The 288,358-nt window shown below is 44.9% G+C and overlaps 1 protein-coding gene across 2 annotated transcripts; it reads right to left on the minus strand.

Annotated features, from left to right (window-relative positions):
* Positions 1-24,863: 24,863 nt before the first annotated feature.
* On the minus strand, positions 24,864-162,071 carry ELOVL6 (ELOVL fatty acid elongase 6). Of its 2 annotated transcripts, none has more exons than XM_073571966.1 (4): positions 161,723-162,071; positions 62,581-62,712; positions 54,062-54,213; positions 24,864-27,248 (listed from the first exon to the last, which is right to left on the minus strand). In XM_073571966.1, exons 1-4 carry the CDS (start codon positions 161,809-161,811, stop codon positions 26,824-26,826), a joined length of 798 nt encoding a protein of 265 aa, XP_073428067.1. In that variant the 5' UTR covers positions 161,812-162,071; the 3' UTR covers positions 24,864-26,823. The 2 variants fall into 2 exon arrangements, with proteins under 2 accessions (XP_073428067.1, XP_073428068.1); XM_073571967.1 differs by having other exon boundaries at positions 62,581-62,708; positions 161,723-161,818.
* Positions 162,072-288,358: the final 126,287 nt, after the last annotated feature.

Raw genomic sequence — 288,358 nt, forward strand, 5'->3', positions numbered from 1 at the left:
CATAACAGGATAGGGATGAAGGGGTACCATGCATACCAGGATACGGATGAGGGAGTACCATGCATACCAGGATTAGAGGGTGAGGGGACCTTGCACACCAGGATGAGGAATAGGGTGCCATGCATACCAGGATTGGGGGGTGAGGGTACCATACATACCAGGATAGGGATGAGAGGTGCCATGCATACCAGGACAGGAGAGGGGGCAGCACATACCAGAATGGGAGACCATATACCAGTAAAAATGCTCGCCACCCGGGCATAGAACGGGTTCATAGCTAATATATATATATATATATATATATATATATATATATATACAGGGGTTGGGCAAAATAATGGAAACACCTGGAAACATCAGCAAAAGTTAATTTAATATGGTGTAGGTCCACCTTTTGCGGTGATAACAGCCTCAATTCTCAGAGGTATGGACTCATGCAAGGTGTGAATTGTTTCCAAAGGAATTTTAGCCCATTCTTCAGTTAAAACACCCTCCAGTTCTTTGAGCGACGATGGCGGCGGAAATTGACGTTTAACTTGAATCTCTAAAATCGACCATAAATGCTCAATAATGTTGAGGTCTGGGGATTGTGGGGGCCAGATGAGATACTCAACTTCATTAGAATGTTCCTCGCGCCATGCTTTAATGATTCTAGCTGTATGAATTGGTGCCTTATCATCCTGAAAGATGGCGTTCCCCTCCGGGAACAGTTCTTGAACCATAGGATGCACTTGATCGCCCCAAATGCCTAAATAATCTCGGCTGTTAATTCTTCCATGAAGGGATATCATTGGCCTGGCGTATCTCCATGAAATAGCACCCCAAATCATCACAGAACCTCCGCCATGTTTTATGGTTGGGAGAAGGCAGTCTGGATGGAATGCTTCTTTCGGCTGTCTCCAAACGTACACTCGGCCAGAGGTCGGAAACAGGGTAAACGATGATTCGTCTGAGAATATCACGTTTCCACTGCTCGAGGGACCAATTCTTGAGGTTTCTACACCACTCTAAATGCTTGGAAACATTTGTTATTGAGAGCAGCGGTTTTCTAATTGCAGCTCTTCCATGGAATCCAGATTTGTGCAGCTCCCGACGAACAGTTTTCATGAAACTGGGTTCTGTGGGTGTTCATTGAGCTCAGCAGTGATTTTCGGAGCCGTGGTCTTGCGATCCTCTCTCACAATTCGCTTTAGAGTCCGACGGTCTCTCTCAGTCAACTTCGACTTTCGGCCGGACCTGTGCTTTGCTGCAGACGTTTTTCCTTCTCTTTCAAACGCAGTCATTACTTTGGAGACAGTACCTATTGACACGCCAAGCATTCGGGCACTTTCTCTTACACCAGCGCCTGCCATACGAGCACCAACAATTTGGCCTCTTTGAAAATCTGAGATACACATATCACATAAAACAAATAATCAACTACAAAATATTACCATAGGTCACGGTTTGCATGTTTATAACGTGTTCGAAGATTATGATGTCAAAACGTTAGGTATTTCCATTATTTTGTCCAACCCCTGTATATATATATCTAATATATAAAGCTCAAAGTGTGTATGTATGTATGTATGTTTGTATGTGTGTATGTGTGTGTGTATGTATGTGTGTATGTGTGTATGTCAGGGATAGGCATCCGCACCGTCGCAGCTACAGCCACAAAATTTGGCACAGTCACACGTCTGGACCCCGAGAGCGTCATAAGCTATGTTGTGAGGCGAAATTTTAACCCCACGCATTCCAATTCACCAAATAATTTTGCCCCTATCTACATACTGGGGGAAAAAGTGTGTGCGTGTCAAGCCCCGCCCCTCATTATGATGTCATAATGCCCCTATTTGCATAATGGGGAAACAGTGTGTGCGTATCAAGCCCCGCCCCTCATTATGATGTCATAATGGTTGCCATGACGACGCTGATGTCATCATAGGTTGCAAGCCCCGCCGCTCATTATGATGTCATAATGGTTGACTATGGGATGGAGGATGTGTGATGGGTATATGGGCACTGGACTATGGGATAGAGGATATGTATGACGGGTATATGGGCACGGGCCTATGGGATGGTGGATATGTATGACGGGTATATGGGCACGGGACTATGGGATGGAGGATGTGTGATGGGTATATGGGCACTGGACTATGGGATGGAGGATATGTATGACGGGTATATGGGCATGGGACTATGGGATGGCGGATATGTATGATGGGTATATGGGCACGGGACTATGGGATGGAGGATGTGTGATGGGCATATGGGCACTGGACTATGGGATGGAGGTTATGTATGACGGGTATATGGGCATGGGACTATGGGATGGCGGACATGTATGATGGGTATATGGGCACTCGACTATGGGATGGCGAATATGTATGATGGGTATATGGGCATGGGACTATGGGATGGAGGATATGTGATGGGTATATGGGCACTCAACTATGGGATGGAGGTTATGTATGACGGGTATATGGGCATGGGACTATGGGATGGCAGACATGTATGATGGGTATATGGGCACTCGACTATGGGATGGCGAATATGTATGATGGGTATATGGGCATGAGCCTATGGGATGGAGGATGTGTGATGGTATATGGGCACGGGACTATGGGATGGCGGATATGTATATGGGCACGGGACTATGGGATGGAAGATGTGTGATGGGTATATGGGCACGGGACTATGGGATGGAGGATGTGTGATGGGTATATGGGCACGGGAATATGGGATGGCTGATATGTATATGGGCATGGGACTATGGGATGGAGGATATGTATTATGGGCATATGGGCATGGGACTATGAGATGAAGGATGTGTGATGGGTATATGGGCACGGGACTATGGTATGGCGGATATCTATGATGGGTATATGGGCACGGGACTATGGGATGGAGGATATGTATGATGGGTATATGGCATGGGACTATGGGATGGAGGATGTGTGATGGGTATATGGGCATGGGACTATGGGATGGAGGATATGTATGATGGGTATATGGGCATGGGACTATGGGATGGAGGATATGTATGATGGGTATATGGGCACGGGCCTATGGGATGGAGGATGTGTGATGGGTATATGGGCACGGGACTATGGGATGGCGGATATGTATATGGGCACGGGACTATGGGATGGAGGATGTGTGATGGGTATATGGGCACTGGACTATGGGATGGAGGATATGTATGATGGGTATATGGGCACGGGACTATGGGATGGCGGATATGTATGATGGGTATATGGGCACGGGACTATGGGATGGAGGATATGTATGATGGGTATATGGGCATGGGACTATGAGATGAAGGATGTGTGATGGGTATATGGGCATGGGACTATGGGATGGCGGATATATATGATGGGTATATGGGCATGGGACTATGGGATGGAGGATACGTATGATGGGTATTTGGGCACGGGCCTATGGGATGGAGGATGTGTGATGGGTATATGGGCACGGGACTATGGGATGGTTGATATGTATATGGGCATGGGACTATGGGATGGAGGATATGTATGATGGGTATATGGGCATGGGACTATGAGATGAAGGATGTGTGATGGGTATATGGGCATGGGACTATGGGATGGCGGATATATATGATGGGTATATGGGCATGGGACTATGGGATGGAGGATACGTATGATGGGTATTTGGGCACGGGCCTATGGGATGGAGGATGTGTGATGGGTATATGGGCACGGGACTATGGGATGGTTGATATGTATATGGGCATGGTACTATGGGATGGAGGATATGTATGATGGGTATATGGGCATGGGACTATGAGATGAAGGATGTGTGATGGGTATATGGGCACTCGACTATGGGATGGCGGATATGTATGATGGGTATATGGGCACGGGACTATGGGATGGAGGATATGTATGATGGGTATATGGGCATGGGACTATGGGATGGAGGATATGTATGATGGGTATATGGGCATGGGACTATGGGATGGAGGATGTGTGATGGGTATATGGGCACGGGACTATGGGATGAAGGATATGTATGATGGGTATATGGGCATGGGACTATGGGATGGAGGATATGTATGATGGGTATATGGGCACGGGCCTATGGGATGGAGGATGTGTTATGGGTATATGGGCACAGGACTATGGGATGGCGGATATGTATATGGGCACGGGACTATGGGATGGAGGATGTGTGATGGGTATATGGGCACTGGACTATGGGATGGAGGATATGTATGATGGGTATATGGGCACGGGACTATGGGATGGCGGATATGTATGATGGGTATATGGGCACGGGACTATGGGATGGCGGATATGTATGATGGGTATATGGGCACGGGACTATGGGATGGAGGATATGTATGATGGGTATATGGGCATGGGACTATGAGATGAAGGATGTGTGATGGGTATATGGGCATGGGACTATGGGATGGCGGATATATATGATGGGTATATGGGCATGGGACTATGGGATGGAGGATACGTATGATGGGTATTTGGGCACGGGCCTATGGGATGAAAGATGTGTGATGGGTATATGGGCACGGGACTATGGGATGGTTGATATGTATATGGGCATGGGACTATGGGATGGAGGATATGTATGATGGGTATATGGGCATGGGACTATGAGATGAAGGATGTGTGATGGGTATATGGGCACTCGACTATGGGATGGCGGATATGTATGATGGGTATATGGGCACGGGACTATGGGATGGAGGATATGTATGATGGGTATATGGGCATGGGACTATGGGATGGAGGATATGTATGATGGGTATATGGGCATGGGACTATGGGATGGAGGATGTGTGATGGGTATATGGGCACGGGACTATGGGATGAAGGATATGTATGATGGGTATATGGGCATGGGACTATGGGATGGAGGATATGTATGATGGGTATATGGGCACGGGCCTATGGGATGGAGGATGTGTTATGGGTATATGGGCACAGGACTATGGGATGGCGGATATGTATATGGGCACGGGACTATGGGATGGAGGATGTGTGATGGGTATATGGGCACTGGACTATGGGATGGAGGATATGTATGATGGGTATATGGGCACGGGACTATGGGTTGGCGGATATGTATGATGGGTATATAGGCACGGGATTATGTATGGGATGGAGGATATGTATGATGGGTATATGGGCATGGGACTATGAGATGAAGGATGTGTGATGCGTACATGGGCACTCGACTATGGGATGGCGAATATGTATGATGGGTATATGGGCATGGGACGGCGGATATGTATGATGGGTATATGGGCATGGGACTATGGGATGAGGATATGTATGATGGGTATATGGGCATGGGCCTATGGGATGGAGGATGTGTGATGGGTATATGGGCACGGGACTATGGGATGGCGGATATGTATATGGGCACAGGACTATGGGATGGAGGATATGTATGATGGGTCTATGGGCATGGGACTATGAGATGAAGGATGTGTGATGGGTATATGGGCACTCGACTATGGGATGGCGAATATGTATGATGGGTATATGGGCATGGGACTATGGGATGGAGAATATGTATGATGGGTATATGGGCATGGGACTATGGGATGGAGAATATGTATAACGGGTATATGGGCATGGGACTATGGGGTGGAGGATATGTATGATGGGTATATGGGCACGGGCCTATGGGATCGTGGATATGTATGATGGGTATATGGGCACGGGACTATGGGATGGAGGATAATTATAGTTTGCTATAACTAATCACAGTTAGTTACTATGCCCGGGCAGCGCCGGGCTCTTCAGCTAGTATATATATAAATATATATATATTTTGGTTTTTTTTGTTTGTTTATTTGTTTTGCCTAAAATACAAAGGAAATGTGTCATCCTTAACTTTAGGCCTTTTATAGATCATTTCATCTTTAACTTGCTTAACTGTTCTAAATAACAGTCATTTTGACCAGGGGTGCACAAAGTTTAACATGTCACTGTATTAATCATGCATGCGTTGCCTATATTACCAGACACCTCTGCATTCTGTCAGCAGTGGCCTGGTTTACTAGGCAAGGAACACCAGAAAGGATATTTAATAAGACGTAAACTGTAAAGTTGATTGCTTTTGCAAGCAGTTTGCAATTTTATCAATGTAATTACATGAGACAACACCTTTATGTATTAATCAAAACTAAGACATAGCCCATTTTATGGGCTGGAAACATAACTAGAATAGACTGTTCCCTCAAGAGTAATTTGGTAAATAGGTGAAGTACTTCGATACATGGTATACACAGAAAAAAGCCAAGAGATCACGAAATGGATAGTAAAATATAATATTTTATTGATGTTTAATTTTAGAAAGGGACTTTAATGGCTGTACTCTCGTTTCTATTTACTTTTTCCCCTAACTCTCAATAGTATCTTGTGGGACTTTTGTTAAATTGACATATGTTCCCTCTGACATCAGTGGTTAACCTGGCGGTCTCTAAATGACTGTACATATGGAGGCATGTTTGCCTTGACATGGATACATACATGTGTATCATTTGATGTATTGAATATATCCCTCCTATCATTGTCTTCTTATGTTACACTATATATATTTAAAATGAAGCATCCCATCGCTGGAATTTTCTTGCGTTTTGGTATGAACAAGAAACAGGAGTTGTATTATTTTTTCTGTTGCATGCTTTCATGTTCTTTGTTTCCAATTTTGAGACATATCTGTTGTTTTTCATTTCATTTGATTTTCACAATTTTCATGTTTTGCACAGATGACCTTGATAATGGCCCAAAAGGTCAAAACGTTGGTTTGCAGTCTGTCACACAAATGTTGGCTCAATAAGCACAGTGATTCAAAATTTACTTTTATTCGGTACAGAAGGATTTTTCTATATTTGAAGGGTGTATAAAGTCACGTCATTAAAATAAAGATCATACATCAGGACGAACAAACAAACATACACAAAAAAGCATACACATATCATTTTATTAATAAATAAAGTTAACAGAAGGGAATCTTTATCTATATAATTTATAGTGAAGAATAAAAAAGTGACTATAATTTTGTCCATGTGAATTGATGTAAGAGTGTCTCTCGTTCTGTCTGAACCTGTGAGTTGCTCATTAATTTCGCGGAAAAATCCGCATTTCTAACCATTTTCTATGAGACTGGGGACGCTTTGGAAAAAAACCCATCAAAAACGCTGAGAAGTCGTGCTGAAAAAACGCGCGTTTTCTGGGAAGGAGTCCGGTTTTCAGTCAGAAATTTTCTGCATACGTGGGTATATAGCCTAAAACACAGGGGACTCTTGTGAAAATATGTGCTGTTTGTTCTATATATATATATATATATATATATCTATTGTGGTGTAGTAACCACTGTGTCCGCTAGGTGGTGCTGTGTGGATGTCCCAGGAGAAAGGATGAATGGCAGAATACTGAATGGCCATTATGTAACTCAAAGTGGGTGGCTTTGAGATGGAGACTTATGTGTTGATCAGCAGTGATACTGAGGTGCAGCTTTAAGGTGAGGGATAAGTCTCCAGGTAACTAGGGAGATGGGCGGGCCAGTTACCTACAATCCCACCTAGGGGGTGTGTTTAAAGAACACTGTTGTAAAGAGTGTGAGTGGTTGAAGGACCTGTGATGAGGTCATAGTCATGTGACCCGGTGGGCGTGGCTATGGACCATATAATGTGACCAGGGTAGGTCATATGTGGTGAATGCAGGGACCCGATTGGTCCATTTGGAAGGTCTTGTGTGGCTACCTTCCTGACAGCATGTGGACGCTGTGTTTTAATGGCTGCAAGTGCCTGAGAGTTCCTCGGAGGGAATGAATGTCTGCAGTATGGAGAAGCAGCCATGAGAGAATCCAAACAGAGTGGTCTATTTCAAGTGTTTATTTCTGTTAATGTTGATGATTATGGCTTTCAGCAAATGAAAACCCAAAAGTCGTTATCTCAGAAGATTAGAATAATTAACAGAAAACACCTGCAAAGGCTTCCTAAACGTTTAACAACTTAACGACCGCCGATACGCCTTTTAACAGCGGTAGTTAAGGGTACTTAAACCACAGCGCCATTAATTAACGACGCTGTGGAAAAAGTAAATAGCGCCCCCCAACATCAGATTTTCTCTGGGGTTTCGGCTGCCGGGGGTAGCCAAGACCCTAGAGAACATGATTCGGGTTGTTTTTTACCGATCCCGCTTTTGCGATCACCGTTATTAACCCTATAATGGCGATTTCAAAAAGAAAAAAAAGCGCAATTTTGCATTCAGTTTCTCTCTCCTCTGATGTGATCGCACTCCCAGATACCCCCCCGGTACCTACCAGTGGTCCTCGGGCCACCCTGCCTCCTCCAGTGGGCGCTGCCATCTTGGTCCCAGAAGAAAATGGCGGGCAGATTCCATTCATTCATTTTGATCACTGTGATAAACTATCCCCGTTTATCACCCCCTTAGTTAGGGAAATATAAAGAAATAAAGAAAATATATTTATTTTCTTTTTTCCATTAGGGTTATGGCTAGGGTTAGGGCTAGTGTTAGAATTAGGGTTATGGTTGGAATTAGGGTAAGAATTAGGGTTAGGGTTGAAATTAGGGTTAGGATTAGGGTTGGGATTAGGGTTAGGGGTGTGTTGGAGTTAGGGTTGGAGCTAGAATTGAGGGGTTACCAACTTTGAGGGTCTAATTTCTCCTGTTACCCTTGGGAAAATAAAAAAATTGGGGGCTAAAAAATCACTTTAGCGGAAAAAAAGAGATTTTTTATTTTCACAGCTCTGCGTTATAAACTTCTGTGAAGCACTTAGGGGTTCAAAGTGCTCATCACACATTAAGATAAGCTCCTTGGGGGGTATAGTTTCCAAAATGGGGTCACTTGTGGGGGGTTTCTACTGTTTAGGCACATCAGGGGCTCTGCAAATGCAACATGACGCCCGCAGAACATTCCATCAAAGTCTGCATTCCAAAATGGCGCTCCTTCCCTTCCGAGCTCTCTCATGCGCCCAAACCGTGGTTCCCCCCACATATGGGGTATCAGCGTACTCAGGACAAATTGCCCAACAACTTTTGTGGTCCAATTTCTCTTGTTACCCTTGGCAAAATAAAAAATACTGTCCCACAAGGGTTGCCATGAAGTGGCAGGATGGCTTGTACATTATTTCGATCAAAATTATGTTAACTAAATACACTTAGTATTATTATTACTACCTTCATGCAAGTTTTGTAACTTATTTTTTACTTTTTTTATTTTAGGATATTTGTTTTGTTTTTCTCTGTGTTAAAGTCATGTGTTCATATGCATTTACATTTTGCATACACATTAATTTACTTTTTCAGCTCAGACCAGTTTCTCATTTAGTTCAAAGTGCATTCTGTGCATATAAGGGTGTGACCGCCCTGTTTCTGAGTTGGAAAATCCATCCTGTCTGGCCTATGCTATTACTGGTGGTTCAGTCCCTCTGTCCTTGTTCACATTTATGTCACTTGACAAGTGGAAAGGTTTTAAATACAAGAGTTAGGACTGTCCCACAAGGGTTGCCGTGACGTGGCGGGATGGCTTTACATTGTTTTGATCAAAATTATGTTAACTAAATACCCTTATTATTATTATTACTACCTTCATGCAATTTTTGTAACTTATTTTTTACTTTTTTTATTTTAGGATATTTGTTTTGTGTTTTGTTTTTGGTCTTCTCAAAATAAAAAATAGTGGGCTAAAAAATCATTTTTGCGGAAAAAAAAGAGATTTTTTATTTTCACGGCTCTGCGTTTATAAACTTCTATGAAGCACTTGGGGGTTCAAAGTGCTCATCACACATCTAGGTAAGCTTCTTGGGGGGGTCTAGTTTCCAAAATGGGGTCACTTGTGTGGTTTTTTTCACTGTTTAGGCACATCAGAGGCTCATCAAACGCAACATGGCCTCCGATCTCAATTCCAGCCAATTCTGCATTGAAAAAGTCAAACGGTGCTCCTTCCCTTCTGAGCTCTGCTGTGCGCCCTACATATGGGGTATGAGCGTACTCAGGAAAAATTGCACAACAACTTTGAGGTCTAATTTCTCCTGTTACCCTTGTAAAAATAAAAATTTGGGGCCAAAATATAATTTTTGTGGAAAAAAATGATTTTTTATTTTCACGGCTCTACGTTATAAACTTATGTGAAGCAATTGGAGGTTCAAAGCACTCACCACACATCTAGATAAGTTCCTTCAGGGGTCTAGTTTCCAAAATGGGGTCACTTGTTGGGGGTTTCTACTGTTTAGGCACATCAGGGGATCTCCGAACACAACATAGTGTCCGATCTCAATTCCAGCCAATTCTGCGTTGAAAAAGTCAAATGGCACTCCTTCCCTTGAGAGCTCTGCCGTGCGCACAAAAAGTGGTTTACCCCCATAAATGGGGTATCGGCGTATTCAGAAGAAATTGCACAACAAATTTTGTGGTTCATTTTTTCTTTTAACACTTGCAAAAATAAAAAAAATTGGTTCTGAAGTAATTTTTTTGCCAAAAAAAGTTAAATGTTAATTTTTTCCTTCCTCATTGCTTCAGTTCCTATGAAGCAGTAAAGGGTTAATAAACTTCTTGAATGTGGTTTTGAGCACCTTGAGGGGTCTAGTTTTTAGAATGGTGTCACTTTTGGTTATTTTCTGTCATGTACACCCCTCAAAATGACTTTAAATATGATGTGGTCCCTAAAAAAATGGATTTGTAAATTTTGTTGTAAAAATGAGAAATTGCTGGTCAACTTTAAACTCTTATAACTTCCTAACAAAAAAAAATTTAGTTTCCAAAATTGTGCTGATGTAAAGTAGACATGTGGGAAATGTTATTTATTAAGAAATTTGTGTCATATCTCTCTGATTTAAGGGGATAAAAATTTAAAGTTTGAAAATTTCAAAATTTTAAAAATTTTCGCCATATTTCTGTTTTTTTCATAAATAAACACAAGTCATATCCAAGAAATTTTACCACTAACATGAAGTACAATACTTGATGAAAAAAACAATCTCAGAATCAGCAGGATCCGTTAAAGCATTCCAGAGTTATAACCTCATAAATTGACAGTGGTCAAAATTGTAAAAATTGGCCTGGTCATTAAGCTGCAAAATGGCTCTGTCACTAAGGGGTTAAGAAGGTCCCTTAGTCTGTTTCAGTAGACTCCACAATCATGGGGAAGACTGCTGACTTGACAGATGTCCAGAAGGCAGTCAGTGACACAATCCACAAGGAGGGTAAGCCTTAAAAGTTCATTGCTAAAGAAGCTGGCTGTTCACAGAGTGCTGTATCCAACCATATTAATAAAAGGTTGAGTGGATAGAAAAAGTGTGGTAGAAAAAGGTGCACAAGCAACCAGGATAATCGCAGCCTTTAAAGGATTGTTAAGAAAAGGCCATTCAAAAATTTGGTGGAGATTCACAAGAAGTGGACTGCTGCTGGTGTCATTGCTTCAAGAGCCACCAGGTTATATATCTTGAAGGTTATATACCACCAACATGTACCCAAGGACATATAGTCCCGTGTGGATGAGCAATATAATACCGATAAAGTTTTTAACAATTTTTTTGAGCATTATATACCACCAAAACCTACCCATGAACATGTAAAACTCTTTGGTGAGCAATACAATACAGATACATTTTTGAACAAATTTTTTGAGGGTTAGATACCACCGAAATTCAGCTAAGAAGACGATATACTCTATGGTTGAGCAATATAATTACAGATAGATTTTTTAACAATTTTTTTTTAAGGTTAGATACCACTGAAATGCACCCAAGAAGATGTGCAGAAGATGTGAGCAGTATACCAATAAACCGTGCAGCAAACGGGAGCAGTATATTATCGATACATTTTTTATCAATTTTTTAGGGTTATATACCAACGTATTGTACCCCAGAACACATAATACTCTATGGATGAGTAATTGTATGCAGATACATTTTTGAACACTTTTTTCAGCTGTTTATATCACATAAATGTACCCCAGAGGACAAAATAGTGTATGAGTGAAAAATTTAACTCAGCAAAAAATGTTAACGCTTTTTTTGAGTGATAAATATTACAGTTATGTACCCTAGACATACTTTCCTGTATGGATGAGAAATTTAACACAGTAAAAATTTTAATGCTTTTTTGGAGTGATAGATATCACACTAATGTATCCCAGACCACGGAATACGGTATGGGTGAGAAATTTAACCCATCCAAGAAATATAACCCAGCCAACTTTTTTTAACGCTTTTATGATGTTTTACATACCACCATAATGTACCAATAATCGTGTTAAAATGTATGACTAATTGAATCCAGAAATAAACGTAAATATTTTGAAAGTATAGTTATTTACTTCTACTCTCATACAGGCTTTGTAGAAAGTGCAAAGCCAGGAAAAAATTATAATGAGGGTCATCCATAGTCCCTGACATGTAACAACTGGCGGGCCTCATTCAAATATTTTTAAAGTGTAGATGCTGTACTCCTACACTAATAAAGGCTTTGCACAAAGTGCAAAGCATGTAAAAAATTCTAAAAAGGGTAATACAGTAATCCTCTTCAAATGTCCACTTCTCCTTCTTTTGGAGGCTGGGGGGACTACCTCCACCTGCTTCCTAGAGCCCGATTCCCAGGAGCCTGGGCTGTAAGTGCCAGTGTCGCGACATATAGAAATGGGCAATAGCCCAGTGTCACCTGCACCATCGGCTGCTCAGGCAATGGATGTGGTGAACTCCAAGGACAGTACATTCTCTTGGGGATGGTAGTACACCTGATTCGAGAAGCCTCAAGGAGCCTCTCCCAGGCCCGTTCATTCCTCACAAAGGGTTCATCCTGCTCCTTTCCTTCTGGGATTGCACCCAATGCATACCAGTGATGTTGCCCCTCAATTTTGAGAAGCGTGACCCTGGTTCCAGACATCAGCTCTTGCAGCCTTCGAGACAAGTGTTCCGTCTCTACTGCCTAATGGTTGAACGAGATGTGATGATGGGTCACAAATACTTCAATGGACCCACTTCTTCGCTGACAGTTGTAAGTAACGACCATCTCCTGGAATGCCAACTCTCAGTACCTTGTGGCTAGCGGACCCGATAACATGTCTCCAGACCTCGTCCTGGCTTGCCTCCTTATCTCTTCTGTCCAGCCTAGGCCCAGCAGTCCGCTTACCAGTTTCTGGATCATGGCTCTCCCATCCACAGTCCACAAGAACCCCAGCAGTAAAGGATGCAACCTGGGTTTGGGCCTTGGTGGTTCCGGGAAATCGGCCAGATCCTGCCTCCTCTGCTATTGCAGCAGCTTCTTCTGGCTCCAATAATCCTCTGGTCACTCCCTTGGGAGTCTCACATTGTTCTTCCATGTTTGTCGCCCTCTAAGCACCTTACACTGAATGGATGACTAATTGAATACAGCAAAATATTTGAATGCTTTTTTAAAAATGTTAGAAATCACAAAAATGTATCCCAGACCACAGAATCATGTATGGATGTGTAATTTAACTCATACAAAATTTTAAATGCTTTATGGAAGTGTTTTATTCCACCAAAATGTACAACAGACCACGTAATACTGTATGGATGAGGGATTGAAGCCAGAAAAATTTTTAAATGCTTTTTAGAAGTCTTTTATATCACACAAATATACCCAAGATCACAGAATACCTTATGGCTGAGAAGTTTAACCCAGCATATTAACCTGAGAAATTTAACCCAGCTGGCACCTATGAGCTGTATAATTTCATAGAACTTCAGTGGACCACTGCCAGGAACGCAGTGCAGTAGTCCTTAGTCCCAGGGCTAGGTTCATGATCCTTGCCTAAGCGACTTAGAGCCATGGGGGCAATTAGTAGCTAAAGACTCCCAGCTAGATCTGAATTCAACAACCTCAACAATGAATAATGGAAACATTTGGACTCATAAGCCCCTTGGAATTAATCTGCTGAGGTATTTTTCCAAGAAGGCCTCATTCTACCACAGTTTTAATCTTTTGTAGAATAACTCTTTAAGCCTGTCAGTTTGTTATTTAGTGTCTCTGCCACTGAATTCTACAACCAAACTTGTATCCTCCTTGCAGACTTGATTAAGTTGCAGAAGCCACAACTGATCACGAGCTTGGAAATTGTTAATTGTGAGCAATGCCTTGTTACCTTGTCACTCCCTATTCACATGAGGCTGTTACGTTACATAGAGAGATAAGACATCTAGTGGCTATGGATCATCCATGAAAAGGTCACCTTGATGTAGTTGGATGGCTTTTGCGCTCTTTGATCAAAAAATGCTAAGTAACGTTTGTAGCAATATTGAAGTTCATGTATTTATTATTCACAGTGTGTAGTATGTGTATATTTGCCCCATTGTGCATTTGTGCAACAATTTAATCTTAAAGGTGTGTGGTCCCTATTTTATCGTTTTTGTGTCAGGGGGAATACCATCCCTCGACACTAACTCGTTGCTGAGACAGCCGGATACCGACACACACAAGGGTGTTGCAATTAAATGGTGTTATATCTATTATATGTAAGGATTGTTTAATATTTACTTCAAGCTACTCCTAATAAAGCCTTAGTGAAACGCGCCTTGGGGTTTGACGGCAGGCGATCTTTCTTATCACAGTCATGGGTAAGCATTGACTATGAATTCACCATTAACTGTAGTTTATCCATGGAGGGACACGGATTGTTAATTGTTATGGGGAAATACCCATGAGTTCCTTGTTTCATTCCATGGAAGCATTGCAGTCTTGTATATATTCACTGGCACTTTAATTGCATATGCACTTTATCATTATGCCATGTGTTCTATGAATTTTTCTTGATTATTATGCATAAGATTGTTAGGTGTCAGATTCCTGCCTCTGCACAGGAGGAATCTCGAGCCTTGCCTTCTGCAGTCTCCCATTCAGTCCCAGCCGCAGAGGAACCTGCTCAGTAAAGATGTTGTTCCCAGCGTCTTGCTCAGGCTAGTGCGGTCAGGTTGGTTGCTGCTGCCACCTCTGGGTCAGCTTTGGCAATCCGCACTAGCCAGCAGCGAGCAGCTCGAGGCTAAGTCCTTTTTGCAGCCTTCTGAGCATGCCCATGGGACGACCTCTCATTGGAGGTCGGTGGTCACATGCTCAGGTCCTTCTCCAGCTCGGATTGGACCATCAGGAAGGTCCCAGAAGGACGCTGCTATAAAAGGTTTGCATGGTCGCTCGGCCATGCGCTAGTATAGTCTGTAATTTGTAGTAGTGTGTGTGATGACGGATGCTTGTGAACCGCTGACTGACTCATTATGAAACCCCTTCCCTCTGATACGCATGTTAGTAGGGTTTAGAGTCTCGAGTCAGCGCCGAGTAGTGGCACTGCCTAGCGCCGCAGTGCCTCCAGCTCCTATCACGTTAGCGCCAGTGTGCGTCACGCTACATTAGGCACTACGGTACCACACATTCAGCGATATCAGTCAGAGCGGCACCGTGCGCCATTAAAGCCCTTTACAGACCAAAGCTTAGGCTGGTTAGTGGCGTCCGCCAGAGCTGCGCTGTACGTACTTTGTGCGGTATTTTATCAGCTGCACCCTGTGTCTGTTAACAGGGCACAGCGTTCAGTAAGGGTCTCTCCATGGCATCGCAGTTGCGGCACCGAACGCTAGTGGTTCTAGAGGGACTCTAACCCCATGTCCTTGGGGCAGGCTCCTGTGACCAAGACACTGGCGTTCACTCTGCGGTATCGCGGCCCTGTGAAGCAACGGGGTCCGCCTCCTATTCACCGGGTGAAGTTAACCCAAGTGTGTTTGCTATACCACCAGTTTCTGTCCACCATTACCGAGCAGCAGTCTACCATCTCTGCACGGTGGAGCCGGGTTGCGAACGCACCGTATTACCATCTTTTATTATTTGGTGCATTCCGCCAGCCCTAACAAAGATGCTTTCCATCTTATGTGTCCCGTCTCATCTTGTAATTTCGCTTGCTGAACGCATTATATTTTTAGTATTTTTATAATTAGATTATACTTCACTATCCATTTGGTGATCTCTTGTCACTCCGCTTGACCTTTTTCTGTGTAAATCACTTTAAGTAGTATGTTAGTAAATTCCTCAAATTCTTGTTCCCAACGCATTAGTTAAAATAAAATGGACAACCTCGTTAATTGCATGCATGTGGAAGTAACAGCATGGACAATGCCAGTGAAGTGGCAGTTTGAGTGAAATAAAGTGCTATTTTGCCATAATATCCCCCCATAAATTATTAGTGAACATTAAACTGTGCCTCTCCCAACCTTGTATTTATGCCCACTTACTGTGACTTGTACTTGCACCTCTGTGCTGGCTGTGTGCTACGCTTACTCACACTATACACACGTCACTAGATTTGGTGTGTTGCTTTATATACTCATGATTGGCTATTGCTTGCCTGTCTATTTATACATTTTCCCTACATCAACTCTGAATTTTATATAAATTTGTTAAATAAAAACCATGTTTTTAACCTTTGTACTCTGTATTCTCCTGTGCTTTTGTATAATGGCATTTTAACAGTTCTCTTTATTCATTGATTTTGTCTGGCAGAAATCTTCCTCATTATTCCTTTATCTGCACAAATCCGTCTCTTCTCGGTATCAGACACAAATCTCTTCATAGTACGATGATCACGTTTAAGTTTTTGTGAAATATCTGAGGTTTTCACTTTGTCCAAGGCATTGCACTATTTGACGCTCTTTGGCAGCAGAGAGATCCTTTTCTTTCTCATATTGCTTGAAACCTGTGACATGCCTAACAATCTGGATTGTCCTCCTTAAGTAGTTTTCCTTTAATTTGGCTCACTTGGAAAACTAATTAGGTGTTTGAGATTGATTTCAGTGATCCAAATAGTACTGCGACACAATTCCATCCATGAGATAGTTTTAAAGTCAAGAAATTATATTTTTATGACACTTAAATTCAATTTGTATAATAATTTGGCACATGGTATATATACCTATGGGTGAATAACAGGAGTAAAATTATTTACTACTTCTTATGAACTTTATAAAAAGTAATAAAGCCACCTCACAACATGTATTAGCAGTAGCAACTGATTAACATGCTTAATTTTAATTGCATATAATAGAGCGTAATGAGTATAAAATAGTAATTTTGTTCAAAAATAATAAATTAAGTTCAGCATGTTGGTTCGGCCATGCACAACAGGCAAGGTTGTCGATAAATTCTATGCCATTTATACTGTTAGTGAAAAAATTAGTCGTATTTATTATAGAAAACAGGCTTAAAACAACTTTTCGGTTTGACATGAAAATGTAACAGTATGTAGGCTTAGTAAAGTTACCTGGTGGCCTCATTTTAAACTGTACTGTTGCCAATCCAACAATTTTCATGAGCCATTTCTTTCCCTCAATAGGTCCACAGTACTTAGAGGCTTATTCCTACAATGGCAATTTTTTTTCTTTTTACAAAACACAGTTTTGCATGTTTATTATTAACATATGGTACAAGACCAACATAAGTTTTTTTCCTTATACATTTGTATCTTTTTTTCATCTCCTTCTGCCCCTCGGTGAATCCAGCTTCACATGAATGGGTGGTCTTATTCTTATCTGATATAACTACATTTCAAATCAGCACACTGCTTCTCAGTGCTGCAGGATCCTCCCTCTGTTCTCTTGTGTGCTTCCTGATATAGAAAGATTTCATCATGGGCAATTTGGATGATATCACAATTTATACACTTGTATGCAGTGACTGTGAACACATTATTTGACCAATATTCATTACTATTTAAAAATTCCACATTTCATTAGTGATTCATATGGATCTGAAGTGCTTGATAATGCTCTACCCTGCATGCATAGCAAAGGTGAGCATAAAATAGCGGAGATGAAATACACCATGGCTTTAAGGGCTATTATAATGTCCAAGGATGTTTTATTGACAGGGCCATAGAAGCATCTGATTTTCCTAAATTTGATGAAGTCATTAGGTGCTAATACTGCACATACAGTGGCATGTAAAAGTTTGGGCACCCTGGTCAAAATTACTGTTATTGTGAACAGTTAAGCAAGTTGAAGAATATATGATCTCTAAAAGGGATAAAGGTAAAGATGACAAATTTCCTTTGTATTTTAGGCAAAAAAAAAGTTAATTTTTAAATTTTAAAAATTGCAAAAAGGAAAATGTACTGATGCAAAAGTTTGGGCACCATTCCAGACTTGTGTGCTCAAAAACTTACCGAGGTTTCATACCTTAATTAGCCTGTTAGGGTTATGGCTTGTCTATTATCATCTTTAGGAAAAGAAAGGTGACGCAAATTTCCCAGCTTTATAAAAGCTCAGCCTGCTCTAACCTTGTGCCAAAAAACAGCAGTCATGGGTTCTTTTAAGCAGCTGCCTAGCACTCTGAAAATGAAAATGGTGAAGGCACACAAAGGAGAAGGTTATAAGATAGGAAAGTGTTTTCAAGTTGCCCTTTCCTCAGTTTGAGATGTAATTAAGAAATGGTAGTTAACAGGAACAGTGGAGGTCAAGATAAGGTCTGGAAGACAAAGTAAAATTTCAGTGAGAGCTCCTAGTACGATGGCTAGAGAGGCAAATAAGAACCCCCGCTTGACTAGAAAAAACCTTCAGAAAGATTTATCAGACTCTGGAATTGTGGTACATTGTTCTGCTGTTGAGAGACACCTGCACAAATAAGACATTCATGCAAGAGTCATCAGTAGAAAATCTCTTCTGTGCCCTCACCAAAAAATTTACCGCATATACTCGAGTATAAGTCGACCCGAGTATAAGCCGACCCCCCTAATTTTGCCACAAAAAACTGGGAAAACTTATTGACTCGTGTATAAGCCGAGGGTGCACAGTGAGTGGCCTCAGTTATCTGCATAGTATGTGGCCCCAGTTATGATGCACAGTGAGTGGCCCCAGTTATCTGCACAGTATGTGGCCCCAGTTATGATGCAGTGAGTGGCCCCAGTTATGATGCACAGTGAGTGGACCCAGTTATGATGCACAGTGAGTGGCCCGTTATCTGCACAGTATGTGGCCCCAGTTATGATGCACAGTGAGTGGCCCCATTTATGATGCACAGTGAGTGGCCCCAGTTTTGATGCAGTGAGTGGCCCCAGTTATGATGCACAGTATGTGGCCCCAGTTATGATGCACAGTGTGTGGCCCCAGTTATGATGCACAGTGAGTGGACCCAGTTATGATGCACAGTGAGTGGCCCCAGTTATCTGCACAGTGAGTGGCCCGTTATCTGCACAGTATGTGGCCCCAGTTATGATGCACAGTGAGTGGCCCCATTTATGATGCACAGTGAGTGGCCCCAGTTTTGATGCACAGTGAGTGGCCCCAGTTATGATGCACAGTATGTGGCCCCAGTTATGATGCACAGTGTGTGGCCCCAGTTATGATGCACAGTGAGTGGCCCCAGTTATGATGCACAGTGAGTGGCCCCAGTTATCTGCACAGTATGTGGCCCCAGTTATGATGCGCAGTGAGTGGCCCCAGTTATGATGCGCAGTGAGTGGCCCCAGTTATGATGCGCAGTGAGTGGCCCCAGTTATCTGCACAGTGAGTGGTCCGTTATCTGCACAGTATGTGGCTCCAGTTATGATGCAGTGAGTGGCCCCATTTATGATGCACAGTGAGTGGCCCCAGTTATCTGCACAGTATGTGGCCCCAGTTATGATGCACAGTGAGTGGCCCCAGTTATGATGCACAGTGAGTGGCCCCATTTATGATGCACAGTGAGTGGCCCCAGTTTTGATGCACAGTGAGTGGCCCCAGTTATCTGCATAGTATGTGGCCCCAGTTATGATGCACAGTGAGTGGCCCCAGTTATGATGCACAGTGAGTGGCCCCAGTTATGATGCACAGTGAGTGGCCCGTTATTTGCACAGTATGTGGCCCCAGTTATGATGCACAGTGAGTGGCCCCATTTATGATGCAGTGAGTGGCCCCAGTTATGATGCACAGTGAGTGGCCCCAGTTATGATGCACAGTATGTGGCCCCAGTTATGATGCACAGTGTGTGGCCCCAGTTATGATGCACAGTGAGTGGCCCCAGTTATGATGCACAGTGAGTGGCCCCAGTTATCTGCACAGTATGTGGCCCCAGTTATGATACACAGTGAGTGGCCCCAGTTATGATGCGCAGTGAGTGGCCCCAGTTATGATGCGCAGTGAGTGGCCCCAGTTATGATGCGCAGTGAGTGGCCCCAGTTATCTGCACAGAATGTGGCCCCAGTTATGATGCACAGTGAGTGGCCCCAGTTATGATGCGCAGTGAGTGGCCCCAGTTATGATGCGCAGTGAGTGGCCCCAGTTATCTGCACAGTGAGTGGTCCGTTATCTGCACAGTATGTGGCTCCAGTTATGATGCAGTGAGTGGCCCCATTTATGATGCACAGTGAGTGGCCCCAGTTATGATGCACAGTGAGTGGCCCCAGTTATGATGCACAGTATGTGGCCCCAGTTATGATGCACAGTGTGTGGCCCCAGTTATGATGCACAGTGAGTGGCCCCAGTTATCTGCACAGTATGTGGCCCCAGTTATGATGCACAGTGAGTGGCCCCAGTTATGATGCACAGTGAGTGGCCCCAGTTATGATGCACAGTGAGTGGCCCCAGTTTTGATGCACAGTGAGTGGCCCCAGTTATCTGCATAGTATGTGGCCCCAGTTATGATGCACAGTGAGTGGCCCCAGTTATGATGCACAGTGAGTGGCCCCAGTTATGATGCACAGTGAGTGGCCCGTTATTTGCACAGTATGTGGCCCCAGTTATGATGCACAGTGAGTGGCCCCATTTATGATGCAGTGAGTGGCCCCAGTTATGATGCACAGTGAGTGGCCCCAGTTATGATGCAGTGTGTGGCCCCAGTTATGATGCACAGTGTGTGGCCCCAGTTATGATGCACAGTGAGTGGCCCCAGTTATGATGCACAGTGAGTGGCCCCAGTTATCTGCACAGTATGTGGCCCCAGTTATGATACACAGTGAGTGGCCCCAGTTATGATGCGCAGTGAGTGGCCCCAGTTATGATGCGCAGTGAGTGGCCCCAGTTATCTGCACAGTGAGTGGTCCGTTATCTGCACAGTATGTGGCTCCAGTTATGATGCAGTGAGTGGCCCCATTTATGATGCACAGTGAGTGGCCCCAGTTATCTGCACAGTGAGTGGCCCCAGTTATGATGCACAGTGAGTGGCCCGTTATGATGCACAGTGAGTGGCCCCAGTTATGATGCACAGTGAGTGGCCCCAGTTATCTGCACAGTATGTGGCCCCAGTTATGATGCACAGTGAGTGGCCCCAGTTATGATGCGCAGTGAGTGGCCCCAGTTATGATGCGCAGTGAGTGGCCCCAGTTATCTGCACAGTGAGTGGTCCGTTATCTGCACAGTATGTGGCCCCATTTATGATGCACAGTGAGTGGCCCCAGTTATGATGCACAGTGAGTGGCCCCAGTTATGATGCACAGTGAGTGGCCCCAGTTATGATGCACAGTGTGTGGCCCCAGTTATGATGCATAGTGAGTGGCCCCAGTTATGATGCACAGTGAGTGGCCCCAGTTATCTGCACAGTATGTGGCCCCAGTTATGATGCACAGTGAGTGGCCCCAGTTATGATGCGCAGTGAGTGGCCCCAGTTATGATGCGCAGTGAGTGGCCCCAGTTATCTGCACAGTGAGTGGTCCGTTATCTGCACAGTATGTGGCTCCAGTTATGATGCAGTGAGTGGCCCCATTTATGATGCACAGTGAGTGGCCCCAGTTATGATGCACAGTGAGTGGCCCGTTATGATGCACAGTGAGTGGCCCCAGTTATGATGAACATTGAGTGGCCCCAGTTTTGATGCACAGTGAGTGGCCCCAGTTTTGATGCACAGTGAGTGGCCCCAGTTATCTGCACAGTGTGTGGCCCCAGTTATGATGCACAGTATGTGGCCCCAGTTATGATGCACAGTATGTGGCCCCAGTTATGATGCAGTGTGTGGCCCCAGTTATGATGCACAGTGAGTGGCCCCAGTTACGATGCAGTGAGTGGCCCCAGTTATGATGCACAGTGAGTGGCCCCAGTTATCTGCACAGTATGTGGCCCCAGTTATGATGCACAGTATGTGGCCCCAGTTATGATGCAGTGTGTGGCCCCATCATGTTGCTGCTGCTGCCTCTCTTCCAAAAAAACCCCAAAAAACTGTATACTCCCCTCAGTCGCTGCCCCCTGCTCATTAGCGTTGCGCTCTGCAGTGACTGTGCAGGCAGAGAGCGAGATAGCGCTGTCTGACCTGAATGTCACTGCAGAGGACCCAAGACAGCAGAGTGCAGGGACAGGTGAATATGCCTCCCAACCCCCCTTCATACTCACCGGGTCCTGGCGCTTGTCTCTGCAGCTCCTCTGCTTGTTCCATGTTGTTGGCGCTGCTCTCTTAATGGTTCAGCGGTCACGTGGTATCCGCTCATTAAATATGCGCATATTTAATGAGCGGGTTCCATTTGACAGCTGAAGCAGGAAGAGAGCAGCGCCGACAACATGGAACAAGCAGGGGAGCTGCAGAGAAGGGTGAGTATGATCTGACACCCCCGCTTCGCTTCCCCTGCCGATCCCCCCCGGTATATCACTCGTGTATAAGCCGAGAGGGGGACTTTCAGCCCCAAAAAATGGGCTGAAAATCTCGGCTTATACAAGAGTATATACGGTAGCATCAGAACTATATAAAAAAACATGTAAACAAGCCTGATGCATTTTGGAAACAAGTCCTGTGGACTGATGAGGTTACAATAGAACTATTTGGCCACAATGATTAAAGGTGTGGAGAAAAAAGGGCACAGAATTTCAGGAAAATAACATCTCCCCAACCATTAAGCATGGGGGTGGATCAATCATGCTTTGAGGTTGTGTTGCAGGCAATTGCTGGTGGAACATTTCATAGGTAGAGGGAAGAATAGATTTAATGATATTTATGCAAATTCTTGATGCAAACCAATAACTCCATTTGTTAAAAAGCTGAAGTTGAAAAGATGATGATTTCTAAAACTGAATAATGATCCTAAAAACACATTAAAATACACAATAGACTACCTCAAAAGGCGCACGCTGCGGGTTTTACAATGGCCCTCACAATCCACTGTACTGAACATCATTGAAAATCTGTTGCTAAACTGGAACTGGAAGAATAGATGAAAATCCCTCAAAAGAAGAATTGAATGACTCTTGGCTGGTTACAAAAAGCATTTAAAAAAAAGTATTTACAAGGTGTGATACTTTCAAAAGGGGGCTACTAGGTACTAACCATGTAGGGTGCCAAATCTTTTGCATTAGCCCATTTTCCTTTTTGCAATTATTATAATTTATGTAAAATATGAAAATATGCATATGTATTATATATGACTCCAACTACATTTATGCTTTTGTAATTATGTGGCTCACTGGCCTTTAACCAATTATAGGTTTGCTTACTGTCTCAAGCTGGCCAGGTTCTAGTGGTTGGTCTCCTTTGCAACAAGATGTAAACGATTTAAAATACAAGCTCTCACAGCAGGAGAATGACAGTACATAGAAAAGCAAGTACATTGTACGCTTACTTATTTTCTTGTTAACTATAACAATTTAATAACAAGAGAATAAGGCTGTGTGCCCACGTTGCGTTTTTTAAGCATTTTTGCTGCTTTTTTTCCGCAGCAGAAACACTTAAAAAATGCTAACAAACTGCATCCCACGCAATCCTATGGGATTCCGCAGTTGCTGTGCCAATGCTGCGGATTTTTCCACTGCGGAATTGCATAGCGGTAAAATCCGCAGCATGTCCATTAATTTTGCGAATCACGGCGATTCCGCAGCCATAGGATTGCATTGAAACGCTCGCTTTACGCATGTGGCTATGCCCACCATGTGCAAAGTGAAAGCTTCATGTGCGGATGGTACCCAGGGTGTGGAGAAGAGGAGACTCTCCCCCACGCCCTGGGTTCCATATTCCTGCAAAAAATAAAATCAAAATAAAAAATAGGGATATACGGATATACTCACCTTCTGATGGCCCCCAGAATCCTCCCGCCTCTCAGCCACGCTGCCAGCATCTTCCGTTCTCAGGGATGCATTGCGCGAATCACCCCAGATGACGTAAGGGTCGCGGACCGCTACATCATCTGAGGTGATTCTCGCAATGCATCCCTGGGAACGGAGCTTGCCGGCAGCGTCGCTGAGGGCCGGTGGACGAAAGAAGGTGAGTATATCACCATTTCTAATTATTTTTTACATTCTATCTTTTACTATTGATGCTGCATAGGCAGCATCAGAAGTAAAAAGTTGGTCACACTTGTCAAGCGCTATGCTTGACAAGTGTGACTAACCTGTCAATCACTTTTCCAAGCGATGCTTCAAATCGTTTGGAAAGCGCAAGCATTCTACAAGCTAAAAACGCTTGCAAAACGGTAGTGTTTTGCGGGAAAACACATGCGTTTTACCCGCGGCAGGGAAAATTCCGCAGCATTTCTGCAACGTGGGCACTTAGCCTAAACCTTTATGGCCAGAGGAGGTTTGGAATTCTGCAGCGATTGAGTCAGTAGAGCGATGGCAACTTTTATAAACCATGGACCTCAGCAGTCAACGATTCCGCTATATAATGGCACATGCTCTGCTACTTCAAGGTGGTGGCATCCAATTACAGTACCGTATTCTAATTCAGTGAGTTCTTTAGAATAAACCAATATTTCACAAATATTATTAGAGGCCGGTTTACACGGCTAGATGTTGAATTGTATACACCTGTGGCCATGAGAATGAAAAAAAAAAAAAATCTGAATTCAGTGATTTAGGCGTGGGTCCCAATACTTTTCTCCATATAGTGCAGACCAACTTATATTCTGGCTCATTCATTTCTTTAGGTTTTTGTTCCATATAGTGTAGGTCAACATAGCAGCTGTACACAAAACAGTGAAAGATTCTTCGTTAAGATTTGACAAAGTTTATTTAGTTTAGATGCACCAAAGCAATAAAAAATTGGTTGCAAATGTGAACATGTCCTTTAATTGCTGGCTTCACAAGTTCTGTATCAGATAAATGAAAACATTTAGTAAACATATTTGTTAAGTAGAATTATGTCTGTTATAAGAAAAAAACACTTCCAAATACTTTAACATAAATGTAAACTTTATTGTTTGTTACAATAGTGAACTGCAAGTTCTCCTCTTCATTCTGAGTAACCATTCAAACAAAATGCATGAAAACATTACTTTTTTTTTCTTTTTTAATTTTTCCCTACATGGGACACTAGATCGCCTCTGCCATGTCTACCAGGAAACTAATTATAAAAAAAAGCAGCATGGATGGCAGCACCATTAAAGCTAAATAAAAAAATAAAAATAAAAATCCCTTGTGTTGCACTTTTGCTGGAAATTAAAGACGCTTTTGAAGTAGCTAGGAAAGGTGCTTCTATATACCACAGGGTAGTACACTGATGACTGCATGTTTTTCCTACAGGTTTGTCATTACCGTATAATTTACTGTACCGCCTCTAACCTTTGTCTCTTCTAATTTGCTAATATATTAAACTATCTAATACAATTAAGACTACATTAAAACATTTAACATCGAGTTACATTAAGTGCTTCCTTGAAATACTAGGAAATTGTACACATATTTGGCTTTTCTGGACTTCGTTATAACAGACAGAACACTTTATGATCTGAAGAATATGGCTTTACAACAACATGAGCCCTCAAGCTTCATACCCGGGGTTTAGTGGTACCCATTCGCATGTTGGCCTGTTTCCAATGCACAAGGACATAGAAAAGTACAGGAGACTGAAGGTAAGACAAGTTGCTTGGATTATGGTTTGAGATTGTTAAAGGAGGATTGTTAATCCATTTTGAAGGTTTAATTAAAAAAACCATTAGGTTGTAGCAAAGATCCTTTGAGTTGTATTCTCTATGTTTACCAGAAGAGGGCACTTTAATCTTTTCTGTACTGCTCGATAAGCATATACAAGAGCACAGTGTTAACGAACTCACGCGCACAACTCTGCAGTAGAAATCTGACCATTCAGAAAAATAGAAAGCATGACTGATTTTAGGCTTTGGCTATACCTATGTATAAACCAGACTGTTATAATGTCCCGGAGACCAAAACATTTGAATGACGTTAGTAAATAGTATTTTCTATCCACCCATCCTATGACATATTTGTTATTTTAGTCCACAGGTAGTTCCACAGAGACAGATGAGGATTCGATAAGTGTACACTCCATGACAGTTGTCATAATGAGAAGCTGGACAAGTCCGATCAATAATGCTAGATACAAGATCTAGTGGATATGTACGAAAATTAAGGTCTAGAATTAATACTGTAGCAACCATCTTGGGCAAGTGGTTTGTTTGCATATTAAAAAGAACCGCAGCTGGACATGACACACAACATTGGGCAAGCATCCTAAATGTTCAATTGTGTTTTTTTCTTCTACCTTGTCCGCTTTATATCATTAAACCAATATATTAATCCTTATTCTACAAAACAGGTTCTACTCTACTTCACACAGCCTTTTGCTCACCCTCACGTATCCTTGAAGTACATACCACTTTACGCGAATATCTTTTGTGTTGGGCAGTAGTAAAAACAGAGGTTTTAATGGAAAACATAGTATTTCTCCCATGTGACCCGATTACTACTGAACGGTCTATGTCCCATGGCTCTTAGAAATACCGATAGTGCAGAATGCACAGATCAGCTTCACTTCTTTAAGACAATTATTAAATATATTTAACACATTTTTGTCTCTAGGATCTAAGTGCTTGACATATGGTTTTCTTTGTGCCTTTGAATTATTTTCTTTCTCGAAATTCTGTTGTGTTTTTTTCCTTTAATTTTCAATGACCCTGAGGTATGACTTGGCATTAGGTTCCACGGTTAATCAGCCTTGGCAGCTTTTCTGGTTTTGGTGATATATGCTTCAAAGAAGAAGTGGCAGAAGAGCACAAAGTAGCTGAGGTACATGATGGAGGACCACACAATGTTGGGTACGTGGGATGGGCATTGTCCTTGCTGCATCCATGAGAAGACCAGATAATTCACCACACAGCCAATGATCATTTGAGTGATCTGAGATAACGTGATCAACATGGCAAATTTTCGGGATACCCTAAAGCCAGCGGCACGCAAGGCGTAGTAAGAATACATTACTGCGTGCACTCCATAGTTCATGGTCATAAACCAACCTCCACCAGCTACCATGTCCTTGTATGAGTACCACGAATAAAGTAATACTGTTATATGGTGATACCAGTGAAGAAAGATGAGCTTCTGTTTTCTAAGAATAATGAAAATAGTATCTCCTGAAAAAAAAAATGAGAAAAGAAATAAAATAGGGTGTTAGCATAAATATATATAAAAAATACAAAGAATGTCAATTCAGCTCACCACTCCTGTATTAGAGATAGGTATCCCAAGAATCTTCCAGGGTAGACAGTTTTTGGTCTGACTGTGGTGCACAGAGTATGCGCTGGTCTGGCTTCCAGGTCAAAGAGCTCCCAGTGGCCCAAAAGTGGATGTTTTCCAGCACCAAAGGAAAGTACTTAAAACTTTGCCTTTAATCATATATGATAAAAAATGAGCAGAATGTGCACATATGAAATAAAACCCATTCTGCTTAAGCCTTTCTGGTAGAAAAAGCTAAGTTTTAAAGGGAACCTGTCAGCAGTTATCGCCGATATATGATACGGCCACTGCCTTTCAGGGCTTAGTTACAGCATTCTATAATGCAGGTTCGCGTTAACTACTTTCCTTTGGTGCTGGAGTATACCCCCTTTTGGACCATTGTTAGCACATATACATTATGAATGTAACAGAAATTAGAACTTGTGAAAACATTAGGGATATATATGGAAAGACCAAAACATGTTTAGCAGAGGAGATTCTTTTTATCTGGAAATGCTTTAATTACAATGGATAATAACTGATAATTAGTATTGGAAATGCATTGATCATAATGGCTAATAATTGATAATTGGTATTGGAAATGCATGGATCATAATGGACAAAACGTGATAATTGGCATTCTGCCAGAGAAAAATTGGCACATACAGTAACCTCTTACTCTCTCTGGCACAGGTATCATTGTAAGGCCGGGGTAACACTTGCGAGAAGCTCGCATGAGTCTCACGTCTCAATACCCTGCACTGCCGCTGGCACTCGGACCGGAGCGCTCAGCTGCATAGAAATACATGAAGCCGCACACTCTGTGCTGGGTATTGAGACGTGAAACTCGTGCGAGTTTCTAGCAAGTGTGACCCAGGACTAATAAACGTTCTCATGTTACCACATACCCATAGCTGTAAAATCAATCATTTTCGGTATTATTGACATACACATTAATAGGAATTGTCCATGGAGGTTTATGTTGCAGTATATAGATACCCTGTATATTTTGTTCCTGTAATTGAACTCTGTCTTATAATTGGGTTTGGCTTCAGTTCATATTGGAGTCATGACAGCTGTGCCGGATGCATTTTCAGACAGATCCCAAGGATATTGTCTTATGATAGAGTCTGTCACGTTTCCATCAAGTTTCTGGTATTTTGACAGTAGTGATAGAACTAGAGACTTTGCTATTCTTGCCATTAAAATCACTGGAAGCTCTAGATCAGAGGTCTCAAACACGCCCGCAGTGCACCACATGTCTCACTACCTGAGGCAGGGGGAAGGCGCGTATTCAGGAGCGCGCGATGGCTGTTCTGTGTGCACACACTGCACAGGACCTGGGATGAGGTCACAGGAGGGGGAGGAGTCAGGCGTCACATGATCAGGGGCCTCAGTGTATGCAGGATGCTGCTGTCTGTTCTGGTTGTCATGGTGCTGGATGAAGGTAAGTTTGTGTGTGGGGTCAGGAGGGGTTTACAGGGTGGATGTAGCAGAGCCGTGTGTGTATTGAGCGGAGCTGTGTGTGCACAAAGTGTATGGAGCGCAGCCATGTGTACAAGGTGTACGGTGCCGTGTGTGTACAATGTGTACGGAGCAGAGCCGTGTGTGTACGAGGTGTACGGAGCGGAGCCGTGTGGAGTATACGAGGTGTACGGAGCTGAGCCATGTGTGTACGAGGTGTACGGAGCTGAGCCGTGTGTAGTTTACGAGGTGTACGGAGCTGAGCCGTGTGTGTACGAGGTGTACGGAGCTGAGCCGTGTGTGTACGAGGTGTACGGAGCTGAGCCGTGTGTGTACGAGGTGTACGGAGCTGAGCCGTGTGTGTACGAGGTGTAAGGAGCGGAGCCGTGTGTGTACGAGGTGTAAGGAGAGGAGCCGTGTGTGTACGAGGTGTAAGGAGAGGAGCCATGTGTGTACGAGGTGTACGGAGCGGAGCCGTGTGTGTACGAGGTGTATTAAGTTTGAAAGGAATGCTGCCCGCCAGCTCAAACTTTTTTTTATGTGTGGCCCATTTACTCTGCCGAATTTGAGACAGATGAAATGAGCATAACACATATATGAACAGAGCCTTAAGATTGTGGCTTTGTAGTTAGGCTGGGGCGACCACTGCGAATTTGACCACGACACCTTTTACATTACAAAAATGTTCTTAGTATCATTGTTATAACACAGAGGCGGGGCAGGCAGACCAGGCAGATGCCTAGGGCCCCCGCTCCTCATCACACAGGCGCTATGGGGCCCCTGTGAGGCAGGGGGGCCCGCCTGCCCCCAGCGCCAACTCCCGCCGCCGCCGCATTGAAGGAGGCAGTGATTGAGGAGAGAGCGTCAGCTGACGCTCCCTCTCCCATCATTCCCCGCTCTGCCTTTGACGTCATCGCACTCTCACTGTGAGCCAGACAGAGCAGGAGGAGACAGGAGCAGCCAGCAGCGCAGGCACGAGGAGAAGGTGAGGATTTTTTTTTTTTTTTTTAGTGTGAGTACTGGACTGTGGGGCCACTCTGGGGGGACTATATACCATGCTCGGCTGTATCATACCATGCTGGGGGGCTATATACCATGCTGGGCTGTATTATACCATGTTCGGCTGTATCATACCATGCTGGGCCGCATTATACCATGCTGGGCTGTATTACACCTTTCTGGGGGGGGGGGCTATATACCATGCTGGACTGTATTATACCATGCTGGGGGGGCTATATACCATGCTGGGCTGTATTATACCATGCTGGGCTGTATTATACCATTCTGGGGGGGCTATATATCATGCTGGGCTGTATTATACCATTTTGGGGGGACTATATACCATGCTGGGCTGTATTATAGCATTCTGGGGGGGGGGCTATATATCATGCTGGGCTGTATTATACCATGCTGGGCTGTATTATACCATTTTGGGGGGGCTATATACCATGCTGGGCTGTATTATACCGTGCTGGGATGTAGTATACCGTTCTGGGGGGGCTATATACCATGCTGGGCTGTATTATACCATTCTGGGGGGGCTATATACCATTCTGGGCTGTATTATACCATTCTGGGGGGGCTATATACCATGCTGGGCTGTATTATACCTTGCTGGGCTGTATTATACCATTCTGGGGGGCTATATACCATGCTGGGCTGTATTATACCATTCTGGGGGGGCTGTATACCATACTGGGCTGTATTATACCATTCTGGAGGGGGGCTATATACCATGCTGGGCTGTATTATACCATTCTGGGCTGTATTATACCATGCTGGGATGTATTATACAGCTCACCATCGTATACAGCCCAGCATGGTATACAGGCTGTATTATACCATGCTGGGCTGTATTATACCATTCTGGGGGAGCTATATACCTGCTGGGCTGTATTATACCATGCTGGACTGTATTATACCATGCTGGGGGCTATATACCATGCTGGGCTGTATTATACCATTCTGGAGGGCTATATACCATGCTGGGCTGTATTATACCATTCTGGGGGGCTATATACCATGCTGGGCTGTATTATACCATGCTGGGCTGTATTATACCATGCTGGGCTGTATTATACAGCCCAGCATGGTATACAGCCTGTATACCATGGTGGGCTGTATTATATCATGGTGGGCTGTATTATACCATGGTGGGCTATATACCATGCTGTGCTGTATACCATGTGGTGCTGGGGTATATACCATGTGGTGCTGGGCTATATACTATGCGGCTGTGTTATATACCATGGGAGAATATATACCATGCTGGGCTGTATTATACCATGCTGGGCTGTATTATACCATTCTGGGGGGGCTATATATCATGCTGGGCTGTATTATACCATTTTGGGGGGACTATATACCATGCTGGGCTGTATTATACCATGCTGGGCTGTATTATAGCATTCTGGGGGGGGTTATATATCATGCTGGGCTGTATTATACCATGCTGGGCTGTATTATAGCATTCTGGGGGGGGGACTATATATCATGCTGGGCTGTATTATACCATGCTGGGCTGTATTATACCATTTTGGGGGGGCTATATACCATGCTGGGCTGTATTATACCGTGCTGGGATGTAGTATACCGTTCTGGGGGGCCTATATACCATGCTGGGCTGTATTATACCATTCTGGGGGGGCTATATACCATTCTGGGCTGTATTATACCATTCTGGGGGGGGCTATATACCATGCTGGGCTGTATTATACCTTGCTGGGCTGTATTATACCATTCTGGGGGGCTATATACCATGCTGGGCTGTATTATACCATTCTGGGGGGGGCTGTATACCATACTGGGCTGTATTTTACCATTCTGGGGGGCTATATACCATGCTGGGCTGTATTATACCATGCTGGGCTGTATTATACCATGCTGGGGGGCTATATACCATGCTGGGCTGTATTATACCATTCTGGAGGGGGGCTATATACCATGCTGGGCTGTATTATACCATTCTGGGCTGTATTATACCATGCTGGGATGTATTATACAGCCCACCATCGTATACAGCCCAGCATGGTATACAGGCTGTATTATACCATGCTGGGCTGTATTATACCATTCTGGAGGAGCTATATACCTGCTGGGCTGTATTATACCATGCTGGACTGTATTATACCATGCTGGGGGGCTATATACCATGCTGGGCTGTATTATTCCATTCTGGGGGGCTATATACCATGCTGGGCTGTATTATACCATTCTGGGGGGGCTATATAACATGCTGGGCTGTATTATACCATTCTGGGGGGGCTATATACCATGCTGGGCTGTATTATACCATGCTGGGCTGTATTATACCATGCTGGGCTGTATTATACAGCCCAGCATGGTATACAGCCTGTATACCATGGTGGGCTGTATTATACCATGCTGGGCTGTATTATACCATTTTGGGGGGGCTATATACCATGCTGTGCTGGGCTGTATACCATGTGGTGCTGGGGTATATACCATGTGGTGCTGGGCTATATACTATGCGGCTGTGTTATATACCATGGGGGGTAAATTTTACATTATATTCTATAGGGGGAGGCTGTGTTATATAATATGGGGGGGCTACATTACATTCTATGGTGAGGTGGGCTGTATTCTATTCTATTTGGGGCTACATTATATTCTATGGGGGGGGCTGTATTGTATTTATTATATTTGATGGGGGCTGCATTATACTATATGAGGAGGGCTACATTGTATTCTATGGAGGGGCTATATTATACTATATAAGGGGCTGCATTATATCCTATGAGGGGGTTGCCATATATTCTATGGAGGGGCTGCATTATACTATATGGGGGTGGGGCTGCAATATATTCTATGGGGGGTTACATTATATTCTGTGGAGTGGCTGCATTATACTCTGGGGTAGCTGCATTATTCTCTAAGGGGTGGCTGCATTATATTCTATGGGGGTTACATTATATGGCGGGGCTGTATTATACTCTGTTGGGTGGCTGCATTATGCTCTATTGGGTGGCTGCATTATGCTCTATTGGGTGGCTGCATTATGCTATATGTGGGCTGCATTATACTGTATCGAAGACTATGGAGAATACACTATATGAAGAACTATGGGGTGCATTATGCTATGGGAAGTGAATTGTACTACATGGGTGACTATGGCGGTGCATTATACTATATGGAGAACAATGAAGAGTGTATTATACTATATGGAGGACTGAGCAGTGTATTTTAATATATGGAGGGCTATGAGGAGTGTATTATACTATATGGAGGACTATGGGCCAGATTATATTATATGGAGGACTATGGGGTGTAAACTGTAGATGTGCTGCTGATAACGTGATATTGTATGGTGATCTGATAGGGTGTGTGCACATGTTGCGGATTAGTCTGCGGCTTTTTCTGCAGAGAATCAATATCTCTTGGCAGAAACCGCAGGGTAAGACACATGCATTTTTCCTGCGGATTCCTAGCATATGTACAGCGGATTTGATGCAGTTTCTAGTGCGGTTTGGCAGTGCGGATGAGAGATTGATTGATTTGTATGTCCCGGAACGTACACTGCAGCTGTGGTTCCGCATAAAAGAAGTAAACATGCTGCGGAAAATAAACCGCAGCAAATTTGCGCTGAATTTTCCGCAGCATGTGCACGGCGGATTTGGTTTTCCATAGGTTTACATGGTACTGTAAACCGCATGGAAACCTCTGCGGATCCGCAGGACCAAATCTGCTGCAGATCCGCAGCAAAAACTGCAATGTGTGCACATACCCTTAGTGATCCATTAGTGATCATTCTGTTCCCATCATTCTTTCTCAGATGGTGGAAAGAGGCCGGGAAACAAGTGTTGAACGACTTCTTCAATTTTGTCGATCACACTCGTTTAGCGGCCTGAACTCAGCGTATGTAAATACAATCGAAATGCTTCTGTGATGTGCAATATGTTAGCATTTGGGGCCCCATTTTAAACTTTGCCTAGGGCCCCACTTTGCCTAAAACCAGCCCTGCACAGAGGCATACAAGTGAATGGGGTCGCATATCGATCCTGAGGGTACTGCGACCTTGACAAGCAAGTCAAAAGAAGTCCCAATGCACTGGACTTTTTTGCGACTTGATTGTCGCAGTAAGGTCGACTTTGCAAAGTGACCTTTTTCACTTGTACCAGGTGGCCTGGTACTTACTGATCTGTGTGCGCTCAACTGCCACTGCGTGTCAGCTGATTCTGACAGCTGACAACTGGCATTCCGTGCGGGTCCCGCACCATTTCGTGAGCAGGCAGAGGGAAGAAAGCCTCTCTGCCCTTGGATCAAAGACATTGCGACGTCATTGCGGGGTCCCGATTGTTGCCATGGTGATCCAATGTCGTTTGCTGCACTTGTGAAAAGAAGGACACCACTGAACAGAGGCCAGACGGAGTCAAGAGTAACTATGCTGCCTCATTATAATGAATGGATCCCTTGTGGGGGTTTCATCTGAATCATGACAATCAGAGATTTAGATGGAAACCCCAATGCAAGTGCTCAGCGTAGATTCTAGGATAAATGTAATCCCAAAGATTACATAAAACGTTTCCAATAAAAGCTTAAACTCAATCCACAAAAAAAGCAAGTCCCTGTTCAGGTCCATCATCTTTTAGCGGAAATATAAGGGACTTCTACGTAACTGGTAGTACAAAGACTCTGGAAAAGCAAAATAGCTTCTTACGCTCCAAAAGATATTCAGCAAATTCTTCTCTCCCAATCCAAATGCGCCCTCCCTTCTGAGCCCCAGCGTGCCTAAACAACATATAACATCCACACGTTTGACATTTCTGTATCATCTCCAGAAGCAAGATCTGGGCATAATGCACTGGTCACTATAAGGTACTGGTCACTATATAAGGTACTAGTCACTACACCGTACTGGTCACTACACCGGCAGTTTGCAATTTTCACTCAGCAACGTTCACTGCTGCTGGTGTCTGGAAAACACACATGGAGTCAAAATTATCACTACACCTGTACATAAATTACCAAGGGGTATAATTTAAAAAAATGGGGTCACTAGAGGGAGGGACTCTGCTTTTCTAACACTAAGGCTGTGTGCACACGTTGCAGATTTAGATGCGGATCTGCAGCGTTTTTGGTGGCACCAAATCCGCAGTGTAGTGCACAGCCAATGTAAATCTATGGGAAATGGAGATTTGTTGCGCACATGCTGTGGAAAAATCTGAGCAGAAATGCAGCATTTTTTTCCCCAAAGCATGTCAATTCTTTTTGCGAATCTGCAGCGCTTCTGCACCCATTGACTTCCATTGAGTCAGACACGGCAGCAGCAAAACCGCAGATGTAAAAAAGATCTGCGGATTTGCTGCAGATGTGGGTGCTAGAAACGCTGCAGATCGGGAGGAGGGAAGTGTGTGGGCGGAGACTGTGTGCGTGTCTCTGTGTGTGCATGTCTTCTGTGTAAGCAGCCATTGTCTGCTGGGACTACTGCATTGCCGATGATGGTAGATTAGTCCCATCAGACAATGCATGTCAAGTGTAAAAAAAAAACCAGAAACATACAGAACATACAGTACATATACATTACAGACAGTACATGCAACATATAGCATAGAGTACATACTTACCAATCTCCTATTCCCCAAAGCCCTCAATCTCCTGTAACCAAAAATAAAATAAACCAACCTATACATTACCTTTGCACCGTAGTCCATTTAATAACGAGTGTCCCACGACAATCTCCCGTGTAGAACACTGGTGATGTCAAGTGCTCTACAGGGGCTCCTGCGATGAACTGAGAAGCGGAGGTAATCCTCCGTGTTGTATCCCTCCGCTGCCGGGAAAGAGGTCCCGTAAACCTAACACTAATTCTCAAGCAGCATTGCTGTAAAGTGAAAGCCAGAACTCAGGTAACCTCAGTAATGCACTGCAGGAGCCGCTGTCTCCTGTCAGTGCATGTGGGAGGCCCTGTAGAGCAGTGACATGTTCTACAGGGGAGATTGTCATGGGACACTCGTTATTAACCTCTTCGTGACCGCCCACAGTAGATATACATCGGCGCTAGCTGGGCTTTGTGCAGCGCCAACGTTTGTCTACGGTGGGTGGTCTTGCAGCGCTCAGGAACCCCTGGGTCCTGCGAGCGCTGCAATTCATGTGCAGAGCCGTTGCTCCGACAGGTGACATCATCGGGACCTGATTAGATCAGGTCCCAATGATGTTAATCCTTTGCTATCTTCTAGATGCCACGATTGCAACATTTAGAAGATAGCAGGAGGAGACCCCTGCTATACTCACATTTCCGACTCCCCCAGTGATCAAATCTGCGTTGTCCTGGCAGCCGGAGGTCACGCGATGACTTCCGGGTCTGCCTGCTGCAGTGGCTTGTTAGACTGCAGCTGAGTCTAGCAAGCGATCTGCCTGTGCAGCACTGACAGGTCTCTTGAAATTCAATACATACAGTATGTATTGCATTGTAAGAGACCAGTGATCAGGCAAATAAAACTTGAAGTCCCATACAGGGACTAAGTAAAAAAGTAAAAAAAAGTAAAAAAAAAATGTTTTTAAACTATTAAAAAAAAAATCACAAAATAAATTAAAAAAAAAAGAAAAATATTAAACCAATAAATACATACCGTATATATATATTTTTAAATACAAATTAAGTACACATATTTGGTATCGCCGCATCCGGATCGAGCCAACCGATAAAACGGTCACACTTGTTCACGCCTTCGGTGCACATCGTAAAAAGAAAAAAAAAAGGAGGAAAAACCTTTGCTTTTTCATCATGCAGCCACGCAAAAAGTAGAATACAACGCGATCACAAAGTCATATCAAAATAAAAATGGTAGCGATGAAAACGTCATCTTGTCCCGCAAAAATCAAGCCACCATACAGCTCCAACAGATAAAAAAGTTATAGCTTTCAGAATAAATTGATGTAAAAACAATTATTTTTCCTATAAAATAGTTTTTTATTGTGAAAAAGCGGCAAAACATAGAAAAAAAATATAACTGTGGTATCACTGTAATCATACTGATCCGAAGAATAAAGCTGCCTTTTCAATTTTACTACACAGAGAACGTAATTTAAAAAAAAAACAAACTCCTGAATTCCTGGTGTTTGATCATTCTGTCTCCCAAAAATGGGAATAGAAAGAGATCAAAAATTTTCATGTGCCCGAAAATGGTACCAATAAAAACAAAACGTCAGCTAGTCCCGCAAAAAACAAGTCGTCACGTGACTCTGTCGGCTGAAATATGGAAAAATTATAGCTGTCAAAATATGATGCAAAACTAGTTTTCGCAATAAAAAGCGTTTTTTAGTGAGGCCAGACGGAGTCCTGAGTAACTCTGCTGCCTCATTATATTGAATGGATTGGGGGTTTCATCCGTCACGTCACTCAGAGATTTAGATAGAAACCCCAAAGTAAGTGATCAGCGAAGAGCACCGGATAAATGTGATCCCAAACGTTATGTAAAATGTTCGCAATAAAAGCTTCAACTCATTCCACAAAAAAAGCAAGTCCTCACTCAGGTCCATCATCTGTTAACAAAAATATAGGGGGCTTCCACGTTACTGGTAGCACAAAGGATCTGGAAAAGCGAAATGGCTTCTCATCTGCCAAAAGAAATTTTGCCCTCCCAAATTCAAAAGCCCCCCTCCCTTCTGAGCCCCACAGTGTACCTAAACCACATATATCATCCACGTTTGGCATTTCTGTAGTGATGAGGGCCCGCCTAATTTATGGGTGCATGTATCCAGAAGCACGGGATGGGCATAACGTACTGGTGACTGCAACGTACTGGTCACTACAACGGCAGTTTGCATTTTTAACTCCACAACATCCACTGCTGCTTGTTTCTGGAAAACAATTATGGAGTCAAAATCATCACTACACTTGTACATAAATTCCTAAAGGGGTTTAATTTCCAAACTGGGGTCACTTGAAGGGGGATCCTGAACTGTAATATGGCGCGCCTTCCCTTTCATGGCCTGCCGTGCTCCCAGACAGTAGTTTTCGACCACATACTGGGCATTGGCATACTCAGGAGAAATTCCACAACAAATTTTGGGGTCTATTTTTTCTTGCTACTCTTATGAAAATAAAAAAGTGGGGGCTAAAATAGCATTTTTTTGTGGTAGAAATGTTTTTTTTTTAATTTTGACGGCTCAATATTATAAAATTCTTTCAAGTCCCTGGAGGTTCAAGGTGCTCACCAGACATCTAAATTATTTTCTTTGAGGGGTCTAGTTTCCAAAATGGTGTCACTTGTTGGAGGTTTCCACTGTTTAGACACGTCGGGGGCTCTACAAACGCAACATGGTGTCCGCAATCGATTCCAGCAAATTTTGCATTCCAAAAGTCAAATGGCGCTCCTTCCCTTTCAAGCCCTGCCATGCGCCCATACAATAGTATTCTCCCACATATGGGGTATTGGCATGCTCAGGAGAAATTTCAAAACAAAATTTATAGTCCATTTTCTCCTATTACCCTTGCGAAAGTAAAAAAAAAATTAGGTCTAAAGGAAAATTTTTGTGAAAGAAAAGTAAATGTTTATTTTTTTCTTCCACATTCCATTAATTCATGTGAAGCACCTGAAGGGTTAATAAACTTCTTAAATGTGGTTTTGAGTACCTTGAGGGGTGCAGTTTTTAGAATGGTGTCACTTTTGGGTATTTTCTGTCATATTGATCCCCCAAACTCACTTCAAATGTAAGGTGGTCCCTAAAAAAATGGTTTTGAAAATTTTGTTGTAAAAATGAGAAATCGCTGGTCAAATTTTAACCCTTATAACTTCCTAACAAAAAAAAAAATTGTTTCCAAAATTGTGCTGATGTAAAGTAGACATGTGGGAAATGTTATTTATTAACTATTTTGTGAGCTATCACTCTCGGATTTAAGGGTATAAAAATTAAAACTTTGAAAATTGTGACATTTTCAAAATTTTCGCCAAATTTCCATTCTTTTAACAAATAAACACAAGTCATATGAAAGAAGTGTTACCACTATCATGAAGTACAATATGTCACGAGAAAAGAAAGTCAGAATCACCAGGATCCATTGATGCGTTCTAGAGTTATAACCTCATAAAGTGACAGTGGTCAGATTTGAAGAAATTGGCCCGGTTACGAAGGCAAAAAACAGGCTCTGGCGCGAAAGGGTTAAATAGACTGTGTCGGAACAGGGAGTATTTTTTTTTTCAGGAGATTGAGGGCGTCGCATGGATTAGGCGTATAATAAAGATGGCAAAACTGTGTAGTGTTTTATTTCATTAAGACTTTTTTCTGGCTGTCTTTTTTTAACCCTTAACAACTATAGGATTAGTAATGGATAGGTGTCTTATTGATGCCTCTCCATTACTAACCGGGTTTAATGTCACCTGACAATACAAAGGTGTTATTAACCCCTTATTACCCCATATGCCACCACTACAAGGCAGTGTGAAGAGAGAGGCTAATGCTGCGTTCACAAGTCGATTTTTTTGCGTTTTCGCGGCGGTTTTAAACCCGCGATTTTGCCGCAAAAACACGAAAAATAAGCATCCCATGCAATCCTATGGGATTCCGCAATGCTGTGCTAATGCTGCGTTTTTTCCCGCGGTGGAATCGCTTCGCAGTAAAAAAAAACGCAGCATGCTCATTAATTTAGCGGAATCGCGGCGATCCCGCACCCATAGGAATGCATTGTTCTGCTTACTTTCCGCATGTGGCTGTGCCCACCATGCAAAAAGCAGAACATTTTCGGATGGTACCCACGGTCCGGAGGAGAGGAGACTGTCCTCCGGGCTCTGGGTACCATATCCCTGTAAAAAATAGAATTAAAATAAAAAAATATTGTTATTCTCACCTTCCGGCGTCCCGCGCAGCCTTCCCGCCTCTCTCCATGCTCCTATAGATATATATGTATAGATATAACTATCATCGCCCAAAAATATATATTTATAGATAGATATATGAATAGATAATTGAAAAAAAAAAAAAAAGCATATTTTTTCCACAAAAATGATTTTTCTGCCCCCAATTTTTTTCCCCCCAAGGATAACAGGAAAAATTGGACCCCAAAAGTTGTTGAGGCAGAATGAACAAATCCACAAAACGTGAAGAATTGGTTTTATTTTTTTTTATGCCGTTCCTCATGCGATATAAGTGATTAGGCGACTTTATTCTTCGTGTCAGCGCGATTACAGACATCCCAGATTTATATCCTTTTTTATGTTTGGCTGCTGTCACACACTAAAAGACACTTTTTTTTGTAAGATGTTTTTGCATCACCAGATTTTGAGAGCTATAATTTTTCCTTATTTCCATATTTTGGCCGACAGTCATGTGAGGGCTTGTTTTTTGCAGGACAAGCTGACTTTTTTATTGATGTCATTTTTGGGTCATCATGGCAGAGATTGGGCCCAGCGATGACGTCATGGGGATGCCGATCAGAAGGCAGAGGGAGCTCCCAACCCTCTGCCTCCCTCCTGAACGCAGCAATCGAGCTTGATCGCAGCAATCAGGGGGTTAACAGCCAGGGGTGGGGCAACGACACCGCTGCTGGCTATTAGTGCAGAAGCTCAGCCACTGGCAGCGCTGAGCTCCTGCACTGATCGGACGGGAGGTGCTGATATTTCAGCATCTCCTGCGTGATCATGCCGTGATCGCGTTCTGGGTGCGGGGACTGACGGCATGGATCCCCGCACCTCTTCCCGTGCCTCTCAACTGTTAGTATATATTTATATTACACAGAAAGATAGAAGAAAAGCAGCTAATTCATTTGCCGGCTTCTGCAAAAACAATGCAGGAGTCGACAGGATAGGAGACATGGTTTATATACACTAAATAGATGTAGAATAGGTAGATATATAGATGTCAGTGATCAATACAACTAGTATAGTATGCGTGCAAATTAGGGGACCTGTACTTCATTAATAAATATTTCTTTTTTGGAAAATAATTGCGTGGGCTCCCGTGAAAGTCGATGGCTAGGGGCCGATCTTTATAGCCTGGGAAGGGGTTAATATCCACAGATCATCCCAGACTGTGAATATCAGCCCGCAGCTGTATATTTAGCCTTTACTGGCTATTAAGATAGGTGGACACCCAAAAAAATGACATTGGGTCCCCCTATAATTTATAGCCAGAAAAGGCTATGCAGACAGCTGCGGGCTGATATTCATAGCCAAAAAAGCAGGGCTGTGGAGTTGGAGCCGGAGTCGTGAAGTCGGTGCTCATTTTGGTGGAGTCAGTATAAAATGGACCCACTCCGACTCCTAAAATATATAATAAATTGGGTACAGTAGTTCAATGCAGAATGTGCTGAATATTTTTTCAGAGGAATTTGGGAAAGTTATGAAATGTCCTATAAATGGATGTTCTATTCCTGATCTAAGGCTACATTCACACAAGAACAGGTTCTTGCTATTGTAACGGACAATGCTTCAAAAATTATAAGTACAATTAAACTGATGAATAAGAGTAATGAACAATAGCTAGAAGAAAATTTAGGATTCAGTATGTTTGAGATGGAAGGCCACAGTGCTGTTCATGTAACTGAGGAACAAACAGATATTACAACAGAAGAACAGCAAAATTATACTTTAGAAATAGATGATCTTTTTGAAGCTGCTTCAAAACACTTTCATATTCATCACATGCGCTGTGTTGTGCACATGCTGCAGCTGGCAATAAGAGATAGTCTGCAAGAGGGACATGCTGGAAATCGGATTGGAAAAGTGAGGAAATTGGTTATTGCCACCAGAACCCCTAAAATTGATTCCATCTTGAAAAGACGTGCTGGGAAAGGGGCAATTGTCGATCAAGCCACTCGGTGGGGCAGCACCTATTTAATGATTGATTGTTTGAACTAAAAACGTTTCTTATAGATATGACGAACCCTCAGGTCACCCTAAATGAAGGTCAATGGACACAGGTGGCTAAAGTGTAGGAATTGCTTAATCACCCATTTACCGTGACTAAAAAATTACAAGCTGAGGATTTAACTCCTGGCATTTTCATAAGGGAGTGGAAGAACTTGCTATTTTGCCTGTCCCAAAGAGGAGGTTTAATCGCAGATGGCATATCTTCTACAATAAAACGGAGAGAGACACAGCTATTGGAAAATAAGATTTTTCTGGCACCTGTTTATGTGGACCCAAGTCATCGTATACTGCTTGATGATCAACAGCTTACTAAAGGAAAAGAAGCTCTGACTGAGGTAGCAGTTAGGATGAGTGGCCTACAGGAGGACTGCCAGGCGCAAGAGGATTTGGGTCCTGACAGTGCTACTGCTGCCATATCTTCATCCTCATCACATGAGGCGCTTGACTTTGCCTGCTCCATGTCATCTAAATACTTGTCAAAGTGTTGCCACAAGGAAAAAGATTTCACTCCCTCTTCTATAGCAAGCAGACTGACCATATTTCAGCAAAATGTTTCACTTGCTCTCAAAGAAATAGAAAAATTCAACCGTTCATCAAAACTGACTGTGCATGAGGCAATTAATTTATACCCGGAAATTGTTAGAAATGTTGCCCATGTGGTTACGGCTTTGCCTCCAACCCGAGTTAGTGTAGAGAGGTTGTTCTCTTGTCTTAAAATTATTAGGTCAGATTTGAGGTCATCTATGAAGGAGGATCTGATGGAGGCAATTTATTTCTTAGAACAAACTCAGACTGCACAAATGTTATTTAGTATGATTTTGTTGAAAACTGTTTTTTGCCACTTACATAGTTTATTACATAGTGTTATATATTGTATAACATATTTACAATTTATTACAGTTTTTTGTGTTCTAAAGTTGTATTCCAATAAATATATATTATATTCTATCTAAATATCTTGCTTATTAGATCATAAAAATGATTAAATGTCTGATGTTCCCATTGTACGACAATAAGTTTATCACTTAAATATAAGCAATATATGTGGGAGTCGGAGTCGTGGAGTCCGTGTAAGGGAAAATGAGGAGTCGGAGTCGCAGGTTTGGCTTACCGACTCCACAGCCCTGCAAAAAAGGGGCCAAGAATATTGCCCCCCGGCTACAAACACCAGCACACAGCCGCCCCATAAATGGCGCATCACTAAGATGCGCCAAATTCGGCACTTAGCCTCTCTCTTCCCACTGTCGTGTAGTGGAGGTATATGGGGTAATAAGGGGTTAATGTCACCTTTGTCACCTACCCATTACTAATCCTATAGTTCTGAAGGAGGAAAAAAGACACAGCCAGAATGAAGTCCTTTATTTGAAAAAAATGACACAGACTCCGTTATTGTTCTTAATTAACCTCTTTACCCCCAAGGGTGGTTTGCACGTTAATGACCGGCCCAATTTTTACAATTCTGCCCACTGTCCCTTTATGAGGTAATAACTCTGGAATACTTCCATGAATCCTGGTGATTCTGACAATGTTTTCTCCTGACATATTGTACTTCATAATAGTGGTAAAATTTCTTTGATATTATTTGCGTTTATTTGTGAAAAAACGGAAGTTTGGCAAAAATTTTGAAAATTTTCCAACTTTGAATTTTCATGCCCTTAAAACAGAGAAATATGTCACAAAATAGTTAATAAATAACATTTCCCAAATATCTACTTTACATCAGTACAAGTTTGGAACCAATTTTTTTTTGTTAGGAAATTATAAGGGTTAAAAGTTGACCAGTGATTTCTCATTTTTCTAACACCAGAAAATACCCAAAAGAAAATACCCAAAAGTGACACCATTCTAAAACTGCACCCCTCAAGGTGCTCAAAACAACATTCAAGAAGTTTATTAACCCTTCAGGTGCATCACAGGAATTTTTGGAATGTTTAAAAAAAATGAACATTTAACTTTGTTTCACAGAAAATTTACTTTATTTTACCAAGGGTGACAAGAGAAATTGGACCGAAAAAGTTGTTGTACAATTTGTCCTGAGTACGTCGATACCCCATATATGCAGGTAAACCACTATTTGAGCACATGGCAGAACTCGGAAGGGAAGGAGCGCCGTTCGACTTTACAATGCAAAATTGGCCGGAATTGACGGTTTCGTTTGGAGAGCCCCTTATATGCTTAAACAGTGGAAACCCCCCAAGAGTGACACCATTTTGCAAAGTAGACCTCCTAAAGAACTTATCTAGATGTGTGGTGAGCATTTTGAACCCCCAAGTGCTTCACAGAAGTTTATAATGTAGAGCTGTAAAAATAAAAAAAAATCTTTTTTTTCCCACAAAGATGATCTTTACGCCCCCAATTTATTTTTTATTTTCCCAAGTGTAACAGGAGAAATTAGACCCTAAAAGTTGTTGTGCAATTTGTCCTGAGTAGGCTGATACCCCATATATGTGGGGGTAAACCACTGTTTGGGCCCATTGCAGAGCTTGGAAGGGAAGGAGCACCGTTTTACTTTTTCAACGCAGAATTGGCTGTAATTGAGATCAGACGCCATGTTGCGTTTCGAGAGCCCCTGATGTGCCCAAACAATGTAAACCCCCCCAATTCTAATACCAACCGTAACCCCAACATACCCCTAACCCTAATCCCAACCCTAACACCCCTAATCCCAACCCTAAAGGGAAAATGGAAATAAATACTTTTTTTATTTTATTATTTTTTACTAACTAAGGAGGTGATAAAGGGGGTTTGATTTACTATTTATAGTGGGATTTTATGCTTGGCAGATGTCACACGGTAAAAGACGCTTTTTATTGCAAAAAATAGGTTTCTGCATCACCACATTTTGAGACCTATAATTTTTCCATATTTTGGCCCCCAGAGTCATGTGAGGTCTTATTTTTTGCAGGACGAGTTGACGTTTTTATTGGTACCATTTTCGGGCACATGACATTTTTTGATCGCTTTTTATTCCGATTTTTGGTACGCAGAATGAACAAAAACCAGCAATTGATGAATTTCTTTTGGGGGGCATTTATACTGTTCCACGTGTGGTAAAATTGATAAAGCAGCTTTATTCTTCAGTACGATTACAGCGATACCTCATTTATTTTTTTTTATGTTTTCGCGCTTTTATACAATAAAAACAATTTTATATAAAAAATTATTTTTGCATCGCTTTATTCTGCGAGCTATAACTTTTTATTTTTTCACTGAGGATGCTGTATGGCGGCTCGTTTGTTGCGGGACAAGATGATGTTTTCAGTGGTACCATGTTTATTTATATCCGCTTTTTTGAACGCGTGTTATTGCACTTTTTGTTCGGTGGTATGGTGATAAAGCATTGTTTTTTGCATATATATACACACACACACACACACACATACACAGTATATTTATATATACAATAGATGGAGGCCCGATGCTGTCGCATCGGGAGGGCGGTAATGTCATGATGGGGGAGGCTTTGCAGTGTTGAGAATCTCTCCCAGCCATGTGCTCACCCACCTATCCAATCTCTCTTTCCCCATATGCTGACTTCTCCAGTCTGTGCTCACTTCTTTGACCTGTCTACCCCATGTGCTATCCCCCTTATCTGCTGTCTCCTACCCCATGTGCTGTCCTGTTTGAGCTGTCTCCCCCCTGTGCTCTGTCTGTCTCACCCCTATGCGCTTTCTCTCCCTCATCTGCTGCCTTCTCCTCTTATGTTATCTCTTGTTTGATCTGTGTAGCCCATCACTAAACAGTCAGTGCACAGCTATTTGAAGGGGTTTTCCCACGAACGAAAGTTCATTTTAAAAATTGTCTGTGTCTGACCGTGTACAGAACATACCACAGCTCCTGGGCAGGGGAGGAAGCAATAGGCAATACTGACATTACAGCAGGAGATTGCAAAGGATACATTTAATGAGGTAAAATATTGTTTAAAAAGTCAGTGAAATATTTTACCTCACAAAATGAATCCTTGGTGATCCCCTGCTGTAATGTCAGTTTTGTCTTTTGCTTCTTCCCCTGCCCAGGAGATGTGGTATGCTCCGTACACGGTCAGACACAGACAATTTTTAAAATGAACTTTCGTTCGTGGGAAAACCACTTTAATGTGACCGGCTTCCTCTGCCTGTAGACATGTCGCGCATCTGCCGCCGGGATCAGCCGAATGATTCATTGGTCCTGCGCGGAATTTGCGCAGGCGCAGTGCAACAGTGTTCCGCTGGTGGTACCGCGCAAGAGGCTGCTTGAATGTGAGTGTGTGAATGTGAGTGTGTGTGAGTTTAAGTGAGTGTGACTGTGAATGTGAGTGTGTGAGTGTATGAGTGTGAATGTGTGTGAGTGTGTGTGGTGCGTACGGCATATAGAGTGTGTGTATGGTGGGACGGTGTGGTACTGGTGTTACCATGCAATACGTTGGTACCAGCAGTAGTTTCCATATTGAGACACCCATCACTTGGGTGTCCCAATATGGTGGTCGGTGAACTTCCTCCGCTTTGAATTCTGGGATACGGCAACATCGGGACATAATAGGAAATGAAAACATTACAAACCAAATATTATATATATATATATATATATATATATATATATATGTATATATATATATATATATATATATATATATATATATATATATATATATATACACACACACACATACATACATACTGTCATGGCCAGAAGTGTTGCCACCATAAATTTGTTACAGAAAATAAGGTATTTCCCCCAGAAAATTATTGCAATTACATGTTTATTTCCTTTTTGTGTATTGGAGCAATTCAAAGAAAATGAAAAAAGGCAAATTGGACATAATTTCACTTAAAACCCCAAAACTGGTCTGGACAAAATTGTTGGCATTCTCAACTTAATATTTGGTTGGACACCCTTTGGAATAAATAACTGCAATCAATCGCTATAACCATCAACAAGCTTCTTCCACCTTCCACGAGAGGTGGTGAGCTCTCCTTCAAAGGAAGTCTTCAAACAGAGGCTGGACAGACATCTGTCTGGGATGATTTAGTGAATCCTGCTTTGAGCAGGGGGTTGGACCAGATGACCCAGGAGGTCCCTTCCAACTCTACCATACTAGGATTCTATGATATGACTTATTAGTTACAAACTCATGTTGACTCTGGTTAATCACTTCATTCTTATCCAGGTACTTACATACATGTTGTTTAATAATTTGTTGAAAGATCTTTCCCAGTATAGAAGTCAGACTCACCTACCTAAAGTTCCCTGGGTCCACCTTCTTCCCCTTTTTGAAGATAGAAACAACATTTGCTCTTTTCTTACATTGAGAGCTTGCGACCGTTACCTCTGACTAGAAGTTGCATTCACAAGATGGTGGCACAGAACAAAGTGGTGCCAGGAAGAGCTGAAGCCGGCAGCTGGTAAGAACAAGAATACGCTATGGGACCTTAAATTAGTCAGAACCTATATAAGACTCATAATTCAGTGCAGGGCACTTCCAAAAAGTACATGTAATTCCAAAAGAAGTGAAGCAATAGAGCCCAAATAATGAAATTTAAAATTTAACATTTTTTTCAGAATTGTTAAAAGCAATGAAAAAGAGAAGGGCAAAATGGGCAATGAAGGCTGAACATTAACAATCACCATGCATGTGTATAGAAGGTATCAAACAGAAATAATTCCTTTAAACAGGTATTTTCATAAGTACACATATACTGGGTTGAGAGTGACCTCCACTGGTCAATGGTAAGCATGGTGCAGTAACAACATAAACATAAAGTGCAATATGACAACTAATGATGTGCAACTATGCAGACAGGAATAAATGAATATTGTATCTATAACCAGCTATTAAAGTAGAGGGCATAATAAAGTGCCAGTGCATTAAATATAGATATTTCACAGTCAATTACTACAAGTAGGTATTTTCGTAAGTATACATAGAATAAATTATTGACAATTCCTAGTAGACAATGATAATTATATCAGAAAAATGTACAATCAAAATGTTCATAAAGGCTATATACATGGTATGGTAACATAATAAAGTGCTGTGCAGCTATTAATAATTTGTATATATATATATATATATATATATATATATATATATATATATATATATATACACACACCCCCAGGAAGAAGCCACAAGCATCAAAACTTATGTCAGGGTTTCTCAGCCTGTACATCGGTCCCACTAAAATAAATGTTAATTATCCATAACTCTTTTGACCTGTTAAATATTTATGGGGTTATATGCATCATCAATAGTCAAATCTGCCCTTTCTTTTTGGACATGAGTCAACTACCACTATCTCTCCACCTTACATATAAACACACCTCCTTGTCATGTGGGTATACTGTATTCATATTTAATGCACTGGCACTTAACTGTGGATTTGTCTCAATAGCTGATTTGGGTATAATATTCATTTATTCATTGATCTCTACTGTATATTCATGGTTGCACATTATTAATAGTTGCACTGCACTTTATTCTGTTACCATATCATATGTATAGTCTTTCTGAACATTTTACATTATACCTATATTTAATGCACTGGCACTTTATTATGGACACCTACTTTAATAGCTGTAGTAGTTAAATTTTAAATTTCATTATTTGGGCTGTAATGCTTCCCTCGTTTTGGGATTATGGGAATGTAAATTAGTAGCACCACTCCAGTGCTGAAATAATAATAAAAAAAAACACTGGAGGGTTGCTTTAAAGTACACTTATTGCCCAATACCATATAGCTATTAAGTTTGTGGTGGCAACGTCCTCTCCCTCCTCTGTACCAGTCAGATTGTTTACTATATTTTTTAAATATATTGTCATAAATGGAGTTATGAGTTATACAAATCAAAGGCTGATGGCATTTGATCACTGCTTGCAACCCTCCTCCCACCTGTGAACAGGTAAAGACAAGACATGGACATTGTATACAGACTAATTAACATGTAGCTGACAGTTGTTAAAAAAGCAAACATTGATTGTAGCACCCCTTTGGTAATGAGGATGCACACTCAATGCAAGGTGAAGATATCTGTCCTAAGGCTGACACTACAGCTCCATATTAGAAACCTCAGATGGCAGTGGGTGAACCATATTTTCCATGCCTTAACTACAAAATCCAAAAATGTGACACAATCCAGGGATATATCCATGACTGAGGAACATATTTGCATCTTTGGGTAGAGTTGTAAAACTTTTTAGCTGGCAACCTACAGGAATGCAATATCTCCCTGAATTGTGGATATTTTATATTTATGTGTAATGGATGTTTGGAAAGATGACGACCATATTGTTTCGCTAGGAGGTTCCTGGGGGAGATAGCATCATTAGCAGAAATATGGCCAAAAACTAGATTAGAATCAAATGTAATCAGCCATCCCCCTTATCTCTGCTGGGGGAGAAGTGAGGGGTCTGGTGAGACCCTTTATACAATGTCATCTTTGGAGTATCCGTATCCGATCCCAGAAGAAGAAACACGCAATGAAGATCTGTCCAAATTTCCTGTGTCGTTCTCCTCCACCAGAAGCTTTCATGGATCCAATTTGAAAGATGTATATGTATTTTATCCCTTTTATTTTATACTGTTTTTCCTGTATGTCCTTTTGTTACTCCATGTTTTGTAAACTTTAAAATGTAATAAGTTTGTCCCCGTTGCTCTAACGTGCCCATGATCTTGAGGTGATTAATTAGCTTGGTTGGGTTGTAGCAAGAGTGCAACGTAGAAAACCATTCAAGAGTTTGGGAAAGTTGGGTGTGCATGTGTACCAGTGTGTTGCCCTGTGCAGGCTACGCACTGATTTATCAAAAAGGCGACAGGTGGCAGAGAAAGGTGTGGCATAAACGTGGGTAGAGTAAAGTATCGCATCGACGTGTGCAGAGTAAGGTGTGGAGTAGACGTGGGTAGAGTAAGGTGTAGCATAAATGCGGGTAGAGTAAGGTGTGTAGATGTGGGCAGAGTAAGGTGTGACGTAGATGTGGGTAGCGTAAGGTGTGGTGTAGACATGGGTAGAGTAAGGTGTGCCATAGACGTGGGCAGAGTAAGGTGTGATGTAGATGTGGGCAAAGTAAGGTGTGGTGTACACGTGAGCAGAGTAAGGTGTGGTGTACACGTGGGCAGAGCAAGGTGTGACGTAGATGTGGGCACAGTGAGGTGTGGCATAGATGTGGGAACAGTAAGGTGTGGCGTAGATATGAGAAAAGTATCGCGTAGCCGTGGGTAGAGTAAAGTGCGGTGTAAACGTGGGAAGAGTAAGGTGTGGCGTAGATGTGGGTAGAGTAAAGTATCGTGTAGACGTGGGCAGAGTAAGGTGTGGTGTAGAAGTTGGTGGAGTAAGGTGTGGCATAGACGTGGGAAGAGTAAGGTGTGGCATAGAAGTGGGCAGGGTAAGGTGTGGCGTAGTCGTGGGTAAAGTGTGGTGTAGACGTGGGCAGAGTAAGGTATGGTGTAGACGTGATGACCGTCTGTGGAGTGCGCGTAGCTCAATGTCAACCTGTCAACCTATTGTGATAGGTGAGTGGATGAGTTAGTGAGCATCCAAGGCAGGTGTGTTGGGAGTGAGTCGTTATTGTGACACATTGGTGGAAGCGGTAGTGCTGTTCATGACATGTTTGTAAACCCTTTTCACATGTACAGCCCCATGAAATTAATGGTGCCACAAAAACAGATGCATACTAATACAAACAGTAATAATTACAAGTAACTTGCATCCCAATCATTACATTAATGATAAATACCACTCTTCTAATGCTGAAGCGATTAAAAACAGTATATATTATACCATATGACATTGATTGCCGTGAACTGATCCAAGGTAGATAATAGTCAGTCGAAGGCTTAAGCAGAGATTATGTCATTTAAAGCTTATAAGAGAGCAGCCTATGATTTGTCAGCATTATGACGGACATAAGACAACCTCTAAGTGTACTTGTGTCATTCTATTCTTGGGAACGACACGATTCGAAAGGCACACAACATGTATTTCTATATTGGAAAATGAATGGGAAATGAATCAGCTCATTGTAGATTAGGAATGTATTAGTTTACACTGAGCTTTTTCGCACACGCTCCAGGGCTAACCTAAATGGAGAAGTGCATTAGAAAGATCAGGAGGTCTTCTTATGCGGTCATAGTATATATCTAATAGCCTGGTTACTAGAAGATGGGCACTCTTTATAACATGCAATGCTGCTTATCACATTTCCTGGCCAAAAGGAAGGTGCTTCTAAATATATAGATTTTACTCATAGCCCCAGGATACTAGACGTAGTGAATGTTATTAACCGCCTCTACAGTCAGCAGAGCTAGCATTCAATTACTAACAGTCTTATGCATTCCAATTTACTGGCAATACCTATGATGCAAGCAACACTTTCAGATTTCCTCTGATTCCACTGAATAGTAAAGAAATCCTGACCAAGCTGTGATGCAGTTCATTTCACACAAGAATACCTAAAGGAGTATTCCAGCAAAAAACACTTAGCACCTGTCAGTTCAGCATATGCACTGCCACTTCTTATAACTCTATGGAAGTGAGGGAGAGAGCTGAAGTCTTAAGTTACAGTTTTTTTCTAGAATACTGCTTTATAGGCAGTTGTCCAGTTCCGGTTGGGTACATGTAGAGGACTGTTCCTGTTTGGGTACAGGCGGAACATGCACACCACAGCGAAAATGAAGCAATGAAATACACAGCACTAAATGCAACATTTGCATTGCAAAAGGTTAAATCCACTGTTGCATCTGCAGCATAAATTGACATTTTGTGCATTTCAAATCTGGTCAATTTAGGTTGTGGATATTCTCCACAGTGAATGCATAACATTTCTAAATATCTTATACACATTAATGTTACTGTAAAAGGCATCAGAATTTCCACCTGGGGCAGAGAGTTTCCAAAAACCAGATCTCACACTAGCAAACTTAGGCCAGCTTTAAATTACATGGAACCCATTCAAACTAATGGGAAACCATGTACATTTAAAGGGAATCTGTCACCATTTGCTAACTTATCTTACAGCAGCATGATGTACGGGAATATACTTTCATTCCAGAAATGTATCACTTACTGAGCTGCAGTTTTGATAAAAAAATCACTGTTGTATCTTCTGGAGATTTACCAGCTCACTGAACGCTGAGCTCTGCATAACTCCACCCACACTACTGATTGGAAGCTTTCTTTGTACACTGTGCATAGGCAGAAAGCTGCCAATCAGTGGTGGGTCAGGGTGCTCATGAATAAGGATTACATGGCAGCAGGTTACTAGCCTTCAAGTGAGAATCTCCTGTAGTGATTGGCGAACCTGAACAGTAAAGTTTGGGGTCCGCACCGAACACCTACTTTTGCTGTTCGGATTCGGCACCTCGAACATTGCGTTTCCACTGCATGACAGCGAGAGACACACTGGTGGCTCTGATCGATGGGAAGATGATTAGCGATGGTCAGAGCTGCGGTTCTCAGCAGCTGCGACCAGCGGTAAAAACTTTACAGACTTTCACAGAGGCATCAGCTGATGAGAGTACTAACAATAAAAAAAATGACATGGCGTCTGTTCTATTTTTGATATCCAGCATGGCAAATCTGAAAACTGCAGGCTGCAACCCTCAGCTGTCAACTTTATCATGGCTGATAATCAAGAATAGAGGGGACCCCATGCCGTTTTTTTTTTTTTTTTATTTATTTAATTTAAAAAATCCCCCTCCTCATTTTTTGACAACCAGCCAAGCTAAAGCAGACAGCTGGGGGCTGGTATTCTCAGGCTGGATATTGGCCCCTCCCAGCCTAAAAATAGTAGCCTGCAGCTGCTCCAGAAAAAGTGCATCTATTAGATGCATCAATTCTGGCGCTTTGCCCATCTCTTCCCATTTGCCCTGTATCAATGGCAAGTGCAGTAATATTTGTGGGATTAATGTCACCTTTGTATTGTCAGGTGAAATCAAGCCCACAGATTAGTAATGGAGAAGCATCTATAAGACACCTAGACATTACTAACCCCATATTCATATTGTAAGTAAAAAAATACCCATAATAAGGTCCTTTATCAAAATAAAAATGCACACCTTGTTTTACAAATTTATTTAAAAAAAATAACAAAGTTATTCTTATCTGACGTCCATTCCATTGAGCCCTAGTTCCCTGTAAGAAAAAGTTAGTGAAGATATCCAACACCGTAATCCATCTCTGCAAAATGTGGCTCACAACCTGGATGGTGCCATGATGTGACTGTCTAGGCTGAAACCCACAGGAGATTGAGGTACTTCAAGTGCAGCCTCAGTGACTAGAGGTGACGTCATAGAAAATAGTAAGGCGAAAATAACTTGGGTTATTTTTAAATAAATTTGTAAAACAGGGTGTAAATTTTATTTCAAATAATTATATTTCAAATAAAGTACTTTACTGGGTGTTTTTTTTATCTACAATATGACTATGGTGTTAGTAATGGATAGACGTCTTATAGACGCTTCACCATTACTAATCTGTGGGCTTGGTGTCATCTGACAATATACAGGTGACATCAACTCTACAAATATTGACCCACTTGCTAAGGCCACAGAGCAAATGCTGGGACAGTTGCAGGCTACTATTTTTAGGCTGGGGGGGAAATATCCATGACTCCTTACCAGCATGAGAAAAAAAGCCCCCAGCTATCTGTTTTAGCTTGGCTGGTTGTCAAAAGTTGGGGACCCCATGACATTTTTTTACATTATTTATTTAAATTAATTTTAAAAAATGGTGTGGCAAACAACTGATGTTCAGACCCCGGTTTCGGGTACTGTTCTGGTCCCCGACACAAACTTTTTTAAAAATGTTTGGCTGAAGCCACCAGACCCGAACATCCAGGGGTTTGCTCATCATTAATCTCCTTCTGTTAAAACAGTAATTTTATCAAAAATCAAAACTACAGCAAGCAGCCCAATAAGTGACACATTGCTGAAATCAGATTCTCTGTCTTCACATTATTCTGCTCTTAGATTTGGGGCAAAAACCTGGTTTTAGATTCCCTATAAATGTATTTGTATATAAAAATACCTCCTCAGCCAGCACTTGAGTGTTGGCAATAACGACATCGCCTGCAATCACTTGGAGACTAGGCCTCAAGATGCTGCAGGGTATAGTAATAACAAAAGGTGTCCAGGATGTTGGCATTTGACCGTTGGCCAAGGAAGTTGGCTCTGCCCTGTCCTTTTACCCAGCATTTCCGACCTGGACATTGAACCAGGGTTCTGCAAATCTTTTTTCTCAATTTTACCACAAACTTATGAAGTCTGTCATGGTTTTATGTGGCACTATTCTAAAAGTCAAAAGGGCTGAAACCCACATGGAGTCTCTTAATGCAGATCAGTGTGTTATTTTTTCTCAAAACACAAGCAAAAACGAACAACGGAACAAGTAAAAACATTGAACAGAGTCTTCCCTTGAGAAATAGCCCACGGATATTTCTTAAGAATAAAAAACGAAAAGTTTCTCACCCAACTCTGGAGCTTTGCTAAGTACAAATGCGTAGGCCCAGAATTTGCTGACTGGTCCATAATAGAAACTCTGGTCACAAACTGACTGCTTAAGTCCTTTGGTCATCAAAATGTACAACATATAAGCACCTGTCCGGACAGCACCAAATATACTAAAGGGAAAAAACAAGGGATTAATATATTTAGATTAAATATTTGTACAAACCCTTGCATCCAAAAAACTAATACTAGTAGGCAAACGGTATTAAATTCCACATCTTTCATGTTCCATCTTGAAAAATGAACATCTCTAAGAACATCTCTAACTAAACCAGGTGGACTAACGCAAAGACTTACAAAAGTCTTGTACATGAAAGGAAGCTCTGCACAAACAGTATGTATATGACATTGAGATAGAATACACTGGATTTAAACATTTCAGTCAAAATATGCTTTAAATATTACGCACCAAATTACTTTGGTTGACTTCCATATTCATACCAAGATTCACCATATAGCCTGTTCTTCTAAACAATGAAAAGTTGTCCAACAACGTTATCATAGTGCGGTTAACAAACTGGCATCAATTGGTACCATGAACGTAGCTTTAATATGTGAGAATAAATGATGCTCAAGTATAAATATAATTTATTCTACATGTAATTTATTTGTTTTTAAGAGGTTTAGATATCTAACGAATATCTCCCACCCCACCAAAAAAGTATCTAAAATAAAAGAAGTGGAAGACATAATTCCACTCATAAGCATCTTATTTTTATGCCGAGTTTGGATTGAAATCTTTGGAATTCAGAGGTCATGTCAATACCTTGAACTTTTTGTTATGTTTCTCAAACTATTCCTTCACTAGTTTTGCACTGTGACAAGGCACAATATAATTTTCAAAAAAGCCACTGCCATTGAATTTCAACTACACCATTTTTTCCTTTCCTTATTACCCCATCCGTTGGCTACCAGTAATGCACGTTCACTATATGCTTTATACCGTATTACTTGCCAGTCTTCTGCAGTTTCCAGCGCTGCTCCAGTTCTCTCCTACATCACGTGACTGCAGTTGTGACCAGCCGGTTCACACAGTCACTTTCTCAATGTCAGTCTATGAGACTCATACGTCTAAGATCTTTGTTCTATTAGGAAGGTCATCTGTGGTGTGAGCAGGCAATAAACAGCATGCGGTCACACAATGCAGGAGAGGGACCACAGAAGACAGTGACTGGTAAGTGTATATTTTCTTTGTAACAGATTTTATAAATAGTTTTAACATTACAGAAAGTTTTAACTTTTCTCCTTGTGGAGAGTAACAAGCCAAGCCTGGAATATCAGAGAGAGGAGACTTCTCCTCTGGAAATTTATATATGCAAATTGTCTCTTTAGAGAGGACTAGACCTTTAACCTAGTAGAGTTCTCTCACCCAGCCAAGTCAGATTTCATATTTTGCACTCAAAACACCGTATCTGCAAATTTTGATTCTGGTTTGGCTTTTATCCCAAGTCATATTTGCAAGGCTAACTAACAAGTCAATATTGAGTTCTACTCTTCTTCCTCTTTGAAGAGAACATTTGCATATTTAAATGTGCCTGGAGTTGTGTGGTTTTCATCATCCGGTTCTGAAGGGCATTGTTCACAATGAAGCAGTCATCAGTGTGGGATGTGACCAAATGACATCCACTTCTCTGCCTTTCTGTGACTCTTCCAGTCTCTGTATCTCTGTTGTAATACTATGATGACACTTTGTGACACCCTGGCTCAGTGGCCACTTCCCAATGAGAACATCTTGCTTGAAGCCTCACAATGGCAAAGTACCGATGATTAGTTGTTAGATGTTGTCTTGGTCGCATGATGTCAAAATGTGAACAGCATGATGTGGAGGACTGTTTAAATACCAATTTTAATTTAACCCTGAAATTTATTGGGCAATTCATGGATCAAACACCTGTTGTGAATTTTGCCATTAAGGTCCTTGTTAGAGAACAGCAAGTTGTGCAAAAAACACTGAACAGTTGGACATGTGCATTCAAAAGTTTAGAGACGGTCACATTATGTTCATCTGAAAAGATTAGAATGCATGAAATTTAACCCTAAAGCCAATTATCCCTAACTTTTTGTGAGTGGTGTATTATGCTTTTTGGTTCCAATTTTGATACTTAAATGCCTTTAGTAGAGAATTTTAAAAAGGTGAATAATAGTTGGCATTGGCACTCTTCTGGTCTGTGACTATGCAGTTCCATAAACAGCAATGCGCTGTGTTACGACACCTTTTATTCATAATCAGCATTAACTTTTTCAGCATTTTAGGCTACAATAGCTCTTCTCTGAGATAGAACCAGACAGGCTAATCTTCACATCCATAAAACACAAGGAGTCTTGGGGAACCATGACCCAGTTGCTGGTTCACCTGTTGTCTTTTCTAAAGCCGCTTTTGGTAGGTACTAAACACTGCGTAGTGGGAACAGTCCATAAGAACTGCCATTTTAGAGATATGCGGACCTGAGCCAGACTGAGATGTCAAAGTTGGTCAGATCTTTATGTTTGCCCATTTTTCCATGATTTAAGAATAAAATAATTTATTGTTTTCTTCCTCCCTAACGATCCTTCGCTTTGACAAGAGCCGAAGTCTTCACTTATTAGTGATATTAAATGATATGACTGATCGGTGTCAGAGAATTTTTCACATTTTTAAAATTAGTTTTTCCTTTTTTCTTTCTTTAAAGTTGAATGTTCTTCCTTCATACTTTATTTTCTCTCTTTATTTCTTTCAACAGTAAAACTGTTGCTGAAAAACTGATTCAAACTTCTTACTACATACAAGACACAAACAACTGCCCCATCCTTAAAAGCAACCTACCAATATTTTGCAAGGTGCCTTGTGGTGTGACAGTTTTAGAAAGAGAAATATGTCAGACAGGTTTTTCAAAGTTTTTGGTTTCAGGTAGACTACCTCAATAGAATACCTCAAAAGATGCAAGCTGAAGGTTTCACAATGGCCCTCACAGCCCCCTAATCTGAATACCATTGAAAATCTGTGGCTAGACCTCAAAATAGCAGTGCATTCTATTTTGATGACCCAGGAATCTCACAGAGCTTGAAGAATTTTCCAAGGAAGAATAAATGAAAATCCCTCAAACAGGAATTGATAGACTCTTGGCTGGCTACAAAAAGTGTTTACAAGCAGTGACACTTTCAAAAAGGGTGCTACTCGGTAAGCCAAACCTCTGACTTCTCAATTTCCCTGACTCCGACTCTAAATCTACAGCACTGCCTCATGTACATATAATGCAGCACTGATTCATCTCAACTAAAAGCCGAGATCCTTAGATGAGGAAAAGAACAGACATTTATAGGACATTTTATAGCGTTCCCGAATTCTTATGAAAAAACGTACAGCACATCCAGCATTGTACTACTGCACCCAATGTATTATATAATTTAGGAGTCAGTCCACATTATAACAACTCCACCAAAATGAACACCAACTCTGACTCCACAGACCTGGATACTAGGTACTAACCATGCAGGGCGCCCAAACTTTTGCATCTGCCAATTATCTTTTTGTAATTTTTCAATTCTAAAAGATGAAAATATTTTTTTTCTTTCTGCATAAAATACAAAGAAAAGTGTCATCTTTAACTTTAGTCCTTTTAGAAATAATTTCATCTTCAACTTGCTTAACTGTTCACAATAAAAATAATTTTCCCACTGTATCGATGGACCTGTGGACGATGAGTAAAGCACATATAACAAAATGTGCCTGGGGACCAAGGTTTTCTGAAACTGGACAATTCCTTTAATTCATTGACCAGTTAGGTCAAACTCCACTCAGAACCTCTATTAGACCGAGTACAAAGTGCAAATAGGGCCTTCTAGTCTAGAGGGCTCAATGCATCTATGCTAAATTGTCACCTATTCATTGGAATAGTTACTGTGAACGTTCCAGCAGCCATAACTATGATAATCAACCTATACATCTAATTCAGAGTATAGCTTGCTTTCACTTACAGTGCCTTGAAGAAAGATTCAAACCCTGTGAATGTTTCCACATTTTTTTTTTTTCACGTTATACCCACAAACTTAAATGTATTTTATTGGGATTTTATGTGATATATCACCACAAAGTAGCAAGTATTTGTGAAGTGCAAAGAACATAATACTTGGCTTTCTAATTATTTTAAAAATAAAAATCTGAAAATTGTGATGTGCATTTGTATTCAGCCCCCCATAGTAAATACTTTGTATTGTGAGGAGACTGCATGCGTGTAGGCTGCAGTAATGGACTGTACACAGACCAAGGGTGATAGGATTTATTTTACAACAGAAAACTCCATGCATGGAGAAAACGGAGGGATATTATTCTCCAATACAGCAAAAGACTATTGGGGATAACTTAAGGCACAATAAGTAAGGCAGACAGTACAATTAAATACTACCCTCAGGTGTCAGTCACAGTTAAACTCCTGACCGTGACTGGAGCGGCTTAGGATGCATCACAGTGGAGGTCTGACACAGTCCTGAGGAAGCTGGTACAAGATATCCTGACGTTGGCGGTGTCCTCTCGTGGTCCTGAAGATAGCAGCGAATCCTCGGGATCCTGATGCAGGTCTTGGGTCCAGAAGATGAAGCGATGAAGAGGGAAACGTTTTTTTACCTCAGCGGTGAGTATCCCAGCACTTTGGAGACTTGCAGCACTGCCCAAACACAGTTTACAACGGGCAGCCCGGTTCGCTGTGTCGACTCGACACACGCCCAAGTACAGTTCACAGACCTTGTCTCTCACGGTCAGTGCCGTCGGCGGGGGTGGCTGCGGCAGCGTTGTCAGCTGTGTCAGCGAGGGCAGAGATGTCATCATGAATCCTCGCGCACGAACCTTTTAACAGCTTGGCCACTCCCCCTTTGCTCGAGTACAGGGAGTGGTCTTGCGCTTTAAGCTTTTCCCCCTGTGACTTAGGTGACAGCCCCGATGGTTTTGGACCCATCACGGAGGAGACATGCCTAATTAGTTCCTTCCCCTTACATTCTCCCTCTCTTTGTGCTCGCCATTCCACGTGCGAGAGTTCTTGAAGTATGCGTTGACATTCTTCTATGTTTTGTACAACTTGTTAAACAAAATATTCCTGATCAAATCGGTGAGGGGGTTTTCCTGCTGTTGACCATTCAGAACATCGTAAACTGGGAATATCAGTTGGCTCTACTTGAGTAATAGAATCAGGCTGAATGGACAAAACAGCCCTTGCAGGAATTTCAGGAGTCCCAGGGGTCTCAGGTTCCTGTTCTTCTCTGGTTCTGCCCGTGGTGGTTCAGGGCATTCATCATCTTCATCTTCATTAGTGAATGATAGATGATTCTCAGGAGCATCATGCTCTTCTTTCTCTATTCGCATAGGCTCTCTAGACACGCAGGGGCGTAATATGTTTCGGTGTATAATACGAGTTGGAGCATCATCGGCCCCCTCGGGCTGAATGTCATAGACAGGCCCTTCAGAACTGACTGGCTGATGTACATGATACACTGTATCCTCCCACCGATTATCTAAATTGTCTTGAGGACGTTTTTCTTTAACTAGTACCCGGTCTCCGCCCTGTAGATCTGTCCCCTGTAGAGGAGCCATCTCTGGGTGTTCCAACTGTCTGCACCAGTAGATGTAGAGTCTGCAATCGATGATGGTATTCTCAGACCCAGGTGGACACCCCCGTCCGTGGATTATCCTCCTCTGGGTCCAGCTCCAGTTCAGTAATCTCTTTTCCTGGCCTGCCAAAAAGTAGAGTACAGGGTGTGTATCCTGTTTGTACGATATACCCGAATATTGTACACCCACACTAGTTCTGCCTCAAATTCCAGCTAACGGGCCTTCTGATTTTCTAAGTTCCTCAACATTTGAATAAGGGTTCGATTGTACCGTTCACATGCTCCATTGCCCTGAGGGTGGTAAGGGGTCGTACGAGATTTCTCAATTCTATACAAATGGTGTAGCTCCTCCATGACTTGCCCTAAGAAGCAGGCTCCTTAGTCTGAGTGTATTCTTTTTTGGCAGCCATATACTTGAATGAAATTTTTACAGATAGCGTAAGCTGCAGTTTCAGCAGTTTGGTCCTGAGTAGGGGTCACAACAGCAAACTTAGTGAAGTGGTCCACCATGACTAAACAATGTTCATACCCTTGATGGGCTGGGACTATTTTCAGATAGTCACTCATCAGCAATTTTAACGAGGCGGAGGTTACGATAGTTTATGTAGGAGCTCTCTGATCCGGAGGTTTGGACAGTTCACAGTTCCTACAGGGTCGACATACTTCTTCCACCGTCATTTTAAGCAATGGATGGTACACAAGTCTCTGCAACCACTGAAAGGTTTTTCTTGACCAAAGTGGGCGCCATTTTCATGTGCCTCTGTGCCCACTTGATGTAACAGCTTCTCAGGAATCACTACTTGCCAAGTGACAATTAGGGCCCGCTGTAGCTGGACTTTTCTATACAGCAATCCTCTCAGGTGGAGCCTCTCCCATTGCCGTAGGATTTGTTTTGTACCAGGAGACAGGTCTTCTCTCTCCTCCCGGCTAGGTAGTTGTTTGAGGGCCACCCACTGCCGAAGTCGGGCGAGCTCTCCATCCTCCTACTGAATCTGTACCACTCCTCACAGGGCTGTCCCAGCACTCCGTTCTGACATTCTGCCTGATTTTGTTCCCCCATAGCTGCCAACGTCCTGGCAGATCCTCGGAACTCTGCTACTTCACCGGCCTCCAGCTCCTCATCTTGGTTAGGACTGGGCTGCTTATATTGAACCCTGGATAACGCATCTGCATGGGTGTTTTCAGCCCCCCATTTGTAGGCTATTTTGTACCGATATTTGGCCATTCTAGTGACCCAGCGTTCCTCCAGAGCCCTTTAATTCGCGTTCTTCAAGTGGGCCAGTGGGTTGTTGTCTGTACGTACCAGTACCTCAGATCCGGATAGGTATTCCACAAATTTTTCTGTCATGGCCCACACCAGTGCCAACAATTCTAGTTTGAACGAGCTGTAGTTGCCTGGATTCCGTTCAGAGTCATGGAGGGAACGACTCGCATAGGCAATCACCCTCTCTTTTCCACCTTGGATCAGCGACAGTATGGCTCCGAGCCCATGTAAGCTCCCATCTCTATGGAGAATGAAGGTTTGAGAAAAACCAGCATAGGCCAGGACCGGGGCTTCTGTCACAGCCATTTTCAAGGCTTGGAACGCTTTCTCCTGGCGCTCTCCTCACTGAATCTTCCGATTTTTTTCTGCTGCAGATACTCCTTTCAACAGTTCTAATAACGGATTCATAATATGGGTGAAGTCTTTCACGAACCGTCGATAATAGCCAGTCAGCGCTAAGTAGGCTCAAACATCCTTTATCGAGGTAGGCCAGTCTTGTACCACTGCAATCTTCTCACGGGACAGTCGTATGCCTTCTGCGTAGACGACATGCCTCAGGTACTCAGTCTGGGTGCAGAACAGGTGACATTTAGATGGTTTCACTCGCAGCCCATGTTTCTGGAGTCGGCTGAGTACTTGCTCAAGGCGAGCGTGGGGGCGAACACAATTATATCGTCCAGGTAGATGAGAGTGGCTTCAAAGTTTAGTTCTCCCAAACATTGTTTCATGAGTCGCTGAATTGCAATTCTTCATTTAGATTTTTTGCTTTTGAAAAAGTTTTCAATCATGCACGTGGAGGGGATAAACAAAAAATGCTTTTCATGAGGGAAGCTTTTTGGATTCTGAAACTCAATACTAGATAGCCTTTGGGCATGAATTCCAAAAACAGTTTATTCTATATTTATTAAGCTGTTTTTCATGTGATTTGTTGTAATAAGTTTTTTCTTATGTATTCTTTAAATGAAGTATTTATTAATTCAAGTCATTTTTGCTATTGAATTAATTCTATTATTTGTCTTTCAGGTGCTTGCTCACTGATAGTCTTTTGCACATGTGTTTTTCATAATTATGTCTGTTTTTTCATTGGTCATTCTATGTATATACTGTATAATTGTGGTTGTACCGGTTTATGTATCCTATGACTAAAAGTGCAAGTGAAGCACTCGAAACGCGTCAGGCTCTTTGATTTTAACATGGCTTAATTTGCCACAATAAAATATTGTTGTTTTTTTTTATTTCCATGGAGTGCTGTCAAAACCTTTTTTTTTTCTCCACTTCGCTATGCTAACTAGCTGTGACGGGCACCCTATTCTCACATGTGATTTGGCTCAACCAATTTGGATGCATCACGTGGCAGCTCTCAAACCTCCCTCCATGCACAGGTAAAATCAATGGTGCCACTCAAAAGTACACCTTATCCCAGAAAAAAACAAGCCATCACATCATCAAAACATAGCCATATTGACCAAAAAATAAAAAGTTATGGCTGCGGGAAGAAGGGGAGCAAAAAATGAAAACCATGCCAGACCACATGTAAACAATAAAACCCCAGTGGTCAGTACATCAGTGATGTAATATATAGACTTAGGAAATTTATCATATATACAGATACCAAACGCTCTTATATGTAAATACATACCTAAAAACTGCAAGGCCGAGGGACCACAAAACAAGGGGTTTCCTTAGCTCAAACTTTTCCCGTTGTTTCATTAGGTGCCGCCCACCAAATATAAAGGCAGCATACAATGCTGAAAATAGAAAGGACTTCTTCCTGAAACAGAAAATCCATTATATTTATTTGTTGCATACCTTTGCATAACAAAATTAAAAGGTGAATAAAAACACATTAAAAAAGAATCACAGATTTATACCCTAACGGGGGACCACATGCTGTAGGACACTCCTCAAAACGATTTTAGGAGTTAATTCATATGTTGTGGATTTTGATGCAGAAAGCTTTGAAACTGTTCAATTCATTTTAAACAATCCCCTTTTAAACTGAGCACAATTATTAGGTATTTTGACCATGCGCACAGCTTGCAGAGCCCCGAGCACTGTGCTTAGGGCGCGCTCGTGGTCCCGCCTTCATAAGGGGACAGAACACGCCATCCTAAAGTGTGCCCAGCCAGTGGTCCCAATGCTTGCATCCCACTATAGCTGTCTGTCTATCAGCCGTGCCCGCCTGCACCTGTCTGCCAAGATACCAGTCTTGCTCGCCAGTTCCTGCCTGCCTGTGTCAGTTGTGCCAGCCAATACTTGCCAAGTATACCATTCCTGGACATCCCTGTCTCCTGTCCCTTGGGGGTCAGCTGCCACCAACCCGAGGTCAGTCCTGGAGTGGCACTTGGTTCTTTCTTCTTCGTCCCTCCTCAGATCGCGGTATTGTCAACCGCCGTGCACCCGAGGTCAGACTTGATGAGTCACCTAGTCACGCCCCTCCAGGCTCTCCTCGGATCATGGAACAATGGTTCCACCACTCAGTCTGTTACATTATCCTCCAGTGATGTCATTTTTCTGCAACCTCCCGTGACTGCCCAAAGTACAAGGTGTTCAGTGCTCAGAGACGACGCTAAGATAGGCTGGCTGAAACCCGATCACCAAAGAACAAGACACAGAAATATTAAGTCTGGGCCAAGAGAGTGAGTGACTCATGACAGGCACAAACCTCCACTTTGACTCAGACACCAGCAAGGTGAAGATGGGGTACTGCTATGGGCTGTTATTATTAAGGATGAATTAGTTTGACCTTTTGGGCTAAATATAACTCAAAATCAACTCTCAAATATACTGTCAGTTTTAGAAGACACTTCAATTACATGAGAAAGTCTGTCCTGCATAAAAATCATGATTTTCTTGAAACATGCAATGCTCCATCGCATGCATCAAAGTACTCCACTACTTGGCTAGCCAGTAAAGGTCTTAAATATTAGAGAATAATGACATGGCCTCTTCCTCACCTGAACTAAACCCTATGTGAGCCCTTCTTAAACAGGAGATTTACAGTCAAGGAAAACAGAAAACCCTCTCTGAACAGTACTTGAGAGGCTGTGGTTGCTGCAGACCAACAAAAGTTGATCATCAACAGATTAAGAAACCGACAGACTCCATGGATGGAAGGATCAGGGTATGTGCAGATCTACAGTAAATGCTGCGGTTTGGACGCTGGTACTTGTGCAGCGTCCAACCAGCAGCATCCAGATGTTAGAGCATAGTGGATGGAATTTCAAGAAATCCCATGCACACTATGCGTCCAGAGACAGCCACGGCTCACCCCCGGTCACAGACATGTGGCACATCTCTCCAAACCACAGTATGTCTATTTCTCTTGCGGAAAAGCGAGTCACCGCAAGAAAAATTTCACCCATACAATGTATTGGATGTGGTGAATGCGAACAGTTCAGTGAACACATGCGGATTCACCTTTGTTCAAAAGACAGCAGCGCCTTGTATGCAGCGGACATTCGCTGCGTCCAAAGCGCTGACAATTGCTGATCGTCTGCACATACCCTTATGATTGTTAACGAAAAGAAGGGTGGCTACATTGGTCACTGATATTTCTTTTTTAAATTGTCAGAAAGGTAGTTTTCTACATTTTGAGTTGTTTGGTTATTATTCTCATGCTAACAGGTGAAAATAAAAGATTTAGATGGGAACATTTGTGCTTTTCATTTAGTTGCCAAATAATTCTACACACAGATAGTCTCCTAAGAAAGACAAAACCTCACTTTTACTTTCTTAAATATTCAGGTATCAGGTTTATTAACCATTTGGATTGACCGACAGCACTGCAGTTGTTCAATAATAAAAATAATTTTTCAAAAATACAAATTGCTTCATATTTGTGCACACAATGTAGCTAAATGCAACTAATATACAAATGGAGATATTTTTGCAATAAAATCTGCATCACTTGTTCAACCTACAGGCCCCATACATGTGCATACTCACCAGTGTATAATAGCATGCATGTGTTCTTGATCAGGGAAAAAGGAGTAAACCACTGCCTGACCCTTTTGATGGCCACTTATCTCCCCAGGAAAGTGATCAGCTTAAGTCCAAGTGATCAATAGTTATTTTCCCTGACATGTACTGTTAAGGAAGTGTTGGCAGGTTCACATTTACTTACATTGTGCCCCAAAATAAAAAATAATGTGTAATGTCAGGCTAATGAGGTTGTCCATTTTGTCTTCACAAAATGTGTTGGCACGTGATTTTCTTGCAATATGTAAGCATTATAGGATATTCAGCTTTTTGAAGCGTCAATTTCTAGTTAGTACACCCTTCCTCACCCACCACACAGAGCTCCCGTTCATAAAATCGAAGAAACTGGAGGCCTTTTGACCAGAGCTGTCAATCAGTCTCCTCCAATTAAAAAAAAAAACATTGTACATTGAAAAGCGTTTTTTTTTCAGTTTGAGGATTAGAAAAACATGCATGTTTTCTTTCTAAAACAATGGCACTCCTGGGAAAGGGTTGTGCAATGCTATTGTAGTTTAGCCCCAAATAGATAATTTGCAATTTCGGACTCAGTCCACACATAACAATGGCAGTATCTACAAAATGAGTAGTGGCTTGAAGAGGCCCTGTTACTTGTTCAAAAAAGTTGAGTTAAATACCTTGCAACAAATCGCTAAGATTTCCTGATTCTGCCACTCTTTCGTTTTGCGCTGCATCATTCCACTGTAGAGATATTCACATTTGTTGCTTTTAAAAGCACAGTATGTGAAATCTCTGCTTGCAGATCAACTGCCATTTTATTCAGTCTTCTGTGGGTGGGGGCGGGGGCAAGTACTTTATCCACTCCTTCCCAGATGCTTCCAATGATGGCACAGCAGCAGATCTAGCAATCTTAAATGCTGCCAAGCTGTAACTGGCAGAATCTGGGACAGAGGGGAGAAAGTGCCCAACCTCAGAGAAGGCTGAAAGAAATACATAGTTTGTCATGTGAATATATCTATGTAATGGAGTGACAGAGCACAAAAAAGAATGGTAGAATCAGAGATCAAATTTCACAAGCTATTTATCTCAATTTTTTGGCGTGTGTGACAGGTCCTTATTAAGGGAGGTCCACCAAAGTTATTAGAAATAACATTGTGGACCAAAATTATTGGAAAAGTACAGAAGCCATTAAATATAAGATAACTGGCTAACATGCCTAGCAAGTTGAATGAAATATATTATTCCATGAAATATATTCAGCATATATTCATTCATGATACAATAATAATTGATTCTGCATTTCCAATATTACAACATCCTTTCAGGAATCTAAGTTGGAGTAATTACCGTAATTAGAACGCGTATATGATTGGGTTGAAGAGCAGTAGCTTTTGCCACAAATGTATAGAAAACGCACAATTTTGCTTCAATTTTCCAAAATTGTGGCAAACATGTTTCAGTTATATCGTGATTGTGGCAAAAAAACTCATAACACCAACTTTCCTTTTTGCATATAACGGATATTTTGATATACTAGCATATACCAATATTTCTTATCACATATAATAATCTAAACTAATTAATACCATAATAAAAATTGTATTTTAGAATGGTAATTTGCTCTGGTGAAAATTGCTTCCACGGAATAATCAGCAAGGACACATAACGGATCTGAAACGTGAAGACAATACAAAGAAATGAAAAACAAACTAGGAGATAGATTTTGGAAAATAACACAGACAGGAGAGATCTGGGATAGGTCACTGGAAGGAAGCCGACTGACCCACATCAAGATGCAAAGTTTAAGCCTCTTTACTCAATATTTGCAGTGTCAGTTTCTTGGCAGTTCTTGTGATGGAGCCGATTAGACACTTGGCAGTTGAGTGAGCCAAGTACAGTGCCAACAATGGTGTTTGCAGAACTGATAACAGCTGTCCTCTTGGATCATTAATAAAAGTGGAAAAGGAGATACCAAGCCAGACAACACTTTAAGAGGCTGAAACTCCATGACTACCAGGAATAAAAATGATTAAAATATCATTACAAATGCAGACCAATATGCCATATTTAAAAACTTACTGTACTTATACTTTACTCTCCCGTGAAGCTCTGCTCTACACTATGGTTGTACACTACCGTGTGGACCTCCACACTTTACACTAACTTACCATTATCAAGCCTGTTACCATCATCAGGGTAGATAGTAATGTGCTCACGCTGTGCAAGATGAGTACATAATTGGGTAATTATATTCAGGCTTTAAAACCTCTAAATGCCATTGAGTCTATCAGGTTAGATATGAATGAATCACAAAAGAAAAAAAAAAAAATTTAAACCGTAGATGTCCATAGGCGCAGAAGGCCCAGATTCCCTGTTTTTGGCTGGCCAGCAGGGTAGATGCTGTAGGCATAGTCAATCTCAATGAAAAGTGAAAAATTAAAAAAAAACAAAAAAACAGATTAATTAGTACAATAATAAGACTAGTGTTAATGTCAGTGGATAAGGACAGACCACTCTCTCGGGCTAAGAACAGACACTTAGAGGCCGTACCCTCAGCTTCCTTTTCCAACTTCATAGTAATCGGTTTTAAATATCTCTTGCACCAGTCTTACTATTCTAAAGATACAAATTTACAGAATTAGGCAAGGTTTTGAGAGCCAACCTTATTTACAAGAAGACATCCTTAAGGCCCCGTCTCACTAAGCGATCTCGGTAGCGAGATCGCTGCTGAGTCACAACTTTTGTGACGTAACAGCGATCTCACCAGCGAGATCGCTGTGTGTGACAGCGATCAGCGAGCGGCCCCCCTGCCGGTATCGCTGATCGCTGGAAGAAATCTCTGGACATTTCTTTGGTCGCTGGTCTCCCGCTGGCCAGCACGCATCGCTGCGTGTGACAGGCGGGAGACCAGCGATCAGGTGTAAAAAATAAAAAATATAGTTATTCTCACCTTCCGATATCCCGTTCAGCCATCCCGCTTCTCTCCACGCTCCGGTCCCAGAATGACCGCGAGACTTTGTTATCCCTCGAGACCGTGACATCTTGCGGTCATTAGTGCAAAGGATCACTGGGACCGGAGCGTGGAGGGAGGCAGGATGGCTGAACGGGACGTCGGAAGGTGAGAATAACTATATTTTTTATTTTGATTCTATTTTTTACAGCGATGGCCAGCGATGCCGGGCGCTCGGCATCGCTGTGCTGATCGCTGGTGAAACTGTCTGTGTGACAGCTCACCAGCGATCACATAGCGACTTACTAGCGATCCTGACACCTTGATATCGGTGTCGGGATCGCTGGTATGTCGCTTAGTGTGACGGGGCCTTTAGGGAATGTGCACACAATGTCTCTTAGATGCCGGCATACCAGTGGAGTTTTTCCTAAAAAAAAAAAAAAAAACCTGTGTTTTTTCCAAAGTGTCTATTTTGACACTGCTATGCATATTTGTGGGTGTTTTTGTGTTTTTTTTCCAAGTAGAATCCGCTTTAAAAGACTTTGTGCGTAAGTACCCATGCTTGGCAAAAAAAAACCTCTGAACATGTTATCCGACGATGACAAAATTAACAAACCAATTATATCCATTGGAGGTGCATCTCCTCGAAATGAAAGTTACAGTCTTCAGTAAATCAGTATAGCGCACCCTGTGCTGGCATGAGACATTATTGGAAAGGGACAAAAACAGAAAATAAAAGATAGCCAAATCTTTATATTTTAGACAACTATATCATGTGTACTAAGAGGACTGGGAAATCTCAAGTCTACCAAAACTGCAGATATCGGGGGAAATAAAGTTTAGCCTATTTGGTATCACCATGCCCGATTCTTTGTTCACACATGGAATACCCTGATGCCAAAGGAGTTCATCCTCCGATTAAAAACACATGCCAGTCAGCCAAGTTGACCACTTAAACAAGCATTCAGTCAAAAGCTACTCAAGGTACTATTATTATTATGCTTTGCTTATATAGCGCCATCATATTCTGTTGCGGTTTACAGACATCTTCACTGTCTCCATTGGGGCTCACAATCTAAACTCCCTATCAGTGTGTCTTTGGTGTGGGAGGAAACTGGAGAACACAGAGGAATCCCATGCAAACACGGGGAGAACATATAAACTCCTTGTAGATGTTGTCCTTGGTGGGATTAAAACCCAGGACCACAGTGCTGAAAGCAACCATGTTAACCAGTGAGCCTCAAAAGATTTAATCTGAGAAAAAAAAACACCCAAACTATCTAACAATAATTATATATATATTTTTTGTTATCAGTTATACTATTACTAATCACTATCACCTAAACTGTCACCATAATCAAGTACCACAAAGTCAGTTTTGGCTTCAGGAATCCATTATGAGGTAGATATCTACTCCATGTCTGGTAAATTCAAATCAGATCCCATGGTTTCTGTTGAGGATTTGGAATGTTTGATGGCAAGAATAGGGCTATAGACTATGCAATTCTTGCTTTAAAAATGCTGAAACCAACAAAGACAAAGTGTTTAAACGCAAGTGCACACAGCGTACTTGCTGTCATTCATGCTGTATGTGTTAGTGAATGCTTGGTTTGGCATTTTTCTTTAACATAGAAAATCCATAGAAATCTGAAAAGTTGTCCCTAACATAATAAAAGCATCAAAATCGCCTATACCCTGATTCTTTAGGTCCCATAGTATGAGATCCATTTTTTTTTTTTAAATTGGGAAAAACTAAGAAAATATTCTCTGGTTCACTTTTTTTTTTAAAGATTGAGTCACTGTAAATTAATGACAAGAAGATTAATCTAAGAATGACAAAAAAGTTGGCTTAGTTGGGTAAGAAGATAAAAACTGGAGTATCTGATTAAAAATGGTGTTTCTAAGCATTTTATCAAAGTTCGCTTTCAAAAAGCACGACACCTGCCAAAAGAAAAACCACAGCATTTGGATAATCAATCTCATTTACATGCTGATCTGAGCAATGGAACAAATTCAAGAACCACAGATTAGGAATTAGCAGAAGAAAAAGATTACCTCCCTGACGCGTTCCTACAAAAACCACATTTGTTTCTATGAAAGGCTTAAATTATTACAAATAATCGATTAACGTGTCCATCTCCATATGAGATACAGTATATTGCAACTGCAGCTTGAGCAGATTTAGCATTTCTAAGAAATCTAAAGCTTGAATAGGGAATGTGGACCTAGGGTTTTTTTTTACATTGCAATTTCTTAAAGTTTTGATTACAAATATCATTCTCCTTGTAGTCTGTGTCCAAAGGATGGCATGGGAGCTGCAGACGCAAAGCAGAAAAGTTATACGGCACTCCTGCAGTTAAAAAACTGTTCTTCCATCACTATCTGAGAGCTGAATCGTGTAAACTGACATTTTCTGAGAATCAGTCTATGGCTCATGCAGAAAATGGCACAGTTGAATGGATCCATTGAATTGACGGGGTAGTGTGAGTGCTGCCTGATGTACTTTTGGTCTGCACTCACACGTGACCCGCATTCGTGCTAATACAGTCTAAGGCTACATCCAATTTGACATTTATGGACAGTTTTTCTCTCACATGACATCCATGCTGCCTTAGTTTTTTTTCTCATGCATTTTTAACAATTGAAGAAAGTAGAGTGTAAGAACTTTTATTTATCAGTTGACTCTTAATAATCATCAGTTAAGGTTATGAGCACACGTTGCAGATTTTATGCATTTTTTCGCCTCGAAAACACGTACAAAAAGCAACCCATTGAATTAAATGGCATTCCGCACATGCTGTGCTAATGCTGCGTATTTTTCCGCGAAAAATACGCACCATGCTCATTCTTTGTGCAGAATCGCGAATTCCGCACACATAGGAATGCATTGATCCGCTTACTTTCCGCATGTGGCTATGCCCACCATGCGCAAAGTAAGCGGATCATGTGCGGATAGTAACCAGTGTATGGAGGACAGGAGACTCTACTCCAGGCCCTGGGTACCATATCACTGTTAGAAAAAGAATTAAAATAAAAAATAGTGATATTTTCACCTTCCAGAGGCCCCCACAGCCTTCCCAGGCTTCAGCAATGCTCTCGGCAAGTCCCGTTCCCAGTGATGAATTGCGACAATGACCTGTGATGACGTAGCATCACGCGAGACCGCTACGTCATCACAGGTCATTGTTGCAAGGCATCACTGGGAACGGGACTTGCCGGGAGCATTGCAAGGCTTGGGAAGGCTGCGGGGGATGCCGGAAGGTGAGAAAATCACGATTTTTCATTTTTTTAAATTATTTTTAACATTAGATCTTTGTACTACTGATGCCGCATAGGCAGCCTCAATAGTAAAAAGTTGGTCACACTTGTCAAACACTATGTTTGACGAGTGTGACCAACCTGTCAATCAGTTTTCCAAGCAATGCTACAGATCGCTTGGAAAATGCTAGAATTCTGCAAGCTAATTACGCTTGCAAAACGCTAGTTTTTCGTGGGAATTCCACATGTGGATTTCCCGCGGCAGGGAGTTGCGAAATTGCCGCGGAAATTTCGCACATGTGCACATAGCCTAAAGATGGACAATCCACAGATGGAAAACTGAACTTCAGAGTATGTCTTCTATTATTTATCCATGTCTAACGGATTCCTATAGACTGTAATGCTCGAGTCTGGTGTGCAAAATAGATGAGAACACTACAAGCTCTGAGACTCATAGATTGGACACATGATTTTTTTTTTTTTAAATGGATGTGTGTATGGATACATGAAAGTTCAGCGTGTTCTAACAGACAGCACATGAACGTGTACAATGGTTATCTGAATGCAGCCTAACTCCCTGCCTTCTTCCACATATGTTTGGGGGCAAAAAGAAGTTGACAAAACTGTGGAAATATATATTACACACAACATACACACACTCTTTTTTCAATAATAAGGGTACTTCTCACTACGAATAACTATTATCTTGCAGATAATAACCTTCAGGTTAATAGATTTATAAAGTTGTCCATCCTCCGTGCTGAAAGCGTGGCTCCTGGAGAAAAAAAAAGGAACTTCGTTCTTCCCGGGAACTGTCGGCTTTCAGTCATACAGGTGTGGCTACAGTCACCACTGGTAGCACTGTAAGCTCTAAGCTCACCCCTGCACTCTAGCCAATGGCTGGCTGTGCACTGATGCACTGGAGAGTGAACTGACAATCAAAATGCCGAGGCATGCCTACTGCCACCGCTCACAGTGCTGCCAATGGTGACTGTAGCCACGCCTGTGTGACTGAAAGCTGGTGGCTACCAGGAGGAGCAAAGTTAATTTTATCCTGGGCTTTCAGCACAGGGGCTAGAAAACTTTCTAATGGTATAAACCTATAGATTGATCATATATCTGCAGGTTAATAGCATTACCCGACCTGACAGATTGCCTATAAGACTTTGTAACGTTGTTTTTAAATGCATTGAATTAATAGTCAAGGTGCACGAAGTTAACAAGGCTTTTAATGTATGCTTTACTAGGAAAAGTGTGATCATTTAAGGTGTTACAGCAGTTTTCATAACACAAAGCACCTTATGTAAGTCACAGATGAAATAAAGGTGTTATAGGAACATAAAATTCCTATGTAAAATACAGCTCCGTGACCCCTCGTAGTGAACAATAATCTTGGACTTCAAATGTAGCAATCCTATAAGCCAGAATGGAGAGCTTCCATGCATTACGTGGATGGCCATTCATTTAAATGTTGGCTATGTAATCAGAATAGTCTCACTTCAGGGGAAATGTCTAACAAAAAGTGTCTTACCCCCTTACCCTTGGTCCACTCTTGTCTAATCTGCCATTTCTTAGATCACTGTCTTATTGACCCTTTAAAATCTGGTTTGCGCTCTTCACACTCTAGTGAAACTACCCTTACTAAATGACTTACTAAGGCTAGTTTCACACTTGCTTTTTTTTGCAGCGCGTTTTTCCCGCAAAAAAACGCATTGAAAAAACGCATACATAAGCATACAACTGCTGCGTTTTTTTCAAGCATTTTTATGAGCATGCATGAAAAAAACGCAGCGTTTTTATGCGTTTGTATGCGTTTTTAGCGCGTTTTTACCGCGTTTGCGTTTTTTTCCAACATTTTTAGGTGGCCCCTCACACTACCCAAACCATGACTTTACTAACCCTAACCCTGACCCTAACCCTAACCCTGACCCTAACCCTAACCCTGACCCTAACCCTTAACCAAATCATACTTAACCCTAACCCAAACCCTAAACCCTAACTAACCCTAACCCTAACCCTGACCCTAACCCTAACCCTGACCCTAACCCTGACCCTAACCCTAACCCTGACCCTAACCCTAACCCTGACCCTAACCCTTAACAAAACCATACTTAACCCTAATCCTGACCCTAACCCTGACCCTAATCCTTAACAAAACCATACTTAACCCTAACCCTGACCCTAACCCTAACCCTGACCCTAACCCTAACCCTGACCCTAAACCTTAACAAAACCATACTTAACCCTAATCCTGACCCTAACCCTGACCCTAATCCTTAACAAAACCATACTTAACCCTAACCCTGACCCTAACCCTAACCCTGACCCTAACCCTAACCCTGACCCTAACCCTAACCCTGACCCTAACCCTTAACAAAACCATACTTAACCCTAATCCTGACCCTAACCCTGACCCTAACCCTTAACCAAACCATACTAAACCCTAACCCTGACCCAAAACCCAACCCTAACCCTGACCCTAACCCTAACCCTAAACCCCCTTAACTAACCCTAACTCTAACTCAAACCCCTAAATTCCATGGTTAAAAAAAAAAAACGCATATGCAAAAAAACGCTTACATGAGCATGCCAGTGCGCACATATGCGCATCCATAGGCTATAATGGCCCTTTTTAGCGCAAAACGTGCGCATATGTGCGCATGCGCTTTTTTGCAGGGCCAAAAAATGCAACATGATGCGTCTGGAAAATCCAATCGCACACCCCAAAAAAACGCAGCGCATGAAAATCGCATACATGCGCTTACAAGCGCGCAAGTATGCGCACCCATGTTAAAGATAGGGGAAAAAACGCATGCGCAGGTTAGCGTTTTTTTCCAGCGCTAAAAAACGCAAATGTGAAACCAGCCTAAGCGCAAAATCCAATGGTCACTACTCCCTGCTGTTTCTCTTGGATCTCTTTGACGCATTTGACACTGTGGATTGCCAACTTCTCCTCACTATGCTCCATTCCATCGGCCTCAACAATTCTTATTTTGTTTTTTTTTAATATACTGTATATAATATTTAGTATGTAAAATAGGGAGCAGGTTACTGAGGGATCAGTGACCTATCAGAAGCCATACAGATGAATACCTAAGCAGAGCAACACATGAAGCCCACCCCACAGAACGCCCCAAAGCACAAGCAAATCATTAATTCAAAACTGAAAATAAAGGTTAAACAACAACCACAAGACAGATTTCATCTACTCAGGTATCATTTTAATCAGTATAAAGGTGCCAACCTGACACTGTCTGTAGGTTACTCAGTACAATCTTGCTGACAGGTTCCCTTTAAAAGGAACCTTTCACCAAAATATAGATGTTGAAGTGGACATAGGATGTAATAGTGGCAGCAGAGTGGAACAAAACTTGGTTTCTTTTTCATTTTGCCTCTCTGTTGAAGAGATTTTAGTGATCAAAGTATTTGGCACCTAATAAGTTAAGCTAAACTAAAGGGAATTTGTCAGCAGGTTTTTGCTACCTTATTGGAGAGCAGCATAATATAGTTTAACAGATGCTGAATCCAACGATGAACCACTTTGATTATTTGGTACAGCAATTGAGATACAAGCAGAGCTTTTAGATTTAAAATGAAGCAGAACTGAGAACGCTAACCCCGCCCACTCCAGGGTCTCCATGTACAAAGTCGATAGACAGTGAGTTGCCCATCACAGGGGAGGGGGCGTGGCTGGACTAGAGTAGTCCAGCAATTCTAATCTCTTAGTGATAAATCCTGTGTATTTCCCTGATAAATCCCCTGTATTAGTTGCTATCTGATAACACCCACTTGTTCTTAAGAAAAGTTTTTCTTAAAACTCTTTAAGTGGCAAATACTTTGATTGCAAATATCACTGCAACGGAGAAGGCGCATTAAAAAAACAAGCAAACCAAAAATGTCTTATTCCACTCTTCAGGCAATATTACATGTTGTGTCCAGTTAAACATGAAAAATGTGGAGAAAGGTCCTCCTTAGCCCTCATACTGGAATATGGTAAGCTTTACCCAATATGCTTCACATGATGGTAAATTATTATTAGCGTCGCAGTAATCCAGTGAATACACCATTTCTGCATAGATAAATTAGCCTGCATTTCAGAGAATTATATATAGCAGAGCCAGCTTATGTACGGTAGGTGTCAAGCAATGTTAGGTGTGTCAGTAGCGTTACTTCACAACTTGTTTCACTTTACAGTTTGTCTTTAGCACATTGGTAACAAACAGTTATAATCATGTTTTCTATCTTTATTACATTTACATTCAAACACTTTAGCTGCGACCTATGAATTCTAATTTTGCAAGCCGATTCCATTTCTATATGGCAATCTTGATCTTATTAAATCTTGGTACTTGGTTTCCCATCTAGTATTGCATAATTCATGAGTTCTTCATCTGTTATATTACAGCTGCGCGCTCCTAGGCCTTGTTTATATCTCAGTCCAGATCTTCCGGTGTGCTTAATTCACCGATTTGATCTTGAATTGGGCGTCTCCCATCCTGAATTCCATCTACCTGTACAGCATTTGGTGTCAGGAGTATTTTTCACACGTTTTTATTAGTGGGAGATTCATTTTAGAGATTAATTTTATTGTATACCTCACTCCCTTCCTTACTACACACCTCATTTTTCACCTCCTGTCTTTGCTAAAGCTGCTAGAACACTGCTTATTGGTTATCAATATACATTTGTTTTTCTAGGTATTGCTTTTCTGCCGCTATTGTCAAGATAGGGAATATTGAAAAGAGAAGAAAACCTACCAAAGAGTCCATGGCATGTATAATATATACTTTATTAGTGCTCGAGAACAATGGTGGGGAGGGGTACATGCAAGAGGAACAAGGACAAAAACATTACACTCACTGGCCACTTTATTAGGTACACCATGCTAGTAAGGGGTTGGACCCCCTTTTGCCTTCAGAACTGCCTCAATTCTTCGTGGCAGAGATTCAACAAGGTGCTGGAAGCATTCCTCAGAGATTTTGGACCATATTGACATGATGGCATCACACAGTTGGCGCAGATTTGTCGGCTGCACATCCCTGATGCGAATCTCCCGTTCCACCACATCCCAAAGATGCTCTATTGGATTGAGATCTGGTGACTGAGGAGGCCATTTGAGTACAGTAAACTCATTGTCATGTTCAAGAAACCAATCTGAGATGATTCGAGCTTTATGACATGGCGCATTATCCTGCTGAAAGTAGCCATCAGATGTTGGGTACATTGTGGTCATAAAGGGATGGACATGGTCAGCAACAATACTCAGGTAGGCTGTGGCGTTGCAACGATGCTCAATTGGTACCAAGGGGCCCAAAGAGTGCCCAGAAAAAATTCCCCACACCATGACACCACCACCACCAGCCTGAACCGTTGATACAAGGCAGGATGGATCCATGCTTTCATGTTGTTTACGCCAAATTCTGACCCTACCATCCGAATGTCGCAGCAGAAATCGAGACTCATCAGACCAGGCAACGTTTTTCCAATCTTCTACTGTCCAATTTCGATGAGCTTGTGCAAATTGTAGCCTCAGTTTCCTGTTCTTAGCTGAGAGGAGTGGTACCCAGTGTGGTCTTCTGCTGCTGTAGCCCATCTGCCTCAAAGTTCGACGCACTGTGCGTTCAGAGATGCTCTTCTGCCTACCTTGGTTGTAACGGGTGGCAATTTGAGTCACTGTTGCCTTTCTATCAGCTCGAACCAGTCTGCCCATTCTCCTCTGACCTCTGGCATCAACATGGCATTTCCGGCCACAGAACTGCCGCTCACTGGATTTTTTTTCTTTTTCGGACCATTCTCTGTAAACCCTAGAGATGGTTGTGCGTGAAAATCCCAGTAGATCAGCAGTTTCTGAAATTCTCAGACCAGCCCTTCTGGCACCAACAATCATGCCACGTTCAAAGGCACTCAAATCACCTTTCTTCCCCATACTGATGCTCGGTTTGAACTGCAGGAGATTGTCTTGACCATGTCTACATGCCTAAATGCACTGAGTTGCCGCCATGTGATTGGCTGATTAGAAATTAAGTCTTAACACACAGTTGGACAGGTGTACCTAATAAAGTGGCCAGTGAGTGTATATTAGGGTATCAAACAGATAAAAGTAACAAGTCAAAAGGGGAAAAAAGGGATAAGTGTTAGAGGTAAAGATATTTGATACATATTAGATTTATAAACCTACAATAAGTGAGAGGGTAGCCTCAATGTTAAATAAGTGTTGGATATGATAATCCTACAGAGGCAATGTCCTAATCTTGACACATATTTATCAGGTATCACACACATATAGTAATAATTCAGTAGGATAAATGCACTGGTTTTACACTGTACACTGATATTCCACAGGAGAGTGGCATCAACCCCAACGTGTGTTTCGGCTTTGCCTTTGTCAGGAAGTGGTCGGAATGTATGTATCCTACTGCATTAATACTATGTGTGTGATAGCTGATAATTATGTGTCAAAACTAGGAGGATATAGCCTCTTTAGGATTATGATACCTACACTTATTTATCACTGAGGCTACACTCTCACTTATTGTAAGTGTATAGCATCTAATTTGTATTATAGATCTTTACCTCTACTACATTTCTGCAGGGCTAACACTTGTCCCTTTTTTCCCCTTTTGAATTGTTACTTTTATCTGATAATACCCTAACATGCTGTAAGCGTTCTTGCTCCTCTTGCATATAACCCTCTCTGCCATTGTTACTGATTCCTAATATAGACTATCTTTTATTATATAAACCATGAACCCTTTTGTCGGTTTTCTTCTCTTTTTCAAGTTTCTCTATGGTCCCAACTGGTCCTACCATTTTCTTTTCCATACACATCACTAACAATAATACGACTAAATGGCGACTTCATCTGAGGCAAAGGTTGATTGGCTAAATCTTGCTGTGCGCTGCAGCTACATTGCAGCATAGTGCAAGTGAAAGGAGTCACATTGCTACTTGCAAGGTACTGCAAGAAGCAAGTCACACAAAGTCCAAGTGACCCTGAATTATTGGGTCTTGTTTGTGGGTGCACCATGACACTATACAGTATACTTACATAATGTGATTTTATCACTGTCATTTTTGTGTGTAGGATATGTGTTGCAGTCAAAGTCTCCATGTAGCCCAGCAGTGTATGTACCATATTTTTCGGACTATAAGACGTACTTTTTTCCTCAAAAAATGTGGAGGAAAATGGATCCGAATGTACCTGCTCTGGCTGTGGTGAGGAGGTGGGGAAACGGCAGCGGCGGAGCAATGAGTCACTGGAGGCCGGAGCTCGCGGCTGTGGATAACTCAAATGCCAAAGAGAAATGAATATTTACTGCATTCCAAGCCCAGGGGCATTAAGGGTAATGTATATTCAATTCTCTTTAATTACTGACACACTGTTAGCCTCAGCAGCTGGCTACCTGTAGCTGTCTGACGTTCTTGCGTACCCGCCACTTAAGGCAGTGAATATTAACTGCTCTCCACTCCCACAGGCATGGAATGCATAGAATATTTACTCCCTTTAGTAGCGACACACATGAACGTCCAGCAGCTGCACGAAGCCAACACTGTGCAGAGCATTGAATATTCACTGCTCTCCACGCACATAGCCCTGGCGTGGAGAGCAGTGAGTATTCCGGCAGCTGTTCTTAGCTTCTAAGAAGCACATGACTTGCCTGCCATGCGCTGTTTACAAGCATAAAGCAGTGGCTGGCACCGGAACAAGATGCTGCGAAGGGAAGGGAAGCATAATGGTTTTTGTTTTTTTTAAATGTTTTTCTGAGGGGGGCCATGCATGCCAGGATACGGGCCAATCATACCGGGATAAGGATGGGGCCAAGAATACCAGGATGGAGAAGGGGTCCCTGCATATGAGAATAGGGATGACATGGCCATGCACACCAGGATGGGGATGAGGGGGCGATGCATTACAGGGTGGGGATGAAGGGGCCATGCATACCAGGATAGGGATGAGGGGGCCATGCATACCAGGATAGGGATGAAGGGGCCATGCCTATTAGGATAGGAATGAGAGGGCCATGCATACTAGGATAGGAATGAGGGGGCCATGCACACTAGGATGGGAATGAGAGGGCCATGCACACTAGGATGGGAATGAGAGGGCCATGCATACCAGGATATGGATGCATTTGAGGGGGCCATGCATAGAATCATAGAATCGTAGAGTTGGAAGGGACCTCCTGGGCCATCTGGTCCAAAGCAGGATTCGCTAAATCATCCCTTTCAGATGTCTGTCCAGCCTCTGTTTGAAGACTTCCATTGAAGCAGAACTCACCACTTCTCGTGGCAGCCTGTACCACTCATTGATCACTCTGTCAAAAAGTTTTTTCTAATATCTGTGTCTCCTCCCATTCAGTTTCATCCCATTGCTTCTAGTCTTTCCTTGTGCAAATGAGAATAAAGATGATCCTTCAACAATGTGACAGCCCTTTAGATATTTGTAGACAGCTATTAAGTCTCCTCTCAGTCTTCTCTTTTGCAAACTAAACATTCCCAAATCCTGCAACCTTTCCTCATAAGACAGGGTTGCAGACCGGTCACCATTCTGGTAGCTCTTTTCTGAACTTGCTCCAGTTTGTTGGTCTTTTTTAAAATGTGGTGCCCAAAACTGGACACAATATTGCAGATGAGGTCTGACCAAAGAGGAGTAGAGGGAAATAATGACTTCACGTGATCTAGACTGTATGCTTCTGTTAATACATCCTAGAATTGCATTTGCCTTTTTTGCTGCTGCATCACACTGTTGACTCATATTCAGTCTGTGATCTATTAGTATACCCAAGTCTTTTTCACATGTGCTGTTGCTTAGGCCTATTCCTCCCATTCTGTATATGCTTTTTTCATTTTTATTGCCCAGATGTATTACTTTGCATTTTTCCCTGTTAAAAACCATTCTGTTAGTTGCTGCCCACTGCTCCAGTTTATTTATATCTTTTTGAATCCTCTCTCTCTCTAGTATTAGCTATCCCTCCTAGCTTTGCGTCATCAGCAAATTTAATCAGTTTACCCTCAATTCCTTCATCTAAATCGTTGATAAAGATGTTGTACAATACAGGGCCCAGGACAGAGCCCTGTGGTACCCCACTTGAGACCTTCTTCTAACTGGATGTGCAGCCATTTACGACCACTCTTTGGGTCCGATCACTAAGCCAGTTATGAATCCACCTAACAGTTGCCTTGTCCATTCCATACTTAGTCATTTTTTCAATAAGGATTGTATGAGATACTTTGTCAAATGCTTTGCTGAAGTCAAGATATACTATATCTACAGCATTTCCTTGATCCACCCAATCAGTGATTTCGTCATAGAAGGAAATTAAGTTAGTCTGACATGACTTATTAGTTACAAACCCATGCTGACTCTGTTTAATCACTTCATTCTTATCCAGGTACTGACATACATGTTGTTTAATAATTTGCTCAAAGATTTTTCCTGGTATAGAAGTCAGACTCACCGGCCTATAGTTGCCGGTGAGCAACCCAGTGATCGTTGAGCTCGCGGAGACTCTTCGCTTATCCCAGAAGGCACTGGGAATATGCAAATGATCTCCTCAGGACTCTTCCAGGATAGGGGTGAGTGGGCCAAGCACACCAGGGAAGAGGGGGCCATGCATACCAGGATATGGATGAGGGGGCCGTGCATACCAGGATATGGATGAGGGGGTCGTGCATACCAGGATATGGATGAGGGGGCCGTGCATACCAGGATATGGATGAGGGGGTCGTGCATACCAGGATATGGATGAGGGGGTCGTGCATACCAGGATATGGATGAGGGGGCCGTGCATACCAGGATATGGATGAGGGGGCCGTGCATACCAGGATAGGGATGAGGGGGCCGTGCATACCAGGATAGGGATGAGGGGGCCATGCATACCAGGATAGGGATGAGGGGGCCATGCATACCAGGATAGGGATGAGGGGGTCGTGCATACCAGGATAGGGATAAGGGGGCCATGTATTCCAGGATAGGGATGAGGGGGCCATGCATTCCAGGATAGGGATGAGGGCACCATGTATTCCAGGATAGGGATGAGGGGACCATAAATACCAGGATAGGGGATATTAAGTACAGAATTGACCACATTTTTTGCTTCAATTGTTTTTCTAATTTCCTCCTCTAAAACCTAGGTGGGTCTTAAAAATATAGTATCTTATTTTGGATGTCATTATAGTGAAAAATGTAGTCAACTATTCCATAAAATAAAGTTAAAAAAAAAAAAAAAAAAAAGGTATGAATAAATATATTGGACAAATGTATGCCAAAGAATACGCTTGAGAAATGGAGCTGTGTAGGGAATAATGCGCACGCATATAACATAGGGTAAAACCCTAATGGAGGAGGACTAAGGTCCCTTTCACATACCAGTTTTTTTCCATCAGTCGCAATCCATCGATTTTAGAAAAAAACGGATCCAGCGACTGCCGCTGGATCAGTTTTTTCTCATAGACTTGTATTAGCGACGGATTGCGACGGATGGCCTCACATTTTGTCCGTCGTTCGCTGGATCCGTCGGAAATTTTGTGTCCGTTGGGCAGAGACGACGGACAAAGTTAACGTTTTTTGTCTCCGTCAAAAAGTCGGACAGCGAAGGATCCAGCGCCGTCCATTGTTGGCTATAATGGAAGCCTATGGGCGCAGGATCCGTTGCTATCTGTAAAATGACGGAATCCAGCGATGGATTCCATTTTTTTAAGCTGAGCATGCTCCAATATTATTATCAGGTAGGGCAGTCGGATCCAGCAAAAAAACGGATCCGTCGCATCAGTTTTTCACAATCTGCGATGGATCCGTTTTTTTCCAAAACTGCAAGATTGTGACTGATGCCAAAAACCTGATGTGTGAAAGAGGCCTTAGAGGAGTTGTGTGAGACACACGTACCTGAAGAAGGATAGAACATCCTGCTGCTGCTGCCCCGTGGCTCAGGGAGAACCATCCACCTGAGGAAATTGACCAGGGTGGATAAAATAGGTTGTACTGATGGAATTAAATGCTCTTGACTTGATAGAATAGGTTATAATAATAATAATAATAATAATAATAATAATTTTTATTTATATAGAGCCCACATATTCCGCAGCACTTTACAATTAAGCGGTGACATGTACAGACAATAAATTCAATACGAGTTAAGACAATTTAAACAGTGACAATAGGAGTGAGGTCCCTGCTCGCAAGCTTACAATCTACAAGGAAATGGGGGGGGGGACCCAGTAGGTGAAAAGTGCTTGTTATTTCAGGACTGGCAATTATAATAAATAGGGAATTTCATATAAAGCTGCATGGTGCGGTCATCAGCCCGTGTGTTTAAGTGCAATAGTCAAGTATCAAGTGCAGCTATCGTGTGCATGGAGGGTGTGGAGACAGATGAGTAGTAGGGTGTAGATTCAGAATAATATTTGGAAGGATGGAACAGAGCAAAGTTAGTTTACTGAGTAGTTGATGTGGTAGGCTTGTTTGAAGAGATGGGTTTTAAAAGCGTGCTTGAATAGATCGGGGCTAGGTATCAGTCTGATCGTCTGGGGAAGTGCATTCCAGAGAGCTGGCGCAGCACGAGAGAAGTCTTGGAGACGGAGGTGCGAGGTTCGGATTACGGGGGATGTTAGTCTTAGGTCATTTGTAGAACGAAGGGCACGTGTAGGGCGATAGACAGATGAGAGAGGAGATATAAGGCGGTGCAGAACTGTGGAGAACTTTGTGGGCGAGAGATGAGTTTATACTGGACCCTGTAGTGAACAGGTAGCCAATGTAATGACTGGCACAAAGTGGAAGCATCGGTGAAGCGGCTGGACAGAAATAGGACCCTGGCTGCCACATTCAAGATGGATTGGAGAGGAGAAAGTTTGGTAAGAGGGAGACCGATCAGAAGAGAGTTGCAGTAGTCCAGACGAGAATGAATAAGAGTGATAGTAAGAGTCTTAGCAGTTTCAAAGGTGAGAAAAGGTCGGATTCTGGAGATGTTTTTAAGATGCAGGTGACAAGAGCGAGCGAGTGATCAGATATAGGGAGTAAAGGAAAGTTCGGTGTCGAATATGACCCCAAGACAGCGGGCATGCTGCTTGGGAGTTATGGTTGAACCCTCCAGGGTTATTTCAATGTTAGGTAGAGTGATGTTAGTACAGGGGAGAAACACAAGAAGTTCAGTTTTGGAGAGATTTAGTTTCAGATAGAGGGAGGACATGATGTTAGAGACAGCAGACAGACAATCCTTGGTATTTTGAATTAGGGTAGGGGTGATGTCAGGGAAAGAAGTGTCTAATTGGGTGTCATGAGCATAGATAGGACACTGGAACCCAAATCTGTTGTTTGTCCAATAGGGGCAGTGTATAGAGAAGAGGAGGGGGCCTAGGACTGAGCCCTGCGGGACCCCGATAGTAAAGGGACGAGGCAAGGAAGAGGAGCCGGCAAAAGATACAGTGAAGTCGGTCAGAGAGGTAGGAGAACCAGGAGAGGGATGTGTCCTTGAGGTCTATAGAGCGGAGCATAGTGAGGAGGAGCTGGTGATCCACAGTGTCAAATGTGGCATAGAGATCCAGGAGAATCATCAGGGAGCAATGACCTTTCGATTTAGCTGTTATTAGATCATTAGAGACTTTAGTGAGGGCAGTTTCAGTGGAGTGTAAATAGCGGAAACCAGATTGTAAGGGGTCGAGAAGAAACTTATCCGGGAGATAGCGGATTAGACGGGAGTGGACCAAGCATTCCAGGAGTTTAGAGATGAAGGAAAGATTAGAGACAGGTCTGTAGTTAGCAGTGCAGTTCTGGTCCAGGGATGGCTTTTTAAGTAAAGGGGTTATGATGGCATGCTTAAATGAGTAGGGAAATATACCTGAAGAAAGAGAGAGGTTAAATATTTTAGTCAGGTGAGTGGTGACCACTGGTGAGAGAGACTGCAGGAGATGTGAAGGAATGGGGTCACTGTTGCAAGTTGTAGGCCGAGCAGAAGCGAGGAGCTTGGAAACTTCTTCTGAAACAGGCTCAAAGATATCTAGTGAGCTTGAGGTGCGGCAGGGAAGGGGATCCAGGCAGTGAGATTGGGCTGAGATATCCTGATGGATGTCGTTGATTTTTTCTAGGAAATAAGTGGCCAGTTCCTCACCGCAGAGGTGATGGGGGCCTGTACTTTAGGTTTCAGGAGGGAGTTTAAGGTTTCAAAAAGTCGTTTTGGGTTGTTGGATAGTGAGGTGATGAGGGTGGTGAAGTAGGATTGTTTGGCCAGATGAAGGGAAGAGTTTTAGGTTTTGAGCATGAACTTATAGTGGATGAAGTCTTCTGCTAAGAGAGATTTTCTCCACTGCCGCTCTGCACACCTTGAGCAGTGCTGAAGAAAGTGTTTGCATTGTGTGCCAGGGCTGCCGTTGTCGGTGTCGGGTCTTTCTGCGTGTAGAAGGTGCTGCTTCATCTAGAGCATTCTTCAGTGTATTATTGAAGTGTGTGACAATGCTAAGTCTGGACAGAAGAGGGAGGAGATGGGGGCTAAAGATGTGTGGAGATTTCCATAAGCTGCTGGGTATTAATGGTACGTGTATTCCAATAAGTGTGGTAAGTGGGGGTGTCCCGGGTGAGGAGACAATTCTTGACAGAGAAGGAAAGAAGGTTGTGGTCCGAGAGCGGGAGAGGGGAGTTAGTAAAGTCGTGCAGTGAGCAGGGACGTGAGAAAACCAGGTCCAGAGTATTCCCGTCCTCATGTGTAGGAGAATTAGTAAACTGTGAGAGGACGAATGAAGAAGTTAGAGAAACAAGAGAGGCAGATTGGGAGAGGGGATCATTGATGGGGATGTTAAAGTCTCCCATGATGAGGGTGGGGATGTCACAGGATAGAAAGTGAGTAAGCCAGGTGGCGAAGTGGTCTAGAAACTGGCGGGAGGAGCCTGGAGGGTGATAAACAACTGCCACTCGTAAGGAGAAGGGCTTAAAGAGTCTGATGGCGTGGACTTCAAAGGAAGGAAATGTAAGTGAGGGAACCGGGGGGATGACCTGGAAAGTATTTCAACACAGTTTCCAGCATTTTTTTCAAATGAAAAAGCATTGTTTTTTTTCCACTTAAAAAAGTGCCAGTTCGGAGATAAAACACATAGTGCTAATAAAAATCTTCGATTCTATCAAGTCTACAGAGTTTCTTTCCAGCAGCGCAGCCCATTTTAAAGGTGTTTCGTCCACCCTGGTCAAAAGGACATGCTTCACATATTCTGCCCTTGCATATGGAATTGCTATATCTGCCAAAAGTCAATATGAGCTTAAAGGAAACCCATTACATTGAAATTGCAGTATAATCTGCATGTTATAGAGAAGGAGGAGCTGAACAGTTTGATATACATATTTATAGGAAAAGATTCAGAACAACTAATATCTAGTTTGTTAAAGCTCTACTCATTCTGGGCTTATGAGTCCAGTGGGCAGTACTGCTCAGTATTTGACAGCCTTCCTTATATTAATACATATAACTGCCAATCACCAAGTAGGGCTGCCCAATGGGATCTCAACTCCATAAGAAAATAGGTAAAAATAACATTATGCTTAGCTCAATTCATTGCTAAACATGATGCTTGCTGATTATCAACATGAGTTCCCTTTAAGAAAAAAATGGAGTAGGGATAATTTGATACCAAATGTTACCTCTTGTGTCATGGCTTTCGCATCACCACTGAAATCCACTGCCCCAGTCACTTGGTTATGAACAAAGTGTTTTCCCATTTTAATAGAAAACTGTTGTGAGGGATGACGGAGATGTCTCTCCACTCCTGACATGTGCCCCCACCCTTGGGATTCCACTGGATCATTTTTTTTTCTTTAATTAAACTCCAGGAACAAGCCCTTTGAAGCTCTGTGACTAGCAATTAGCAAAAGGGTGTGAGCTCTAGAGCAGTTACAGCCAAACTCGATTCCTTTGTCTAACTCAAGCACCACAGGTCACTGCAAGGCTCTGATGTATTGAATCTGGACAATGACCTATAACAGAATGCAATATCTGAGCCTAGTCGAGCACATTCTTAGAACCGGCTTTCCTTCCCCCACATGCCTATGCCTGGCAGCCTCCTGTCGATCCCTGTGTTATGGAGTTATGAAGCATAGCTAGCAGGAATTACATACGGTAGGCATATTTGGTCTTCCTGCGCAGATATAATCCAGCAGAATCCAGTGGCCCCACTGCCGTTCCATTCAGAGCTTCAGGCAGAAAGTTATGAGCCTCCACGGTTCTAGACAGAAAATCACTCTCAGATATGGAAGAGAGGCTGCACAAGCCCATGGGTGGGCACAGAGTGTGGGAGGGAGCAGCCTAGGTAAGAGGCAGCTTCTCATTTTGAGCTTAGTTTTCTACTGGCAGGAGGATCCGTTACCAGACGCTAGTTTTTCCGCGGGAAAATCGCAGGAATTTAAAATGCAATTTTCCCGCGGAATGGAATTCCGGAATTCTCGCGGTAACGTCCACGAGAGTTCCGCTATGTGTGAACGTAGCCTTACTCTGGAAGAATCGGCAGTATTTACAAAAGATTATATATATATATATATATATTTGTATCTCAGTTATGAAATAAAACGGGATAAAAATAAAAAAAAATTACTAAATCTCAGTCACAGGCATGGTGTTCAGCTGTCTCTCCTGGCTCTGACTGCATGCTAAAAGATGGACGTTCCTGTTTTATGATTCGGCCATAAAACTAAGATCTCCTTCTTTGCTGACCTTACATATGGGCTTGTTTTCTGGAAGGTACACATATCTTTGAAAAGTTATCGATATCTCCTTTTATTTATATCATTGGCCTGGAATCTCACAGGCTAAAGATATTGGCCTTATTTTATCCCAATCGTTTTTTAGAGTCCACACACGGTTTGTCTGGGATTTGCTGGTGGGCTGAAATTCATTTCCCAGGTATCTGATAGCCCTATGTGCCGCAAAACGCTGCCATGCGTAACCCCAAGTGCCCAGGTCCTGGAAATCTAATTTTCATGTTTCTGGGTTTTATGTGTATTATTGAATTTGACTTTGAGTGTTTTCCTTAGAAGACAGAGTTTTTGGAGGGAAAGAAGCATTCAGCTCTGCAAGAAAACTCAGCATTTTAACCCGACCATTTGCTTGAAGGGAGGGGGGGGTGAAAATTCACGGGGGGGGGGGGTGTTGTATTTAAGATTTGGTCCTACGGAAACCAATGGTGGGAGGAGTAGTAGGCCGGCTCTGGATGTGTTCCCAGAACAATGGAAAATAATTCATATTTTTCCTGACATGCTGCAAATATGCAACGTGTGCACATACTCTAAAAGGTGTATTTCTTGTAAAGTCTCTAATAAATGCACATCTAAGACATAAAGACAAAGTTAAAACCAGTTACACTACACTGATATAAATAAAAGAACAATGCTGAGACGATGCACTGTAACTTCACCAGAAATTCTCAACGAGCATCTCCAAGTGATAGCCTTTCCAGTCATTAATAATACATTCAAAGGGAGAACATTTCCTAAAACATTTAGCTGTAGTAAAATCTAATAAATCAGCAGCAGTTTTGTTCACCCTGGTAGTTAGCACAGCATTAACAAGCAAAACTGATGTCAGACAGATAATATTTCATTTACTTACGGTACATGCAATAATTGTATTATTTTATTATCTGGTGGACTTCCAACATACATCATGAGCTAATATATATATACACTCACTGGCCACTTTATTAGGTACACCATGCTAGTAAGGGGTTGGACCCCCTTTTGCCTTCAGAACTGCCTCAATTCTTCGTGGCAGAGATTCAACAAGGTGCTGGAAGCATTCCTCAGAGATTTTGGACCATATTGACATGATGGCATCACACAGTTGGCGCAGATTTGTCGGCTGCACATCCCTGATGCGAATCTCCCGTTCCACCACATCCCAAAGATGCTCTATTGGATTGAGATCTGGTGACTGAGGAGGCCATTTGAGTACAGTAAACTCATTGTCATGTTCAAGAAACCAATCTGAGATGATTCGAGCTTTATGACATGGCGCATTATCCTGCTGAAAGTAGCCATCAGATGTTGGGTACATTGTGGTCATAAAGGGATGGACATGGTCAGCAACAATACTCAGGTAGGCTGTGGCGTTGCAACGATGCTCAATTGGTACCAAGGGGCCCAAAGAGTGCCCAGAAAAAATTCCCCACACCATGACACCACCACCACCAGCCTGAACCGTTGATACAAGGCAGGATGGATCCATGCTTTCATGTTGTTTACGCCAAATTCTGACCCTACCATCCGAATGTCGCAGCAGAAATCGAGACTCATCAGACCAGGCAACGTTTTTCCAATCTTCTACTGTCCAATTTCGATGAGCTTGTGCAAATTGTAGATTCAGTTTCCTGTTCTTAGCTGAGAGGAGTGGTACCCAGTGTGGTCTTCTGCTGCTGTAGCCCATCTGCCTCAAAGTTCGACGCACTGTGCGTTCAGAGATGCTCTTCTGCCTACCTTGGTTGTAACGGGTGGCAATTTGAGTCACTGTTGCCTTTCTATCAGCTCGAACCAGTCTGCCCATTCTCCTCTGACCTCTGGCATCAACATGGCATTTCCGGCCACAGAACTGCCGCTCACTGGATTTTTTTTCTTTTTCGGACCATTCTCTGTAAACCCTAGAGATGGTTGTGCGTGAAAATCCCAGTAGATCAGCAGTTTCTGAAATTCTCAGACCAGCCCTTCTGGCACCAACAATCATGCCACGTTCAAAGGCACTCAAATCACCTTTCTTCCCCATACTGATGCTCGGTTTGAACTGCAGGAGATTGTCTTGACCATGTCTACATGCCTAAATGCACTGAGTTGCCGCCATGTGATTGGCTGATTAGAAATTAAGTCTTAACACACAGTTGGACAGGTGTACCTAATAAAGTGGCCAGTGAGTGTATATATATACACACACACACACACACAGGGTGGTCCAAAGGCAGGTGGAAAGTATGTGTAATAGGGTTATGAAGGGGGAGATTTATCAAACATGGTGTAAAGTGACACTGACGCAGTTGCCCTTAGCAACCAATCAGATTCCACTTTTCATTCTTCACAGACTCTTTGGAAGATGAAAGGTGGAATCTGCTAAGGCCTCTTTCACACTTCCGTTTTTTACAATCAGTCAAAATCCGCCAGGTTTTGAAAAAAACGGATCCGCAATTTATTTTTGCGGATCCGTTTTTTTCCCCATTGACTTTCATTACAGGCAGATCTTGACGGATTGCTGTCCGTTGCATCCATTTTTGTGCGGATCCGCCAAAATGTTGCTGGCCGTCAACATCCTCAAAGATTTCCAAACGCAGCTTGCAACGTTCTTTTGGCCGGCGGATCCTCCAGACACTGATTTAACCCGAAATTCTGTCTGAAGAAAAAAAAAATATTCATTCTCTCTCTCCCAGCGGTTCCTTTAAATTTCCTCATTTTGCGGATCCGTATCCTGTGCCATCCGTTCACATCAGTTAAGAACGGATCCGCTTGTCCGCCTTTTTGGCGGATTTTAACTGACACAAAAAACTGAAGTGTGAAAGAGGCCTAAGGGCAACTGAGTCAGTTTCACAGATCCAGTTTTCACAGACAAATCTTCCCCAAAATCTGTTTTCTTTTCAGATAACCGACAATGACAAATAATTTAAATACAGATCAAAGAAAATGGATTTTAAAAGGAGTAATGGAAATCTCAAAATGCTGAAACAGTTAGCGCAAATTGGGTTCAAACATTTGGTACTCAAGCCCCAAAGAGACAAACCATTTACCACATTCGTGACAAATTCGATGCCACTGGCTCAATTCTTAATGCTCCAAAAACTGGCCGACCCAAAACAGCCTGTACAGAAAATAAACAACTTGTTGCTGAAACATTTGTTCAGAGTCCAAAAAAGTCCACCAGAAGAGTCTCTTTAGAATGGGGAATTTCACGAGCTTCCATCATGCGAATCCTGGAATCTATTGGGTGGAAAGCTTATGGTCCACGTCTAATTCATGGTTTATTGGAGGATGATCCAGACAGGTGGCTGCAATTTATTATGCTTAATGAAATTGAAGAAAATCCATTAATTTTAGATAACATTATGTGGAGTGATGAAGCTTCTTTCAAATTATCTGGCCATATTAACAGACAGAATTGTATTTACTGGTATAATGAGAACATGCATTTACCATTAGAGCAACAACTAAATGAGCCTATTGTCAATGTTTGGGGTGGTATTTCAAGTTTTGGTGTTTTTGGACCATTTTCTTTTTTATGACACAGTCACAAGAGATAACTATCTCGAAATTCTAATGAATCAAGTTTTTCCCCTGTTACAGCAACAGCCTAATTCAAATGACCTTTATTTCCAACAAGATGGAGCCCCTCCACATTATTCAAGAGTAGTCCGTGAGTATCTTGATGAAACATTTCCTAATAAATGGATTGGCCGAAGAGGCCCACTTGATTGGCCGGCAGGTTCACCAGACTTGACCACAATGGATTTTTTTTTTTCGGGGAGTACTCAAGGACAAAGTTTATAGTCAAAAACCAAAAAGTGTCAGTGATTTGAAAAATTACATAAGAGATGTATTTCAAGAAATTAATACCCAAAGAGACTTGTGCAAAAATGTTTGTCGAAGCGTGAAAGGCAGACTTCAAAGCTGTGTAAATTGTGATAGAAAACAGTGTGAGCACCTGCGTTGATAAAATTTAAGGGCTTTTGCATTATTGTTCAGAATAAAATTTAATTGTCAATGTTATGCTTGTGTTAGTAAATATATTCTCTATATATAAATCTGAATGTGTGTGTGTGTGTGTGTGTGTGTATATCACCAACCAATCACGAAGCAGCAGAGTAGGATGCGGTTGGAGAGCAAGGCTGAGGACGGATACAGCAGGACAGTGCATGGAGAGCGGGGCTGTGAGGAAGACAGTCTTCAGGACAGGGGCCGAATAGTGCCAGCTCCCTCCCAGCCCAGTCAGCGCTCCCTGTCCCTAACTGCGCTCTCCCCTGCAGCTTCCCGTCCTAAATTTAGTCCCTGGCTTCTACTGCAGTGCGGCCTACTACAGTGCTAGGCCATGCCCCCACAGGCCGCCCAATCACATGCGATGCAGCTCTGCCCACTCCGGCATGCTCCGCCCACTCCGGCCGCCGCACTAGGCCATGCCGCCCAATCACATGCGCTGCAGCTCCGCCCACTCCGGCCTAATGAACAATCTGCGCACCTCTCTCTCCAGGTCCCGGAATCACCGCGTGTGGTGCATGGAGAGCGGGGCTGTGGAGGAAGACACATGTCTCACTCCCTGAGGCAGGGTGAAGGCATGCATTCAGGAGCGGCGATGGCATTGGCTGTTTTGTGTGTACACACTGCACAGGACCTGTGTGTTGTGAACTCATTTTCTGGTTTACCTCTGGCTTCTGGTGAGGGTGGTGGAGCTGGCTGTGTTGACAGAGGAGTTGTGGGTTCTCCGTCCAGGCTCCCTCTGGTGGCGACACTAGGTAATGAAGCTGATCTAAATTGCAGAGACCTGCCACCTGAGGAGGACTGTGAGTGGACATCGGGAGTCTCTGACTGGATTTGAGACAGCCGACTCCCTAATTTTGTGCTGGTGATTTTTCCTGCCCTGAGGTTCTGGTTTCCAGTTCTGTTCCTGCCTTCTCAAGCTAAGTGTGCTCTGCTATTTTTTCACATGAGATTTGGTCTGGTTTACTCAGTTTTTGTGGTCAGCCAGCCCCTGCTGGGGCTGTGCTGAATTTCCATGCTTATGTCTCTTTTTATGCCAGTTTGCTTTTTGTCCCTGATCAGATTGGTCTCTTTTTGCTCTGTCTTCAGAATATACAAGAGTGCTGATATAGGGAACTGAAGTCTAGCGACTTCAGGGTTTTTGTTATCAGAAGTGTTGGACATTTTTTGGCAGGGTTTTGTGCATGATTGCAGTCGGCATCTTTCCTTTCCTGTCCTTTCTAGTTAGTGTGGGCCCCATCGTTTGCTCAGCCTATTTTTCTATCTGTGTTTGTGTTTTCATCTTGTCTCACCGACAGTATGTTTGGGGGCTGTCTATTGCTTTGGGGTCTGCTCTGGGGCAGTATAGATTTCCCCTTTTCTTGCTTTAGGCTTATTTAGTTCTCTGGCTGTGACGAGGCATCTAGGATCATCGTAGGTACGCTCCACGGCTACTGCTAGATGTGTGGATAGGATCAGGGGTCTGCAATCCGCTTAGTTACCAACCTCTCTGGTTTTCTGTGGCTTGGCTTGTTTTGTTTTTCCTCCTCGGTGACTCATTCATAACACCTGTGATGAGGTCACAGGAGGGGGAGGAGTCAGGGGTCACATGATCAGGGGCCTCAGTGCGTGCAGGACGGACGCTGCTGTGTGCTGGTTGTCATGGTACTGGATGAAGCTAAGGTTATGCATGGGGTGAGGAGAGGTTTACAGGGTGGATGGAGCAGAGCCCTGTGTGTACGAGGTGTAAGGAGCAGAGCCCTGTGTGTACGAGGTGTAAGGAGCAGAGCCCTGTGTGTACGAGGTGTAAGGAGCAGAGCCCTGTGTGTACGAGGTGTAAGGAGCGGAGCCCTGAGTGTGTACGAGGTGTAAGGAGCGGAGCCGTGTGTACGAGGTGTAAGGAGCGGAGCCGTGTGTATGAGGTGTACGGAGCAGAGCCGTGTGTATGAGGTGTACGGAGCAGAGCCGTGTGTATGAGGTGTACGGAGCAGAGCCCTGTGTATGAGGTGTACGGAGCAGAGCCCTGTGTTCCGGGGTGTACGGAGCGGAGCCCTGTGTGTTCGAGGTGTACGGAGCGGAGCCCTGTGTGTACGAGGTGTACGGAGCGGAGCCCTGTGTCTACGAGGTGTACGGAGCGGAGCCGCGTATGTACGAGGTGTACGGAGCGGAGCCGCGTATGTACGAGGTGTGCGGAGCCGCACGTGTACAGGGTGTATTAAGTTTGAGAGCAATGCGTCCCCCCCAGCTCAAATTTTTTTTTATGTGCGGCCCATTTACTCTGCCGAGTATGAGACCCCTGCTGTAGAGGGAGAGAGCGGGAGAGCAGGGCTGTGAAGGAAGAGAACGGGGTTGTGGACAGAGAGCGGGTGAGCAGGGCTGTGAAGGAAGAGAACGGGGCTGTGGACGGGGAGTGCAGGGCTGTGAAGGAAGAGAACGGGGCTGTGGATGGGGAGAGCAGGACTGTGAAAGAAAAGAATGGGGCTGTGGAGGGAGAGAGCAGGGCTGTGGAGAGACACCGGGACATGGATGTAGAGTGCAGCTGCGGAGGGATAGAACGGGATGGTGGGTGGAAAGCGGGGATGTTAAGGAAGACAGCGGGACCCACAGTTAGGTACCATGCCCGGGCAACGCCGGGCTCTTCAGCTAGTTTTATATATAAATAAAAAAAAATATTTTCTGTCCACCTACTTTTGGACCACCATAATATATATATATATATATACATACACACACAGTGCCTACAAGTAGTATTCAACCCCCTGCAGATTTAGCAGGTTTACACATTCGGAATTAACTTGGCATTGTGACATTTGGACTGTAGATCAGCCTGGAAGTGTGAAATGCACTGCAGCAAAAAAGAATGTTATTTCTTTAATTTTTTTTTTAAATTGTGAAAAGTTTATTCAGAGGGTCATTTATTATTCAACCCCTCAAACCACCAGAATTCTGTTTGGTTCCCCTAAAGTATTAAGAAGTATTTCAGGCACAAAGAACAATGAGCTTCACGTTTGGATTAATTATCTCTTTTTCCAGCCTTTTCTGACTATTTAAGACCCTCCCCAAACTTGTGAACAGCACTCATACATGGTCAACATGGGAAAGACAAAGGAGCATTCCAAGGCCATCAGAGACAAGATCGTGGAGGGTCACAAGGCTGGCAAGGGGTACAAAACCCTTTCCAAGGAGTTGGGCCTACCTGTCTCCACTGTTGGGAGCATCATCCGGAAGTGGAAGGCTTATGGAACTACTGTTAGCCTTCCACGGCCTGGACAGCCTTTGAAAGTTTCCTCCCGTGCCGAGGCCAGGCTTGTCCGAAGAGTCAAGGCTAACCCAAGGACAACAAGGAAGGAGCTCCGGGAAGATCTCATGGCAGTGGGGACATTGGTTTCAGTCAATACCATAAGTAACGTACTCCACCGCAATGGTCTCCGTTCCAGACGAGCCCATAAGGTACCTTTACTTTCAAAGCATCATGTCAAGGCTCGTCTACAGTTTGCTCATGATCACTTGGAGGACTCTGAGACAGACTGGTTCAAGGTTCTCTGGTCTGATGAGACCAAGATCGAGATCTTTGGTGCCAACCACACACGTGACGTTTGGAGACTGGATGGCACTGCATACGACCCCAAGAATACCATCCCTACAGTCAAGCATGGTGGTGCCAGCATCATGCTGTGGGGCTGTTTCTCAGCCAAGGGGCCTGGTCATCTGGTCCGCATCCATGGGAAGATGGATAGCACGGCCTACCTGGAGATTTTGGCCAAGAACCTCCGCTCCTCCATCAAGGATCTTAAGATGGGTCGTCATTTCATCTTTCAACAAGACAACGACCCAAAGCACACAGCCAAGAAAACCAAGGCCTGGTTCGAGAGGCAAAAAATCAAGGTGTTGGAGTGGCCTAGTCAGACTCCTGACCTTAACCCAATTGAAAACTTGTGGAAGGAGCTCAAGATTAAAGTCCACATGAGACACCCAAAGAACCTAGATAACTTGGAGAAGATCTGCATGGAGGAGTGGGCCAAGATAACTCCAGAGACCTGTGCCGGCCTGATCAGGTCTTATAAAAGACGATTATTAGCTGTAATTGCAAACAAGGGTTATTCCACAAAATATTAAACCTAGGGGTTGAATAATAATTGACCCACACTTGTATGTTTTAATATATATATATATATATATATATATATATACACACACACACAGTGTTGGTGCCCTTGAAATTGTTCCAGAAAATGAAATACTTCTTCCGAAAAATTGTTGCCATTACACGTTTGGTTCCTTTGTGTGTATTGTAACAACACACACAAAAAAAAAAAAAGACAAAATGGACAAACTTTCACACAAAACCCCCAAAATGGGCTGGATAAAACCGTTGGCACCCTTCCAAATTTGTGAGTAAACAACTTTGTTTCAAGCATGTGTAGTTCATTCAAACTCACCTGCGCCAAGTAACAGGTATAGGCAATATGAAAATCACACCTGAAACCAGATAAAAAGAGAAGTTGACTAAATCTTTGAATTGTGTGTCTGTGTGTGCCACACTAAGGCTGGTTTCACATTTGCGGTTGTGTCTGCAGCGTTTATGCCGCATACTACTGCATGCGTCGTGTTTTCCTATCTTTAACATTGTGGCCGCAGGTACATGCTATTGTATGCTTTTTGCCGCGTTTGATTACGCATGTGTCGTTTCGGCTTGTGTGGCTGGGCAGGGCTAATGCAACATGTTGCAATTTTGGAGGCTGCAAATTGCTGCTGCCATACACATGCGGATGCTTGCGGAAGGAATGCGTCTAAACAACGCATTACAGTCTATGGGAACGAATGCGTACGCTTTGTGTTTGCATACGTAAGAATTTACATAGACACGCCCAAAAAAAATGATAAAAGGTTGCAATGCAGGATAGTTCAGATGGTGGATAAAATAAATATTCCCAATCAAGTTCCAAAGAAATTCAAGCTGTGCTGCAGGCTCAGGGACCAATGAGTCCAGATCTAAATCCTATTGAATACCTGGCGAGAGATCTTAAAATTGCTGTTAGGACAAGACACTTTTCAAACATGAGAGACCTGGAGCAGTTTGCAAAAGAAGAATGGTCCAAAAGCTTGTTAACGATTCTAGGAAGTGATTGCTTGTAGTTATTTATTCCAATGGGTGTACAATCAAATATTAAGTTTAGGGTGACAATAATTATTTCACTGGTGCATTTTTGGGATTTGTGCTAAATTAAGTCCAATTTGCCTGTTTTTCTCCTTTTTTATGTTATTCTAATACTCACAAAGGAAATATACATATGTATAACAAAAGAATGTGTAATTGCAATAATTTTCAAGGAGAAATATTTCATTTTCTGGAACATTTTAAAGGGTGCCAACATTTAGGCCATGATTGTATATACAGGCACTTCTCACAAAATTAGAATATCAAAGTTAATTCATTTCAGTTCTTCAGTACAAAAAGTGAAACTCATATTATATAGTCATTACAAAGTGATCTCTTTCATGCGTTTATTTCTGTTAATGTTGATGATTATGGTTTACAGCCAATGAAAACCCCAAAGTCATTATCTCAGTAAATTAGAATACTTTAAAACACCAGCTTGAAAAATTGTTTTAAAATCCGAAATGTTGGCCTACTGAAATGTATGTTCAGTAAATGCACTCAGTACTTGGTCGGGGCTCCTTTTGCATCAATTACTGCATCAATGCGGCATGGGCATGGAGGCAATCAGCCTGTGGCACTGCTCAGGTGTTATGGAAGCCCAGTTTGCTTTGATAGCAGCCTTCAACTCGTCTGCATTGTTGGGTCTAGTGTCTCATCTTCCTCTTGACAATACCCCATAGATTATGGGGTTAAGGTCAGGAGAGTTTGCTGGCCAATGGCCAATCAAGCACAGAGATACTGTTGTTTTTTTAACCAGGTATAGGTACTTTTGGCAGTGTGGACAGGTGCCAAGTCCTGCTGGAGAATGAAATTTCCATCTCCAAAAAGCTTGTCGACAGAGGGAAGCATGAAGTGCTCTAAATTTTCCTGGTAGACGGTTGCACTGATACATTACCGCTCTGTAGCACAAGAAACTGTAAATGGTCCTGTAAAAGATTACCAGCTGCTAAGAAAAAATAATGGATTGCACACAGATTACAAGTGAGAAAAAAAATCGTCTCACTCTCCTGGAATAGAGACTGATTTTTTTTATACGCACGTGTGAGCGAGCCCTCAGGCCAAAAGTATCTTACAACATTGTAGCATATATGCTCTAACACATTTCTTCATGTACTCACACAGAACCACTATGGAGATTTTCTGGTCTGATGGATTCTAAATGATACAACCCTACACCTGAACATTCCTTCGTTTCACCTTGACCTACATAGACAACCAAAAGATCTGGCTTCTTGTTCTGCAAATTAACTTTGCTGAAAATCTAGTCACACTGTTCAAACCGAGACACAAAAAACATTTCTTCCAGATATTTATAGACTTTATAGGTAGTAGATGACCTTGAAAGGAATTTATTGCAGTTTTATCTGTGACACAGATCCAATGCAATTCATAGCCACGGTGCAGCAGAACACCATGCCATATGCATACCTAGTAGGCAATCAGTACTTTTAGCTTTTCTAACCTACAGTGGATACGGAAAGTATTCAGACCCCTTTACATTTTTCACTCTTTGTTTCATTGCAGCCATTTGGTAAATTCAAAGTTCATTTTTTTCTCACTAATGTACAGTCTGCACCCCATCTTGACTGAAAAAACAGAAATGTAGAAATTTTTGCAAATTTATTAAGAAAAACTGAAATATCACTGACACCTGAGGGTAGTATTTAATTGTACTGTCTGCCTTACTTATTTTTGTGCCTTAAGTTATCTCCAATAGTCACTCGCTGTATTAGAGAATAATATCCCTCTGTTTTCTCCCTGTGTGGAGTTTTGTTGTAAAATAAACCCCTATCACCCTTGGTCTGTGTACGGTCCGTTACTGCATCCTACATGCCTGCAGTCTCCCATCACCCCATCTTGACTGAAAAAAACATAACTGTAGAAATTTTTACAAATTTATTAAAAAAGAAAAACTTAAATATCACATGGTCATAAGTATTCAGACCCTTTGCTCAGTATTGAGTAGAAGCACCCTTTTGAGCTAGTACAGTCATGAGTCTTCTTGGGAATGATGCAACAAGTTTTCACACCTGGATTTGGGGATCCTCTGCCATTCTTCCTTGCAGATCCTCTCCAGTTATATCAGGCTGGAAGGCGAACATTGGTGGACAGCCATTTTCAGGTCTATCCAGAGATGCTAAATTGGGTTTAGGTCAGGGCTGTGGCTGGGCCAGTCAAGAATGGTCACAGAGCTGTTCCAAAGCCACTCCTTTGTTATTTTGGGTGTGTGCTTAGGGTCATTGTCTTGTTGGAAGGTGAACCTTCGGAAAGTCTGAGGTCCAGAGCACTCTGGAAAAGGTTTTCATCCAGGATAGCTCTATACTTGGCTGCATTCATGTTTCCTTCAATGGCAACCTGTCATCCTGTCCCTGCAGCTGAAAAACACCCCCATAGCATGATGCTGCCACCATCATGTTTCACTGTTGGGATTGTATTGGGCAGGTGATGGGCAATGCCTGGTTTTCTCCACACATACCGCTTAGAACTATCACCAAAAAGGTCTAGCTTCGTCTCATCAGACCAGAGAATCTCATTTCTCAGTCTGGGCACCCTTCATGTGTTTTTAAGCAAACTTTATGAGGGCTTTCATATTTCTTGCACTGAGGAGAGGCTTCCGTCAGGCCACTCTGCCATAAAGGCCCAACTGGTGGAGGGCTGCAGTGATAGTTGACTTTGTGGAACTTTCTCCCATCTTCCGAATGAATCTCTTGAAGCTCAGCCACAGAGATCTTGGGGTTATTCTTGATTTCTCTCACAAGGCTCTTCTCCCACGATTGCTCAGTTTGGCTGGATGGACAGTCTAGGAAGACTTCTGGTACCCCAAACTTCTTCCATTTAACCCCTTCATGACCCAGCCTATTTTGACCTTGATGACCTGGCCATTTTTTGCAATTCTGACCAGTGTCCCTTTATGAGGTAATAACTCTGGAACGCTTCAACGCATCCCAGCGATTCTGAGACTGTTTTTTCGTGACATATTGGGCTTCATGTTAGTGGTAAATTTAGGTCGATAATTTTTGCGTTTGTGAAAAAAAATCAGAAATTTGGCGAAAATTTAGAAAATTTCACAATTTTCAAATTTTGAATTTTTATTCTGTTAAACCAGAGAGTTATGTGACACAAAATAGTTACTAAATAACATTTCCCACATGTCTACTTTACATCAGAACAATTTTGGAAACAAATTTTTTTTTGTTAGGAAGTTTTAAGGGTTAAAAGTTGACCAGCGATTTCTCATTTTTACAACAAAATTTTTTTTAGGGACCACCTCACATTTGAAGTCACTTTGAGGGGTCTATATGGTAGAAAATACCCAAAAGTGACACCATTCTAAAAACTTCACCCCTCAAGCTACTCAAAACTACATTCTAGAAGGCTATTATACCTTCAGGTGCTTCACAGGAACTAAAGCAACGTGGAAGGAAAAAATGGACATTTTAATTTTTCCAACACAAATTTTCTTTTAGCATCATTTTTTTCATTTTCACATGGGCAACAGGATAAAATGGATCCTAAAATTTGTTGGGCAATTTCTCCTGAGTACACAGATACCTCATATGTGGTCATAAACCACTGTTTGGGCGCACGGCAGGGCTCAGAAGGGAAGGAGCACATTTGACTTTTTGAATGGACAATATGCTGGAATATTTAGCGCTTGCCAAGTCGCGTTTGGAGAGTCCCTGTGTGCCTAAACACTGAAGCTTCCCCACAAGTGACCTATTTTGGAAACTAGACCCCCAAAGGAACTTATCTAGATGCATAGTGATCACTTTGAACCCCCAGGTGCATCACAAATTGATCCGTAAAAAAAAAAAAAAGTACTTTTTTTTCCACAAAAGTTATCTTTTAGCATCATTTTTTTCATTTTCACATGGGCAACAGGATAAAATGGATCCTAAAATTTGTTGGGCAATTTCTCCTGAGTACACCAATACCTCATATCTGGTCATAAACCACTGTTTGCGTGCACGGCAGGGCCCGGAAGGGAAGGAGCACCATTTGACCTTTTGAATGGAAAATTAGCTCCAATCGTTATTGGACACCACGAGGCGTTTGGAGAGCCCCTGTGTGCCTAAACATTGGAGCTCCACCACAAGTGACCCCATTTTGAAAACTAGACCCCTTGAGGAACTTATCTAGATGTGTAGTGAGCACTTTGAACCCCCAAGTGCTTCACAAAAGTTTATAACGTAGAGCAGTGAAAATAAAAAAATCATTTTTTTTCCTCAAAAATGATTTTTTAGCACGCTATTCTTTATTTTTACAAGGGTAACAGGAGAAATTGGACCACAAAAGTTATTGTCCAATTTGTCCTGAGTACGCTGGTACCCCATATGTGAGGGGCAACCACTTGGCGCACGGCAGGGCTCAGAAGGGAAATGAGCACCATTTGACTTTTTGAAATGAAAATTAGCTCCAATCGTTAGCGGACACCATGTCGTGTTTGGAGATCCCCTGTGTGCCTAAACTTTGGAGCTCCCCCACAAATGACCCCATTTTGGAAACTAGACCCCATAAGGAACTTATCTAGATGCATAGTGAGCACTTTGAACCCCCATGTGCTTCACAGAAGTTTATAACTCAGAGCCGTGAAAATAAAAAATTTTTTTAAAAAAAAAAAAATATTTTTTAGTCCGAAATTTTTTATTTTCACAAGGGTTACAGGAGAAATTGTACCCCAAAAGTTGTTGTACAGTTTTTCCCCCGAGTACGCTGGTACCCCATATGCGGGGGGAACCACTGTTTGGGCACACGTCGGGCTCAGCAGGGAAGTAGTGACATTTTGAAATGCTGACTTTGATGGCATGGTCTGCGGGCGTCATGTTACATTTGCAGAGCCCCTGTGTGCCTAAACAGTAGAAAACCCCCACGTGACCTCATTTTGGAAACTAGACCCCCCAAGGAACTTATCTAGATGTGTGGTGAGCACCTTGAACCCCCAAGTGCTTCACAGAAGTTTATAACGCAGAGCCATGAAAATAAAAAATCATTTTTTTCCTCAAAAAATGATTTTTTTAGCTCGCAATTTTTTATTTTCACAAGGGTAACAGGAGAAATTGGACCCAAAAGTTGTTGTCCAGTTTATCCTGAGTACGCTGGTACCCCATATGTGGGGAGGAACCATTGTTTGGGCACACGTCAGGGCTCGGAATGGAAGTAGTGACGTTTTGAAATGCAGACTGATGGAATAGTCTGCGGTCGTCATTACGTTTGCAGAGCCCCTGATGTGCCTAAACAGTGGAAACCCCCCACAAGTGACCCCATTTCGGAAACTAGACCTTCCAAAGAACTTAGATGTGTTGTGAGCACTTTGAACCCCCAAGTGCTTCACAGAAGTTTATAATGCAGAGACGTGAAAATTAAAAAATCATTTTTTTTTCCATAAAAATAATTTTTTAGCCCCCAATTTTTTATTTTCCCCAGGGTAACAGGAGAAATTAGTCCCCAAAAGTTGTTGTGCAATTTTTCCTGAGTACGCTGATACCCCATATGTTGGGGTAAACCACTGTTTGGGCACACGTCGGGGCTTGGAAGAGAGGGAGCACAGTTTGACTTTTTGAACGCAAAATTGGCTTTAATCAATGGTTGCAACATGTCACGTTTGGAGACCCCCTGATGTGCGTAAACAGTGAAAACCCATCAATTCTAACTTGAACACTAACCCTAACACACTCCTAACCACAGCCCTAACCCCAACACATCCCTAACCCTAATCCCAATCCTAACCATAACCCCAACACACCCCTAACCCTAATCCCAACCCTAACCATAACCCTAATTCCAACCCTAACCCTAATTCTAACCCTAATTCCAACCCTAACCTTAATGGAAAAATAAAAATATTTTCTAAATTTTATTAGTTGCGAGCAGGGCCCTCTTTCCTCTTGGTATTTGTTATAATCTACTGTATGTGAGTATTGTTATGCTGTAATGTCTATTGTCTGTACAAATCCCCTCTGAAATGTAAAGTGCTGCGGAATATGTCGGCGCTATAAAAATAAAATTTATTTATTATTATTATTAGTTGTGCTTACCTATGGGGGTGATAATCAGGGGGTTTATTTACTTTTTATTTCATTTTGATCACTGTGAGAGTGATCAAAATGAAAGAATGGAATCTGCAGCCGGCAGATTCGGGTGGGCGCACTGCGCATGCGCCCGCCATTTTCAAAGATGGCGGCGCCCACGATCCGGACCCGCGGGACACCGGGAGCAACAGGGGGACTCAGGCAGTACCAGGTGGGGAAATCGGAAGCTGGTGGGGAGCGGAGGGAATGGGAGGGGGGCAGATGACAGCGGCGGATTGCGGCTGTCATTCAGTGGCGGGAGGGGTGATCGCTGGTGGGGGGGGGTTGGATCGGTGTCTCCAGCCATGTCCGATGCTACTGCAGCATCGGCCATGGCTGGATTGTAATATTTCATCAATTTTCATTGATGAAATATTACTATCGCTCTGATTGGCTGTTTCACTTTTAACAGCCAATCAGAGCGATCGCAGCCACGTGGGGGCAAAGCCACGCCCCCTGTGGTGAATTGCAAAGCCCCCTGTATCTGCGGGTCAGGTGACCTTTCATTGACCCCAGTCACCCGACCCGCAGGGGGGCTTTGAAGTCATGACACAGGGTATGCGTCATGGGTCGGATTGGCACCGATTTACATGACGCATACGCTGTGTCACAGGTCGTGAAGGGGTTAAGGATTATGGCGGTCACTGTACTCTTAGGAACCTTGAGTACAGCAGAAATTCTTTTGTAACCTTCGCCAGATCTATACCTTGCCACAAGTCTGTCTCTGAGCTCCTTGGCCAGTTCCTTTGACCTCATGATTCTCATTTGATCTGACATGCACTGTGAAGTCTTATATAGACAGGTGAGTGCCTTTACAAATCAAGTCTTATCAGTATAATTAAACACAGCTGGACTCCAATGAAGAAGTAGAACCATCTCAAGGAGGATCACAAGGAAATGGACAGCATATGATTTAAATATGAGTGTCTGAGCAAAGGGTCTGAATGCTTATGACCATGTGGTATTTCAGTTTTTCTTTTTTAATAAATCTGCAAAAATTTCAGCATTTGTTTTTTTCAGTCAAGATCGGTTGCAGAGTGTACATTAATGAGAAAAAAAATGGCTACAATGAAACAAAGAGTGAAAAATTTAAATGGGTCTGAATACTTTATGTACCCACTGTATACTGATGCCGGGGGAGGGGTTTAAAGGGAATTTGTCACAAGGCTTTTCCCATATAAAGTAGGGCCAGCACCTGTAAATCCTATGGGACAGCATACTAGAATGTCTATATGTCTCCAATACGTTTTCCGGTCCAATGGGCATCACTGTTCTTGATCCGGTAAGGTCAGCTCAATGATTTGCTGCTGTGCCATATATATACAAATGTTTCCAAAACCAGCAGATTATCAATATGAACAGTATAACATAGTAGACTGATATCACCTGAAAGGCTGCTCAGCAAGGAGGAAGCCACTGCTCCAAATTTACAATAAAATCAAAGGTTATGACGTGCTGCTCCCCAAGATTACTCTTTGGAGAAATGTCCTCTGGTCTTAATAAATAAAATGGAAATATTTGGGCATCAATCTGTACAGAGATTAAGGGAGAGGTTTACATGTCAAAGAACACCAAACTGTGAAGCACAGTTGTGGCAATATCATGTTGTGAGGGTACTTTTCTGCAAGAGGGACTGGTGCACTTCACAAAATAGATGACATCATTAAGGAAAATTAAGTGGAGATACAGATTCAATATCTTAAGACATCAGCCTGAAAATTAAAGGTTGGGCACAAGTGGGTCTTCCAAATAAAAATTATACCCATGCATACTTCCAAAGATGTGGCAAAATGGCTTAACAACAAACTGTAGGTAACGGAGTAGAAGATTTTTAGGACTTTCTGAAATCTGACTTTGTCACGTTCTTTTTACTGGAACTGGGGTAACCAAGTTAAAGCAACTTATTGTCATAAGCTTATGGAACGCTACAGAAATATTTGACCCAAGTTACACAATTTTTAAAGGTAATATTACGAAATATAACCACGTGTATGTAAAGGTCTCATCTACTGGAATTGTGTTGAAAGATTAAAAAAAGTTGAAACACTTGTCACTAGAAAAAGTATGACATTTCACTTGAACAGTATTAATCCTAACTGATTTAAGAGATGAAAGATGTTCTAGAATTACATGTCAAGGATTGTGGAAAAATGAGTTTTAATGAATTTAGCTATGGTGTATACAAGTATACAGACTTTCGACTGTATATAGGGCATATGCCATTTACCCATGTCTCAAGAAGGATCACAGTTTTTTGTGACATGATACAGAAAAATACATATATCTTTGTACAGTGTTAGCTAGTAGATTGTCCTGTGATTGAGGTTTGGTCCATGATTGTGATGCCCCCACATGGTATGAGGATCACATTTCTTAGATGATATAGAAAGACATAAATGCATGCGACACATTTATTCCTGCACTGAGTGTGTCAAGAGTTGTCATAAGTTTATACTCCCACATTTTTCTGTCTCTCTGAGACTTGAAGTTATCTTTTAATACAAGTAATTTCCTTTCTATCATGCTGTGATCAGACATACAAAAATGTTTGACCACAGGTAAATCTATTATTTGTTCCTTTATTTTGTGGCAATGAGAATATCTAAGTTTTATGTCCTGTCTGCCCCACATACAGACCCCCAGCTGGACATTTGGTACATATAATTCAGTACACCTCGATAGATGTGATGCAGCTGAAAGTACCTGGGATCTTGTAGTCCTGATGTGAGTTGGGGATCTTTATCTGGTCCGTGGTCATTATAAATGGACAGGTTTTACATTTCTTCTGGTTGCAGGGAAAGGTTCCTGTAGCTGTTGGAGAGGACAGGGAGCTTCTGACAATGATGTTTCTTAGATTTGGGGGCTGCCTAAAGGATAGAAGTTGGGGATCTGGAAATATGGATTGTAATCCAGCTTCTTTTTGTAGTTTCAATGCAGCTCTTCTTAGCATCTCCAGATTTGGATAACAGGCAACTACTAGAGGCACCCAGTTACAGTTAGGTCCATATATATTTGGACAGAGACAACATTTTTCTAATTTTGGTTCTAGACATTACCACAATGAATTTTAAACAAATCAATTCAGATGCAGTTGAAGTTCAGACTTTCAGCTTTCATTTGAGGGTATCCACATTAAAATTGGATGAAGGGTTTAGGAGTTTCAGCTCCTTAACATGTGCCACCCTGTTTTTAAAGGGACAAAAAGGTAATTGGACAATTGACTCCAAGGCTATTTCATGGACAGGTGTGGGGAATCCCTTCGCTATGTCATTCTCATTTAAGCAGATAAAAGGCCTGGAGTTGATTTGAGGTGTGTTGCTTGCATTTTGAAGGTTTTGCTGTGAAGGAAACATGCGATCAAAGGAGCTCTCCATGCAGGTGAAAAGCCATCCTTAAGCTTCAAAAACAGAAGAAACCCATCCGAGAAATTGCTGCAACATTAGGAGTGGCAAAATCTACAGTTTGGTACATCCTGAAAAAGAAAGAAAGCACTGTGAACTCATCAATGCAAAAAGACCTGGGCGCCCACGGAAGACAACAGTGGTGGATGATCGCGTAATAATCTCCATGGTGAAGAGAAACCCCTTCACAACAGCCAACCAAGTGAACAACACTCTCCAGGAGGTAGGCGTATCAATATCCAAATCTACCATAAAGAGAAGACTGCATGAAAGTAAATACAGAGGGTTCACTGCACGGTGCAAGCACTCATAAGCAGCAAGAATCAAAAGGCTAGACTGGACTTTGCTAAAAACATCTAAAAAAGCCAGCACAGTTCTGGAAGAACATTCTTTGGACAGATGAAACCAAGATCAACCTCTAGCAGAATTATGGAAAGAGAAAAGTATGGCGAAGGCGTGGTACAGCTCATGATCCAAAGCATACCACATCATCTGTAAAACATGGCGGAGGCAGTGTGATGGCTTGGGCATGCATGGCTGCCAGTGGCACTGGGTCACTAGTGTTTATTGATGATTTGACACAGCACAGAAGCAGCCAAATGAATTCTGAGGTATTCAGAGCCATACTGTGTGCTCAGATCCAGCCAAATACAGCCAAACCGATTGGTCGTCATTTCATACTACAGATGGACAAGGACCCAAAACATAAAGCCAAAGCAACCCAGGAGTTTATTAATGAAAGAAGTGGAATATTCTTGAATGGCCAAGTCAGTCACCTGATCTCAACCCAATTGAGCACGCATTTCACTTGTTAAAGACTAAACTTCAGACAGAAAGGCTCACAAACAAACAGCAACTGAAAACCACGACAGTGAAGGCCTGGCAGAGCATCAAAAAGGAGGAAACACAGCGTCTGGTGATGTTCATGAGTTCAAGACTTCAGGCAGTCATTGCCAACAAAGGGTTTTCAACCAAGTACTAGAAATGAACATTTTAGTTACAATTATTTAATCTGTCCAATTACTTTTGGTCCCTTTAAAAACAGGGTGGCACATGTTAAGGAGCTGAAACTCCTAAACCCTTCATCCAATTTTAATGTGGATACCCTCAAATGAAAGCTGAAAGTCTGAACTTCAACTGCATCTGAATTGTTTTGTTTAAAATTCATTGTGGTAATGTCTAGAACCAAAATTAGAAAATGTTGTCTCTGTCCAAATATATATGGACCTAACTGTACTTTCTTGTTTAGTTTTGCAATGTAGAAGAGGATTGCTTAATATTCTGGTGCCACTTGCAATCTGGTTTTCAATTGTTCTTGGATGGTAGCCCAGGTTCAAAAAGGTTTTTCTGAGGAGACCAAGGTGTTTGTCTCTGTCTTTTCAGTTGGAACATATCCGATTGTATCTAATGGCTTGGCTGCAGAAAGTGTTTTTTTAGTGTCAATTAGATGGAAACTGTTCCATTTTAGGCATGTTGGATGGTCAATTAGCTTCTGGTACAGGGACTATTTCATTGTTCTGTAGCTTAATGATGTCACAGTACAATAAAACTTTCACACTCCTCATCTATGAACTATTCCAATATTTACGGCTATAACTGCTTCTCCATCTCCCATAGGGATATTTCTTCTTCACCTCACTTGTCTTATCTATTGCATTATTCCTGTGTCTTGTGCATAAATATGTGACTGTTCAGATTTTGTGTTATTCTATGCCTGATGAAGAGACCTGAGTAGTCTCAAAAGCTTGCAATTTATCATATTTTCAGTTAGCCATTAAAATGTATTAACCACAAATCTTAATAGTAGTGACATTAAAAATTCAACAATCACTGGACTTCTCCAATTCAGAAAGCCACATTGTAATAACCGTTCAAAAGTTTGGGGTCAGCCAGACAATATTGCGTTTTCCATGAAAACTCATACTTTTATTAATCAAAAGAGTTGCCAAATTAATTTAAAATCTAGTCCAGACATTGACAAGGTTTGCAAAAAAGATTTTTATTTAAAATAATAATTTTCTCCTTCAAACTTTGCTTTCATCAAAGAATGCTCCCTTTGCAGCAATTACACCATTGCAGACCTTTGGCATTCTAGCAGTTAATTTGCTGAGGTAATCTGGAGAAATTTCACCCCATGCTTCCAGAAGCCCCTTCCACAAGTTGGTTTGGCTTGATGGGCACTTTTTGCTTATCATAAGGTCAAGCTGCTCCCACAACAGCTCAATGGGGTTGAGATTTGGTGACTGCGCTGGCCACTCCATTACAGATAGATTACCAGCTGCCTACTTTTTCCCTAAATAGTTCTTGCATAATTTGGAGGTGTGCTTTGGGTCATTGTCCTGTTGTAGGATGAAATTGGCTCCAATCAAGCGCTGTCCACAGGGTATGGCATGGCATTGCAAAATGGAGTGATAGCCTTCCTTATTCAAAATCCCTTTTTACCTTGTACAAATCTCCCACTTTACCAGCACCAAAGCAACCCCAGACCATCACATTACCTCCACCATGCTTGACAGATGGCATCAGGCACTCTTCCAGCATCGTTTCATATGTTCTGCGTCTCACAAATGTTCTTCTATGTGATCCAAACACCTCAAACTTGGATTCGTCTGTCCATAACACTTTTTTCCAATGTCTGTGTTCTTTTGCCCATATTATTATTTTCCTTTTATTAGCCAGTCTCAGATATGGCTTTTTCTTTGCCACTCTGTCCTGAAGGCCAGCATCCCGGAGTCGCCTCTTTACTGTAGATGTTGACACTGGCGTTTTGCGTGTACTATTTAAAGAAGCTGCCAGTTAAGGACCTGTGAGCTGTCGATTTCTCAAACTACAGACTCTAATGTACTGGTCTTGTTGCTCAGTTGTGCAGCGGGGCCTCCCACTTCTCTTTCTACTAAGGTTAGAGCCTGTTTGTGCTCTCCTCTGAAGGGAGTGGTACACACCGTTGTAGGAAATCTTCAGTTTCTTGGCAACTTCTCACATGGAATAGCTGTCATTTCTAAAAACAAGAATAGACTGTCGAGTTTCACATGAAAGTTCTTTTTTTCTGGCCATTTTGAGAGTTTAATGGAATCAACAAATGTAATGCTCCAGATTTTCAACTAGCTCAAAGGAAGGTCAGGTTTATAGCTTCTCTAATCAGCCAAACTGTTTTCAGCTGTGCTAACATACTGCACAAGGGTTTTCAAGGGTATTTTAACCATCCATTAGCCTTCTTACACAGTTGGCGAACACAAAGTACTATAAGAACACTGGAGTGATGGTTGGAAATGGGCCTCTATACAACTATGAAGATATTGCCTTACAAACCAGATGTTTGCAGCTAGAATAGTCATTTACCACATTAACAATGTATAGAGTGTATTTCTGAATCATTTAATGTTAGCTTCATTGGAAAAAAACTGTGCTTTTCTTTCAAAAATAAGGGAATTTCTAAGTGACCCTAAACTAACTTTTGAACAGATTATATATACAGTATATATATATACAGTATATATATATATATATATAGCGCTGACAGATTTGTCTGGGATATAGCACCTATAAGAAGCACACTGTTCACACGACCATATTTTCAAATACTGACCTCACACAGACAGAACTCACACCACTGAGACTGTTATTCGATTAGACTGTTCCTATGACATTTTTTCACACGAACGGAAAGTCAGTGTGATAAAAAAATTTCTATATGTGCTGCAATTTATGTACATGCTCAGTAGTGACCAGTGCTGTGGAGTCATAGTGGAGATGAATCTGTACTGCACTTTATGTACATGCTCAGTAGTGAGGCAGTGCTGTGGGGTCGTAGTGGAGATGATTCTGTGCTGCTCTTTATGTACATGCTCAGTAGTGAGGCAGTGCTGTGGGGTCATAGTGAAGATGACTCTGTGCTGCACTTTATGTACATGCTCCGTAGTGAGGCTGTGCTGTGGAGTTGTAGTGGAGATGATTCTGTGCTGCACTTTATGTACATGCTCAGTAGTGACCAGTGCTGTGGAGTCGTAGCGGAGATGAGTCTGTGCTGCACTTTATGTACATGCTCAGTAGTGAGGCCGTGCTGTGGGGCCGTAGAGGAGATGAATCTGTGCTGCACTTTATGTACATGCTCAGTAGTGAGGTTGTGCTGTGGAGTCGGAAATCAGGGAAATTGACGAGTCGGAGGTTTGGCTTACCGACTCCACAGCCCAGCATTTTACGCAGCGTTTAAACTTTTTGGGAATTGGGAATGTATAAAAACCAAATGCCATACAGACGACAATACAGAAAAAAAAAATAAAAAAAAAAATCACATTTTTCTGGATGAAAATCAGACTTTTTTATGTGAACTGAGCTTTAGTGTTCTATTTGTGATCTCCAGTCTGAAGAAACTGAAGTTTATACAAGTCTGATAACTAGGAAGCTTGGTGCTATCAATGCATGACCAAGAGGCTTAGGGCACTGTTTTTGCATGCCCCTGCCTTAATCACTGGTAAGTGACAGCACTGGCTTGCTTGAGCTTACATTGCAGGGAGTGCTTGCTTCAAACAAACCTGAGCTGTCAATCACCAGTGAGTGGCACGGGGGCATAAAAAACTATTTTTATATGGGGCAATAATCCCTAAAAGTTATAAGTTTATACTTTCAGTTTTGGGCTGACAGTCTCCATTTAAACAAGATGGCATGTCATACTTGCTAGTCATATTCGTCCTATTGGTCCATATGGAAAGACTGTAGTCTTAGCAATGGTTATCAAAGATCAACTTGCAAAATCAAAAATCTAAAAAAGCAAAAATTTTGTAATGAAGAAACTAGGATTATGGAGATAGCTTTGCTCTTATGTACATGTTCATAAAAAGAAGATACCTTACAGATTTACAATTTTATTGTCTATCTTACTTAAAAACACAGGAAAAATAAATCTTATGTCCATGGTCATGAACAGTAAGAAAGCTTCATCAGTCAAAAGGGTTGTCCGACCTTAGACTACAAGTCTGCAGTCACTCTATGTGACTGTATACTTGTGAATCCTCAAAGTGCGCACACAGGAGTCTCTGGTGCCGGGAGCAGCGGACGCATTACTGCAGGTATGGTATTTGCAGACATATGATGACGTTCTGACTAGATGGATGCGGCTCAATGCAAATACAGTATATCGAGCGAAGCTGGACAAGTCTTGTCGGAATTTGACCGGAAGATTGCAAATCTCATACTTGTGGTCACTGACTACCTGATGCAGGAGAATCCTCACAGGGCGGTGTGGACTCTCAGGTCTGCAGTCACAGAGACACTGCAGACTTGTAACCTAAGGTAGGACAACCAAAAGATGCAGTAGAAGAAGATTTTATACGAAGGGTTATGCATCTAAGTGTACTTCTTAGCAGGTAAAATACTAGGCACTATGTACATTTGTTTGATGTGAGCTTCCCTGTATATGTAATGCATTCCATTCTATGTGCATTCTTTATAGGTAAATTATATTAAAGAAAAAAAAAAAAAAAAAACATAATTAGCAGTTTAGTCTTTCGAGGTGATCCATCCTTGCTAACACCTGTGACATCCAGGGACATCAAAATGTGAAAGCTCACTTACAAAAGGGAGAGTTTGTAAAAAAATAAAATTTGTGAGAAGTGAATCTGTTTGCAAATATTTCTTATACAGAAAAAGGCCACTAATATTAGGCCTCCTTACAGTATGTGTTCCATCAGTGAAAAAAAAACAGATAGAACATGTACCTATCATAATCTATGGGGCTTGTTCATGGTTTTTTTCATGGACTGAGTGCAAAACTTATGGGTCAGTGAAACACACGTCCAGCACACAGATGGCATCAGTGTGATATCTGTATTTAACATTGGAAAGGCTAGGAGAAGCATTGAAATGTATTTATCAATCCGTGAAAGACCCTGATGATAAAAACGGAATATACACTGATGACACACTAATGCAAAACACTAATGGCATTGGTACAAGAGACATCAAAAAGTTAGTAAAAAGGACCAGATCAGCAGCACTGTGAAAAGCAGCAATTTACTTCTTCTTTTCAGCTGCACTGCAGTTTTAAAATTGCTGGGGTACTGCCATCCTCTAACAGCATGTCTGTTCTTACAGTGGTTCTCAGCCTCAGCACAGCGGCATACAACAAGAACACCTATTCATCATACCTGGCCTTGAATAACAGAAGCGTCCATAGGGACTAATTAGGGAGCCAAAGGAGGAATAAAATCAGGGGTGAAAAAAAATGTTTAAACTCTCATAGTCTTAGAGGAAATTGCTGTTGAGAAAATAAATATCTGACATCAATTTATAAACGTGTTGTATAGAATACATAACTAGAAAATAACACTTACAATATTAATGAATGGTATATTGGTAGAGCTATGCCAGTTAAAATGATGGTGGGTTTGTTAAAGGGGCTGTCTACTTTTTCTTTACCGTAACAAATGTGTTGGAGACATAATTTTGTGTAGCTTAAAGGAAACCTGTCACCCCCCCCCCCCCCGGGCGTTTTTAACTAAAAGAGCCACCTTCAGCAGCACTAAGGCTGCATTCTGTGAAGGTGGCTCTTCCGTTTCTGACCCCCAGTAACGCCGAAATATTAACTTTTATAAATAGGTCCTCATACCTGTAATTCGTCCCATAGGTATGGTGTGTCCCCATGAAGCAGCCGCCTCCCCACCGTCAATCATGTCTCTGTAGCGTCTGGGCCCCGCCTCTCATAGCCGCCCATCATGCCCCTGCTCTGCCGTCTGTGCCCCGCCTCCCATAGCCGTCCATCATGCCTCTGTGCTGCCGTCTGTGCCCCGCCTCCCATAGCCGTCCATCATGCCCCTGTGCTGCTGTCTGTGCCCCGCCTCCCATAGCCGTCCATCATGCCCCTGCTCTGCTTCTGTGACATAGCCAGGAAACAGGTCGAGACTAGGCTAGTGATCCATCAGCGCATCACTGACTGGTCCAAGCAATTATTCCAGGGGAGAATATTTCTGGAGAAAACTGTATACCTCTCTCTGAAATTGGAAGCATACAAAAGGTACTGTATCAGTATCTGTCCAAAGCATTAAAGGGAATTTGTTATCATGACTTAATTCAAAGAAAGCCCAAATGAAAGGCACCAAGGCTCTAATCCACCAGCAACAAGTCAAGGATCAATCACAGGCACACAACTTTTTTGTTGTTTGTATAAAGATCCTTACAAAAAATTCTTTTCTTTACAGAAAATTTTTTTTACAAAAGGAGTTTTTTTTACAAAAATTTTTTTTCTCTCTTTACAAAAAAATAGACAGATCCAACCTATCATTCAGTCCTAAAGGACCCTGCGCTTTGGATTTAATTATCCATCTGGCTTCGTGTCTCATCAACAATTTATTATGATTACCACCTTGTGGTGGAAATTTTACAATTTCTAAACCAGCAAAGCGTAATAATTCAGGGTTGGAATTATGTTTTTCTTGCATATGTTTTATTAAGATCTGGATCTGTCTATTTTTTTGTAAAGAGAGAAAAAAATTTTTTGTAAAAAACTCCTTTTGTAAAAAAAAATTTTCTGTAAAGAAAATAATTTTTTGTAAGGATCTTAATACACTTTTTAAAAAAAATTTCTTGTGATTGTTCCTGCAGTCAGCATAAAGATGTAATTATGTTACTTGTTTTTAATTGAAAACGTCCATTCATGTTTTTTTGTAAATATTTTTTTTGTGTTACCCCCCCCACCCGCAACCACGATCGCTGCGATTGGCTGTTCAATTCTGAACGGCCAATCGCAGCACTTCTCAGATTGCCTGAAACATTGATGTCCCACCTTATAATCGGTGCTCTAAGAGCACCGATCATAGACTGGGTCCTGGAAATGCCAGGCATCACCTGGACTCGCTCTGATTGGTGCGATCGACGATTACAACGCTTGAACCAATCACATGGCACAGACGCGCTGTGACCACCCTGTGACCTGACTAGGATCGGAGCTGTAAGAGCACCGGACCTAGACTGGTGCCTGGCAATGCCAGCGTCACCTCTGTATTCCAAGACGTCACTCCTTCCCTTTCGAGCCTTGCCGTGCGCCCAAACAATGGTTTTCTCCTACATATGAGGTATAAACGTACTAAAGAGAAATTGCACAACAACTTTTGGGGCACAATTTCTCCTGTTACCTTTGTGGAAATAAAAAAAATTTGGGTCTAAAGTAACATTTTAGTGAAAAAATGATAAATGTGCATTTTTTCCTTTCACATTCCATTACTTGCTGACTGTGAAGCACATGAAGGGTTATAAACTTCTTGAATGCTGTTTTGAGCTCCTTGAGGGGTGCAGTTTTTAGAATTGTGTCATTTTGGGTATTTTCTTCATATAGACCCCTCAAGTCATAGCGAAGAAATTTTACCACTAAGGCCTATTTCACACTTCAGTTGTTTGATGTCAGTCAAAATACGCCGTTTTTGAAAAAAAAACGGATCCGCCCTTTTTTCCCCATGGACTTGCATTAGTGGCAGATTTTGACAGATGGTCATCCGTCTTTTGACGGATCCGTCATAATTTTGGCGTCCGCTGTCTGGAATGGACTGACAATGAAACGTCTTTCTCTCTGCGTTAAAACAGCGGATAGCAACGGATCCGTCGCTGTTCGTCATGCGTTATAATGGATGCCTATGGGAGACGGATCCATTGTTAACTGCTAATTGATGGAATACGCCAACAGATCCGCATTTTTGATACTGAGCATTGGGGGGGGGGTAAAGGGGTTAGTAGATAACTGTAGGGAACAAATCTGAATCCTGGTTCTTGTTTAATTCATGTGAGAAGATTTGGTGCACTATCCTCTTTGTACATCGGGGCCGAACTTTGGGACAGGACTGTGGGTAGAGTTTTTGGATCTGCCACGGTCCCTTTGCGTTTTTAAAATCCGTGCTAGAGCAGCACTTACCACTGGCGGTGCTTGCTCACATTCATCTCCTAGTGGTTTTCAGTAAAATAAGCCAGGGGCATCGCATGCGCAGATTGACATCCAAATGTCTTGAGCAAAATGGTGCCAACGCATGCATAGATGGTGCCCGGAGCCATTTTGCTGAAGACATTCGGATATTAATCTGTGCACGCGTCACCCCGGCACCATTTTGTTGAAGACATTTGGATGTCACGCTTCGTATGTGCTGCCATTTTGCTGCAGAGAACTGGAGGATTAATGTGTGCAGAAAACCCTACCCACCGTCCCGCCCCGATGAACAAAGATAATATTTCACCAAAACTTCTAACGTGAATAAAATAAGAACCAGGATGCAGATTTCTTCCCTATAGGCACAGTGACATGTAAAAGTTTGGGCACCCCTGTTCTTTATATGCCACTGTATCTAATAAATCAGTATAAAAGCGCAAATATGACCATACCTTTATTTTAACATGCTAAATTGTGATGACATAAGTTCCCTTTATGCCTTTGCATAGCCTGTTTATTTGTTCAAAAAACATTCATTATGGAAAATAATAAAAAAAAGCCGGATTACTTACCGGTAATGCTCTTTTAATGAGTCCACGACAGCACCCACTTGGAGAGAGGGATCCGCCCATAGGAACAGGAAACCTACAGAGATAAAAGAGGGCGGTCCACCTCTCCTCCTCAGTTGGATTTCAGAGTACCCGGAGGACCGCCAATTATTAGGCCATTATATTATTCTATATGTTCATTGTATTTCTATAACTAAGATGGTGTATATATATATATATATATATATTTTGTTAACTTCTAGGGAGGGTTAGTGAACGGGTGCTGTTGTGGACTCATTAAAAGAGCATTACCGGTAAGTAATCCGGCTTTTTACTCTTCGCCACGACAGCACCCACTTGGAGAGACTTTCAGAGACCTTCACCTGGGAGGGACCACCGTGCCGAGGACCGCTCTACCAAAGGTTAGGTCGGATGAGCATGATAACTCCAGTCTATAGTGGTTATAAAAGGTAGAGGGTGTTGACCAAGTAGCAGCCTTACATATAGACTCGATTGCGACGTCTCCCCTCTCTGCCCAAGAAGAAGCCATTGCTCTGGTGGAGTGTGCCTTGATACCTTCCGGGGGATCTTCATTGCTTGCGGAGTATGCTAGGCTGATCGCATCTCTGATCCATCGTGACAGGGTACCCCTTGTGACCTCATATCCCTTCTTTTGGCCCTGGAAGGAAATAAATAGAGCCCTACTCTTCCTCCAGCTGCTAGATCTCTCGATGTATTGTAATACTGCTCTTCTAACATCTAGCGTATGAAATTTCTCTTCCTCTGGAGTAGAAGGGTTATTAAAAAATGAGGGGAGGTGGATTTCTTGTGATCTATGGAACTTCCCTGCTACCTTTGGTAAGTATGAGGGGTCTGGTTTTAATATTAGCTGATCCTGGAATGTTAATAGGAAAGGGGGTTCTATCGATAGTGCTTGTATGTCGCTAACCCTTCTGGCTGAGGTTAGTGCAACTAGCAGTACTGTTTTGAGAGATAGGTGTTTAAGGGATATTGAGTCTAATGGTTCAAACGGAGCACGTGTAAGGGCCTCCAGCACCAAATTCAAGTCCCAAGGAGGGACCCTAGGTATGTGTACCGGTTCGCTCCGCTCACAGGCCGAGATAAATCTGGTAATCCATCTATTCCCCGCCACATTATAACTATAGAGGGCCCCTAGAGCCGACACCTGGACTTTTAGAGTGTTAACAGATAGTCCTAAATTTTTTCCCCTTTGTAGAAATTCTAGAATTGCTGTTATTGGAATTTCTCTGGAATCAGGGGCTGTGTGAAACTCTAGGAATTTTCTCCACACCCTGGTGTAAATTTTTGTTGTAGACAATTTCCGACTTTGTAGGAGAGTGTTGACTAGCCCTTCCGAAAAACCTCTTGCCCTCAACATTTCCCTTTCAAGTTCCAAGCCGTCAAGTGGAGATTGTCCACATGAGGATGGAAGAATGGCCCCTGCGAGAGTAGCCTGGGGGTTGAAGGAAGCACCCAAGGGTCGGTCACTGACATTGCCCGCAGGCATGAAAACCACGGTCTCCTGGGCCAGAATGGTGCTATTAAGATTATTCGTGCCTTCTCTGCCCTGATCTTCCTGATGATCTGCGGTAGTAGTATGATTGGGGGGAAGGCATATGCCAGTTTGAACCGCCATGGGGCCTGGAGGGCATCCAGGATTTCTGGCCTGTCTGCTACATTCAGAGAGGCGAATCTTCGCACTTGTTTGTTTTTCCTGGTGGTGAAGAGATCTATCTGGGGAAGGCCCCATAGTGACACAATGTTTGTGAATATTTGCCGGCTCAGGCACCACTCTCCTTGCCGCAGTGTGTGGCGACTTAGAAAATCCGCTTCCACATTGTCTTCTCCTCTTATGTGGAGGGCTGAGAGAGATGAAAAATGTTTTTCGGCTAAGGACAAGATCTTCCTTGCGGAAGACATTAATGCGACTGATCGAGTCCCGCCTTGCCTGTTCAGATATGCGACCACTGTGGTGTTGTCTGACAGGATTCTTACGTTCTCTCCTTGTAACTGTGGGAGAAAATGATATAATGCATGACCCACTGCTTTTAACTCTTTCAAGTTTGATGAATCGTGCTCTTCCCTTATATCCCATAAGCCTTGGGTGAAGGTGCTTCCCATGTGGGCTCCCCATCCTGTGGGGCTGGCGTCAGTAGTAATTATACGGGAGGGTGTTACTACCCATGGTACACCTCCCGATAAGTTATTATCGTCTAGCCACCATGTTAGGGAGGTTAGGACTATCTGAGATAAAGTGATTTTTTTATTTAAATTCCCTTAGTCCTGAATCTCCTCCGAGAGGATTTGATGCTGTAAATCTCTTGTATGGAATTGGGCCCACCGAACCGCCGGGATGCAGGAAGTAAGGGACATTGCATCCCTTAACGACATGTGTGGTTCGTTTTTCGCTAATGTGACCTTCGTTTTAATTGTTGTAATCTTTACCTGTGGTAGCAGACATTTTTGGCTTATGGAGTCTAGCTGAAGACCCAGGAAGGACTGAACTGATTGTGGTTCGATTCTGGATTTCTTGAAATTTATTACCCAACCAAGAGCCTGTAGGGATAAGATTGCATCAGCCACTCGTTCATTACATTGTTTAGTTGAGTTACCTATTATCAAAAAATCATCCAAATAGGGTACTATCAGCGTGTCCTTTTGGCGTAAGAAGGCCATTACTTCCAGCATCACCTTTGTAAAGACTCTTGGAGCGATGGAAAGGCCGAATGGCATGGCTGTGAACTGAAGGTGTTTTATGGTGCCCTCGAGGAAGACCGCCACTCTGAGGTATTTCTGAAATCTGTAATGGATGGGAAGATGATAATAGGCATCTTTCAGATCCAGGCCTGCCATCATACAATTGGGAAAGAGGAGCTTAATTGTGGATCTAATAGACTCCATCTTAAATCTATGATTTGTTATAAAAGTATTCAGTTTCTTCAGGTTAATTATCGTCCTGAAGGAGCCATCGGGTTTAGGTATCAGAAAGAGAGGGGAGTAAAATCCTCTCCCTTCCTGTCCTTTTGGCACCTAGACCAAGACTTTTTTGTCCAGAAGACTGAAAATTTCAGTCTCTAAGGCCCGCTGTTGGACTGGGGAGTTAAGGGATGTTACAATGACTGAGTTACGGGGCACATGATGGAAATTTAATTTTAGTCCTTCTCTAATATTGCCCAGGACCCAAGGGCTGGTCGTGATTTTCTCCCATTCCTGAAGGAAAATTTTTAGTCTCCCTCCCACTGGAGGGACTGGTTCTCTAGGTCCGATCTCTGCGGAAGGAGGATCCCCTAAACATAGCACCTTTTCCTTCTTTCGTGGCCCAGCGGTTCTGATTTTCTGTTGTTCTTCCCCTACCAAATGGTCGTCTTCTGAACGCTCTCCTATAAAATGGGAGAGAGGGGTTAGGGAACCCTTTTTTCCTTTCTTTTGCTTTAGCAAGGATTTCGTCCAACGCTTTTCCAAACAAAAACTCACCCTCACAAGGTATGGCACAGAGCTTTGCCTTGGATTGGGTGTCACTTCTCCAGCTTTTAAGCCATAGGCTTCGTCTGGCGTTATTAAGCAAGCCTGCTGTTCTGGCTGCCATGCGTAGTGAATCGGCTGATGCGTCTGCTATGTATGCCGCTGCGCCACGAATCAGTAGTATGGCTGCTCGTAGCTTGTCTCTGGAGACTTTTTGTTCCACTTGTTGGTCTAGCTGATCAATCCAGACCAGCATAGAGCGAGCTGTGCACGTACTGGCTATTGCCGGCTTAAACGTGCCCGTGGCTGCCTCCCATGCTCTCTTTAGTGAGGCCTCCGCTTTCCGGTCCAGTGGGTCTTTTAGAATCCCTGCGTCTTCTACTGGTAAGGCCGACTGCTTTGAGGCTGAGGCAACTGCCGCGTCGACCTTCGGGATCTTAGACCATGTTAACAATTCCTCGTCGCTAAAGGGATACCTTCTTTTTGAAGCCGAGGGAAGATAACCTCTCTGATCCTGCTTCTCCCATTCCTTTTTGACTAAGGCCTTTATTGCCGGTATAACGGGAAAAACCCTCTTCCTCCTGTCTGTCAATCCCGCAAACATAATCTCTTGGGTCGTTTGCGGCTCCTTAGTGTCTGTGCAACCCATGGTGTTTCTTACAGATTTCACCAAGTTGTCCATGTTCTCTAACGGAAAACATGAACGACCCTCCATATCAGAGGAAGAGGATGATGTAGACGTATTGGAGCTGTCAGAGATTACTGCTTCGTCTTCGTCTGTATCTAAGCTAACTGCCGTTGGTCTGTTAGCCTTAGGTTTCTTGGATATGCCGCTTGACTGGGTTAGGGCTTGTAGTTCCTCCCTTATTATAGCCCTAATATCTGTGGCTGATGTTGAAGTCTGTTTTGTATTTTCAGAAATGCACTTTTTGCACAGCCTCTTTGTATAAGAGTCCGGTAAAGGACGTGTACAGAGGGCACATTCCTTGTTTTTTGATTTTTCCTTCCTTTTAGCCTATGATGGACATAGCGGAGGAGAGAGAGAGAGGGAGAGCGAGAGAGAGAGAGAGATTCTTTAACAGCTTGATAGGCAGAGAGTCGTCCACTCACCCAGAGAAGCTGTAGGTACCGGTTCAGGAGGCTGAGAAGGGGTTCTTTTGGCATGACTTCTGTGGCTCCTATCCGAGGAGCCTCGCTGTTCCGCTGCTGCTGTATCACCTGCTTGGGGATGCGTGTCCTGTCTTGGGGAAGACATGTCTGCACGCTCTATCATTATCCCCCTCGGTTATTTATGCCACCCTTCAATACCTGGTACCTCCCCCTCCAAGGTGCGCCTGCTTCCGGTGCATTCATTTAGCCTGCGCCCGGCCTGGAAACACCGTCTGGCGCCGCTATATTAAATCACATCCCTTTTTTTTTTTTTTTTTTTTTTTTCGGAGGGGGCGGGGAGTGCTCCTTTGCTGGTATCGCACGGCTGTGAAAGACCGCGCATGCGCTGTACGCTGAGGAACCTCCGGTAACCCGGAAGTTCCTCCTTACCTCCTCCCAGCGCTGTACCTGCGTCCTCGCTGTACCTGTGTTTCAGAACGCCAGAGATAGCCTCTCTATCTCGGCTCCGCACTCCCACACGGACCGGGATGGTTGCCTCCAAGATCCCGGTGACGTGTATCCATAAGAAAACCCCCGGTCGGCTCCACCCGATACCGGTGTTTCTTTTACGCTGCCGTCTCAGACGAGGGGGGAGCCGGATTCCAGCACTCCCCCGACGCCGCTTCTGGACCGGAACCCCTGCCGTTCGCACGGACACTGCACAGGCGGTTCCTTGGCCCAGGTATGTCTTCTGTAGAGATCCTGTGGTTCCGATAGGAACAGGAAACCAACTGAGGAGGAGAGGCGGACCGCCCTCTTTTATCTCTGTAGGTTTCCTGTTCCTATGGGCGGATCCCTCTCTCCAAGTGGGTGCTGTCGTGGCGAAGAGTAAAATAGTACAATAAGTAGTACGGTAAGTTTTAATCTCTAGTTGTAGTTTAAGATATTTTCTAATGTGATAAAGTTTAAAGAAATAATACAAATATGTGACCTCAAAGCAAATAAAGTTATTACTTTTAGCAAATAACATTGTGTGCCCTTCTGTGCAAAAAATGACAAATATAAATGCTGACTTTTCTATCTTTTCAAAAGTACATCATGCTCCAATAATGTTAGAGGCATTCTCTGGGTCACCTACTGGTAGGAACAGAAATTTCTGCACAGTAATGAGACAATTCTTGTGGCTGAATTTTCGGAAAGTAGTACGAATAACCCGTTAGTGGAAATTATGCTTATACAGTCCAGATCCTGCAAGCACAGAACAAGTTGTTCTTCCGCTGTAATAACTATTGTTTAGATGCCATAAAGGAGTGTATTTACACTGTTATACCCAATATTCAATTTCAATGTCCTCTCATACAACCGGACCCACAATAGTAAGCAACAATTCACTCAAAAATTCTATTACAATTCTAATATTAGCCCATACACAGAAATTACAGTTGTGGCCATAAGTATTGACACCCCTGCATTTCTGTCAGATAATACTCAGTTTCTTCCTGAAAATTATAGCAAACACAAATTCTTTGTTATTATTATCTTCATTTAATTTGTCTTAAATGAAAAAACACAAAAAGAATTGTCCTAAAGCCAAATTGGATATAATTCCACACCAAACATAAAAAAAAGAGGGTGGACAAAAGTATTGGCACTGTTCGAAAAATTATGTGATGCTTCTCTAATTTGTGTAATTAACAGCACCTGTAACTTACCTGTGGCACCTAACAGGTGTTGGCAATAACTAAATCACACTTGCAGCCAGTTGACATGGATTAAAGTTGACTCAACCTCTGTCCTATGTCCTTGTGTGTACCACATTGAGCATGGAGAAAAGAAAGAAGACCAAAGAACTGTCTGAGGACTTGTGAAACCAAATTGTGAGGAAGCATGAGCAATCTCAAGGCTACAAGTCCATCTCCAAAGACCTGAATGTTCCTGTGTCTACCGTGCGCAGTGTCATCAAGAAGTTTAAAGCCCATGGCACTGCGGCTAACCTCCCTACATGTGGACGGAAAAGAAAAATTGACAAGAGATTTCAACGCAAGATTGTGCGGATGTTGGATAAAGAACCTCGACTAACATCGAAACAAGTTCAAGCTGCCCTGCAGTCCGAGGGTACAACAGTGTCAACCCGTACTATCCGTCGGCGTCTGAATGAAAAGGGACTGTATGGTAGGATACCCAGGAAGACCCCACTTCTTACCCCGAGACATAAAAAAGCCAGGCTGGAGATTGCCAAAACTTACCTGAAAAAGCCTAAAATGTTTTGGAAGCATGCTCTCTGGTCAGATGAGACAAAAGTAGAGCTTTTTGGGCAAAGGCATCAACATAGAGTTTACAGGAGAAAAAAAAAAGAGGCATTCAAAGAAAAGAACACGGCCCCTACAGTCAAACATGGCGGAGGTTCCCTGATGTTTTGGGGTTGCTTTGCTGCCTCTGGCACTGGACTACTTGACCGTCTGCATGGCATTATGAAGTCTAAAGACTACCAACAAATTTTGCAGCATAATGTAAGGCCCAGTGTGAGAAAGCTGGGTCTCCCTCAAAGGTCATGGGTCTTCCAGCAGGACAATGACCCAAAACACTTCAAAAAGCACTAGAAAATGGTTTGAGAGAAAGCACTGGAAACTTCTAGGTGGCCAGCAATGAGTCCAGACCTGAATCCCATAGAACACCTGTGGAGAGATCTAAAAATGGCAGTTTGGAGAAGGCACCCTTCTAATATCAGGGACCTGGAGCAGTTTGCCAAAGAAGAATGACCTAAAATTCCAGCAGAGCATTGTAAGAAACTCATTGATGGTTACCGGAAGCGGTTGGTCGCAGTTATTTTGGCTAAAGGTTGTGCAATCAAGTATTAGGCTGAGTGTGCCAATACTTTTGTCTGGCCCATTTTTGGAGTTTTGTGTGAAATGATCAATGTTTTGCTTTTTGCTTCATTCTCTTTTGTGTTTTTTCATTTAAGACAAATTAAATGAACATAATAATACCAAAGAATTTGTGTTTGCAATCATTTTCAGGAAGAAACTGAGTATTATCTGCCAGAATTGCAGGGGTGTCAATACTTTTGGCCACAACTGTAGAAGAACAATAAGAAATATATATATATATATATTTTTTTTTACATTTTTGCAAAGTGGTACCTTTTCCGCACCATGGTCCCTATCCAATTTAGGAGAAGCATGAACCTCACACCTTTTAATTCCTCCTGCTTTATTACAAGTAATGCTATGTCCATGAAGACCACTTTCATATAGACCATATGCCTACACTATAGGCCAAACTTGGTAAAAGTCCAATGCTACTTGGTTTCTCCATGAAGTGAATGACTAAATTGTGGGATTCAACATTAAGCCCCCCTAGAGATCACCTCCTGGGGTAGCCGGATGGACACAGTGTAAGGAGAAAACTCTGTAGCTCTGTCTGCTGTTTAGTGGCTGCTACTAAGTGCTGCAGAACAGCTCCAATTTGAAACTATCCGGCCAACCCCAGAGGTGACCTGCTAATTGTTGGGGTACCGGTTGTTGGACCTCCATCGATGCTATGGATAGGTCATCAATATACAGTGGGGAAAAAAAGTATTTAGTCAGTCAGCAATAGTGCAAGTTCCACCACTTAAAAAGATGAGAGGCGTCTGTAATTTACATCATAGGTAGACCTCAACTATGGGAGACAAACTGAGAAAAAAAATTCCAGAAAATCACATTGTCTGTTTTTTTTTCATTTTATTTGCATATTATGGTGGAAAATAAGTATTTGGTCAGAAACAAGCAATCAAGATTTCTGGCTCTCACAGACCTGTAACTTCTTCTTTAAGAGTCTCCTCTTTCCTCCACTCATTACCTGTAGTAATGGCACCTGTTTAAACTTGTTATCAGTATAAAAAGACACCTGTGCACACCCTCAAACAGTCTGACTCCAAACTCCACTATGGTGAAGACCAAAGAGCTGTCAAAGGACACCAGAAACAAAATTGTAGCCCTGCACCAGGCTGGGAAGACTGAATCTGCAATAGCCAACCAGCTTGGAGTGAAGAAATCAACTGTGGGAGCAATAATTAGAAAATGGAAGACATACAAGACCACTGATAATCTCCCTCGATCTGGTGCTCCACGCAAAATCCCACCCCGTGGGGTCAGAATGATCACAAGAACGGTGAGCAAAAATCCCAGAACCACGCGGGGGGACCTAGTGAATGAACTGCAGAGAGCTGGGACCAATGTAACAAGGCCTACCATAAGTAACACACTACGCCACCATGGACTCAGATCCTGCAGTGCCAGACGTGTCCCACTGCTTAAGCCTGTACATGTCCGGGCCCGTCTGAAGTTTGCTAGAGAGCATTTGGATGATCCAGAGGAGTTTTGGGAGAATGTCCTATGGTCTGATGAAACCAAACTGGAACTGTTTGGTAGAAACACAACTTGTCGTGTTTGGAGGAAAAAGAATACTGAGTTGCATCCATCAAACACCATACCTACTGTAAAGCATGGTGGTGGAAACATCATGCTTTGGGGCTGTTTCTCTGCAAAGGGGCCAGGACGACTGATCCGGGTACATGAAAGAATGAATGGGGCCATGTATCGTGAGATTTTGAGTGCAAACCTCCTTCCATCAGCAAGGGCATTGAAGATGAAACGTGGCTGGGTCTTTCAACATGACAATGATCCAAAGCACACCGCCAGGGCAACGAAGGAGTGGCTTCGTAAGAAGCATTTCAAGGTCCTGGAGTGGCCTAGCCAGTCTCCAGATCTCAACCCTATAGAAAACCTTTGGAGGGAGTTGAAAGTCCGTGTTGCCAAGCGAAAAGCCAAAAACATCACTGCTCTAGAGGAGATCTGCATGGAGGAATGGGCCAACATACCAACAACAGTGTGTGGCAACCTTGTGAAGACTTACAGAAAACGTTTGACCTCTGTCATTGCCAACAAAGGATATATCACAAAGTATTGAGATGAAATTTTGTTTCTGACCAAATACTTATTTTCCACCATAATATGCAAATAAAATGAAAAAAAAACAGACAATGTGATTTTCTGGATTTTTTTTTCTCAGTTTGTCTCCCATAGTTGAGGTCTACCTATGATGTAAATTACAGACGCCTCTCATCTTTTTAAGTGGTGGAACTTGCACTATTGCTGACTGACTAAATACTTTTTTTCCCCACTGTAAGTATTGAAAAACACATTTAAAACGGAACCCGACAGATTTTTACACCCCAAACCTTATATATGACTGTGTAGCACTTTAAAAGATTAGCAAGTTGATAATATGACCCCAAAATCTGAGTGTATTGAAACATAGGAGCTGTCAATCAACCAACGGAGAGTGACAATGAGCAGGGAATACAGCGTGAGGCTCAGGAGATGGAAGTGCATAGTCACGCATCACTGCACCTCCAGACATATACACAGAACTTCAAAAACAATAATTTTTCAATGCTCCTGATTTGGGGTCACAAAGAGATCAACTTGCTCATCTTTTAAAAAGCAACATAGACATAAATGCTTTGAAAGTGTACAAGTTTCTGTCAAGTTCCCTTTAAAAGGGGATAACATTTGACGAGTATATTTGCACCTTCTTGCCTTGCCACATGAGAAAATATTCTAATTTATAAAAACAATCATTTTTATTTCTTTAGCACCAACATATTCCACTGCACTTTACAATTCATAATATTTATTCTTTTACTAGAGCTACTAGAACATGCATTTACTTTCAAAATAGCAAAAACTAAAATGTTCTGTTCACAGTACAAAGATTCCCAAAACATTAATTACCAGTAGATATTTCTTGTGAAAATGGCTAGGACAGAGTAATGAGATATATGATCAACCCTGCCAAGTCGCGTTCATGTTGTTGTACTTGGTCCAATCAATAATGTAAGTGAGCATCTTGATGAACAAATTTGCGATGTGAGCTCCATGTACTGCATACATCTGCTGAAACCTGATCTACCTGGAGACCGGTACAAGTCGGCCACACTGTACTGTAGACTGTATTATGCTTATAACAGCGGTGCACATATTTAAGACCCACTTTTTACATGGTACCCATATGTTCTACAGCACTGTACACAATAGGGGAGCTCTACTGGTAGATTTCAAAAAACTGGGTGGATGTTTTTTGGATTGTATGCATATAATATATTGTGCAAGAGTGAATGTACTTTCATAACGTCACTTTTTCAGAAATTATAATGCCCTACAATAGCTCCTCTCAGTCTTAGGTCACTTTCACTTGAGTGTAATATGGGCACATTTTTAAAATGGGTTGTTCCCCGCTCGGACAACCCATTCTCAATCACTATGCCTCGCTGCCTCGGAGTAATCCTTGACCCTGATCTATCCTTCAAACCACATATCCAAGCCCTTTCCACTTCCTGCCGACTTCAACTCAAAAATATTTCACGAATCCGTTCATTCCTCACCCAAGAATCTGCAAAAACCCTAGTCCATGCCCTCATAATCTCTCGCCTTGACTACTGCAACCTCCTGCTTTGTGGCCTCCCCTCGAACACTCTCGCACCCCTCCAATCTATTCTAAACTCTGCTGCCCGACTAATCCACCTGTCCCCCCGCTATTCCCCAGCTTCTCCCCTCTGTCAATCCCTTCACTGGCTCCCCATTGCCCAGAGACTCCATTACAAAACCCTAACCATGACATACAAAGCCATCCACAACCTGTCTCCTCCATACATCTGTGACCTCGTCTCCCAGTACTTTCCCGCACGCAACCTCCGATCCTCACAAGATCTCCTTCTCTACTCCCCTCTTATCTCCTCTTCCCACAATCGCATACAAGATTTCTCTCGCGCATCACCCCTACTCTGGAACTCTCTACCACAACATATCAGACTCTCACCTACCATCGAAACCTTCAAAAAGAGCCTGAAGACCCACTTCTTCCGACAAGCCTATAACCTGCAGTAACCACCAATCGACCAAACCGCTGCACGACCAGCTCTACCCTCGCCTACTGTATTATCACCCATCCCTTGTAGATTGTGAGCCCTCGCGGGCAGGGTCCTCTCTCCTCCTGTACCAGTTATGACTTGTATTGTTTAAGATTATTGTACTTGTTTTTATTATGTATACCCCTCCTTACATGTAAAGCGCCATGGAATAAATGTCGCTATAACAATAAATAATAATATAATAGCAGCAGCAGCTTAGCTACCGAGCGGCAGAGGGGGCCTGAGGGGCCTACCTGGGTTTACGCTACAGTCAACTGCATCGGCAGCACGCCCATCTAATTAAAGGGAACCTGTCACCCCCCTCCCCAGGCGTTTTTAAGTAAAAGAGCCACCTTGTGCAGCACTAATGCTGCATTCTGTCAAGGTGGCTCTTTTATTTAGTGTCCCTTCCACCGCCGAAGTAATCGTTTTTAAAATTGGTCAGACATACCTGAAGTTTGACCGGGGGGCAAGTCTTTTCCCCCCGGACACAGACGCCTCACATTCGTAAGTCATGTCCTGCTTTTGAATTTGGAGCCGCCTCCTCAGCGTTCATTTCTTTTTCTTGCGCCTGCGCTGTAATATTCTTTCTTGGGCATGCGCAGTTAGCGCTGCCCGTCCTATGATATCACATGATGTGACACCATGTGTCAGCAGGGGCGGTGCTAAGCAGAGCAGTGGTGCAGTAGGACCTGTGATGACGTCAGCACCATGTGACCAGTAGGGGCGGAGCTGCGCAGGGCAGCGATGCAGCAGGACCTGTGATGACGTCAGCACCATGTGACCAGTAGGGGCGGGGCTGAGCAGGCCAGCGATGCAGCAGGACCTGTGGTGACGTCATGTGATGTCATAGGATGGGCAACGTAAAAATGTGTTGACACTGGTTTTAAACCCCTAGAGAACGAATGTGCATAAAAACGCAAACGCATGCAAAAACGCATGATGAGTTTTTTGCATGCGTTTCTATTGCGCACGATGAGCTGCGCAAAAAAAAACGCTAATGTGAAAGTAGCCATAGCGGAGTGTTTAAGCAGGTTTTTATGTTTGGCAGCTGTCACACTAAAAGACGCTTTTTATTGCAAAAAATAGTTTTTGCATCACCACATTTTGAGAGCTATAATTTTTCCATATTTTGGCCCACATGTGAGGTCTTGTTTTTTGCGGGACGAGTTGACTTTTTATCGGTACCATTTTCGGGCACGTGACATTTTTTGATCGTTTTTATTTCAATTTTTGGGAGACGGAATGAGCAAAAACCAGCAATTCATTAATTTCTTTTGGGGGGGGGGGGGGGCGTTCCGCGTGTCATAAAATTGATATGGCAGTTCTATTCTATGGGTCAGTACGATTGCAGCGATACCTCATTAATATCATTTTTTTTTATTTTGGCGCTTTTATACAATAAAAACAATTTTATAGAGAAAATAATTATTTTTGCATCGCTTTATTCTGTGAGCTATAACTTTTTTATTTTTTCGCTGATGACACTGTATGGCGGCTTGTTTTTTGCAGGACAAGATGACGTTTTCAGCGGTACCATGTTTATTTATATCCGTCTTTTTGATCACATGTTATTCCACTTTTTGTTTGGAAGTATGATGATAAAGCACTGTTTTTTGCCTTTTTTATGGGGTTTACTAAAGGGGTTAACTAGTGGGACAGTTTTATAGGTCGGGTCGTTACGGACGCGGCGATACCAAATATGTGAACTTTTATTGTTTACATTTTTTTTCATTCAAATATTTATTTAGTGATCAAATAAATCTAGATTTTTTTATTATTTTTAGAATTATTTAAAAAAAAAAAATATTTAATTCTAAGTTTTGCACTTTGTCTCACTATGGGACACTCATTTTGTGCAGGGTGATCGCTTCTATAGCATGCAGATCTGCATGCTATAGAAGCTGGCAGCGCTGCTGTTTCTGTGCACTAACCTAAGAGACTTTGTGACATGCACTGCGCATTACAGGAAGTTTCTCAGCTACGGAGACCCATATGCTGTCATGATGACATCGGGTCTCCATGGCAGCCCCTCTGCCGGGTCAGGAACGCTGCGATCTTGTTTGTTCCGGGGGTTAAAGTGATGGGAGAGGTCTGTGACCGCTCCTGGCACTTAGTGCCAGGTGTCAGCTGTGAGAATCAGTTGACACCCGGCCGCGATCAGCCGCGCCCCCCGTGAGCGCGACTGATCGACTATGACGTACTATCCCGTCCATGGGAAGTCTGAGGGCACATGGATGGGATAGCACGTCTAGCGGCAGAAAGGGGTGAAGCTAACATTATAGGGATCTATGTTAAGGTCATTAGACCCTCTTTCAGCTTAGGATTTGTGTAACACATTGCCTATTTTGTGCTTGAGCTAGTTCCATATTGGCTTCAGCATATATACTGTACTAGCTACCAGGGACTGTATGACAACAACAATCCTACTTTTTTCAGAAGATAATTACCTATTTGCCCACCACAAGAATAGCATAATGAATATAGGCATAATCATTTGCAAAATATTTACGTTTTACTTCATGGCTTGTGTAAGCTTTTGAAAGTTCCTAAACAAAAAGTTAAAGGAGTTTTCTGAGCTTAAAAAAATCTCTGCAGTCACTGTATGACTGCAGTCTGCGTAACTTTGGCCATGGGCAATGCGCACATGGTCACAATTCCCCTCTGATCATAGCATAAATGGTTGGCCCGTTGACAACAAACATACGATTTCCACACTTTCAATCACGTGCCGAATAGATTGTTATTGTTATCAATAGAACTCTGAAAGAAGCGACTTAATAATTGGCACATTACCACAAGTATGCAAATCACAGATGTGGTCAAGTGACCGTCCACTTGTGTTGCATTGCACACTGTCATGATTCGGCAGTTTGAAGTCACATAAGGTATAGTTCAATGAATAAGGACTAGTACGGGTCCGAAACGCATTTTTTGCATGGCTTTTTTTTTTTTTTATCCTTTTTTTAACAGTGTTACTTCAATAAATTTGACTTTTATATTTACAGGGATTATTTTCCTGATGCCCTCACCGGCATTCCCCACCTTTTGCATCACACTACCAGGAGTGACGACCTGAAGGATTCCGTGCACCAACCGCATGGCGATACTGCTGACAGTGCAGCGGTGAGCCGATTCCGCTTTAGTCCTCACGTAGTTTTACATGTAGTATTATTTATTACTATAGCACCATTTATTCCATGGCTCTTTACATGTGAAAAGGGGGATACAAAAACGAGTACAGTAATCTTACACAATAAAAGTCACGACTGGTACAGCAGGAGAGAGGGCCCTTTCCATGACAGCATGTATGTGAACTTAGTTTTACAAAAGTTTGAAAAGAATGGCTGAAACTCTGTTAGTGATCTGTCTGGAAAGATGAGTGAGTGGCGACATATTCAGGTGTTTTTATTCTAAACCTACATAAAAAGGTGTCCTCTGTATAGAAACGAAAACAGATGGTGAGGATACTGGCAATAGCTGATGATTAACACTATGTTGGAATTCTGCTGATGAGGACAATCGCTGTCCACTGCTGGCAGAAGTCCACTGCAGGCCGGATAGTACAGTACGTAGCATCTACTCATTTGATTAATCGTTCACATTTACTGCTAAACTTGGAAACATTAAAGAGTCTTTATAGGATTACAAGTATACTGTCAATCTCCAGAATGCCACATTAGCACCTAAAGCAGGAGGCGTTGCCATTAATATACCAAAACTAAATAAAATCTAATTGTATCCTTTAATATTCACTTATAGTAAAGAGCATTTTCACACTAAAATAAAATTAATCCAAAATTGATTTATTTTGTCTAGCGTTAAACACCCAAGGCAGCTGCCAAACTTACAAGACATTTCAAAAGATTAAGAAGAAAATTCTTCTGCAAAAAAAGACATTTCAAAAAATAAATAAAGTAAACATTTAGGCTAGTTTCATATTAGCGTTTACGGCCGCAGTGTCGGGCTGCGCACGGCTGCCGCTAAGCCCCGCCCCCTGCCGCGCCTCCACCGGTAGCTCCGCCTACGGACGCATGACGCTGCATGCGTCCCCTATCTTTAGCACTGGGGACGCAGGCCGTGCGCAGTATGCGTTTGGCGGCGCATGCGTCCTTTTGACGCTGCGCCTACCAGCGCCAAATGCAACAGGTTGCAATTTGGTGCGCTCGGCGCAGCGTCAAAAGGACGCATGCGCCGCCAAACGCATACTGCGCACGGCCTGTGTCCCCAGTGCTAAAGATAGGGGACGCAGGATGCATGCAGTGTCATGCGTCTGTAGGCGGAGCTACCGGCGGTGGCGCGGCAGGGGGCGGAGCTTAGCGGCGGCCGTGCACAGCCCGACGCTGCGGCCGTAAACGATAATGTGAAACTAGCCTAAGATCTTGCTGTATATTTAATCCTATTTGGCGTCATGATATCCAATAAATATACACACTGATCAGCCATAACATCAAAACCACTAACCTAACACTCTGTACTTCCCTTATGTGCTGTCACAACAGCTGATCGATCAAGTGATGGATTCCACAAGACTGCTTGAATGACTCATGTGGTGTTTGACACCTATCCTTTAGGTCCTGTAAGTTAAGAGGTTGGGCCTTCATGGATCAGAGGGGTACTTGGTCTACAAAAAGGTTTAATCATGGGCTCGTGCACGACCATATTGCCAGTCTGAGTTCTACCCAGTAAAAAAACGGATCACACTTGGACCAATGTTATTCAATGGGGTAGTGCATTGGATGATTTTCTTTTCACTGTCCGAATCTGCGTGTGAAAAAAATTATTATTACATTATATATATATATATATATATATATACACACACACACATACACACACACAGCTCATAAAATAAAGGGAACACTTAAACACCACAATGTAATTCCAAGGCAATCCCACTTCTGTGGAATCAACCTGTCCAGTAATGAAGCAATACTGATTGTCAATCAATTTCTCCTGCTGTTGTGCACATAGAACAGACAACAGGTGGAAATGATAGGCAATTAGCAAGACAATCCCTATAAATGAATGGTTCTGCAGGTGATGACCACCGACCACTTCTCTGTTCTTATTCCTTTTGGCTGTTTTGGTCATTTTTGCATTTTGTCATTGCTCTCACCCCTAGAGGTTCACTAGCATGTGGTGGTGTCTACAATACAACCCACAGAAGTTGCTCAGGTAGTGCAGCTCATCCAGGATGGCACATCCATGTGAGCTGTGGCAAGAAAGGTAGCTGTGTCTGTCATCAGTGTCCAAAGAAAAGAGCAGATACCAGGAGACAGTACCAGTACACTAGCAGGGGGCTGAGGTAAAGCAACAAATCAGCAGCAGGACCGCTACCTTCTCCTTTGTGCAAGAAGGAACAGGAGGAGCAGTGCCAGAGCCCTGCAAAATTCCCTCCAGAAGGTCAATAACATCCATGTGTCTGCTCAAACGGTCAGAAACAGACTCCATGAGGGTACGACATCCACAAGTAGATGTTGTGTTTACAGCTGAACACTGTGCAGGGCGATTGGCATTTGCCAGAGAACACCAAGATTCGACATTGCCACCCTGTGCGCTTCACGGATGACTGAGCACATGTGACAGAGTCTGGACATTCCGTGGAGAACATTCTGCTGCCTGCGACATCCTCCAGCATGATCGGTTTGGCAGTGAGTTAGTAATGGTGTGGGGAGGCATTTCTTTGGAGGCCCACAAAGCCCTCCATGTGTTAGCCAGAGGTAACCTGACTGCCATTAGGTACCGGGATAAAATCCTCAGACCAACTGTGAGACCATATCGAGGTGCAGTCAGCCTTCGGTTCCTTCTGATACATGACAATGCTAGGCCACATGTGGCTGAAGTGTGTAGGCAGTTCCTGCATGATGAAGGTATTGATGCTATGGACTGGCCTGCCCATTCCCCAGACCTGAATCCAATCAAGCACATCTGAGACATCATGTCTTGTTTAATTCACCAACGCCATGTTGTACCACAGACTGTCAAGGGGTTGACTAATGCTTTAATCCAGGTCCAGGAGGAGATCACTCAAGAGAACATCTGCCGCTTCATCAGGAGCATGCCCAGATGTTGTAGGGAGGTCATACAGGCACGTGGAGGCCAAACATACTACTGATCATCATTTACTTGTCTTGAGGCATTTCTAATGAAGTTGGATTAGCCTGTAATTTGATTTTCCACTTCGTTTTGAATATCATTCCAAACCCAGCCCTCCATGGGATATTAGTTTTGATTTACATTGATCATTTGCATGTTTTATTGTTCCCAACTCATTCCACTATGTAATAAATAAAGATTTGCAACTGGAATATTTCATTCAGTGATATCTAGGATGCAGTATTTAAGCGTTCCCTTTATTTTTCTGAGCAGTGTATATAATTTTCATATGCGTGCACGATTTTCCTCAGAAAATCAGATGAGACTCGCCCATTCAAGTCTATGGGTGTGGGGGAAAAAATAAATAAATCAGATACCAAACAGAGCCACTGTATAGCAACTGATTTCTAAGGGTACATTGCAATTCTTTAACATTGGGAACCGTAAACAGTTTTGTGAATTATTAGTAGCTGCTGTGGAAGTTAAAAAAAATTTCAAACGTATGACAAGTGTGAAAAACAATTGTCCCACTTTTGTGGATGCAACTCTGAATTACTTTTTATATGGTAGTGTGACCCTAGCCTAAGACACATTCGACAAACTAACATCTGTGGAAATTTCAGGATCAAATGTTTCCCAGTAATATATTGTCCAGAGCATCACACTACTTCCACTGGCTTGCCTTGTTAACTTCTCACACTTCCTCAGGTATAGCGATGAGCAATCGTGCTCGGACAACGTGTTATCCAAGCAAGCTCGGGTGTTATTCGAGTATCTTGGGAATGCTGGAATAATATGTTCGAGCAAACAGGCAATCCATGCATGTGTTGTGGCTGTTTAACAGCTGCAGGAACTCAAACTTATTATTCCAGCACGCCAAAGATACTTGAATAACACGCGAGCATGCTTGGATAACATGTTATCCAGGTATTTTCCCTTACCACTATCAGCTGAGCAACGCATGCAACTGGGCATCTGTATGAAACAAATTAAAAATACTCCTCAGGCCAAGACAACTTCTTTCAAAAGCTCTGAAGAACAATGTTTTCTGACACATCACAACCAGCATAGGTACTGACCACTACACACAGGGAAACCCTGGCATGGCTAGCTGTTTTGGACATGCTGATAGTCATCAAAATTGTTGTCTGATATTCCACTTAAAAAAATAATTAAAAAAAAACTCCTAATCCAATATACATCACACTGTGCTTATTTTTTTCATGTGTTTCTAGAAAGAAATATTTTAAAGTTCTAAATAGAATTCTAAAAAAATGCATTAGATAAAATTTCTCACGCTGTGAGCAGTGACGTTAGTAAAGTTACTGTAGTTCATAGGCTGGCTCACACAGGGCTTACCGTGAGAACCGCTGCCTCTGACCTGCGGTAACTTAACTACCTCACCGCTCGTCACAGCAGCCAGAAATTTCTCGTTATTCTCAGATGCTAGCCGATACTCTCACTGTTTTTTTCAGCTGGCGCGCTGAGCGGTTACGTTACTGACATCATTGCTCAACACACCATCCAGATGTAGCAGAGTTGGGAACATCGTGGGACCTCCTTATAGAATGTTGGCGGACAGGTGAATATAACTTTGATTTCTATAGGAATAAATGGCTAAAAGAGGGTTGGGAAGTGTTTTTTTTTTTTCAATTAAAGTACTTTTCTCACTATGCCTTTATAACTATTGACTACAGGGTTAGTAATGGGGGTATCTGATCGACACCTCTCCATTACTAACCACAGGGCTTGATGTCAGTGGACATAAAACAGCTGACATCAACCCCAAAACTATTACCTTGTTTGCCAACGCACCAGAGCAAGCGGGAAGAGCAGAGGCTTAGCGCCAGAATTGGCGTATCTAATGGATGCGCCATTTCTGATGTGGTTGAGGGCTGGTGTTATTAGTCTCGGAGGGGCCAATATCCATGTCCCCTTCCCAGTCTATTAATAAAATCCCACAGCTGTCTGTTTAGCCTTTGCTGGTTAGTAAAAATAGGATGGACACCAAGTCATTATTTTATTTATTTTAGTATTTAATGTGCACGATTCACAGTTGACGGGTGCTGACTTCAACTCTCATCAGCATTGCTTGGTCTAACTGATTGCAGGGAGACCAGGCGACGACGATAAGAGTTGGATTCAGCACCCAAGAGCAGAGCTTTAACTGTAACATTCTTTTCAGTCGCCGGGATACCAGGTGACGACGATAAGAGTTGGATTCAGCACCCAGGAACAGCACTTTAACATTCTTTCAAGTCGCCGGTGAGTGTTACATTGGAGGTGCACACGGACAGCACAAGGATGCAAAACGGATAGCACCAGCCGGTACTGTCTTTTCCAGTACCGGAAATATCAGGATTGTGTGATCTTGCAAAATTTGGCAAGATGTCACTGCCCTCGCCATCAATCCAATCTTACAATATTAAAACGACGCACAAAGCCTTGTGTGTTTGATGAATTGCCCCCTAAAGGTATGCTTTTTCTATCTAAGCTTTTATGGTACAATATGCAGAGTTGTTCAATCATGTAGCATTTGGTGTTTTTATTACAGTTTGAAGCAGCTCCACTAAAATGAGTGGAGCTGGTTAGAGTTGGGAAGGACAGAGTATGGCTATACCCACCCATCAAATTCTGCAAAAGTGCTGGCACTTTTTATGCCAGAAATGCTACTACAGTCCCAAACTGGAAAAGCATTTTTTGGCAAGGCGCACAGCTCCTTATCGTTTGATCAATGGTTGTTCAACGACCAAAATACAATTATCTAACATGTATGTCCACTTTGAAGCCCCCACAAACGTTAGACTAACGCTACAATTTCGCCAGGACTATCCGGATAAATATATAGCGCATAAAATAATTTAACAGATGATGGTAAGGGAGTGAAAAATCAGACTTTGAATTAGATACTGAGATTTTTCTGGGTACGACTTACTCTTCTCCCCATACACATGCAGACTCCCAACTTTTGTGCATGTGTAGGATGGAGGTCGGAGAGTTCGTAGGCAACTATTTAATGTGTAAGGACACCTTTAGACTTGCCTATTTTTAGAAGGAGAAACTTTTCATACAAATGTTAGTTGGACACTGCATTGCTTATCTGCTTCTGATTTAGATAAGTTATGATGGCAGAGCAGATCACATGGATTTACAACACACATTACATTATAGGGAATCTGTCAGTAGTATCAAACCTCCTAAGCCGTTTATATGGGCATGAAGGTGTCACAGGTGTGTCAGATGCTACAGACAGTCGCTCTGCATTTGGCTGCAGAAGGTCTCTGCGTTTGGCATTGCAGACACCTTCTTAATTCTTTTGACTTTTCAACCCAGTGGCAACCTACCTCTGGCTCTAATTGACACACCTGGATCTGGGTGTTTATAGACTCCCAGTCTACTTCAATGTGTCGCCAGTGATATTCACATTTTCCCCTTGCAAAGGCTTGGAGCTATAGCAGTAGGCTTACTTCCTCTTTGGTGCTGTTGGAGAAAGTTTAGTGTTATCTCACTGGAGACTGCTCAGGTTAAGTTCCTTCCCCTTGTTTGTCTCCCTTCTTTTCTTTAGAGTACATTGGGGACTGACCAGTACTCAGGTTCCTGCTCGGCAATTGGTGTGGAGCCAATATAGGGATGGTAAGGGAGGCAAGGTGCTATTAGATCTATTTAGGGATCTCCACTCCCCTTTCCCTAGCGTTTGGGTTTCCGTGAGATCAAGAAAGTGGTCATTACACATCACACTGGTAACTCTCCTTCATGTACAATACAGTCATGGCCAAAAGTTTTGAGAATGACACAAATATTAATTTTCACAAAGTCTACTGCTTCATTTTTTCTAATGGCAATTTGCATATACTCCAGAATGTTATAAAGAGTGATCAGCTTAACAGCAATTACTTGCAAAGTCAATATTTGCCTAGAAAATAAACTTTATCTCCCAAAACACATTTCAACATCATTGCAGCCCTGCCTTAAAAGGACCAGCTAACATCGTTTCAGTGATTGCTCCATTAACACAGGTGTGGGTGTTGATGAGGACAGGGCTGGAGATCAATCTGTCATGATTAAGTAAGAATGACACCACTGGACACTTTAAAAGGAGGCTGCTGCTTGGCATCATTGCTTCTCTTCTGTTAACCATGGTTATCTCTTAAGAAACACGTGCAGTCATCATTGCACTGCACAAAAATGGCCTAACAGGGAAGAGTATCGCAGCTAGAAAGAATGCACCTCAGTCAACAATCTATCGCATCATCAAGAACTTCAAGGAGAGAGGTTCCCTTGTTGCCAAAAAGGCTCCAGGGCGCCAAAGAAAGACCAGCAAGCGCCAGGACCGTCTCTTAAAAGTGTTTCAGCTGCGGGATTGGGCTACCAGCAGTGCAGAACTTGCTCAGGAATGGCAGCAGGCAGGTGTGAGTGCTTCTACACGCACTGTGAGGCGGAGACTCTTGGAGCAAGGCCTGGTCTCAAGGAGGGCAGCAAAGAAGCCACTTCTCTCCAGGAAAAACATCATGGACAGACTGATATTCTGCAAGAGGTACAGGGAGTGGACTGCTGAGGACTGGGGTAAAGTCATTTTCTCTGATGAATCCCCTTTTCGATTGTTTGGGACATCTGGAAAACGGCTTATTCAGAGAAGACCAGGCGAGCGCTACCACCAGTCTTGTCTCATGCCAACTGTCAAGCATCCTGAAACCATTCACGTGTGGGGTTGCGTCTCAGCCAAGGGAATGGGCTCTCTCTCAGTCTTGCCTAAAAACACAGCCATGAATAAAGAATGGTACCAGAATGTCCTCCAAGAGCAACTTCTCCCAACCGTCCAAGAGCAGTTTGGCGATCAACAATGCCTTTTTCAACATGATGGAGCACCTTGCCATGAAGCAAAGGTGATAACTAAATGGCTCAGGGAACAAAACAGAGATTTTGGGACCATGGCCTGGAAACTCCCCAGATCTTAATCCCACTTAGAACTTGTGGTTAATCATCAAGAGACGGGTGGAAAAACAAAAACCTTCAAATTCAGACAAAATAAAAGCATTGATTTTGCAAGAATGGACTGCTATCAGTCAGGATTTGATCCAGAAGTTGATTGAGAGCATGCCAGGGAGAATTGCTGAGGTCCTGAAGAAGAAGGGTCAACACTGCTAATATTGACTTGCTGCATTAACTCATTCTGTCAATATAACCTTTTGCTACTCATAATATGATTGCAATTATATTTCTGTATGTGATAAAAACTTCTGACAAACACACATAGAAACCAGAGGCCAGCAGATCATGTGAAAATATAATATTTGTGTCATTCTCAAAACTTTTGGCCATGACTGTAAACGCTGGAGGCAGATTCTCATGGAGATCAGTGTCTGGGAAATCAATTTACATAATAGATAAACATGGATTTCTATGGAATAAGACATCACTTTATTCCGCGTCCTATGACCTGCATGTCAATATATCCCTCTTATGAGGGACGATCCTACAAACATATGCCATGCAGATATACGAGCATTTAAATTTTCTTTATATTTTTTCCATTATGTTATTCAAAGTATGTGCAACTCAGTATAAAAGAGGACTTTTCACCATCAAAAGTGGCTAGTTTTTTCTTTTATTTTATTTAGTGTCTTTAAAAAAAAAACATGCAGTGTTTCATAAAGTGGATTCCTTTTGAAAACTCACTGGAATTTTCGACCTCCAAAAATTCAGTGTGAGGTTAACATACCATAAGGAATTGGGTTTGTTTTCTTTCTTCAGCACGTCTTCTAAGATTGTTTCACGTCTTCATAGGTGAAGTGAGTTCATTGGCTTTGAACTCGCAGGACCTGTCTCACGGCACTGTGAGCAGGAGAACTTTTTCACGCTCACATTGCCCTCAGATAGGGAATACGAGTTCACAGGGCGACACTGAGCACATGGTGCTCAGTTTCTCTTCTAGATGACAGTATGTAAGGCCGCATCATGCAACCATGCAGCCTGCCATCTAGATGTAGTTGAGCTAGACCAGTTGTCGGACAAATGGATTAGTAGCATCTCTGCAGAAAGGTGAGGAATATTGATGCTTTTTTTTTTTTTTTTTTAACTCTTTTGCAGATGACGAGGGCATCGAGGGAATGGGTAAGGTTGTAAGGATGGTTAAATTAAGATCTATTAAAAGGAGTGTGTCATTCTTTCAATTAAAGGACTTTTTTTCTGGGTGCCCGTTTTCATACAATGTGACTTTGGGGTTAGTAATGGGCGCGTCTATTGACGCTTCTCCATTACTAACCTCAGGGCTTGATGTCACCTGACAATACAAAGGTGAAATCAACCCCCAACTATCACCCTATTTGCCACCGCTCCAGGACAAGTGGGAAAAGCGAGGCTAAGTGCCAGAATTGGCGCATTTTAGAGATGCACCTTTTCCGGGGCGGTTAAGAGCTGATATTTTTAGCCTGGCAGGGGGGCAGTATCCATGGCCCCTTCCTAGGCTATTAATATCAGCCAGCAGATGTCTACATAGCATTTGCTGGTTATTAATTATAAGCGGACACCACATCACTTTTTTGGGGATCCCCCATTTTAAAAGCTAGTAAATGCTAATTATACATCTGTGAGCTGATATTACTAGCCTGGGAAGCTCCATAGGTATTACCCCCTTCCCAGGCTATAAACATCGGCCCCCAACCTTCGGCTTTCTCTCTGCTGGTTTACGAAAATTACGTGGTATCCCACACCATTTTTTTTAGAAAAATAATCTAAATTGTATTTGTCACTGACATCTGTATATGTATCTATTTTATGTGTATTTACTGTGCGTAATTCATCTCTTCTACCCTGTCTGCTCCTGTTGTGTGTCACTATAGATAGAGAGACAGACAGATAGATAGATAGATAGAGAAAGAGATTGGTCGCCGCTTCCAGGGTTAAAATTCATGGCAGAGACAATCTTCCGGGCATGCGCTCTGTAAAAAGGCGGTCCGGCACAGGAAAAAAAACGTTACATGGCACGCTTTTTCCCAGATGCCGCACCGTCACTTTTTGCCGTATCCGGCAAAAGCCGGAAGCGCCGCGTGTCTATGCGGCAACAATGTAACGCAATGGGGAAAAAAACGGATGCGGCGACACATATCGCCGGATCCGGTTTTGGAAATTTTCGCCGCAGGACGCCGGATTTAGAAGCCGGAAATGTGAAAGTACAGTAGCCTAATTTGGTTACATAAAATTATTGCAAATGGGCTATTACTGGAGGGGGCATTTTATTCCCCTGTACTAATCGTCCCACTTAGGGTGTGTGCACACGCCGCAGATTCTGCTGCAGTAGCACTCTAACCTATGGAAATCAAAAACCGCTGTGCAGATGCTGCGGAATTTTCCGCGTGGTTTTTGCTGCGGTTTCAAATCCGCAGAAAGCATTGCATGTCAATTCTTTCTGCAGATTCCGCAGCGGTTTACCATCTCCTCCATTGTGGAGATGATAAACCGCAGGGCAAAGCCGCAGGCTAATCCGCAGATAAACCGCAGGTCTTTTGACCTGCGGATTTATCTGCGGATTTTGCAAAATCCGCACAGATGAATCCGCAGCGTGTGCACACAGCCTTATCACGTTATACTGCTCCTGCGGGCGTGAGTAACATAACTAGTAAGAGCAGTGTTACTACTGGCTATTTGCGGATCTCTGCCACCCTGAGGCACACGTTGCGGAACTCCCGTGAATGTTACCGCGGGAATTCCATTTCCACGGGAAAACCGTATTTTAAATTCCCGCGATTTTCCCGCAGAAAAACTAGCGATTTGCAAGCGTAATTAGCTTGCAGAATGCTAGCGTTTTCCAAGCAATCTGTAGCATCACTTGGAGAACTGATTGACAGGTTGGTTACACTCGTCAAACACAGTGTTTGACGAGTGTGACCAACATTTTACTATTGAGGCTGCCTATGCAGCATCAGTAGTAAAAAGATCTGATGTTAAAAATAAAAAAAATAAAAAATCGTGTTTTTATCACCTTCCGGCGTCCCGCGCAGCGTTCCCGATCATCACGATACTCCCGTTCCCAGTAAGCCTTGCGAGACCTTTGATGATGTAGCGGTCTCGCGAGACCGCTACGTAATCACAGGTCCTTGCCACAAGGCATTACTGGAAATGGGAGTTGGCGGGAGCATCGGTAAGGCTGCGCAGGACGCTGGAAGGTGAATATAACCCGATTTTTTATTTTAATTCTATTTTTTAAACTGTGTTCCAAATTATTATGCAAAAAGAGTTTAGGAGTGATAAGGTCAGAATTTTTTTGTCATTTAAACTCATTGATGGTGATGTGTGTCAGGGCTCTTTATATCACTGAAAGCAATTGCAGATACCTGTGCAAATTAGTTTGGCAGGTGTGTCCAAATAAAGGCAAGACTACTTAAGAAGGCTGTTCCACATTATTAAGCAGCATACATTTTTTGCCAAAATGGGAAAGAAAAAGGATGTGTCGGCTGCTGAGAAGCAACAAATTGTGGAGTATTTAGGTCAAGGCATGACTACAATCAACATTGCCAAGACACTTCATCGTGAACATCGCACAGTCAAGAAGTATGTAGCTGATTTCCAGCACACACGTGTGCGTGCTGATAAGGAAAAATTAAGGACTCTTTCCAACAGGCAATTGCGTCAGGTTAAAAGAGCAGCTGCAAAAATGCCTTGTCATAGCAGCAGACAAGTTTTTGAAGCTGCTGGTGCCTCCAACGTCCCCCGAACAACAAGATGCAGGGTCCTTCAGAGGTTTGCAGCTGTGCGTAAGCCATCCTGTCGACCACCTCTATCCACTGCACACAAGCAGAAACGGCTCCAGTGGGCCAAACGATACATGAAGACTGACTTCCAAACTGTTTTGTTCACCGATGAGTGCCGTGCAACGCTCGATGGTCCAGGTGGATGGAGTGGAGGATGGCTGGTTGATGGACACCCCATGAAAACACGGCTAAGGCGCCAACAAGGAGGTGGTGGAGTAATGTTTTGGGCTGGAATCATGGGGAGAGAGATTGTCGGCCCCTTTAGGATCCCTGAAGGGGTAAAGATGAACTCCCATAATCTATGTGGAGTTTCTAAAACAGCACTTCCTGCCATGGTTCAAGAGGAAGAACCGTGCTTTCCGCAGCAAGATCATTTTCATGCATGATAATGCACCGTCTCATGCTGCAAATAACACATCTGCATCTCTGGCTGCTATGGGCATAAAAGAGGACAAACTTATGGTGTGGCCACCATCTTCCCCTGACCTCAACCCCATTGAGAACCTCTGGAACATCATCAAAAGGAGTGTCTATGATGGCGGGAGGCAGTTCACATCTAAGCAACAGCTCTGGGAGGGGATTCTGTCCACATGCAAAACAATTGAAGCACAAACCATCCAAAAACTGACAAATTCAATGGACGAGAGTTCAGAAGCTTCTTTCGAACAAGGGGTCCTATGTGCAAATGTAACATCACCTAGAATAAAGTTTTGACTTGAAAACTGTTTGATTTCATTTTGTAATGAGCTGATAATGCTTATAATTTCACAATTGACCATTTTTTTGTTCAAAATAAAAAGGTTGAAAACTGCTGTGCATAATAATTTGGAACATGCATTTTGAGTATTTATTTTTAAAAATATACTGTTTTCATAGGCAGTTTGTTCAAAAACATTGCAATTATACTAGAATATTAGATGACTGGAAAATAACAATGACTGCAATTCATATAGGTAATTTAGAGAAAATATGAGGAAATGTTTTTTGCATAATAATTTGGAACACAGTTTACAGGGATATGGTACCCACAGCCTGGAGGACAGTCTCCTCTCCTCCACCCCCTGAGTACCATCCGCAAATGTTCTGCTTACTTTTCGCATGGTGGGCACAACCACATTCGGAAAGTAAGCAGAACAATGCATTCCTATGTGGGCAGAATCGCCGCGATTCCGCAAAGTTAATGAGCATACTGCGTATTTTTCCGCGATGCGATAACGCCGCGGGAAAATCTGCAGCATTAGCACAGCATTGCGGAATCCCATAGGATTGCATGGGATGCTGTTTTTTTGCGTGAAAATCACGCTTTAAAAATCGCCGCGAAAAAACCACAATGTGTGAACGCAACCTGACAATGCACACTTCCAATTGTACACCTGGTCTTCATTGGTGGCAGCAATGACGTACGCATAGCCATCCGCAAGATTTAAATATCCGGAGGTAATAGCTGGGTGTCCTATGTCACCACTGCCTCTTGAGCATGGGCAGTGCCAACGAATCCAACACGTGTACATCCATGGCCAAATCTTCTAATCGATTTTATGGACATTAAACATAACTTCTCCCTATTCTGTTACACACTATTTGAGTGGCAAAGACACATAGAAAGGGGTTTTATGGAGAAAATAAGTTATTACCCATCTACAGGATAAGGGCTCATACCCACTTGCGAGAGACTGGCACAATTCTCGTGTGAGTCTCTCGCACGAAAACCTGGCACTGCCACCAGCACTGGGACCGGAGCATGCGGCTGCACAGAAATACATGTAGCCACATGCTCCGGTCCGAGTGCCTGCGGCAGTGCCAGGTTTTCGTGCGAGTTTCTCGCAAGTGAGTATGAGCCCTAAGTGATAACCTATTGATTGGTGAGGGACCAACAGAATGGAGAACTTTTATCTCTGCTATACGGGAGCGACGACATGTCCAACCACTGCTCCATTCACTTCCTATGTGGCTGCCCCATAGACGATGAATGGAGCGGCGGGCAGACCTGCCATTCCTTTGTGAAACAGGGATTAAAGTTCAGCGGTCTTCTGTTAGGACCCAGTGGTCGGACCCCACCTATAATAAGTTATCACCTATCCTGTGCAGGGATAAGAAGTTATTTTCACAGAGGAATCCAGTAATGTAATGTACAGTGATTACACGTCAGCTATGGGGGCACAGACAGTGCAGGAGCCTCCTGTGTTTTACAGCCGACAAACACGGTAATTGCACGCCAGTTATGGGGGACAAACCCTGCAGCAATAGAGGTCTGGTGCTGGGACCTCAGCGTGCAGTCCATAATATACAGAGGTCGGATAAGTGCAGTCAGGAGTTCATTACAAAGCACAATGACCGCTCATGGCCGGGGGTGACTGGCGGTAACAGAGCAGCTGCCATGCTCCCCGGACTTCCACCCCACACCACACCACACACGGCGCCCGTTCATTCACCGGCTAGTACATGGTGAGCTGTGCAGCCCCGCCCCGTGACGTCATAAAGCATGGTCTCTTTCTGTCCATCAGTCACCACAGAGCAGCAGCTTTGTTATTGGCTGGCCGCGTGTCAGCAGACATCACAAGATAACACTGATTGGTCGGTCAGAGCGGCTATAGCCGTCATTTAGCCAGTGCTATGCTGCGTGAGGCGAAAACTCCCATCCAAATTCCTGCGTTCGCTCTACGCGTTGGACAATGTGCTGTTCTGCATTCCTGCAGGGGTGACAGGCCACAAGAATGACATGCAGCCCTGACATATTGGTGCAATGTGTGCACACACCTATAGTGCTGAGTTACTATACTATTAGGAACAGCACACCTGCCAGAAGAAGTGCCCCCCATATATACAGTGCCCGGCCAGCGAGCGCCCTTCATATATACACATATATATATATATTAGTGTCCGGCCAGCAAGCACCCCCCATATATACACATATATATATATATTAGTGTCCGGCCAGCAAGCACCCCCCATATATACAGTGCCCGGCCAGCGAGCGCCCTTCATATATACACATATATATATATATATATATTAGTGCCCGGCCAGCGAGCGCCCTTCATATATACACATATATATATATATATTAGTGTCCGGCCAGCAAGCACCCCCCATATATACAGTGCCCGGCCAGCGAGTGCCAGTCATATATATACATATATACACATATATGTTAGTGTCCGGCCAGCAAGCGCCCCCCATATATACAGTGCCCGGCCAGCGAGCGCCAGTCATATATATACATATATACACATATATGTTAGTGTCCGGCCAGCAAGCGCCCCCCCATATATACAGTGCCCGGCCAGCGAGCGCCAGTCATATATATACATATATACACATATATGTTAGTGTCCGGCCAGCAAGCGCCCCCCATATATACAGTGCCCGGCCAGCGAGCGCCAGTCATATATATACATATATACACATATATGTGTTAGTGTCCGGCCAGCAAGCGCCCCCCATATATACAGTGCCCGGCCAGCGAGCGCCCTTCATATATACACATATATACACATATATGTTAGTGTCCGGCCAGCAAGCGCCCCCCATATATACAGTGCCCGGCCAGCGAGCGCCCTTCATATATACACATATATATATATATATTAGTGTCCGGCTAGCAAGCACCCCCCATATATACAGTGCCCGGCCAGCGAGCGCCAGTCATATATATACATATATACACATATATGTTAGTGTCCGGCCAGCAAGCGCCCCCCATATATACAGTGCCCGGCCAGCGAGCGCCCTTCATATATATACATAAATGTACACATATGTTAGTGTCCGGCCAGCAAGCACCCCTCATATATACGGTGCCAGAGCAGCAAACACCCCTTATATATACAGTGTCCAGCCAGCGAGCGCTCCCTCATATAAACACACACATATATATATATATATATATATATTAGTGTCCGGCCAGCAAGCACCCCTCATACAGTATATACGGTGCCCGAGCAGCAAACACCCCTCATATATACAGTGCCCAGCCAGCGAGCGCTCCCTCGTGTATATATATATATATATATATATATATATATATATATATATATATATATATATGTGTATATATATATATATATTAGTGTCCGGCCAGCAAGCACCCCTCATACAGTATATACGGTGCCCGAGCAGCAAACACCCCTCATATATACACTGCCCTGCCAGCAAGCGACCCTAATATATATGCTGCCCGGACAGAGAGCACCCCCATATATAAAGTGTCCAGCCAGCGAGCGACCAATATATATATATATATATATGTACACTCACTGGCCACTTTATTAGGTACACCTGTCCAACTGTGTGTTAAGACTTAATTTCTAATCAGCCAATCACATGGCGGCAACTCAGTGCATTTAGGCATGTAGACATGGTCAAGACAATCTCCTGCAGTTCAAACCGAGCATCAGTATGGGGAAGAAAGGTGATTTGAGTGCCTTTGAACGTGGCATGATTGTTGGTGCCAGAAGGGCTGGTCTGAGTATTTCAGAAACTGCTGATCTACTGGGATTTTCACGCACAACCATCTCTAGGGTTTACAGAGAATGGTCCGAAAAAGAAAAAAAATCCAGTGAGCGGCAGTTCTGTGGCCGGAAATGCCTTGTTGATGCCAGAGGTCAGAGGAGAATAGGCATACTGGTTCGAGCTGATAGAAAGGCAACAGTGACTCAAATTGCCACCCGTTACAACCAAGGTAGGCAGAAGAGCATCTCTGAACGCACAGTGCGTCGAACTTTGAGGCAGATGGGCTACAGCAGCAGAAGACCACACTGGGTACCACTCCTCTCAGCTAAGAACAGGAAACCGAGGCTACAATTTGCACAAGCTCATCGAAATTGGACAGTAGAAGATTGGAAAAACGTTGCCTGGTCTGATGAGTCTCGATTTCTGCTGCGACATTCGGATGGTAGGGTCAGAATTTGGCGTAAACAACATGAAAGCATGGATCCATCCAGCCTTGTATCAACGGTTCAGGCTGGTGGTGGTGGTGTCATGGTGTGGGGAATTTTTTCTTGGCACTCTTTGGGCCCCTTGGTACCAATTGAGCATCGTTGCAACGCCACAGCCTACCTGAGTATTGTTGCTGACCATGTCCATCCCTTTATGACCACAATGTACCCAACATCTGATGGCTACTTTCAGCAGGATAATGCGCCATGTCATAAAGCTCGAATCATCTCAGATTGGTTTCTTGAACATGACAATGAGTTCACTGTACTCAAATGGCCTCCTCAGTCACCAGATCTCAATCCAATAGAGCATCTTTGGGATGTGGTGGAACGGGAGATTCGCATCAGGGATGTGCAGCCGACAAATCTGCGCCAACTGTGTGATGCCATCATGTCAATATGGTCCAAAATCTCTGAGGAATGCTTCCAGCACCTTGTTGAATCTCTGCCACGAAGAATTGAGGCACTTCTGAAGGCAAAAGGGGGTCCAACCCGTTACTAGCATGGTGTACCTAATAAAGTGGCCAGTGAGTGTATATATATACACATAAACAGTACAGACCAAAAGTTTGGACACACCTCATTCAAAGAGTTTTCTTTATTTTCATGACTATGAAAATTGTAGATTCACTCTGAAGGCATCAAAACTATGAATTAACACATGTGGAATTATATAATTAACAAAAAAGTGTGAAACAACTGAAAACATGTCTTATATTCTAGGTTCTTCAAAGTAGCCACCTTTTGCTTTGATTACTGCTTTGCACACTCTTGGCATTCTCTTGATGAGCTTCATTATTTGCAGAAAAATCACATCCCTAAAATAGTCAGGTGACAGCAAGTCACAGACAAGATGCACAAATGTTTTTAGCCTCATGACTTGTCTGAGAGTTGCTGTTGCACTGTAGCCTCATGTCATGTAAAAGCAGCACACCTGCCTGCCATACAGAGCCCCTAATAAACGGTGCCCCACTCAGAGGGTGTCCCTCATAAACAGCCTTTGCCAAATCTGAGCCTCAACCAGAGAGTGCCACTCAAAACCCATCTGAACCAGAGCTTCTCCCACAAAAATAGCTCCTTTAGCCTTTACCTCTGAAAAAACAATTCTGATTTTCTGGATAGAACACGTGCCCATTATAATCTATGGAGCTGGTCACATGTCCATGTTCTTTTGCAGGCTGCGTGTTCTCAAAAAATTAAAATCAGAGACCATGAAGTCAGTGTACAGTCCATTATTAACACTATAATGGGTAGGAAAAGCTTTGCAATTAATTTATTTAATCACTGATAAAAACTTATGATAAAAGGGAAACATTGACCAAATACAGAAAAATATCTGATCCAAAATGCTGATGAAACTCGGACTGTGTTTTTGGGTAAAATTAAAACCACAGATGCCTGTATAAAGCCTAGGAGGTATGTCCGATAATGTAGCGGCAAACATTCAGCCAAAGCACCGAACATCTGGGGTGGGCCAATGGCTGCATGATTGGGAAATGGAATGGAGATAAATGGCAGAAATGTGAACACTGTGCAATGCCTGTACCTTGGCTCTGCAGCTCAGTTATTATTCACTTCAATAGGAGTTGAGAATGGCCACTACACCATTCACTGCTTACAAGCTGGCCAAAGCTCACAACAGCTGATCGGTGGGGGTGCCGGGTGTTGGATCCCCTCTAGTGATGGGCGAGCATGCTCAGATAAGGTGTTACCTGAGCATGCTTGGGTGCTAACGATAACTAGAACAAAGCAGTCTCAACCTTTGTTTTTGATGAGCTGTAAAAAATGAATGAATTTCCACTAAACCCTTGGTATACCAACTCCCATACCATCACAGATGTAACTTTCTGAAGGGGTTACGTATAACAAACCATGGGTTTTCCAATGTTCACATCTACTTTTGATGATCTGCTTCGGATAGGGCTACACAGTGATCATGGCCGCAACAACTGTTGTGTCACACAACCAAGGTTCGCTCAGTGCCGCTGTTGCATCACAGTGCAATACAAATGTGTAGTCCAACTTTGTTAGATTTTTTGTGACTAGATCTCAGTGGAACCCTATTTGCTTGTATTGCGTTGCAATGTAGCAGCGGCATCTAGTGAACCTTGGTCGTGTGCATATTAAGCAAAAAATGACAAAATAGCACAACATGCTGGCCTATTTTTCTAGTAAAATGCTGGAAACCCAAAGAACTCCATAAGGCTATGTTTACACATACAGGATTTGCTGCATATCTGCTGTTCGGATTTACAGTGAATTCGTTTTTTAAAACCCCATTAACAGGTAGCAGAAAAAAAAGACAAAATCAGGGCATGCTGCAAATTTATGGAAATCTTTTTTCTTGTGCGGATTTCCACTGTGAAGTTTACCCTATGCAGTACAGCACATTCAACTGTGTGGCCAATTCCACCACAAACTCCACAAGTAACATTCAAGGCCATTGGGTTAAAAATAAACTGTTTATTTGAATATTGCAAGTGTCGGGGGCCTCAGCCAGCGGCGACACCGGCACATGGCCCTCAGAGACGAGAGTTGAGTATGTCATTTTTTTTTTTAAATCACAGCAGCAGTAGCATTATATGGGGCATATTTTAATATGGAGCATCTTATGGGGCCATCAACTTTTATGGAGCATTATATGGGGCATATTTTAATATGGAGCATCTCATGGGGCTATGATTAACCTTTATGGAGCATTATATGGGGCATATTTTAATATAGCCCATGTTATGGGGACATCATTAACCTTTGTGCAGCATTTTATGGGGCATATTTTAATACAGAGCATCTTATGGGGCCATTATTAACCTTTGTGCAGCATTATATGGGGCGTATTTTGTATGGAGCATCTTATGGGGCCCATCATGAACTGTATGGAGCATTATATGGGGCTTCTGATTAAATATGGATATTCAAAGAATGTTTAACCTACTGATGTCTCAATTAATTTTACTTTTATTGGAATCTATTTTTATTTTTGAAATTTACCAGTAGCTGCTGCATTTCTCACCCTAGGCTTATATGCGAGTCAATAAGTTTTCCCAGTTTTTTTGTGGCAAAATTAGGCGCCTCGGCTTATACTCGAGTATATATGGCATATACAGCTTTGGCAAAAAATTAAGAGACCACTGCACAGTTTTATAAAAATCAGCTTCTCTACATGTCTGGCAGCCATTCTATTCCAGTGTCAGTTGAATTCCAACCAGAGTACACCTCATTCTACTTAATCTGCTTCTGATTAGGTGATCACCTAAATCAAATCTTATTTAACAAAGGAAAGCCATAACTGTATACTGACCTCATGTGCTGGTGCAGCACCATTTGTGGCGGCACTTGTGTTCATCCCTAGCCTGGTTTCTGGGGCTCACGTGCAGTTGTTAGGTGTCCTGAACCCAATCAGCGCTGGCGTCACTGTCACCACCTTTGAACGTATACGTAATCAAGAGGAAGTGAGCGGACAGCAGCAGCTCTCACTTCCTCTTGATTAAGTAAACATCCAACAACGGCCGTGACTCCAGCATTGATTGGGCACAGGGCACATAACAACCACACGTGAGCCCTGGAAATGTGAGTGCCAAAACCGCTTGAACGACACCTGAACGGGAGGTGGGTATAAGTGTTTTTATTTTCACGGGGCCAAACATTCAGATGGAGAAGGGGTTGTCTTAGTAGTGGACAACCCCCTTATGTATCTCCATGATTCCCGACTATGAACTGTAGTTTGATCCTACAGGAATACTCCCTTGCTTCCATATCATGGACGTACGACTGGTAATTTAACTGCAATAAGACTACTCAGTTTGTTTGTAGCCTGTTACCATAGGGACACACAGTTCTTCACAAGAGATTCATAATTCAGAACATTGTTGTTTTACATCAAAAGGTAATTGTGAAATGACACTGTCCATACTGTATATGATCCCTCTGTTGCACCAAGTTCAACTGACAGCAGTGAGAAAATAAAAGTGTGATATTTATAACATCCACCCTATACGCCTAATTTCAGACGTACTTCTATAGGGCCAGTTAGTATTCCGCAAAACACATCATCCAGTGCAGCATGTAGTAAGAAAATGTCTTTTTAATTAGTAAAGGGAATGATCAATGCCCAGATGAATTATATACCCAGATGAATACAGCACGAAAAGGCTGCAAATTAATTATTTAGTTGAGGAAACAAAATGAAAAAAAAAATATTTCACTGTAAAATAGTTGCTGTAATTTTTAGGAAATACTAAAATATATTTGTTTATAGTTCCAATCAATCTGTGCATTTCATATTTAATGTAAAGATCACAATGAAAAACATCAAACCACGGTAAAAATATAATCCTTAGGTCTCATGTACATGGCAAAGTCCTGCAGCCAGTATGGCCCTGAAAGTCCCTACGGTTCTGAATTATGGAGCAGTTGTTAGGGTACCGTTACACCTAGCGACTCACCAGCGATCCCGACCAGCGATATGATGCGGTCAGGATCGCTGGTGAATCGCTAGGTGGTCGCTAGTGAGCTGCCACACAGGCAGATCTCACCAGTGACATCGCAGGGGACGGGGATCGCTACTTACCTGTCAGACGCGGCGATCCTGCATCCTACCGCCCGCCTCCACGCGTCGCTCGTTGTCACAGCAGGAAGCGCCGCAGGAAGCTGACGACGAGGAATGATCCAGGAGCTTCTCGCGCGATCAGCGATTACCAGCGGGGGAGCCGGTCGGAGGTAAGTATCACATGCAGCGATATCACTAGCAATATCGCTATAACGTCACAAAATCGGTGACTTTACAGCGATATTGCTAGCGATATCGCAGTGTGTAACGGGGGCTTAACACTGTATACCACCTCCAATATTGTATTCTTGCCTAGAAGCAACGCCTCGTAACATGGCATCATGATGGCATCAGCTCATACTACATGCCATGATTTCATATGCTTCCATATGATATTGGGACATATCAGGACGCAGTACGGGCCCAAGGATAGGAGGAGGCAAGAAAAAAATACCGTAATGTATTTTTCAGATTTACATAAAAGTGTGGTGAAGCTAACGGAATGGAGATTGTAGACAAATTAAGGGCAGGTGCAGACCAGCGTAAATTCGGTCTGAGTGCGATCCGACCAAACATTGCACCTGGCCCAATGTTATGCTATGGGGCAGTGTACATGTTCGATTTTTTACTCGGACACATGGAGAAGACAGATGAGAGAAGCTATGACCATCTGCACCTGCCCTTACTCCAACTGCAGGGCTTGGGATCTAGCGACTGATGTTGGAAGCAAACCTGGATTCAACATCGAAGTGGATATACACTCACTGGCCACTTTATTAGGTACACCTGTCCAACTGTGTGTTAAGACTTAATTTCTAATCAGCCAATCACATGGCGGCAACTCAGTGCATTTAGGCATGTAGACATGGTCAAGACAATCTCCTGCAGTTCAAACCGAGCATCAGTATGGGGAAGAAAGGTGATTTGAGTGCCTTTGAACGTGGCATGATTGTTGGTGCCAGAAGGGCTGGTCTGAGTATTTCAGAAACTGCTGATCTACTGGGATTTTCACGCACAACCATCTCTAGGGTTTACAGAGAATGGTCCGAAAAAGAAAAAAAATCCAGTGAGCGGCAGTTCTGTGGCCGGAAATGCCTTGTTGATGCCAGAGGTCAGAGGAGAATGGGCAGACTGGTTCGAGCTGATAGAAAGGCAACAGTGACTCAAATTGCCACCCGTTACAACCAAGGTAGGCAGAAGAGCATCTCTGAACGCACAGTGCGTCGAACTTTGAGGCAGATGGGCTACAGCAGCAGAAGACCACACTGGGTACCACTCCTCTCAGCTAAGAACAGGAAACTGAGGCTACAATTTGCACAAGCTCATCGAAATTGGACAGTAGAAGATTGGAAAAACGTTGCCTGGTCTGATGAGTCTCGATTTCTGCTGCGACATTCGGATGGTAGGGTCAGAATTTGGCGTAAACAACATGAAAGCATGGATCCATCCTGCCTTGTATCAACGGTTCAGGCTGGTGGTGGTGGTGTCATGGTGTGGGGAATTTTTTCTTGGCACTCTTTGGGCCCCTTGGTACCAATTGAGCATCGTTGCAACGCCACAGCCTACCTGAGTATTGTTGCTGACCATGTCCATCCCTTTATCACCACAATGTACCCAACATCTGATGGCTACTTTCAGCAGGATAATGCGCCATGTCATAAAGCTCGAATCATCTCAGATTGGTTTCTTGAACATGACAATGAGTTCACTGTACTCAAATGGCCTCCTCAGTCACCAGATCTCAATCCAATAGAGCATCTTTGGGATGTGGTGGAACGGGAGATTCGCATCAGGGATGTGCAGCCGACAAATCTGCGCCAACTGTGTGATGCCATCATGTCAATATGGTCCAAAATCTCTGAGGAATGCTTCCAGCACCTTGTTGAATCTCTGCCACGAAGAATTGAGGCACTTCTGAAGGCAAAAGGGGGTCCAACCCGTTACTAGCATGGTGTACCTAATAAAGTGGCCAGTGAGTGTAGGTGGAAGTGATGTCAAAAGACTGAAGCAGATTGAGTCCTCATACACATCTGCATGGAAAAACATTACTATAGTGTATATATGTTTTTTAAAATAAATACGTAAAATACACACACATACATATTTGGCATAAGTAAAAGAGTGATCAAAATATAAAAGTTAATCTAAAAGGTAAAAGCTTCAAATAAAAAAAGAAAAATGCAAGAAGAAGCGATCATAACATGAAATGTTCCATAACAAAGCATTCATAAAAAAGACATTAATAAAAAACATAAGCTTGCCGTGCAAAAGCAACCCTTCACACAGCTCCACCAGCAACGGAAAACAAATCATTACTGGTCTGAATAATGGTAATAATGGTATCACAAATGTTTTTTTTTTTGTTTTTTTACTAAACAAATTTTCGATTTGTTTGTCACTACTCATAGAAAAGGATACAAGTTTGGAATCACTTTTTACTGACCAGGAGAATTATATTGCCAGGTCATGTTAAAAGCACAATGATAACCGTAGAAACAAAACCCAAAGCAGTATTGTGGAGTTGTGCTTTTCACCGCACTTGTAGACTTGAATTACCGTACACCTTTCATTAGCACAAAAAAACCTGGGGAAAAATTCCAACTGGTCCCATAAAAAAACAAGCTCTCATATCTTGTCAGAAAAAAAAAAAGTTATGGCTTTTGGAAGAAGAGGAAGAAAAAACGATAGCACAAAAACGTAAAATTGCCCATTAGGGAAGGGGTAAAAAAAAACATTGTTAAAGTGGACGCTTTTGGGTATCTTTTTACCCAATAGACTTCTATGGGGAGACTGGAAAAAATGTGTTTAAAAATACAGTTATAAAGCAGAATACAGAGTTTCTGTATTAAGAAAATACATGAAACACCCAAACGGACAGCAGCAAATCTGCAGCAAACCGCCCCAATTAGAGCAAAGTCCTATTGCATATTTTTGTGCAGATGCCAAATTATTTGTGTGTGGGAACATAGCCTTATACTTTATTTTTTATACATTGCATTGTGCATGAGGTATAACGTCTTCAACTCACTGCAGTGTATACTTATATATGGAAAAATGTAACCTACACTATTAGATCTTGGAGAAGTCCCATAGGTCACTGAACTCCAAGGTGACTACCGTAATTGCTTAGTTTATGGTATTCAGCTGCTGATTAACCTTTTTTTTTAAGAAAAGGGTAACCTCATGAATACCATCTACTATTTGATATAAAACACCCTTAAAAATAGTAGTAGTTTGGCATGTGGTACACAGTACTGTATTTGTACACGCACGGCCAAAAGTTGAGACTAGCACAAATTTAGATTTTACAAAGTTTCCTGCTTCAGTTTATATAGTGGCAATTTAATAACTCTAGATCACATATGTGAAACTCAGGTCCGTGAGCCAAATCAGGCCTGCGAGGTGAGTGCCCCCTCACCTTCCACACACACATCACACTTTCAACTGTATTGGCATTGTGTAGGGCCCATCATACTGTACAGAGCACTATATAGGGCTCATCATACTGTATGGAGCACTATGTGGGGCCCATCATACTATAAAGAGCACTATAAGCTATATAGAGCACTATGGGGCCATTATACTGTATGGAACGCTATGTGGTGCCCATCATACTGTACAGAGCAGTATGTGGGGCTCATCATACTGTATGGAGCACAATGTGGGGTCCATCAAACTGTATGGAGTACTATGTACTATATAGAGCACTATGGGGCCATTATACTGTATGAAGCACTATGTAGGGCTCGTCATACTGTATGGAGCATTATGTGGGGTCCATCAAACTGTATGGAGCACTATGTGAGGCCTATCATACTGTATAGAGCACTATGTGGCACCATTATACTGTATGGAGCACTATGTGGGGACATTATACTGTAAAGAGCACTATGTGAGGCCATTATACTGTATGGAACATTATGTGAGGCCAATATACTGTATGGAGAGGAATGTGGAGCATTATACTGTATGGAGTATTATATGGGGTCATTATACTGTATAGAAGGCAATGTGGGTCTTGTTAAATGTTATACTGTATATAGCACTATATGGTGCCATTATACTATATGGAAAACTATTAAAAACACATGTGACATGCACAAATGTGAACAAGTCGGTCGGACAGTGTTCACTCCACCCACTGACTGAAACACAAAAAGAAAACACAGAATGACAAATTTGCAAAAATACTCTGCAGTAAAAAATATGACATTAGTCAGCAGGTGCTGGTAAAAAGATGATAACAAATACAGGGTATTTAGTCGATACGTTTTTTGCAAAAAATGTATACCAAGCCACTCCACCTTGTCACCACGGTAACCCTTAACGGAGCAGTCCCTATCTAATGTATTTAAAACCTGAACATATGAACAGTGTTTTCTTTTTGTATATGGAAAACTATGTGGGGCCCAATATACCAACTTTTTATGGCCATTATTCTGTATGACGAACTATGTTGGGTCCATTAAAATGTGTGGAAGAATGTGTGGGTGTGGGGATTACAGTTGGAGAATCATAATGTGATAGGGTCACCATACTTTGCCGGGGGAGTTTTACCTATGATCACAGCTGCGGGCTCACGCTGTCATTTGTCAGCGTGGGAAACGCGGGTGTCTGACCGGCAGTATTGATTTTACTGCCAATCAGAAGCAGGGTTTGCTGCGCTGTCATGCACATGGTAGCACGATAAACACCCGGTTTCAGGGGACAGAACCCGAACAGTAACATGGACTTCCTGGTGAAGTCCCTATTCGGTGTCCGTGCTCAAACAGTAAGTGTTCGGTACGGACGCCGACCTTTACTATTCGGGTTCACCCATCTCTAGTTGCTTGATATTTGAGAGACTCTTTGGTCAATCTTCATTAAGCAGGTGTACAACTAAAAACACAGCAATTGTAAACTCTGAGCATCGGTTAGACAAGATTGGGATGTCATCAGTTAAGACTGGGCCCAGAAGATGATATTCAGCTGCCACTGCAAACTGCATAAGCCTTGAAAAATTAGAGTCAACAGTTAATATTGAGTCTTTGTATAAACTTGATGCATCTGTCAACAAGTTTAAAAACTTATGAAATACTCATAATTGTACTTCAATAATCATAGATACGACGGACTAAAAGATCTAAAAAGACAAACAGCAAACTTTGTGAAAACTAAAATGTCAGTCTCAAAACTTTTAGCCACAACTGTGCGATATCCCAAAGAAGAAGGAACAAAACCAATCATTTACTGGCACAGGGGAGGGAATTTACCGGCAAAAGCAACCAATGACACGTTTCCCGCTGCGCATCTTATGTCTGTATAATCATCTGACATCGGAGTGTTAGTTTTTAATTTTTTGACATGTCTGAAAATTCCTACTGACATCTGAAATACAATTACGATATATTATATATTAAGCATCTGAACTGGTTTGCTACAGACAGTTTGGGAGCAATGTACTGCATGTTACTTGAAATATATGAAAGGTGTTTTTTTTATTTTGACATTTTTCGACATATCAATTATATATGTTGGAAATATCTCACAAATTGACTATTGGGGCCCACAATTAGTATGGACAATGGGGTCCCTAGTCCCCTATTCCAGTAGAGAGTTGTGGTACTTCCTCAATAGCTTATCAAACATATATTCAAAAAAAGCCATGACCTCCATTCATTCAATGATTTCCATATCTTGCACACATATCAATGACGTTTGACTGCTATGATTTTTTTTGAGAAACTAGGTCTGAGCTGAAAAAGTAAATTAATGTGCATGCAAAATGTAAATGCATATAAACACATGACCTTTACACAGAGAAAACAAGAAACAAATATCTTAAAATAAAAAACTAAAAAATAAATTGCACAAATTATTTTCTTCTTTTCTCTATGAATTTTTTCGCTAGTCTTCATGTGGAAGAGTGGTGAAGGAAGAGGGTCCTAATTCATGGAGAGGTGCACGCCACTTCATGAATCTGGAGGGTCTGATGAGTGTCATGCATCTCTGTGCTCTACGCCAGAAATCTTACTGTAGTCATGGATTAGAATGAAATCTCTGCAGTAGGAAGCGCCACAGCTAGACATGAAGCCCCCCACCGGGTCCCTGTTCCACCTCTAGTTTGGCCGATTTTTGGAGAAACTGATGTGAAAATGCCAAATATCACTAAATTTTGGACTTTTCCAAGTTTTTATGACATTTTTATGCTGTAAAAGCTCTCATGAATCTTGGCATGATTCTAACAAAAGTCCTACCTGTTAAATAGTGAGACCTCATTTCCATTTATCCTGCCAATATGCTGTTTTTTATCTCCATTGTGGTATAAAGCCAGTGGTAACTGATCCTACAATTTTCAGACTGACCCTTTAAGGACTATCATCGAGTCACAGAAATGTTCTGCAAAGTCCTTGGCACTTTTAGAAACAGTGTCAAAAGTCCATCTGCCACCCCATATCCACTGTTTATAAGTTACACTATCTATCATGGCCTCTTCCAAGTGAAGTAATATTTGTTCTTGGAGAGCTAATACTAGAGGACATTTTTTGCCAATATTTAGGTAACAATTTAAACTCTTCTGGACACAATGTGAGACACATACTTTGAAATCACAAAGGTTGGACTTGCCAGTCTGAGTATCTTATAGGCCGGGGTCAGACTTGCGAGAAACTCGCACGAGTCTCGAGTCTCAATACCCGGCACTGCCGCCGGCACTCGGACCGGAGTGTGGGGCTCCATGTATTTCTATGCAGCTGAACACTCCGGTCCCGAGTGCGGGCGGCAGTGCCAGGTATTGAGACGCGAGACTCGTATGAGTTTCTCACAAGTCTGACCCCGGCCATAAGCTTAATGGTGTGCTGTACATACACATACTGAGTCTGCACTACTACCACCAGCCAGGACACAATTCTTAGGTACCAAGGCAGCACATTTTGAAAAACCTATTTTAGTATGGACACGAGTTTTCTTAACTTTCACTGTCGGGCCCGGGTCAGACTTGCGAGAAACTCGCACGAGTCTCGCATGTCAATACCCGGCCCTGCTGCCGGAACTCGGGAGCGGGTATTAAGATGGGAGACTCGTCCGAGTTTCTAGCATGTGTGATCCCGGCCTTATAGACACACAATTTTTCTTGCCTGGTATAGTTCGGCTCACTTCATCACTACTGTAGAAACCTTTCACTGTATCCACTATAGATTTATCTAATGATTTGCCTGGTTTAATACCAGGTCAAGTCATGAAACTTTTTTTTTCTATTTTCTTTGGAAAATACAGATGCTACACTTTCAGACCACAGGCTGAAAATATCTGAATTCCAGATTTTCGAACTGACACTGTTTATATAGTTATTTTTTTTTAAGTATGATCCCTTTATGACCCCAACTTGAATTTTAGTACAGATGTGACTAGGAGCATAGGAGGCACGTGAATTTTTTTGAAAATTTTTTTGAATGCACATGATCTGAATATCACATCCACTTGCAGCAAGTGGCAACTTAGTTTTTGCCACCTAATCTGATCTTCACATAATGTAGGGGCATAGACCCTGATTCCAGCAATTTGACGCTTACTGAGATGCTCACTGTAGTTTTGGTAAAAATCACTTTTATAAGCAGGAGAGTATCACTAGCAAACCTGTTGCCAGGTCATCCTCCATATGCATGGGCTTTGTATATCCCCGCCCCACCAAGGAATGACAGCTTTCTACCTAAGCACAGTGTACACAGAAAGCTGCCAACCAGCATTAAGAAAACTGGTAAAACCGCGATTTTATCAAAGCTACAGGAAGCAGCCCAGTAAGTGATACATCACTGGTATCAGGAACCTGGTCTGCCCCTATATTATGTTGCTCTCAGATGCGGGAGCAAAAACCTGGTGACAGATTCCCTTTAAGGCACTGATTCAAGGTGGGATGCAGATAATCCTGATGAGCAGGATTTTGTAAAATTGATTTGCTAGGGGGGTGTAAGGTGTCAGTCTAATCTGTTTGGGATAAAAGCAACATATTTTTGATAAGCTAGAATTTTCGCATTCATGTTTTGGAACCAGTGTCAACAAACTGCCGGGCACCCAAGAGGAACAATGCTGCAGATGTGACTGGACTTCGCTTTTGTGATTATATATATTATATATGTATGTATATATGGTAAACTCACACTAGGTGTTTTTTCAGAATTTTTTCCTTGGTTTTTCTTGCATTTTTGATGCGATTTTTGCGGTGGTTTTGGCATGCAAGATTTGTCTCTTGTGCATGCTGATAAAGTTTAGTGTTGAAAAAAAGTCCTGCGTTTTTGGTGCATTTTTTCAGTGTTTTATCATCACGCATTCAAGTCAATGGGTGAAAAACGCTGAAAGAAGTGACATGCTCTATGTCCAGAAAACCATGCAAAGCACAAAATCCTGATGACACAAACAACAAAGTTCATGCATGAGATTTCTGAAATCTCATAGGATTTACTGGTACTGTAAAACGCAGTTGAAAATTTGCATTAAAAAAAAAAAACGCAGCAAAAACGCCTAGTGTAAACTTAGCCTTATACACACACACATAAATAGCACACGTGCTTCCCACATTTCATTGTAAGCACTATATATTGCTAACTTTTGCAAATTGATGAACTGGTACTTTGCACAAAGAGCCACCTCCCCGGACCTCGGCCCACCTCCTGCCCATGCTGCCCATTCTGTGAGCACACTGGTCCTGTCTACAACCTGTTTTTGTGCTTAGCACACTGTAGACATAACTGAATGCATTTTTTCATAGGCAACTTCTCGCCTACTGTTCTGTTGCCAAAAGTTCACTTGAAGCTTGTATGAGAAAAGAACAAGAGCAAACTCTCCTGGCTGCAAACAGGAACAAAGAAAGCTTTCTGCAACTGGTACCGGCCCACACAGATAAGAGTCATCACGAGGAGCTTTCCCTATTGCTCTATTGATTAAAGAGTCTCAACCAATAATGCGCTACCCCAGCTCCATAAAAAGGTATTGTTGGAGAGTGCTTGTAAATTCAAACAATTTTACAATTTACTGCTTGTTAAAATTTTTAGCCGTTTGAGAAATTAACACTTCTTTTTCGTCTACGGCTCGTTGCTTTGGAGCCCGACCACTGCTGCCAGAAAAAGAACCTACTCCGTACTTACAAGCGTCTTTCAATTGGGCCTGTCAGCATTATTTGAGCTGTTCAGAATCGCTGGTGAACACCGTTACTTACTGAACTAATGCCGGGCAGCTTCCGCGTAGTGTATACAAGCTAGACAGCAGCGGTGGTCGGGCTTCTAGGCCACGAGCTGTAAGCAAAAGTGTTACTTTCTCAAAAACAGATGCACATTTTAATAAGCAGCAAACTGCAAAAGTGATTGTATTTACAAGCAGTATCTGACAATTCCCATTTGTGAGGACGGGAATAAACCTCGTAGACTAAAACTACAGTACACTAACATCCTGTGTCCAAATCTGAGCATCTCCTTGCCCCATCTAAGAGCCATTAAATGGACACACGTGCTCCACATGTCCAAGCACAGCCACAGCGGGAGGAAGGACAAGACAGGTGACATCACAGCACGCCCTGTAGGCACCACAGAAGCTGAACAGGAGCTGACGCTCACAGGATTGTACAGTGGACTAACCATTGTGTGTTCAGTTGAAATGATGCAATGATATATAAATACGATAGAACCAGAGTAAAAATATTGTGCGATGAGAACCAACCAAGTATTGCCAACATAGTCCGCATCGCAGTACACAGAGGTCCCCAATCTGATCTCACATGAGGAGCACATACCCCAGGGCTGGAGGAGCACATACCCCAGGGCTGGAGGAGCACATACCCCAGGGCTGGAGGAGCACATACCCCAGGGCTGGAGGAGCACATACCCCAGGGCTGGAGGAGCACATACCGCAGGGCTCGAGGAGCACATGCCCCAGGGCTCGAGGAGCACATGCCCCAGGGCTCGAGGAGCACATGCCCCAGGGCTGGAGGAGCACATGCCCCAAGGCTGGAGGAGCACATACCCCAGGGCTGGAGGAGCACATACCCCAGGGCTGGAGGAGCACATACCCCAGGGCTGGAGGAGCACATACCCCAGGGCTGGAGGAGCACATACGCCAGGGCTGGAGGAGCACATATGCCAGGGCTGGAGACGCACATAACCTAGGGCTAGAGGAGCACATATATATGCCAGGGCCAGAGGAACACATTCCCCAGGGCCGGAGGAGCACATACCCCAGGGCTGGAGGAGCACAAACCCCAAGGCTGGAGGAGCACAAACCCCAGGGCTGGAGGAGCACATACCCCAGGGCTAGAGGAGCACATGCCCCAGGGCTGGAGGAGCACATACCCCAGGGCTGGAGGAGCATATACCCCAGGGCTGGAGGAGCACATACCCCAGGGCTGGAGGAGCACATACCCCAGGGCTGGAGGAGCACATACCCCAGGGCTGGAGGAGCACATACCCCAGGGCTGGAGGAGCACATACCCCAGGGCTGGAGGAGCACATACCCCAGGGCTGGAGGAGCACATACGCCAGGGCTGGATGAGCACATATGCCAGGGCTGGAGACGCACATAACCTAGGGCTAGAGGAGCACATATATATGCCAGGGCCAGAGGAACACATTCCCCAGGGCCGGAGGAGCACATACCCCAGGGCTGGAGGAGCACAAACCCCAAGGCTGGAGGAGCACAAACCCAAGGGCTGGAGAGCACAAACCCCAGGGCTGGTGTTACACAATATAAATGGTCATCTGCTTCTAGCCAGGATGCTGCTGTGGCAGGCCAGGGGTTAATGGCCATTAGCTTATTACAGCTTAGGCCCTCTTGCCAGTCCTGCTGTATACCAAGCTGCATCCTATGGAGCTGCCCATTCATTCATCTGATGTGCAGCAGCCGGGCCCCGGCACATCCCCATGCCACCGGTACCCCTGAGCTGCCATGGAGGCCTGCTCCCATCACATACAGCACAATGCCAGCCCACTCCTGCCTCTGAACCTGCGTGAGAGATGGCCATCATGCCCACCACACAGCCACACACGAGGAGGGCACCTACCAGTTCTCCTGCATCCACTGGATCGCTTCATTCTCGTTAAACTGCTTCTCGAATTCATATTCCTGCAAAGTCAACACTGACATATTCATTGCTGGCTGCTACCTGGGGAGAGGAGCCTTCCTGAGCCTCTGCTATGCGACCTCCTGCTCCGAGCCCCTTCCCTAGGTGTCTGTGCCTCTATCTGTACCCTTGATTTAGCATTGCTCTCCCCTCGCCCTATCCTCCTCCCGGGTCACAGGCTCTCCTCCTCCTTTCTTCTGCATCCACCCTGACAGCACTGCAGCGCTGCGGTCCTAAAGCCGCCTGTTAGCTGAGCTGGAGCACCTGACGCCCACTCGTGGCCGAGCCCCGCGCTCTCCAGCACCTGCGCCCCCCTCTGCCACCCTCCATCCATGGGAATGATAACTGAGCAGAGAGCTGAGAAGCAGCACTTTACTATCACACCTCCTATAGGACCTAACCATTTTGGACTTTGTCAATTTGCCATCCTGAAACGATTAACCCTTTGCATTTAAAATTCTGTTATTTAGTATTTTTTTTACAAACTTATCTTTCTTGATTTTTAACATCTGAAGATAGAATCACAAAAGAACATTAGTGCAAGTATGACATAGAAAATGAAAGGCTATGAGGGCTGGTGCAGGCGACCATATGTTCGGTCCGAGTGGATGGATCACACTCCGACCAATGTTATTCTATGGGGCCATGCACATGACCGATTTTGTACATGTATGATTTGCATCTGATATTCGGATCGCACTCGGCCATGCAAGTCAATGAGTCCACACTCGGATAACATCTGAGTGCAGTCTGATTTTCATGGACTGGCAGAATTCTCCTCATTGGAGAAAACTAGATCACACTGGGCTGACACTTTGATCAGGGAGTGATTAACCTAACTGATTCAATTTGCTCAGATGAGAGAAAACACGGTCCTGTGACACTAGCCAAGCGCAGGTGCACATGACCATCGTCTCTCTCATCCAAGAGAATGGGGCCAATTATGCAAAGGAAACTCTGATCAGAGTGTGATCCGATTCTCTTGTCTCTTGGATGACAGTATCAGAGCACACAATGAGGAGATGGAGAACAAAACTTCTCAATTGTGTCAGTGCGCCGAAATCGAGCTGCACTCAGATGTCATTCGAGTGCAGTCTAATGATTTCCACATACTCATTAACCTGCATGGCAAAGTGTGATCTGAATATTAGCTCAAACTCGGACATGCTGCGATCTTGCAAATCGGACGTGCGCGGCCCCATAGAAAAACACTGGTCTTACTGCGATCAATGCTTTGTCTGAGGGAAAATACGGTAGTGTAACCAAGCCCTTATGGTAACATGTTTAGTTAGTACTTATCTCCAGTATGATAGTCAAGACCAGGAGCTTTTGTTTTTTTTTTCTGCAGGAAAGCGAGCAAAAAATAATTCAGCAGTGATATTTACTTATTTTTGTAAATGTTGTTTTTTTACAAAGTGAGGCCATACTCAGACATCCGGGAATCCTGTACGTGTATCATCTGTGATTTTCACACACAGAACACATGCAATGGTCTATAGTGCTATTCACATGTCCCAGTTTTTTTGTGGATCATATGTTTGCAAAAAACATTTTTGATCCAAGACTGACATCAAACTTACACATACCTAACTTTGGGTCTGTGAAGAATCACAAACAACATACATTGCCATCTTTATGTAATCCGTGTGCTGACCTCGATTACTATTGTAATGAATAGGAGAAGATTTGCATTTCATTTATTTTTTCATATGCGAAGATACCTGATGAAACTCTGATGGTAGAAAATGACACACTGACCAAACACTGACAGAAACAGGATCCGAAACACTGATGAAATGCCAGAGAAACGACTGACGGCTGCATGAGGCCTTGGAAAACATATTAAAAGGTCCTTGGTTTAAATCCCACTAAAGGATCATTTAAACAAATCAGAACTTGGGGAATGAGCATTAACAGGGTCAATTGTTCCTGACTATCGGCCCTTGGAAACAGATCCATACGGCCCTTGTTGCCGGCGTCCGTGGGTGATATCTGAGTGCACTGCGATATTTCACACGATCTGATTGGAGCAGGGAAAAAAACGCCATTGAGAACACAAGCATAGCATCAAACTGGTACAAGTGTGTGGCACCCCAGAGTCCGGTTGCCACAGTGACATTGCCTCCCTCTAAGGGGTGATGTCAGGCCTGGATGCAGGGGAGGGTACCCATGCCAGGTAGCACAGTGTACTGTCAATTCCTGCTCTAGACCAGAAAGGGGAGCTTCCTTATAAATTCTGGCCAGCAGGTGGGGTTAGTAAATCAGAAAGAAGTCAGCTGAGAGAGTAAACAGGAGAGTTGTCATGGAAACGGGAGCCAGTTGGAGCTCATGACAGGACAGTGAGAGAGGAGAGTTGGCAGTTGGTCTGTGGAGAGGGAAAGGACAGAAGCAGAGACAAGGGCTTTGGGAAACTAAAATTGCATATAGCTGACCCCAGAGCGGGTGCTGTATGCCCTGACTGCCGAATCTGGACTGCAAACTCCCTGGCCACACCGAACACCTGAAGGCAAGGCAGCAGACCAAGAGCCCGGGGATGACAGTGAAAAGGACAGTGCCCGTGATATAGGCTCACGCTGTCTGCCATACAGGTTAAAAACCATCGTGCAGGAGAGGGCCGCAGCTTAGCTACAAGCAGCAGGGACTCGAAAAGAGAGCACAGAAGGAAGGTCCCCAACCCCACCTGGCAGGGTGGATCGCCTGAATGCCTCCAGGCAAGCCGGACTCAATCCGTCATCTGTAATTGGTACCCCAGACTGCATCTACTTTCAAGTAAAAAGTAAAGAAAACTGCACCTCTCTGTGTTCTTCACTTATTCTCTGCACCCCAATGTTCACCACCATCTGAACAATCAAATATATTTGCCCTGGGGCCCCGCTCTACCCGTGGGGAGCTGAACCATCTTTGCTGCATCACCATCAGCCCCAGTGGACTAAAACTGCAGCGTCGGCCACCCATTGCCGAACACCACCGTTGGCATCACGATTAAACACCACATAACTATCCTCTATTTTATGACACTGCCAGGGTCACGGAAACAGATCAAGGCCCCGTGACCTCCCCCATAGAACTGTCCGGTCCGGTACCCCATGGCCCTGGCGGGCACGTCATTTTGGCGTCACGAACAGGATTTTCAGAGCTCGACATAGCCGGGTACTGTGTGCCAGAGACTTTATTAAATTGTGTGCCAGAGACTTTAATGAGCATTCAAATCACCACCATAACTGCGTCACACGGTGCGCAAGATTGAATTTTCAAAATCAACGCCATAACTGCGTCACACAGTGCGCGTGAGCAGAGAGGGGCGTGCCATCGTGGGCGGAGCCAGATAAAGAACACGAAGCGAAGCCCTGCTCACGCTCTGACGTCAGCGGGCGAAGTGAAGCTGAAGCTGTGCTAGATTTTGAGCGAGTGAAAAGCAGGAAGTCCCAACTTGGAGACCAGGAGGAGCTTAATCCAGCCCGTTCGAGAGCAGCTGCTGACCACGGTAAAGGTAAATGGAGCTTGGCTGAGGTTCACTGAGGGGGGAAGAAAATGCCCAACTCGGGTTGAGATTCAGCGGCGGTCGCAACCACAGCCCCCATAGTGCAGCAAGATCCAGCGACAGCCGCTGCCTCCATAATGCCTCTATCAATGCCATATATACCAGGAGCAGCCTGGTTACCTCAGTACTCAGGGGAATCGCACATGCTGAGTGATTTTAAGGAAAGACTATGTAGTTTATTCAAAGTGTACCCTATTGGCCAGTTAACTGGTGCGGCCCAGAGTGAAGTAAAGTCATGGCCAGACACTGATAAAGGCACTGTCAAACAAATTTTGGCCAGACTGAAGGACACTTTTGACACCCGCACTGCAGCAGAGATAAAAATGAGATTCTTTGGGTGCAATCAAAGGGTACAGGACAGTATATGGGACTATGCTCTTAACCTTCAGGAGGTGCTACGGGCCGTAAAGCAGGTTGACCCTGACAGCGTGCAAGATGAAGATAGATCACTAACGGAGCAGTTTATAGAGGGACTCCTGTCTAACAATCAAAGAACATAGCTGCGCATAGTGGCCTTACAAAATCCTGACTTGGACTTTGCACACTTTAAGGATAGGGCCATCCGGGCGCTGCGTGAACTAAATCCTAGCGGCACAGTGCCCTCTAGGTGAGCAGCAATTGCATACCAACAGGAGGCAGCATCCTTTCCCCAGACCTCTATTGAGACTGACACACCGGCCCAAGATGATGACTCTGCTGCAGACCTACATCTCCAGGTCAAGGAACTGACTAAAAGTGTGGCTGCACTCACAAAAACTGAGAAGTCCATACAAGTGACTCCAAAGAAGAAGATCTAGCTGGCCTCCAGTTCAGGTAACGTCCCGTGGCGACAGCAGAGGAGAATCCCACCGACCAGAGGGAGAGATAGCGATCGTTGCGACGAGGACGGACAGCCCATCTGTCGCCGCTGCAAAAAGGCAAAGGGCCAACCCCCAGGAGTAAGACGACCAGGCCCACCAAGTTGGCGAGACAAGTACGTAGGAGGACAGCCAGTCCTGCCCGTCGTGATTGATAGCTTCCCGATGAACGCTTTACTGGACACCGACTCCCAAGTGACAACGATGCCATATTTCCTCTTTAAGCGCTACTGGGCTGATTCAGACATTACTCACAGCCCAGATAAAGGCCTTGCCATCCTTGCCAGCAATGGCCAGCCCTTGCCTCACATGGGATATAAAGAGGTGACCATCAAGAAACGAGAATGCCATCCTATGATCACTTTAGACACTAATGTAATTAAAAATTGTCTTAGAGAAATTATTGTTTTGTTACAAGAGGTAGCTGAAACCGCCAGCTCCAGTCAGCAGCGGATCCTGCAAAAGGAGATCAGAGCCCTGATGCAGAGATAATAGGTAGAGCTGTCTGGTGGAGAAGTCAGCAGAGTCAGAGTTAAGTGATCCATTCCCCATTGCAGTACCTCCCAGAAGTGAAATGTTAATTTGGTGTCGGGCAGCAATAGGCCTCAGGGGTCAAGATTACCAAGCCCTGGTAGAACCCATGTACTCTGATAGTAGGCCCACTATCCTGACAGCTATAAGGGTAGTTGATGTCCACAAGGGAAGAGTACCAATACACATCTTGAATTGTGGGGAGAGAGAGGCCCATTTACCCTGGTATGCCACCCTTGCTAAGCTGTTCACTGTCAGTAACATTGCAATAGAGGCAGCAGAACCCTTGCTTCCGTCCGACCAGGTGGAGGACAGTGGCTCTGAAGGGCAGCTGGAGGATTGGTGTCAGCAGCTACATGTGGGCACTGACTCCACCCCTTCGCACCAAAAGCATGGGGCTTACCGGGTGGCTTGAGAATTTGAACGGGTCTTCAGCAAACATCCTCTAGACTTTGGGCAGGCAAAAGGGGTCCAACACCATATCCCCACCGGAGATCATCCGCCCATTAAAGAAAGGTACCGGCCTGAACCCCCAGCACACTATCAATGTGCCAAGAGTATGTTACAGGAGTTGAAAGAGGTTGGGGTAATCAGAGATAGTTTTAGCCCCTGGGTAGCTCCATTAGTCCTTGTTAAAAAGAAAGATGGTACTATGAGAATGTGTGTAGACTACAGGCGGATTAACAGCATTACACATAAGGACGCACACCCATTACCTAGAATTGAGGAATCACTAGCTGCACTGAGAACCGCTAACTATTTCTCTACTTTAGATCTCACCAGTGGGTATTGGCAGGTTCCCGTAGCAGAGGCAGACAAAGAGAAGACAGCATTTACAACATCAATGGGCCTCTGCGAGTTTAACTACATGCCGTTCGGGCTCAGCAATGCGCCAGGAACATTTCAGCGGTTAGTGGAATGCTGCCTTGGACATAAAAACTTTGAAGCCGTTCTGCTGTACCTGGATGACATCATCGTCTTCTCCAAAACCTACGAAGACCACTTGGAGCACCTAGCCGAGGCATTTGAAGCCCTGTCCAACTTTGGCTTGAAAGTAAAGCCGTCCAAATGTCACCTTTTGAAGCCCAAGGTGCAGTACCTAGGCCATATGGTAAGCGCGGAAGGTGTGGCACCAGGCCCTGACAAAGTCCCCGTTATCCGGGACTGGCAAAGACCCAGCATCATTCATGAAATAAGGCAGTTTCTTGGGTTGATAGGCTACTACCGGAGATTCATCAAGGACTTCACCAAAATAGCTGCACCCGTGCAAGATCTTCTAGTGGGCCAATCCAAGAAGGCCAAGAACAAGAGACTTCCATTCGAGTGGAACAAAAGGATAGAAGAGTCCTTCATCAGGTTCAAATTGGCCCTCACGGGTGATGAGGTCCTGGCCTACCCTGACTAAGACCAACCATTTGTGCTTTACACTGACGCCAGCCACGTGGGATTGGGAGCAGTGCTGTCACAAGTGCAGAAAGGCAGAGAGAGAGAGTGATTGCCTACGCCAGCAGGAAGCTTCGTCCCACTGAAAGGAACCCCGACAACTACAGTTCCTTTAAACTGAAGTTCCTCGCCATAGTCTGGGCGGTAAGGGAACGCTTCAAGCACTTCCTGGCTTCAGCAAAATTTACCATCTACATGGACCATAATCCGCTAACCTACCTTGAAACGGCAAAGCTGGGTGTGTTAGAGCAGCGATGGATGGCCCGGCTGTCCAACTATGAGTTTACCATCAAGTACTGAGTGGGACATAAGAGCGCTAATGCTGATGCGCTGACCAGGATGCTCAATTCACCAGATGGGGGAGAAGATCCAGCAGAACTCGAAGAAATCCAGTTACCAGCCTTCCACCATCCTGTTGCGGCCCAGCGCTCCCAAGGGGTGAGAAACAAGCATTATATCGTACAAAAGGCTATGATGAACTCATTACCCCATCATGAGTGGGCAGAGATGCAAGATAGTAACCCAGCCATTTGCCTAGTCAAGGAGTTGCTGGCACAAGCTGATTCACACCCTGGTCCAGATGCCCCACAGGAAGCACAGCAGTTATGGAAGGAGAGAGGCAAGCTGTTCATCTATGAGGGGAAGCTGTGTAGGAGGAACATCAACTCGCACACACATGAACTGGTCTGGCAGGTGGTAGTCCTGAAGGGGGATACGCCAATGGGCTTGGAGGCGTACCACGATGGAGCAGGACACTTCGGGTGGAAGAAGTTGGAGGTCCTACTTCGTGAAAGATTCTACTGGGTTGGAATGAGGAGTGCTATTGAGAAGTGGTGCCAAGAATGTGGCCCATGCAACCTGCGCAGGAAAGACCATAACAGCCAGTGAGCCCCATTACAGCCAATCATCACGAAGCAGCTGCTTGAACTTGTAGCGATAGATCACGTGAAGTAGACTCCGAGTAGGACTGGTTACACCTACGCTCTGACCATCGTTGACCATTACTCAAGGTTCTTGGTAGTCGTGCCTGTCAAAGACCAAACAGCGAAGACAGCAGCCAAGGCATTTCAACAACACTTTTGTCTACTGCACGGTTACCCTGAACAAGTGCTCACCAACCAAGGTCCAGCATTTGAGGCAGAAGTGTTCCAGAAGTTCTGTAACATGTACGGTTGCAAGAAAATCAGGTCGACACCATACCATCCACAGACAACTAACATGTGTGAGAAGATGAGCCAGGTGGTAATTGACCTATTGAAGACCTTTCCTCTGGAAGAACGAAACCAGTGGCCAGAGAAGTTGCCAGATCAGGTAGATCTATATAATCATATACTGGTAAACTCCACCAATTACACTCCGGCCTACCTGATGAGGGCAAGACCTGGCAAGTTACCCATTGGTTTGGGCATGGGAGTCTTAACACCTGAGACGACATCACCAGATGCAGACAGGGACACAGAGCGGCAGCAACAATACTGCAAAGTGCAAGAATGTGTGGAGAAAAGTTTGTCCCAGGCAAGACAGAGGCAGGAAAAGAATTACAATCAACACGCCCCTGGAGTTCCCTTGACACCAGGAGAGCAAGTACTCAAAAGAAAGAGACGAGTTCACAAACTAGATGACCAGAGGGAGGCTGAGCCATACACCGTTATACCTTCAGACTTTAATGACATCAAGATCAACAAGGATGGAGAAGAAACCTCAGAGGCAGTCTCAAGAGATTATCTAAAAGTGTGCCCTGATCAACTGAAAGAGAAAGAGGAAGTCCAAGACACCCCTCGGCACATAGTAAAGGTGGAAGAGAAGATCCATACTATGCTTAGAGAATTTCCTTGGTCGTGGACACAAGTGAATCAGGCTATCGTAGTACCAGTCCTAACCTTTCCTCAGCCTACTGCAACGGATGAAGCAGAGACTCTTAATAAAACAGCTCCAGTAACAGATGCCACATCTGCAGTGGAAATCTGCCCTCTGCTAGCAGCGAATCTGTCAGTCTCATGGTGAGTCTAAGAGTCAGGAGAAGGCAGTCCAGAATACCAATACTGCACAGGTCCACTTATAGCATAGTGACTAGTGCACTCGCTGCAGTAGACACTAGAGATCAGGTCAGGTCATCGGAGATACCAGTACTGCTTACATCCACTCGTAGTACCAGAGGTCAGATCCCTGTCCGTTATAGAGAATACATAATGTAAATAAGTTACCGTAATAAGAATGTATAGTTGTAAACGTTAAGCATGAGAGCCAGTGTGGTGCCCCCAGGGGTATGGTCGCCACAGTGGCTTTTCCTTCCTCCAGGATAGGGTAATGCCAGGCTTGGAGGCAATGATGGGTCTCTCTCGCAGTCAATCTATGCATGCAACACAGTTCCACTCCAGGCCAGCAGGGGGAACTCTGAACCGAGATTAAGGGGAGGAGTTCTCTCTGAGGGCCAAGAGGAATGGGTGGTGAGTTAGTCTGCGGAGGGTGAAGTGTGCAGACGTGTGGAAGGAGCGCTGAGCTAGAACGGAGAGGACGAGCTCATCTCTGGAGAGAGCGCATGAACTGGAGCCTGGTCTCCAAGGTTGTACGGATACTAACGGTCCTGCAACAGACACCAGAGGAGTAGGAGGCTGTAAATGCCCTACTCCCATCTAAGACTTGAGGGCACAACAGCAGCTTGGATAGTGAGCCGAGACTCAGGAGAGAGGAGTCCCCGAGATAGGCTACAGCTGTCTGCCGTGCAAGTGAGGTTCTTGAGAACATCTGTCTGGAGGAACTCCAGTGTAACTCAGTACTGGGAGTACTTCATTCGAATAAGCGCTAGTAAGGAGACTGCACAACCCATCTGCTGAGAGAGAATCCCTGAGTTGCTTCCAGGCTAGCCTGCTCAATACCATCTGTAATCAGGACCTGGACTGCAGTTATCAAGTAAAGGTACAGAAATTGCACCCCGCTGTGTCTTGTCTGCTTCCTACCTTTCCGGCACCGTAACATCCCCGTGCCAACCGCATCTACACTGCCCTGGGACTACAGCTTCACCTGTGGGGAGCTTTTACATCTTTGCTGCGCCATACCACCAGTCCCAGCGGATCTGCATGCAGCGTCGGCTTAACAACTCCCTTGCCGAGCACTACAGGTGGCGTCACGAACTATTCCATTAACTATAATCCACCATTTCTACTCCCTCATTACTTGGGCGCCCAGGGCCACGAACCGGGTCCCCGCTGCTGTGACACATCCCGCTGATACCGACCCGGTACCAAGTACCCCACGGCCCTGGGAGGGTGACCCAACTACAGAGACTTACTGTATGAACTTTTTATGTATTCGTAATAACCAGTTAAAGGACAATTGGGCCACAGGACAATATGTGGTCAGGACTTTATTTGTAAATAGTTACCCCAACTTGGCCTTGAAAATAAGCCGCCGGCATGGCCGAAAAACCAGGCCCATCTACCGTGATGTATAGCATACAGTTCATATAGCATCTTGTGCTTGGGTGCAAGGAAAACACAGGAGACACAGGTGTGATTAGGTGGCTGGAGTACCAAGTCCAAGGCTTCCAGGAGCTAGGTCACAGGCTAATAGCAGACTGGATTCTGAAGCACAGATTGATCAGCTGAGGCTGCTTAAAAGGCAAGAGGGAGAGAATCAGGGCGGGAACATAAAAGCTGGAAACTCCATACTAACTGAGGGCAAGATAGCTGCAGCAGGACAGAAAGCAAAATGGCCGACAGAAAACCTAAGTTTCAAAAACATGTCCAAAGAGACTGAGAACCTTACATCTACAGAGTGCCCTGTAGCTACGCGCAGGGATGACACACAAAGTGGGCTAAGGAGGTTCCCACCAACCATACCCCACGTACAAGGAAAAGACAATTCCTGGACAGCAGCATAAGGACTGGTCCCTGCAGTAACTGTGTTATTGTTTATTTTGGTTTTGATAACTTGTACATTTTTAAGACTTCATTTATTGTTTTTGTTAACATTTCTTGTTATGTTACCTCAGTCCGGAAGTACTGAATTTCACTGGAGGGGAATGTGGCACCCCAGATTCCGGTGGCCACGGTGACATTGCCTCCCTCTAAGGGGTGATGTCATGCCTGGAGGAAGGGCGGGTCCCCATGTCAGGTAACACAGTGTACATGTCAATTTCTGCTCCAGGCCAGAAAGGGGAGCTTCCTTATAAATTCTGGCCAGCAGGTGGGGTTAGTAAGGCCTCTTTCACACATGCGGTTTTTGCCATCAGGCGTGATCCGGCATGTGTGTAAAAAAATGGATCCGGTTTTTTGTTCTGCCTGATGCGATTTTTTTCTCATTGATTATCATATGTGCCGGATCGCGCCGCATTAGTCTCCGTTTGTTCCGGTTTTTACCGGATCCGGCTGAAAACTCGTTTCCGGCGGCCGGACACAACGCAAGCTGCAATGTTTTTTTGTCCGGCGAAAAAAACCGGACATGCGCGGATGCGGCGCTCCCGGCTCTGTGGCTGAATGAAAGTCAATGATCAAATCCGGCCACCGGATCAGTTTCCTTCCTGATCCGGCCACCGCATTCAGGTTTTTGCCCTCTGCGCATGCCCGGAGATAGAGTCTCTAACTCTCTCTCACTCCTCCCCCGTTCTGCGGCGGCTTCTTCTTTTCTCTCTCCTCCCCCGTTCTGCGGCGGCTTCTTCTTTTCGAAGCCAAGCAGCCGTAAATCGAGCCGCATATGCTTCCGATGTCTCCGTTTCAGGCCGGATACGGCAGTCCAGCTTTTCGCCGCACGCCGCTGGACTCTGTCCGATGGATGTGTGAAAGTAGCCTAAGACAGAAAGAAGTCAGCTGAGAGAGTAAACAGGAGAGTTGTCATGGAAACAGTGAGAGAGGAGAGTTGGCAGTTGGTCTGTGGAGAGGGAAGAGACAGGAGCAGAGACAAGGGCTCTGGGCGACTAAAATGGCGTATAGCTGACCCCAAAGCGGAGCGCTGATAAAAAGGGACACCAGAGTCCTTGGCTGGGTGGGTGCTGTATGCCCTGACAGCCAAATCTAGAGAGCAGGGGACTGCAAACTCCCTGGCCACATCAAACACCTGAAGGCACAGCAGCAGACCAAGAGCCTGGGGCTAACAGTGAAAAGGACAGTGCCCGTGATATAGGCTAACGCTGTCTGCCATACAGGTTAGAAACCATCACGCAAGAGAGGGCCACAGCTTAGCTACAAGCAGCTGGGACCCGAAAAGAGAGCGCAGAAGGAAGATTCCCAACCCCACCTGGCGGAATGGATCCCCTGAATGCCTCGAGGCAAGCCGGACTCAATCCGTCATCTGTAATTGGTACCCCAGATTGCATTTACTTTCAAGTAAAAGGTAAAGAAAACTGCACCTCTCTGTGTCCTTCACTTATTCTCTGCACCCCAACGTTCACCACCCTCTGAACAATCAAATGTATTTGCCCTGGGGCCCTGCTCTACCTGTGGGGAACTGAACCATCTCTGCTGCGTCACCATCAGCCCCAGTGGACCTAAATCGCAGCGTCGGCCACCCATTGCCGAACACCACGGGTGGCGTCAAGATTAAACATCACATAACTATCCTCTATTTTATGACACGGCCAGGGCCACAGAAATGGATCACGGCCCTGTGACCTCCCCCATAGAACTGTCCGGTGTGATTCCGGGTACCCCACGGCCTTGGCGGGCGCGTCAAGTGCAATCCAATTTTTAATCAGATTGCATTCGTCAGATTTAATCCCAAGTGGGAGCGAGCCCTAAGGTCAATATCCAGGGGCAAACATATCATTGGAGCAATGTGTAAGTAATTTCTACCTCCAAAGAGGGTAGAAATGTGCATTACACTGAGCTATAGGTTTGCAAAAGGCCCTTTTCTGCCTGTGTCCGCCAGTGACATCTAGACTTTGTATGTTCTCCCAGTGTTTGTGTGGGGTTCTTCCGGATACTCAGTTTTTTTCCCACACTCTAAAGCAGGGGTCTCAAACGCATCCCTTGAGGCTCCTTCATGCGGCCATCAGGCACTGTAGACCCCTTGCATCCCTGCCTGATTCAGGGAATCCAGGATAGGGAAGAGGGAGCCATGCATACCAGGATGAGGGCCATGCATACCAGAAGAGGGATGAGGAGGCCATGCATACCAGGATAGGGATGAGAGAGCCATGCATACCAGGATGGGGATGGGGGAGCCATGCATACCAGGATAGAGAAGAGGGGGCCATGCATACCAGGATGGGGATGAGGGGAGCCATGCATACCAGGATAGGGATGAGGGGGCCATGCATACCAGAATAGGGATGAGGGGGCCATGCATACCAGGATGGGGAAGAGGGGGCCATGCATACCAGGATGGGGATGAGGGAAGCCATGCATTCCAAGATAGGGATGAGGGGCCATGCATGCCAAAATAGGGATGAGGGGGTCATGCATACCAGGATAGTGATGAGCGGGCCATGCATACCAGAATAGGGATGAGGGGGCCATATATACCTGGATTGGGACATACATATAAAAAAGGAAAAAGGAAAAAGTTCAGCTCACCCCATTATGTCCAGGTTCCTTGGCTGGTCATCGGCGCACGGAGCCGCCCTGATCCTGGTGGTGTGGAATTCCAATGTACAAAAAAGTTGTCTCCAGCGACCACAGGAAATATGAATCATGAATAAGACCATGTAGGTTGAAACATGTAGGATTTTCCTTGCATTGGGATTGCCCATATTTGCATATCTGTGCTTTTTAATGTGATGATCAAATAAACGTCAAGTTTTAAGAATCATATTTCCTGTGGTCGCTGGAGACAATTTTGTTGTACATTAGTACAGAATTGACCACATTTTGTGCTTCACTTTTTTTTTTACTATTTTCCTCTTCTAAAACTAGGGACATAGCTACAATATGAGGACCTGGATATGGTGCCATGACTACAATATGGGGACCTGGATGGGGTCATAACTACAATATAGGGACCTGGATATGAGGACATGGATATGGGGACATGACTGCAATATGAGATCTTGAAAGGAGACATAACTACAATATGAGGACCTGGATGGGGACATAACTACAATATAGGGACCTGGATATGGGGACATGACTACAATATGAGAACCTGGATGGGGCAATAACTACAATATGGGGACCTGGATGGGGACACATATACAATATGGGGACCTGGATGGGGACATAACTACAATATGGTAATATAAATACAATATGAGGACTTGGATCAGGACATAGCTACAATATGGGTACATAACTATAATATGAGTGCACATTTGTTATCACCACATCCATAATGACCCAAGCTCTAAAATAAAAAAACACAGCAAAAATGTTCAAAAGGTGTCCTTCAAAGAATGCAGCCCCCAAATCATTTTATTTTCTACATGCGGCCCATATACCCAGTGAAATTTGAGATCCCTGCTCTAAAGGCAAACTGATAAGGAATTTACATAATGGCACAGTGATTACAATGGTTGTAAAATGCACTATGGAATATGTTGGTGCTATATGTTATTTATTTTAACTTATTTTAAAGCATCATTAATTCCACAGCCCTTTACAGACATTAATGAAGCATAGTAATTTATACGTGTATATATATATATATATTGTGAGAATCATGTGGGAATAGTGGATGAGGGCAGGTATATCTCGCCCAGATACCTTTCCTATGTGGCCTAGTCTGGTCAGTATATCACCTGGTTACTAATGAATAATGAGAGGCGGATATAAAAGGATGCCAGGTGGTTGTGTGAGTGTCTCAGCCTGGGAACACAGAGAGCCTGTCTGTGTGAGAGACACACATGAGTGAAAGCAGTGCCCACTGCAACTGTGGTTTGGCTGGACGGGAGAAGCCCGCCAGTTGGTAGTTAGGTTGGACCTTGTTTAGTTAGTGCTGGACAGGCAAGGATTTGTTTTATGTTTTTTTTCTTTATGCATTGCTTTCACCGTTAATAAACCTGACCAAGTGTCAGTTATACCCGGACCCCGGCTGTGCGCCTGAGTTTCATGCTGAACACACGTGACCTTTGACCCCAGCAAAGGCGATCCCGGAGTGTTTTATCACATTGTGGTGGAGAACGCGAGCATCACGTGGGAAGCATGAGCATGGAGGACGTGGTGAAAGCGCTGGTACAGTCCACCGCCGTCCAGCAAGAAGCTAATCGGGTGATGATGGCCCAGCTGAAGGAGTTGGTGGACATGACAGTTACCGATCGTTCGCTTCTCCAGCAGGTGGCGCAGCGCTTGGCAAGCTTACCTGAGGTTAACCTGGAAGCCGAGTCGAGAGTGATTCATGTGAGTCGGTACTGGCAGAAGATGACGACCGAAGATGACGTCGAGACATACCTGACCACGTTTGAACGGACGGCGGTGCGAGAAAAATGGCTGAAGGCACGATGGGCCGGCCTGATTGCCCCGTTTCTTTCCGGTGAAGCCCAAAAGGCTTATTATGACTTAGAACCTGAAGCCGCGCAGGACTTTGACAAACTGAAAGCCGAGATCTTGGCCCGGCTGGGAGTGACGACCGCTGTCCGTGCACAGAGAGTGCATCAATGGACTTATCAGCCGGATAAACCACCGCGGTCACAGATGTTCGACCTGATCCACGTGACGAAGAAGTGGCTACAACCCGAGGTGTTGACAGCGCCAGAGATAATCCAGAGAGTCGTCATGGACAAATACCTGAGAGCCCTACCGCCAGCCCTGAGGAAGTGGGTAAGCCATGGAAATCCTACGACAGCAGATCAACTGGTGGATCTGGTTGAACGTTACTCCGTGGCGGAAGGACTCCGAGACGACGCTACCCCACCTCGTTCTTCATCATCTCCACGTGGAACCAGTAAGACTGTTCCAGGGAGTAGGGGAGAAGGAAAAATCCCTAAGACAGTGGGGGAGGAAAACGGGACTGCCCGCACTGCGAGGCCGAGAGTAACGAACTATGGTCTAAGCAAGGGGCCCGTTAGGTGTTTCTGCTGCCAAGAGATGGGACACATTGTTGCGAACTGTCCGCTCACGACTGAACCCATGCAGTGCGACGTCACAGACTCTAAAAACCGCATGTCTATGGTTGCACGGGTAGTGAGTGTGAATGCTGGTCAAAAGGATGTGGAGAAACACTTGTGTGATTTAACTGTTGATGGAAAAAATATGGTGGCATTGTTAGACTCGGGAAGTGTGGTGACTCTGGTGAAGGCCAGTCTGGTGTCAGCCCCGACTTGACCATCAGACAAATTTTCTGTAACGTGTGTGCATGGAGACACCTGTTCGTACCTCACCACGGTCATATGCATTACTACTTCCTATGGGTCTGTGCAACATAAAGTGGGACTCGTCCCGGCGTTGTTGCATGATGTTATCCTGGGCCGGGATTTTCCCCACTTCTGGCAATTGTGGGAGAATCAGTTGATACCTCAGGGTAATAGTGTACATGATTCTTCTCCCAGGGCGCGTGTGGGTCCCGAACCCCTGGAAGAGGTCTCCCCGGAAGACTCGGGGGAAGAGTCTGCTGGAAATGACCTGCAGTTCCCGTTTTCAGTCATGGCGGGTGATACGGAGGAGCCCGGGGAAGAGGAGGAGGCCGACAGCCGTCCACCTCCCCGTTTGCCGGATTTAGAAGTTCAGAAAGATGACTTCCAAAGCGAGCAAATAAAGGATCCTACCCTTTCTCAGGCTAGGACAAATGTAAAAGTGATAAATGAGGTACCCGTGGAACCTGGCTCTAGGCTGGCATATCCTTACATGGTTCTGGAGAATGATTTACTCTATCAGATAGAGAAAAAGGGGGAAGACACGGTGCAACTATTAGTCGTGCCAAAACCCTACCGGCGGCAGGTGCTGGACCTGGCCCACGGACATGTGATGGGAGGTCACCTGGGAGTCCAGAAAACCACCGAAAGGATATTACACTGTTTTGTTTGGCCAGGCATAATAATAATAATAAATAATAAATTTTATTTTTATAGCGCCGACATATTCCGCAGCACTTTACATTTCAGATGGGATTTGTACAGACAATAGACATTACAGCATAACAATAATCACATACAGTAGATTATAACAAATACCAAGAGGAAAGAGGGCCCTGCTCGCAAGCTTACAGTCTATGAGGAAAGAGGTAGACACGAAAGGTGGGTGGTAACAGTTGCCCTGATTGTATGGACCAGCCATAATGTTAAGTGTGTGACAGTACAGACACAGAGGGCTAATGGATGCATAAAGCATGTGGGAACATGATGCGGGAAATCTGGTTATGGTAAAACTTTTGGCTGTGCCACACAGGGATAGATTAGGTTAATGTGTTGAGGCGATAGGCCAGTCTGAATAAATGTGTTTTCAGGGCACGCTTAAAATTGTGGGGATTGGGGACTAATCGTATTGACCTTGGAAGTGCATTCCAAAGAATTGGCGCGGCATGTGTAAAGTCTTGGAGACGGGAGTGGGAGGTTCTGACTATTGAGGATACTAACCTCAGGTCATCAGCAGAACGGAGGGCGCGGGTAGGGTGGTATACTGAAACAAGGGAGGAGATGTAGGGTGGTGTTGAGCCATGGAGGGCTTTGTGGGTGAGGGTAATAAGTTTATACTGAATTCTGGAGTGGATGGGTAGCCAGTGTAATGACTGGCACAAGATAGAGGCATCGGTGTAACGATTGGTGAGGAATATGATCCTGGCTGCAGCATTCAAGACAGATTGGAGAGGGGAGAGTTTGGTAAGAGGGAGACCGATTAGAAGAGAGTTACAATAGTCGAGACGAGAATGAATAAGAGAAACAGTAAGAGTTTTTGCAGAGTCAAAAGTAAGAAAAGGTCGAATTCTAGAAATGTTTTAGAGGTGCAGATGACAAGAGCGAGCCAGTGATCGAATGTGGGGGGCAAAGGAAAGCTCGGAATCAAGTATGACCCCAAGACAGCGGGCCTGTTGCTGGGGAGTAATAGTGGAGCCACACACAGAAATAGCAATGTCGGGTATAGGTACATTAGTAGAGGGAGGAAACACCAGGAGTTCAGTCTTTGACAGGTTCAGTTTCAGATATAGTGAGGACATGATATTAGACACAGCGTTTAGACAATCGCCGGTGTTTTCTAGAAAGGCTGGCGTGATGTCAGGAGAAGAAGCGTATAATTGGGTGTCATCAGCATAGAGATGGTATGGTACTGGAAACCAAATCTACTGATTGTTTGACCAATAGGGGCAGTGTACAAGGAGAAGAGGAGGGGGCCTAGAACCGATCCTTGGGGGACCCCAACAGTAAGGGGAAGGTGAGAGGAGGAGGAACCGGCAAAAGATACAGTGAAGGAGCATGCATCACGATATTCGTGTATATTGTGAGTCTTGTCCTGACTGCCAAGCCTCTGCACCTAAGCCCCGGTTCTGTAGCCCTTTGGTACCCCTACCTATTATTGAAGTCCCGGTTGAGAGGATTGGGATGGATTTAGTTGGGCCCCTTCCACGGTCTGCACGTGGACACCAACATATCCTGGTCATCTTGGATTATGCCACTCGTTACCCAGAGGCCATCCCTTTGCGTAACACGGCCACCAAGACGATTGCCAAGGAACTGGTGCATGTGTTTAGTCGGGTCGGTATACCAAAACAGATACTCACCGACCAGGGGACCCCCTTTATGTCCAGGGTAATGAATGAGCTCTGCCGATTCTTACAAATCGAACCGTTACGCACATCCGTGTATCACCCTCATACAGACGGGTTGGTCGAACGGTTCAATAAAACTCTGAAGCAGATGCTGAGAAAGGTGATAGACAAGGATGTGAAGAACTGGGACTATTTACTTCCATATTTGCTTTTTGCCATCAGGGAAGTACCCCAGTCTTCCACGGGATTCTCGCCTTTCGAGTTATTGTACGCCCGACGTCCTCGCGGACTGTTAGACGTCGCAAAAGAAACCTGGGAGGGTCAGGTCACCCCGTTTAAAACGGTGATAGATCACGTCACACAAATTCAGGACCGTATTGCGGCTGTTATGCCTATCGTCAAAGAACACATGATGCAGGCTCAAGGAGCCCAAAAAAGAATCTATGATAGGGGCGCCAAGATCCGTAAGTTTGCAGCCGGAGATAGGGTGTTGATCCTGGTCCCCACGGTGGACAGTAAGTTCCTGGCAAAGTGGCAGGGCCCCTCTGAGATCAAGGAAAAGTTGGTGAAGTAAACTACAAAGTATACCAGGCAGGTAAACGGAAACCTGAACAGATTTATCATGTAAATCTGATAAAACCCTGGAAAGATCGGTCTGCCTTGTCAGCGGAGCTGGCCCGTCCCGTCTACTCGCATACCGTACCGGAGGTACAGGTTGCAGAGACTCTCTCGGAGCGGCAAAAGACTGAGGTCAGGCAGTTTCTACTTCACAACCAAAAGTTTTTCTCAGAAAAACCCGGGCAGACTACGCTAATGAAACATGACATCGTAACGGAACCTGGTGTCACAGTTCACGTAAAACCCTACCGAATCCCGGAAGCGCGCCGTGAAGCCGTTTCCCGAGAAGTGAAGGCAATGTTAGAGTTAGGAGTCATTGAGGAGTCGCACAGTGCTTGGTCCAGCCCGATTGTGCTAATTCCTAAACCGGACGGCACCATCCGGTTCTGCAATGACTTCATGAAACTGAATGCGGTCTCAAAATTTGATGCCTACCCTATGCCCCGGGTCGACGAGTTAATAGATCGGTTAGGAAAAGCCTGGTATATTACGACCCAAGACCTAACAAAGGGGTATTGGCAGATCCCTCTGGCGGAGGCTGCCAGAGAAAAGACGGGATTTGCTACGCCGGAAGGTTTATTTCAGTATGTGTATATGCCGTTTGGACTGCACGGGGCATCGGCGACCTTCCAGAGACTGATGGATCGAGTCCTGAGGCCACATAGGCAGTATGCTTCGGCCTATTTGGATGACATTTCATTTACAGCTTGGACTGGGAGACTCATCTCCAGAAAGTAAGCTGTGATTGACGACCTGTGGGAGGCAGGTCTAACCGTGAACCCCAAGAAATGTCACATCGGGCTAGAAGAAGCCCGGTATTTGGGGTATGTAATCGGGAGGGGTATTGTTAAACCCCAGCTCGATAAGATTCAGGCGGTTCAGGACTGGCCGCAACCTGTCAACAAGAAGCAGGTACAAGCCTTTCTGGGGATCGCCGGCTATTATCGCCGGTTCATACCCAATTTTGCAGCCATCGCTACCCCCCTGACGGATCTTACAAAAGGGAAAGACTCCGTCATGATTAAATGGAGTTTAGCGGCTGAAGAAGCCTTCCATAGCCTAAAACGGGCACTTTGCTCTCAACCAGTACTGGTGACTCTGGACTTCTGCAGCGAGTTTGTGGTACAAACGGATGCCTCTGATAATGGTATCGGGGCCTTACTGTCACAAGTGAGGGACGGAGTGGAACACCCAGTCCTCTATCTCAGCAGGAAGCTGAACAAACATGAGCAAAAGTATGCAGTCATAGAAAAAGAGTGCCTAGCCATTAAGTGGGCTCTAGAGGCCCTCAAATATTTCCTGGTGGGCCGAAAGTTCATGCTGATCACTGACCATGCCCCTCTCAAGTAGATGCACTTGAACAAGGAACGGAATAGCCGGGTGACCCGGTGGTTCCTTGCCCTGCAGGCCTACACTTTTACGGTGGAGCACCACCCAGGGGTACAGATGGGGAATGCAGATGCCCTGTCCCGAGTGCACTGTTTGGCGGGTGTCATTGCTCGACCGGAGTGGTCTGAGCAGAGGGGGGGATATGTGAGAATCATGTGGGAATAGTGGATGAGGGCAGGTATATCTCGCCCAGATACCTTTCCTATGTGGCCTAGTCTGGTCAGTATATCACCTGGTTACTAATGAATAATGGGAGGTGGATATAAAAGGAAGCCAGGTGGTTGTGTGAGTGTCTCAGCCTGGGAACACAGAGAGCCTGTCTGTGTGAGAGACACACGTGAGTGAAAGCAGTGCCCACTGCAACTGTGGTTTGGCTGGACGGGAGAAGCCTGCCAGTTGGTAGTTAGGTTGGACCTTGTTTAGTTAGTGCTGGACAGGCAAGGATTTGTTTTATGTTTTTTTTCTTTATGCATTGCTTTCACCGTTAATAAACCTGACCCAGTGTCAGTTGTACCCGGACCCCGGCTGTGCGCCTGAGTTTCATGCTGAACGCACGTGACCTTTGACCCCAGCAAAGGTGATCCCGGAGTGTTTTATCACTATATATATATATATATATATATATATATATATATGTATATATATATATATGCACAAACACACAAGCATCTGAAAAATCTGTTCAGGCATTTATACACATAGTCAGGACGGCTTCTGCTATGAGGTGAGATAAACTTATGGGGCAGTATAAGGAGGGGGATCAAAATGGAGAGAGGGCAGTGTTACGAGGGGGCATAGTATGGAGAGATGGCACTGTGAGGAAGGGGAATCAGACAAGGTGTTGCTTGTAAAGTACCTGGGTATGAATTTTTATTTGTGACTGCATCTAATCAGTATTAGGCTATGTGCACACGTTGCGGAATTCCTGCGGTAACTTCCGCGGGAATTCCAGAATTCCATTCCGCGGGAAAATCGCATTTTAAATTCCCGTGATTTTCCCGAGGAAAAACTAGCGATTTGCAAGTGTAATTAGCTTGCAGAATGCTAGCATTCTCCAAGCGATCTATAGCATCACTTGAAGAACTAATTGATAGGTTGGTCACACTTGTCAAACATAGTGTTTGACGAGTGTGACCAACTTTTTACTAATGAGGCTGCCTATGCAGCATCAGTAGTAAAAAGATCTAATGTTAAAAATAATAAAAAAAATAAAAAAAATCGGGTTATATTCACCTTCCGGCGTCCCGCGCAGCCTTCCCGGGCCTCAGTGATGCTTCCGTTCCCAGTAATGCCTTGTGATGACGTTGCGGTCTCGTGATACTGTAGCGATCTTGCGAGGAATAGGGACCGCTACAATATCGCGAGACCGCGATGCAATCTAAGGTCTCTCAAGGCATTACTGGGAACGGAAGCATCGCTGAGGCCCAGGAAGGCTGCGCGGGACGCCGGAAGGTGAATATAATCCGATTTTTTATTTTAATTCTATTTTTTACAGGGATATGGTATCCAGGGCCTGGAGGACAGTCTTCTCTCCTCCACCCCCTGGGTATCATCCGCAAATGTTCTGCTTACCTTTCACATGGTGGGCACAGCCACATGCGGAAAGTAAGCAGAACAATGCATTCCTATGTGGGCGGAATCTCCGCGATTCCGCAAAATTAATGAGCATGCTGCGGATTTTTCCGCGATGCGATTCCGCCGCGGAAAAATCCGCAGCATTAGCACAGCATTGCGGAATCCCATAGGAATGCATGGGATGCTGTCTCTTGCGTTTTCGCGGCAAAACCGCGACGTGTGAACGCAGCCTAGTGGATCCAGTATGGTCAAATGTTTCTTTATATATATTAAATAATGTACAGTACAGCAAAATAACTGGAAGAGAAGATTCGTAGATAGCACTCCATCCAGGTAAAATTCAAACAAGTTTATTTAGACCATAATTAAAAAAAACGTATAAAAACAACCTGACGCTTTTCTGGTGCAGAGTGCACCTTTAGTGATAGGATGTCCAAAGGTGAGTGAGTGAAAACATATAAACTGTGTTCCAAATTATTATGCAAAAAGAGTTTAGGATTGATAAGGTTAGAATTTTTTTGTTTGTCATTTAAACTCATTGATGTGTGTCAGGGCTCTTTATATCACTGAAAGCAATTGCAGATACCTGTGCAAATTAGTTTGGCCGGTGTGTCCAAATAAAGGCAAGACTACTTAAGAAGGCTGTTCCACATTATTAAGCAGCCTACATTTTTTGTCAAAATGGGAAAGAAAAAGGATGTGTCGGCTGCTGAGAAGCAACAAATTGTGGAGTATTTAGGTCAAGGCATGACTACAATCAACATTGCCAAGACACTTCATCGTGATCATCGCACAATCAAGAAGTATGTAGCTGATTCCCAGCACAACAGGCAATTGCGCCAGGTTAAAAGAGCAGCTGCAAAAATGCCTTGTCATAGCAGCAGACAAGTTTTTGAAGCTGCTGGTGCCTCCAACGTCCCCCGAACAACAAGATGCAAGGTCCTTCAGAGGTTTGCAGCTGTGCGTAAGCCATCCTGTCAACCACCTCTATCCACTGCACACAAGCAGAAACGGCTCCAGTGGGCCAAACGATACATGAAGACTGACTTCCAAACTGTTTTGTTCACCCATGAGTGCCGTGCAACGCTCGATGGTCCAGATGGATGGAGTGGAGGATGGCTGGTTGACGGACACCACATGAAAACACGGCTAAGGCGCCAACAAGGAGGAGGTGGAGTAATGTTTTGGTCTGGAATCTTGGGGAGAGAGATTGTCGGACCCTTTAGGATCCCTGAAGGGGTAAAGATGAACTCCATAATCTAAGTGGAGTTTCTAAAACAGCACTTCCTGCCATAGTTCAAGAGTAAGAACCGTGCTTTCCGCAGCAAGATCATTTTCATGCATGATAATGCACCGTCTCATGCTGCAAATAACACATCTGCATCTCTGGCTGCTATGGGCATAAAAGAGGACAAACTTATGGTGTGGCCACCATCTTCCCCTGACCTTAACCCCATTGAGAACCTCTGGAGCATCATCAAAAGGAGTGTCTATGATGGCGGGAGGCAGTTCACATCTAAGCAACTGCTCTGGGAGGGTATTCTGTCCACATGCAAAACAATTGAAGCTCAAACCATCCAAAAACTGACAAATTCAATGGACGAGAGAGTTCAGAAGCTTCTTTCCAACAAGGGGTCCTATGTGCAAATGTAACATCACCTAGAATAAAGTTTTGACTTGAAAACTGTTTGATTTCATTTTGTAATAAGCTGATAATGCTTATAATTTCACAATTGACCATTTTTTTGCTCAAAATAAAAATAAAAAGGTTGAAAACTCTGCTGTGAATAATAATTTGGAACATGCATTTTGAGTGTTTCTTGTTTTTAAAAATATACTGTTTTCATAGGCAGTTTGTTAAAAAACATTGCAATTATACTAGAATATTAGATGACTGGAAAATAACAATGACTGCAATTCAAATAGGTAATTTAGAGAAAATATGAGGAAATATTTTTTGCATAATAATTTGGAACACAGTGTATAGAGAGGGTGATCCAGTCACAAGATTAGCACTAATTACATAGAAAATATGACAGCTGATGGTAACATGACAAACAAAACTACACAGACTGCATACCATCAATAAATGTAAAACAGATCGTATCTGAAGTTCATCCCATTGGGGAACTTAGTGTCCAACTGCAGGATCCAATATGCCGCTCTCATCATCAGTTCTTTTCCAGTCTCTGCCTCAAGCAGGTGGACCAACTTTATCGAGTCCTAAAATGCGCAAAGTGTGAAAGATCACTTTTGTGGGTACAGACAAAATGCTCCACACTAGGAGCTATTGTAGGTATCGCTGGTACGCAGGATACAGTGACGAGACAGGAGTCGGAGTGAACTTAAAATGTAACTTTTATATATATATTAGTATCTCTAAGGGCTATCTTGAGTAACCGAAAAGCTAACAGCAGTTATCCTCGCAGGGATCAGGACAATAATACACAGGTAACTCGAACACGACTACCCGGTCGGAACCGGTAACTATGGGACCACGGTGTGGCCAACTATGGGTCCAGAAACTACAGGTTATCAACAACAATGTGTCACTTATCCTTCTCTGACATCCAGCAGAGTGGTGGTCGGTATTTCTTCGGCATCTCAGCCACTGGGCCCAGCTGATGAGGATCTGACGCAGGCTTCTGGCGTTCCTACGCCCAGGTGGAATGTGGGCACAACAGGCCCTTGTGGAATTCCTCTGCTTTGCGCCTCCTGGCGGAGGCCGGATGGCGACAGCCGGGCCTTGAGACGTGTTGGCCGCAGCCGCGGCCTGGGGCCGGACAGCAGCGGCCGTGGGTAGCAGCGGACAGGCCGCAGCCATGGACTGGAGCTGGACACGGGCGGCCCCTGGTGGCGACGGGAAGGCCACAACCGCAGGCTGGATTTTCGCAGCGGTGGCCGCGGGTGGCGACGGGCGGGCCGCAATCGCAGGCTGGATCTGGGCAGCAGCGGCCGCAAGTGGCAGTGGGCAGGCCGCAGCCACAGGTAGGATCTGGGCAGCGGCGGCCGCGGGTGGCAGCGGGCAGGCCGCAGCCGTGGATTGGGCGAGCGGGCTGTGGCGGCTGCGGGCGGCAGCGGGTAGGCTGCAGCCGCAGGCTGGAGTCAGACTGTGGCGGCCGCGGGCAGCGCGGTCGTGCAGTTGGGGTCCCTCTGCTGGTCGGCGTGGTGCCGTATCCTTCCTGTCTGTCTGTGGTGAGTCTCCCTCCAGTCCTTCTAGTCGTTTCCTTCTAGCTCTGGCTCTCTGGCGCCCTCCAGTCTTCCTGCTCCTTCACTCCCTCTCTGTCAAGTGCCCCCTGCTGGCGTCCTCAGCTCTATTTATATTGGCTCCGCCCCCACTCCTTCTGGAACTCTCCTAGGCCTGTCCTGTCATGATCCAGGTTGGATTATGACAGATAAATGCACTAGTAACCTTTTTTTCCTTAAGCTGTGTGCTTAAAGTTAGTTTTGCCCCCGGTGGCCATTAGGGTCATTGCATTGTGGTGGTTTCAGTTCTAGTTTTGCCCCCGGTGGCCATTAGGGTCATTGCACTCTGGTTACTTTAGTTTAGTGCACGTGATTATAAAGCAGGTGTGATTGCTCTGGCTCTGACCTATAAAAGAGAGTCAGGTGTTGCAATCACTGTTGGTGATATTGCTCATTTCCAACCAAGTCTGGTGGAGGAAGGAACTACAGAGAGGAGTTCCTGGCAGCTCAGGGGAGCTCTGGTGTTATAGCTTCAGGTGGAAGCTGAATTCAGGTGTCGAGCTTCAGGGGTGAAGCTGAACTTTGGTGTCGTACTCTGTTGCTTGGAGCAATAGCAACAGAGCAAAGCTAAGTGGTGTTTTCCCTGTTTGTGACTTCCCTTGTGTGTGTTTTAGTGCAGTGGTGGGATTAGTTTCTGCACCATCCAATTCACTAGAAAGGGCTAGGTGCAGGGCGAGCTAGGGTTTTTAGGTATCCTGCTCGGTGCCAGGTGCGGAACCTGCATAGGGACTGCCAGGAGTGTAGAGACACTGACTCAGGGGAGTGCAGGAGGTCTCCACGTCCCCGTTCCCTATCGCAGGGCCCTCCATTGTATCGGTTTCCCAGGTGTTCCCCTTTATTGTTTAAATTAGCCCTGCTGGAGGCGGTGTATCCAGATACACGTGTAATTCTGAAATTCGCCTGCTGGAGACGGTGTATCCGGCTGCACGTTATATTATTTAAACTCGCCCTACTGGAGGCGGTGTATCCAGGGTAACGTGTGTCAGAGAAATTTGCCCTGCTGCAGTCACACGTAACCATCACATTATCACCAACCACAACATTTTTTTTCTCTGGTGAGCCATGGACCAAGTGCAGACCGGTGAGAAGTTGCTGCTGGCTCTCACTGAGATTAGTGAGGAGCTGAATGATGTGATTCAGCAGCACCTGCAGCGGAATTATGGGTCCGAGGCCTATCCTCTGCCTCAACTAGAGGGTCCATATACAGCTTTGGCGAGGATGTGCCGTGGAGTCCCTGCTGGGGAGCAGGACTTGCTTATACAGGTGGACATACCCAGGCAGGTGGGTGGAGTCGGTGTCCCCATGGTGCTGCCTGGTGTTCCCCAAGGTGAAGGGGTACGTCAATGTAGTGAGCAGACTAATGATTTCATCCTTGGCACTGACGCCGAAACTTCTGTACTGTCAGAGAAGCCATGCCCCCCTAGTCGTGTGGAGGAAGACGACCTGAGAGTTTTTATTTCCTCCTCGCCCTCAGAAGGTACTATGTCAGCGGAGGTGATGATTGACGAGGTACCTGAGGGCATACCGGTGCTTGTTAACAGTGGAGCAGAAGTCAGTCTGGTGGATGCTCAGTTTGTCCAGACTCATGGTCTGAGTGGTGAGACGCCGGACAAACCCATAAGCGTCCAGGCCATTAACTCTGTCCCACTGATCCAGGGGGGGTTAAACCAAGTCGTAGAAGACATTGTGCTGTATAGTGAACATCATGATGAGTCCCAGTCATACTACGTCTTGGAGGGAAATCCAGCACCTATCGTTGTGGGCCCCCCTCGGTCTAAAAAACACAGCCCGGTTTCAGATTGGCGGACTAGGGAAGTAGTCAGCTGGGAGCAGTCGTGTGAGGGCTGCTGCCTAGGGGCTACAGTCTCTGCTGTCTCTCTAAAAAGTCCCCTTCCTCTCCAGTGAGAGCAGCGGAGGTGCTGCAGGAGAGTAGGGGCAAGGCTCAACCCTCGCCATTAGCCAACCCTAAGAGGCGCAGACCTCGTAGTAGGTGGGGTTGGAGGGTGGGGTACCCCTTGGTGAATTGCCGGTGTGTGAGTGTGGTGACACAGGGGGACGCCTCTGTTGTCAGTTCCAGAAAGAGTTCACCGTATTGTGACAAACGAATGTGTGGCAATAAACGTTCAGGTCCGGACCTGTGTGTGAACGAGCATGTATGGGTGGCCACCAAAAACATCCAGTGGAAGTGTGTTGCGAGGGTCTGGAATTCTCAGGTGATCGGGCCGTATCTGGTGTTGGCTATCCAGGGACCGGAGACTTACCAGCTGGAGATACCCTCAAACATGCACATACACAACTCGTTCCCCAGGTCGGCGCTTTGGAGATGTGTGGTGCCTCCAGAACATACTTTGCCAATACCAGCGGTGCTTGCTTATCATAAACCTGAAGTGCAGGTAGTTGCTGGGGTGAACTCTGGACCGGGGCGTCCCCGTTGTAGGTGGTTCCCTGATGAGGAGCGGTCTTGAGGGTCCAGAGGCCCCACATGGAGCTTCACCCCTGAAGCTCGACATCTGTATTCAGCTTCCACCTGAAGCTATAACACCAGAGCTCCCCTGAGCTGCCAGGAACTCCTCTCTGTAGTTCCTTCCTCCACCAGACTTGGTTGGAAATGAGCAATATCACCAACAGTGATTGCAACACCTGACACTTTTTTATAGGTCAGAGCCAGAGCAATCACTGCAGGCAGTGTATCTAGATACACGTGTAATTCTGAAATTTGCCTGCTGGAGGCGGTGTATCCGGCTGCACGTTACATTATTTAAATTCGCCCTACTGGAGGCGGTGTATCCAGGGTCACGTGTGTCAGAGAAATTTGCCCTGCTGGAGGCGGTGTGTCCAGTCACACGTAACCATCACAGTCCTCCTATCTGTGTCCCCCAGAAACAGTCTCCCTAGGAACCTTGGTGACCGTCTCCTTGGTTCCAGCCCGGTTACACAGCGGGGGCTCTCCCTCCTACACTATTATTGCAGTTAATGTTTGATAAATGCTACAAAATTCTTTTTTTAAGTTTGCAGATAGTACAGCTGATATAACACCTTTGTCACTGCAAACATTTAATACAGCACACCATATGATTAGTGTCACAATTAATGAAGGACGTGATTGTATGATTGATTGTAGGTGAAAAGGGAAAACATTTAGTTCTGCTTTGGGCATATTGGCATACATTGCACCTATTTCTTCCACATTTATGAAAACCCTTCCAGGAGGAAGTGGGGCTGTAGTTTTTTAATAGGCTCGGAGACAGCATTTTGCCAAGGGTGAGTCCCTTGGCAACACATCTGCAGCCTTGTTTAGTGATCGTATGTAAGGGGAGGTCAGGACTTTAGTCGTTACCAGAGATACTGAAGCATCTGTGTCCCGACTGTATTCTTCTTCTCAGCGTACATGCATCTCCAAATTCAGGTCCCCCAGGGCACTTCTTAGTCGATGATGGTCCCTCTTTCAGGTGACCCCCAGTAATGGAGACACAGTCCAGGATAACTTGAACATTCTGTTTACTTAATACTTCACACGTTACATCCACAGTTGGCACATCATGGAATTCACTTGTTTTCTTATCTTTCCTTGCTTTGCTGTCGCTTCTGTGCAGCACATGCCTGGACCGGACTGTCCTAGACTACTTCTCAGTTCATTCCTGGCCTAACCTCGCCATGATGACAATTCCTTCTGCCTGTTTCGCCCCAGACTCGAAATAGTCAGTCACCCGGTTTGGTTGCCTCTGGTAAAGCATCCGGCCCATCTGTACCATTCTCGTTGAAGCTCCAACTTCCTTTATCTCCTCAGTCCAACTGACTCCTGCCCTAAAGGCATCTGCCAAGGCAATGAGCCGCCACATCTTTTCTTCCCTGTTCTGGCCCACTGCAATGATGCACAGTGGCCGTGGATAATGTGGGCTGCAGCGATTTAACATTACGTGGCTGCCAAGCTGTCCGGGCCTATAGCCCATGTGGACACTTTGGGCACCCTGGCCCCATCAGGACTAACTTCCTACAAACTCTTGTCTTACTACCCGGCAGCCTCTCCTACTTGAACCCTCAGTAACCATGCTAAGAACTATACCTACAGTGTACACTAGTATGCCCCCATCTAGTGGTTCCCTTAAATACTACAGCTACCCTTAGTAATAAAGAACTGCAAACACTATAATGCTCCCCTCTATTGTCCGAAGGGTACACTTCACTTTCCCTAAACTGTACATGAGCATTAGTAAACATTATATACAATGAAGAGCATAGCAACACATTATAATATTACACTAGAAGGAACACAACATAATATAGTGCTACAAAGAATGGTAACACATGTATAAATGTGGCAGTACCATAAATGCAAGCGGTAATACATATTGCTATGTAGCAGTATCACAAATATTATCATAGACATTACCAACATTAGCGTATATATATATATATATATATATCAACACATTGAGAACAATTAGAGGAAGGGAAGCAAGGAGGTAATCCTATCTCACCCCCTTACACTCTTCCTTTCCTTGAACTTGGTCATCCTCGACCAAGCGTATAAGAAACATTTTATTGTTACAACTACACTCCGCGCAGAGAGGCAACACGAGAAAGACTATATAAAAAATTCGAATATAAATTAGCCCAATGTGAGCAGAGTCCAATAAACAATGCAGCACCAACCGTGCTGCACCGAAAGGGGTCCTGGTTCACAGTCCTCCAGGTGTAATAACTTCTTTAACAAAGAGTGACCCGCACTTTGGGTCCACAGTGCTTTACGACGTGCTCCTCCTTCCCTTGAAGGGAACACTTTTTTTCTTTAAGGCTACAATGCCCGCAGGGACGCAGAACAGTCCCACAATTTTTCTCCAAAATTGCGTGACACTTGTCCTCTTATGACAGTTCAGTTCATACAAATTAGCGGCGGGTTCCTCGTGCCGCTGTAAACGTGGCTGAATCCCATGCCCGATTTTGGGCCGTAGATGACTCTGCAGTCGCAAGAGTTGGTGGTTGCCATGACACTGAAGCAGTGGCCTGGGGGGCAAATTATGACTGAACTCGGTCTGAGCCCTCTGTGGAAAGGTGCAAATGAGAGGCGCCGAGGGATGTGATGGAGTGGGAAATAGGCTGGGCCTCAGAGGGTCGGGGTTGGGAAGCAGAACCCCCTGCCGTAATGCGTGGGAGAACGATGGTCTCCGAGATGGGGGCCTGTGACAAGGACCATCCCTCCGGGGTTAGGGGCTGAGGTGCACTCACCTGCTCAGATGCAGAAATGTGGGCCACGGCCGTCCCGGGAACGCTGGATCCTTCCGCAGGGACGCATGCGCAGTCAGCTGGTAAATAGAGCTCTGGCTCGTTCTCGGTTTCTGGCAACGGTTCCTCCAGGGTGGAAGCCAGTTCTGGTCTTCGCTGAACTAACAACAAACGTTCCGGTGTACAGGGTACCTCTGGCTGATGTTGGGCCGATGGTTCCGCCTCCAAAGAATGTTGAGACGATGGTTCCGCTGATTGTTCCCGCTGCAGCGGACGTCAGAACACTAACTTCACACTCAAGGGCTTCGGACCTCAGGGCGTTATCGACTCTGGCAGCCGCCGACTCTGCGCTTAAGAGCTCTCCGGGTGCTGGTAAGTGGGGTGCTCTGCGATTTGTTCCCACTGTCTGGCGGGCCAGGTTCTTCCTTCTAGCCTCCACCAATTTACGGTTGTTCTGAAGGGGGAGGCGAGGCCTTTTTCTGTTCATCCGCATCCACCAGGGGCGGACCAGGGCATACTGACAGGCAAGTTTTGGCACCAAGAAACGACGGCAATGCCCACGAAGGATGCGGTTTTCATTCTTGTTTGTTTCTTCTCCATCTCCCGCCAATCTCACAGCCGCCATCTTGGTCACAGTAGTAGTGTTAGACTTTCTTTTCAAGCAAGCCAAGTCCAACTCAGTAGTCAAGTCCTGTGTTGTCACAAAATCGGTAGTAGGCAATTCAGTGCTTCATTCATAAAATCTTCTCCAGATACAGCAACTACTTGCTCTTTCTCCCAGTCATCTTCCAGGGGCACAGCAGTCACACCCACATCTTCATCATCATTTCATTCTGCGGGTTCTCCACACTGCGAGGTAGTCACATCCTGCCGACTACCCCGAATGTAAGGTGAGGTCAGGACTGTAGTCATGACCAGAGATACTGAAGCATCTGTGTCCCGACCTTCCCCTGCAGAAAACTGTATTCTCAGTGTACATGCATCTCCAAATTCAGGTCCCCCCGGGCACTTCCCAGGCGACGACAGTCCCTCTTTCTGGCGTCCCTCAGTAATGTAGACACAGTCCAGGATAACTTGAACATTCTCTTTACTTAATACTTCACACGTTACATCCACAGTTGGCACATCATGGAATTCACTTGTTTTCTTATCTTTCCCTGCTTTGCTGTCGCTTCTGTGCAGCACACGCCCGGACCGGACCATCCAAGACTGCTCCCCACTTCCTTCCTGGCCTAACCTCTCCATGATGACAATCCCTTCGGCCTGCTTCACCACAGACTCGAAATCATCAGTCACCCGGTTTGGTTGCCTCTGGTAAAGCATCCGGCCTGTCTGTACCGTTCCTGTTGAAGCGCCAACTTCCTTAATCTCCTCAGTCCAACTGACTCCTGCTCTAAAGGCATCCGCCCAGGCAATGAGTCGCCACTAGAGTTGAGCGAAACGGGTCGAAAAATTTCAAAAGTCGCCGACTTTTGGCAAAGTCGGGTTTCATGAAACGAAACCCGACCCTAGGATGAGGTCGGCCACGAGGTCGGCGACTTACGCGCCAAAGTCGCGTTTCAAAAGTTTGTTTTGCGCTCTTTTTCAGCCAATCAGGATCCACGGACACTGTGGGCAACGTGATGACATATGCAGGGGTCACCACCATCTTTCAGAAGGGCATGCAAGTGATTGGCTTGCTTTGGTGGGCGTCACAGGGGGTATAAAAGGGCGTGCACGCCGACCGCCATCTTACTTCTGCCGATCTCAGTATAGGGAGAGGTTGCTGCTGATTCTGTAGGGAGAGCGTTAGGCAGGGAAGAAGACAAAAAACTGCTTCTGCTGCTAGCGATTTGGCCTGCACAACACACCAGTCACTGTGTGTGCAGTGCAAGGGGAGGCTATATAGTGGTGTATCAGTGGTGTTGGTTGTTGGGCTGCCTTCTAAGGCTTCCTGACATTCCTGCATTGCTGTTTACCCACTGCTCCGCAAACTGCTTTTTTAAAAGCAATCCCAATTTTTTTTTTTTGTCCTGCTGAGAAGAAAAAAAAACTGCTTCTGCTGCTAGCGATTTGGCCTGTACAACACACCAGTCACTGTGTGTGCAGTGCAAGGGGAGGCTATATAGTGGTGTATCAGTGGTGTTGGTTGTTGGGCTGCCTTCTAAGGCTTCCTGACATTCCTGCATTGCTGTTTACCCACTGCTCCGCAAACTGCTTTTTTAAAAGCAATCCCAATTTTTTTTTTTTGTCCTGCTGAGAAGAAAAAAAAACTGCTTCTGCTGCTAGCGATTTGGCCTGCACAACACACCAGTCACTGTGTGTGCAGTGCAAGGGGAGGCTATATTGTGGTGTATCAGTGGTGTTGGTTGTTGGGCTGCCTTTTAAGGCTTCCTGACAGGCTGGCATTGCTGTTTACCCACTGCTCTGCAAACTGCTTTTTTAAAAGCAATCCAATCTTCCTTATCCTCTAGTCACTTTTGTCACAGCTGTGCCATCGAGCCTGTGACATAGCGCTCAGATATCAGTGGGCCTCACACAATCCAAAAGTGTCCAGTGTCCACAAGTGTCTGCAGAAATTCAAAATCTCCCTTATCCTCTCGTCACTTTTGTCACAGCTGTGCCATCGAGCCTGTGACATAGCGCTCAGATATCAGTGGCCCTCACACAATCCAAAAGTGTCCAGTGTCCACAAGTGTGTGCAGAAATTCAAAATCTCCCTTATCCTCTAGTCACTTTGGTCACAGCTGTGCCATCGAGCCTGTCACATAGCGCTCAGATATTCATTGGGCCTCACACAATCCAAAAGTGTCCAGTGTCCACAAGTGTGTGCAGAAATTCAAAATCTCCCTTATCCTCTAGTCACTTTGGTCACAGCTGTGCCATCGAGCCTGTCACATAGCACTCAGATATTCATTGGGCCTCACACAATCCAAAAGTGTCCAGTGTCCACAAGTGTGTGCAGAAATTCAAAATCTCCCTTATCCTCTAGTCACTTTGGTCACAGCTGTGCCATCGAGCCTGTCACATAGCGCTCAGATATTCATTGGGTCTCACACAATCCAAAAGTGTCCAGTGTCCACAAGTGTGTGCAGAAATTCAAAATCTCCCTTATCCTCTCGTCACTTTTGTCACAGCTGTGCCATCGAGCCTGTGACATAGCGCTCAGATATCAGTGGCCTCACACAATCCAAAAGTGTCCAGTGTCCACAAGTGTCTGCAGAAATTCAAAATCTCCCTTATCCTCTAGTCACTTTGGTCACAGCTGTGCCATCGAGCCTGTCACATAGCGCTCAGTTATTCATTGGGCCTCACACAATCCAAAAGTGTCCAGTGTCCACAAGTGTGTGCAGAAATTCAAAATCTCCCTTATCCTCTAGTCACTTTGGTCACAGCTGTGCCATCGAGCCTGTCACATAGCGCTCAGATATTCATTGGGTCTCACACAATCCAAAAGTGTCCAGTGTCCACAAGTGTGTGCAGAAATTCAAAATCTCCCTTATCCTCTCGTCACTTTTGTCACAGCTGTGCCATCGAGCCTGTGACATAGCGCTCAGATATCAGTGGCCCTCACACAATCCAAAAGTGTCCAGTGTCCACAAGTGTCTGCAGAAATTCAAAATCTCCCTTATCCTCTCGTCACTTTTGTCACAGCTGTGTCATCGAGCCTGTGACATAGCGCTCAGATATCAGTGGGCCTCACACAATCCAAAAGTGTCCAGTGTCCACAAGTGTCTGCAGAAATTCAAAATCTCCCTTATCCTCTCGTCACTTTTGTCACAGCTGTGCCATCGAGCCTGTGACATAGCGCTCAGATATCAGTGGCCCTCACACAATCCAAAAGTGTCCAGTGTCCACAAATGTCTGCAGAAATTCAAAATCTCCCTTATCCTCTCGTCACTTTTGTCACAGCTGTGCCATCGAGCCTGTGACATAGCGCTCAGATATCAGTGGGCCTCACACAATCCAAAAGTGTCCAGTGTCCACAAGTGTCTGCAGAAATTCAAAATCTCCCCTGTCCTATAGACACCTTGTACCTTGTTTTACATTACTATATAGTTTGTTGGATTTTGTCTACATTTCTACCAAAAATGAGGAAGGCTGGTGGAAGAGGCCGTGGAATTGGGCGGGGGTTGGCAGCTGGTAATGATGGTGTTGGTGGTGGATCTGATGGTAGTGGCAAGAGCAAAATAGGACCGAATGCAGGAGGTGTTGAGCCTGCGTCATCGTCTGGCTACATAAGGCCTCGAACGCTTAGTTTTCTAGGAGTTGGCAAACCGCTTTTAAAGCCAGAGCATCAGGAAAAAGTTTTGTCTTACATTGCTGACTCAGCCTCCAGCTCTATCGCCTCCTCTTCTTCAGTTGTAAAAAGTAAAAGCACTGAGTCGTCATTGGAGGCTCATGTTCATGAACCACACCTTTCCTTGTGTCCTTCACCCCAACCAAGATTGAAGGATGACGCAGGCCATACTACTGATTACTCCATGGAGCTGTTTTCACATACCATGCCTGGATTATCAAGTCAAATGGTGAATTACCCAGGCCAAGATGAATCTGACATGGAGTGCACTGATGCACAGCCGCTGATGGATGATTCTGCTGGTACATTCACTCAGAGCACTACATTGTCCTCGCAGTGTACAGAGCCAGATTCTGACCCTGATGAGACTCAGGTGCCCCTTCCCGCACACTATACCACCATACACGTTGACACAGAGGAAGGTGCACATGACATAGAAGAGGAGGTGATGGATGACCCAGTTGTTGACCCAGATTGGCATCCATTGGGGGAAGAGGGTGCTGCTTCCAATAGCTCAGATGAGGAGCATCCACAGCAGACATCGACATCGCAACAGCTGTTATCTGGCAGGCCCGGAGCACTCCAAAGACAGGTTCCAAACATCAAAAGAGTTGCTGGACAGCTTGTCCAGAGGGTCAAAAGATCACAGCGTGCTAGGCCGCAAAATGTCTGCCAAAGTAGGAAGAGTGCAGTGTGGCACTTTTTTGACCAAAATCCTCATGATCAGGCCAAGGTTATCTGTAAGAAGTGCGCAAAGACCTTTAGCCGAGGGAAAAATCTGAAAAATTTGAATACCAGTTGCATGCTTAGACATTTAACCAGCATGCACTTGCAAGCGTGGACACAACACCAAACCTCAAGTGCCACATGTGCAACTGATCACAACGAAGGTAGTCAGCAACGCTACATTGTTTCCCCCACTGTAAGCCCACCGGTTAGCACAGCAGCAAATGTTGAGGTGTCGTTGCAAGGCCACAGCAGTCAGGGAATCCCACTGTTATATCAACGAAAGACTGATTCTAGGCCATCAGAAAGAACACCAACTCCATCACCATCATCAACCCTCTCTCAGTCCGCCCTGTCCACCGCTACTTCCACCATATGCAGCTCTCAAGTCCAGCTCACCCTCCCAGACACTATGAGTAGGTCAAGAAAGTACTCAGTCTCTCATCCGCGTACACTGGGTTTGAACGCCCAGATTGCCAAACTAATCTCGTTTGAGATGATGCCCTTTCGGTTGGTGGAAAGCACAGCTTTCCGCGAACTCATGGCCTATGCAGTACCACGCTATGACCTACCCAGTCGCCACTTCTTCTCTCGCAAAGCCATCCCAGCCCTCCACCATCATGTGAAAGACCGCATTGTCCATGCACTCAAGCAGTCAGTGAGCGGAAAGGTGCACCTCACAACTGATGCATGGTCCAGTCGGCATGGCTAGGGCCGTTACATGTCCATCACTGCGCACTGGGTTAATGTGGTGGATGCAGGGTCCACAGGGGACAGCGGTGGTGGGACAGTGCTGCCTAGCCCATGGTATAGGAAACAGTTGGCTGTAGGCGTTCGACCCTCCTCCTCCTCCTCCTCCAGAAGCGAAAGCTCGTCCACAGAGCGCAGTCGTACGAGCACTCCATCTGCAGCTGCCACTGTTGCACACGATGTGTCCCCCTATCGAGCAGCTAGTGGGAAGCGTCAGCAGGCTGTGTTGCAGATGATGTGTTTGGGCAACAGACACACCGCCGAGGTGCTGGCCGAGTACTTGAAGCGACAAACTGAGTCATGGCTGGGCAGTGTACATCTTGAGGCAGGCAAGGTAGTTAGTGATAACGGCCGTAATTTTGTGGCAGCCATAGCCCTTTCAAAACTCAGCCATATACCTTGCTTGGCTCACACCTTGAACCTGGTGGTGCAGTGCTTCCTCAAAAATTATCCGGAGTTAACAGCCCTGCTCCAGAAGGTGCGAAGACTGTGCGCGCACATCCGCCGGTCGCCTGTACACTCCGTTCGTATGCAGAAGCTGCAGCGATTGCTCCACCTTCCCAACCACCGCCTCATTATCGACATTGCAACAAGGTGGAACTCCACCCTGCACATGGTGGAGCGGCTGTGCGAGCAGAGGCAGGCCATAATGCATTTGTGGGAGGATACACGGCCAGGCACTTTGAGAGCAGACATGGAGTTGACAGGTGTGCAGTGGTCGAAGCTGAAAGACCTCTGTAAAGTCCTTCAGTGTTTTGAGGAATGCACACGGCTGGTAAGCGCAGACGACGCCATCCTAAGCATGAGCATCCCACTTATGCATCTGCTCATGCAAACTTTGACGCACCTTAAGGAGCAGGAGTCTGCAGCCAATGTTGATGAGGAGGAAGAGGAGGAGGGAATCCTTGATGACATTCAGCCATTGTCTGCTCAGGGACCTCTCCTAGACGAGGTGGAGGAAGAAGAGGAGGAGGAGGAGGATGATGGGGATGATTACTTAGGGGAGGAGGATGCATCTCGTGGGGCAAGTGAAAATGTTGGCGTGGCAAGGTCTGGTACAGGGTTTGTGCGTGACTGGAGGGATGTGGATTTGCCAGAAAGTGCTCCTCCAACCAGCACTCGCAGTGCATCATTGACACCGGGAACATTGGCCCACATGTCAGATTATGCCTTGCAGATCCTAAAAAGGGACCCACGCATTGCCAAAATGATGAACGATGACGACTACTGGTTGGCCAGCATCCTGGATCCACGCTATAAAGGCAAATTACAAAACATCATGCCACAGGAGAACCTTGACCTAATATTGGCTAATAAACAAGCAACTCTGGTAAATCGGTTGCTTGAGGCATTCCCAGCACACAGCAGCGGTGATGGTTCTCACACGAGCCGTACGGGCCGGGGGCAGCTTGGCAGAGGTGTTCGTGGTGCACACAGCAGAAGTGGCGTTGGAGACAGGGGTTTCATGACAATGTTGTGGACTGATTTTTCAAGTACCGCTCACACAACTGGTAATACTGCATCGATGGAAAGTGACAGGAGACAGCAGTTGTCAACTATGGTTACAAACTACTTTTCCTCCCATATCGATGTTCTCCCACACAGGTCATTCCCCTTTGACTATTGGGCCGCTAAACTGGACACCTGGCCTGAATTGGCACAATATGCCTTACAGGAGCTCGCTTGCCCAGCTGCAAGTGTGCTATCGGAAAGAGTCTTCAGTGCAGCTGGATCAATCCTGACAGAAAAAAGGACCCGTCTGTCAACCCAAAATGTGGATGATCTAACCTTCATTAAAATGAACCACGCATGGGTTTCCAAGGATTTTGTCCCACCTTCCCCTGATGACACATAGGGTGACAGAAAAATGGCTTGCTTTGGTCCACCTCTTCCTGGGACTTGACCTATTTCTCCTTTTGCATCAGCTGAATGTCCAACATCAACATATGCCACTTTCTAAAACTCCCTAACTGTGCTGCCTCCCCCCCATGGCCGGGGTCACCACCTAGCGCACGACACCGTGCGAGTGCCGTTGCCCTGGACAGGTGGGTAGGCCGACTCTTGGGCGCGGGCACTGGCACAGGGTCCTTCATAGTGCAATCAAGTGTCTCTGACGGTGGTGGTGCACACCCGCCGTCAGACACACCGCCGTACTATGAGGGGCCCAGTGCCAGTACCGACGCCCACGAGTGGGCCCCCCTTGCTTGGGCAGGGCCCCAGCATTTGCAATCTTTACCTCTCCCTGCTCCTCCGCTGTGTAGTCTGGGCCGTCAAATCCATACTGTGCCTGACACCGTCTGAGCCTGCCTCCTGATGTATAGACATATATTTTGAATGTGTACGCTATCCATACATGTTATCCGGGGAAACGGTACCCTTTCTAACCTTTGTGCAATCACGTGCAATCCATACTGGGCCTAACATCGTCTTCCTGCCTCCTGATGTATAGACATATATTTTGAATGTGTACGCTATCCATACATGTTATCTGGGGATACGGTACCCTTTCTAACCTTTGTGCAATCACGTGCAATCCATACTGGGCCTAACACCGTCTGAGCCTGCCTCCTGATGTATAGACATATTTTTTGAATGTGTACGCTATCCATACATGTTATCCGGGGAAATGGTACCCTTTCTAACCTTTGTGCAATCACGTGCAATCCATACTGGGCCTAACACCGTCTGAGCCTGCCTCCTGATGTATAGACATATATTTTGAATGTGTACGCTATCCATACATGTTATCTGGGGATACGGTACCCTTTCTCACCTTTGTGCAATCAAGTGTAATCCATACTGGGCGTGAGAACGGCTGGCGAGCTGTTAAGCAAGCTACAGCACCTGTGGTTTGCACACGTAAGTTTTTCATTTTTTCAGGAATGACGGTTAGGCCTAATTCCGGAACTGCGGTTGACCTGCACTTACTGGGAAATCATTGTTCGCGGGTAATAATTGTAATCAGTGATCCCCATCACTAACGTTGTTCAGCGGGTTATCTGCACCAGTAAGCGACAAACGCTGGCCTTTTCAGTGTAGCGCACATGCAGCCACGGACATGTAAGGGCATGACACACCAGTTATTGGCCAATCTCATGTGCCAGAGCCTCACGTGTCCCTCTAGTAAGCCGGACTCGGACCGCGGGGCATGACGGAGTCTCGTTCGTTAACGGAATTAAGCTTGCAATGTGTGCATCTGTTCTGTAGCTGGCATGGTTGAGGTTTCCCAGGTGGAGTCGAATTTAACCGTAGGCTCCACTCCTGGTGGTGCCCTTCTGGACATTCCTTTAAGGTTCAGCTTTGCAACCATACTGCCCACGTAAAACAAACACTTTGCCTTCATGAACGCTGTTTGGAGGGTCATGACTCGTGGGAATAACGCCACCCAATCAGTTAACCTGCTAGAGAGATCGTTCGTTGCTCCCAAGCATGACATCACACTCCCTAGGAAGAAGGTAATGCCACTGTGGCGACCGTACTCCTGGGGGCGACACAAGTGCACTGATGCCCAGCCACTGCTCGATGAATCTGCTGGTACATTGACCCAGACCACTACATTCCCCTCGCATGCTACACGACCTGAATCTGACCCTGATGAAACTCAGGTTACCCTTCCCATATACAGTTCCATCTTACACGGTGACAAAGAGGAAGCTGCAGATGAAAGTGCAGGTTCGGCCCACCCGCCATCAGACACACCACCGTACTATCAGGGGCCCTGTGCCAGTGCCGTCGCCAACGAGTGGGCCCCCCCTGCTTGCTCAGGATCACAGCACTTGCAAAGTTGAAATACTGTGCAGTGAGATGGAAGATGGTGACGACGAGGAGTCCAGACAAGTACAGGGATTCCCTAGCGAGGAGACTTATTTGATTGTTTTCAATGTTGGGACAGCAATTTTTGGGGAGCACTATACTCTGGAGAATGATAGATGGGGCCCACCATACACTGGAACATTCCAAAGGTGGACATCAGACACTGGAGCAGCATTTACAGGGCCCATTATACACTAGAGCATTAGAAATGGGGCCCATTATGTTTGGAGCATTATTTGGGCCCATAAGACAGTGGAGCTTCATCCATGGGGACCAACATATACTGTAGCATTATGTGGAGCTCATCATATACTGTTTCAAACATTATATGGGACCAATGATTTTGTATGGAGAAATAGATGGGCCTCGTCATGAGATGTAAAAAGTGAGGTATTTTTCATTGTACTATACCGCTATTTCTCTGCCGTATCGGAGCATGATGAGTTGTGGTATGTGTTAAAGGGGCGCTCTTTCGCCCAGGGCACATGAAAACCTGCAGCCAGCCCTCCCCCCCCCACAACTTTAGCCAAATAACCCCCATTTTTCAGTGCGTAACTTGTATTATGAAGTTAATTAAGGTTGACATGCTTAAGTAAGAAGAATTGATGCTTTTGGCATTCAAATGGGCACTGTAGGTGTGTTTCCTGTCCTCCTCTCACACTGCCGACTTTTATTCCCCATTGACTTACATTGGGTTTCGTGTTTCGGGACGACCCCGACTTTTCCCTATAATCGGACGATCTTGCTCGACCCGACTTTTGGAAAAGTCGGGTTTCACGAAACGAAACGCGACCCTAAAAAACCAAAAGTCGCTCAACTCTAGTCGCCACATCTTTCCTTCCTTGATCTGGCCCACTGCAATGATGCACAGTGGCAGTGGATAACATGGGCTGCAGCGATTTAACGTTATGTGGCTGCCAAGCTGTCCGGGCCTGTAGCCTAAGTGAACACTTTGGGCACCCTGGCCCCATCAGAACTAACTTCCTACAAACTCTTGTCTTACTACCCGGCAGCCCCTCCTACTTTAACCCTCTATAACCATACTATAAACTATACCTACAGTGTACACTAGTATGCCCCCATCTAGTGATTCCTTTAAATACTACAGCTACACTTAGTAATAAAGAACTGCAAACACTATAGTGCCCCCCTCTATTGTCCGAAGGGTACACTTCACTTTCCCTAAACTGTGCATGAGCATTAGTAAACATTATATGCAATGAAAAGAAAGACAACACATTATTATATTACATTAGAAGGAACACAACATAATATAGTTCTACAAAGAATGGTAACACATGTATAAACGTGGCAGTACCATAAATGCGAACGGTAATACATATTACTATGTAGCAGTACCACAAATGTTATCATAGACATTACCAACATTAACATATATATATATATATATATATATATATATACATATATATCCACTTCAAAGAAAATGCAAGCCGCACCGCACAAAACCTGACCCTCTATGCTAGTGCATACGGTGTGACAGTCGCTCACATATTACAAGTTGCTGACCGGTAAAAGCAACCGGGTGCCCATCCAGAAAATACAGATAATAACAGTCCAATCCAAGAAAAGACAGATGGCACTTACCGGTAAAATCCAATTATTTATTTCAACGATAAAACAAAAATCATGGGAGAACGGGAGCGGGAGTGTAGGAGACGACGGTCGTTTCACCCTGGGGTTGCGCTTCTACGGGTCATATATCAACATATTGAGAACAATTAGAGGAAGGGAAGCAAGGAGGTAATCCTATCTCACCCACTTACATGTATGCTATTCAAGGTATCATCCTGTGTAACAACCCTGTTGGCATCACTGCATGGCCACCCATCCCCCACATCAACTTACTCACTGCTCCAGGTCATGCTGTGATTTCTGTCTGTTGCCAACTCCATGCTCTGTGCCTCTTGTCTCCTGTCTGCTCTGTGCATGTTTCCTGGCTATGTGCATAGGGGGGCGGCGCCAGAACTCTCTGGTTGTTATGGAATCAGGGTGCACCTGTCTAATGTGTCCCTGACCAATTACCAAGAGCCCTCTAGTATTTAGAGCAGCTCTGTTGTGAGTTCATTCTCGGGTTCCCCTTCTGAACTCCCTCTGGTGGTGTCAGGAGGTGGTGCGGCTGGTTTGATCGGTGGAGATCTGCCACCTGAGGATGGGGATGATGATTGGATCTCGGGATTCTCAGATTGGATTTAAGACAGCCGACGCCCTATTCAGTTGCTGGTGATTACTTCTGGCTTGTCAGCTCTTGGTTTTCAGCTCTGTTCCAGTCATCTAAAGCTAAGTTTTTCTGCTAATGTTCACACTTGATTTTGTTGGTCTATTCAGTTTTTTGTGTGGTCTGCCAGCCCCGGCTGGGGGCTGAGCTGAATTTCTACTCTTATTTATCAGTATTTTGCCAATTAGCTTTTTGTCCCTTACTAGTTCTGTCTCTTTTTGCTCTGTCTCAGAATATTTCAGAGTGCTGATATAGTGGGAGAAGTCTAGTGACTTCAGGGTTAATTTTGCTATCAGAAGTGTTGGACATTATTTTTGTAGGGTTTTTTTGCAGGTTGCAGACAGTGACTTGCCTTTCCTTTCCTGTCTAGTTAGTTTGGGCCCCATCATTTGCTCAGCTTATTTTCCTGCCTGTGTTTGTGCCTTCATCTTGTTTCACCATCAATACATGTGTGGGGGCTATCTATTCCTTTGGGGTCTGCTCTGGGGCAGGTAGTTTTCCCTTTTCTTGCTTTAGGCTTATGCAGTCCTCCGGCCGTGACGAGGCGTCTAGGAACATCGTAGGCACGCTCCACGGCTACTGCTAGTTGTGTGGTAAGATCAGGGATCTGCAATCTGCATAGTTACCAACTTCTCTGGTTTTCTGTTGCTTAGCTTGTTTTGTTTGTTTTTTTCTCCTCGGTGACCCATTCATAACCGAATCACCAGGCATACCGCTGATTCTAGGGTACTCAAAAGCAGGAAAGAATTGTAAAAAAAAATAAATAAATAAAAGTGTCAGAATTTTTTTTTATGTATATTTTTTCCTCTTTTTCTCTGGGGCCGTAGGAGGATTTTTTTTTTGTTTACTTAATGGAGATTAAGCAATTGTCTGATCGTGTGGAACAGCTCACTGCTGAAGTGCGGGGAATTTCCGCCTATCTCACTCATTCACATGCTGCTGAACCAAAGATCCCTACTCCTGATGTGTTTTTTGGGGATCGGTCTAAATTTTTAAATTTTAAGAATAATTGTAAATTATTTCTTGCCTTGAAGCCTAATTCATCGGGGACCTTTGCGCAGCAGGTTAAAATTGTCATCTCTTTGCTGCACGGCGATCCCCAGGATTGGGCGTTTTCTTTGACACCTGAAGATCCTATTCTAACTAATGTGGATGCATTTTTTCAAGCCTTGGGGTTGTTGTATGATGAACCTAATGCTATTGATCAAGCTGAGAAAGCCCTATTTGCTTTGAACCAGGGTCAGGATTTTGCAGAGTTATACTGTCAAAAATTCCAAAAGTGGGCGGTCCTTACTACATGGAATGATAGTGCCTTGGCAGCTCTTTCGGAAGGGTTTGTCAGAAACCGTAAAAGATACTATGGTGGGAATTCCTGTTCCCTCTGGTCTTGACGATTCTATGTCATTAGCCATTCAAATTGATCGCCGTTTACGTGAACGCAAAACTACACGAGAGGCGCTGCCACCATTTGGACAAATGTCTGAACCTATGCAATGTGATAGAGTTTTGTCTAGGGCGCAACATCAGGAGTATAGAAGGTGCAATAAGCTGTGTTTTTTCTGTGGAGACGTCCCTCATACTATTTCTGTCTGTCCAAAATGAGAGAAACGTTTTGCACACACATTTGCTGTGGGCAGTATACAACCTAAGTTTCTTTTGGCAGTTACTCTGATCTGCTCCTTATCCACATTTTCCACGAAGGCTTTTGTGGATTCAGGAGCAGCATTGAATCTGATGGATTTGGACTTTGCTAAACGTTGTGGTTTTTCCATGATGCTTCTGCGGACGCCTATTCCTTTGAGGGGTATTGATGCTACTCCTTTGGCGGAGAATAAACCTCAGTTTTGGACCCAGGTGACGATGCGGGTTGCCCCAGACCACCAAGAAAATTGTAAATTTCTGGTGCTGCATAATTTGCATGATACTATTGTTCTGGGTTTTCCTTGGTTGCAAACTCATAATCCAGTTTTGGATTGGAAATCTGGGTCTGTGGTGAGTTGGGGTTGTCAGTGTGTTCTTAGGGACTCTCCTGTTTTCTACACCTCTCCTCAGTCTCATGATATTCCTGATTATCTAGACGATTTTTCTGATGTATTTAGTGAGAGCAAGTCTGCGTCTTTGCCTCCTCATAGGAGTTATGACTGTGCAATTGAGTTGATGCCTGGGTGTAAATTTCCCAAGGGTCGGCTTTTCAACTTATCAGTACCCGAACATGATGCTATGCGATCCTATATTAAGGAGTCATTGGAGAAGGGTCATAGTAGACCATCCTCGCCACCTTTAGGTGCTGGTTTTTTTTTTGTGGCCAAGAAAGATGATTCATTAAGACCGTTTATTGATTATCGCTCCCTTAACAAGATGACGGTTAAATATCAGTACCCGTTACCTCTGATGTCTGATTTATTCTCCAGAGTTAAGAGTGCCTGCTGGTTTACTAAGCTTGACCTCAGGGGGGCATATAATCTTATTCGCATCAAGCACGGGGATGAATGGAAGACGGCGTTTAATACTCCGGAGGGACATTTTGAGTACCTGGTGATGCCTTTTGGGCTCACTAATGCCCCTTCTGTCTTCCAGTCCTTTATGAACGATATTTTCCGTGACTTTGTGGATAAGTTTTTGATCATCTATCTGGATGATATTTTGATCTTTTCTAGTGATTGGGATTCTCATGTGGAACACGTCCGGACTGTGTTCCGGATTTTGAGGGAGAATTCCCTGCTTGTTAAAGGATCGAAATGCCTCTTTGGTGTACAGAGGATTTCATTTTTGGGATTTATCTTATCTCCATCGACTATTGAAATGGACCCGGCCAAGGTACAGGCCATTTATGATTGGGTTCAGCCTACTTCTTTGAAGGCCCTCCATAAGTTTTTGGGTTATGCTAATTTCTATCGTAAATTTATAGGTAATTTTTCTGGTATTGTCAAACCACTGACTGATCTGACCAAAAAGGGCGCTGGTGTGCTGAATTGGTCTCCTGAGGCTATTTCAGCATTTCAGGAGCTTAAGCAGAGATTTACTTCAGCTCCAGTTTTACGGCAACCTGATGTCTCACTTCCATTTCTGGTGGAGGTAGATGCTTCTGAGATTGGTGCAGGAGCTGTTTTGTCCCAAAAAGACCCTGTGACTTCTAAGATGAATCCCTGTGCCTTCTTTTCTCGAAAGTTCTCCCCATCTGAACGCAACTATGACGTGGGGAATCGGGAATTGTTGGCCATGAAGTGGGCATTTGAGGAGTGGTGACATTGCTTGGAGGGAGCTAGACATCAAGTTGTAGTCCTCACCGATCACAAGAATTTGTTTTATTTGGAGTCGGCCAAACGCTTGAATCCTAGACAGGCTAGATGGGTCTTGTTTTTCACGCGTTTTAATTTTGTGGTCTCTTTTCTTCCGGGCACTAAGAATGTTAAGGCAGACGCCCTTTCTAGGAGTTTCTTTGCCGATTCTCTTAGTGTGACTGAGCCTACTACTATCCTAGGTGAGGGGATAGTTCTTTCTGCCATTTCGCCCGATTTGAGACGCGCCTTGGAGGAATTTCAGGAGGATAAACCTGAGCGTTGCCCTATGGGAAAATTGTATGTTCCTGATCAGTGGAGAAAGAGAGTGATGTCTGAAATTCATTGCTCCGAATTGGCTGGTCATCCAGGTATTTTTGGTACCAGAGATTTGGTGAGTCAGTCCTTTTGGTGGCCTGCCTTATCTTGTGACGTCAGGAATTTTGTACAGTCCTGTGGGACTTGTTCTCCGTCTAAACCCTGTTCTCGCTCTAGTGGGTTGCTGATGCCCTTGCCGGTGCCCAAGAGGCCATGGACCCATATCTCAATGGATTTTAATTCTAATCTTCCTGTCTCTCAGAGAATGATTGTTATCTGGGTGATTTGTGATAGATTTTCGAAGATGGTCCATCTTGTACCACTCCCAAAGTTGCCATCTTCCGCTGAGTTGTTGCCCTTGTTTTTACAACAGGTGGTTCGGTTACATGGGATTCCTGAGAACATTGTGTCCGACAGAGGAGTCCAGTTTGTTTCCAGATTCTGGAAAGCCTTTTGTTCCAATCTGGGAATTCAGTTATCCTTCTCCGCGTTTCATCCCCAGACCAATGGACAGACTGAGAGAACAAACCAGACCTTGGAGTCTTATTTGAGCTGTTTTATATCTGCTGATCAGGATGATTGGGTATCATTTTTGCCCTTGGCCGAATTCGCACTGAACAATAGAGCTAGCTCTGCCACTTTGATGTCACCTTTTTTCTGTAATTTTGGGTTTCATCCTCGATTCTCTTCAGGGCAAGTGGAATCTTAGTCCTGCCCAGGTCTGGACACTGTGGTTGAGAGAATGCAGCAGATATGGGACCAAGTGGTGGATAAGTTGTCACTCTCTCAGGAAAAGGCCCAGCGATTTTCCAACCGGCATAGGACCATTGGTCCCCGGTTTAAAGTGGGTGATATGGTTTGATTGTCGTCTAAGAATATTCCTATGAAGGTTGCATCTCCTAAATTTAAGCCAAGATTTATTGGTCCTTATAAGATTTTGGAAATTCTTAATCCTGTTTCATTTCGATTGGCTCTTCCAGTTACGTTCAAGATCTGTTGAAGAGGTTTGTTGAGCCAGTGGTTCCTATGGCGGCACCTCCTGACCCTGTGTTGGTTGGAGGCAATGTGGAATATGAGGTAGAGAAAATATTGGATTCTCATTTGGTTAGACGGAGACTCCAGTATTTGGTCAAATGGAAGGGTTATGGTCAGGAGGATAATTCTTGGGTCTCTGCCTCCGATATTCATGCCAATAGATTGGTTCGTGCTTTTCACCGGGCCCATCCTGATCGGCCTGGTGGCGTGGATGAGGGTTCGGTGACCCCTCCTCAAGGGGGGGTACTGTTGTGAGTTCATTCTCGGGTTCCCCTTCTGAACTCCCTCTGTTGGTTTCGGAGGTGGTGCAGCTGGTTTGATCAGTGGAGATCTGCCACTTGAGGATTGGGATGATGATTGGATCTCGGGATTCTCAGATTGGATTTAAGACAGCCGACGCCCTATTCAGTTGCTGGTGATTACTTCTGGCTTGTCAGCTCTTGGTTTTCAGCTCTGTTCAAGTCATCTAAAGCTAAGTTTTTCAGCTAATGTTCACACTTGATTTTGTTGGTCTATTCAGTTTTTTGTGTGGTCTGCCAGCCTCGGCTCGGGGCTGAGCTGAATTTCCACTCTTATTTATCAGTATTTTGCTAATTGGCTTTTTGTCCCTTACTAGTTCTGTCTCAGAATATTTCAGAGTGCTGATATAGTGGGAGAAGTCTAGTGACTTCAGGGTTAATTTTGCTATCAGAAGTGTTGGACATTATTTTTGTAGGGTTTTTTGCAGGTTGCAGACAGTGACTTGCCTTTCCTTTCCTGTCTAGTTAGTTTGGGCCCCATCATTTGCTCAGCCTATTTTCCTGCCTGTGTTTGAGCCTTCATCTTGTTTCACCGTCAATACATGTGTGGGGGCTATCTATTCCTTTGGGGTCTGCTCTGGGGCAGGTAGTTTTCCCTTTTCCTGCTTTAGGCTTATGTAGTCCTCCGGCCGTGACGAGGCGTCTAGGAACATCATAGGCACGCTCCACGGCTACTGCTAGTTATCAGGGATCTGCAATCTGCATAGTTACCAACTTCTCTGGTTTTCTGTGGCTTAGCTTGTTTTGTTTTTTTTTTCTCGGTGACCCATTCATAACACAGCTCCACCCAGTGGATTTAGTCTGTACAATGTGTTAACTCAGTTATTTTCTTTCTGCTGCGTAAGCCAGGTCCTGTCCTATGTTTCGCCTTCTCTGGAGGCTTTATTCCTAGCTTTGCTTTATATTTGTCTGTCTGCCCTCCAGGAGGCTGTATATCCTAGTCTCTGTGTCTTTGTTCTAGCCTTGTCTTGTACCTATCTTTCCACCCTCCAGGAGGCAGTATATCCTGGTCTCTGTGCTATTGCTCCTAGCCTTGCCTTGTACCTGTGTATACCCTGGTCCCTGTGTCCTTGGTCCTGTAACTTGTCTCGAACCGTTACCTTGTCTGTACTCTGTCCTACTGTTAGGCGTCAGATTTCTGCGTCTGCTCTGCAGGAATCCAGAGCCTCACATTCTGCGGTCTGCTGCTGTCTTTCTACTGCAGAGGAGATTACTTTGCAGCAGACCGCTCCAGAGACTAAGTCCCTCTGCGCTCCTACTGGACATGCTCACGAGACGATCTGCCATTGGAGATCAGGAGCCATGTGTCCAGGTCTTGTTCCAGATCTCATTGGTCCATCTCGGAGATCTGGAAGGTCACACACGGCTATAAAAAGTGCCCATGGCCGTTCCGCCATGCGCTAGTATAGACTATACTGCTATGTGTGAATGGTGACGGATGTATGATTTTGGTGACTGACTTATTATGAAACCCCTTCCCTCTGATATTACGCATGTGGTTAGGGAATTAGTTTAGTAGTCTGTGCCAGTCTGTAACAAGCCTTAGGCCACTGTGCACACCGCACCTCTGTGCTAGCGTCCGACATAGCGCCTGCTTTGTAGCTGTGTCGTCCAGCAGCAGTGTCCTGCGCCGCCCTGCAGTTGCAGCCCTTCTTAGCGTTCGCAGTAGCGATGCCGCACACACGGTAGGTCTAGACGGACGCAGGCCCTCTGTCTTAGTTCCTGCTCCTGTAACCTTATACCGTGTGTGCATTTACTTGAGGCCTATGACTCTAACAGGCTCAGCCTTTTGTATGTTTTGTTGTGGCGCCTCTGTGTGTGAAGTTGAACCCGTGCGCATTATATCGCCATATTGCTCGTCTTCCATTACTCAGCAGCGGTTGTAACACCTACTGCACGTTGGACCCCGAGCGGCGAACGCACTTTATTATTATTTTTATTTAGTGCGATCCGCCGTTACTAACATTATACTAGCACCAGGGTCTGTCTAGTGATGGCAGATCAGCAGCAACTCCTTCAGTGCATTCGCCAGCTAGAGGGCCGGTTGGCTACTCTTGAGAGTGTTATCGCAGCGGCGAAGTCTTCGGAGGCTGCTGTACAGGCGATCTCAGAGGCAGTTTCCCGATAAATTTTCTGGCGATGGCGCCTCCTGTAGGGGTTTCGTCAGCCAGTCCTCTATCCAGCTGGAGTTACTGGCTGCGCGATTCCCTACGGAGTTGGCCAAGGTGGGGTTTATTGTTTCCTTCTGTCGGGCAAGGCGTTGGAGTGGGCTATGTGACTATGAGAGCGTGGTGACCCAGAGGTTCGGACCGCTGCTCAGTTTTTAACAGTTATTAAGCATGTCTTCCTGGGACCATGGGTCACGCACGACACCTCTCTACAGCTACTGGCTTTGACTCAGGGATCCCTCTCGGTTAGTCAGTATGCTGTTTGTTTTTGGACACTGGCTTCCGAGCTGGAGTGGTCTGACAAAATCCTCATCCCTGTGTTTTGGAGAGGTTTAGCTGAGCATGTTAAGGATGCGCTTTCTACCAGAGAGGTTCCTGCAAGTCTGGAGGAGCTGATTGCCATTGCCACCCATATTGATCTCCGTTTTCCGGAGTGTGGGCTGGAGCGCGCTCAATCCAGGCGGAAGGTTACTCCGGCTCCCAACCTCTTTGAACCTCTGGAATCACCCGAGCCAGAGTGTTCACTCCCAGAGCCCATGGAGGTGTCTCGCGCCAGTCTCAAGGCGTGCCCGGCACTAAGCTCCACTTGCGGCTGCCACTGTCAACACTCTGTTTACCAGGATAACGGGGCCCCGCAATGGCCAAACTCTGTGCCACCGGGCAAGACCTTTGTCCCCCCTCGCCTTCAGCCAAAGGTTCTCGTGTGGGCACACGCGTCCAGGGCAGGTGGGCCCTGTGTCTACATGCAGACCACAAAACTCCTGGCAGGGTCGTATTGGTGGCCGCACAGGGCTCGGGACATTAAAAAATATATTCAGGCATGCGCCTCGTGTGCTCGGGTAAGCTTCCTTAAACAGAGAGTGAGTAGAGACATCCGCCGACACCCCGCGGCGTCCCACTTCAACTTACGCTCAGGGCGGTTTTTCCGCTCCTGTGGTCTCCCACGTGTCCCTCCTTAAACCTGGCGATCTTGCCACCTCTGATACCTTCCAAGTGTCCCGGTTTTCCGTGTCACCTACCGGGACACCAGACTTGCCTTCAGACGAGTCTGAGGCCTATGCCTCTGATGGGCACAGGGTGGTGGATTGGAAGGCTCAGAGAGGAGGGGGCCCTGGGGGGGGTAATGTTAGGCGTCAGGTTTCTGCGTCTGCTCTGCAGGAATCCAGAGCCTCACATTCTGCGGTCTCCTGCTGTCTTTCTACTGCAGAGGAGATTACTTTGCAGCAGACCGCTCCAGAGACTAAGTCCCTCTATGCTCCTACTGGGCATGCTCACGAGACGATCTCCCATTGGAGATCGGGAGTCATGTGTCCAGGTCCTGTTCCAGATCTCATTGGTCCATCTCGGAGATCTGGAAGGTCACGCACGGCTATAAAAAGTGCGCATGGCCGTTCCGCCATGCGCTAGTATAGACTATACTGCTATGTGTGAATGGTGACGGATGTATGATTCTGGTGACTGACTTATTATGAAACCCCTTCCCTCTGATATTACAGTTGCAGCCCATCTTGGCGTTCGCAGTAGCGATGCCGCACACACGGTAGATCTAGACGGACGCAGCCCCTCTGTCTTAGTTGCAGCTCCTGTGACCTTATACCGTGTGTGCATTTACCTGAGGCCTGTGACTCTAACAGGCTCAGCCTTTTGTATGTTTTTGTTGCAGCGCCTCTGTGTGTGAACAGAGCCCGCTCTGCGCACTTCGGGTGAAGTTGAACCTGTGCGCATTATATCGCCATATTGCTCGTCTTCCATTACTCAGCAGCGGTTGTAACACCTACTGCACGGTGGACCCAGAGCGGCGAACGCACTTCATTATTATTTTTATTTAGTGCGTTCCGCCGCTCCTAACACCTACCTCTGTCTGTCTCCTTGTCTTTGGCTTCTTTCTCTGCTGTGTCTTTCCTTGTGTCCTCTCTGTCTGCTTGTGCTCCGCAATCTTGTGACTCTGCCTGCTCTGTACTCTTGCAGTTCTGCTGCTGCAGAACCTCTTGCTGCTCTACAGCTCTTCTCCGCAGCCTTGCGGTTCTCCTCCTGTGTGAATAGGTCCAAACACCATTCCTTCCTGCCCGTGTCCTTATGCCTTTCCAGTTGGTCCCTGCCCATGTGTCTCAGCCGTGCCTGCCCTGTGTCTCAGCCATGCCTGCCTGCCCTGTGTCTTAGTGGTGCCTGCCTGCCCTGTGTCTCAGCCGTGCCTGCCCCGTGCCTGCCTGCCCTGTGTCTCAGCCATGCCTGCCTGCCCTGTGTCTCAGCCGTGCCTGCCTGCCCTGTGTCTCAGCCGTGCCTGCCTGCCCTGTGTCTCAGCCGTGCCTGCCTGCCATGTGTCATAGCTGTGCCTGCCATGTGTCATAGCCGTGCTTGCCTGCCCTGTGTCTCAGCCATGCCTGCCTGCCCTGTGTCTCAGCCGTGCCCACCTGCCCTGTGTCCCAGCTGTGCCTGCCTGCTCTATGTTTCAGCTGTGCCTGCCTGTCCTGTGTTTCTGCCGTGCCAGCCTGCCCTGTGTCTCAGCCGTGCCTGCCTACTTGTCCGAGTATCAGCCATGCTCATCTGCCAGTCGTCCCTGTCGTCCACACCTGTCCTAGTGTACCTGTTGCCCAGTGGGATCAGCAGCCACAGCCAGACACCGCCCTGGAGTAGCACCTGGCAGCTGCCTGCCGCACAAGCCTGACCTCACCATCAGAGGCTGCAGTGAAAACCAAGGCAGCTGTCATGGTCACGTCCACCAGTCAGGGCATGAGCGTGACGTCCTGCCTGGTGACAGGTAGGTATTTGCATATGATACTACTGATTTGACAAAACTGGGGACTATAAGGGGTAGAATATATTAGATTGGATTATGCATTGTTCAAATGAGATAAAGGTGTATTGGCACTAGCATCAGATCTGGGTTTATTAGCCACAGTGTTGAAAGCTCTTTTGATTTCTTGGGCATGATTTCATCTATCAATGAGGCATTTACATTTTATAGCACTTTCATTATTGAAAGATGTAGGGGTGGAACAAATGCATTTGGCAGTGGCGTACCGCCAATGGCGGCAGGCCACACAACTGCTATGGGGCCCCGAGGGGTGAGGGGGCCCGCCAGAGTTGAACCGGCTCTGAGGCTCCGTGGGATCCCTGACCAGATTGCCCTCATGTGCGGCGGGCAGGGAGAAATCCCTGCAGCTCTGCTGCCTACAAGACAAAATGGCAGCGAAGCTGCAGAAATCCATCCTGCTTCTTGCCTCACACAGCAGTCAGTGGTGTGGCTGGATGTCATCATAATTCAGCGTCATGGCCGCTATGCCAGTGAAAGGAAGCTGCCAGCGACGGTGATGCTGTGGCTGTGGGAGAGCGTGCGGAGAGATGAGAGAAGCTGTCGGCTGTGTGTGTGTGTACGTATGTGTGGTTGTGTAGAGATGAGTGGTGGTGTGTGTGTGTGTGTGTGCGTGCGTGCGTAGCGCTGCCTGGGAACGTGCAGAGAGGTGAATAGTGCTGTGTGTGCCTGTATGTGTGTGTAGGTGGAAGAGAGGTCAATGATGGGGGTGACGGAGAGGGTATGATGGGGGTGATGGGGAGAAGGCAATGATGGGGGTGATGGGGAGAAGGCAATGATTGGGGTGACAGAGAGGGCAATGATGGGGTGGTGGGGGAGAAAGCAATGATGGGGTGGTTGAAAGGGCAATAATGGGGGGTGGGGGAGGAGGAAATGATGGAGGTGGTGGAAAGGACAATGATGGGGTGGTGAGGGAGAAAGCAATGATGGAGGTGGTGGATTGGGCAATGATGGGGTGGTGGGGAAGAAGACAATGATGGAGGTGGTGGAATGGGCAATGATGGGGTGGTGGGAAGAAAGCAACGATAAAGGTGATGGAAAGGGCAATGATGGAGGTGCTGGGGGAGAAGGCAATGATGGGGGTGGGGGAGAGAACAATAACGGGATGCGGGGGGAGGAGGAAAATGAGGGGTGTGGGAGATTAGGAAGGGAGGAAGGGGGATTCATAATGGATTTAGGAGCAGGGGAAGGTGGAGGTAGAAGTTGTTATCTCTTATTATTTTTTAACACAGTCCCTTAGTATATAGTGTACCCACTTATTATGTGTAGCAACATCCTTAGTTACATAGTTTCCTTTTTTATGATGTATAACACCATCCCTTATTACATACCATCCTATCTAGTTATATATGGTGCCGTCCCTTATTATATAGCTTCCTCCGCTGTTATATACAGTGCTTTCTCTTACATAGTGTATTCTTGTTATTTTTGTTATACATACTACCAGTCCATCACCTCCTCTTAGTAAAAAAGCTTTCCCATGTTCCATCAGCCATCATTGCATTATATATCTAATAAGAGAGGATGGTATGTAATAAAAAACAGGGCTCTATATAATCCAATGTGTAAGGGATGGTGCTGTACATAGCAAGAGAGAGCACTGTATAAGGGACAGCAATATACATAATAAAGGAGATTATGTAATATATACATGTGGATGTGTGTGTGTATATATAGATATATATATATATATTTGTATATACATAGCTTTGTCGCCATAAAAGGAGGGGGCCCAGACACATTTCTTGCACAGGGGCCCCAAGCTGTCAGTGTCCACCCCTGGGCTGTGCTGTGCAATGTGCCTTTAATTAAATGTGTGCGCCGCCGTCACTTTTTACCTGGCTCTCCCTAACTCCTCCTTTCTAGTCCTGCACTGCTCCCGGCTGAACTCTCTGGCTAGATTTGCATAAGGGCGCCTCTTGGCTGACATAGCTTTCTAGCCAGAGAGAATAGTGTATGCTGGGCCCGGCCGGAAGTAGTTGCACATGTGAGGGCGGCTACCGGCTGTTGGAGGTGAAGCATGAGGAGCTGAGATTGGGTGGAGACGCAAGACAGCAGCTGGGCCCGGCGGTGAATTTTTTTTTTTTTTTTTGGGGGGGGATTCAGACTTTTCGTATGGGGTTCCATGATTTCTATGTACGCCCCTGGCATTTGGCCCAATTAAATTCACCAACAAGTATAGCTCAAATGGTATGGGAAGGGTGAGAACTAGAATGATGCACAACCATATTGCCAGAAAACTCTTTGCGAAACAAGAATGTATTCACCTTATGTGTAACTGTATTGCCAGACAGTTTGATATCCAGGCATGAAATTTCCTTGGAGGGTCCATTGACGTTAAATTTTAGGTTTTGGCCAGTAGAATCAATATAGGCAGAAAATTTATCAATAAGAGATGGCAGAATGGCACATTTAATATACACAATTAATCACCCATGTGTATTTCCAAGGAATTACCGGTATTTCATATTTCACACGGGTTGGCAGAGATTCTGAAGTTGGCATAAACTTCCCCAGCTGTAGCAATGTTTCAGGATACCCCCCTTTCTCAAGCTTGTGGTCCCTAGTTCATTATAGTGATGGACGAACCCTTGGATGTTTGGGGCTAGCAGGTTTGGTCGAACATTTTTAAAAAGTTTGGCTCGGATACCAGAACGGTGATCTCCACTGATTAAGATGTTACAAACAGTTTTAGGGGAGAGTCACATATAAATCATACAAACAACACAAAGTGCTAGTGCAAAAGTTACCAGTGCTCAATAAAAAAATGGTTTCATCTCACCACTTTATAACTTGTTCTCTGCAGGTCGCAGGTGTGCAGGAGCATAGAAAATCACTATATGAAAAGGGGGAGGGATTTCTGATATCACCTGTCATGCCCCTGTATTGCACCTGCCCTTACAAGGACAGTCCCTAAGTAAGGCTACTAAGATGTACCCACCAGATTGTGTAAGGTCTCCCTACGTGTTTCCTCCCCCTTTTGGGAGATTCATCAGGGGAGTAAATAGTATGTGGGGAGATAAAAGTTCCTGCATTGGCAGGTAACCCGCAAGTCAGGTCCAACTAGTTGTGTCAAAGCCTGTCAGATTACAGTAAATGTATTTCTATGCAGCTGTCACGCTCAGGTGAAGAGAGCCAATGGTGAGTCTGAGCATTGCATTGTGATTCTTGTCTGAGATATACGGCTGTGTGATTTTCCCCTTAACAACTTAACGACCACCGATACGCATTTAGCCCCTTTCTGACATTGGATGTACTATTCCGTCCATGTGTCCTGGGACTTAATTCCCATGGACGGAATAGTGCGTCGTAGGCGATCAGCCGTGCTCAAGGGGGGAGCGCGGTTGATCGCGGCCGGGTGTCAGCTGATTCTCACAGCTGACACTCATCACTAACATGATCGCAGTGTTCTAGGAGCAGGCAGTGGGGCTGTCAGATGTGACAGCCCCTTTGCCTTTGGATCGGAGACCCCGCGGCATAACGCGGGGTCCCGATCACTCCCATGGTAGCCCAATGTCGTCATGACAACATCTGGGTTACCAGAGCTCATAAAATTCCTGTCATGCGCAGTGCATGTCAGGAAGTCTCAGGTTAGTGAGAAATTACATGCAGCGCTGACAGCTTATATGGCATGTAGATTTGTATACAATATAAGCGATCAGCCTGCAGAAAATGAGTGTCCCATAGTGGGAAACAGTGTAAAACAGAATGAAATAAAAAAAATAAATAATTTTAAAAATATTAAAAAAATAATAAAAAATAATAAATCAATATTTGAATTTAAAAAATCTAAACAATAAAAGTACACATATTTAGTATCGCCACGTCCGTAACGAACCAACCTATAAAATTGTCCCACTACTTAACCCCTTTAATGAACACCATTAAAAAAAACAAGGCAAAAAAATGCTTTATCATCATACTGCCGAACAAAAAGTGGAATAACACGCGATCAAAAAGACAGATATAAATAAACGTGGTACCGCTGAAAATATCATCTTGTCCCGCAAAAAACAAGCCACCATATAACTCCATCATCGGAATAATAAAAAAGTTATAGCTCTCAGAATAAAGCGATGCAAAAATAATTATTTTTCTATAAAATAGTTTTTATTGTATAAAAGCACCAAAACATAAAAAATGATATAAATGAGGTATCGCTGTCATTGTACTTACCCGAAGAATAAAACTGCTTTATCAATTTTACCACATGCTGAACTGTATCAACGCCCCCCCAAAAGAAATTCATGAATTGCTGGTTTTTGTTCATTCTGCCTCCCAAAAATCGGAATAAAAAGAGATCAAAAAATGTCATGTGCATGAAAATGGTACCAATAAAAATGTCAACTAGTCCCGCAAAAATCAAGACCTCACATCACTCAGTGGGCCAAAATATGGAAAAATTATAGCTCTCAAAATGCTGCGTGTCCAGACCGTAACCAAGGGGACTGTCACGAAGGTTCCTAGGGGGTCTGTTCCCGGGGGACGGAATTAGAGGACGGGCGGCAGAGACTTCTATAATGGTTGGAGGAGGAGCTAATATAAATGGGGCGGAGGACGCTAGCGAGGGTGAGTCAGCAGAACGGCAGAGGAGGAGCAGGAGACCTCAAGCGCGCCAGAGAGCAAGAGCCTCCAGCAGCCACCAGAGAGGAAGACAGTGGCAGGAGAGACAGGAGGGAGACTCGCTGTGGACCACAGGGAGACGGCACTGAGCTGACCGACCGAGGAACATTGTTTCACTCCAGTCCGTGGCTGCGGCCTGCCTACTGCCGCCAGTGGCCATTGCCGCTCCACTCCAGTCTGCGGCTTGCCCGCTGCCGCCTGCGACCATTGCCGCTCCACTCCAGTTCGCAGCTGCGGCCTGTCCGCTGCCGCCAGTGGTCGCCTCCCAGCTCGCGGCTGCGGCCTGCCCATTGCTGCCCGCAGCCGCCCCCGCCCTGCCCCAGCCCGCACCTGGAGTCTGCCCCTCACCATCCGTAGGACTCCCAGCACAGCCCCAGGCTGTGCCAGCGGCCTGCCAGCCGCCATTCCGCATCACTGCGGCTCGTCCCTGCCCGGGGGCTGCAGCCTCTATCCCCCCCCCTAACAGGCGGGATTCCGTTGCCTCCGCGGGGGGGGTTACCCCACCAAACGACTCTCCTAGGGCCTGTTGTGCCTCCACTTTACCTGGGCATAGGAACGCCTGAAGCCTCCACCAGATCCTCAGTGGCTGGGCCCAGCGGCTGCGACGCCGAAGCATCATCGGACAGCACGCCGTGGGACGTCAGGATGGCTAAGTGACACATAGTAACTAAGGACCCTTAGCCGGCCATACCACGGCCCTATAGTGACCGGCCTACGCTGGGTTAGTCGTGTTCTCATTACCCGTGTTTCTTTGTGTTTGGTCCCTGCGAGGACAATTCTTGTTATCTTGTTCGGTTGCTCAGGATAGACCCATCGGCATCCATATATTTAAAAGCCACCACCAACAGTTACATCCATCTCGTGTCTCATCACTGCATCCCGCGCACCTGCTGTTCCTACATTTGGCGTAGTTGGCAGGATGCAGTCTCTGAGCACAGACGACGGTGCCGCGGATCAGAGTGGGGCCGCAAACCCAGCGAGCGACGAGGGCCATCGGTCCAGTATTTCCTTAGGGGCTATGCTGAGCAACCTGCCCAGATTCTCCGGCAATAACACCATGCTGTGGAGCTGGATGGAGCTGATAAGAGGGCTCTTTCGTATGCATCCGATGACCCCTGACCTGGAAGCTCAGGTAGCTCTCATGGTATTAGATGGGGAGGCCCGGGATTCAGTAATGTTGAGGCCCCCGGGACACCGCAGCACCTTTCGGATCCTGGAAGAGACCCATGGGGATCCGACGCATGTGGGGGAGTTGAGGACCCGGTTGTTTAGTCGCATGCATGGGGAGGGGGAGACCATCACCCAGTATATGAATGTCCTTCAGGAGCTATACACCGCCATCGAGCGGAAGGACGGCGTAGGTGTAGGACCCATCGACATTACCCTACGTGACGGTGGTGCCCCTGAGGCTCAGTCGCCACAGAGGTACTGCACCTCCTCCTGAGGTGTGGTGCCTCACCATCCAGGTAAGGTGGAGACTCCCAACCACACTCCAACACCAGCACCCCACACCACAAAGTAGTGTAGCAAAGCACCTTTGGCAGCTCCCTGCTTGGAGTATAGCAAAGCACCCTTTGGTGGCTCCCTGCTTGGAACACGAAACGTGCTGGAGGTGGGTGGAGTTAGTTTATATTACAAAGAGCGGGAGTTGACGATTGAGAAGTTAGTTGGTTAGAGAGTTGGAGAGAGGAAGATCCCCGGAGAGAGGGATAGATGGATGGAAGTGCTGCAGCAGATCCCAGTGACCTGGGCCTGCTGGCACAGGAAAGGAAGAGAGAGCAGCATAGACTGAAAGCCTGATTCTCCATAGAAAGAAAGGATTAGTACGGAACATGAGGAGTGAAAGAGAACAGAGGACATGGGTTAGAGGAGAACCCTTCCTAGAACTTCTAAGCGCAAGGCCGGGGCCCGGTCCCCGAGGTTGTATGGATACTAATGATCCTGCAGCAGACACCGGAGGAGTAGAAGTTAACAATACTTTATTCCCACATCAGACTTGGGGGCACAACAGCATCAGAGAAGTGAGCTGGGACTAGGAAGCAAGGAGTCCCCGAAGCAGGCTACAGCTGTCTGCCGTACAAGGAAAGTTCATAAGAACATTGAACAGGAGGAACTCCAGTGTAACTCAGTACTAGGAGTACTTCATTTATAGGCGCTATAAGAGGAGACGTTCAGAAAGGCACATGTTGGCGGAGTGTTGGAAAGGAGTGTTCCATCTGGCCTGGAGGTTGACTGAGTCCCTGACCCGGAGGACACTGCACGGAGGCAGGCACCTGTTTGCACAACAGACTGTGAGTAAAGCTTTGGAACTACATGCTCTGGTGTCCTCCACTTATTCCTGCGCCAACACAACTGGCACTGCTACATCTTGGTGCCCGACATTGCCTCACCTACGCCTTCCCTTTGCCTCTACATCTACACTGCCCTGGGACTACAGCTCCACCTGTGGGGAGCTATAACATCTTTGCTGCACCATACCATCAGTCCCAGAGGATGTGCATGCAGCGTCGGCTTACCACCTCCCTTGCCGAACACCACAGGTGGCGTCACAAACTATTCATTTAGTCCACTACATTCTACCATTAAATCTCCCTTTTTACATTGGGCACCCAAGGCCACGGACCGGGTCACCACTGCTGTGACATCCCCATCTGAGAGACTGGCCCGGTACAGAGTACCCCACAGCCCTGGTAGGGCGAACCAAACTTGGCGTCACGAACAGGATGACGAGACCCGATGCCATCGGGTTCTTTGTGCCTAAGACTCAAAGTTTTTGAAAATGTGCAGAAGACCCAATTTAATAGACTATAAAATGAACGCTAAAAATGGCCGCTGGCGTGGTGAAGAAGGGCGTGACAACATGGGTGGTCCTAAGAAAAGACCGCGAACTGTCCTGGGCCTCCCCTTTCTGAACTTCTAAGCGACAGCAACATGGCCCACCCCCGAGGGGTTCGTATACTGGCCTGGTATGGAGGAGTTGGAAGAAGAGCCCGCCCCCAGAAGGAGGAGCGGAGGCCTGTGGCGGGAGAAGAGCCCAGACAGGAAGAAGAACACCAGAACGCCATCTTGGAAGGAGAAGGGAGGAGGCCTGCGGAGCGCGCGGAGGTTGAGATAAATCTCCCTGGCACCATGGCTGAAGGCTCCAACCCCGTCTCCGGGATGAACCGCCAACAGCTGGAGGACGAGATAGGTCAGCTGACGTGCCGCCTGTGACTGAGGCAGGAAGCGCTATGGACATTGAACTTGCAGCGCGCCCGGGAGGGGCCTACACCTGGGGTACCCACAACACCGGTACCTGTCACCGCTGCACCGGATCTCCCCCAGGAAGACCCTGTAGCACCTGAGATGGCTGCAATGATCCCGGCAGCGTCTGTGGGCATCGCCCCGCCGCTCCATGCTGTCACGGGAGCCGAAGCGGAGGAAGAGGAGCTCCCGCCTGGACCTGATGTGGCTGCGCAGGTCCCACTAAAGGTCTCCACGGACCCGGAGCCGCCATCTGCTCCGCCGTCGCCTCTGCCGCCTCACCGGCCCATCCCAGTGGATATCCCCGCTTCCGCCGGCTATCTCCAAGCTGCACCGGCGTGCTGCCAGAAGGCTCCAGGTACGTCTGGTGTCCCTGCACCTGGGAAGACCTTGAGGTGTACCGCGGTCGCAGCGGCTGGCCAGGTCGTGCTTGATTTGGTCTGGGACCGGGATACCAGTCCCCCGGGGGAACCCCTAACAGTAGTACCACGGGCCAGGGTGGGCAGAGATCAGTCCCGGGAAGAGGAGGAAGAGATGAGGGCCCACTGCCAGGAGACCATCCGACAACTGGCAGCCGAGCAGCGGGAGAGGGAGGTTGTCTGTGCTGGGCCCTGACCTAGACCACAAGGAAAAAGCCCGTGCTGGTCACTATGGTCCCCAGGATTCGGTAGGATGGGGCCAGGTTCTCAATGTCAACCATGAGCGGGGGTTCAGTTTTATCTCTGACCGCCAATGGATCTCCAACCTGTTCTTTAATCGGAGAGACGTGGAGTCCCATCTGAGAAAGGGACATCCTGCCCGGAACCTACACCCAGGGGATTATGTGACTTTCACTCGGCATGAGGGGCTAAGGGGGTGGTATGCCCTAAATATTCACTGTATCCCGGAGGATTTCATCGAGAGTTACAGGAAGAAGCAACCTGCTGCTCCTCCACCCACAGTCATCACCAAAGCAGTGCTGGTACCTGCCCCCATAAGCCAAGCTACCTCAGCACCAGTCCCGCAGCCAAAAGTACAGGAAGTCCCCAATTTCATACTTTGGGAGGAAGAGTACCTGCGGACCGCCAACTCGTTTTTCACCCCAGGAGGGGATCACCACTATCAATTTACAGTAAAAAAACTTTGTTGTCCAGGAGGGTATTTGCACCATTGTGCCTGTTTTTTAGTTTTCTAATATAATTTTTCTATTTTTTGATTATGTTATTTGTTGATCCAGTTGTTGCCTAGTTCCATTGGCAGCCGTTACACTTGAACTGTGGAGATCATGGATGCTGAGTGATCCAGAAGTGTACATGTAAATAGTTTGCACCTCTTTAGGTGCTCTCTCTTGGTTTTACATAGGAACCTTCCCTTGAATAAGGATTACCTCATAATAAGGACATTTCAAGACATGGTGGCCAGACCAGAGTCTACTCTTTGCACTTATTAATAATGCTTAATATTTTTGAATAAGAAGCTAGACAGTGATAGTGTTAAGTGAAAGTATTAATGACAGATTTTATAAGGTCTGATTGAGAAAGAAATATAGTGAATGTTTTTCAGAATTCGAATAAAGATGTGAGAGTCAAATAAAAATGTGAAAGATAACCAGAAAATAAATGTGTCGCTAGCAAATGTGTTGCTTGAGTTGATAGTGAATCTGTTGCTATAGCTCTTTGAATTTGGTAGCATAACTTTAAATATAGATAGGCAGTTAACTTGTTTGTTGCGTTCAAGAAACAGTGCCTCCCACATTGGGAAGTTTAGTATAAGGAATGTTCGTTATGCAATATAAAATTTTTTGTATGTTCCTGTATTGTCAACTTTGTTTACCTTGCAGCCCGCCGACATGCTGTGTTTAACGGCAGGGGTATGTGATGCCCCTGAGGCTCAGTCACCACAGAGGTACTGCACCTCCTCCTGAGGTGTGGTGCCCCACCATCCAGGTAAGGTGGAGACTCACAACCACACTCCAACACCTGCACCCCACACCACAAAGTAGTGTAGCAAAGCACCTTTGGCGGCTCCCTGCTTGGAGTATAGCAAAGCACCCATTGGTGGCTCCCTGCTTGGAACACGAAACGTGCTGGGAGGTGGGTGGAGTTAGTTTATATTACAAAGAGCGGGAGTTGAGGATTGAGAAGTTAGTTGGTTAGAGAGTTGGAGAGAGGAAGATCCCCGGAGAGAGGGATAGATGGATGGAAGTGCTGCAGCAGATCCCAGTGACCTGGGTCTGCTGGCACAGGAAAGGAAGAGAGAGCAACATAGACTGAAAGCCTGATTCTCCATAGAAAGAAAGGATTAGTATGGAACATGAGGAGTGAAAGAGAACAGAGGACATGGGTTAGAGGAGAACCCTTCCTAGTAGTTCTAAGCGCAAGGCCGGGGCCCGGTCCCCGAGGTTGTATGGATACTAATGATCCTGCAGCAGACACCGGAGGAGTAGAAGTTAACAATACTTTATTCCCACATCAGACTTGGGGGCACAACAGCATCAGAGAAGTGAGCTGGGACTAGGAAGCAAGGAGTCCCCGAAGCAGGCTACAGCTGTCTGCCGTACAAGGAAAGTTCATAAGAACATTGAACAGGAGGAACTCCAGTGTAACTCAGTACTAGGAGTACTTCATTTATAGGCGCTATAAGAGGAGACGTTCAGAAAGGCACATATTGGCGGAGTGTTGGAAAGGAGTGTTCCATCTGGCCTGGAGGTTGACTGAGTCCCTGACCCGGAGGACACGGTACGGAGGCAGGCACCTGTTTGCACAACAGCCTTTGAGTAAAGCTTTGGAACTACATGCTCTGGTGTCCTCCACTTATTCCTGCGCCAACACAGCCGGCACTGCTACATCTTGGTGCCCGACATTGCCTCACCTACACCTTCCCTTTGCCTCTACATCTACACTGCCCTGGGACTACAGCTCCACCTGTGGGGAGCTATAACATCTTTGCTGCGCCATACCATCAGTCTCAGAGGACCTGCATGCAGCGTCGGCTTAACACCTCCCTTGCCGAACACCACAGGTGGCGTCATAAACTATTCATTTAATCCACTACATTCCACCATTAAATCTCCCTTTTTACATTGGGTGCCCAGGGCCACGGACCGGGTCACCGCTGCTGTGATATCCCCATCTGAGAGACCGGCCCGGTACCGAGTACACCACAGCCCTGGGAGTGCGACCCACGACCTGCTAGTGACTGGACTGTGAGACCCTCTGACGAAGCAAGTGTTACGAGAGCAAGTCCGGGTGAACCCACGTATGGGGGCAAGACCTGCTATAGGGGGCTCCCGCCGGGGCGAATGGGCGGAAGATCCAGTGGCAAGAACCGCAAGAAGCAGCCTTCCAAGACCTCAAGGCCGCACTCTTGGGTGCCCCAGTGTTAGCTTATGCTAATTTTTCACAGCCGTTCATACTGCACACCGACGGGAGCCTTCACGGGCTGGGAGCTGTATTTTCACAAGTTCAAGACGGTTGGGAGAGAGTGATAGCCTATGGCAGCCGATCACTTCATGACTCCGAACGTAATCCCGACAATTACAGCTCGTTTAAGCTCGAGCTCCTCGCGGTAGTGTGGGCCATGGCGGAGCGGTTCACAGAGTACCTGGCGGGCTCCGAGGTGGTGATACGAACCAACAACAACCCGCTGGCCCACCTTGAGAATGCCAAACTAGGGGCCCTGGAGCAGCGATGGATGGCCCAGATGGCCAAGTTCAATTACAAAATCATTTATAAGAGAGGAGCAGAGAACGTACACGCTGACGCCCTCTCCAGGATCCGGCATGCAACTCCAGGGCAGAGCAGAGATGATGAATTAGAAGGAGAAGAAACACTGTTCGCTCTGGCCCCCCGCCATACTCACAGCTAACACCCAAGAGCAAACTCATCTAGGACCTCCCAGGGGTATGCGGGAACAATCTCGTGACACCTGGATTCAGCAGCAGCAAGAAGACAGGGAAACTGGGGCCCTACGCCGATGGGTGGTCGCCGGCAAACTATCTACCGACGCCCAGAGACAAACCTTGTCTCAGGACATGTTGCTAATGCTACGTCAGTGGGAAAAGTTCATCATCAAGAAATGACTATTATATCGCAAGGCGGTATCACGGGGACAACATCCACAACAACTTGGCAGGTAGTTGTGCCTGGAGCCCAACTCAGTGAACTGGCTCGGGAAGCCCATGAAAAGGGGGCCCATTTTGGAGCTCAAAAGACCTTCCAGTGGTTGCAGCAAATGGTCTACCACCCTCGCCTACAAACAGCAGTGGAAGAAGCCTGCCGGGTGTGCTGCCTGCGCGAGCTGGCCAAACCACCCGCACAACGGGTCCCGGTACAGACAATAGTAACATCTGCTCCCCTCGAACTCCTGATGGTGGACTATTTAACCATTGGCCCCACACACCAGGGGTATGAACATTGTCTCGTCATGGTGGATCATTTCACCAAATTCGCCATGGTGACCCCCACCCGAGATCAAACTGTGGAGTCCGCTGCCTATGCGATTTGCAAGAACTTCATCCAAGTGTACGGCTGCCCCCAACCGATACATTCTGATCAGTGAGGGTGTTTCATAGGGAAGGTCATGGAGGAATTACACCGTCTCTATGGCATTGCTAAATCCTGAACCACGCCGTGTCACCCGCAGGGAAACGGAGCCTGCAAGCGATTTAATAGAATGCTCATTCAAATGTTGCGCACCCTGGAGAGTGACCGGAAGGCCCGTTGGCCTGAGTACGTTCCCGAACTTGTGTGGGTATATAACAACCGGGTACACCGAGTCACCGGCTATACCCCCTACTCGCTGCTATTTGGATGAGAAGGTAAAGGAATTATGGAGGTAGAACTGAACCCGGAAGAACCACAACCCTGGACAGGGGTTTCGTCATGGGTCCGGAACCACCGGCACCGACTACAGACCCTCCACCGAATTGTCCATACCAAGCTCCAGGACCTAGAGCATTCAGGGGGGACTCTGCCTCCACCAGTCGACCTCCAAGCTGGAGATCGAGTACTCGTGCTGGACCAATGCCCTCAGAACAAGTTGGAACCCCGGTGGGAAGAGGGTCCCTATCAAGTATTGTGCCGCATAAGCCCCGACGGGCTCGTGTATGAGATACAACCTGAAAAAGACAGAGCTCTCCCTACTTGCACTGTACACCATAATATGTTACGGCCCTGCATGTCCACTGACCCCGTACGACACGAGATCACTCCCCAGGCCTCTGAACCCCTGCCAACGGCTTGGGAGCTGGACGATGAGGAAGACTTCCCAGCAGTACAAATGGGTCCACCAAAGACTGATATCTCCACAGGCCCCATCGAACCTCCAGGACCAACCAGCCCACCACCTTCCACCACTCCGGAAAGCTCCACCGCAGTCGAACCAAGATTCTTCAAGCGGGCAACAGCCGGCAAACCCCCCCGAACGATACGAGCAAGATCAGTTCATATGGCAATGAAAACTGTTGTCTCAAAAAGCCAACCCAGGCCTGCCCAAGGCCTTGCCCGAGGACTGGCGAGCATACAGGGTGGGGGAGTGAAGGAGGAAGGGCCCCCGACACGTGTCCGGGCTGGACCAAGGGGACTGTCACCAAGGTTCCTAAGGGGTCTGTTCCCGGAAGATGGAATTAGAGGACGGACGGCAGAGACTTCTAGAACAGTTGGGGGGAGCTAATATAAAAGGGGCGGAGGACGCTAGCAAGGGTGAGTCAGCAGAATGGCAGAGGAGGAGCAGGAGACCTCAAACATGCCAGAGAGCAAGAGCCTCCAGCAGCCACCAGAGAGGAAGACAGCGGCAGGAGAGACGGGAGGGAGACTCGCTGTGGACCGCAGGGAGACGGCACGGAGCCGACCGACCGAGGAACACCGCTTCACTCCAGTCCGTGGCTGCGGCCTGCCAGTTGCCGCTCCACTGCAGCTCACAGGCTGTGGCCTGCCTGCTGCCGCCCGCGGCCGTTGACGCTTCACTCCGCCCGCGGTAGCCTCCTCCCAGCTCGTGGCTGTGGCCTGCCCGTTGCCACCCGCAGCCACCATAGCCCCGCCCCAGCCCACAGCTGGGGTCTGCCCCTCGCCATCCATGGGACTCCCAGCACAGCCCCAGGCTGTGCCAGTGGCCTGCCAGCTGCCACTCCGCATCACTGCGGCTCGTCCCTGCCCTGGGGCTGCAGCCTCTATCTTCCTGCTAACAGGCGGGATTCCTTTGCCTCTGCGGGGGGTTACCCAGCCAAAGGACTATCCTAGGGCCTGTTGTGCCCCCACTTTGCCTGGGCGTAGGAACACCCGAAACCTCCACCAGATCCTCAGAGGCTGGGCCCAACGGCTGCGACGCCGAAGCATCAGCGGACAGCACGCTGTGGGACGTCAGGACGGGTAAGTGACACATAGTAACTACGGACCCGTAGTCGGCCATACCGCGGCCCTATAGTGACCGGCCTACGCCGGGTTAATCGTATTCTCATTACTCGTGTTTCTTTGTGTTTGGTCCCTGCGAAGACAATTGCTGTTATCTTGTTCGGTTGCTCAGGATAGCCCCTTCGGCATCCATATATAAAAGCCACCACCAACAGTTACATCCGTCTCGTGTCTCGTCACTGCATCCCGCGCACCTGCTGTACCTACAACAGCTGCCAAACATAAAAACCCGCTATAAAAACCTGCTATAAATAGTAAATCAAACCCCCTTTATCACCCCCTTAGTTAGGGAAAAATGATAAAATAAAAACTGTATTTATTTCCATTTTCCCATTAGGGTTAAGGTTGGGGTTAGGGTTAGGGTTGGGGCTAAAGTTAGGGTTAGGGTTGGGGCTAAAGTTTGGGTTATTGTTGTGATTAGTGTTAGGGTTATGATTACGGTTATTTTTGAGATTAGGGTTAGGTTTGTGGTTAGAGTTATGGTTACTGTTGCGATTAGGGTTAGGGGTGTGTTGGGGTTAGGGTTGGAGTTAGAATTGGGGATTTTTCCACGGTTTAGGCACATCAGGGGCTCTCCAAACTCGACATGCGTCTGATCTCAATTCCAGCCAATTCTGCGTTGAAAAAGTCAAATGGTGCTCCTTCCCTTCCGAGCTCTGCCATGCATCCTAACAGTTGTTTACCTCCACATATGGGGTAGCAGCATACTCAGGACTAATAACACAACAACTTTTGGGGTCCAATTTCTCCTGTTACCCTTTTGAAAATAAAAACAGATCATTATTGTGAAAAAATAAGATTTTTTAGTTTTACGGCTCTACATTATAAACTTCTGTGAAGCACTTGGGGGTTCAAAGTACTCACCACACATCTAGATAAGTTCCTTAGGGGGGTCTACTTTCCAAAATGGTGTCAATTGTGGGGGTTTCCACTGTTTAGGCACATCAGGGGCTCTCCAAACGCGACATGGCTTCCGATCTCAATTCCAGCCAATTTTGCATTGAAAAGTCAGACGGCGATCCTTCTCTTCCAAGCTCTGCCATGCTCCCAAACAGTGGTTTACCTGCATATATGGGGTATCTGCGTACTCAGGACAAATGTACAACTACTTTTGGGCTCCAATTTCTTCTGTTACCCTTGGTAAAATAAAACAAATTGGATCTGAAGTAAAAAATTTTAAAAAAAAAAGTTAAATATTCATTTTATTAAACATTCCAAAAATTCCTGTGAAGCACCTGAATAAACTTCTTGAATGTGGTTTTGAGCACCTTGAGGGTGCAGTTTTTAGAATGGTGTCACTTTTGGGTATTGTCTATCATATAGACCCCCTCAAAGTAACTTCAAATGTGATGTGGTACCTAAAAAATAAATGGTGTTGTAAAAATGAGAAATCGCTGGTCAACTTTTAACCCCTTATAACTTCCTAATAAAATAAATTTTGGTTCCAAAATTGTGCTGATGTAAAGTAGACATGTGGAAAATGTTATTTATTAACTATTTTGTGTGAGATATTTCTCTGCTTTAAGGTCATGAAAATTCAAAGTTGGAAAATTGCAAAATTTTCGCCAAATTTCCATTTTTTTCACAAATAAACGCAAGTCATATCAAAGAGCACAGAGTACAGGGCACAGAACATAAATGTAGTCAAAGGAGAGCTGAGGGTCAAAAGCCAGATGAGAGCGTGGTACCTAGGGGTAAGACAGAGAGTAAACCAAGATGAGCCAAGGGGTCAGATAACCAGGAAGGACAGGGCAGTACAACGCAGGATAAAGAGGCAAAAGTCAGGGGACAAACTGGTTCATACACAGCAAAGTTCACAAGCACAGAGGCACAATGATTACGGACAAGTAACCTGGGTCATCAACTACAAACCGAGTATACGGAAGTATCACCCACACCAAACCCAGGAACTACCATCATTAAATAGCCACCCCAGAACCAAAGACAGGTGAACTAGAATTAACCCTGACCTTACAAGGATGGAGGCGGAACCATCCTTTCCAGAGTCATGACAGGTTGGAGTTAGAATTAGGATTTCTTCAAAAGTAAGAAAAAAATGATGACAGCTAGTGTAAGTGCTCACTACTTAAGTTTGCTTTGTGTGCTCAGGTATGCATAGAGTATCGCGGATCCCTGAATTTTTTTTGGGTGTCTAAGCCCCAAAACGTGCAAAGCAGGGACTCGAGCATGGCACTTGAGCGTCCGCGATATTGGGTGCATACCCAAGTACCCCGATGAAAACTGGAGTACCGAGCAGTTGCGCTCAACACTAATAACAACATCACATAATAATACCAGCAAAAAATCTCAAATGCCCATGCTATATGGTGACTCAACATGATACTTCAAACAAGAAGAAACAACGAGTATATATTGCCAAAAATTCAATAAAATGCATGTATCAAAAATTATTTTAATAATTTATCAATAAATTGTACAGAGATTATGTAATATATTAATTACAGAAATGCATGAGCATATATCAAAATCATGTGACTAACTCCATGGGTCAATAAAATGACCAGAGAGTATGGGACCAGACTGCATAATAACACATGTATCAGTACTTGTGCTTAGCGGTATATAAAAAACAAAAAAACAAACAAACAAGTGAATTAATAAAAATACATCGTGCTAAAGTCACCTAGTACATATCAATCATAATACCGCTAAGTAAGCATCACATGATAAGGGTAAGTAATTATTGCCAATACTAAGATAACCTTATATTGGCACAGTGTTGTGCCTTTACATATACATCATACATACACCACTTGTTTTTTTTTTTTTTTTTATATACTGCTAAGCACATGTAATACAATGATTTAAGTACCTTAATGGTGATAATTTTACTGATACATGTGTTATTATGCAGTCTGGTCCCATACTCTCTGGTCATTTTATTGACCCATGGAGTTAGTCACATGATTTTGATATATGCTCATGCATTTCTGTAATTAATATATTACATAATCTCTGTACAATTTATTGATAAATTATTAAAATAATTTTTGATGCATGCATTTTATTGACTTTTTGGCACTATATACTCATTGTTTCTCCTTGTTTGAACTAATAACAACATATTTAATATGACAACATAATGTTATCAAATTCTGTGTCATACCTATTGGTTCAAAATGCTCACCATTCTGTTGAATGGCTTACAAAATGTGGTCACTTGTGGAGGGTTTAGGCATATCAGGGGCTCTTCAAATGTGAAATGATGTCTGCTCTTTATTCCAGACAACTTTGTGTTCAAAAAGTCAAATGATCCTCCTTCCCTTCCGAGCCATACTGTGAGCCCAAACATGTGGATTTACCCCACATATGGGGTATTGGTATACTCAGGAGACATTGCACAACAAATTTTGGGTTCCATTTTCTCTTATTACCCTTGTGAAAATAAAAAAGTTTTGGGTCTAAAGTAATTTTTTGGGGAAAAAGGTAAATGTTAATTTTTTCCTTCCACATCGCTTCAGTTCTAGTGAAGCCATTGAGGGGTTAAAAACTTCTTGCATGTATTTTTGAACAGCTTGAGGACTGCAGTTTTTGGAATGCTGTCACTTTTTGGTACTTTCTGTTATATACAGTAGGACCCTCAAAGTGGTTTTGTAAACTTTGTTGTAAAAATGAGAATCAAGATGCGACTATCCAGGTTGAGAACCACTGGTGACTGAACTGCTGCGAGCACAGCCTGAGTAACTAGCGGAGACATCACTGAGGCTCCGTTCCCACCCAGGCTGACCTGAGGTGATCTCGGTGAGATCCCAGCTAGCACTGTGAGAAAAACTCTCACGGTGCTAGCAAGGATGTCACCGAGGTCATGGCAGTTCAGCCCGGCTGGGAACAGAGCCTAAGTGACCAGACATAACCTCTATGACATCACCACCAGTCTCTGAGACTGCGCTCGCAGCAGTTCATTCACCAGTGGTTCTCAGCTTGGACGGACGCATCTTGGCACCGTCTAGGTTGAAAACTGTTTATCAATCAGACATGGATTACGGTGTGGGACAGAATGACGGACAGGTATGGTTTATTGTTGTTTTTTTATTTTACTTTGTAACAGGAGTACAAAGGCTTTGCTGGAACTAGGCATTTAAATAAAAATTGAAAACTGTGTTTAGTCTTATTTCAAATAAAGGACTTTATTCTGGTTGTGTCTTTATTTACCATACAACTATAGGATTAGTAATGGATGGGTGTCTTATAGACACCTCTCCATTACTAAGGCTGGTTTCACATTTGCGTTTTTTAGCGCTGGAAAAAAACGCATATGTGCGCATGCGTTTTTTCCCCTATATTTAACATGGGTGCGCATACCTGCGCGCTTGTAAGCGCATGTATGCGATTTACATGCGCTGCGTTTTTTTGGGGTGTGCGTTTGTATTTTCCAGACGCAGCATGTTGCATTTTTTGGCCCTGCAAAAAAGCGCATGCGCACATATGCGCACGTTTTGCGCTAAAAATGGCCATTATAGCCTATGGATGCGCATATGTGCGCACTGGCATGCTCATGTATGCGTTTTTTTGCATATGCGTTTTTTTTTTTTAACCATGGAATTTAGGGGTTTGGGTTAGAGTTAGGGTTAGTTAAGGGGGTTTAGGGTTAGGGTTAGGGTCAGGGTCAGGGTCAGGGTTGGGGTTTGGGTCAGGGTTAGGGTTAAGTATGGTTTGGTTAAGGGTTAGGGTCAGGGTTAGGGTCAGGATTAGGGTTAAGTATGGTTTGGTTAAGGGTTAGGGTCAGGGTTAGGGTTAGGGTTAGGGTTAGGGTCAGGGTTAGGGTTAAGTATGGTTTTGTTAAGGGTTAGGGTCAGGGTTAGGGTTAGGGTTAGGGTCAGGGTTAGGGTTAGGGTTAGGGTCAGGGTTAGGGTTAGGGTTAGGGTCAGGGTTAGGGTTAGGGTTAGGGTTAGTTAGGGTTTAGGGTTTGGGTTAGGGTTATGTATGATTTGGTTAAGGGTTAGGGTCAGGGTTAGGGTTAGGGTCAGGGTTAGGGTTAGGGTTAGGGTCAGGGTTAGGGTTAGTAAAGTCATGGTTTGGGTTAGTGTGAGGGGCCACCTAATGTTGGAAAAAACGCAAACGCGGTAAAAACGCACTAAAAACGCATACAAACGCATAAAAACGCTGCGTTTTTTTCATGCATGCTCATAAAAATGCTTGAAAAAAACGCAGCAGTTGTATGCGTTTTTTCAATGCGTTTTTTTGCGGGAAAAACGCGCTGCAAAAAAAAGCAAGTGTGAAACTAGCCTAAGCCGTGGGCTTGATGACTCCTGACAATACAAAGGTGACATCAACTCCACAAATATGAACCCAGCATACCACTGCTACAGGGTAAGAGGGAAGAGCTGGGCAAAGCTTCAGAATTGACTCATCTAATAATGTGCCTTTTCTGGGCAGCTGCGGGCTGCTATTCTTAGGCTGGGGGGCCAATATCCATGGTCCCTTACCAGCCTGAGAATACCAGCCCTCTGCTGTCTGCTTTAGTAAGGTTGGTTGTCAAAAAATAGGGGGGACCCCATGCCATTTTTTAAAATTATTTATTTAAATAATTAAAAAAACAGCATGGAGACCCCTGTATTCTTGATAACTAGCCTTGTTGAAGCTGACAGCTGAGGGTTGCAGCCCCAGCTGTGAGTTTTGGCTGGCTGGTTAGCAAAAATACAGGGGAACCCACTCCGTTTTTTTTTTAAACTATTTATTTACAGCGCAGCAGCGGCTGATGAATACCCTCATCATCCGCTCCTGCTCTCACTGTAATCAGAGGTAGTAGGTGTTGGATAATGGGATCAGTAGTCCCATCAGCTGACACCAGTGACCGGAGGTAAACTTTATACCTCCGATCACAGCTGCTTACTCACGCTGTCTTTTGATAGCATGGGAACCGCGGCTCTCTGACCGGCGGGGATGATTTCCCCACCAATCAGAAGCGGTGTTTCCTACACTGTTGTAAGGGGGTGTACTGGGACCGTGTAATACTCCACTCCCTTCCTTTGTGTTGATAATGTTGTAATTAATGTATATGGTTGCTATATAAATAGTGTTGCTTAATACTGTGTATTGTGTCTAATGACCATTTTATTAGGGAAAGCGTAGTACCCATTTTTGGCCAAAAGATGGGGGTGTTATAGGATATGTAATGTAGGATAGTGAAACCAGTTAGAAAGCAGTTAAACATAGGAGGGGTCAGCTGCAACTAAGGGAGGGAGAACTTCCTCATAGGAGTCAGATGGACCACGGTGCCCACACCGCCTGCATGGGCTTAAGTGCTCAGAATTACAGCACGGACTTAAGTGTCCAGAATCATAGCAGTGACCATGCAATGTTCAAGGGAGAAGCCCAGCCATCTGTAGCTAAAGGCCAGAACAGCGGAGGATCACAGCAGGATTGGAACAGAAGCTTGAGGCAGAAACAGTGGAAACACAGGGACGCAAGTGACTCCATTATGTGGCAACTTATAGCATGGGTTGATGCCCTCAGATCTGGGGTGAAACGGCTGAGGGAACTTCCAAATGCAGTAAGTTTGGGCCGGGAAAATGCTGCATCACCTCAGGAGACAGTACAGAAGGGCATGTGACTCACCATGTGGCAACTGACATTGGGAATAGATGATATTATGTCTAGGGTGAAACAGGCAGTGGAGTGTCTAACCATGGCAGAGCTAAACAGGGAGGATGCTGAGGAACTGTATAAGGTGGTCCGACCTGGGAACGTGCTGTGTGACCGTGAGAGAAGTACAGGGAAAGAGGAAGAGATGTGTAATGTGGAACATGTGACAGCTGTGAAATACTTGGATGTGCTGCAAAATAAATACAGTAAAGTTGTCCTTTTGAAAGTTGAAATAGACTATGACTCAATTCATGTGAAAACATTTGCAGACCGCCTTCAGTGGCGCAGAAGGGATCCGGATGATGCTGGACCTGAAATAACAGGTATGCTGACTAATGGACATTGTTTTCATGTGAAGGGAGGCCAGGGCACAGATGCCCCGGTGTCCTCGGCCATGACTATGGCCCTGGTCATCCCTCACACTGTTATGGAAATTAGAGAGCAGCAAACACAGTGTGTTTGGGCCCCTCATTCAAGTGAATGGGGTCCAGGTTCAAGTCCGGGTGTAAGGAGGTGGAGGGGACCCTCATTTGCCTCCTCTCTCCTATACACTGAGTCCATGCGACACTCCAAGGGTTCCCAGGTGTTATTGTTATGCCATGTTTAAGTGTACTGTGTTATGTTTCCTTTATTCCATGTCATTGTGTGTCTTTGTATTGTTTAAACTGTACTGCATTGAATATGTTGAGATTAGGGAAAGAAGGAATTAATCAGGGGGGCTAGATTAACAGCATAAAAGAGGCAGGGAATTCTGACTTCCAGCAGTGCCCAGAGAGCCAAGTCCTGGGCAAGAAGTGAATAGAGAGCAGAGGGTACCCCAGTCCAGGGGGAGACCTTAGCTGCCAAGGCCTGCTGGGCAGTATGGACAGGACCTGGCTCTGCGGGAGTGACTGCAGATGGACTGTTGGTTCCCAGAATTCGAATGGAAGCCGTTGGTACTGCATAATTTGTGAAGACGCAGGGAAAGCGAAGGAAGCATTACTTTATTTTCCTCATGTTACCTCATGTTCATTATAAGTTTCTAACGTCAGTGGTGTAATGACATTAGACCATGCTCTTGGCATGGTCTAGCAGACTTGCTGTAGCTGGGTGACCCAGATATCATCATGATGACCTAGGGTTGTGCCCTTGTGATGACATGCAGGGGTGCCAATTAGATGGGAGAGGGAACCCCCTCTCCTAGCCTCCTAAGTGTTGCTATCTACTGTACAGTTAGGTCCATATATATTTGGACAGACAACATTTTTCTAATTTTGGTTCTAGACATTACCACAATGAATTTTAAACAAAACAATTCAGATGCAGTTGAAGTTCAGACTTTCAGCTTTCATTTGAGGGTATCCACATTAAAATTGGATGAAGGGTTTAGGAGTTTCAGCTCCTTAACATGTGCCACCCTGTTTTTAAAGGGACCAAAAGTAATTGGACAGATTAAATAATTGTAAATAAAATGTTCATTTCTAGTACTTGGTTGAAAACCCTTTGTTGGCAATGACTGCCTGAAGTCTTGAACTCATGGACATCACCAGACGCTGTTTCCTCCTTTTTGATGCTCTACCAGGCCTTCACTGCGGTGGTTTTCAGTTGCTGTTTGTGGGCCTTTCTGTCTGAAGTTTAGTCTTTAACAAGTGAAATGCATGCTCAATTGGGTAGAGATCAGGTGACTGACTTGGCCATTCAAGAATATTCCACTTCTTTGCTTTAATAAACTGGGTTGCTTTGGCTTTATGTTTTGGGTCCTTGTCCATCTGTAGTATGAAATGACGACCAATCGGTTTGGCTGTATTTGGCTGGATCTGAGCACACAGTATGGCTCTGAATACCTCAGAATTCATTTGGCTTCTTCTGTCCTGTGTCACATCATCAATAAACACTAGTGACCCAGTGCCACTGGCAGCCATGCATGCCCAAGCCATCACACTGCCTCTGCCGTGTTTTACAGATGATGTGGTATGCTTTGGATCATGAGCTGTACCACGTCTTCGCCATACTTTTTCCATCATTCTGGTAGAGGTTGATCTTGGTTTCATCTGTCCAAAGAATGTTCTTCCAGAACTGTGCTGGCTTTTTTAGATGTTTTTTAGCAGCGTCCAGTCTAGCCTTTTTATTCTTGATGCTTATGAGTGGCTTGCACCATGCAGTGAACCCTCTGTATTTACTTTCTTGCAGTCTTCTCTTTATGGTAGATTTGGATATTGATACGCCTACCTCCTGGAGAGTGTTGTTCACTTGGTTGGTGTTGTGAAGGGGTTTCTCTTCACCATGGAGATTATTCTGCGATCATCCACCACTGTTGTCTTCCATGGGCGCCCAGGTCTTTTCATAGAATCATAGAATCATAGAATGGTAGAGTTGGAAGGGACCTCCTGGGCCATCTGGTCCAACCCCCTGCTCAAAGCAGGATTCGCTAAATCATCCCAGTTAAATGTCTGTCCAGCCTCTGTTTGAAGACTTCCATTGAAGGAGAACTCACCACTTCTCGTGGCAGCCTGTTCCACTCATTGATCACTCTAACTGTCAAAAAGTTTTTTCTAATATCTAATCTGTGTCTCCTCCCATTCAGCTTCATCCCATTGCTTCTAGTCTTTCCTTGTGCAAATGAGAATAAAGTTGATCCTTCTACAATGTGACAGCCCTTTAGATATTTGTAGACAGCTATTAAGTCTCCTCTCAGTCTTCTCTTTTGCAAACTAAACATTCCCAAATCCTGCAACCTTTCCTCATAAGACAGGGTTTGCAGACCGGTCACCATTCTGGTCGCTCTTTTCTGAACTTGCTCCAGTTTGTTGATGTCTTTTTTAAAATGTGGTGCCCAAAATTGGACACAATATTCCAGATGAGGTCTGACCAAAGAGGAGTAGAGGGAAATAATTACTTCACGTGATCTAGACTGTATGCTTCTGTTAATACATCCTAGAATTGCATTTGCCTTTTTTGCTGCTGCATCACACTGTTGACTCATATTCAGTCTGTGATCTATTAGTATACCCAAGTCTTTTTCACATGTGCTGTTGCTTAGCCCTATTCCTCCCATTCTATATATGCTTTTTTCATTTTTATTGCCCAGATGTAGTACTTTGCATTTCTCCCTGTTAAAAACCATTCTGTTAGTTGCTGCCCACTTCTCCAGTTTATTTAAATCTTTATGAATCCTCTCTCTCTCTTCTCTAGTATTAGCTATCCCTCCTAGCTTTGTGTCATCAGCAAATTTTGCATTGATGAGTTCACTAGTGCTTTCTTTCTTTCTCAGGATGTACCAAACTGTAGATTTTGCCACTCCTAATATTGTAGCAATTTCTAGGATGGTTTTTTTCTGTTTTTGCAGCTTAAGGATGGCTTGTTTCACCTGCTTGGAGAGCTCCTTTGACCACATGTTTCCTTCCTAACAAAACCGTCCAAATGCAAGCAACACACCTCAAATCAACTCCAGGCCTTTTATCTGCTTAATTGAGAATGACATAACGAAGGGATTGCCCACACCTGTCCATGAAATAGCCTTGGAGTCAATTGTCCAATTACTTTTGGTCCCTTTAAAAACAGGATGGCACATGTTAGGCTGGTTTCACATTCGCGCTTTTTAAGCGCACGCACGGCCCGGGGTAGCTCCGCCCCCGAGCCGGCTCTCTGCCCGGCGTGCCCGCCCCTTCCTTGTAGCGCCGCCTCCTAGCGCACAGCGGCGCCTGCGATCGGCGCACCCTATCTTTAGCATAGGGTGCGCAGATCGTGCGCAGGCCGTGCGCTAGTTGCGCTTTGACCTGCGCTGCGCACTTTTGACGGTGCGCCGTGCGCGCCAAAATCAAACTTTTCGGATTTTGGCGCGCACGGCGCACCGTCAAAAGTGCGCAGCGCAGGTCAAAGCGCAACTAGCGCACGGCCTGCGCACGATCTGCGCACCCTATGCTAAAGATAGGGTGCGCCGATCGCAGGCGCCGCTGTGCGCTAGGAGGCGGCGCTACAAGGAAGGGGCGGGCACGCCGGGCAGAGAGCCGGATCGGGGGCGGAGCTACCCCCGGCCGTGCATGCGCTTAAAAAGCGCGAATGTGAAACCAGCCTTAAGGAGCTGAAACTCCTCAACCCTTCATCCAATTTTAATGTGGCTACCCTCAAATGAAAGCTGAAAGTCTGAACTTCATCTGCATCTGAATTGTTTTGTTTATAATTAATTGTGATAATGTCTAGAACCAAAATTAGAAAAATGTTGTCTCTGTCCAAATATATATGGACCTAACCGTATATCAATTGCAGCATTTAGGGGTTAAACAACTCATGCTTCTGGAGACACGCACCCATAAATTATGTAGGCTTTCATTGCTACAGAAATGCCAAACATGTGGGTGCTATATGTGGTTACGACACATTGGGGCGCAGAAGGGAGAGGGGTATTAGGATTTGGGAGTGCATAATTTGCTGAATTTCTTTTGAGGGGTGAGGAACCATTTCGCTTTCCCAGAACCTTTGTGCTACCAGTAATGTGGAAACCCAATATATTTCCATTAACAGATGGACCTGAGTGAGGACTTGCTTTATTTGTGGATTGAGTTGAAGCTTTTTTTGGGAACATTTTACATAACATTTAGGATAACATTTATCCTGCTCTCTACGCTGAGCACTTACTGTGGGGTTTCCATCTAAGTCTCCAAGTGACGTGATTCAGATGAAAGCCTTGAGGGTCCGTTCGCTATAATGAGGCAGCAGAGTTACTCTGGACTCCATCTGGCTTCTGTTCAGTATTGTCCTTCTTTTAAGAAATGCACAAAACTGCACTTTTATGTACGCCTAAAAAGATGGACACCACCAAATCACAGGTCCTATGGTGTCCACAGTGCCTCCATCTGCTTCATTATGCCTCATCATCTCTAATCATTACCTTAACAAATGAAGGTCAGTCAGTCTGAAAATTTGCTGAAACCGTGAAGGTACCCTCAAATGCAGTCATTACAATAATCATAATGAAACTGGCTCTCATGAAGATAAGTTTATCAGAGTTAACAGCCTCAGAAACCACAAATTGACAGCACCTAGGTAACAGTCCTCATAAATGATGCATGAACATCAAGTAAGTGACACGTCTCAACATTAACTGTCCAGGAGAGACTGCAAGAAGGGGGCCTTTATGGTCAAATTGCTGTCACTAATAAGGACCACAAACAAGAAGAAGAGACATTTTAGGTCCTGGAAACACAAGAACTGAATATTTGATTGGATGAAATTCTTTATTGTTATCTGATGACAACACTGACTTGCATAAAGATCAATTTAAAGTGTGCACAAAAAGAATTAAATAGAAAACCCTACAAATGCAAATGCATAAAAACACCCATGTACAGAATATACAGTCATATGTTAAAGTTTGGGCACCCCTATTAATGTTAACCTTTTTTCTTTATAATAATTTTGTTTTTTGCAACAGCTATTTCAGTTTCATATACCTAATAACTGATGGACTCAGTTACATTTCTGGATTCAAATGAGGTTTACTGTACTAACAGAAAATGTGCAATCTGCATTTAAACAAAATTTGACCGGTGCAAATGTATGGGCACCCTTATAATTTTCTTGATTTGAACACTCCTAACTACTTTTTACTGACTTCCTGAAGCACTAAATTGGTTTTGTAACCTCATTGAGCTTTGAACTTCATAGCCAGGTGTATCAAATCATGAGAAAAGGTATTTAAGGTGGCCACTTGCAAGTAGTTCTCCTATTTGATTCTCCTATGAAGAGTGGCATCATGGGCTCCTCAAAACAACTCTCAAATGATGTGAAAACAAAGATTATTCAACATAGCTTTTCAGGGGAAGGATACAAAAAGTTGTCTCAGAGATTTAACCTGTCAGTTTCCACTGTGAGGAACATAGTAAGGAAATGGAAGAACACAGGTACAGTTCTTGTTAAGCCCAGAAGTAGCAGGCCAAGAAAAATATCAGAAAGGCAGAGAAGAAGAATGGTGAGAACAGTCAAGGGCAATCCACAGACCACCTCCAAAGACACAGCATCATCTTGCTGCAGATGGTGTCACTGTGCAACGGTCAACAATACAGCGCACTTTGCACAAGGAGAAGCTGTATGGGAGACTGATGCGAAAGAAGCCCTTTCTGCAAGCACGCCACAAACAGAGTCGCCTGAGGTATGCAAAAGCACATTTGGACAAGCCAGTTACATTTTGGAAGAAGGTCCTGTGGACTGATGAAACAAAGATTGAGTTGTTTGGTCATACAAAAAGGCGTTATGCATGGAGGCTAAAAAACACAGCATTTCAAGAAAAACACTTGCTACCCACAGTAAAATTTGGTGGAGGTTCCATCATGCTTTGGGGCTGTGTGGCCAATGCCGGCACTGGGAATCTTGTTAAAGTTGAGGGTCGCATGGATTCAACTCAGTATCAGCAGATTCTTGACAATAATGTGCAAGAATCATTGACGAAGTTGAAGTTACGCAGGGGATGAATATTTCAGCAAGACAATGATCCAAAACACTGCTCCAAATCTACTCAGGCATTCATGCAGAGGAACAATTACAATGTTCTGGAATGGCCATCCCAGTCCCCAGACCTGAATATCATTGAACATCTGTGGGATGATTTGAAGCGGGCTGTCCATGCTCGGCGACCATCAAACTTAACTGAACTGGAATTGTTTTGTAAACAGGAATGGTCACAAATACCTTCATCCAGGATCCAGGAACTCATTAATAGCTACAGGAAGCGACTAGAGGCTGTTATTTTTGCAAAAGGAGGATCTACGAAATATTAATGTCGCTTTTATTTTGAGGTGCCCATACTTTTGCACCGGTCAAATTTTGTTTAAATGCAGATTGCACATTTTCTGTTAGTACAATAAACCTCATTTGAATCCAGAAATATAACTGAGTCCATCAGTTATTAGATATATGAAACTGAAATAGCTGTTGCAAAAACCAAAATTGTTATAAAGAAAAAAGGTTAACATTAATAGGGGTGCCCAAACTTTAATATATGACTGTAGACGAATAAATGTCATATCATGTCCAACACATAGGTATAAGGCGGTAATTACCCAAAGGGATCTCCGATATCCAACACCCCAACATGCATTTCACTCTTTAGCTTCTTTGGGCAGATATTCCTGCTACGTCCTTCTATTAACTATCAGGGCCTTAACAAAATCATCAATAAGAGCAAATATTCTCTACTAGAGTTGAGCGACTTTTGTTTTTTTTAGGGTCGAGTTTCGTTTCATGAAACCCGACTTTTCCAAAAGTCGGGTCGAGCAAAATCGGCCAACTATAGGGAAAAGTCGGGGGTCCGACTGAAACACGAAACCCAATGTAAGTCAATGGGGAATTAAAGTCGGCAGTGAGAGGAGGACAGGAAACACACCTACAGTGTCCATTTGAATGCCAAAAGCATCAATTCTTATTACTTAAGCTTGTCAACCTTAATTTACTTCATAATACTAGTTACGCACTGATAAATGGGGGTTATTTGGCTACAGTTGTGGGGGGTAGGGCTGGCTCCAGGTTTTTGTGGGCCCAGGGCCAAAGAGTGCCCCTTTAACACATACCACAACTCATGATGCTCCGATACGGCAGAGAAATAGCAGTATAGTACAATGAAAAATACTTCACTTCTTACATCTCATGACTGATATCCATTTTAAATTCTCCAATACCTCCAAAAACGGACAGTATATAACTCCATACAGTATTATGGCCATCGCTTAGTGCGCTATACAAAGTAGTGAGGCCCATATATTTCTCCATATGGAATCATTGATCCCATATAATGTTTCAAACCGTATATGATGAGCTCCACATAATGCTATAGTATATGTTGGTCCCAATGGATGAAGCTCCACTGTCTTATGGGCCCAAATAATGCTCCATATATAATGGGCCCCATTTCTACTGCTCTAGTGTATAATGGGCCCTGTAAATGCTGCTCCAGTGTCTGATGTCCACCTTTGGAAAGCTCCAGTGTATGGTGGGCCCCATATATCATTCTCCAGAGTATAGTGCTCCCCAAAAATTGCTGTCCCAACATTGAAAACAATTACATAAGTCTCCTTGCTAGGGAATCCCTGCACTACTCTGAACTCCTTGTCGTCCCCATCTTCCATCTCACTGCACTTGGCTGTTTAGGCCCTCCCACCGGCAGATACACTTTTGCGTACTATGTGGTGCCCTGTGCCATCGCCCATGAGTATGCCCCCCCACCTGCTCAAGGAACCTGCACTTTCATCTGCACCTTCCTCTTTGTCACCGTGTAAGGTGGTATAGTATGTGGGAAGGGGAACCTGAGTTTCCTCTGGGTCTGATTCTGGCAGTGTAGAGTGCGAGGGGAATGTAGTGGTCTGGGTCAATGTACCAGCAGCATCATCCAGCAGTGGCTGGGCCTCAGTGCACTTGTGGCGTCCCCAAGAGTACGGTCGCCACTGTGGCATTACCTTCCTCCTAGGGAGTGTGTTGTCAAGCTTGGGAGCAACGAAGGATCTCTCTAGCAGTGAAACCAACACACAACACATTTCCCACTCCAGGCTAGCAGGGAGACCTCTGAACCTGACTGCTGAGGAGCTGCTCTCTGTGGTCGGGAGGAGGTAAGTTAGGGCACTCTGTGCAGGGAAGGGGAAGTGTGTGGACGTGAAAAGGGGAGCTGGAGGAAGAGCAGAGTTAAGGCTCACTCCTAGCTGGAGCGCATGGTCCCGATTCCGGTCTCCGAGTTTGTAAGGACACTGACGTTCCTGCAGCAGAAACCGGGGGAAGTAGCAGCTATAAATGCTCTGTACCCAACTAAGGCTCGGAGGCCCCAGCATCGACGTGTGGGAGCCAGAAGGAAAAGGCTACAGCTGTCTTTCATACAAGTAAAGTCTGAGGAACATCTGTTAGACATGAGGTGCTTCAGTGAACCACGGTCCTGTGAGTGCTTCCCCCACAAGCGCTAGAAAGGAGACGTTCAGGAAGGTACATGTTGGCGGAGTGTTGGAAGGGAGCTTTCCATTTTGGTCCCGGAGGTTGGCTGAGGTCCTGACCTGGAGGACACAGCACGGAGGCAGGCATCTGTGTAACCTGCAGACTGTGAGTAAAGCTTTGGAACTGCATGCTCTGGTGTCCTACAGTTATTCCAGCAGCGCTACATCTGGGTACCAGCACCTACACTGCCTGTGCCTTTCCCCCATCACTACATCTACACTTCCCTGGGACTCCAGCTCCACCTGTGGGGAGCTTCACCATCTTTGCTGCACAACACCATCAGTCCCAGAGGATCTGCATGCAGCGTCGGCCTAACATCTATGTTGCCGAACACCACAGGTGGCGTCAAACTATCTATATAAACTCTTTACCATTATACCACGCCATTTACATGGGCACCCAGGGCCACCGTCCGGGTCACCGCTGCTGTGACACATCCCACTGACACCGGCCCGGTACCGAGTACCCCACAGCCCTGGGAGGGCGACCCATATGCCGACTGCTGATCGAGTGGCGTTATTCCCACGAACCTCCAAACAGCGTCCATGAAGGCAAAGTTTTTGGTTTCCGGGGGCAGTATGATTGCAAAGCTGAACCTTAAAGGAATGTCCAAACGGGCACCACCAGGAGTGGAGCCTGTGGCTTAATTGGACTCCACCCGGGAAACCACAACCATGCCACCTAAAGAAAACATGCACACTTTGAAAGCTTTGTCGATTCTGTGTGTGGTGTGGTATGTGTGTTTGTAGTTGTGCTAGCGATTTCTCAGCTTTATTCCGAGACTCTGGCATGCCCCCGCAGTACGCGTCAAGCTTACTAGAGGGATAAGCGAGGCTCTGGCACGTGAGATCGAGCAATAACAGGTCTAGCATTCCCGTACATGTCCAGGGCTGCATGCACGCTACACTGAAAGGACCAGCTTTTGTCGCTTACAGGTGCAGATAACCTGCTGAACTCCGTTAGTGATGGGGATATGGGATTCAGATTATTCCTGTCATGTTGGACGCTGTTCACACCACTGCGTCCGGCAGGCAGAGGTAGTTCCACCTCCAGCCACTATAGCCTCAGTGGCGCCGGCTTGATCTTCAGGCTCTCGGGGGTTAATCCTGCTGGAGACCAGGTTGGATGGTTAGTCACGCCCACAGTCTTTAAATAGTCATGCTGGCCTATGGGCGTCGCCGATTATAGCTTGTGTTTCATACCAAGTGGTTCCGGTCTGGAGTGGAGGTGTTGCAGAGAGAGAGAGATTCGTGTCTGGTGGCGTATGATCCATTGTTTTCCTTTCTCCTTCCCATATTTGTGTTTAGTAGTGCCCTGTTCACATTACTGTATATTCCTGTGTGTGTGCGGCGCAGTGCAGTTTAAGTTCTCCCTGTCTGTCATATTTGTGTGGGGGCTTTGGTGTTGTGACTCCTCACTGGGTGGAGGGTTAAGTGCAGGGCTGAGCAGGAGATAAGGAAAGGGTGGAGGCTCAGGCATTTGCACCATCAGCAAAAACCCTGGGTTGAGGGTCAGACAGGGTTTCCCCTAGTTATAGGGACATCACAGGGGCCCCGGGAGTTACAGCCTTAGTTGAACTAAGCCCCCCGTGACATTATAATCGGCCCACATTTTTTCAGGAGTCCATGGATCCATTAGAGTCCATAACCCGCCACTTGGCGGCACTGTCCATACAGGTCTCCGAGTTGAAAGGGGCAGTTCAGCAGCAGGCCCTGGTAGTAGCGAAGGTGCAAACGGCATCTGCAGGTATCGGTGCAGAGCCGAAGTTTCCGCTGCCAGAACGATTTTCAGGGGATCGCAGCAAATTTGTCGTATTTCGGGAGGCCTGCAAGTTATACTTCCGCATGCGGCCAATCTCCTCAGGTAATGAGGCCCAGCGGGTAGGGCTAGTGTTGTCATTACTGAGTGGTGACCCCCAAGCATGGGCATTTTCTTTACCAGCTGACTCTGCTACATTTCATTCTGTTGATAATGTTTTTTCTGCCCTCGGGCTCATTTACGATGATCCTGACCGACTGGCTCTAGCGGAATCTAAAATCCGCACCCTCCGCCAGGGGGAGCGCTTGGCAGAGGACTATTGTTCGGAATTTCGCCGCTGGGCCATAGACACACAGTGGAATGACCCAGCCCTGCGGAGCCAGTTTATTCATGGGGTATCAGGGAGGGTTAAACAAGCCCTCCTGATGTATGAGACTCCGGCATCGTTGGAGTCTGCCATGAGTTTGGTGATACGTATTGATCGCCGTTTTCGTCAGGGGGCACAGGAGACGCTACCTCTGGGGGAAAGCAGAGGTGCAAGTGTGGTTGAAGTTGATGAGTTCCCTGAACCTATGCAGATTGCTGGCGTGGCACAGGTTAAGCGTCGCGCTCCGGGATTCCGGAAGCCCGGAGCATGTTTCTACTGTGGTAAAAGTGGACATTATGTTAACGTTTGCCCGGTACTACCTAAGAGGGTCACATCGGCGGAAAACTGTTAAGCTCAGTGGGTATGGAGGAGACCCAACTGAGCGTATGCATATCCTCCATGATGGTATCTCAATGTATGCTCCCTGCCAAGGTTATTATCGCGGGCAGAGAGCTACCAATATCAGTATTTGTGGATAGCGGTTCCGCCACCAATCTCATAGATGAGAAGTTTGCACACACCGCCGGGTTTAAGATCGAAAAACTTCCTCACCCCATACAGGTGGTGACCATTAATGCTGTTCCCCTCCCTCAAGGGGAGATTACGGAGTTTGTGGCAGAGGTGAAACTCCACATTGGGGTCCTACATTCTGAGTCGGTTACATGTAGGGTCCTCCGTAATCTCCCAGCACAAATGGTCCTGGGTTTTCCATGGTTGTCCAGGCACAACCCGGTAATTGATTGGACAACTCAGGACATAGTACAATGGAGTGGTTTCTGCCAAGACAATTGCTTGGCCACATGTGTGTCCGCCGTGACGCCCAGCCTGCCGGAGGCTTTGCAGGATTTCGCGGATGTTTTCTCTGAGAAGGGTTGCTCAGAACTGCCTCCACATAGAGCCTATGACTGTGCGATTAGGTTAAAACCCGGGGCCAAATTACCTAAGGCCAGGATGTTTAATATTTCTGGTCCTGAGAGACAAGCTCTGAAAGACTACATCGCGGAGAGTCTGAGCAAAGGACACATCCGGCCTTCGTCCTCGCCTGTAGCCGCGGGGTTTTTCTTCATTAAGAAGAAAGATGGGGGGTTACGCCCGTGTCTGGATTTCCGAGAGTTAAACCAGATTACTATCCGTGATCCCTACCCAATGCCGTTAATCCCGGATTTGTTCAACCAGGTAGCGGGGGCGAAATGGTTTTCCAAGCTGGACCTCAGGGGGGCGTATAACCTCATAAGGGTCCGTCAGGGGGATGAGTGGAAGACGGCGTTTAACACTCCTGAGGGTCATTTTGAGAGTCTGGTTATGCCGTTTGGGTTGACCATCGCGCCTGCCGTTTTCCAACATTTTATTAATGATGTATTTGCTCATATCCTGGGGAGATTTGTGATTGTATACCTGGATGATATCCTCATTTATTCTAGCGATCGGGACACTCATTTGGAGCATGTCAGGCAGGTGTTACAGTTGCTCCAGGAGAACCAGCTCTATGCTAAGCTGGAAAAATGTTTATTTTTTGTCCAGGAGTTGCCCTTTTTAGGATATATTGTGTCCGCAGCCGGGTTTAAAATGGACACCGCTAAGGTGCAAGCGGTGCTGCAATGGGAGAGGCCGGAGAGTCTGAAAGCACTCCAGCGGTTCCTTGGGTTTGCCAATTATTATAGGAAATTTATAAAACACTTTTCAACTATTGCCAAACCGCTCACGGACATGACAAAAAAGGGTGCCGATCTAGCGAACTGGCCTGAGGTGGCTATACGTGCATTTGAGCATCTGAAGAATAGTTTTGCTTCAGCCCCCATTCTGGTGCAACCAGACGTGTCTAAACCTTTTGTGGTGGAGGTTGATGCGTCGGAGGTGGGAGTGGGGGCAGTACTGTCTCAAGGCTCATCCTTGAGCGAGATGCATCCATGCGCCTACTTCTCCAAGAAGCTGTCGCCGGCCGAACGGAATTATGATATCGGCAACAGGGAGTTGTTGGCCATCAAATTGGCTTTTGAGGAATGGCGACACTTCTTGGAGGGGGCGGCTCACCAGGTCACAGTCATCACCGACCATAAGAATCTGCTCTATCTGGAGTCGGCCAAGCGTCTGTCTCCTAGGCAGGCCCGCTGGGCATTGTTTTTTACTCGTTTCAATTTTCTTGTGACTTACCGTCCCGGGGCTAAAAACACCAAGGCGGATGCTTTGTCTAGGTGTTTTCCGGGGGGAGAACCTCGGGAAGAGCAGGTACCCATCCTCCAGAAAGGGGTAGTGGTCTCTGCTCTCATGACGGAGGTAGAGGCGGAGATTGCCGAGGCCCAAGAGGAGGTACCACCAGGACTTCCCGCCAACAAATCATTTGTACCCCTGCATCTTCGGCTTAAGCTGTTGAAGGAACACCACGACTCGGTACTGGCTGGTCATCCAGGGGTGAGGGGCACCTTAGAGCTGGTATCGCGTTGTTTCTGGTGGCCCAAAATCCGGCAGGACGTGGTCTCATACGTGGCAGCTTGCATCACGTGCGCTAGGGCTAAGTCACCCCGTACCCGTCCTGCTGGCACGCTACAGCTTCTGGGGGTACCCAATAGGCCATGGACAGAAATCTCCATGGATTTCATCACTGACTTGCCAGCCTCGGCGGGGAACATGGTCATCCTGGTGGTGGTTGACCGTTTTTCAAAGATGGCGCATTTTGTGGCATTGTCTTCATTGCCCAATGCTAAGACATTGGCTCAGGTATTTGTGAAGGAGGTGGTCAGACTCCACGGAGTACCGTCGGACATAGTATCTGATAGGGGTACGCAATTTGTGGCGAGGTTTTGGAAAGCTTTTTGCTCACGTTTGGGGATCAAGTTGTCACATTCATCGGCGTTTCATCCACAGTCTAATGGACAAACTGAGCGCATGAACCAAAATCTAGAACAGTATTTACGATGCTTTGTGTCCGACAACCAGGAGGAGTGGTCTACTTTCCTTCCTCTGGCCGAATTCGCGTTAAATAATCACCGCCAAGAGTCATCGGGAGAGTCTCCATTCTTTTGTGTGTACGGTCAACATCCTCAGTTTTGTACCTTACGTCAGGGTGACTCGGGGGGTGTCCCGGAGGAGGATCAGCTAGGAGCCCAATTGTCATCAGTCTGGAGGCGGGTGAAACAGCGTTTGTTGAGCATGAGTGCCAGGTACAAATGGGTGGCTGACAGTAGACGCGTGCCAGGTCCGGACCTGTGTGTGGGTGAATGGGTGTGGTTAGCTACGAAGAACATAAAACTCAAAATTCCATCTTTAAAACTGGGTCCAAGGTTTATTGGGCCTTTTAGGATTTCTGCCATCATTAACCCAGTGGCTTATCGGTTGGAACTTCCCGCGGTGTACAAGATACACAACGTGTTTCACAGGGCTTTATTTAAAAAGGTGGTAGGCTTGGTGGACACGACGCCGATGCCACCTCCAGTCATGGTGGATGGCGATTTAGAGTTTGAGGTCGCCAAGGTAGTGGACTCTCGAGTAGTACGCCGTACTCTTCAGTATTTGGTGCACTGGCGGGGGTATGGTCCAGAGGAGAGGTCTTGGGTTCCAGCCTCAGACATACATGCGGATCGGCTGGTCAGTTCTTTTCACCGTCATCATCCGGACAAGCCGGGTCCTATGAGTCTTGAGGGTCCGGAGGTCCCTCGTAGAAGACGGGTAATGTCATGTCGGACGCTGTTCACACCACTGCGTCCGGCAGGCAGAGGTAGTTCCACCTCCAGCCACTATAGCCTCAGTGGCGCCGGCTTGATCTTCAGGCTCTCGGGGGTTAATCCTGCTGGAGACCAGGTTGGATGGTTAGTCACGCCCACGGTCTTTAAATAGTCATGCTGGCCTATGGGCATCGCCGATTATAGCTTGTGTTTCATACCAAGTGGTTCCGGTCTGGAGTGGAGGTGTTGCAGAGAGAGAGAGATTCGTGTCTGGTTGCGTATGATCCATTGTTTTCCTTTCTCCTTCCCATATTTGTGTTTAGTTGTGCCCTGTTCACATTACTGTATATTCCTGTGTGTGTGCGGCGCAGTGCAGTTTAAGTTCTCCCTGTCTGTCATATTTGTGTGGGGGCTTTGGTGTTGTGACTCCTCACTGGGTGGAGGGTGGAGGGTTAAGTGCAGGGCTGAGCAGGAGATAAGGAAAGGGTGGAGGCTCAGGCATTTGCACCATCAGCAAAAATCCTGGGTTGAGGGTCAGACAGGGTTTCCCCTAGTTATAGGGACATCACAGGGGCCCCAGGAGTTACAGCCTTAGTTGAACTAAGCCCCCCGTGACATTTCCCCGTGAACGATGATTTCCCAGTAAGTTCAGGTCAACCGCAATTCCGGAGTTATGCCTAACCGTCATTCCTGAAAAAATTACGTGTCCAAACCACAGGTGCTGTAGCTTGCTTAACAGCTCGGCAGCCGTTCTCAGGCCCAGTATGGATTCAACAACATTGTAGAAAGTTGATAAAGGGTACAGTTTCACTGGATAACACGTATATATGTAGCCTAGTTTACACATTAAAAATATATGTCTATAGATCAGGAGGCAGACTCAGATGTTCTCAGGCCCAGTATGGATTTGACCAGATTGTACAACGATGAGAAAGGGTACTTTATCACTGGATAGCAGGTATATATAGCATAGTTTAAACATGTAAAATCTCCGTGTTCTCAGTATGGATTACAAATCAATCTAAAAAGTGGAAAAAAGGAAATGCATTTGAGGCGTACACAGCTATATACTTTTGGTGTTATTTTTAAATCTTCATATATATTTCTGTCTCAGTAATACAGTCCAGCCTCTCCGCAATAGGAAATGAGATGCATACAATTACTGACATAAAGGCTAGTGATTGCAGAAATCTAGGAATTCCTATTCACGGCATAAACTTCCGTCACAATTCTCATAGGCGATGCTGACCCTCAATTAATTTGTGTGTTGAGACAGTGAAAACACTTTTTTGTGACTAAAGTCTGGCTGTATCGCACTTCTGTTGATTCCATCACTGTTACTCATCTCAATCAAATTTTTATCACAGGGAGCGATGTAAACATGGTGCTCACTGGCTATCATGATCTGTCACGTAACTTTGGAGTGCAAAACACAGAAGCCACAGGCCGTAGGCGATTCTATTTGATTGGCATGAGAGGGCACATTTTAAAATGTGCTCCAGAATGTCACACGTTTGTGAGTAGGAAAACTGTGAAAGCTGATGATAAACCACCACTGCATGTCATTGTGAGTCGACGTCCATAAGCAATGGAAGCCATTGATCATCTGGAGCTAGAGCCCGGCCAGCAGGACAGGGCATAGCTACATCTTAACCATCATCTTTCAGTTCAATCAACTTGTAGTGGCACTCCCAGTGAAGGATTTGACAACCCAGACTACACAGCGGAGGAGCAGGGAGAGGTAAACATTGCAAATGCTGGGGCCCTGCCCAAGCAAGGGGGGCACACTCGTGGGCGTTGGTACTGGCACTGGGCCCTGTTGTGAGTTCATTTTCCCCTTCATCATTGATGCCCGAGGAACTCCCTCTTCTAGTAAGGAGAGGTAGTGAGTCTGATTATCAGACACCTGAGATTAATGATGATGACTGGCTGAGTGGAGTCACAGACTGGATATAAGGCTGCATACGCCCATTCTCCCTGCGGGTGATTTCTCTGTGGTATCCTTGGAGTCCAGTCTGAATTCCTGCTCTGCTAAAGCTAAGTTTTCTTCCATGCTTTTTGCATTTGTGCTTTGCTTTGTTTTTTCTGGATTTCAGCCATTCCCTGCTGGGGTGATCTGAACTCCTTAGCTCTGTCTCCTGAAAATACCAGAGTGCTGATTTAGTTTTGAAGCTTAGTTGCTTCAGGGTCTTTTTCCATTTCAGCTTGCTGGCCTATGTTTTTGATAGGGTTTTTTGCCGATTGCAGACAGCAGCTTTCCTTTCCTTTCCTGTTTAGATTAGATTGGGCCCCAACGTTTGCTCAGCCTATCTTTCTATCTGTGTCAGTGTTTTTTCATCTTGCTTCACCGTCATTATATGTTGGGGGCTGCCTTTTACTTTGGGGTCTGCTCTGGGGCAGTTTAGATTTCCCTTTCTATCTTTAGGCTATATAGTTCTCCGGCTGTGTCCGAGGGGTCTAGGGCACCGTAGGTGCCCCCCACGGCTACTGCTAGTTGTGTTGATAGGTTCAGGGGTCTGCAATCGGATAGTTGCCAGCTCCTCTGGTTTTCTGGACGTAGCTTCTATTTTTGTGTCTGCCTCCTACGGTCACTCAATCATAACAGAATCACCTGCCTGACCGCAGATCCTAGGGTACTCAATAGCAGGAAAGAATTGCAAAAAAAAAAAAAGTGTGTATATTTTTTCCTCTATATCTCTGAGGCCGTAGGTGGAATTTTTTTTTCTCTCAATGGAGATAAAGCAATTGTCTGATCGTGTGGAGCAGCTTGCTGCGGAAGTGCGGGGAATTTCCGCCTACCTTGCTCATTCACATGCTGCTGAACCAAAGATTCCTACACCTGATGTATTTTGTGGTGATCGGTAATTAAATTTTTGAATTTCAAAAATAATTGTAAATTATTTTTTGCCTTGAAGCCTAACTCGTCAGGGAGCTCCGCGCAGCAGGTTAAAATTGTCATCTCTTTGCTGCGTGGCGATCCCCAGGATTGGGCGTTTTCTTTGAAACAAGATGATCCTATTCTGACTAATGTGAACGCATTTTTTCAAGCCTTGGGCTTGTTGTATGACGAACCTAATGCCATTGATCAGGCTGAAAAGACCCTGCTGGCATTGAATCAGGGTCGAGATTCTGCAGAATTGTACTGTCAAAAATTCCGAAAGTGGGCGGTACTTACTACTTGAAATGATAATGCCTTGGCTGCTCTCTTTCGGAAGGGGTTGTCAGAAGCCGTAAAAGATACTATGGTGGGATTTCCTGTTCCCTCTGGTCTTGACGATTCTATGTCATTAGCCATTCAGGTTGATCGGCGTTTGCGCGAACACAAAACTGCACGAGAGGTGTTGCCACCTGTTGAACAAATGAGTGAACCTATGCAATGTGATAAAGTTTTCTCCAGAGAGCAGCGTCAGGAGTTCAGAAGGCGTAATAAGTTGTGTTTTTTCTGTGGAGATGCCTCGCATATTATTTCTGTCTGTCCTAAACGAGAGAAACGCTTTGCACACACGTTTCCTGTTGGTGGTGTTCAACCTAAATTTCTTCTGGCTATTACTCTGATCTGCTCCCTGTCTACATTTTCCGCCAAGGCATTTGTGGATTCGGGAGCAGCTCTAAACCTAATGGACTTGGATTTTGCTAAACGTTGTGGATTTCCTATGACACCTCTACGGACGCCTATCCCTTTGAGGGGGATTGATGCTACTCCTTTGGCTAAAGATAAACCTCAGTTTTGGACCCAGGTGGTAATGCGGGTCGCCCCAGACCATCAGGAAATTTGCAGATTTTTGGTGTTGCATAATCTGCATGATACCATTGTTCTGGGGTTTCCCTGGTTACAAATCCATAATCCAGTTCTGGATTGGAAATCTTTGTCTGTGGTGAGTTGGGGTTGTCGGTGTGCCCTTAGTGATGCTCCTGTTTTCTCCACCTCTCCCCAGTCACATGATGTTCCTGACTATTTGGCTGACTTTTATGATGTATTTAGTGAGAATGAGTCTGCGTCTTTGCCTCCTCATAGGATTTATGACTGTGCTATTGAGCTGAACCCGGGGTGTAAATTCCCCAAGGGTCGGCTTTTCAATTTATCTGTACCCGAGCACGAGGCTATGCGATCCTATATTAAGGAGGCATTGGAGAAGGGTCATATTAGACCATCCTCTTCACCCTTAGGTGCTGGGTTTTTTTTTGTAGCCAAAAAGGATGGATCATTAAGACCTTGTATTGATTATCGTGCCCTCAACAAAATTACTGTTAAATATCAGTATCCGTTACCCCTGATTTCGGATCTATTCTCTAGAGTTAAAGGTGCTTCCTGGTTTACCAAGCTTGACCTCAGGGGGGCGTATAATCTTATTCGCATTAAGCATGGGGATGAATGGAAGACGGCGTTTAATACTCCGGAGGGACATTTTGAGTACCTGGTGATGCCTTTTGGGCTCACTAATGCCCCTTCTGTCTTCCAGTGCTTCTTGAACGATATTTTCCGAGATTTTGTGGATAAATTTTCGATTATCTATCTGGATGATATTTTGATCTTCTACAAGGATTGGGATTCTCATGTGGAACATGTTCGGACTGTGTTCCGGATCTTGAGGGAGAATTCCCTGTATGTCAAGGGATCTAAATGCCTTTTTGGGGTACAGAGGATTTCATTTTTGGGATTTATTTTGTCTCCGTCAACTATTGAAATGGATCCAGCCAAGGTACAGGCCATTTATGATTGGGTTCAGCCCACTTCTTTGAAGGCCCTCCAGAAGTTTTTGGGTTTTGCTAATTTTTATCGGAAATTTATAGCAAAATTTTCTAGTATTGCCAAGCCATTGACTGATCTGACTAAGAAGGGTGCTGATGTGTTAAATTGGTCTCCGGAGGCTGTTTCTTCCTTTCAGGAGTTGAAGCGAAGATTCACCTCCGCCCCGGTTTTGCGGCAACCTGATGTCTCACTTCCGTTCCAGGTAGAGGTGGATGCTTCTGAGATTGGTGCAGGAGCTGTTTTGTCCCAAAAGGATCCTGTAACATCTAAAATGAATCCCTGTGCTTTCTTTTCCCGAAAGTTCTCTCCATCTGAACGTAACTATGATGTGGGGAATCGGGAACTGTTGGCCATGAAATGGGCATTTGAGGAGTGGAGACATTGGTTGGAGGGAGCTAAGCATCAAGTCGTGGTCCTCACCGACCACAAGAATTTGTTTTATCTAGAGTCGGCTAAGCGCTTGAACCCTAGACAGGCTAGGTGGGCCTTGTTTTTTACACGTTTTGATTTTGTGGTCTCTTTTCTTCCTGGAACTAAGAATGTCAAGGCAGACGCACTCTCTAGGAGTTTCTTTGCTGATTCTCCTGTGGTGACCAAACCTGCTACCATCTTAGGCGAAGGGGTAGTTCTTTCTGCCATCTCGCCCGATTTGAGACGTGCTCTGGAAGAGTTCCAGAGAGACAAGCCTGAGCGTTGTCCCAGTGGAAAGTTGTATGTTCCTGACCAGTGGAAGAAGAGAGTGATGTCTGAAGTTCATTGCTCTGCTTTGGCTGGTCATCCAGGTATTTTTGGTACTAGAGATCTTGTGAGTCGGTCTTTTTGGTGGCCCTCCTTGTCTCGTGTTGTCAGGAATTTTGTGCAGTCCTGTGGGACGTGCTCCCGGTCTAAATCATGCTCCCGCTCTAGTGGGTTGTTGATGCCTTTGCCTGTCCCCAAGAGGCCATGGACCCATATTTCAGTGGATTTCATCTCTGATATGCCTGTCTCTCAAAGGATGACTGTTATTTGGGTGATTTGTGATAGGTTCTCTAAGATGGTTCATCTTGTACCACTCCCTAAGTTGCCGTCTTCCTCTGAGTTGGTGCCCCTGTTTTTGCAACAGGTGGTTCGCTTGCACGGGATTCCTGAGAACATTGTGTCTGACAGAGGAGTTCAGTTTGTGTCTAGATTTTGGAGAACTTTCTGTTCCAAGCTGGGAATTCAGTTGTCCTTCTCCTCTGCCTTTCACCCTCAGACCAATGGGCAGACAGAGAGAACAAACCAGACCTTGGAGTCATATTTGAGATGTTTTATTTGCGCTGATCAGGATGATTGGGTTTCATTTTTACCCTTGGCCGAATTTGCTTTAAATAACAGAGCTAGTTCTGCCACTTTGATGTCACCTTTTTTTTGTAACTTTGGGTTTCATCCTCGATTTTCTTCAGGGCAGGTGGAGCCGTCTGCCTGCCCAGGGGTTGACACTGTGGTGGAGAGAATGCACCAGATCTGGGACCAAGTGGTGGATAAGTTATCTCTCTCCCAGGAAAAGGCCCAGCGGTTTTCCAACCGACATAGGACCATTGGTCCCCAGTTTAAGGTTGGTGATTTGGTGTGGTTATCATCAAAAAATATTGCTATGAAGGTGGCTTCTCCTAAGTTTAAGCCTAGATTTATTGGACCTTACAAGATTTTGGAGATTATTAATCCGGTCTCTTTTCGTTTGGCTCTTCCTGTCACATTTAAAATCCATAATGTGTTTCATAAGTCCTTGTTGAAGAGATTTGTTGAACCTGTTGTTCTGGGAGTGGCACCTCCAGACCCTGTATTGGTTGAAGGTAACATTGAATATGAGGTAGAGAAAGTACTGGATTCTCGTCTGGCTAGACGGAGACTCCAGTATTTGGTTAAGTGGAAGGGTTATGGTCAGGAGGATAATTCCTGGGTCTCTGCCTCTGATGTTCATGCTAAAAGACTGGTGCATGCCTTTCATCAGGCACACCCTGATCGCCCTGGTGGCGTGGTTGAGGGTTCGGTGACCCCTCCTCAAGGGGGAGGTACTGTTGTGAGTTCATTTTCCCCTTCATCATTGATGCCTGAGGAACTCCCTCTTCTAGTAAGGAGAGGTAGTGAGTCTGATTATCAGACACCTGAGATTAATGATGATGACTGGCTGAGTGGAGTCACAGACTGGATATAAGGCTGCATACGCCCATTCTCCCTGCGGGTGATTTCTCTGTGGTGTCCTTGGAGTCCAGTCTGAATTCCTGCTCTGCTAAAGCTAAGTTTTCTTCCTTGCTTTTTGCATTTGTGCCTTGCTTTGTTTTTTTCTGGATTTCAGCCATTCCCTGCTGGGGTGAGCTGAACTCCTTAGCTCTGTCTCCTGAAAATACCAGAGTGCTGATTTAGTTTTGAAGCTTAGTTGCTTCAGGGTCTTTTTCCATTTCAGCTTGCTGGCCTATGTTTTTGATAGGGTTTTTTGCCGATTGCAGACAGCAGCTTTCAATTCCTTTCCTGTTTAGATTAGATTGGGCCCCAACGTTTGCTCAGCCTATCTTTCTATCTGTGTCAGTGTTTTTTCATCTTGCTTCACCGTCATTATATGTTGGGGGCTGCCTTTTACTTTGGGGTCTGCTCTGGGGCAGTTTAGATTTCCCTTTCTATCTTTAGGCTATATAGTTCTCCGGTTGTGTCCGAGGGGTCTAGGGCACCGTAGGTACCCCCCACGGCTATTGCTAGTTGTGCTGATAGGTTCAGGGGTCTGCAATCGGATAGTTGCCAGCTCCTCTGGTTTTCTGGACGTAGCTTCTATTTTTGTGTCTGCCTCCTACGGTCACTCAATCATAACAGGGCCCCTCATAGTACGGCGGTGTGTCTGACGGCGGGTGTGCACCACCACCGTCAGAGACACTTGATTGCACTATGAGGGACCCTGTGCGAGTGCCCGCGCCCACCCACCTGTCCAGGGCAACGGCACTCGCACGGTTTCGTGCGCTAGGTGGTGACCCCGGCCATGGGGGGGGGCAGCCGAGTTAGGGCGGTTTATAAAGTGGCATATGTTGATGTGGGACATTCAGCTGCTGCACAAGGCGAAATAGTTCAAGTTCGCGGAATAGGAGGAGGACCAAAGCAAGCCATTTTTCTGGCAACCTATGTGTCATCAAGGGAAGGTGGGACAAAATCCTTGGAAACCCATGCATGGTAAATTTTAATGAAGGTTAGATCATCCACATTTTGGGTTGACAGATGGGTCCTTTTTTCTGTCAGGATTGATCCAGCTGCACTGAAGACTCTTTCCGATAGCACACTTGCAGCTGGGCAAGCGAGCTCCTGTAAGGCATATTGTGCCAACTCAGGCCAGGTGTCCAGTTTAGTGGGCCAATAGTCAAAGGGGAATGACCTCTGTGGGAGAACATCGATATGGGAGGAAAAGTAGTTTGCAACCATAGTTGACAACTGCTGTCTCCTGTTACTTTCCATCGATGCAGTATTACCAGTTGTGTGAGTGGTACTTGAAAAATCAGTCCACAACATTGTCATGAAACCCCTGTCTCCAACGCCACTTCTGCTGTGTGCACCATGAACACCTCTGCCAAGCTGTCCCCGGCCCGTACGGCTCGTGTGAGAACCATCACCGCTGCTGTGTGCTGGGAATGCCTCAACCAACCGGTTTACCAGAGTTGCTTGTTTATTAGCCAATATTAGGTCAAGGTTCTCCTGTGGCATGATGTTTTGTAATTTGCCTTTATAGCGTGGATCCAGGATGCTGGCCAACCAGTAGTCATCGTTCATCATTTTGGCAATGCGGGGGTCCCTTTTTAGGATCTGCAAGGCATAATCTGACATGTGGGCCAATGTTCCCGGTGTCAATGATGCACTGCGAGTGCTGGTTGGAGGAGCACTTTCTAGCAAATCCACATCCCTCCAGTCATGCACAAACCCTGTACCAGACCTTGCCACGCCAACATTTTCACTTGCCCCACGAGATGCATCCTCCTCCCCTAAGTAATCATCCCCATCATCATCCTCCTCCTCCTCTTCTTCCTCCACCTCGTCCAGGAGAGGTCCCTGAGCAGACAATGGCTGAATGTCATCAAGGATTCCCTCCTCCTCTTCCTCCTCATCAACACTGGCTGCAGACGCCTGCTCCTTAAGGTGCGTCAAAGTTTGCATGAGCAGACGCATAAGTGGGATGCTCATGCTTAGGATGGCGTCGTCTGCGCTTACAAGCCGTGTGCATTCCTCAAAACACTGAAGGACTTTACAGAGGTCTTTCAGCTTCGACCACTGCACACCGGTCAACTCCATGTCTGCTCTCAAAGTGCCTGGCCGTGTATCCTCCCACAAATGCATTATGGCCTGCCTCTGTTCGCACAGCCGCTCAACCATGTGCAGGGTGGAGTTCCACCTTGTTGCAATGTCGATAATGAGGCGGTGGTTGGGAAGGTGGAGCAATCGCTGCAGCTTCTGCATACGAATGGAGTGTACAGGCGACCGGCGGATGTGCGCGCACAGTCTTCGCACCTTCTGGAGCAGGGCTGTTAACTCCGGATAATTGTTGAGGAAGCACTGCACTACCAGGTTCAAGGTGTAAGCCAAGCAAGGTATGTGGCTGAGTTTTGAAAGGGCTATGGCTGCCACAAAATTACGGCCGTTATCACTAACTACCTTGCCTGCCTCAAGATGTATACTGCCCAGCCATGACTCAGTTTGTCGCTGAAAGTACTCGGCCAGCACCTCCGCGGTGTGTCTGTCGCCCAAACACATCATCTGCAACACAGCCTGCTGACGCTTTCCACTAGCTGCTCGATAGGGGAACACATCGTGTGCAACAGTGGCAGCTGCAGATGGAGTGCTCGTACGACTGCGCTCTGTGGACGAGCTTTCGCTTCTGGAGGAGGAGGAGGAGGAAGGTCGAACGCCTACAGCCAACTGATTCCTATACCGTGGGCTAGGCAGCACTGTCCCACCACCGCTGTCCCCTGTGGACCCTGCATCCACCACATTAACCCAGTGCGCAGTGATGGACACGTAACGGCCCTGGCCATGCCGACTGGACCATGCATCTGTTGTGAGGTGCACCTTTCCACTCACTGACTGCTTGAGTGCATGGACAATGCGGTCTTTCACATGATGGTGGAGGGCTGGGATGGCTTTGCGAGAGAAGTGGCGACTGGGTAGGTCATAGCATGGTACTGCATAGGCCATGAGTTCACGGAAAGCTGCGCTTTCCACCAACCGATAGGGCATCATCTCTAACGAGATTAGTTTGGCAATGTGGGCGTTCAAACCCAGTGTACGCGGATGAGAGACTGAGTACTTTCTTGACCTACTCATAGTCTCTGGGAGGGTGAGCTGGACTTGAGAGCTGCATATGGTGGAACTAGCGGTGGACAGGGCGGACTGAGAGAGGGTTGATGATGGTGATGGAGTTGGTGTTCTTTCTGATGGCCTAGATTCAGTCTTTCGTTGATATAACAGTGGGATTCCCTGACTGCTTTGGCCTTGCAACAACACCTCAACATTTGCTGCTGTGCTAACCGGTGGGCTTACAGTGGGGGAAACAATGTAGCGTTGCTGACTACCTTCTTTGTGATCAGTTGCACATGTGGTACTTGAGGTTTGGTGATGTGTCCACGCTTGCAAGTGCATGCTGGTTAAATGTCTAAGCATGCAAATGGTATTCAAATTTTTCAGATTTTTCCCTCGGCTAAAGGTCTTTGCACACTTCTTGCAGATAACCTTGGCCTGTTCATGAGGATTTTGTTCAAAAAAGTACCACACTGCACTCTTCCTACTTTGGAAGACATTTTGCGGCCTAGCACGCTGTGCTATTTTGACCGTCTGGACAAGCTGTCCAGCAACTCTTTTGATTTTTGGAACCTGCCTTTGGAGTGCTCCGGGCCTGCCAGATAACAGCTGTTGCGATGTCGATGTCTGCTGTGGATGCTCCTCCTCCTCATCTGAGCTATTGGAAGCAGCACCCTCTTCCCCCAATGGATGCCAATCTGGGTCAATAACTGGGTCATCCATCACCTCCTCTTCAATGTCATGTGCACCTTCCTCTGTGTCACCGTGTATGGTGGTATAGTATGCGGGAAGGGGCACCTGAGTCTCATCAGGGTCAGAATCTGGCTCATTACACTGCGAGGACAATGTAGTGCTCTGAGTGAATGTACCAGCAGAATCATCTATCAGTGGCTGTGCATCAGTGCACTCCATGTCAGATTCATCTTGGCCTGGGTAATTCACCATTTCACTTGATAACCCAGGCATGGTATGTGAAAACAGCTCCATGGAGTAATCAGTAGTATGGCCTGCGTCATCCTTCAATCTTGGTTGGGGTGAAGGACACAAGGAAAAGTGTGGTTCATGAACATGACCCTCCAATGACGACTCAGTGCTTTTATTTTTTACAACTTCAGAAGAGGAGGCGCTAGAGCTGGAGGCTGAGTCAGCAATGTAAGCCAAAACTTTTTCCTGAAGCTCTGGCTTTAAAAGCGGTTTGCCAACTCCTAGAAAACTAAGCCTTCGAGGCCTTGTGGAGCCAGACGATGACGCAGGCTCAACACCTCCTGCATTCGGCCCTATTTTGCTTTTGCTACTACCATCAGATCCAACACCATCATTACCAGCTGGCAACCCCCGCCCAATTCCACGGCCTGAACACACTTGTGGACACTGTTGGATTTTGTGAGGCCCAGTGAATATCACACCTCTATGTCACAGTCTCAATGTCGCAGGTGTGAAAAATGTCACTATAGGACAGGGGAGATGTAGAATTTCTGAACATACTTGTGGACACTGTTGGATTGTGTGAGGCCCAGTGAATATCACAACGCTATGTCACAGGCTCAATGTCGCAGGTGTGAAAAATGTCACTATAGGACAGGGGAGATGTAGAATTTCTGAACACACTTGTGGACACTGTTGGAATTGTGTGAGGCCCAGTGAATATCACAACGCTATGTCCCAGGCTCAATGTCGCAGGTGTGAAAAATGTCACTATAGGACAGGGGAGATGTAGAATTTCTGAACACACTTGTGGACACCGTTGGATTGTGTGAGGCCCAGTGAATATCACAATGCTATGTCACAGGCTCAATGTCGTATGTGTGAAAAATGTCACTATAGGACAGGGGAGATGTAGAATTTCTGAACACACTTGTGGACACTGTTGGATTGTGTGAGGCCCAGTGAATATCACACCGCTATGTCACAGGCTCAATGTCGCAGGTGTGAAAAATGTCACTATAGGACAGGGGAGATGTAGAATTTCTGAACACACTTGTGGACAGTGACACTGTTGGATTGTGTGAGGCCCAGTGAATATCACAATGCTATGTCACAGGCTCAATGTTGTAGGTGTGAAAAATGTCACTATAGGACAGAGGAGATGTAGAATTTCTGAACACACTTGTGGACACTGTTGGATTGTGTGAGGCCCAGTGAATATCACAACGCTATGTCACAGGCTCAATGTCGCAGGTGTGAAAAATGTCACTATAGGACAGGGGAGATGTAGAATTTCTGAACACACTTGTGGACACTGTTGGAAATGTGTGAGGCCCAGTGAATATCACACCGCTATGTCCCAGGCTCAATGTCGCAGGTGTGAAAAATGTCACTATAGGACAGGGGAGATGTAGAATTTCTCAACACACTTGTGGACACTGTTGGATTGTGTGAGGCCCAGTGAATATCACACCGCTATGTCACAGGCTCAATGTCGCAGGTGTGAAAAATGTCACTATAGGACAGGGGAGATGTAGAATTTCTGAACACACTTGTGGACAGTGACACTGTTGGATTGTGTGAGGCCCAGTGAATATCACAATGCTATGTCACAGGCTCAATGTTGTAGGTGTGAAAAATGTCACTATAGGACAGAGGAGATGTAGAATTTCTCAACACACTTGTGGACACTGTTGGATTGTGTGAGGCCCAGTGAATATCACACCGCTATGTCACAGGCTCAATGTCGCAGGTGTGAAAAATGTCACTATAGGACAGGGGAGATGTAGAATTTCTGAACACACTTGTGGACACTGTTGGATTGTGTGAGGCCCAGTGAATATCACAATGCTATGTCACAGGCTCAATGTCGTAGGTGTGAAAAATGTCACTATAGGACAGGGGAGATGTAGAATTTCTCAACACACTTGTGGACACTGTTGGATTGTGTGAGGCTCAGTGAATATCACACCACTCTGTCACAGGCTCAATGTCACAGGTGTGAAAAATGTCACTATAGGACAGGGGAGATGTAGAATTTCTGAACACACTTGTGGACACTGTTGGATTGTGTGAGGCCCAATGAATATCACAACGCTATGTCACAGGCTCAATGTCGCAGGTGTGAAAAATGTCACTATAGGACAGGGGAGATGTAGAATTTCTGAACACACTTTTGGACACTGTTGGATTGTGTGAGGCCCAGTGAATATAACACCGCTATGTCACAGGCTCAATGTCGCAGGTGTGAAAAATGTCACTATAGGACAGGGGAGATGTAGAATTTCTGAACACACTTGTGGACACTGTTGGATTGTGTGAGGCCCAGTGAATATCACACCGCTATGTCACAGGCTCAATGTCGTAGGTGTGAAAAATGTCACTATAGGACAGGGGAGATGTAGAATTTCTGAACACACTTGTGGACACTGTTGGATTGTGTGAGGCCCAGTGAATATCACACCGCTATGTCACAGGCAGAAATTGGCTAGTGTATCACAAACTACAAGGTGCATATAGAATTGGGCAGAATAGGAATCTCCCTAGAGTGTAGTTCTGTAAGAACGGAACAAGTCCTCGACTTATCCTTACAGAGTCACACACAGATAGCTTCACTGTGGCCGTGATAACAGCCGTTACACAGTACTGAGAGAGGAGCGTGCACGTACACCGGTGTCCGTAAAATTGTCAAGCTCCGTGTTTTTTAAGTATACGGACTGACACACGCTGTCTCTCTATAGTTTTGAATGTGATTAAACAGCAAATATACTTAACTGTTTGAAAACCAGACAAAACTAGAAGGTGGAGGTCTGTAAGAACGGAACATGTCCTCGACTTATCCTTACAGAGTCACACACAGATAGCCTCACTGTGACCGTGATAACAGCCGTTACACGGTACTGTGTGAGGAGCATACACCGCTGTATGGTGTGAAAAAATGTGCGCTCAGTACCTCACCAGGACAAAAAAAAAATTTGGATTGCTTTTAAAAAAGCAGTTTGCAGAGCAGTGGGAAAACAGCAATGCAGCTTTCAGGAAGCCTTATAAGGCAGCCTAACAACCAACACAGCTGATCCAGCAAAATATAGCCTCCATTTGCACTGCAAACACAGTGACTGGTGTGTTGTACAGGCAAAATCGCTAGCAGCAGAAGCAGTTTTTGGTGTCTTCTTCCCTGCCTAACGCTCTCCCTACAGAATCAGCAGCAGCAACAGCTCTCCCTATTCTGAGATCAGCATGAGTAACATGGCGGTCGGCGTGCACGCCCTTTTATACCCCCTGTGACGCCCCCCAAAGCAAGCCAATCACTTGCATGCCCTTCTCAAAGATGGTGGTGACCCCTGCCTATGTCATCACGTTGCCCACAGTGTCCGTGGATCCTGATTGGCTGAAAAAGGGCGGAAAACAAACTTTTGAAACGCGACTTTGGCACTAAAGTCGCCGAGCTCGTGGCCGACCTCACCCTAGGGTCGGGTTTCGTTTCATGAAACCTGACTTTACCAAAAGTCGGCGACTTTTGAAATTTTTCGACCCGTTTCGCTCAACTCTATTCTCTACATCAAATTTCTGAACTATTTGAAAGAATCCATGGGGCAAAGATGTTCACTAAATTGGATCTATGAGGGGCTTATAACTTAATTCGGATCCGCAAGAGCAACAAATAAAAGACAGACTTTAATACCCGTGATGGTCACTATGAGTATCTTGTCATGCCCTTTGGTCCATAGTTCTGTATTTGGATGATATCCTGATTTTCTCCCCCGATTTATATACCTATAGAAGACACATCTGACAGGTTCTGTAGTGTCTATGAGAGAACAATTTGTTTGCCATGTTGTTGAAATGTGTCTTTGAAAGATCCTCCGTGGCATTCCTTGGCTATATAATTTCCCGCCAAGACCTCGAAATGGATCCTGAGAAAGTTTCTGCTGTTCTCTCCTGTCCTCGTCCTCAAGGCTTTGGTGCCATCCAATGGTTCATGGGTTTTGCCAACTTCCGCAGGCAATTTATTTCCTGAAAGTGGATTCCTCTCCTGGGGCTGTCCTATTGCAAAGAACTTTTTTCACTGAGCAAAACTGTGCTTTTGGTTATCATGAACTTCTGGCCATTTAGATGGCGCTTGAAGAAAGGCGACATCTACTGGAAGGCACCCGCTCTCTCATAATAATATACACAGATCATAAGAAATTAACCTTCCTGCAGTCTACCCAATGGTTAAATCCTCATCAAACCAGGTAGGCACTCTTCTTCACCCATTTCGACTTTGAATTGCATTTCCTTCCTGCGGAAAAGATTGTTAAAGTGGATGACTTGTCTCAATCTTTTGATGTGACTGATTTCGACTGATTCCGAGGAAGAATCACAGCACATTATTAACCTGGCTAGGATTATTGAAGCGGCTCCTGTTCTTTTAAAAGACATCCCTCCATGTAAGACATTTGTTTCTACTGACAGAAGGAGAATTCTGTCCTGGGGACACGATTCCAAACTGGCCGGCCATTTAGGCGTACATATGTTTTCTGAGCTGATTGTTTGCCACTTCTGGCTCACAGATGGCTCACTACATTCACTTGACCAACCTTCCCTCTGCCGCGAAGCTCGCCTCGCAGTTTTTTCAGGATCTGGACTCTAGCAAAGCATTTGATAAAGTATCTCATACTATCCGTATTGAAAGAGTGACCAAGTATGGGATTGAAAAGGCTACAGTGGATTCATAACTGGCTCAGTGATCATACTCAAAAGACTGGTAATAAATGGCTGCAAATCCAATTAAAAGAGTGTTTCAAGTGGGGTAACACAAGGCTCTGTCCTGGCCCTATTGTTGTTCAACATTTTTATAAATGATCTAGATACGGGAACTGAAGGTAAGCTAATCAAATTTGCAGATAATGCAAACCTAATAGGGATAGCTAACACTAGAGAAGCCAAGGAAATGATTCGTAAGGATTTAGATAACAATGGGCAGCGTCTAATAGAATGATATTTATCAGGGAGAAATGCAAGATTCTACATCTGGGCAAGAAAAACAAAAATTATATGTACAGAATGGGAGGAATAGCACTAAGCAACAGCATGTCTGAAAAAGACTTGGGTATACTAATAGATCACAGTCTGCACATGAGTCAAGAGTGTGATACAGCAGTTAAGAAGGCAAACAGAGTTCTAGGATGTACTTGTATTAAGAGAAGAATAGAATCTACAGTAGATTACAATAAATTCACCTCTACTCCTCCTTGGTCAGGTCTGATCTGGAATACTATGTCTAGTTCTGGGCACCACATTTTAAAAAAGACATTGAAAAGCTGGAGCAAGTTCAGAGAAGAGCTACCGGGATGGTGAGCGGACTGCAAAGTATGTCCTATGAGGAAGAGTTAAAGGATTTGTGAATGTTTAGCTGGCAAAATAGAAGGTGAAGACTTAATAGCTATCTACAAATATCTGAAGAGCTGTCAGTGTAGAGGGATAATCCTTATTCTCTTTTGCACATGGAAACACAAGAAGCAAAGGAATGAAACTGAAAGGGAGAAGATGCAAATTAGATATTAGAAAAAAATTTTTGACAGTGAGGGTGATCAATGAGTTGAACTGCCTGCCATGAGAGGTGGTGAGTTCTCCTACATGGAAGTCATTAAACAAACAGAGGATGGACAGACATCTGTCTGAGACGGTTTAGTAAATCCTGCACTGCATTGAGCAGGGGGTTGGACACGATGACCCTTGAGGTCCCTTCCAACTGTAACATTCTATGATTCAATGATTCTATGATTCTTTCAGCAAGTGTTTTGTCTCCATGGTTTTCCTCTACATATTGTCTCTTATCGTGGCATTCAGTCATGCCCCTGTTTGCCACAACACACCGAAGGTCCCTAAGGCATCGGTTTGCAGGGGGAGGTGCCTGGGTCAGAATGAAAAAAATTAAATCACCTTCCCTTCTCCAGGCTATTTAAGAAAACAGGCATATTTCTGAATTAGGGAGGGGAGCGGCACATTCATTTGTATTTGTGTCTTTAAGACGCAAATACAAATGTACCTCTGTGCGTTCCGACACTTCAGGGTTCAGTAGAAGTCCAATCAGCTTCCTGTCCCCACGTGCGGCAGTGGCATATGCATGCTGCTGATGTTACAGTAGCGCGATGAGGAAACCTCATCACGCTGCTGCCATCAATGCAGAGTGCCACAGAGGAGGACAAGCTGGAGCATTGAGCAGGTAAAGTCTCACAGAGCCAAAGATATGAGGGGGGAGACGCTGGAAAATATGGTGGAAACATGAGAATATTGGAGAAATTACAGAATATGGGGGAAATATGGAGAATATGAGGGTTTTCACGGGTTTACAGCGACAGAGAAGAGCCAGAAGACCGCAGTGTCTGCTTTCTTCTATTCCTGCACTAATTAGAAGCACTTCACCTTCATAATAAATGGTGTAAATTTATTTTAGCAGTGCAGGGATTAATATGCTCAGTTGAGAGCTCCTGGAAGATTTCCGGCATTAAAGCACTCAGCTGTGCACTGTTAGCCACTCCCATCTGTTATATAAACTGGGTTATGTCTAGCACTCATTGTCAGAGTTAGCTTATGGAGGTTGTTGGTTCTTGTTGGAGAAGGCATTTGGTGGATTTATCTGTAAACGCTGCTAGGTTTTAAGTGTGTGATAATTCCCTTTCTTCTCTAGCCCAATCCTCCATTCCCCAGTGTTTACCTCTGTTGTTTACATATGTGTGTATATTTGTATGATTGGTATTGTCCTTTATCCCTGTTTGTACTACCTTGTTAGTATGGTTGGTGTATTATGTTACACTACTAGTTCCCTCTTCCTTGGATGGGAAAGGGTACAGAGTGAGGGTAGATTCATGAGCTAAGGCAAGGTACATGGCCCCAGAATCTTCACCTTCAGAAGTAATGCAGGGAACAGGGTGAGCTAGGGCGCCCCTATCATTAGGGATAGGGAAGGAGTCCCTGGTCCTGGGACACCAGACCACAGAGTTGTCACATTAGCTCTGATTTAAACCATTATTTGGTACATTATGGATCCTACCACTGCTCTGATAGGGCAACTGCAGCAGCTCAGCCTGTAGATGGCAGATCTACACACCCTAACACATCAGGTTTGGGAACCGTGACTCCCAGGAAACCTTTAAGGGATCTTAAGTTTGCTTTGCTTGAAAGATTTTCTGGGTGGCATGACTAGTTTGTTGTTTTCAGGGAGGCCTATAAGCTATACTTCAGTTTACATCCTTGTTTCTCAGAAACTAAGGTGCAACGGGTGGGGATAATCTCTCTCTCTCTCAGGGTGACCCCCAAACACGGACATTCTATCTTTTGTCTGACTGCCAGTTGCTCCAGATGGTGGATGAATTTTTTCTGGCACTGGGTCATATATACGACAACCCCAACCGCATCTCCCTGGCTGGGTCCACACTACTTTAGCTTCAGCAGAGAAACTGTCTGGCGGAGGAGTATTGCTCCCAGTTTTGGAGTTGGTTGATTGATACTAAGTGAAAAGACCCCATGCTCCATAGCCAGTTCTGTGAAGGGCTATCAGTAAGGGTGAAGGATGCCTTAGCCCTGTATGAGACTCCAGTTTCCTGTGAGGCGGCCATGTGTCTGGCTATTTGGAAGGATCGCCGTCAGAGACATAAAGTGTCACCCCAATGTGTGGCAGCAGGGCCGCCATCAGGGCATTACTGCCCGTACTACTGTATGGGGCCCCATGAACAGTAGCAAAAAGAGGGGCCCGGATGCTCTGGCAGCCCGGGCCCTCCTCTCTTGATACTGCTGTTTGGGCTACAGGTGTAATAGTTCATGGCCGCTGCAAGCCAGGTACATAACACTGCGGTGATTTAAAGATAAACCTACAGTGTTGTTAGTGAATGCGGCGGCCAGAAATCGGTGCTGTACCTTTAAAGCAGCAGCAGGACCAAGTGCATCATGGTCCGGATCCTGGTCATGTGACACACTGCGCGCTCTTCTTCATTCTCGAGCAGAGCAGCAACATGTCACGTTTCTGGGAGGCAGAAGATGCTGCGGCGATGAGGCAGAGGAGGCGGACAGTGTGTGAGGACTTGAAGGAAGTTACTGAGGGGAGTGAGGTGAGGAGATGGCAATTTGCTGATGTGAGTGAGAAGTTGGGAATCTGCTGAGGTGAGGAGATGGGAGGCTGCTGAGGTGAGGAGATGGGAGGCTGCTGAGGAGAGGAGATGGGAGGCTGCTGAGGAGAGGAGATGGGAGGCTGCTGAGGTGAGGAGATGGGAGGCTGCTGAGGTGAGGAGATGGGAGGCTGCTGAGGTGAGGAGATGGGAGGCTGCTGAGGTGAGGAGATGGGAAGCTGCTGACGTGAGGAGATGGGAGGCTGCTGAGGTGAGGAGATGGGAGGCTGCTGAGGAGAGGAGATGGCAGGCTGCTGAGGAGAGGAGATGGGAGGCTGCTGAGGAGAGGGAAGGCTGCTGAGGAGAGGAGAGGGGAGGCTGCTGAGGTGAGGAGATGGGAGGCTGCTGAGGTGAGGAGATGGGAGGCTGCTGAGGTGAGGAGATGGGAGGCTGCTGAGGAGAGGAGATGGGAGGCTGCTGAGGAGAGGGGAGGCTGCTGAGGAGAGGAGAGGGGAGGCTGCTGAGGTGAGGAGATGGGAGGCTGCTGAGGTGAGGAGATGGGAGGCTGCTGAGGTGAGGAGATGGGAGGCTGCTGAGGAGAGGGGAGGCTGCTGAGGTGAGGAGATGGGAGGCTGCTGAGGTGAGGAGATGGGAGGCTGCTGAGGTGAGGAGATGGGAGGCTGCTGAGGTGAGGAGATGGGAGGCTGCTGAGGAGAGGGGAGGCTGCTGAGGAGAGGAGAGGGGAGGCTGCTGAGGTGAGGAGATGGGAGGCTGCTGAGGTGAGGAGATGGGAGGCTGCTGAGGTGAGGAGATGGGAGGCTGCTGAGGTGAGGAGATGGAAATCTGCTGAGGTGAGAAGATGTGAGGCTGCTGAGGTGAGGAGATGGGAGGATGCTGAGGTGAGGAGATGGGAGGCTGCTGAGGTGAGGAGATGGGAGGCTGCTGAGGACGGAGAGGAGATGGGAGGCTGCTGAGGATGGTGAGGAGATGGGAGGCTGCTGATGTGAGGAGATGGAAATCTGCTGAGGTGAGGAGATGGGAGGCTGCTGAGGTGAGGAGATGGGAGGCTGCTGAGGTGTGGAGATGGGAGGCTGCTGAGGTGATGCGATGGGAAGCTGCTGAGGTGAGGAGATGGGAGGCTGCTGAGGTGAGGAGATGGGAGGCTGCTGAGGTGAGGAGATGGGAGGCTGCTGAAACGATCAAAAAAATTCTAGAATTCCACTTCCACTCGCACCCCTTCTCAGCACTGCCTTACTCACTGCGTTCGCCGCTCTGCAATTCCACGTGTCAGGCCATATCGGTGAGCTGCTTCTTGCAGTACTCCCAGGTCTGTTGCTTCCTTCTGCTGTCTCCGCCTGGCTATAGGGAGTAGCGACCAGACTCTGCATGAGTTTAACTCTGCTGTATCCTGCAGAGATCTGCTTCTCTGGCCTAGTCCCTGCCAACAGGGGATATATTAGGCAGCTCCACATATTGCCTGAACTTTGGTTCCTAGTTTCAGTCTGTCTCTAGTGTTTCGTCAAGGTACTTGTTTGTTCTGTCTTTCCTATTACCAACCCCGCTTGTTCTCTCATTTTACCTAACCTCTCCATACCTAGACCCAGGTTTTTATATTGATCCTGTGTTGCCCACATCTCTGCCTTTGTCCTCTGTGCTTCTTGTTTTGCATCTGAATCATATGTCAGCTTCTACAGGTTCAGGTACTGCCCTGGTGTGGGACCTGGTGGCTACCCTAATGGCTCAAGCCTATCCTCACCATCAGAGGCTCTAGTGAAAACCAGTTAGCCCAGGGGTGGACACAGACAGTTTGGGGCCCCTGTGCAAGAAATGTATCTAGACCCCTCTCCTTCTATGGTGACAAAGCTACATTATTATATATATACTAGATTATGGCCCGATGCTATCGCATCGGGAGGATGCCATAGCATCACACCTCTTGCCATGTTAACCCTCAACACACACACTCCTCTCACCTTTCACCATCTCCACTCACTCTTTCACTCCACATACGACCCCTTCTCTCACTCCGTCTCTCATACTCACGCCGTCATCGCCGCTGCTCCACGATCCCCGACATCTTCTTCTGCCGGCGCCATCCTGGATCCAGACGTTGTCCACGCCGGCGACATGTTCTTGCGGCGATGCCATCTTGAGTATCGTGAAATCCCGCGATATTCAAGATGGCGTCGCCGGAAGAACATGTCGCCGGGATCTCGCGAGATTTCGCCGACGCCATTTTGGATCCCGACGTCCTCCACGCCGGCGACATGTTCTTGCGGCGACGCCATCTTGACTATCGTGGCATTTCGCCAATCCAAAATGGCGTCGCCGCAAGAACATGTTGCCGGCGTGGAGGACGTCTGGATCCAGGATGGCGGGGATCGTGGATCAGCGGCGATGACGGCATGAGTATGAGAGACGGAGTGAGAGAAAGGGTCATATGTGGAGTGAAAGAGTGAGTGGACGTGAGTGGAGATGGTGAAAGGTGAGAGGAGTGTGTGTGTTGAGGGTTAACATGGAAAGAGGTGTGCGGTGACGTCACCGGTTACAACTGGATGGAAGTTGTTACAACCGGAAGCTGCTTAGGGCATTTATTATTATATATATATATATATATATATCCAAACACACATACATGTATGTATTACATAGTCTCCTTTATTATGTATATTGCCATCCCTTAATATACAGTGCCATCTCTTGTTATGTACAGCACTGTCCTTTACATATTGGATTATATAGAGCCCTGTTTTTTTTATTACATACGGTCCTCTTTTAATAATAATGATAATAATAAATTTTATTTCTATAGCGCCGACATATTCCGCAGCACTTTACATTTCAGAGGGGACTTGTACAGACAATATACATTACAGCATAACAATAATCACATAGATCATAACAGATACCAAGAGGAAAGAGGGCCCTGCTCGCAAGCTTACAATCTATGAGGAAAAAAGGGGAGACACGAAAGGTGGGTGGTAACAGTTGCCCTGATTGTATGGACCAGCCATAATGTTAACTGTGTAACAGTACAGATGCAGAGGGCTAATGGATGCATAAAGCATGTGGAAACATGATGCGGGGAACCTGGTGTTAAAAACTTTTGGCTGTGCCACATAGGGATAGATTAGGTTAATGTGTTGAGGCGGTAGGCCAGTCTGAATAAATGAGTTTTCAGGGCACGCTTAAAATTGTGGGGATTGGGGACTAATCGTATTGACCTGGGAAGTGCATTCCAAAGAATTGGAGCAGCACGTGTATAGTCTTGAAGACGGGAGTGGGAGGTTCTGATTATTGAGGATGCTAACCTCAGGTCATCAGCAGAACGGAGGGCGTGTGTAGGATGGTATACTGAAACAAGGGAGGAGATGTAGGGTGGTGTAGGGTAGGTCTTTTGTTAGCTGTATAATGCAGTGATTGCTGATGGAGCATGGGAAAGTTTCTTTTCTAATGGAGGAGCTGATGGACTGGCAGTCTGGTCACCGGCTCCTCCATCAGCAGTCATTTTATATCTAACAAGAGAGGGGACTATGTAATGAAAGAGGGCACTGTGAATAACAAAAATAACAAGAATACACTATGTAAGAGACAGAACTGTACATACCAGCAGAGAAAGCTATATAATAAGGGATGGCATAATAAAAAGTGACTACACTATGTATATTATTACTAAGGGACTGTGTTATACATAATAAGTGAGTACACCATATACTAAGGGGCTGTGCTATGTATAATAAGTGGGTACACTATATACTAAGGGACTGTGTTAGACATAATAAGCAATAATCACATCTTCTTGCACCTCCCCCGTTCCTAAATCCATTATAAATCCCCCTTCCTCCCATCCCAATCCCCCACACCCCTCTTTGTCCTCCTTCTCCGCATCCCATTATTGTCTTCTCCCCCACCCCAATCATTGCCCTCTTCACCACCTCCATCATTGCTTTCTCCACCACCACCCCATCATTGCCAATTTCAACACCTCCATCATTGCTTTCTCCCCCACCATCCCCATCATTGCCCATTCCACCACCTCCATCATTTCCTCCTCCCCCACCACCCCATCATTGCCCTTTCCACCATCATTGTCCTTTCCACTACCACCCCCATCATTGTCCATTCCTCCACCTCCATCATTTCCTCCTCCTCCGCCACCACCACCATTATTGCCCTTTCCACCATGACCATCATTGTCCTTTCCACGACCACCATCATTGCTTTTACCCCACCACCCCCATCATTGCTCATTCCACCACCTCAATCATTGCTTTCTCCCCCCCACCTCATCATTGTCCCTTCCACCACCTCCATGATTGCTTTCTCTCCCACCACCCTCATCATTGCCCTCTCCATCACGCCCATCATTGCCCTTTCCACCACCTCCATCATTGCCTTCTCCCCCACTACCTCCTTCCCCACCACCCCCATCATTGTCCTTTCCACTGCCACCATCATTGCCTTCTCCCCCACCACCTCCATCATTGCCCATTCCACCACCTCCATTTCCTCCTCCCCCACCACCCCCATTATTGCCCTTTCCACCATGACCATCATTGCCCTTCCCACTACCTCCATCAATGCCTTTTCCCCACCACCCCCATCATTGCACATTTCACCACCTCCATCATTGATTTCTCCCTCGCCACCCCCATCATTGTCTTTTCCACCACCTCCATCATTGTTTTCTCCCCCACCACCCAATCATTGCCCTTTCCACCACCTCCATCATTGCCTCCGTCCCCACCACCCCATCTTTGTTTTTTCAACTGCCACATCTTTGCTTTCTTCCCCATCACCCCTATAATTGCCCTGTCACCCCCATCACTGCCTTCTCCCCTTCACTGCCCTGTCCTCCATCTACACAACACACAGCACCATTCACCTCTCTGCTCGTTCCCCCGCAGCGACACACACACAGCACTTCTCACCTCTCTGCACCTCTCATCTCTTTGCACACTCTCTGGCAGCATCACCTTCGCCGGCAGATTCCTCTCTCCGGCACAGCCATGGCGTTGAATGATGATATCATTCAGCCACGCTGCTGACTGTGTGAGAGACAGGAAGCGCAGGCAGGGAGCAGGACGGATAGCTGCAGCTCCATTTCGTTGCCATTTTCTCTTGCAGAATGAAATAAGGGGATGTGAGACCCCTTGAGAAAGCATATACCGTATACAAAAAAAAGCAAAACGTACGTTGAGGTTTTCTGGGTACTGTCTGGTGCTGTTAGCCCTCCAACTTATATATTGGTAAGTGCGATTTATCTGCATTTATTCATACGATTTCTGGATTATTTTATCACAAAATACTACTACTATTGATCTTATTAGATAAGCGCTCTCTGTTTATTTTTGGCAGGTGCACAGCATTCAGTGATCCTTCAGTATTATCCTTGTGCACTGTACTCTGTGTTTTTATTGTCTATATTTATTATTTACTTTTGTATAATTATTGATAAAGTATATTTTTACCTGTATACTCCTTTTTTCTCCTTATTTCATTCTTATTATGGAGTTGCTATTTTGTTCTGGTCTGGGGTTTAGTTTGCACAATCTAGTGCTTCTCGTCAAACCGTCATGTTGCCTGGTTCGTGTTTCATTTGCTCTTGCAGGCAGTGGATCTGCAGGGATCTCTACCTGCCCGCCACACATGAAGGCAATCTGGCCAGGCACCCCCTGGAGCCTCGGGGCGGATAAACAGGCCAGATTGCCATCATTATTAGCAGGCCCAGGTGCAGGAATTTGATGCGGAATTTGCCACTAATTTGAGAACAAGCAAGTGGAGAAGTACAGAAAAAAACGTATACTTGCATAGTGCTCATAAAATGTTACTGTACAGTTCAACATGAACGCAAGATATCTCCTACATTAATAGCCAATAGAGCTCCCACAGTAATAGCCATATGAAAATGTCATGCACTGCTCATTCATTGGAGCCACAAATGCTGGCCACATCTATTTATAGAATTGCCTTGTAATGTATTAATTTCCTGTTCTGCCCAGATGTTACAGTATCCCAGAATTCCAAGCGGAGGAAGTTCACAGACCGCCATATTGGGACACCCAAGTGATGGGTGTCTCAATATGGAAACTGCTGCTGGTACCAACCTATTGCGCGATACCACCAGCGGAACACCGTCGCACCACACACACACTCTATATGCCGTACGCACCACACACACACACTCTATACCCCGTATGCACCACACACAGACTCACACTCACACATTCACTCTCACACAGACACACTCACACACTCACATTCACACACTCTGACTCACACACTTACACTCACACACAGTCTCACACTCACCCTCACACACTCATGCAGCCTCTTGTGCGTTACCAACAGCGGAACACAGTCGCACTGCACCAGCGTGAATTCCGTGCAGGCACAGTGAATCATTCGGCTGATCCCGGCAGCAGATGCGCGATGTGTCTACAGGCAGAGGAAGTCGGTAACATTAAAGGGGTTTTCCCATGAGCGAAAGTTCATTTTTAAAATTGTCTGTGTCTGACCGTGTATGGAGCATACCACATCTCCTGGGCAGGGGAGGAAGCAAAAGACAAAACTGACATTACAGCAGGAGATCACAGAGGATTCATTTTGTGAGGTAAAATATTTCACCGACTGTTTTTAAACAATATTTTACCTCACAAAATGTATCCTCTGCGATCTCCTCCTGTAATGTCAGTATTGTCTTTTGCTTCCTCCCCTGCCCAGGAGCTGTGGTATGTTATGTACACGGTCAGACACAGGGGTGAGAGAGACAGAGCACAGGGGGGAGACAGCTCAAATGGGACAGCACATGAGGGGAGAACACAGCACAGGAAGGAGCGAGACAGCAGACAAGGGGGATAGCACATGGGGTAGACAGTTCAAAGAAAAGAGCACAGATGGGAGAAGTCAGCACATGAGGAAAGAGAGAGTGGATAGGTGGGTGAGCACATGGGGGAGAGATTCTCAACTCTGCAAAGCCTGCCCCCATCCTGACATTACCACCCTCCTGATGTGATAGCATCGGGTCTCCATCTAGTGAATTAATAATTACAGTATGTCTGCAAAACCATATTCAATATCGGATTTTTGGGGTCTTTAGCCAGCCATTTTCAAAATCATGTAAAATCTATAGTCATATATGTAGCAATGAGCTTTATGTCCTCTTTCTGGCACATTAACCTTCTGTGCTAAGTGCACGTGAATGAGTAACCTGATAGGAAAGTAGTGTCTACACCAGTCTCTTTGCAGCTGTTGCATCCTGTATTAAATCAATATGTCAGGTACTAGTAAAATTGTGTTTGCATTGCATTTCACTCTTGAACAATTTTTGTATCATCCAGTAACAAAAAGCATAGAATTAATGGGTAAATAGATACTGCTCGCTTTGCTCACTGACACCAGTATGTACAGATCTGCAGCTTGAATGGAATGACATCCAGATAGGAGGCCCAAATTGTGTATTGAGGTTACTACTTATGCTCTGCAGCTGCAAGGCAATGTCACAGACTGTCACACCAGTCAGGTTACTGCTGATTTTACTGCAAAGGCACATAGGACACAGCTGTTAAATTGCCAGGATTTGCTATGTTCTCTTTCCAGTCCTGAGAGTCCTCAAATACATTATCTTGCATTCTTCAGCCTTAGAGCTCATACCCATTTAGAAGAAATACGGACGAGTGCAATCCGATAAAAAATCGGATTGCACTCGAACCAATGTTATTCAATGGGTGACATCTCACTTGCAATTTTTTTCTCAGCTGAAATCGGACTGAGAAAAAAATTGCAGCATGCTGCGTATTGGGCCACATGCATACATCCAGTATTTGGTGAGTTTTTTACCCTAGTATCTGTAAGCCAAAACCAGGAGTGGGTGAAAAATGCAGAAGTGGTGCAAATGTTTCTATTATGCTTTTTCTCTGACCATTCCACTCCTGGTTTTGGCTTATAAAAACTGGAGTTAAAAAAATCACCAAATACTCAATATGTGCAAATGGCCAGGGCTGCCACTAGGAATTTCGGAGCCCCATACTGGCAAAATTTTCGGGACCCCCTTGAGACTCCACCCAGGCTCCACCCCAGCCCCGCCCTCCTCCCCTCGAACTGTCCACAGTCCCAAAGCTCTCTCTTGGAAAAACTTCACTTCTCACCAATCACACATTAACAGTTCCCATCTCCAGATCACACACATAGCCAGCAGCTCTTGCTTTGGCCAAAAGATTTTTTTAAATCTGCCACCATGACAAGGTAGACTCTTTTGGCCAAGTCCTACTCTACTCTAACCTATTAAACATTTGTTAAAATATCCAATACAATTTAGGTATATTTTTTATTTTTCAGTTTTTAAAATGACCAATAATATCACATCCAAAGGGACAAATACCACCACACCATGACCAGACCACATATTACCACCACATACTGACCTATAATACCACATACAAGGAACAAATACAGCCACACCATGACCAGACCACAAATTACCACCACATGGTGACCAATAATAGCACATACACGGGACAAATACCACCGCACCATGTCCAGACCACATATTACCACCACATGGTGACTGAATACTACAATACTGATCATTATTAAAAAAATAACACTATCACCATAAGTGCCTATTAAATAGAAAATGGTAGCACACCAAATATGAAATATGTGAAATACGAATAGCAAAATGGCTTTAGTAATACATTTCATAATGGCTTTTGTAAGGCATATCAAATATGAAATAAGTGAAACATGAATAGCATAATGGCTTTTGTAATCTAGAAAAACATATGAGATACTTAGCACAAAATTTGGCCAAAAGATGTGAGCCCATTCACCAACGACAAGGTGATCTCAGATTGAATGGGTCCCTATACTGACTGCCTAGTGTGAACTGACCTCTGGCTAGTAACATGATAAAGCCTGTATATATAGGACGATAGGAACCAAACATGTGATTGAATGCGATTAAAATCACCACTTGATGAAGGGCGGAGTGTTCAGTCAGAAAAACAGTATACAAGTAATAGAAAAAACTGACGGCACATCTAGAACTAGTCTGAATAGGTGCATACCAAAAGGCAACTTACATATTAAATAGAAAATGGTAGCACACCAAATATAAAATATGTGAAATACGAATAGCAAAATGGCTTTAGTAATACATTTCATAATGGCTTTTGTAAGGCATATCAAATATGAAATAAGTGAAACATGAATAGCATAATGGCTTTTGTAATCTAGAAAAACATATGAGATACTTAGCACAAAATTTGGCCAAAAGATGTGAGCCCATTCACCAACGACAAGGTGATCTCAGATTGAATGGGTCCCTATACTGACTGCCTAGTGTAAACTGACCTCTGGCTAGTAACATGATAAAGCCTGTATATATAGGACGATAGGAACCAAACATGTGATTGAATGCGATTAAAATCACCACTTGATGAAGGGCGGAGTGTTCAGTCAGAAAAACAGTATACAAGTAATAGAAAAAACTGACGGCACATCTAGAACTAGTCTGAATAGGTGCATACCAAAAGGCAACTTACATATTAAAAGCCATTATGCTATTCATGTTTCACTTATTTCATATTTGATATGCCTTACAAAAGCCATTATGAAATGTATTACTAAAGCCATTTTGCTATTCGTATTTCACATATTTCATATTTGGTGTGCTACCATTTTCTATTTAATATGTAAGTTGCCTTTTGGTATGCACTGGCTGCATCTCTGATCAGTCTTCTCCTTGTTGGAGATGAAAGTTTAGAGGGTAGGCCGGGTCTTGGTAGATTTGCAGTGGTAAGACACTGCTTCTATTTCAATATGATAACTTGCACAGTGCTCCTTGGGATGTTTAAAGTTTTGGAAATCATTTTGCATTCAAATCCGGCTTTAAACTTCTCCACAACAGTATCACGGACCTGCCTGTTGTGTTCCTTGGTCTTCATGATGCTCTCTGTGCTTCAAAAGGAACCCTGAGACTATCACAGAGCAGGTGCATTTATACGGAGACTTGATTACACACAGGTGGATTATATTTATCATCATTAGTCATTTACGACAACATTGAATCATTTAGAGATCCACAATGAACTTCTGGAGTGAGTTTGCTGCACTGAAAGTAATGGGGCCGATTAATATTGCACACCCAACTTTTCAGTTTTTGAATTTCCACAAAAAGTTAAAATAACCAATAAATTTCGTTCAACTTCACAACTGTGTCCCACTTGTTGTTGATTCTTCACCAAAAATTTACATTTGGTATCTTTATGTTTGAAGCATGATATGTGGGAAAAGGTTGAAAAGTTCCAGGGGGCCGAATACTTTCGGAAGGCACTGTATGTATGTGTATATATATATATATATATATATATATATATATATATATATATATAGTGGGGAAAAAAGTAGTCAGCCACCAATTTTGCTAGTTCTCCCACTTAAAAAGATGAGCGAGGCCTGTAATTGACATCATAGGTAGGCCACAACTATGAGACTCAGAATAAGGCTGGAGTCACACTGCCAAATTTCTCATGCGATAATCGCATTGCATAGCACGGACTGTCCGGCACCTCTCCTGACATGAGCATGACAGCGTGATGGATTACTATGCAGCTGTCAAGCTCAGATCAGGAGAGCAGACAGCCAGTACGAGTTTTACGATGCGATTCTCGGACGAAAAATATGCCAGTGTGTCTCTGCCCTAAGAAAACAAATCCAGAAAATAATCTTGGCTGATTTCGCAAGATTTATTTTGCAAATTATGGTGGAAAATAAGTATTTGGTCATTAACAAAGTTCATCTCAATAATTTGTTACATATCCTTTGTTAGCAATGACAGAGGTCAAATCTTTTCTGTAAGTCTTCACAAGGTTGGCACACACTGTGGGTGGTATGTTGGCCCATTCCTCCATGCAAATCTCCTCTAGAGCAGTGATGACGCTGGGTAACACGGACTTTCAAATCCCTTCAAAGGTTTTCTATGGGGTTGAGATCTGGAGACTGGCTAAGCCACTCCAGGACCTTCATGTGCATCTTACTAAGTCACTCCTTTGTTGCCCTGGTGGTGTGCTTGGGATCATTATCATGTTGAAAGACCCATCCACATTTCATCATCAATGCCCTTGCTCATGAGGAACTCTGACAGTGACGGCTGGGAGGTTTACATATATATCCCCAGCCTGGACTAGTGATATATATCCCCCCTCACTGGGAGCTCCTCAATAACTCGTACTTATAAGGGAAGCCTCTCTGGCGACTATTTGCCCTCGGTGCAGTTCCCTGACTGAACTGGGGTAAGTGGTGACACCAGAGAGCCGATCCTTGCTTGGTAATTCTCTCCCCTCCCCAGAGGTGAGTGAAGTCGACACACCCCTTCCCCTATACGCTCTGACACACAGGTTCGTGTCATCCACAAGAAGCAAGCAGGAGGGCGGCGATCATAAGAAGATGGGAGGCGCTGGACCAAGACCAGCAACACCCATAGGACCGGAGCACCCCGCAGGTGAGTATAATAGAAGTTATTTTTCAGTTCTTCCAGGTCGAGTTATATACAGAATTATAGAACGCTGTGTATAAGCCCTGAAAGGTGATGGCCGTATCTTATTTTGGCCAAAACTGCTGACAGGTGCACTTTAAAGGGATTTCTCCTAGTGACAGGTTCAGTTTAGTAGAATTGCACTTGGGTTATCTAGGGTTCACAAAAAAATGGATAAAAAAAAGTCTTAAAGTTTTCCAAGCATCAGCATCAACATCTGCTGAGTATTCAGAAATATGCCTCATAAAAAGTCTACTGAACCCTTATCTCCAATAATGTACAATATATTCCTCTGCTCTGACAAATGTTTTGCAAGCACATTTAGATTTAATTTTAACAAACTCGTGCTAGTGTCTTCTTTATATGATGACTCCCTGGTTTCTACAAATGGCATAAGACCCTATTGCAACTTACCGTAATCAATTGATATCCATTTATAGCCCATTGTACGCTGCTGTTCTGTGAGCACATCTAACACAGGGACAGTTGGTTCCTGAAACATAATGCATAGCTAAGTGTTTTTGCTGCTACTATTAATAACGGCGTACTGTCTGTACGACATGTGCACCATGTTCAAGATATCAGACTAGTCACAGAAGACTTTTTTATTATATTGTTACTAAAATAGTAAGCAATTATTGCCACCTATAGGAAGTTACTATATTGTCTGTCATAGTCACAGTTCTGAACTTATTTCTTTTATCAAAATTTGGCTTCATCTTAATGGCTAAAATGATGTAGATTGATCAGTGCATTTTGTTTGTTAAGAGACTTACTATTAAGCTTTGTCATAACACCATTCAGTTATTACTTTCAATGTACATCTATAACTTGAAGGAATACAGTTATTATCTTTTTTGTTGTTAGATGTCTAATTTTGGCTCATGTTGTATTTTTAGCCTGCTTAACCATTCACCACAACTTTTATTCACCACAATCCAAGTTTTATGAACCTGTCCATACATTATATCAAGTTATTGTACCAGGATGTGGCTACCAGGTAATCTTCCAAATGTCACCTGTTTCTGATGTCATCAATGAATACATGAATAAAAGTTTGTCAAAAAAAGAAGGAGCACCTGGCTTCCCCTGTAGGGTAGACTTTCTGTGTATATGTGAAGATGTCAAAGGTGCTTCTTCAGGCTCTGGTAGCAGCAGATCCTGCAATGGAATCCTTAAAACATGTTCTACTACTAGCCTGGGGAAGGGCTAACATTGGTGTGAAAACTTTCAGTGTTACAATATTACTGTTGAGATCTGGTGCCTAACCGACAGAGGCATAGCTAAGGGTTCAGCTTGGGGCAAAACATCTGAGTGGGCCCGTAACCGGTAATCCTGATTACAACTATGGTGGTGCAGTCTAATTATTGGTATAGGGGAACCTCAGCAGATGACCGTGGTGTTACTGTAAAAAAATCTCTACAAAGACCAAGATCTACTGTATATTACTACCAAATGGTGACCACATAGTGGTAGAGACCAGTCCTGCAGAACATCCTGTATACGAGATTACAGTACAGTTATTGATGGTAACTTACAGCTGATGTTCTTTCTTATGGAGTTGTATCCCGTCTATTTCTAACCTGCGCAAACTCCTCATCCTGCTGATACCCCAATGCTGAGCTACTCCCTCTATTACTGCACCTGCTGTGTGGTACAATAATGGCTTTTCTTACTGCCCCAAACAATAATTCCCACCACTGTGCTCTGAACAAAGTAATAATGCTTCCTGTGACATTAAGATTTCCCCCTAGAAAATATTAATGCCCTGTGCAACTGCCTTAGAAAACAGCATTCACATTTTGCTCCTAGAAAGCAATAATTCCCCTTGTGAAAATTTGACTGTTACAGTGCCTCATAGTAATAATGCAACTTAAGTGTCCACTTAACATCTAATAATATCCCGAGTCCCGAATGTATATCTCCTCTATATACATTATTATGGGCCCACAGCTCACTTATACACAGTATAATGCACTTAATGCTCCTCTATACACAATATGATGTTCCCACAACTCCCCTACACATAGTATAATGTCCCCACTACGGCCCCAAAATACAGTATGGGTCTGACCCCCACAGTAGCCCTCAGACTGGAAAATGGTCCCTGCGTTATCCCCCAAACTGTATAATGCCCTCCCACATTTGCTCCTAAACTTTATAATGGCCCCTGCATTAGCCCCCAAGCTGTATATTGGCCCCTATATTAGTCCTCAAGCTGCATAATGGCTTCTGCATTAGTCCCCAAGCTGTATAATGGCCTCTGCATTAGTCCCTAAAATGTATGAGGTTCCCCACACTGTTTCAGGGTCCCCCACACTGTGTAAAATTGTCCACCATTGTTTATGATCATCACACAAAAAAAATCATATACTGACCTAATACAGGATCATGACGAGTCCAGCGGCAAGGCATAGTACGCACAAACAGAATGTCCCCCTGCAGCGCAGTGACATTACCTTGCTGTTCTGCAGAGAACAGGGTTAAAGTGACCAGCGGATCTACAGAACGGAGAGTGATAATGGTAGTGCTCTAACACAGGGCGTAACTGTATTGGCGTGCTGCGGGGTTCCTACAGGGCGGTTCCTCTGAGTGTGGGGCCTGGGGAAACCACCCCATCTGCGCCTCTGGAGTTACACTACTGCTAACAGGATTATAAACATAATTGCATTATATTTTTTTACAAAGCACAGTAAATCCATACTTTTTGTTTATATACATACTAAACCCAATATGTTTCTTCCCTGAACTTTTGTGTATTTTTTATGTCTATCTTCCCCTCTGCTTATCAAGCTTCACAAAGTTGAATGAGCAGTCATATTTTTATCTGATAAAATTAAATTTCCTAGCAGTACTTGCTTCTAGGGATGAGCAAACCCGAACCAGAAAATCTGGCGTTCGTACCAGACACTTAGTGTCTGGTACCGAACATCGAACACGGACATATCACTGTATGTCCGTTTTTTGTTCGGGTTCACCAGTCTAATAAAGCTTGTTAAAAGGCTGCAGCGCAGCCAATCAACAAGCTTTTAGACTGAGGGCCCTTCTGGAGCCATCACAAGTATTGGTATGGCTGTGATTGGCTGGTGGAGCATGTGACCCGGCCTGTATAAAGGCGGAATCACGAGTGCAACCGCCATTATGCTCTTGTTGTTAGTGTAGGGATAGATTCAGGGTTGGACTGATGCACCCGGACACCGGAGGATCCTCCGGTGGGCCCTGCCCCCAGCCCCAGCTTCTGCCTCCTTCATTAGTCCCTGCCCTGCATGTCAATAGTGCCTACAACTGAACGGCCGTGCTGTGTGCAGATGTCAGGCGCACTGGCGGCTGGGCTCAACTCCTAGACTAGGCTCAAACTCCCCTCATCCAGCTGAGAGCACTGTGCCAGCCATTTCCACATCATCCTATAAATCACAGCAATGTTGTCGCTGGGTTGCTCTGTGCGCACAGGACCTGTGATGAGCTCACAGGAGGGGAGATGTCAGGGGTCACATGATCAGGGGCCTCTGTGTATGCTGGACTCTGCTGTACTTGTTGTCATGGTGCTAGATGAGGGGAAGTTTATGTGTGGGGTCAGGAGGGGTATACAGGGTGGATGTAGCAGAGCCGTGTGTGTACAAGGTGTATAGAATAGAGCCATGTGTGTACGAGGTGTATGGAGTGGAGCCGTGTGTACGAGGTGTACGGAGTGGAGCCATGTGTGTACGAGGTGTATGGAGCGGAGCTGCATGTGTCCGAGGTGTACAGAGTGGAGCCGCGTGTGTACGGGGTGTACGGAGGCGAGCCGCTTGTGTACAAGGTGTGTGGAGCAGAGCCGCATGTGTACAACGTGAGCGAAGCCGCATGTGTACTTGGTGTACAGAGCGGAGCCACATGTGTACGAGGTATGCAGAGCCGCGTGTGTACGAGGTGTACAGAGTGGAGTCGTGTATACGGAGTGAAGCAGAGCCATGTATTTATGAGGTTTATGGAGTGGAGCCATGTGTGTACTGAGTGGAGCCATGTGTGTGCGAGGTGTATGGAGTGAAGTCGAGTGTGTACGAGGCATACAAAATGGAATCGTTTGTGTATGAGGTGTGTGGAGCTGTGCGTGTACAAGGTGTATGGTGGGGAGCATTCATACCTCCCAACTGTCCCAGATTCAGCAGGATTGTCCCGATTTTGAGAGCCTGCCCCACTGTCCCGGCCCGGAGCTTACTTTTCCTGCGGACACAGTATATGGCGGAGTACCGAGGAGCACTTTAAAACTCGCATGTGACATTCCACCGGAAGCGACATGCTGGAAGCTGACCGGAAATTAGGTAATTTCGGGAGGAGATTGTGACAGAACCATGGAGACACTTCAGGGAATGCTTCAGATCCATTACCGTGTCCTCCTCCGACAGCGTGGACAGCAGGATCACCTTGAAATCAGGAATGCCGGCCATGTGAGCGGATCTTGGTATGTCCTGCACAGGGAGGCTCAGGTGGGCATTACAATGGGAGCCAGGCTGCTATAGTATCTTTATAGAATCTTTTTTTCTCTTTTCTTTCTTTTTTCTCTGTTTCTTTCTCTCTCTGTTCTTTTATTTCCATCTCTAATCTTTCTTTCTCTCTTTCTCTGTTCTTTCTTTCTCTCTCTGTTCTTTCTTCCCCTCCTTCCTTTCTTTCTTTCTTTCTTTCTCTCTGTTCTCTTTCTTTCCCCTCCTTCTTTCTCTGTTCTTTCTTCCTTTCTCTCTCTCTGTTCTTTATTTCTCTTCTTTCTTTCTCTCTCTCTGTTCTTTCTTTCGCTCTCTGTTCTTTGTTTCCTTCTTTCTTTCTCTCTCTGTTCTTCCTTTCGCTCTCTCCTTTCTTTCTCTCTGTTCTTTCTTTCTTACGCTCTCTGTTCTTTCCTTATTTCTTTCTCTCTCTGTTCTTTCTTTTCCCTCTTTCTTTCTCTCTCTTTTTTCTTCTCTCTGTTCTTTCTTTCTCCTTTCTTTCTCTCTCTGTTCTTTCTTTCTCTCTCCCTCTCTGTTCTTTCTCTTACTCTCTCTCTCTCTGTTCTTTCTTTCCCCTCTTTCTTTCTCTCTCTCTGTTCTTTCTTTCTCTCCCTGTTTTTCCTTCTCTCTCTGTTCTTTCTTTCCCTCTCTAATCTTTCTTTCTCTCTGTTCTTTCTTTCCCTCTCTAATCTTTCTTTCTCTCTCTGTTTCTTTCTCTCTCTGATCTTTCTTTCCCTCTATAATCTTTCTTTTGTCTTTCTCTCTTTGTTCTTTCTTTCCCCTTTTTCATTCTTTCTCTGTTCTTTCTTTCTTTCTCTCTCTCTGTTCTTTCTTTCTCACTGTTCTTTCTTTCCCCTCTTTCTCTCTGTGTCCTTTCTTTTGCTCTCTGTTCTTCCTTTCTTTCACTCTCTCCTTTCTTTCTTTCTTTCCTTCTCTCTCTGTTTTCTTTTTTCTGTCTCTCTGTTCTTTCTTTTCCTCAGTACCAGCCAGTGTGCCCACAGTACCAGCCACTGTGCCCTCAGTACCAGTCAGTGTGAGCAGCAGTGCTAAATGGGGGCAGTTGGGACGTGGACATGGGTGTGACTAGTTGTGAAATGGGTGTGATGGGGTCATGGCCTAAAATTTGCTGCAGCGCGCCGCAACCTTTGTCTCTCTTTCCCTTCTTCAAAAGTTGGGAAGTATGATAGTGGTCCCCAAGAATGATTTTTCTCTGGTGGGCCCAAGGTACTCCAGTCCGATGCTGGATAGATTCTGGTGTGAGAGACAGATTCTGACTGCGCACTCTGCAAGCACAATGCTGTGTGTGCTATTTCTGTGGTAAAAGCTGCTGTGCATTCTCTGCAAACCCGTCTGTGAGAGTACACTGGAAAATACTGCTGGGTGTACTTTACACCCCCCGTCTGTGTGAGTACTGTCCTTTAAGCTCCTGTATGTACTCTGCACCACCCATCTGTAAGAGGGTGAACTGTGATTACACCAGGAGAGCACTAGGACCCTGTGGTCAGGGCCGATTTTAGGCAAAATGGGGCCCTAGGCAAAAGTTTAAAATGGGGCCCCAAATGCTAACATATTGCACATCACACAGAAGCATTTTGGTTGTAGTTACATGCGCTGATTTCAGGCCGCTAAATGAGTGTGATTGACAATACTGCAGTCGTTCAACGCTTGTTTCTTTGCCTCTTTACACCAACTGAGAAAGAATGATGGGAACAGAACAATCACTATTAGATCAATCTGTCCCCATACAGTATCATGTTATCAGAAGCATATCTACAGTTTACACGGCATAAACAATCAAATCACTTGATGTAGTATTTTGCTTGTTTAGTATAATACACCCCATAGTCCCCCATATATTATAATGTGCCCCATAGTCCTCCATATAGTATAATACACTCCCCATAGTCCTCCATATAGTATAGTATACTCCCCATGGTCCTCCATATAGTATAATACACACCCCATGGTCCTCCATATAGTATAATACACTCCCTATAGTCCTTCATATAGTATAATACACTCCCTATACACTCCCTACTCCTCCATGTATTAAAATACACTCCTCAGTCCTCCTCTAGTATTATACACTTTCCATAGTCCTCCAAATAGTATAATATACTACTCAGTCCTCCATATAGTATAATACACTCTTCTTAGTCCTTCATATATTAAAATACACTCCTCAGTCCTCCACATAGTATAATACACTCCTAAGTCCTCCATATAGTATAATACACTACTCTGTCTTCCATATAGTATAATATACTCCTCATAGACCTCCATATAATAAAATACACTCAGTCCTCCATATAGTGTAATACACTCCTCAGTCCTCAATATAGTATAATACACTCCTTGTAGTGCTCCATATAGTATAATGCACCGCCATAGTCATCCATGTTGTACACTTCACTTCCCATAGTATAATGCACCCCATAGTTCTTCATATAGTATAATGTATTCCCCATAGTCCTTGATACAGTATAATGCAGCCCACTTATAGTATAATGCAGCCACCCCACAGAGTATAATGCAGCCAACCCACAGAGTATAATGCAGCCCCGCCATACAATATAATGTAACCCCCCATAGAATATAATGCAGCCCCCCTCATATAGTATAATTCAGCCTCTCCATAGAATATATGGTAGCCCCCTCAGAGTATAATGCAGCCTCCCACAGAATATAATGAAGCCCCCTTATATAGTATAAGGTTGCCCCTCCATAGAATACAATGTAGCCCTCCTCAGAGTATTATGCAGCCCCCCATAGAATATAATGTAATCCTCCTCATAGAGTATAATGCAGCCCCCATAGAATATAATGTAGCTCCCTATAGAATATAATGAAGCCCCCCATACAATATAATCTAGCCCCTCCATAGAATATAATGCAGCCGCCTCATATAGTATAATGTAGCCCCCTAATATAGTATGATGAAATCACTCCTCATAGAATATAATAATGTAATAAATATAATACAGCCCCAATAGAATATAATGTAGCCCCCATAGAATATAAAGTAGCCCCCATAGAATATAATACAGCCCAGCCATAGAATATAATGTAACCCTCCATAGAATATAATACAGCCCACCTATAGAATATAAAACAGCCCTCATAGAATATAATGTACCCCCATAGAATATAATACCGCCCCCCATAGATTATACAGCCCACCCATAGAATATAATGTACCCCCATTGTATATAACACAGCCTCCTCCATCCTCCCCCCTTTGTATATAACATAGCCTCCTCCATCCTCTCCCCCATTCTATATAACACAGCCTCCTCCATCCTCCCCCACTGTATATAACACAACCTCCTCCATTCTACCCCATTGTATATAACACAGCCTCCTCCATTCTACTCCCATTGTATATAAGACAGCCTCCTCCATCCTACTCCCATTGTATATAACACAGCCTCCTCCATCCTCCCCCAATTGTGTATAACACAGCCTCCTACATCCTCCCCCATTGTATATAACACAGCCTCCTCCATCCCCCATTGTATATAACACAGCCTCCTCCATTCTCCCCCCATTGTATATAACACAGCCTCCTACATCCCCCATTGTATATAACACAGCCTCCTCCATCCCCCATTGTATATAACACAGCTTCTTCCATTCTCCCCTCATTGTATGTAACACAGCCTCCTCCATCCCCCCATTGTATATAACACAGCTTCTTCCATTCTCCCCTCATTGTATGTAACACAGCCTCCTCCATCCCCCCATTGTATATAACACAGCCGCCTCCATTCTCCCCCCATTGTATGTAACACAGCCTCTTCCATACCCCCATTATATATAAAACAGCCTCCTCCATTTCCCCCCATTGTATATAACACATCCTCCTCCATCCCCCCATTGTATATAACACAGCCTCCTGCATTGTATATAACACTGCCTCCTCCATCCCCCATTGTATATAACACAGCCTCCTCCATTTCCCCCCATTGTATATAACACAGCCTCCTCCATCCCCCCATTGTATATAACACAGCCTCCTCCATTGTATATAACACTGCCTCCTCTATCCCCCATTGTATATAACACAGCCTCCTCCATCCCCTCATTGTATATAATACAGCCTCCTCCATCCTCCCATTGTATATAACACAGCCTCTGCCATTCTCCCCCCATTGTATATAACACAGCCTCCTCCATCCCCCCATTGTATATAACAGCCTCCTCCATTCTCCACCCAATTGTATATAACACAGCCTCCTCC

Source organism: Dendrobates tinctorius, unplaced genomic scaffold (genome assembly GCF_039654945.1).
Source record: "Dendrobates tinctorius isolate UK_male_01 unplaced genomic scaffold, ASM3965494v1 ptg000030l, whole genome shotgun sequence".
NCBI classification, from domain to species: domain Eukaryota; kingdom Metazoa; phylum Chordata; class Amphibia; order Anura; family Dendrobatidae; genus Dendrobates; species Dendrobates tinctorius.

Coding starts and splice junctions, on each gene's coding strand:
- ELOVL6 (XM_073571966.1), bottom strand. CDS start 161,811: ATGAATATGTCAGTGTTGACTTTGCAGGAATATGAATTCGAGAAGCAG. Junction 54,214..62,580: donor CTCGGCCTTGCAGTTTTTAG/GTATGTATTTAC, acceptor TTTTCCCTTTAG/TATATTTGGTGCTGTCCGGA. Junction 27,249..54,061: donor TAGCAAAGCTCCAGAGTTGG/GTGAGAAACTTT, acceptor TTTTTTTTTCAG/GAGATACTATTTTCATTATT.